Source organism: Eretmochelys imbricata, chromosome 27 (assembly GCF_965152235.1).
Source record: "Eretmochelys imbricata isolate rEreImb1 chromosome 27, rEreImb1.hap1, whole genome shotgun sequence".
Classification (NCBI taxonomy): domain Eukaryota; kingdom Metazoa; phylum Chordata; order Testudines; family Cheloniidae; genus Eretmochelys; species Eretmochelys imbricata.
Window position 1 is genome coordinate 14,581,944 of NC_135598.1, and position 284,946 is coordinate 14,866,889.

A 284,946-nucleotide genomic window follows, 5' to 3' on the forward strand; every position below is an offset into this window, starting at 1 on the left:
GGTAAAAAACTCAGCAATTTTGCCAATGTAGCTTATTCCAGCCCCTCTGAGCAAACTAAGCTATACCAGCAAAAGCGCCTGCTTGCTGGTATAACTGGGTCTTGCTGGTACAGCCGTGGCGATCAGGGAACCCATTTCATTACACCGCGGGCAGAGGGAGCTAAGCCGCCAAAAGTTGGTGGGGTAGAGCTGGCCCAGGACTCTGACAGAGAGTCAGACATTACTGAGGGCCCAATACTGCACCTGCTATGCAAGGGCAAAAGTCCCATCCACTCCCGGGGGCGTGCTGCATGCACTAGCATGGCAGCATTGGGCTCTTGCAAGTATATTTGACCCACCGGGACAGTTGCACTCATGGCAAAGTTGGGTAACATGACTGTAGGACACAGCGTTTTACCTCACGTGCCACTGACTCACTGGCGCGGATCCTCCAGACCGCATCCCGCGCTGACTGATTCCCGCAGGCTGTGAGCAAGTGCTGGGTGGAGCGTGGCCTAAGTCAACTGTGGCTTTGAGTCACGGTGAAACCTTCATGCCGCCAAGGGAATGTTATTTTTAGTATATGTGACTCGTAAATAAATGATGCCAACCGTGATGGCCACAGCTTGCCTCCTTGAGGGCGTGAACTACAGTGACTAACAACTAGTGCCTTCTCTGCAGGGCGGGAGGGAGCTGCCCCGGCTGTGCCTCCTCTGGGGGAGCTGGGAGCATTGCGATTGCAGAGCCAGGCATGGGTCTGCGCCTTTCAGGGCAGTCTGGCGGTGTGCCATCGGACGAGCCTGGCGCTGCAGGCAGACCTCTCCATTGTTCGCCATAGGCTCATGTTTATAAAGTGTTCGCTGTTCAGGGTGCCAAAAAAAATCCACCCCCTGTAACAGATGGCTGCCTGACTTTGCCGGGAGCCTGAAACAGCTCCGGACCCTGCCCCGTTCAGCTGTGCTTAGAAGCGTTGCCCAGCCAGCTCTACTGCTGCTACTTTAAAGGGCACCCCTGTTAACCAGCTCACTGCGCAAGGCAGATCAGGCGCGGCAAGCCCGGCCCGGTGCTCCAGCAGTTCCAAAGTGGGGAGGGGGCTGCGCAGGCCTAGCGGGTGTGCGTGAAGGAGCAGGCGTGTCTGTGCACACGGCAGGTGTGTGAGTGTGAGCACTCACACCACCAGGCCGGGTTGGCGGGGGCAGGCTGCTGGTGTCACCGCTGCTCAGAGCTCAGCTTGCAAGCCTGCGGGGGGGGCCCTGTGGCTGGCTTTGGGGGCGTGCAATGCCCGGCTTGGCCGCTAGGGGCTGCTGGCCGTCAGGCCGGCGCGTGCGCATTGGGCGCCTCCCGCCCACCGCGGCGGGGCTATGAAAATCGCGGCGGGCGGGCCCCTGACAGAGCCGCGTCCCCTCCGCTCGGCAGCCGCAGCCGCTGGAGGCGCCGCCCTCGCCATGGTGAGCGGCTCGGGCGGCGCGGCGGGGCCCGTGGGGGGAGTAAGGGGGCCGTGGGGGGCTGGAAGAGGAGTAAGGGGGGGGCTGTAGGGGGTCGGTGTCTCAGGGGAGTAAGGGGGGGCTGTGGGGGGGCTACAGAGGAGGTAAGGGGGGGGCTGTAGGGGGAGTAAGGGGGGGCTGTGGGGGACTATGGGGGTTGTGGGGCAGTAGGGGGTCGGTGTCTGAAGGGGTCGTGGGGGCTATAGGGGAGTAAGGGGGGGCTGTGGGGGGTCGTGGGGGGCTCTAGGGGGAGTAAGGGGGGGCTGTAGGGGGTCGGTGTCTGAGGGGAGTAAGGGGGGCTGTGGGGGGTCGTGGGGGGCTATAGAGGAGGTAAGGGGGGGCTGTAGGGGACTATGGGGGTTGTGGGGCAGTAGGGGGTCGGTGTCTGAAGGGGTCGTGGGGGCTATAGGGGAGTAAGGGGGGGCTGTGGGGGGTCGGTGTCTGAGGGGAGTAAGGGGGGCTGTGGGGGGTCGTGGGGGGCTATAGAGGAGGTAAGGGGGGGCTGTAGGGGACTATGGGGGTTGTGGGGCAGTAGGGGGGTCGGTGTCTGAAGGGGTCGTGGGGGCTATAGGGGAGTAAGGGGGGGCTGTGGGGGGTCGGTGTCTGAGGGGAGTAAGGGGGGCTGTGGGGGGTCGTGGGGGGCTATAGAGGAGGTAAGGGGGGGCTGTAGGGGACTATGGGGGTTGTGGGGCAGTAGGGGGTCGGTGTCTGAAGGGGTCGTGGGGGCTATAGGGGAGTAAGGGGGGGCTGTGGGGGGTCGTGGGGGGCTCTAGGGGGAGTAAGGGGGGGCTGTAGGGGGTCGGTGTCTGAGGGGAGTAAAGGGGGGCTGTGGGGGGTCGTGGGGGGCTATACAGGAGGTAAGGGGGGGCTGTAGGGGACTATGGGGCAGTAGGGGGTCGGTGTCTGAAGGGGTCGTGGGGGCTATAGGGGAGTAAGGGGGACTGTGGGGGGTCGCGGGGGGGCTCTAGGGGGAGTAAGGGGGGCTGTGGGGGGCTACAGAGGAGGTAAGGGGGGCTGTAGGGGGAGTAAGGGGGTTGTGGGGGACTATGGGGGTTGTGGGGCAGTAGGGGGGTCGGTGTCTGAAGGGGTCGTGGGGGCTATAGCGGAGTAAGGGGGACTGTGGGGGGTCATGGGGGCTATAGGGGGTAAGGGGCGCTGTATAGGGAGATATGGGGACTGGAGGGAGTAGGTGTCTGTGGGGGCTGTGAGGGGCTATAGGGGAGGTAAGGGGCACCATGGGGGGGTAGGTGCCTGGAGAGGTGGGGGGACTGTAGGGGGTAGGTGACTGAGAGGGGCAAGGGGGGTTGGGGGCTTTTGTGGGGGGCTATAGGATCAGGTCAGGGGGCCATATGCTGTGGGGATACAGGGATCACAGTGGGGGTGTGCGTGTGTGAAGTGTTTTGCTGGTGAATGGGACCCCCCTGCTGAGGGGGGCTGAGCAGAGCACCCCCCACAGTGCCTCTCCCAGCCCCGGGGGCTTCTTGCCTGGGCTGGCACGTTATGGACCTTCTGCAAGGCTGGTGTAGCGTTTTGGGGTAGCAATGGGGTGAACCCCCCCCACGACCCTCCTAGCTGGGGGGCAGCCACTTCCTAGGAGCAGACAGGGGGGTTTCAGCCAGTCCCCCATAGGGCGCTAGTTTCTGGACTGTCCCCTCTATTGCATACAGTGGGGTGGGGGTGTGTTTTGACCAGGTAGAAAGCGTGAAGAATCAGGACAGGGTCGTAGGGCAATAGGCACCTGTGTAAGACAAAGCCCCGCTGTCAGAATTGTTCCTATAAAAATCAGGACATCTGGACACCCTGGCTTTGGTGACCCCAGGCAGGGCTCGCAGGCTGTGGAAATTCAGGGGGATCCATGCAAGGTCCAGCCTGAATGCTTGCTATGCCTGCAGGAGAGCTTTTAAAACTTAAGAGTTAGAGCCAGCCCCCAAGGCGAGGACAGCACCACATCGTATGTCTGTAAATACAGGAAGAAAATAAAACCCACCCAGACATCTGAATTTCTCATGCAACCATCCGCCTGTATGAGAGATGCAGAGTCCCTGGGAGGTTTCGTTTCCTTTTGTCTTTATCAACAGCGTCTACAAATTCTGAGCTGTGTAGCGACTGTCTGAGCCAGGTTAATGCAGCCCCCGCTCCGAGCAGCTCGCTATCTTTGTAAAGTGCCAAACTGCATGCTAAACAGTCACGTTAAGATCGTCACAGCCTTCATCTTGGAGGCAGAGAGAGCCTGCTGGCGCTCCCCTGACAACGTAAGGTCTCTTTTATTTGGGGCCCTGTGAACCTTCTATGTGTTGAGTGAGTGAGGGGTTAAATGTTGCTGAAATGCATTGCACAATGGCTGGCTGGTAGTGATGCAGGGAGGAAAAAGTTTTAAAGAGACTGTGAAAGAGGATCTGCTCCATAATTTGCAATCAAAACTGTGCTGTAGCTGTGCGTAACTGGTGGCAGAATTTCCAAACTCATGTCTTCAGGTGCTTGGGGAGGGGACTGGGTAGTGCTGTGAGAGGGATGGGGTGGCTGGGGGGGGGAAATAGGACGGACAATCTGCAACAGATATTGGCCATGATCCTGCAGTTAAACTCCCCCAGGGCTCGGCTAGCATGTAAAGGTCTGCTCAGACAGAGCCACTTGTAGGATGAGTGCGACATTTGACAGTGCCAGTCTAGCTTAGAACCTTCTCCCCCGAAAAAAAAATTTCCTGCTGTTTTATCAAGATGTGCTCTGTACTAAAAGTGCATGTTCCCATTAGTCAGGATGAGAGGACTTGTATTCTCACTTAAATACAAACTCTGTGGGTGTAGGCAAGGAAAGAGGTGGCAGCCTATTACACGTTAAATGAACTTTTTGGAAACGTTCACATTTCCTGTTCAACAAACAAGCAAAATATAGATATTACTACACAGGGTCAGAATGATGTAGCTTTGAAAGGGTGCTGACTGACATTTTAAGTAGCTGATACTTGGTATAGCATACTACAGTGAAAAGAGAAAAACTCGGATCTTCAGAAGTATTTTAAGAAGACTGTGAAAGGACTGGCTCACTAAACGACCAAGAGAGGGGATGTTTCTCCCTTAGAGCCATTGTAAACCACTACAATCCCCCTTGCAGTGAGTGGCAGAAATTAAAGAAACGCATCCTAGGAACTCCATCAAGCATGTTGCTGGTCTGGCTAATTTGAACTGTTGTGTCTCCCTTTGTTTGTGCTATAGGCAACGTCTGTCTGTCGCAAGTGTGGAGTGTTTGAAACGTTAGTTGGGGTTAGGAGTGCTGGGGAAAATAAACCTGAGCAAGTTTCCTGCACAGGCCATCTCTCCAATGAGACTATAAACGGAAGTTCAAATCTCACTTCCTGGAACCACCCCTCTTTGAACAGACAGGCAGCTTTCTGCCACCTGCAGAAATGGGTATTGTGATTAAGAATAAGAAGAGAGCCTAAACTCTCTAACATAGCTCCAAACCCACTTCACAGATTGCATTGGAATTTAGTCTTTGTATAGTTCCCAAGATGTATTGTATGCATTACCGATGGAAAAAAGTCACAGTCTCTATCGCAAACTACTTAAAAACAACAGCAGAGGGTGGAATGCCAAGTGAGGTGATGTGAGTGGCAAGGTTTAACCGACGTCTTAATGCCACTCATTTTTCTAAATCCTTTGTTGGGCCACCAGTGCTTAGAGGTTCTCCTCCTGACCGCAGTGCCTGTGCCCTCTAGAAAAAACCTCACTAGTCATGTCCGATAGAAAACTGCTAACTGCTTTATCCCCTCACCCCCACCCCGCCCTTCTTAGCAGGGAGTAAAACACTGTTGCAAATCTTACCAGTGCCACTTAAAATTCATCCTCTTTCCTGGAAAGGAGACCAAATACTTGTTTCCATACAAATAGGAGCTTTGTAGGGACAACTGGGGGGAAGGGGAGAAATGACAGAGCTGGTGTTGAATTGAATAGATTGTTTAATCAGAAACTGGCCAACTGCTCCTTTAAGACTTATTTGTGTGGTACCATTGTCTGTCCATTTTGTATGTGGCCTGGTTTCATTAAAGAGCTTATTATTTAAAGCTGGCTGATAAACAATGGGTGCTGAGGGGGTTTTCTATTATTGTTCTGTTCGCATTTTAAAAAGAATGCCTCCGTTACTGCTGGTCACCAACAGCTGGTTTCATCAAAATAGTTTGACTGCAAACCAGTCCCCATCCAAATACTAGATGCATGCCGCACTCAGATGCTCCCTTGTGGTTGTAGCTCTTACACAATCTGACTCTCACTTATTACCTGCATACTTGTTGAGGTTAAGTGGACCCTGTCAAGTCAAATCTGATCCAACAGTTAGATGTAGAAACAAGTTTTTACAGCTCCCATTCAGACTACTTCCATGTGGACAAAGAGCCTGAGAGATGAAATGAGACACTAAGTACCTCTGTAATGAGTAAAAAGTACCATGTGCTTACCAAGAGGGAATATTAGCTCTGCCAAGCTCCCAAGAGAATTCCGGGTGGATCGTACCATTCTTCCAAACAAGGCCCAAGGCCACTTTTTAATATAAATGAGCTACTTTCTCTGGTAAGCACTCTGCATAAAATGTGCCAATAGTACACAATGGTCAGTTACAGGACTACATTTTGAGTTCATCATCCTACTTTTTGTAGCTTCAGTTCAGTTTTAAAGGGATTTATATTTTAGTAAAAAGAATGAGGAGGACTTGTGGCATCTCAGAGATTAGCAAATTTATTTGGGCATAAGCTTTCAGGGACTAAAACCCACTTCATCAGATGCATGCAGTGGAAAATACAGTAGGAAGATAGACACACACACACACACACACACACACACACACGTACGTGAAAAAATGGGTGTTGCCATACCAATTCTAATCAATTAAGGTGAGCTATTATCAGCAAGAGGAAAAAAAAACTTTCCTAGTGATAATTAGGGTGGCCCATTTCAAACAGTTGACAAGAAGGTGTGAGTAACAGTAGGGGGAAAATTAGCATGGGGAAATTGTTTTAATACCATCCACAAACATGCTAGGCACTTCTTGGACATAAAAGAAGACACAGCTCTTGTCCCAAATTGCTTAAAAGTGATGAAAACCACATAAGAAGGGTGGAGAGAATGATACAAGCAAAATGTTAGTTTCCACAGAGATACCTCCACTGTCTTTACCCCATGACTACTGGTGAGCAGAATCAAGCACTTTCCCTCTGCCACAGACCAAATAAATACTTGAATAGTACAAGATGATCCAAGCTTTGAGTCAGCAGTGTCACTTCTCTAGCATTTTGTCTCCACCCTTGTTTCTACTAATTAGTTGTAGTGAAACCACCATTGGTAAACCAAGCTGTTGCTCCATACCAGGTTAACCAATCTCAGTGGCCAGAATATGCCCAAGGCGAAAATTAAGAGGCTATTTAATGTTTACAAAAATCTTTGTCCCTGCTAGTACTAATGAAAATATGTGTCTTTAAAATACCCTTTTCCTTCAAATTCCAGCTTCTACTTGGTCCTATAGGGATTCCACAGTATATTGTCAAAGAAACTTGTGTGATGTCATAATGCCAAGTTTGTGATAATACATCACTGCAGGACCAAGTCCCACCCCAAAATGTCCTACCATTTCACAAAGGCCAGTGTTTAATTCTGATGTACTTTGAATTACTCCTACATGGAAAGATCCTAATCTAATTTCTTTCCAGAGTAACCACATCCCATTGTGAATCCTGCTTGCAGTGCAAAAAACTCTGACAGGCAGAAACATGCAAACAGCTGCCTCTTACACTTTTCCAGAAGCGCCTGTTTCTGTAGAATCCAAGCGATTTCACTAGTTTTGGTTTCCCTTCAGCCCCACATAATGCCACTTGTGGGGCTTTAAATGTCTTTGCCACAAGTACAGCAACACAAAATTATTCTACCCTGCAGCAGTTAGTTGTCAATAAAGATCTTACCTCATTTCCAGGGGTGCCCTTCAGCACAGCATCCAAGAGGAAAGGGTCTTTTTGGCATGATGTGCAGCAGTAAGTACACACTCCTGCAGGCAGACTTCTCTCTAAGTGGTCTCTTACAACTGGAAAAATACCTGTAAAACGGGGGTTCTCAAACTGGGGGTCGTGAGGTTATTACATGGGGGGGCGGTCACGAGCTGTCAACCTCCACCCCAAAACCCTCTTTCACCTCCAGCATTTATAATAGTGTTAAATATATAAAAAAGTGTTTTTAATGTATAGGGCGGGGGTTGCACTCAGAGGCTTGCTCTGTGAAAGGGGTCACCAGTATAAAAGTCTGAGAAGGACTGCTGTAAAATATCAGACTTAAAAGCAAATCAAACTTTTTGTAGTCTCTGCATTTTAGTTTTTGTTCTTTAATTGAATCTTCCCAACATCAACAGCTGTCACAGTAGCATGAGCTTTCACTTCTCCTGTTCAGGCTATATTTAAGTTTCTGTGAGCAGTGTCTTTGAATAGAAGTTTAAATATGGTAACCTTACAGCTTTTTATTTTCATATGGACTGAATTGAGTTTGACCCATAAACTGGTGTCTGGTATGTTAGAATTCAAGGGGGGTAAACACTCTGTATAAGCATGGAGTTTGCAATGGTATAACCCTGCACAAGCCAGTTTGGAAACAGGTGTGAGCATCTAGCTAGTAAAAGGCATAATCCACAGAGAAATGAGCAGGCAGGGCTGGCCTACCCCTTTACATTTTAATTTTCTTCTAAATTCAGATTAAAAAGGTCACTTTGACCCATTAGGAGGGGAGCCAGCAGAAACATTTAAGGGCAAATTTGTGGTGTTCAGAGCACTGTAGGATGAGGTTTAATACTGATAATGGTGGCACAGACTTATGACAGAACAGTGTCATTTAAAACTATCAATGGACCATTTAACACATGTGAATAGCAAAAAAATTGCTTCTGTCTAGTAAGAACTCGAACAGTGATACATTGTTTAGTGTCAGAAAGATGGTATCTGTTTGGATTGTTACAGCAAAAAAATCATACAAATTAACTTCTTTAAACTTTCAGAACAGAGGCTTTACCCGGAAGAGCCATACATTCCTGCCTAAAATATTTAGAAAAATGTCTACTCAGTCATCGAAAGAGAGGCCTGAAAATCTGCAGTTTCCATTCTTTGACGACGATACTACCATTTCTACAGTCAAAGAATCTAAAACCCTTTTTATCATAAGAGGCCTGCCTGGCAGTGGGAAATCCACTCTTGCCCAGGCTATTCAAGACCAGTATAAGGATGCCTGCAAGATCGTTTCAGCAGATACGTATAAATTTATACCTGCAATAAGAAGCTCCATTCCTGAAGATTATTCAAAGTTGGATGAGGATTTAGTTGACTATTGCAAGCGAGACATCAGTGTTGTTGTTGTGGATGATACTCACCATGAACGGGAACGGCTAGACCAACTCTTTGATATTGCTGACAGATACCAGTATAAAGTCCTCTTTGTTGAGCCCAAAACACCTTGGAAGATGGATTGCTTGCAGCTTAAGGATAAGAATCAGTGGAAACTGTCTGTTGAAGATTTGAAGAAGATGAAACCAAGCTTGGAGAAGGATTTCCTACCTTTGTATTATGGATGGTTTTTGAGCAAAAAGAGTTCTGAGAACTTGAGGAAGACTGGGCAAGCCTTTTTAGATGAGCTTGGAAGTCTTAAAGTATTCAAAAAGGAGTCTAAGTACTGTACGTATATAAATGTTACCAAGCTTTTTATTCTACTAACCAGAGGGAAGGTTACCGCTTAGTAGACAACACAGGGAACAAACTTGCCCACTCAGCTTCCAAAGTAACACTTCCAGTTCAGTCTAAATTCTCCACAAGTTATATTTAAAGACACTGATTAGAACAACAAGGCGTTTTGTCCAAAAAGCAGAAGCAGCTTTAAATAATTTTTATGTAGGGAAGCACAACCTACTGCTTCTTTTAAATTTAAAAAGTTTTTGAAACATGATGTTTAGGGGATTTGCAATGGGATATAGAACCTTGAGCCTGCAGCCCACAGGGTTGAATCCAGCTTAGACTGGAAATAACCAAGCCATTCCCACCTGCTTTCTGTGATGCTCTATGTGAAGTAAGTTGGAGGAGAGAGGCCAAGGACCGAATAAAAATAGACTGAAACAGCATGTTGCCCCTAAAGTGATCCCTGCAATATCAAGGCCTAGGCAAACTAGCTAGCAGTGCAAGGAAGCTTGCATTGCTGGACTATACTAGGTGTGTGGATAAAGAACACTTCATTTTCTCCTGCTGTCTAGCGCACTCGGCTCCAAATAAAATTAAACCTTAAGTATACCTCTTAAATGAGTATTTGCAGGGGAAGATGAATATTAATTTGTCAGTAGTAATATTGCTTGTCTACACTTGCAGTTCTTCCTGCCGAAGATCCCAAAGTAAAATTGGACCTGACCAGCTACTTTGCGAAAAGGCCACCCGGCGTATTGCACTGTACTACAAAATTTACTGACTTTGGAAAGGCTATGGGAGCTGATGAATATGCACAACAAGAAGTTAGTGTCTTGGGTTTGTTGGTTTGTTTTTTTCCTTCTTTCAAAAACATGTGTTCAAGTTGTGTGTTATGCCAACCTTTTATCCTGGTAGATTTGATGTGGCCATGCAGCTTTCTAAAACCTTAGCACAGCTGCAGATGTCCCCCTCACAACAGCACTTGTGAAGCTGGCTCACTTGACAGCCTGGTTAGTAGAGAAATAGTAAGATTGTTACTCCTCAGGACCGAGAAATAACATTGACAGGGAAATGCACTGAGGAAGTTTTCATCTCCAGACTAACTGCTGTTTCTTGTGGGGTTTTTCCTGTAAGTACTAGAGTTCTTCTCTCCTGGCTTGGTTTTGAGTGATCATGAGTTAAGGTATTGTCACTTCCATCTTTTGTACCAGATCTGATCAGCCTGAGGTTCCAATTAAAATACATAAATTAAGATGACCAAAAGGGGGAGTGACCTGTAACCATGATGTTGTTTTCATACCATATTGAGTGTTGGAGAAGGCCAGTGAAATCCCTAAGATTGTTGAGGAGAGCGGCTGTTCATGGTACACTTCGTAGCATATACATGGAATGTGTGAGAATTCCTCAAAGGAGATCAGTGAAGAATCTAACTGAAAAGGCAAAGTAGAAGATCTGGATGCGTAAACCTTTGAAGGGGCTTGGCAGGGCAAGGTTAATGTCACATTTAGAGTCAGTCAAAGTCCTATTCTGGATTCAAATCGTTTGGTCCTCTCTCCCCTTAGGTTGTGAAGGCTTCCTATGGAAAAGCCTTTACCTTGACTATCTCTGCGCTGTTCCTCACGACAAAAACGGCGGGTGCTCGCGTGGAACTGAGTGAGCAAGAACTGCTGCTGTGGCCGGGAGACGTGGACAAGGTATTGCCTACAGACAACCTGCCCAAAGGCAGCCGGGCTCACGTTACCCTTGGATGTGCCAGTGGCATAGAACCGGTCCAGACTGGAATTGACTTGCTGGAGTTTGTCAAGCTGGAAAAGGCAGGGAACAAAGGTGATGAAATTGAGGAAGTTGGTGGAGGGAAACTGCAGTACTTTGGCAATGGCATGTGGATGCTCCTACTTTCTAAAAAGATCGAAGTGAAGGCTATTTTCTCAGGTTACTACGGCAAGGGAAAGCTCGTGCCTACTCAGGGCAGTAACAAGCGAGGCTCTGCCTTTAATCCCTGCACTATCATCTAAGTGCTCCAGCTGTGCAGTGTTTTTGGGGTTTTTTTTAAGACCATAACTTGGGTAACCTTTATAAAGTTGTAAAAAGAAAGTTCTACGTGTACTAAAGTAGCCCTTTTGCAAACTCTAGTATGAAGTGTCTCTCCTGGCACAATGTATTGGCCCTCAGGAAGGAAATTGGTGACCTGAGTGTAAAGGAAAACGAAGTGGCTAAAAACAACCATTTCTGATAATTATGTAGACCAAATAGGATCTTTTAAATAACTGAAGTGCTGAATGACTTTTTAAAATGATAGATATTTGTAGAGAGGTCTCACTCCTCATTTTGTTCCTCAGAGGATCATTCCTGATAGTTCACGTTTTGTAATTTCCCTATGAACCTCAATTGTTCGAAGATGTGACCATAATAACTGATTTAGACAGTGGTGGACCAAAGTTTTTAAGCTACTTTTCATTCTGTGAAGCCAAGTGAGTTGAAGCTGAAAGTTCAACCCAGCTTTAAGTTGGTACAGTCCCCCACAGGCTGATGGAACATCCTGCCCTTGGTAGCAGATGATTAAAACCACTAGGATTAGGTATGTACTATGGGGAGTACAAGAATCTTCATTCGGAAGGGTCAAACTATTGCATCCCCATGGCTAGCAGTGTGTGGCCTACCCTAACTTCATGTGCTACCAGAATGCTTTGAAGACTTCCTTGGGTGTGAGAGAAAGGAGAAGTGCACTGGTGGGTGGGAGAAGGATCTACTTCCAGTTTAAAATTGAAGCTCTATTAAATGGAACTACTCTGGGTAAGATCATGAAAAGAATTTAAATATCAGGAAAAACTTCCTAGAAGTGAGATCTGCTCGGTCTTCTAGTGAAAATGGCAGGCGCCACCATCACATGAGACATCTAAACGGAGACTGGACAAAGCTCTACTGTATGTATATTGTAGGGAACAATCCTGCCCTGGCAGGGGATGGAATAGATTAACGAATAGGTCTTTTCCATCTCTAACTCCTGATCCTATACACTAAAATCATGTCTGAAGTACTAAATTGTACTTCATGCAAAACAGGTTTTCCTGCTTTGGATTCAAAGTCTAATTCTTTTGAATGTTAAGATTAGCATGGAAGTACATGAAGCTAACATGTTACTTAGGAAGTAAATAATGGTGGCATTGTAATTTATGCCTAACTTAACCTGCTCAAATCTACATTTTTCCAGCTGGTTGTCTAATGTTCAAACATTTTAGTTATTACACTTTTTAATTATAGTTGAAACTTATTTCTGCTCATGTGAACATAGTGAGATGCTGCTTGCCTACTGATCAGATATTTGCTGTCATTGCCTTCCTGTAACATTTGGCTGAACTAATCAGGTCAGACCAAGCAGTTTAAACTCATGTTATGGCTCAATGTCCCATGAACTGTAAAGTGTATTAAAATAAATCCAGTATTAATGTGTGTTTACTGTCTGACATGCACATGCAAGGTTCACAGCAGTAAAGGATCTGTCGCCATGACACCACAACCTTAACTGTGTTCAGCAGCTGGGTGTGGGCAGGGTCACTTACGAAGCAAGCTTGCAAAACCCAAATTCATGTGGGGGGAGTTTCTTTGGGTTCCCTTCTCTGAACATCTAAAACAAAACTGAGGGAAGCTTTAGGGCTCACCTGGTGGAATATAAAATTCTGCAATTTGGTGAGTTTATTGGTGAAAGCAATAAACACTGCCCTCCTGCTCTCAAACTGAGAACACTGACAACAGTTCACTTTACTCCACTTCTGAGCGAGTCACACTGTTTCCCTTCACTTCAGCAGAGAAACTCAACCATAGCCTGACAAGAGCTCCAGTGTGCTCCATAGGGGAAGCCCAGAAAAAAAGGTGACTATTAAGTGTTCAGCTAGAGCAGGCCCAATTTATGTACATCTTTATAGCCATTTTGGGGAACATGCCTTTTCCTTAATGGCATCTACCCCCCAAGTCTTCTTCCCAGTTTGTATGCTGAAAACCCTTGACAGGAAGTTCTCACAACAGGGTGCCCAACTTTAAAACGTGGGGTAGCTGAAGAGCCTGGCTGTTTGCCTGGTCAAGAACAGTCACACGCTCATCATTTAAGTGTTTATTAGTTTGTACATCATATACAGTTTATAATAAACCAATTGCATATGGTTTTGCTTCAGTCTGATTGAGATTCTGCATATAAACACATCATATGAATTATGCCTAATGAAGTAAACAACAAATATTCACATTTTTTACCCTTCACATCCTAGAAAGGTAAAGGGCCCACAGAGGGACAGTGTTTATACCAGTATGAAGCCTGCCTTGAAGAGGGTTGGGCGTTTAGGAAAGCTATCTAGAATACAGATTGCTTCATGCAATAACCTTTCCTCTCAATGGAAAGGTTAAATCTTTACACTGAGGTAAACATACAGAATCTATTCCTTAAATTCAGTTAAATACTACAGCATGGGGGCTAATGTCCTCTCTGAGTGGCTTCACATCAGCGTATCCACTATTGTCTCTAGTTCTCTTTACAATAAAGACCAGTTTGGTTAAACACTGATCACTGGAAAGAAACCACAGCAAAGTGGCTCTCAATCCTCATTCTAGCTGGATGCCAAAGTGCTCTAGGCACTTACATTGGTTCATGAAGGTCTTAATTATGTTGCCCCCAAAGTCTTTGCAAATTCACTAATGCAATTATTTACAAAACAGTTAAAGCCTGTAGCTTCAATAAAAATCCATCCTTGGAGCAAAACTCCAAGTGTACTGATAAAGAGCACTACCCCTTACACAGCATAGTCAGCCCACAGAAAGAGGGGGCTCGAAGCAGCTTCATGTTCTTTAAAACTCATTTTTTGGAGTTCAGGTTGTGGCTATACCTGAACAGGATTTGAACCCAACACTAATATCACCTCTTGCAGGAGATGCTGCCAATAGACCTGTTATTCTTGGAAGTAAAGCCAGTGCTGAGAAAGGGGAAGAAGGAATATACCTGGGTTTGCCCGTCTAAATGTAGCCTGCCTTTAGACTGTAGACATTACACACACAAGCATCTCCAAACACCACATGGAGCGTCTCCTGCTTTCATTTTGAATGGACTTGGGCTTGACCACCTGAGACTAACCCAACTGCAGCTCAGACACTTTGTATTCTGGTCACAAGGAGGGACAGCACAAGAGCACTACGGGGAAAGTAAAACGCTTAACAGTTCTCTTATTTCAACAAATGGTTTTTAGAATAACTGAGGTTAGTTGGACTTTATACCAGTAGGTATGTTTGAGGTTGGGCTTTTAAAAAGCAGATACGTCTCTGTAGTTTGTCTCTTAAGGTCCATGATCTCAAGTGACCATGCCACTCACTTAACTCAGCTCTCAGTGTATTTTGTCATATCTGCTGACTTTAGAGGAATAACTCTTTATTCCTTTTCCTACCACAGTCACTGCCTGCAGCTGTGGGACAGAAAGGTTCTGTTTTGGCTCATGCCCACTCCAGAGGATTGTTAATTGGTTCCAATAGCAGAATGTGGAGTGGTGATTTAAAAGCCACTCAAGTTCCAGATTCCAGGCTAAGGGAAAGGCCGCTGCTTACTTGTAGAAATAAGCCAGGCTGCTCCGGAAGTAAGGGAGCGTTCCTATGCAGGGAACTGCAGGGAGGCATTTTTAGTCACTTTTCAGAATAAAAACAGATTAAGGCTCTTCCTGTTGTGCCACAAATACACTGTTAGTAATTTACCGTTGTCGAGACCGACTTCAAAAAATAAGACACCCGTGTTTCATTAAGAGTAGGACCTTTGAGTGTCAGTCTCCTCCCATGGAAAATAAAGTTTGTATTCCACAGGCGAGTCAGAAAAGGAAGAGTGCAGCTCTAAATAAGGTCTAATTAATCTATTTCCCCACTCTGCATGTTAGGGGAATTACTGCCCACATCAGCTTTGTCCTCCACCACAGACAGAAAGCTTGAACATACTGTCAGGATAAGAGACCTGCTACTTACAATGGCAAATTCCTACATCCTGTAGCTCTTAACAAGCCAGAGGGAAGACACGAGAACAGATGTAGCCATCAGACAAATGGCATCAAGGCTCCCTGTTGGCTACTTATGAAATACCATCGATAAAATCAGTCCTGCTCAGTAACTGTGAAGTGTGAATGCAATGTTTTAAACCACACACATATATATCTAGGCAGATATGGTCTGAAAGAAACAGTTCCACTTGTCCAAACTACTATGCTAACACAAGAGGGAGGCTGCAATTTTAACATACATATGCCACAATACTCATTTGCTACTGTCCTGAGATAGCAGTGTATCCATTAGTGTTATAATGCACTCTGCACAGTGAATGTATGTTCGCATTCACTTTTAGTCACACAACAGTGCTTTTTAGAAAAGCCTTGGCACTCACCATATTAATATTTAACTACATAAATCATGCAATCATGTACAGTTTATATATATATCTGCTGTGTATATGTCCCCTCTTTACCCCGAAAGAATGGTCTTTTTTAAAAGTGGGGAGCAGGGAAGTTGACCAACACTTAACTAACAAAGAATGTCGACAAAATGCAAGAAATGTCTCTCTACTCTGCTAATAGCATCTGAGACGCTTCCAAACTGCAGCTGTGAATAAAATGCCAGATGATACATTTGTGAATCCAGAACGTCCCACCAAAGTGATGTCATGTAAACTTGGATTTGCAAGAGAACCATAAGAACCAAAGCAAGTTTCAAAATTCAGACCAATTTTTATGCCCCAAAACATTTAACCGAAGGGAGCTGATAAGATTCTAGCACCTTATTCTGCTCTCACTTACGCCAGAGTCACAAGGTTAAGTCCATCAAGTTACACTGGTGTGAGGGGGAAGAAGAAAGGCTGTGGGGGTCTCATTCTTCTAAAACGTTTCTCAATGCTGGCTCAGTTTAAACACTGGTTTTTGAACTTCCTTTGCTGATACTGGGCTGCAATAACTGGAATTAAGCCCTTAAATCTTCCCTCCATGAAAGCAGATGGTCACATTTCTGACAGAAGTAGCAGCAGGACTTACTTTTGTTGGTGGCAGTGCCCTGCATTTCTATGCCATCTGTGAGAGACACACGCCTGGCATTGCCATCTGGCCATCCTGTAGCCAACTGAATTGAAGGATTCAGAGTAACAGCCTTGTTAGTCCGTATTCGCAAAAAGAAAAAAGGAGGACTTGTGGCACCTTAGAGACTAACCAATTTATTTGAGAATTGAAGGAGTGGCCTAGCCTTTGACTGGAGGGAAGATATTAAGGAAATGTGAATTGAACGTAAATTATTTTATGCTATAATTTAATTGTAAACCTTGTTTTCTGTAATACCACACACAAAATCTGTCAGCCAGTCCGATCTGCTAGATAAACAGTTGCGTCAGATTTCTCTAAGGAGTACACCCATCCTTAAATTTACTTTTATGCACAACCCATCTGTTCTCTTAGCCAGCTTTTCAACAACTGTCTCTACACTACAGCAATTGCAGTTTAACACAATCACCAGAGACTCTTCCTCTAAAACGGTTCTGCCCCTTTGGGCCAGGGCTGGTCAGCACTTATCTAGCAATTATCCAGTGACTTTCTACAGACACAAACGCCACATCTGTGGTAAAGGCCACTGAAAAGCCCATCAGCTATAAGGCTACTGTGAAAAGCTCCAAAACTACTCCACAGATGGTACTTGACTTGGATGGAGCATCCATTCAGTGGAGAGGATTCTAGTCACACGAGCTCTTTACTATCTGGAAAAAGGAATTGTTCTGCAAAGACGTACCCCCCTCACAGCCAATCTCAGGCTATGACCCCAAATCCACAGCAAAGGGCGGTATTACTGAGAGAAGTCAGGAAACGCTCTAAAAGCACCTCAGTTCTGAGGTCGGGGTAGCGTGACAACATGCAACTCCGGCTTCAGCACGTCAACAGATCACATACGCTGTCACAAAGAGGCAGTGAGGAAAGTTATGCACCATCAGTCCAGAGTTTCTGCCATAACTTAGAATCTCTTTGTTCCTGTAAAATACTTGGAATGCCAGTTAGAACTCACAGTTGTGTTACATTAAAAACAGACATCACTTTCTGTAAACGCCACCAACAGGTCCCTGCGCCCACAGTAACCAGTCTTCAGACATTTTTCACAAGTTGGAAACAGGCAGCCCGCATTATAGATTTGCACTATGGAAAGCGTCAAACATAAAGGGTGTTTTTAGACTGTAGAAACAAACCAATCCAAACCTAGCAAAACCATGTTTTAATCATATATGCTGCAATTAAATGATCAAGTGAATTAATTATAAAAGAGAAAAACTGAAAAGAAATTCACTCCAGACCATATTAAATATCCTCTTAAACAAAGATGGGGCATCTTGGAGTGGAAGCATTTAGAGCACGTATTTCTAGCTGCCCCATAGGGAGTTCTCTCATATCAGCTGCTCCCATAAATCTGAAGGAGTATTTCTCTCCAGTACGAAAACATTAAGATCGCTATTTGTCATTTACATTAATGCCCGGGTGTACATTCTCGTGTAGCCACGGCAAACAAAATTGCAGCTGGCAAACAGGACATAGTTGCTCGGGTGTTATAAAAACCCTGTTACGATTCAATTACTTACAAGAAAAAATGGGGCTCCAGAAACCCTGATGTGGCGCCATCCTGTACTCTGGAACCAACCAAAAGGAGCCATGAACACTTCACCCCACTGACAAGCTGGGTTTCCAGCAACAGGACCCTGGAGGAAGTCCGAACAGTCTGAAAACACGGGCCAGCATGGAGGGACCAAAAGATTCAAAACATTTTATTTTTTTTAATAAAGTTAACAGTAAAACAAAATTCACAAGCCTTCCCCGCCCCCTCTCTTCAGCGCTGGTTTCCTCTTCTCACACAAAGCACACAACAGAGAGGTCTCCAACTGAGAAAATGAAACTGCTCTAAGTACAATGAGACATGATGAAGGCAGGAGTCTAATTATGTCCGTATTCAAGGTTAAAACAAGCATTTCAGGTGTGTGTATGTGGTTTGTAGGTTTTTATTTTAGCCAAACTGGAAAAAGAAATTTCCTGGCCCAGAAGCTGAAAGAGAAAGTGAGAAATATTAGAGCTCGTGAGTCTCTCTCCAGAACGAAAAGGAGTACTTGTGGCACCTTAGAGACTAACCAATTTATTTGAGCATGAGCTTTCGTGAGCTACAGCTCACTTCATCGGATGCATACCGTGGAAACTGCAGCAGACTTTATATACACACAGAGATCATAAAACAATGGTGGGAGGAGGTATTGTTTTATGATCTCTGTGTGTATATAAAGTCTGCTGCAGTTTCCACGGTATGCATCCGATGAAGTGAGCTGTAGCTCACGAAAGCTCATGCTCAAATAAATTGGTTAGTCTCTAAGGTGCCACAAGTACTCCTTTTCTTTTTGCGAATACAGACTAACACGGCTGTTACTCTGAAATCTCTCCAGAACAATGCTCTTGAACATCTGTGGAGTGCTGGACACATAACGCAGCCCTTGGACAGACACACACAAGGGAGGGGCTCCGGGCAGTTTAACTCTGCCACACAAAGAGGGGAATGGAGTAACGCTGGCACATGGTCAGTGCTGATAAGTTAAAGGGGTCTGGAGAAAGGATTGCAAGGGCTAGAGTAATTTGCAAACAAGACTTTTCCCACGTCAGGGGTCCATGAGTTTCCCCCCTGGATTGTATTAATGCTGGTTAAGGTGCCGACCAGATGTTCGGCGCTGTACAAGCCATCCCTGTGCCAAGAGGCTTGCAATCTATGGTGAGCTGACCATGCACCAGGAGAAGGATGGTCAGTGTGGAGCATAACAGCCATTTGCAACATCCCCTGGCCAACTCAAAATGCAGCGACAATAGGCCGGGGCCTCCAGAAGGCTCCCGGGAGTCGTGTGTCTAATAGGAGGCAGTACAGACTAGCTATACAACGTGTCTGATCAGACACCCTCGTTTCCAGATTCAGTGACCCAGCAGGTGCGTGCCTGAGTGACAGCCAAGCAGATTTCTCAGCAACAGAACAGCGTTAGTGCCAAGTTTCCTCACACCCTGAGGGGGAAGCTTTTCTCTGCATAGGCCCCAGAGGCAGCCATCGGCTGGGGCACTGCGCAGACCATGCCTTCTGTGCGGGCCCAGAGGCACGCAAGCAGTTAAATCAAACGAACCCTTTCGACCACCGACCTACGGCGGGGACGTTAATATGACCGTCACGTATATGAACAGCACACATGTTTCTCACGCTGGTGGAAAGACGTGTCACCTACCTTCAAAACTGAAGCCGCCTGGCCCACCAAAGAAAGCCTTGAAGATATTGTTAGCATCAAAATCTACGGAGGGAGAAGAGAGGTGCAAGTTAGAGACACTGCTTGTGTTATTTCACGTCTTTGTACAGTCTTCTTAAACAAAGGCTCCTAAAGTCCTTTACAAATGGATACACACATGGCTCGCTTTACCCCCCACGGAAATGCAGCAGCAGGGAGCAGCGCTGCAGGGCTTTAGGGCAGAGTGCAGACTGCCGGAGTCACCAGAGAGACAGGCAAATGGAGTTCGTGCTAGAGCTAGGTCTGGACACTACGGGCCAACAGGCTGATTGCTGGGATAAACATCATGCAACCAACAGGGACCACGAGTGCTCAGCACCCATGGAAGACAGTCTCTTCAGCAGAACAGTGCCCCCTAGCTACGGGCTGGGGCACTGGTTCAGTACTGACTGAGGGAAGCTGCTGAATCACCAACAGCTAGGGGCAGCCCTCAGGTGTTTCTTGGCCATCTCCCCCTCAAGCGTCGACACAGCAGGAGCATGCTCAGTTCACGGGTGCCATGGGACACAGCAACGTTAGCAGGCGTTTAACACAAGCAAGGTAAGGAACAGCCCCTCCAGCAGTGAAGGCAGACCTGGCATCCTTTTACCCTGACAAGTTCATCCTGGCTCGCATGTTTGTGGGAACACTAACCTGCCATGTTCATGCCATCCTCCTCCAGATCCTGCCCACTGTCGTAGCGAGCCTTCTTCTTGGGATCCGACAGAATGGTGAAGGCTTCTCCGACTTCTTTGAACTTCTTCTCCTCTTCTTTCTGTATTTCTGCGCTTGCCCCACTGTGCCGGTCTAAGGGGCGAAGACAGGTAGGAAAGAAGCTTTCAATTGCTGCCAAGCGTCGCTGATGAAGTAAGCTGTAGCTCACGAAAGCTTATGCTCAAATAAATTGGTTAGTATCTAAGGTGCCACAAGTCCTCCTTTTCTTTTTGCGAATATAGACTAACACGGCTGCTACTCTGAAACCTGGAAAACACTACACGTTCCAGCCAACCATCGACTTTTATGTACCACCATGGTCATCCTGCTGAAATTGTCATTAAAGACCTCAAACGATACAGCCCAGTGGGAGGTTCTGAAGACGGGGAAAATGTTTCCTCTGAAATTCTCTCTTCCGTTTACTTCTGCTCTCTGAAAAACCTAAAGCAGTGAGCTGCATGCTAAGAGCAGAAAACATTTCTCTACCTGGGTGATGCATGAGTGCCCGTTTCCTATACGCCTTCTTGATCTCATCTTCAGAGGCGTTTTTGTCCACCCCGAGGATTTTATAGTAGTCTTTCCTCTTGCTTTTTTTCAGTTCCACCTGTGCATTCTTTAGGAATTGCTTGTGTTCTAGAAAGAAGAGCAAGGCAGAAGGAAAGAGCCTTGTATCACATGCAGCCTTAGTAGCAACAGAAGGAAAGCATCCTTCTAGAATTAAAGAATTCGTTTTGTTTCACTGTCCCCAGCGAGACATCTCCATTAACGAAAAATGCACTCACATCATTATACTTAACCCCCAGGGGTTTGGGAAACAGAGACCTAGGTACTACCCAGCCAGCCATAGCCTCTCGAGACTCTGCATGTTAGATTTTGGCCAAGCCTCACTCACACGACAATCCCTTTGCATTACGCTAGGTGCGATACCCAAACTAAACCATTCATCACGCGTGGCTTCTGCTTGTAAGGCAACGCCCTGGGGTAGGGACAGAGCCAATTTTTTCGTCTTTGAGAACAGAGGAGACTCTTGTGCTCAGGCCTGGCACTTCGGAGATGGCTCCAACAGGAGGGGTCAGTGATGGCCGAATTTCCAGAGAAGTGTGAACTGCTCAGTCAATGGGGTGTGGGCACCTAACTCTGGTTCCTTGGAAAATTCCAGCCCAAGCCGACTCAATGTTAATGTCCTTTCAGCAGCAGCGCCCACTTCCCTGAGCCCCTGGTGGGTGCCTGGTGCACCAGGCAGTATCTTAAAACACCTCTGGCTGCTATGCAAGGGGAAATGTTAACACCCTCAGTGTGTCAATAAAACCTTGGCACCAAACATCTTCCTGCCCTGGATAGTACTGTAGCCCTGGTGCTGCAGAGATCAACGGAACTGGGGAGGCTTTCATGACACCGCTGCTAGTAACAGGCACATAAGTAGCCCATAATACAGGCAGCTCTAGATCCCTGTGGTATCCCAGCATCTCCCAAACATGTTAATTTATCCTCAGTTCCCCTTGGAGATGGAGACGTGTCATCCTCCTCATTTTCACTGATGGGGAAACCAAGGCATAAAGAGATCCAGTGACCTGCCCAACGGCACTTGGCATTTGTGGCAGAGCCAGGATTTGACACCACCCCCTTCTGGATGTCAGTCCAGGGCCAATCACTTGACCAAGCTTTACCCCGCTCTCCAACACTGGGAGAGAACAAACTCTCACAAGATTCCATTAAGCAGCTGTCCTGGAGCTTCTGGGGATTTTCCCAATATCCGTACAAAGCAAGGGGCAGCATTAAAGCAAGAGGGGGCAGATCCGTGTGTACAATGGCAATTCAGGTGTTTAGCAGCATTGCCGCCTTACAAGAAACAGGTCTGTCAAGGGGCAGGTCATGTGTATAGAAAGCGAGGGCTGATGCTTTTACCTTTTGTTTTCTCTGTCTGGTAAACTTTTTCATAATCCCTCACAGCATCTTCGTATTGTTCTGTGTCCATGTAACTATGCAAGGAAACAACGGTTACAATGGAATAGTTTACAGAGACTAACAAAAACCACAGCAGCAGGGGTTAAATTATGAGGCTTCTGGAGGGATAAAACTACCGAGGGAAAGATATGCCTAGGACCTGCAGAAGCAAAAATGAAGGGGCTCCGTAGGGAGAGCCCAAGGTGGGATGCAGCCACCTGCATTTCTCAGGGGTGACCCACAAAGGAAACCCTGGCAGACTAAGCCTGTGCTCCGGCCCCGAGCCCGACCCGCATCTGCCGTCTTGTTGTGCAGGATGAATCCTAGCAGGTCAAGAAGCCATCCCGCATAGAATCGCTTCACCCATTCACCAGGTGCAGGAACTGCCAGCAGCTGCTGGGAATTCCGGGAAACTGACGCAGAGTCAGACACTAGCTATGGTCTCAGGGCGGTTAAGAGTGATGAAACATTTCGGTTAATACCCTCCGTTATCAGAGGGCTCAGTGGTGGCTGGTTACTGCCTGAAGAACAGGCAGCACTGTCCCATCACCAGATATTACCGAGCCCCGGATGGGGGTGGGGCAGGGCAGCCAACTTGAAGAAAAAGATCAGGCATTTCAACTTAAAGAGTGATCCGACAGGGGGCCCCAGGGGCCCTTTCAGCACAGCAAGTGCCCAAGAAACTCTGCCACTGCCCAGGAGGAACACCAGGGGCCCAGGAGAAGGGGAATGCAGAATTTCTGATGAAGACTGTTGAAGAGACATTAAAACTGGTCTCCGTGCAGCAAGCCCTCAGCCCCTGCAGCTGAGCATGCACTGCACAGGGACAGCCAACCCTCCAAGCAGCGGCAACGTCACTAAAGCAAGGGTCCCAAGCGCTGGCGTTCACTGCCCAGGCTGTGCACGTGCCCTGGGTGCCAGTCACTGTGGGTTCAGAGACCCTCACCCAGAACAGGGTGGCATAGCCACTGTCCTTGAAGAGAGATATTGGCCCTTTACAGGGAGGCATGAAAGGCAGGTCTTGCGACAGGTCAGAGCCAGCCCCATTTCACAGCAGGCTCTGTAAGCCAGGTTAATGGAGTGAGATTTCAACCACTCTGGGACAGGACACTGCTTTAAGCTACTTGATTAAATCACCAGCTACAAGGGAGAACAAACAAAGGCTAAATGTGACTGGCAGCCCACGGCATCAGGTCCACGACGGTGCTGTCAGGCTTCCCGTAGCCACCAGGCACACACCTGGCTACAACAGGAGCCTGCGTTCACACACCGCTTCCCTACGACACTGCCTTTCATCCCCGTTCAACTGGTCTCAGCTCCGGCAGCCAAGCGGCACTGCAGACAGCTGGTCCCCAACCTGAACCTCCCTCTGGGTGCTCAAAGCCCCGGCCTGCTTACCATTGTGCTCTCCTCAGGTATGCTTTGATATATGTGTCATCCAGTTTTATTGCATTTGTGCAGTCATCTATTGCTTCTTCTAGTTTCCTAAGCTACAAAGCCAGACACACAGTTATTCATGAATCCCCTTGAGAGGGGATGGATTTCGACACGATTTATGTTGAAGCTGCAGAGATGGAGCTACAATCTCCATGCAAAACGAAAGCCACAAATACATGGCTCAACTGGAGACGCCTCTTTCCACCTGTCTGGCACATCCCCTTTTAGAACCTGCTTCTCTGCCTCACGGAAGGGCCTGGAGGTGAACTCCCTGCCAGGACTCTGCCTTGAAAGGAGACAAAACACACTGCTCCCCACCCCAGCCCAGAACTCGTGCTCCCTAGGAATACTGGAACTCTGACTGCACCTGGAGAAGCAGCAAATTCATTTTTATAAACCACTCACTGCTGCTTCTTAGAAGAAGCGTTTGGAAGGGGGTGGGGGTGCAGGGAGAGGGGACGAGACTTGGCCCCACGCTAATTCCTAGGTGGGATTACAAACTGGCAAAAATTAAGGAAATTAAAAGGGGGGGGAGGATGAGAAACCACGTTACCAGTTTTCAAGTGTGAGCAACACACAACTGGAGCCAGATCTGGCTCCCCACTCCCACAGCCCGATGGCCGGAACGGCCTTCTGGGCAGGCTCCCACGCCCACTGGTTTGAGCAGGCATCGGCGACTGCTCCGGCAGCGGAGGGTGGGATTTCACGCTGTGTGGGTCACATGATCAGCGAGGAATTGCTCGGGGTGGGGTTAGGTTTGGTAACTCCTGTGTTATAGTTTTCTTGGATGTCTGGCAAGGGAGCCAAGGCTTTGGACAGGTGTCCTTTCTTTTTAGATGGAATTAAGTACAGTAAGTGATCTGTGGGCACTGAAGTCTCCTCATTCTCAGGACGGGATTAAATAACTCAGCTGGAGAAGGGGATCTAAGGCCTAACAGTTCCCCTGGCTTGGGTTTCACGTCTTTAGGACAGTTGTGTCCCATGCTGTTTGGAACAGCACCTACCCACGCAAACATGAACCCTAGCTCCTTGCCTGCAGAACTAGCAGGGACTGGACAGCCCAGCAGGGATGGAGAAGCATCGCCAAACCAGCCTAAACAAAAGAGAAATTTGGCACCATGCCTCGTTCTGGAACGAATCATCCCTCGTCTGTATCCCATGGGTTTCTCCTCCACGGCAAGGCAGTTTATAACTGGGGAGTGCCTTGAGCTCCCAGGATGAACGCCCACCTTTAATGCTGCCTGGGTCTTACCTTTGAATTAACCGTCCCCCGGTTACAGTAGAGTTTGGCATTTGTTTTTATGTTATTTGGGTCTATCCCCAGTGCCTCTGTGTACAGTTCATATGCTAGTTTGTAATTGCCTTCTTTAAATGCTTTATTTCCATCTTCTTTCTTTGCTTTAAGTGCTTTGGCATTCTGAAAGAGAAAGTGCCCTGGGATGAGGACAGACACTCTATGACGACATCAAAGCCCAAGGCTCACTGATCCCAAGACACACTTTCTAACTTGCTTTCAAAACACAGCCCCAGACCATACAAGCTGCAGCTTTGTCACCACTCCAGCTCCTCTCTGCTAAGAAACAGCCAGTGTCAATCGCAGCCATTCCCCGTGGGACGAGGGGACCAGTTAAAGCTCAAGGTCAGAATGTAGCAGGGAAGGAAACAGTTGTATTATAAAAAAGGAAGGAACCCAACATTTTACATCTTACCCAGCTCTGTGTTGCCTGAAAAGGTGGGTGAAGAAGAACTAGACTGGAGAAGAGAGGACTGGGCAGGAACTTGAGAGGAAAAACACTTCAAATGCAAGTCAAGCTGCAGATCTTCACATTTTGACAGCTTGCGTTAGACTTCACTGGAAGTCAGAGGCTAGAAACTTAGTATCCAGGACTGCAGAGAGTGATCTCCGATTGCTCCAGAGAACAACAGGCAGGAGGGGCAGCCCACAGCGTGGCCTAACCCTGGAGAGGTCTATCAGTGGCTACCCCACAGGGAAGCAGCAGGTGGACTTCAGGATGGACCTGATGCGCTGGCTACAGCAGATATGTGGAGGGTTAAAGCGTCTGGGAGAGGGGAGGGGAAGAACAGCAGGAAATGGGGGAGGGTTCAGCTGAGCAGAACAGATTCATTATAAGCCATTGGCTCCCCAGTCGCAGTACTTACTCGGCAGGCGAGACATGCTTTCTCGTGATCAGGAGCCATCCTGAGTGCCTGGACGAAGAACTGCACAGCCTTCTCGATGCAGTCTTCATAGTACAGGCAAAGACCTCGGACGTAAAGGGCGTCTGCGTTTGTGGAGTCCATGCGTAAGATGTCGCTGGAATAGCCAGACATGCACATTCAGAATCCAGTCTAAGCACTTTCGAGATGTCATTTCCTTCTAACCATCAAGAACAGCCTCGCTTCACCAAGGCGTTAGCTATTTCACCAAGCCTGCAGCCAGGGTGCTGCACTGGGAAACGCAGGCAGGCCTGCGAGTGACACAGTGGGAAACCCAGCATGGTTTTTAAGCAGGTGGCCTTAGTAAGACTAAATGGCAGGGGTGGAATTTGAGCATCTGTCCTAACCACATCTTGCACTTCAAGAGGAACTTAAGTTATTACACGTGTGTTTCCATCACAAAACTCCCCTCTCAGGGCTAGGTTGAACAAATTCACACTGAGCTAGTGCTCTTGGGACACCCGGGGCTCGTTAGTACGTCAAGCGTTCCTACCTAGCTACAGACTGTGCTTCTGGATAGCGACCCAGCAGTGCCAAACATTCGGCCTTGAGGATTTTGAACCGATGACAGGCAGGAGCGAACTCCAAAGCGCGGTCCATGCAGAACACGACCTGGCGGAAGAAGAAAAGCAAGTGGGAACAAAGCAAACAGCCAAGAGCCAGAGCTGAGAGACGGTGCTATTTCTGCACCAGCTGGGATGGCAGACTGGTCTTCAAACTGAACCATGCAGACCCAGAAAACACACTTCAGTAGAAGCCTCCCCAATGTGTAGGGTCCTAAAGGCCCCTCATTTATGAAGATCTGCAGCTTGTCTTGTATTGCTCGCGAGCCCATCTCTGGGGTATCCAAGCACCACACACACAACGAAGGGTCACAAAGTGCCCCATGGACAGCAACAGACCAAACCCAGCCCTTTTAAACCCTCTGATGCTATGGCGAAAGAGGGTTTTCTAGGTGCCTGAGACAGACCATTATGCTCCCACGTTTCCTGACCTTCTCCTCTCTCCCCATTGGTAGGGAATGTGGGAAGTGGTGGAAACTCAATCGACAGAGACAGTTGGAACCGGACTGAACAAAGCACAAGATGCCAGTGCAGGGACCGAAGCTGCACTGGCCTGTGATGGGCTGGGTGACCTAATAGGTCTTTTCCAGCTCTGGTTTCTCTGGTGGAGACAGCTGCATGAGAACGGGAGCATTGTTCCCAAAGGTTCATCTGCTCCTGGGGCCGGGCTCTCAATCCCCCGTTTGTGACATCACAATTAGCTGCTGTGGGGAGCACCGATATGCTACAGATTGAGGAGCCTCCCGCCTTCTGGGTGGGGAAGGACCAGGAGCAGCTCTCCAGAAACAAAGGTTTTGTTTCATGACAACGTCCCTAGCGAAGTGAGATGGGAGAAGTGAGGGACGGAGACACAGGCAGAGTTATTCCTAGATACAAAATCCAGATTGTGAAGAGCAGCTGGCACAGTGGGACAATCGGATGAGGCAGAGCTGGGATTGACCATTACAGAATCCAGAGCCTGGGCTTCAGGCATCTCCTCCCACAGACACTTACGAATAGTGCTCTTAACCCTGATGTGATGAAGAGACGGTCTCCTGCCCTGAGCCAAACCCTGACCTCGCATACATCCACTGAAGGCAACTGCAGTTGGGTGCGAGTCGCACGTGGGTGTCGGAGGGCAAATGTGTCTTTCAGATTTCACGGCTACTCTCACTAAGGCAGGGCAGTACCAGCTGCACCCAGCCCATGAGAGGCTTAGAAACAGGAGTGGAGGACGCGGTGAATAGCTATGCATTCCCCCTTTATCCCTTTAACACTGGCAGGGAACCTGCTGCTTTGTGAACAGGGATCCTGGGGATGTCTTATAGGACCAGTGTTTGCTTTACAGCTGCTGAGAATGTAATCTGATGAGCAACGCCCCCAGCCAACACCCCAGTCCCACCCATACTCCGCCCAGCCTGCACGGCTAAGGCTATTCCCACCAGGCAAGTTAGCTGGGTCAGTGCTAGATCAGCGCAGCTCTGCCTTCCTCACAGGGCAGCCCACGTGTGCGCCAACAGCCCAGTGGAGTTATAGACTCCAAGGCATGATTTGGCTGTGGGGCGCCTTCTCCCGCACTCCAGGTAAGGGCCAGCAGTCCCTACCTAAGTTCCTTCTAAGCTGCGCAGCCTGCCTATTAACCCCCAGGCAGGGGCTCAGACTGCAGCAGGGAGAGATGCCTCTCCCCCAGCACGGACCTGCCACGCCAGGGGAGAGGCACCCCTCCCTGCTGGCCCCAACACGGACCTGTCCCAGACTTGCCACTGCTGGGGGAGAGGGCCTGGTCCAGGCCCACCGGAGCTGCTGGGGAGAGAAGCCCCGCCGGAGCTGCCGCAAGGGAGCGGCGCCTCTCCCCCGGCCCCAAGCTGCTGTGTTGAGAGGAGTCCTCTCTCCGCACTGCAGCCCCAGGACAGCCGGCAACCCCAAACCCCTCATCCATGAGCCTTCACCCCTAGCCGGAGCCCTCATCCTGCCCCACTCCAACCCTCTGCCCCAGCCCTGTGCCCTCTCCCCCATGAATTTTGTTATGTGCACCAACAGGAAGGCGATGTGTCACACATGTCAGCCATATTGGTGCACATAACAAAATTCCTTCTGCACATGGACATAAAAAATTAGAGGGACACTGTCCCTGACTCCTGCTGAGCCAGCCAGATCAGTGTTTTCTGGTCATATTGTGACAAAAAAGATCCATGTTGATTTTACCTTCCTGAAATCCCGTTTCTCAAAATCGATTTCAGCTATTCTCTCGTATTCCAGCACAGCGCTCGCATTCTTCAACTGCAAGAAAGGAGGGCACGGTCGGTTTCGCCTCGACGGGTCTGCACCTCCGCTGGGTGGCATTTAAACCAGCCAGCGCCCAGGACACCAGAGCAGCTCTGGGAGCAACAGTACTCTAGAGCTACCCTTGCTTTTCTAAAGCCAGTTTAATGCGGGCCCCTGGGACTGAACTGGCTTGATCGCCCTGGAGAACGAAGGCCTCTGCTTAACCACAGAGGACACTGCCCCCCAGCCACCGCCGCTCCTCACCACTCCCCCCGATTGCCCAGTCTAGCTCCCACACCTCCTCGGCCCTCGGCCCCTCAACCAAGGAGGAGAGCGCACACAGCAGCAGTTTTGCAGAGAGGGTATCAGTCTAATGAAAACTGGACTGAGAACCCCCAACTCATTTCACCTCTCCCCCCATCAGATGGCTTCCCCACAGTGACCCCATTTAGTCACTTCTAACCTGAGCTACACTTGTTTCTGCAGCCCAGAGGCGAAAGGCTCCATAGCACAATCCTGCTCCCCTGGGCAGCCCCCACGAGGGGGAAATTTGGATCTCAGAGGGTTTCTTACCTCTTGTTGTGCCTGAGGGTTTGTACGATCCAGTTCTAGAACTCGTTGGAAGCAGCGGCTGGCGGCCATGGCATTCCCGAGAGACAGGTGACATTTCCCTTCCCGTAGGTGTCCCTGAGAAGATAGTTAAAAATGTGGCAATAGTTGGCGCGCGCGGGGGGTGTGTGGGTGTGGGTGTTTTCCAAAAGCTAGTAACAATGATACACTGAATGGCTGGTCACCTACCCTTACAAAGGTATCGTCCAATCTGACAGACTGTTGGGCATCTCCCAGTGCTTCCCGGAACTTCCCCAACATCATTAGGGTGGCTGCTCTGTTACCATAATAACTGGCATTGTTAGGACATGCGTCTGGAGAAAACATTACAGCAATCCCAGTTAGAGCAATGCAAAGGGCTACACAGGTTGTAGACAGAGCACATTACAAGGTCACTACTGGGTTCAAAATCACATTCCCTGTTTGCAAGTTCATACCTTGCCTGAGCAGCTTAAAAATTACCTGGAGTCCACCATTTATACATAGGAGGACCCAGAGGGATCGGAGTTCCCTTGTGCAAGCGCCCTGGAAATAACATAGTGTCCCGTTCAGTGCCCATCAGCATGGTAACACTGCTGAGCCCACATGGGAGGGAACTGTGCAATCCTTAACACTACGGAGATCCCAATCAATCAGCCTGGCTGGAACAGACATCGACAAGGTGCTACAATACAGCTATCCCGAGCACTCACAAGCGTTCACGGTAAATCTGGTGAGACCTTGCACGGTAACTAACACATCTGCGTCACCGGGACGCCTGGAAGAGGTTTCTTCCACGTGTGCCGTTAGCAACGCGAGTTGAGCAATATACCGGGCGATCTCCCCCCATAACCCATTCGGTTTTAGCGAGCTCCAGAACACTGTCACAAACAGTCGCTCTCACCTATGGCTTTTGTGTAGTAGTTATACGCTTCGTTGTAATCTTTCTTGGCATAATAGGCGTTTCCTTGTTCCTTGAAAGACTCTGCTTCTCTGAAAGAGTAAAATATCCCACCGTGAAATGAACAGACACACACTGACTGGCCACAGCCGCCTCAGGACAGCTCTGCACGGTTCTGCTGGCTACACATGGCTCTAAAGCTGGCCTACCTGGCCACTACAGAATTCCCCCTTCGATGGTACTCACGGGGAAAGAGGGTACCCCATGTCCAGGGGACTGCCGGCTGCTGGAATAGCCTTTGGGACCACAGGCAGCTGGCTACTTGACGCTGTACTGGGGGCCAGCCAAGGATCACAGAAGCTCATGATGGATTCAGACCATCTTTGCACACTCCTCCCTTGAGCTGCACTAAGTACTGCTCAGCCACCGCTCCGACTCTGGCCCCGTGAGCACTGACTGAACCAAGGGTATTTGTTCCTGAATTCTCAGAAACCAAGAAAACTGCTGAATCTTTAACAGAATTTATGGGTCCGATCCTGCAAGGTGATGTTTACCCCCAACTGCCACTGAAATCAGCAGAAACCAAAAGTGCTGACCACCTGTCAGGAGCAGCTCCAGACCATGCAGGAATGGCCCAGACCACTGGAGAGGTCTCCTGAAGTCAGCAGGAATGGAGGGTGCCTGGCAGGCTGAGGAGGGGCCCAGGAAAGGCCTGGCTGCAGGGTCAGGTTTTTAAATCTCCTAAAATATTCCACGTTCAGCCTGATGCATCTCCCCCAAAGCCCTCGGAAGGTGAGCCCTCAGAAAAACAGAAGTAATCGCACCCACCGTCCATCTCACCACGTTGGCAGGGCAGCACGGCAGGGAACATACACTGTCACCCTTCCATGCCCCACAGCCAGTCCTTTGCACCCCACACGTTAGGAAACACTGCACTGAGGAACAAACTCTCTGGGGCGGCATAAGTCAGGCAAAACCGGGCCCTGTCACTGCATCTGCTGCTATTCTGCTGCTGAAACAGCAGCATTGACTAACATTTACAAAGGCTCCGTCTCCCACGTCCCAGCTGCTAGTTTAGGGGTGGGCAAACATTTTGGCCCGAGGGCCACATGGGGGTTGTGAAATGGTGTGGAGGGCCTGGTAGGGAAAGCTGCGCCTCCCCAAACAGCCTGGCCCCTGCCCCCATCCACCCCCTCCCACTTCCCGCCCCCCCCCCCAGAACCCCCGACCCATCCAACCCCCCCTGCTCCCTGTCCCCCCCACCGGGACCGCCCGAGACTCCACCCCCTATCCAACTCCCCCATGCTCCCTGTCTCCTGACCGCCCCCCCGAACCTTCGCCCCATCCAACCGTCCCCTGACTACCCCCAGGACCTCCTCCCCCCCACACCAGGCCGCTCACGGCGGCAGGACAGGCTTGTTGGAAAGCCCGGGAGGAGGGCGGGTGCAAGCCGCGCTACTTGTGCGGTGACCTGGCTGCAGGGGAGGGGCCGGGCAGGACAGTCCCGCAGGCCGTAGTTTGCCCACCTCTGTGCTAGTTCTTACCACGGCCTCTGTCTGGTGGGCCACCCGCTCTCCTACCCTGCACGGCTTCTCCAAAGCAGTGTCACCTCTCAACAGGACCCAGACAAACCTTAACAGCAATAGTGTCTACATACTGGTCTTTCGGGAGTTTAGCTACCAGGGCTTCCCAAGTTCAGGTCCAATTAACGTGAATGGTTTTGTTTCCCTTTCTATGCCATTGATGGAGATGGAGGCTTTAGAAGCATAAACTTGCCCTGTTCTAGAATGTATTTCAATCAGCACTGGGATAAAATCATTTGGGTCTTCACCACTGCACCCAGAGCCTCAGAAATGAAAGCACCCGAGGTTTCCAATTACGCTCAGTCCTTCCGAACTATAACTCCCACAATGCACACAACTCGAAACCCTCTTCCTTGGAGGAAGGCAAATTTCGGAAATCAAGCAACAGGGGGCAAGTCTACAGAGTACACAATTAATGATCAAACTCGCATTAAGGATACAGTATCACTTGGATTCCAGCCCAGCACAGTCCTTATGGTACTGAGAGCTATTGCACTGGGCTAGTCCAGCCACAGATATTTGCTGCACATGGTAAGCAACTCCTTCCTTACCGCCAGCGTAGCTGACTGGCATTGGACGCCTTCCTCCCCATAAAGGAAATGTCAGTCAACTGCTCCCTATATAGAATTCACAGCAGCAACGGGGCAAAGGCCCATGGGACTAAAATAGCTAAGGGGCCGTTCCAGCCTCCTAGAGCAGAGTTCCACATTCAGTCTCAAACGCTCAGGTCACACCAGACAGGCTCCGAGCTGAGCTTCTCCACTTTCAGAAAACCCAGGGCCCAGAGTTACAGAACTGACCTGTGAAGTCCAAGGCAGACATACAGCACGGAAACTGGCTTTCATATGCCAAGGCAAGCAGCACGGGTGTACAGAACGGGCAGCCCAAGGAGTTATTAGATCTACCCCCAGCCCCCTCCTTCCCTGTAAGGCCACATGGCAGGCCCAAAGCTGATCAACCAATTTTACTGCTGGTGAACTTAAGCAATTTCTACTATCGCTGTTAGCTTTGTAGTAGTGTCCAGAGGCCCAAATCAGGATCAGGCCCCTTTGCACTACAAGCTCTACACAAACTCATAGGCAGGTCTCAGCTCTATCTATCAAGGAAGGTATAAGCAGGTGTTCCATTTGATTCCATTTTAATTTACAAACATTTGGTGCGGCTCAGGCTCTGAGCAAGCGGCACCCCTCTGCCATCCTCTTTTGATGGCCTGAGTGAGACTGAAGCGGTGCCAAGACACTGTGCGAGCTCTGGAAAGCAGCGATTTCACCCTTCACAACATCCTGGACAGGTAAAGGCGGGGTGCCACCCTGGAGAGCCATGCAATGCACATGGTCCAGGACAGCCGTGGAATGCGCACCACTGACGGTATATGGGCTGGCTTAAATCACAGTAGCCAAATAAGAGTCCATTACAGCCACATGGAGTAACTTTACAACGGACGTATGCCAACACTCCTGAGCATCAGATGAGGCATGGCAGGTTGTAAAGTCAGAGATCTGCTGGTCCAGAGCCTATTATTTAACATTGACATTGTCAGAGCCCTTTGTTGGACAGACACAGTAAATGACAGTCCGTGAGCCAAAGAGACCAAGCTGAAGACACCTTTCAACACCACCCCTGATTAAATCATCATCTGATACAGAATAAATCCTGGTCTGGGTATTCAAAACCCTGTCCGTCCACGTGCCCCTCTCTGTAAGGAGCGAAACACTGCCATGGCCCCTTTCTGCCCAAAGGACGGCATTTCAGCGGGCACTGAGCTGAAGGCTATCTGAAGCGAACAATGTGAGTTATGTTTGGCAAGCCCACTAAAAAAGGAACAAAGGGAACTGTGTGGGGGCAAGTTAACATGTTTTTAACCTCATTCGGGCTTGCCATTGGTCACTCCCACAAAACTGCCTCATGCACTGGGCTGTTTTCACAGAAACAAGGCAAGTTTGTCAGCTGGCAAAACAATAGATACAGAGTGTTACCACTCCAAGGGCCTTCAGGGTCAGGGCTAAAATATGTGCTGCTCACTTTCATTTTTAATCTTGTTCCCAATTAGGTTCAGCTCAGGATGCTGACAATGGGCAAGACCCAGGTCTAGTGGCACTCCATTGGTCAGACACACCAGGGATACCCTTGGCCCAGTATGTTGAAGTACTATTTAAAACAATCAGTCAGAGTCCAGGGGCGACTGGGTGGCAGAGCAGTGAGCTGCCATGTGGTGCTCGGAGAGCGCATGTCCCAAAGTGGGAGTGCTGGGAACGAAACAGATCCAGATCCCTCTCCCTCTGTTTCAGTGGATTCACTTCAGGGCCTTGAAAGGTATCTAATAACTTCCCATCCAACCCCTAGCCTGAGTCTGGTCTGAATGAGCTTTCATCTCTATCTGGTGGGAAGCTGCCAATATGCCCTCCTCACCCATGCCCAGGAAGGGCATCATGCCAAGGTTGCCATCAGAAATGAACCCTCTGCTGCTGTGATTGAAACCTGTAATCTCCAGCCGCACAACCAAGTCAGCCGGGGGAGATGCACCCTGGTGTGCGTCAGAACACGTGGCAAGTGTCAGAGCAGAACTCCCCACCCGCACTGCACTGGCTCTAGACGGAAGCAGAGCTAGACAAATATGCCCCCTACTTGATTTACAGCAAAATGAAAAATCACTTTTTAAAATGGCATTGTCCTGACAGACATACAGTGCTCCTCCGGGCTGGCGAACAGGCAGTTTAGAAGACACATGCAGTGTACATCTCATCGGTGCCAGGCTGTCGGTCTCTCTCTCAACTCTTGGAGTAGTGATTGTTTCAGTAACTCGTGCCAAGGGGGTGGATTTGTACCACTAATCGGGAAGGGATTTTCACTCCATAAGATAAGACACCCATGCACAATGGCCACTTCTGAAGATGAGGAGGGTTGAAGCATTCAGAAGGCAGTGAAGGAAGTGGTGCCTAGAAGTTTGCTTTCTAGCATGTAGGGCAGGGGCGGGCAAACTTTTTGGCCTAAGGGCCACATCGGGTTTCCAAAATTGTATGGAGGGCCGGTTACGGGAGGCTGTGCCTCCCCAAACAGGCAGGCATGGCCCGCCCCCCCCCCATCTGACCCCCCCCTGGACTCCTGCCCCATCCAACCCCTCCTTGTCCCCTGAGGGCCCCCCCATCCAACCCCTCCATTCCTGATTCTCCCCCCGCTCCCCGGGACTCCCCTGACCGCCCCACCCCCACCCCCGACCACCACCCTGAACTCCCCTGCCCTCTATCCAACCCCCCTGCGCGGGTGGCTGACAGCACCACACCACCGCACAGCCCAGAGCACCGGGCCAGGCTGCGGGTCTGCCGCCCCGCCACCCAGAGGCTGGGGGGAGGGGGAGCAGCAGGGGAGGGTACGGTGGCTAGCCTCCCGGGCCAGGAGCCGGGCAGGAGTGGCCCGCGGGCCGTAATTTGCCCACCTCTGGTATAGGGTCCTATTGTTGTGGTTACGTATTCTGAAGAACAGGGCAGCAAAGATCATTGCAAAACCTGATCTCTTGGCCTGCTGAGCCACCTGCTAGAAGTGAGCAGATTAAAGATTTACAAATCAGACCAAGCAACTTTACCAGTCATTACGCACTGCAGTGTTTCTAGTGGTTACAGCTGTAGGGCTGGTTTCAGAATAGCAGCCATGTTAGTCTGTATCCACAAAAAGAACAGGAGGACTCGTGGCACCTTAGAGACTAACAAATTTATTTGAGCATAAGCTTTTGTGAGCTGCATCCGATGAAGTGAGCTGCAGCTCACGAAAGCTTATGCTCACAATAAATCTGTTAGTCTCTAAGGTGCCACAAGTCCTCCTGTTCTTTTAGCTGTAGGGCTGTAAGCCAGGACTCCTGGAGTTATTCCCTGACCGCCAGTGAGTCACTGACCACTGCGCCTCATTACCCCATCTGTGAAACGGGGGGTTAAATACAGACCTACCTCACAGGAGAACTGTAAGGCTCAGTAGTGCTTATAAAGCCCTTTGATATAACCTGATGAGGCGTTACAGCAGGATGAAGAGTAGGAGGATGGTTGTTTCTGTTTAGCGTTGGTTGGGTTTCTTTCTGTAGTGTTTACTAGACAGCACTTCGTTGACATGTCAAACCTCAGTGGCTGGATAACCTTACCAGAGAGGAAGTAAACCCGGCTGCCTTTATTGTTTACATGCCTTTAAAGCTGAATGATGAAGTCTTGCAAGAAAATCAAAGTGACTTCAAAACATGTAGGCAGAGTTGCTCGGTTTGCAAGATCCAAGGCGTGAGAGCCCAGGAACAGAACGGCAGCGTCTCTCCCCAGTTGTGTTCTAACAACATAGCCCAACACACAGAAAACTGTTCTTGTTTACCACTGTCTCTGGCTATCCTAACAAAACAAATGCAGATCTCCTGATATCATTAGTAATTGTTTCAATCCAAACAGATGCTGCAGCCTGAATGAGATCATTCTGCATCTCACACTGATGTAGGCTGCATTCCCCACTTCTGCTTTGCTAAAAATACAATCCAGGCCTGAATGGATTCCTTTGTTCAGAGAGGTCAGTGTCTCTTGAGGGCCTCTCCGTGGTGAACCCAGGGGGTGGGGAGGAACAGAGCCACACCAAGGGACTCACTAAGAAGAGTCTCTTTCATTGCCTGCAAGCACTGAGAGCTCTGCTAGGAGCCAGCTGTCTGAAACAACTCCCTTCTCCTGAAATGTGGTGAACCGCTAGGTTAACAAGCTTGTCATGCGCTCTCAGTTCTCCAGGTGCTGCAGGCAGTCCTACTCCACAGCCCAGCTCAACCTGAAAGGCTCCTCGGACTCCTTTCACAGGAAGAACATTCCTGATACCTTCTCCCCTAGGATCTGCCACATCCTCACTGGAGACGTGCGCCCTCCTCCAGAAGGGCAGTGGCCTCAACAACTCCCCTCTGAACTATTCAACCCCAGTGGCTGGAGGGGCTGGTAGGCCCTCTGCTCACCCTGCCTCTGCAGCAATCCCAACCCTTGCTAGCCCTTGGAACAAACTGCTAAGACAGATAACTCACCCTGCACAATAGTGAGATGGTCCCAGATTAGCCCAAGAGCTTTATTATCTACTTTTTGAGCAGCATCTTTCATCTGCCTCCTACTACCATATAAATCCTAATACAGATTTCCCGCTGCTCTAGCTTGCGACCCTCTTTTAACATACTAGCATCACCCAAATTGCATACATGATTTTCATAGCACAGAAACAGAGGCACAGCCAAGAACAAGTCATTTCCAGAATGACCAGAGCCTTCCGAGCTCCGTCTGAACACCACCTCCCAAACGTAGCTGCTGCACTAGCCTTCCTGCCTGGCTGGCACTCTGCAGCCATCCGCATCTCTGAATGTGTAACTCAGGTCTGTACAATCTACTGAGGTGGCAGACTCAACGCCTCCCACAGCCCTCACTCCCCTTTCACTTCCTGCCTCTACTGCAAAGTACTTTAAGCTTCTCTGGGAACTAAAGAGCTGGGAAAAAGTTCCAGGAAGTCAAGTGCTTAGCTTTGTGTTTAGGAGGCTCTACAAGGTCAGACACTCCAGGCAGTTCACATGTTGACTTGCTTTCCAGGCAGCTCGCCTAGTGCCCTGCCATGCAGCGGTCTGTTTGCATCTCCAAACTCTCTGGGCTGGCAATAGTGAATCCCCAAGAGGTCCAAGCAACCCCTCTAGTCACTTGCAGGGGCAAAAGGCCACAGTCAACTTGCTTCACTGATGCATTCAAGGCATTTTGCTACAGGATATGGAGCCTTTCAGCTGAAATCCAGCCCAGACCTCTACCATCAGATGCTATTCAGTTACCTTTGTGTAAGGATATGATTTAATCACGGAGGTCATAGATTCTGTGACTTTACTGGACCTCTGACTTCTTTGGCTTCAGCTGTCAGTGGCTGCAGCCGGGGCTGTGCCTTCCCCCTGCCTGTGGTGGTGGGGCTCGGGCTGTCAGTCCCCCCTGCTTCAGCTGTCATTCCTCCCCCCAGCTATTTTTAGTGAAAGTCACAGACAGGTCATGGATGCCAGTGATTTTTTGTTTATTGCCTGTGCAACCTGTCGGTTATTTTCAGTAAACGTCATGATGATAAAATCTTCATCTTACCTATGTGAAATGAGCTTGGTGATCTTAGTGCCGTTCACAGTGGGTAGGTGATTACAGCCCAAAACCAGCCATCCTACCTAGCACTAGACAGCCCTCTCCCCTTGGCATGCTGACAGTCTCAGCAGAGAAGCCAAGGAATGAATGGGTCGCACGCAGCACAGAGGGGGGTCTCCTCTCTCACCCCCAAGAGATGCTTCTTTCAGGTCAGGGATGAGAAACAGCGGCTGGGAAATGAGGATGGAGGCAACACGTAAAGCTTATAGTGTACTTCCATACTGCTGTCTTCAGGCCGGTCAAGCCAGCTTCTCACATCGCTCTAAACTCAAAGGAGACTTTTTAAAACTTAAATCATGATCTTATCCTGCAGCTAGACAACTTTCAGAGTAACAGCCGTGTTAGTCTGTATTCGCAAAAAGAAAAGGAGTACTTGTGGCACCTTAGAGACTAACCAATTTATCTGAGCATGAGCTTTCGTGAGCTACAGCTCACGAAAGCTCATGCTCAAATAAATTGGTTAGTCTCTAAGGTGCCACAAGTACTCCTTTTCTTTCAGCTAGACAACGTCATCTGGGAGCCAGCCTCATTACAATACAAAGCAGCTCTGTAGCATGTCAAGCGGCAGATTCCTCTGTGCAGCAGTACCCCCTGCTGATCAAGGAGCAATGCTGCTACCTGGTGCTTAGTGCAGGGTATTGAGCTGATGAAAGAGGACCTACAGCTCACAATAGGCAGGAAGGAAGGTGGGGAAATCCAGCGCTGTGCAGGCAGATGCTTGTGTTTATCTACCGATTCACTTCGAAGGGCATTGGAGGTTTTCAATTCCATTGTTAAGTACAAATATAACGCTGCAACCAAGGGGGTGTGTGTGAAGCAGCATAGCCTATTCCACAGGAATCCCCTAAACCACTGTTTCTCAACAACCAGTCTGTGGACCAGTGCCGGTCCCGGAGATCTCCCTGACATAGTTTAGGAAGGCAGCAACCTGGCCCCTGGTATCAATAAGGTTGAAAATCACGGCCCTAAATCAGTTCTGGTGAGGACAACACCCACTATGCCACTTTTATAACATTCGCAGATGGGCCTAGTGCCAGGAATATTCTGCTTCCGTTTTGTTTTCACGGAAATGGACATAGACCCAGAACTATTGTGGCGCTAGAGGTTTAAAGAGTGCAGCCAGAGAGCCCTTTGATAAGACCAACTGAAATCAAGGGAACTGACTGGGTTTAATAAGTAACCAACACACATTTATGATAAGCTCATGCTCATCCTCTACAATATAGGATTCCTCAACCAAAACAAAGGAGCTTGTACAATGCTTTGAAGACGTAAGGCTCTACATAAAATGTATGTATTAAATATTTAATTTTTGTACACCTACTGTACACTGATTCTATAAACACAATGATTCAAATCCTATAGTGTACTATGTATTCATATTAGTTTAGTATTTGTGTGAAGAATTCTTTTCAGCACCACTGGTTATTTTAAAAAAAGAATTCCATTTTGGCCTTGACCACTGGAAGCCCTATTTATTCACAGCACAGGTACAGTACCAATGTTATCAATGTACCTTATCCATGAGCAGAATGTCTTCAGGCTTCATGGCCAATTAAACCTTTAGTTTGCTGCTGACGCTGTCAACAAAAGAGTCAATTAATGAGATTTGTTCACTTGGAGACCCACCAACTCATTTCACATGAGATGGCAGTGATCCCCTCACTACGGAGCTACACTGGATTTGAACTGGCCACCTAAAGGTGAAGCTTTCCGACCCCAAGATGAGGGAAAATTCAAATGCTTTGGTTTGGCACATTTTTTCCTTCATTGTGTAAATCTCACCCTCTCCATTTTACAAAGGTAACTGTGATGCACCTTCTGGGAACACGGCCACTCTGAAGCTGGTACCAAATAGTAAAGGAAAAGGTTTGATCAAGGAACTGTTAATCCTAATATTAATTTAGCAATGAGACTTTTTAAAGATACCTCTTTTTAAGATACTTCTTCCACATCATTCAGCACCGAAGAATGAGGGGAAACATCCCCCTGCATATATGCACAACGGATAGACTCTGGAGCTGCCAAGCAGACGACCGAGAAACTATTTATCTGACAAAAAATGAAGTGAAATAAAGCTTCAGAAATCAATTGAGCCACAAGAAAACCGTTTCCATGGTCTAGAAATCTTTTTAAAAAAACTCCCCCTCTTGTGGATATGCTGATCTGTGATTGGATCAGAACACAGAACTTTAGCCAATCAGAATGCAGCTGTTCAACAATAACTGTCACTAACTGCACCACCACCAGATAAAATTAGTGCCGTTACATCCATCATTTTCCATAAGTATCCCTGGAATTTATGCAACAGCAGACAACCATTACCCCATGACCATACTCCACTCCTTCCCCCGACACGTCTCTTGAACAACCTGCAAATGACACATTCCGTTTATTTGCAGCTGTTTCAGTGCAATGCCAGGACAATTATGCTGAAATACAAATCGCTGCTTTGCTACCGTCTATCTTTTCCTCCAACCTGGGTAAGCAGAAGCAGCCATCAGAACCATTTTAGTACATTCGGGCAAAGGTTAGTCCAAAAACACATTTGTACCAAAATAATTTACGCAGGTTGTGGGGTGGCTTTTTTAACTAGGAAATTTACCCACGCGCTCTACAAAAGCTGTAGTGAAGCATCAGGTTCCAATGCCTAGTCTGCCTAAGTCCAGTAACACTAAGCACTTACATAGACCAGTCAACCTGTGGAACTCTTTGCCGGAGGATGTCGTGAAGGCCAAGACTATACCTAAGTTCAAAAAAGAACTAGATAAATTAATGGAGAATAGGTCCATCAATGGCTATTAGCAAGGATAGTGTCCTAGCCTGTTTGCCAGAGGCTAGGAATGGGCGACAGGGGATGCATCACATGATGATTACCTGTTCTGTTCATTCCCTGGCATTGGCCATGGTCGAAAGACAGGGCACTGGGCTAGATGGACCTGACTCAGTATGGCCATTCTTATGTTCTTATAGCACTCTGCATGGTTCAAGGGGCTTTACAGACATTAGCTAAGTCTCCAAACACCCTCTCTGACACAGCTGAGCAGTATCCCAATTTTACAAATGGGTAAACTGGGCCAGAGAAGCCAGAGAACTTGCTCAAACCCAGAGAGGAGCTTCATGGCAAAGAGAAGATTAACACTCAGGAAGTTCTTGACTGCAGGCATCTGCTCAAACCAAGAGGCTACCAGCTGGCATACAGAAGACGGATATGTAGGTTCCAAGTTCTGAGCTACCAAGAGGGGATGGGAGCATCTTGGAAGTAGCATATTAATTCCTTCCTTCAACACCACCCCTCTAGGTGACCCTGCCATAGTGTTGCCCTGCCACCCCTCAATCAGATTAAAAGACAGGATCACCCCAACGGGAAAAAAAAAAAAAAGGCCTGGGGATCCCACACTCAAAAGGACAACCACTGGATGAAAGATTGAAACTTAATGACTCGGGACTGAGGTACTGGCCCTATCCCATCAAGACAGCTGGGTGAGCTAGGTTGCTTTTGCTCTCCATTCCCAGGGTTCTATCTGGAGTGGGCCAGGAACCAACCCCCCCACCGAGGATGTCAAAGTTCTTCTGTTTCTGGGACTCTGCAGTCCTTTCTATGGGGATCGTTTTATTCATGACCATTTCATTTCCTTCTGCACACAGGTATGGAGGAGGAGAGAGGTTGGTGCTAGAGAACTCTGTAGTAGGAAGACTGAGCCCAGTTCGTGATTTCTAAATGTTGATACATTTAATATTTCAACTAGTCATTTAAAAGTGAGCAAAGCCCTGGAGAAAATACTGTAAGGAGGAATCGCACATTAGCCCAGGGGAGGGTGTGGATCACATGAAACTTAGCAGGGCTCTCCTTGCACTAGTATTTTCTGTAACGCTATGATACTCGGATATTTTACGCAGCATTCAGGTGCTTTTTTAACAGTGTTATTTATCTATTTAATTAACCACACCAGGGTGCTACAATACTCCCAGCGCCACTCCCTTGGCCCTCACCCTTTGATAGCTAATAAGCAGCACACGTACCTCAGGCCTTCACCCTCATTTTGAAACTGGCACTACCCAGAGGCCCCTTTCAGTTTCATGTTGTCCTCCTGCTTCAGTCAGGTGACCACCTTTCCAGAGTGGCAGGCTCAGCCACCCCTTCCCAGATGTTGTAGTCCTCCTGGAGACACCGGACTGCTGAGACACAGCTGCCAGGTTTGCACACTAGAACTAGCATAGTGCCTCCTAAAGGAGGATCTAGGAACTTCATCCCCTGCTGTGATTGTGGCAGCAGGTGGTAACAAAAGCACTTGCTCTTGGAAAGAAAATGAATTACCAGAGGAAAGGGCTGGGATCCTCACCACGCCCGGCCTCAGACAGCATCTTCACCACTGAGCAAAATTTGCCAACTAGCTTTAGGGATGAAGGAGGTTTGATCTTTCAGCAATTACTAGATGGAGAAGAACACAGCTGCCCTAGTACTTTCAACACCCAATCCTGCCTTCAAATACATAGTGTACTTTAGAGAACCAATGTGCACAGTGACCATTTTTCCATGGAGCACGGGACAGGTATTGGAGAGCAGGACTCCATCAAAAATCTCAAACAATAACTGTTCTGTTGCAGGTAGGTGCAATTAATAAGTATCCGTGAAGTCCTCAGGCAAAGGAGTTAGAGAAGGGAAAAGGATTTGAACCTTCTTCAAGGGTTCTGAACTATGAGGACCCCCCCTCCGCCACCACATGCATAGTTTAACTCTTTAACTCCCTCTTTGGGGCAGACCTCGATCTGGCAGAGAAAGGCTTCTGCAGGCCCTAGTCAACACTGCCCCAGGCAGAAATGGTGGAACACACTGATAAAGACCAAAGCCAAGTTCGAGGAAGCCCAGACTTGCTGCCTATCCATGTTTTCTGTGGCGCCCATCACTGCAATAGCTAAGTGGTAGGCCAACTGGCACCGTACAGCGGGCTGGGGTTTGCTGTACTGCACGAAGTTTGGCCCAAAGGAGATTGAACCTTTTCTATAAAACAGACAGGGACTGGAACCACCCCTGCCTTTCGTACTAGGACATGGCCAGCCAAGGCCACAGAGCTTCGCATCTGACATGCGGCCAAGCCATCCCGAAACGAAGCCTCACATGCTGGGAGCGGCAGGCCCTTCTCCCCATACCGCACGCACACGACGCCTCCCTCCCGAAAGGGCGGCCGAGGTCCAACTCCGCTCCGAGCACCCCTGTTCCTCGGTCCTGCAGCACACGGAGCGTGAAGAAAGGTCACCGCGGCCGCCCTTGCTCGGATTGGGCCAGGTGAAGGCAGCATAGCCTCGGCCACCCCCCGGGCAGCCGCTCGGCCACCCCCCGGGCCGGCAGCTGGTGGAGACGGGGCCCTTCTGCCCAGACGGGGCCGCGACGGCTGGGCGCAGTCGAGGTGCCTGGACAAGTTTCCCTTCCGTGGCCGGCGCGAGGGACCTGGCGTACAGCCCCCAGCCCCCGCAGGGCACAGCGCAAGGGGCACGGGGGGGGCCCTACAAAGACATTTCAAGGGGGTGGCAGAAAAAGGCACCTGGACCCGGACTGTTCACCCAGGCACCCCCCCCCCCCGAGTATCCCCGGGACACCCCCCGTCACCCGGCCGTAGGGGGCGGATTTCCCCGCACTGGGGGTGGGGGTTTAACACCTCGCTGCGCCCACTGTCCCCAGCCAGGCCGCGGGGCAGGCCCGCCCCCCCCCACTCACGGCAGCCGCCCCCCGCTGCAGGCCCCACGGAGGGGGGGGGGGGTCCTGCCTCCCCGAGCCCCCCCCCGACCCTGAGACCAGGCCCCCCCCCGAGACAACGGGGGAGAGGCCCAAGGAACGGGGCACCCCGGGGGGGGCGGTGCCGGGGACTGAGCCCCCCCTCGCCCGGGGCCCGGCCCCCCCAGACCCCCCCAGGCCCCGCGCCCCCCTCGGCCGCCGCTACCTGCGAGTCTCCTCCTCGCCGCCCAGCAGCCCGGCTCCCTCGGGCGCCGCCATGATCACATCGCACTCGGCCGCCGCCGCCATCTTACCGCCGGGCCGGGCACCTGGGGAGGGGGAGAGAGCGGGCGGCGGGGGGTGGGGGGGACCGGAAGGGACATGGACTTCCGGGAGCAAGGAGAGGCCGCCGCGGTCCGTCAAGAGGGGCCCGCCGCCCGCCAGGGGAGGGGCCACCGAGAGGGCGCATGAGGGGCCAGAAGAGCCAATCTCCCGGGGGCGGGGGATGGGAAGGGGGGAGCCCAGACCTGGCCAGCCTGGGGGGATGGGAAGGGGGGAGCCCAGACCTGGCCAGCCTGGGGGGATGGGAAGGGGGGAGCCCTGGCCAGCCTGGGGGGATGGGAAGGGGGGAGCCCAGACCTGGCCAGCCTGGGGGGATGGGAAGGGGGGAGCCCTGGCCAGCCTGGGGGGATGGGAAGGGGGGAGCCCAGACCTGGCCAGCCTGGGGGGGAGCCCAGACCTGGCCAGCCTGGGGGGATGGGAAGGGGGAGCCCTGGCCAGCCTGGGGGGAGCCCTGGCCAGCCTGGGGGGAGCCCAGACCTGGCCAGCCTGGGGGGATGGGAATGGGGGAGCCCTGGCCAGCCTGGGGGGATGGGAATGGGGGAGCCGTGGTCAGCCTGGGGGGATGGGAAGGGGGGAGCCCAGACCTGGCCAGCCTGGGGGGCTGGGAAGGGGGGGAGCCCTGGCCAGCCTGGGAGGAGCCCAGACCCTGGCCACCCTGGGGGGATGGGAATGGGGGAGCCCTGCCTGGGAGGCGGCAAGGGGGCCATGTTGGTGACTTGCAGAGGGCACCTGAGATTGACCCAACGTGGAGCGGCTGCTGGGTGGAGAGCGACACTGGACGTGTGGGGCATCCGGCCGTGCAGCCTGACGAGCTCTTGGTGTCTGTTCAGCGCCTAGCCCTGACCCCCAAAGGGCACACCTAGGTCCTGCTGTAACACTGCTGATAATAAATGGCAGTGATAATGGTGTAAATAGTAAACTGCCATGCTAAGGCATCCTCCTGCTAAACCACCGCCCCATGGCACCAAACTGTTACCGTAACCACATTCACAGATAACAACCACTTACAGATAATTAGGTTCCTAAACATCAAGCTGTGCCCATGCCTTAGGCCAGTGGTTCTCAACCTGCAGCCTGGTTGTGGCCCAGTCAGCACACTACTGCAGCCCACGTGACATCCTCCAGGCCACACAGGCAGTGTATCTATGGAGTGGATGTGGCCCACATAACACACAGAGAGCTGCATGTGCAGCCCACAGTGGTAAATGGGTTGAGAACCACGGCCTTAGGCCCTGAGCTTGCAATGAATGCGGAGGCTCAGCAGGGGCCTTCCCACACAGAGCTCATTTCAGGATCAGGTCTTTATTGCATATCTGTGTGATCTTTCTGTTGTGACCCTTGTCCTTCCTTGCCTGCCCTTGTCCATGGTGTTGCCTGCTTAGGTCATGCTACAAAAGAGAACTGTGCAGGTGGACCCCGGCACGCCCACAGAGCCCCATTGCCTCCAGCGGGGCTCCACGCAGGAGCAGGGATCAGCCCATGCAGTTCTCCTTGCAGGATTGTGTGCTCTCTAGAACAGGAGGCATGTCTTTGCTCGCTTTGGGAGCTGCCTAGCGCTCCTCCAGGTGCTTGACGTATAATTAAAAAAAAAAAAAAAATTAGTCATCGTAATGATGCTTTTTAAAACGCATGTCTTGTTTTCTCTCACAACAATGCCCTGACGTGAGCCTTTGGCAACTGAGATGTCATCCCAAATATTCTTAAACTGAGTGGGGGCTAGACCGTCACGCTAGATTTCAGGATATTTGCAGCCAGAAAGCTTCGCTTTCTTCAAAACCATCTGGAATCTCAAAGACAAGAAGATCAGAGCCGAGTGGGGGTACTTTCCCTCCATATTTTCAGACATGAAAGTTGCTGGTTCTTTAAAAAGCTTTTCCTTAAACGGATGATGTGGCCCTAGTGGCCATTAGTTGCCTGAAGTGGCCCTGGTTTCCGTTTTTCTTGTCATATGTGCACCATGGCTGGTGAAGTTTGATGGGGAGGAAGGGGGAGGGTTTCAGGAAAGACCCGCTCCAGTGGGGCACCAGGGCCGCAGGCCTGCAAGCTGGGGGTCAGGAGGCTGCCAGACAAGCACAGACCTCTCATGCCGTTAACTCTGGCCACTACGCAAGCTCAATAAAGATCTCTTTCCTACAAGTCTGCCTGGCAATTGCATCTTCAATGCTAATGAAAGAGTTTGCAGGTTTCCCCTCCCCCCCCCGCCATGAAGTTACTAAGAACATGGTCACGGATGAACCTTTGGGTGTGCGTCTGGAGTTAGATTATTAGGTAATAAGAAAAGGAGTACGAGTGGCACCTTAGAGACTAACCCATTTATTTGAGCATAAGCTTTCGTGAGCTACAGCTCACTTCATTGGATGCATTCAGTGGAAAGTACAGTGAGGAGATTTATATACACACACAACAGGAAAAAAATGGGTGTTATGCACACTGAATGCATCCGATGAAGTGAGCTGTAGCTCACGAAAGCTTATGCTCAAATAAATTGGTTAGTCTCTAAGGTGCCACAAGTCCTCCTTTTCTTTTTGCGAATACCGACTAACACGGCTGCTACTCTGAAACCTATTATTAGGTAATGCAGCTCTGGTTTGTTTTTCCACCGTACTGAGACCGGCGGGCTCCAATGGAAAAGGAAAAGGAGGACTTGTGGCACCTTAGAGACTCACAAATTTATTTGAGCCTAAGCTTTCGTGAGCGACAGCTCATTGAAACCTGTCATTATGGAAAAGGGAAGCACGACACAACCTGTCCTCTGCAACCCTAGATGGTGCTGTCCTGCTGCTGTCGGGCTGTCTCGCCTCTCGGGTGCCCTGCCTTGCTGTCTCTGATTTCCCCTTCCTTTGTGGCGAGGTGAGTCAGCCAAGCCTGAAGATTTAGGAAGAGGAGAAAGCAGAGACAGACAGCTGTCCTGAGAAGGTAGGCAGAGGACCCTCCCCCCCGCCATCAGAGGTTCGCTGTCCCATCTGGGTGGGGGGAAAGGGGGAGAGACACGATTCACAGATGCATAAAGCAAGAGCCAGCTGCCTCTGTGCGTCCAGTGTAGCCAGAGGCCAGCTGGGCTCGTGATCATGCCAAGGCTGCAGTGGCAGCCGGGTCCCCGAGCAGCCTAGGCCCTGTGATCATAGAATCATAGACTCTCAGGGTGGGAAGGGACCTCAGGAGGGCATCTAGTCCGACCCCCTGCTCAAAGCTGGACCAATCCCTAATTTTTGCCCCAGCTCCCTAAATGGCCCCCTCAAGGATTGAACTCACAACCCCTGGGTTTAGCAGGCCAATGCTCAAACCACTGAGCTCCCCCTCCCCAGCCTTGCGGAACGCCCAGCCCCCTGGGCCTTCTTGCCCACGTTCACTTTAATAGCCGCTCTTCAGCTTCGGCAGGATTTTAGGTGGTGGGTTCGTTCCCGGGCCGAAAACTCCCGAAGGAGCATGTGCGTGCGTAGGCCACGGGGGTTCAGCCGGATACACCGCCGGGGGCGCTCCAGCACGGCTCACAGAACGGGGAGAAGGGGGCTGGTGAGAGGGAAAAGACCGAGTGGATCACGGAGTGCCTTGTTCTAGCTGCTTTCCTGGCCCCTGGCCTGGTAGCATGTGAGCCCCAAAACCATTGATGGAGGAAGGGGAGAAGGGCCCGCCTTTGGTAGATGGGGAACCGGAGTACAGAGAAGTGAAGAGACTCACCCAAGGTCACCCAGGACGTCTGTGGCAGAGCTGGGAACTGAACCCCAATCTCCTGAGCCTTAGCCCAGTGCCAGACCTTTCCTGTCTTCCCTTCTGCCCCCTACCTGCGCAGGGTTTGGGCTCGAATTTCTCCCAACGCCCTCATCTGGTTGTGAAAACCATTTTACCATCCCCCCGGCCACATGTACCTCGCAATTCACTCACCAGTCCCTGAACTGCAGCTTCCTCTGGGGAGGAGGGTGGCAACCCCGCAGCACAACTTTGGGTAGAGGGGGGAGTTTGGGCCAGAGGCTCCAGGAAAGTTCTGCCTCTTACCAGAAGTGTCCCAAGGAATTTTTAAATGCTCCCACAGATGGGAGCTCAGCCTGGGAGCGATGAGGGGACCTTCAAGGACTGACCATGCTGGGATGCAAAGCTGGGGTTCCAGAGAGATTAGGGGATGAAACCTGCGATTCGGACCCCTCATTATTCCTTCCAGCCTAATGTAATGCTAGGTTTGCCCCTTGCATCAGCCCTGGGCAGTGACCCATTGGGCTTGTGTCCCAGCCACCATCTGTGGAAGGGGCCCATTAGTGTCACTTCAGGGTCACGTGCCCCAGCGGCCCCCCAGCCCAAGGAGAAAGAGACCAGGCTCGGTGCAGGGGGTGGCTGAGCTGACCTCTGGCGTCCCCTTCCAGCCCTAGGCTTCCAGGGTTCTCCCTCTCCCGGGGCAGCGCCGAGCGCTGAGCACTGGGGAGACTGGGCAGGGCCCAGGAAACCTTGCGAGCTCCAGCCCACGTGGCCTTGCCCAGTTGACTTGACTTTGAGAAGACGTCTTCCTCCAGCTCCAACGTCCCACTCTTCGGTCCCCAGGAAAGAGACCCCAGATGGGGAAGAGCTGCAAGGTGGTGGTTTGCGGCCAAGCCTCAGTCGGGAAAACATCGATCTTGGAGCAGGTCCTCTATGGGAACCATGTGGTTGGTAAGTGTGGGGGCAGGGTGGGTGACCAGCAAGGGGGCGTCCTGCAGCCCCCCTCATTCTTGGCTTTTTGTAAAGACCAACCCCCTGACAATAACAAATCAGTGCCTAGCCCAGCTGTTGACGAGAGACCCTACAATAACAAATGAGCATCGACCGCCCAGCGGTCCAGAACAAACTCTAGTGGAACTGCCCTGCCCTCTGCAACTAACGTGGACGAGTGTCAGCACATGATGGAGGCAGAGAGGGTGGTGCAGTGAGAGACCGGGGATGGGGACAGGCGGGTTTGGCTGCCAGTGTCCCAGGTGGGGAGAATAAATCGAAAAATACCTGGAGATGCCGTCTCCAGCAGCTCCTTTCTACAGGCTGTTTTCCCCAGCAGGGCTGCTCTACCCACAGATGCGGGAGACCTGAATGAGCAAGGAGCAGAGTATGAGACTGGCCTGGGCAAGGAGCTGCTATGATGTGGTAGTACCTAGGGGCCCCAGGCAAGCTTGGGGCACCATTGTGCCAGGCTCTGCCCCAAACAGCTCCCAGTCTGAACAGAGCAGACAAAGGCCAGGAGGGGAAACTGAGGCACAGGGAAGGGGAGGGACTTGCCCACGGGCACTCAGCCGGTCAGTGGCAGAGGCAGCCGTAGAACACAGTCCTCCCGACGCCCAGTCCAGTGGAACAGTGCGAGGATGCTCCTGCCGCAGTCCTCCGTCACGGCAGACTCCGCAGCCCAGCTCCCCACATTACCCCACGCCCGCCCGCCTCCCTGCAGGTTCCGAGATGATAGAAACCCAGGAGGACATCTACGTGGGCTCGATCGAGACGGACCGAGGGGTGCGGGAGCAGGTGCGGTTCTACGACACCCGGGGCCTGCGGGAGGGCGTGGAGCTCCCCAAGCACTGTTTCTCCTGCACGGACGGCTACGTGCTGGTGTACAGCGTCGACAGCAAGGAGTCCTTCCGGAGGGTGGAGCTGCTCAAGAAGGAAATCGACAAGGGCAAGGATAAGAAGGAGGTGAGGCATTGCCGCGGGGCAGGCACAGAGGAGGCTTCCCCAGGCACTGGAGAGCGGGGCGGGCTGGGTAGGGGGGATGGAGTCTCCTTCCCCGGAGCTCCCCATCCTGCCCAGCTGGGCGAGCGCGTCCTTCTGGTGGCTTGTCAGTGTCCTGGAGGAAGTGAGTCGGGGGGTCCCCTCCCCGCCACCGGCTGCCCTCTTTCTTGGATACTCAGCACAGGGGCTGTGAGCAAACAGGCCATAGAGACCGAGCTGGGGGGGATGCAGCCAGCTGTGTGTGTGGGGGGGGTGGCTTGAGGGGGGGTATTGCATTCTGCTCCTTGGAGTTCCCCTTTTCGTCAGAGGCGATTGGTCTCCAGCGCTGTCAGTCCGGCACCACATTCAAGGTCTCTCTGCTTTTTCTCCTCTCCTTGCCCCGCCCCTCCCCTGCCCCCGGATTTTTAAGTCAGCCAGCAAGTGGCTGAGTTTGCAAGTGCTCAGCCGGCGCTCGTGCTCACACCCTGACCTCTGTCGCTTTGCAAACTGGGGTTGGAAAGCCAATCAGACCTCAGGGCACCAGCTGGCTCAGAGAGGGACTGCTCCTTGCCACCTACAGCCTTGCACAACTGGCCAGGCCTGCTTGAGCAGAAGGGAGGGAACACGGGCTGTCCGGTGTCGGCTGGGGGTGACTGCGGAGGGGAAGACACACGGGAGGGACCAGTGGTCTGATCCGGTTTGGCAAATCCCAAATCCCCTTATTTCCTCCTTGGAAAGACCCATGTAGCCTCTGCCCAAGCTCCAGCCACAGGGAACTGGACAGGACTCTCTGGAGCCCATCAGCTCTGCTGCTCAGCTGGCCACATGGGTGGGGGCGAAGGCTGGGCCAGGAGCCACATGGCCCAGCCCGAGTACAGCAGGGAATCTGGACGGAAGGCGCCAAAGGGAAAGAGACATTCACCAGAAAGACCGCAGTGCTGGGGGTGAAATCCGCAGCAGCCTTGTCCCTGGGCCTGCCCCAGGCTGCGGTGCCAGGCAGCCGGCCCTGAGTGTGCTCTGTTTGTGTGTATTCGTACAGGTCACCATTGTGGTTCTAGGGAACAAGTGCGACCTGCAGGAGCAGCGGTGCGTGGACCATGACGCGGCCCAGCACTGGGCCAAGGGCGAGAAGGTGAAGCTGTGGGAGGTGTCTGTGGCCGACCGCCGGACGCTGATCGAGCCTTTCACCTACCTGGCCAGCAAGATGACGCAGCCGCAGAGCAAGTCCGCCTTCCCGCTGAGCCGCAAGAACAAGGGCAGCGGTTCCATGGACGGCTGAAGGCCTGGCCTCCCCTCCCCCCGCCACCTCGCTCCCACGGCGCATCCACCCTCTCCTGAGCTCTGGGGTGTTGGCACGAAGCCTGGTGAAGGGAGGTGCCGAGTGGGTGGCGGGGGCTTGGCCCCTGGCTGCACCAGGCAGCATGGCGAGGACCCAGTGCCAGGGAGGGTCGCTGGGGGCAGTGAGGACATCTGGCCCATCCCTGCTGCCTGGAAGGGGAGGGCAGCCTTGGGCGGCTGGTCTGAACTCAGGATTCGCCCAGACCGTGCCCCGGGAGCCCTGCGAACAGGCAGCTACTGGCCTGGTCTCTGCTCCCAAACCACAGGCGAGACAGAGCCCTTGGCAAACACACTCCTGCCTTGGCAGGGGGCTGCGTGGGCAGCAGGAGGCCTGCAAAGGCCTCACGGGCTCCAAACTCCATTTGGCCCATTATAACCCTTGCCCTGAACCTGGAGGGGAGCGTTCCCTCCACAAGAAGATCGTGGCACTACCTAGCTCCTTCCTCCCCCCGTGCCGCAGAATGCCCTGGCCTGGCTCCCCGAAGTTCCTTCCTCCAGGCTGGTGCTGGAGCCGGTGCCCAGCCGGAAGGTGGGCTCTGAGTCCCCGGCTGTGGAGCCGTTGGGCTCCTGAACTAGTCCCTTGAGCACACTGGAGCTGGAGCTACAGGCGAGGGGTGAAGGCGCTCATCGTCCAGGCCTCTTCGCCCACCAACAGGCACCTGCTGCGGGGAAGGTGGATGGGGGCTCCAAGATTGCTGGGCTCTTAGCCCCATGCATGCGGCACTCACTCCCTGGGGGCTCCGTAGCTGCCTCCCTGAAGATCGTGGGGAGCAAGGACTGCCCTGGGTCCCTGCAGAACCTTCACTGTCTGCTGGGCTCCTAGGCCCCCCCGTCCCCCTCAGCTCTTTAACTGCACCTGGCCCCTCTGCAGCAGCAGAATTGGGGCGCTCGGGTGAGGCCAGGCCGAGCAGAGCTTGGGTTTAGGTTCATTAAGCTCATTAGAGCCTCGTCAGTGTCCAAGCACGTCAGAGCTTTCCCATGCTGCGATCCCAGGCCGAAGGCCAGGCCAAGCCATGGTGTCGGGGTTGCGCCCCTGCCCCTGATCCCGCTACGGCCTGAGCTGAAGACCCCAGCGGGGGGAGCTCAATGCAGAAGCCTGGGCGTGGGCCAGCCGCTAGAGGGAGGCCACGCACCAGCCATTTGCATTGCTCGTTAGGCGGGTGCAGCTCAGCTCAGCCTCGTTGCTGAGGAGCAGCTGGCCCCTGGGAGACACGTTTCCGCCCTGCGGCTCTGTTGGGCTGATGCTCTTCGGACGGAACTGGGGTCGGGCTGCAGAGGTGGCCTCAGCAGGCCATTAAAATGGTCAGTTGGCCAAGAACCAAGGGGGTTAATTTTAGATGGTCCCCGAGATTCTCCTTGGCCAGAAATCTGGGATGGGAGGGAATGTGCTTTGGCTGCTGTGGGGCATGACTGGGGCTCACTGGGGTGTCCTGGATTAGCTCACCCTGCAGCAGGGCACGTTCTGGCTAGCGTTTCTTTTTTTAATGATTGCATGGATGTAATCTCATGTCAGAGGCACGTGGAGCCCCTTCCTCCTGGTCAGCAAGCGCCGTCAATAAACTCAGCTCAGCTGCTTTCGGAGCGGGTGTGCTTCCTGGGAACATGGCTGGCTGGTGGCATGGCATTACGACCGGGGCCTAGCTAGGGCCACCTGCGGCCGAGTAGCTCCCAGGCCCTGTTACACACTAACAGTTTGTTATTGGTCCAGCCTTGCATTGAAAACTGCAGGAAAAGCTTGAGCCAGGCCATCCTTTGGCTGGGGATGTAGCTGGTTTTCCCCAGCCGCTGGCTACAGGGTGAACGATCCTTTGGCAATCCGTCGTGGCAGACGTGTTCCCATTTCCACCTCTGCAGGCTCCAACCTCACAGTCCCAAATAAAGATGGCGCGCGAAAGTCCAGGCGCATTTATACAGGTTCCTTTTATTTACTGAGTAACACAAGAAAGCAATGAGATTCGATTATCAAAATAGTTTCCTTTCCCCCCCCAACGGTTATAGTACATCAAAAAATATACACTGGACAGTACAGAGGGTGGGGGGGGTACTGGCCAAGTCCCTAGAGGCTGTTTATTTCGTTTGCTTTTTAGTTGTGAAAATCAAACATTGTTCACATCACGCCAAGGGTATTTACAGAGGGGCACACGTCAGCGCCGGGGCCTATGACCTACCACAGCGTATGCGAACTCAGAGGCGGTAACTGCTTTGGCTAGCGCAGGGGGCGGCGTGCGGGGGTCCGGAGGTGAGGGAGACAGTAGAGTGCTCTGAAGCAGCCCGTTGCAGGATGGTTGTGACGGGAAGGAATGGCTTTCAAGGGGTTAAAGTGCGAAGTGTCCTAGTGTATCATGACCCCGCCGCTGGGCTGAGGGCAGGTTTGACTCTGGGGAAAGCGACCGGAGTCTCTCAGGGTGGAGCGGGGGCCATGGCTAAAGCTTTGTGCTTCCTGAATTCCTAAAACGACCACTGCACAAGAGACAGCAGGCGCTGCGGCCCCGGGGAGGAGACCGGAGCTGGAGCAGGATGGTGGCGGGAGGGAGTGAACCCAACTAGAGGCAGATGGAGGAGAGGCTGCTGTGGGGCTGGACGGCCGGCGCCAGGGTAAGTCCCAGGTTACCTGGGGGCTGATGGCATTAGGGGATGACCGGCATCACACAGAGGTGTCCAGATCCCTCCCTCTCCCCATCTAAAGCTTCGTGAGGGGACGGGTTGCCCAGTGGCATCCCACCACCAGCCCCCGCCCCCGCAATGGGATTTATGAAAGGGGCTCCTGTGATCTGGGGGGGGTCTAGCCCCCACCGGGACTCCGTTCCCTTGTGGACGCCTAGCGGGGGATTCGCCCACCCTGAGGCTGTAAGGGATGGAGCTGGTCCCCTACAGCTGGCTGGCGCTGGGGGTTATTGCAAAGCTCCGTAGGACACATTTAAACCCCCCAAAAAGAACCCCCCAAGGTTTCACCTTCAGGTGCCCAGAAAAACTGGCATCAAAATGTGCCCCTCCCCCCAGCCCCAGGGCTGGCTCTCCCAGTTCTCAGCCCCAAGGCCTGACTGGTTTACCCCAGGCAGGCCAGTCTATCCTGCACCAGCTCCACGCACGCCCAAGCGGGGAGGGGGAGAACAGTCTCCCCGGCATATCCCACGTGTTGAGAGCTGCCATGTCCCCCTGTAGTGCGCTCCTGTAATACGCTGTCCGAGCTCTTAGCACAGCCCCCTCTAGTGGGCTGGGCCTATAGGGGATAACAACCCACTACTACTGCCAGTTCAAGCGGTAGGAATCTGCATTGTGGTGTTGTCGGCCCCAGGTCAAACCCCGCTGGTGACCACGCCAAGGGGGAGGGGGTTGTGGGACAGCACCATCAGGCCTTGCACTGGGGACCTCCAGCACTGAAAGCACAATGCTCCGGCTTGAGCTATAACCGACCCACCTCCTCTGTGGATCGGGGACATGAAACACACAGACCCGTATTGCCCAAAGCACCCAGGGACTGCCCCTGAGCTCTGGGGAAGTGACAATCTCACGGCCCCATCGTGTTTGGAAACCGTGTTCAGCCTCCAGTGGTGGAGGGGGGGGTGGGGGGGAGTGGCAGGATCCTCCCTGTGCTGCCCAAACGCCTCCTGCCACACAGCTGGTGTGTTCAAGTTCACTCATCGGACAGGTGTGCTTGTGCGTGGGGACTGCGAGCTGCCCAAATCGGAGGGCAGCTCCGCTGGGGGCCCACAGCCTGTGCAGTGGGGAGCAGGGGGCTCTCTCACAGAGGTGCGTGGTTCAGTTTCTGCTCCGACCAACATTCCTCGCTGTACACACAGAGCGGGCACCGCTGCTGGACGCAGCCCGGCTACCACGACGACGGGCTGCTCCGTTCGGATTTGCATAGATCGGGACGGGGGGTCACTCCGGCACAAGGTCCGTGCGGGTCGCAACCTTCCTGCATATTTCTATTTACAGCGCGCTACGGAGCCCAGAGCGGCTCGGTGACTGTTCAGACCAGGTCCTCGCGCCGTCTTTTAACACAGTGAAAAACAAACCCATTGCTCCCATAACGCCTAGCGCGGGCCCTGGAGCCCCACGGTCTGCAAGTTGCACTCAGAACATAAGAGGGACAACGCCACGGGCTTGTTAAACGAACCTGCTCTTTGATTCTGGGCTGTCGGGCTGAACGAACAGGGAATCCTCCCAGTTTCCTTGGAAGCTCCTAGTTTCAAGGGGGCTGGGTGACTGGATTGTGTCTGCTGGCCTATTAACAGTAGGAATGCTTTGCAGCTCTCCAAGGAAAGGCGCTATGGAAGGACAACATGCTTTATGAACCTTCACTCAGCCTCCCTGCGAGGTAGGGACAGAGCTATCCCCTGCTTAATTGGGGGAAACTGAGGCACTAAGAGGTGAAGCACCGTGGTGCAAGGGAGTGAATGGCAGAGTTGGGAATAGATGCCAAGGAGAAGGGCCGTTCTCTAACCAGTTGACTCCAGGCCTTAGCTGAACTGGTAATGGAACCCAGGTGTCCTGATTCCCCACATCCTGTTCTTACACCCTGTCCCAGGTCTGGGAGGAGAATCCAGGAGTCCTGTTGTTTAACCACTTGACCTGTGGTTTTCAACCTGTGGTCCACGGACCCCTGGGGATCCTCAGACTATATCTCATTTCCAAAGGGGTCCGCAAATTAAAAAAAGGTTAAAAACCACTGCTCTAGACAAACACTCCTATCCAATTTGAGTGGCCCTCCGCTGCACTTCCGGCGTTGGATGATAATGTGTTTTCTGAAGTGAGCAGCAAAGAGGTCTCTGCTGCCAAGGAGCCCCGGGGTTCAACTGTTTGTTCTATGGGAAAACGCTGTCCCTGTTTGCCGGTGTCTGTTTTTGTTAATTTTTCCTCTGGATTTCCTGCTGCTGAAATGGACCAGACCAGAGGAGCTGGAGAGTAACACTCCCTGCATCCTCAGATCCAGGATGGCTCAGGCAGTAGGAAGGGCAATCTTCCACCACGCGGCTCTCTGCCTACATGCCTCATGTCCCACGCAGGGCTTAGGCTGTGTCCTCCCTGCTACAGGTGGAATTTGTGCTGGGGAGGTTTCTCCCACTGGAAACTGGCCTGAGATCCACCACAGACTCCTTCCAGCAGGGCCTATGATCTGGGGGTCGCCAGGAACATGGGCTGGCTCTGAACCAGCAAGTCTGAGAGAAAGGCCCTCCCTTTCCAGAGGGTCAGCCAGGCCCCTTCCCTGGTTTGGTTTAAATGAATCACTGGGAAGGGGATGAATGAAAAACTCACTAGCCAAAGAGGGGCACCCACTGGCCATGGGCATCAATGGGCCTAGGGGATCCTGGCACTGTCCCTTTAACTGAATCCAATCAAACCAGACATGGAGCTGTGTTTTCGGAGAGCTACTGAGTGAGTGGGTGGCAGAACCGACTGGGGCACTGGGCGTGGGTAACGGGGGCACAGCCAGGCCTGGCAGAGCAGTCAGATGGGGAATCTCCTAGCCCAGTGAGAACCCGCTGGGAGTGAAAGAACCCCCCCGACCGCCGATCAACGGTTACAAAGAATCATTTGCCTTCAATTGGAACAGAGCCCTGTCCAGTAGTGCTGCCCCTTGCTGCATAGCTCCCCGGGCTCTTCGCCGCGTCCGGGAGAGACGGAGCCTTGGAGGGTGCGAGGCTCTAGTAGGGCGCGAAGACGATGGGGCCGGGCGTGGTGCGGACGTGGCCTGGCGGGGTTCGGAAGAGCGCTGGTCCAAGGAGCGGGGCCTGGAATAGGGCGGTGGCTGGTCTGAGGGTGAGTGGGCCAGGCATGGCGCACATGGCTGCCGTGGTGAGGGGGCTCGGGAGGAAGCGGGTGGCCAAAGTTTTGGTGAGGTGCTTCTGCAAAGCCAGCTTGGACTGTAGTGGGGGGGAGAGAGAGAGAGAAAGAGACAAAGCACGTGAACCACTTGGCTGCAGGAGGGGAGAGATCCTGGCACCGCCGGCTCTGCGGGGGAGTGGAGCAGCCAGCCCTGGGCTCAGGGTTAGTCTGATAACAGGCATGTGGGCACGGAGACAGGGGTCCAATAGAGTCACCCAGTTTCTATTTCATAGGAACTGCCCCAGGGGATCAGACCAAGGACTCTTCTAGTCCAGAGCCTGCAGCTTCAGAGGAATCCAGCTAGGCTCCTGACCTCAATGATATCATGTGGACATGAGTTCCACAGGCCAGTCATTCATTGTGTGTCGGAGGGAGGCATATTTCTAGGTCTCAGTTTTGAATCTTCTGGCTTTCAGTGGATCCTGGACTTGGTCTTTGGGCCAGACGAATGCAGACCACTAACCCCAACCTAGAATCCATCCACAATGGTGACTCTGGGGACTCAACTTGAGCCTCCATCCTACGTTTCCTACATAGTAGAGAGAGCCACGAAGCTTGCACCTGTGCAGGGAGGTTCACAGCTGATAGCCAGAGGCCTTTCTCACAGATCTACTCTAGCTTCCCCTTTGAAGTTCACGGCAGGGATCCTTGGGTGGGGCTGTTGGCCTGGGCTATCCAGGAGGTCAGAGTATTACACAATCCTAATTGTTCCCTCTGGCCTTAAACCCCTGTCCATCTAGGTAGCTATTTCCTTTAATACTGAGCTGGGAATCCATCGGGTCAAGGAGCCGCCAGTATCAGGTTTGTCCTTGAAAGGACTTGACATGCGGCCGGAGGATACCTCCAAAAGCATTTCATCCTGTCTCCCTGCGCAGACAGGATACTGCTGATCTGGGAGACCAGGAAACTATGGAGCACTTTGCGTCCTAGGAAGATGCTGAGAATTCTTCCCGGATCTCAGTGACCCCTGATGCGCCGGAGTTCAAGTGTCCCAGGTTTTGTTTCCAGCCGGGGGTCGGTGTGCACTTGGAATTACTCCTCTCCCCACTCAGGCCCTGTCTCCCCACCAAAGCAACCCTTCTAAAGCCATTTGTCAAGAACTGATCTGGTGGCAGCTCACAGGGCAGACAGGCCAGGACTGGTCTTAAAGCAGCTAATCAGCTGGGAGTAGGGGGCTCGAGAATGGCTCTGTACAAAACTATTAGTAAGTGTTAGCAGAACCCTTTTCTGTATATGGCATCAGAGCACAGCACCGATGAGGCCAGGGAGTCTGGGCTTGAACCTACCAGAGAAATGACCATCAAAGCATCAATTTCCCCCTCGGGACGCGAAGCAGAAAACAAGGCCCAGCATAGCCGATTGTTAGCGCTATGTCACTGGGACAGGACTAGCCGCGGCTGCGCTGCAGACCAGACTCGTGACTCTGTGAACGAACCCTGGAATGAGCTGGCATGGGCTGAACGAACCCTTGGCATGAGCTGAACAAAAACACTGCCAGCCCCAAGCATTTAAAAATCGTGAGTCAGCCCCCCTAGAAATCATGGGATTCAGGTAAAGATCATCCTCTTTTAAAAATAAAAAACACTGAGTTCTTCTTCTTTGCTTTGTGGTATCAGAGACTGTAAGAATCTCCCTTCCAACCTTCCCTCCACATTCACGAGGGCTAGAAACTCACTGTTTTGTTCAATGAAAGCTGAGATTCTGACATAATCACAGGACTCCTGGAGCTGGGGCTTTGAAAACAGAAACCACCATATATCACAGGCCTCGTGATAAAATCCCATGAGCTGACAAACAGTGTGAGCAACATTTCAGACAAGCACCATGGCCGGAGGGCTTCTGGGAGACAGATACCTTCAGAATACTCACTGCGAGGACAGCGTTCTTCTGGAGCTTGTTGTACGGGCTGTATTTTGGCTTGGGTGGCTTCCCAGCAAGCCTGTCTCTGTGTCTCCTGCTGCTCACATGCTGCAGATGGAAAACAGAGTCACACACGCGGACAGTAAACAAACCCACTGCATGCGAAGTGACCCTGCAAAGCCATGCTCTCTGCCTGGGAATTCAGCTCGCTCGCGGTAATTACGAAATGCAGCCTTTGCTTCAGTCTCTAGGATTCTGGAATTTGCATGTATGTATAATGATGGTCCTTGTTTGATCATCTGCAGGAACGGAACCCAAGACCTCTGGAGCGAAGAGCATCAGTCGTTAGTGGTTGAGCTCCACAATCGAGTCCCTTAGCTTGCAGCCAGTAGCAAATATACATGGAAATAAACCTCTGTGCACGGTCTAGTCACTAGAGGTGAAGAGATGGTTCGCATGGGGCATTCGTGTTCCGCAGAAGACCCTGCTCCCAGAATGGCTTTTCTCAATACCTTGGGCCCTCGGTTACCCACCTGGCAGCTTCTTTCTGAACAAGGCACTACTGAATATACATACAGTGACTTATCTGGAGCTGTGCCAGGCACCTATTTCACTCCATCGTCTGATCCCTGCGTCTCTCCATCTCCTAATCCCCAGCCACCCAGCCCCTCCACCCCGGCTCTGCAAACCTCATGAAAACAGCAAGTGTTGTTCTCTTCCCCTGGAGGGGAGGAGCAACCGGGCCCAGGCAAAGGGATTCGTCGCCCCCCCACTGCACCACAGAACTGCGCTTTGCAAGGTGCCATCTGCAGTGGGGGCTTTTTTCTGGGGGATCTGGGAGTGCACGGATCATCCTGCCAAGCGACCCCCTAAGGATGTTTTGGGGGGCTGTGGGGCAGGACCCTCCCCACTCCCTGGCACTCATGAAAACCTCAGGGGCTTGGGTGCTGAGACTGACCCCGTGCCCCTGCCCAGAGAGGGGAGAGGCCAAGGAGAAAGTCCCCCCGCTCCCCGCACGGTGGGAGAGCTGGAGGTATCACCTGTTTGAGCTGGGTCTCCGAGTTGACGTAGATCTCGCACACTTGGCAACGGAATGCCTTGTTCTGGATGTGGATGCTGCCCTTGTTGCCAATTCTTTTGGACTTGTGCCCCGCCCTGGGGATGACCTTGCCCCGGCCCCGCCGCATCTGGGTGGTCTGACCCTCCAGCATAGACTTGTGCTTGGCCCCTGGATGGCAGAGGGAAAACGACAGACCCTCAGCAAAGAGATCACGCGGCCCGCGTTTGGATTAAGACACCGCTGAAAAACGCAGTATTCCGGAGGAGGCGCAAGACGCATTTGGAAATCTTGCTGCTTGCGGTGTTACTCATGTAAGACTCTCCCCACCCCACCCGCACTCCCTGTATGGACTGAGGAACATAGACCCCTGCTACAGGACTAACTCCCCTCGCTGGTAGCAGTGGTAGGCTGTTCCCCTCCATGGGCTCGATTCTAGAGGGGGACGCCAGACTCTTTGCCAGGGTGTTATACAGTGGGTGAGTGCTGGGGGAACACAACGACCAGAAGTGTCGCACTCCACTGTTCTGGCTCCCCCAAAAGTGCCAGACCGGCCTCTCAGAGCGTGCCGGTAGGACTCGAGCTCTGGTGTTACAGTAGCGCCATCTCATGTGGTTAATTTGATCCATCGTAGGGGTTTGCCACCCGCTCGGAAGCTGTTATTTCTGTCCTGCTCATTGTTCAGATTTAGTTTCCTGCTTCTAGTCACTTTCTGGCAGGCAGCTGGCAGTGTTTGTCACTACTATTTGCATTCGAGTAGCAGGTACTGGCCCCAGCTGACACTGGGGCCCCAATACACATAGTGAGAGATGGCCCTTGGCTTGGAGAGTTTACAGACTAAATAATCACAACAGACACGGGGTGGGAGGGGAAACTGAGGCACAGAGCAGGAAAGGGACTTGCACAAGGTCACACAATGGGTCGGTGACTGAGCCAGGATAGGAGTCGGGTCTCCTGACTCTGAAGCCCAGTGTCTCCCGGCACTTAGCTGGCGGCTGCCAGGGAAAGCACAAACAATCCCTGTTCTCAGAGCTCGTTTTTCCCTTAATGAGAAATCCACCCATTAGACATCACCCAGGAGGAGAACTTCAGAGCAAGCTAGTAAAACAGCTGCCAAAGCCCAGAATCCGAACCTCCCGTGTGATGTTCCACAGCCAAGCTCAGAGCAAAACCTCTAGGGCCAGTTTATAATCCCTGACAGTATAAGAGTCTGAACTGGAATTGCTGGAGGATCTGGCTCTAAGGAAGGTCTAGGAGCCAGAGGAAATTGTCTCTTGGGCTCTCCTCCCTGCACAAGGGCATCTCTCTGCCCCCTGTGCCTTGCAGCCTGACACCTGGTGCCCAGCATGTGGTGTCAGAGTCACTATGAGCAGAGGTCGTTTCTGGGATCTCTCGCTCCCCCAGGTGTCCGCGGTCACAGCGCTGGCTAGCTCAGCATTCCTTCGCGGGCCCAATCTCTGAGCCATTAGGCAAAGCTCTCGCATCCTCCTGGGGCTCAGGTTCTGGACAGAAGCACTGAGCCTGCTTTGATCTTGGGCATGTGTAATAGGAGAAGATGGGGCTGGCTTTGAAGGGGATGATTCCAGGCCCCAAAGAGACTGGGTCTCTGCTGAGTGTCCTCTGCCTGACATCCGCCAGCCTGCGGTTTGAGCTCTCCCTCACGCAGACTAAGGGCTTCACCGGCCTTCAGACACCGCATGCTGCAGGTTTTACATAAAACAGCAGGAGATCTGCCAAGAGCTGGCGGGACTAAAAAATCAGAGCCAAGGGGGGGGGAGAGGGGAGGGGAGCGAGCCAAGCTCAGCAATGCTCCCAGAGGGGAGAGGAATGTAAGATCTACACAGAGTGATTCCTAACTCGGGCTAGCTCCAGGGGGCTCCTACTGGCTCGGCCCAGGGTGCGTGTGTGACTCCCAGCTGCAGCTGGGACCAGCTCAGCACGGCCCCGGGGCAGGCAACCCCTGTCTCTTTTCAGCTCTGCTAGAAAACGGCCCTTTCGGCTGACCCGGTACAGCTGCCACCTACTGAGCTAGTGGGACCTGGCTCCAAGGAGGTAAGGCCTCCGCATGCAGAAAGCACAGGTCTGGCCCCAGAATGGGCTGGGCTGTGTGGACATGCCTGCTCCAGAGGCAGGGCTGCTCAGTAGCTCTTCTGTCAAGGCCTTCCCCCACAGATCTCAAAGCGCTTTACCGAAAAGGGCAGTACCATTACCCCATGTTATGGGTGGGGAAATTGAGGCACAGAGTAGGCCTTGTCCAAGGTCAGAGCTGGGAACAGAACCCTATCCAATACCCTCACCACTGGGCCACGCTGCCTCTTTGCAGGCAGTGATTTCTATTCCAGAACGATTTCTCAGCAGATCCTGCACATTCCATGTCTCCCCCGGCAGCATTTCCCCCCTTCCCCTACGTTTCTAGAGTTCCAGAGAGGCATCGTAGAAACCCTCGACCGGGACTTTTTATTTATTGCTCAAGCAGCGAAAACTGACTCGACCGAAGGGCATGCTGGCTTGCTCTCAAGACCTTCCCTATGTGGTTTCCCAAGTCTCGGAGGCTTGCTGGATGTCTCAGCCAGTCCAGCTAGTTGCCAGAGAATATCCCTCCACAAAGAGCTTTGGCAAAACTGCACTTTCAAGCATTTACTAGGGCGCATCACGGAGTGTGTCGGTATTAACTGTGGCCTAGGGAGGTACATGGAAGTGGCTGTCAGTAGCCTAGCAGAGGAGCAATGCCCAAGGTCACAGAGTAGGTCAGTGGTAGAATCAGGGATAGAGCCCAGGAGTCCTGACTCCCATTCCCCCGCTTTCTCTAGGCACTCTGCACACCCCACTCAGAGCTGGGAAAAGAACCCAGGAATCCTAGCTCCCAGTTTCCCCTGCTCAAACCCCTATAAAGACCATGTTCAGCCATCTGGAGTGGGGTAAACCTTAGGGAGTGCGAATCCTTTCAGAGAGACCCCCCCTATAAACAACTGAAATGAAATAAACAGCAAAGCAACTCCCCACCTTTTTTTACTGTTAAGCTCCCAACTAGGAACCTGACACTCCACTGACTCTGTGCCCGGCTTCTCTGCTATAGCAGTAAAAAAAACCCTGAACATTTTGTTTGTTGGTTGGTTCTTTTTCCTCAAATCAGCTCCTACATTTGTAAGCCGAGCTGACAAAAGCAAAAGGACATGTCTGCAGCTAAGCTGAGCCACTGTCCTTAGCTGACCTTCCTGCTCCTGAGCACTGCCATGGCAGAATCTGGCCGTGTTTCAGAGGGTTCGCTGGGCTGGACGATTTAATTTCCAGCTTTCACTGAATTTGGGGGCCCCTCTCTTTTAAACCCGGGTGTAGTTCTTTGTTTTTTCTATTTCGTTTGCAGGGTAGTTGTTTCTAAGCATCACATGAAGAAAAATTTCAGAGAGGTGCATGGAGCTGCAGGGGATTCAAAAGCCACTAGGTGTCACCATTGCTACGGAGGAGTGCGGCTTTGAAGGAACAAACCAACACTCGCTGGCTACCCCAGTAAATGTGATCTTATTCCGCGTTATTTTTCAACCTCAAGTAATTCTAGAGATTAGACAGGGTCACTGATGGCAGCCCCCAAACTAGCAGCATGGCTAGGTCTGTTGCCACTCTTCTGCATTCGGAAAGAGGCTAATTTGCCGTATGCCAACTGGAAAGCTGCATGCCTAATGCTGTGTGTGTCTATCCGCAGCTCTCAGCCTCCCACATACTAGAGCAGAAAGGAACATTATAACAGGGCTTATTTTTCACATTCAAATTGCTTTACAGGCGTTAACTAATTACTGCTCACAGCCCCCGACCTGTGCCCCAGGTGGGTGATAATTGCTCCTAAATTGAGGCACAAGAAGCTTTTGCTAATGTTGGAATCATGCTTCTTCCGCAGGCAATGTTTTATTATTGTTTGTATTACTGCAGCCCCTCAGAGCCCAGGCACGGATCAGGAATCCATTGCACTAGGGGTGGGACAAACACAGGACCAAAAGCTTGTCCCTGCCCCCCAGAATGTACAATCCTCCCCAGCTTCACGGAGTCGTGGTCTTTTCTGATGTGCATAATTTGCAAACACAAAAATGTGAGCAAGTGTCTGGTTTGGGTCGGGGGGGGGGATTTTCAAAAGCCCCTACTAGACTTAGGAGCCAAAGTTCTATTTTCAAAAGTGGCTTAGACACTTTGGAGCCCAAGTCACTTCGGAAAATTAACTTACAGGAAAACGACTCTGGAGTATCAAATATCCTCCAATTACTTGATTAACCGTATCTGAAAATGTCTTTAATTAAGTGACATGAACAACAGGAGAGCGTTCGACCTTGCTAAAATCCACCCCTGCAGGCATGAGCTAGATATACCAACACCACTATCTGCAAAGCACCTTAATTTACCCCTTCTAATTAAAGCAATATTAATTACCCCTCACGATTCCCCTGCAAGGTTTGTATGGCTCTGTTTGTACAGTTTACAGTTGAGTCACAGAGGTAAATGACTTGCTTGAGGTCACACTGTCAGTCAGTGGCAGAATCAAGTACAGAATCTAGGAGTGCTGGTTCTTGGAACCCCCTGGTCCAACCACTAGACCACATTCCCCTCCCAGAGCCAGGCATAGAACCCAGGAGTCCTAGCTCTCAGTCCCCCTTGTTCTAACCATTAAACCCAGGAGTTCTGACTTCCAGTCTCCCCTGGTCTAACCACTGGGCTGTACTTCCTCACACAGCTCGGAAGAGAACCCAGGAGTCCTGCGCTTAATCCTATCGACTGTGTTGCCCACCAGCTATGGGAAAGTATCGCCACAGGGCCCTCGCTAGCACGGGGCACATGGGAGGCCAGGGCACGGCCTAGTGGCTGAGTCCCTTACCTGTGTTATGAGCCTCCAGCTGGGATGCCGAGTTCACCGTCACTTTGCAGGTGGGGCAGTAGAGGTGCTGCTTGCTTTTCTTCCCTTCCTTTTCTCGGTCAGGGGCTGAGCCGACGCTGCTGCCCGATTCAGTGGCTGGCGTCTCAGCTCCCGGTGCTGGCAAAGAGGCCACGCTGGCGGCATCCGAAGGGCCCTCTGACAGCTCCGAAACAGGCGGGGAGACCAGGGCCGGGACGCTGCCGGACAGCTCGGCTGAGGACTCCTCCGAGGTGGGTGTCAGCATGAGGCTGCTACGCTCAGCGTCCGGCTCCTTCAGCCCCAGGAGGCCGTTGGCTTGAACTAGCGAAAGAGACAGAAGGGAAAGTTTTCCTTTCTTGAAAAGAATTCCTGGCTTCCAAAGAGCGACGAGGCCCCCGCCCCACCATGACATCACAGCCATGCTCTGGTCCTGCCTCACGGATCCTGATTTACCCAGGGCCTTTCCCATTAGCGCTTTTTATCTGCGGCTCATCAGAACCGGCCGTGACATAAAAGCCACGATTAGCTCCAATCCCTCCTTGGCTCCAGGGAGAGACACTCGTTCTATCGGCCTCTTCCCTCCAACACGAAAGGAAGAGCCCTAGTGGGATAACTCAGCTGTTATCTGGCATGCTGAGTTCAAGCAGGAGCAGCAAATGCATCCTTTGCTACAGCAGCTATCTCTGGTTCAAAAAGCCACCCTTTGAATCAGATCAAACGGGGTGTGTTGCTTTGTGCCTCAACAGAAAGGTACAATGGGACCCTCGCCAGCTTCTTTGCAAGCAAGTGAAATCGGTGCTTTCCTGAGATCATAATTAATTTCTCCTGGGTGCAGGTGAAAGCTGCTCTGAAGAAAGGCCGCCTGTCTGTCAAGTGACTATTAGAGAGAGAAGGTGGGGGAGGTCAGAGCTTTTATTGGACCAACTTCTGTTGATGCGAGAGAAGCTTTTGCGTTTACACAGAGCTCTTCTTCAGCTCCATGTGTCTCCCCTCAACCAAAGATGGGAAGGGGATGAATGTTTCTCTCCTGGTGATTAGCTGGGAACCAGCTAATTGCAGAGGCAAACAAGTGCTCCTATAACCTTCCCTCTTGTATTTATTTGCCAGTAGCACCGGGAGGCCGCAGCTGAGACTGGGCCACTTTGTGCGAAGTGCAGCTCAGACCCCCTGTGCAGGGCAGGCCCTGCCATGAAGAGTTTACAGTCCTGGCCCCAGACTCAGAACAGCGTCCAAGTCAACGGGATTTAAGTGCTTCGCTGAGAGGGGATTCTTTGTTGAATCGGGGCCTAAACTAACGTAGTGACAAAGCCAGCAGCGTTTACAGACGGGCCTGCAGCCTAGAGAGACTCACCTGGCATCACACAGGAGCCAGGAACTGAACCCACATCATCAGAGTCCAAACCAGTGCCTTCATCTCGAGTCCAGCCTTTGTCTCCAACAGACGATTAGCTCTAGTTGACCCCTGTCTTGTACTCCCATCACCTTCCCTGTTCCCACCCTCCACCTGCATCTTCTCCCTGTTCGGACTCTGGGGCACGTACTGTCTCTTTCTTCACATCTGTACTGCATCCGGCACCACGGGACCTGATCCTGAGCTGGGTGCTACCACGAACAACACCACGGAGTACACGGAGCCCAGCTGGGCTGTTTCTACTGCTCCAATTCATGGACAGGAAAGCGATCTCGACACTCAGGCACCAGGAGGGAAGAAAGTGCCACTTGCTCTGGCCATCCTTGCAGTGGGTGCATTTATGACCTGGAGTTTATTGCATTACTAATCAGGACCCTCTTTAGCCTGATTAGCCCCTAACAATCAATGGCTGCCCAGAGCGAGGCCACTGTAAGTAACTGGCACCGGTTCAGGGCTTAATCAGCCCTTCATGATGTCTGAGGAAGGCCACGTAATTAACAATAGAGTTGTCAGTTATGACGACAGACCCCCCCTTTTAAAGGCTGATCTGGGCCTTTCCCCCTTTGTCTGCCCATTTGCAACCCTTATTCTCACCCTTCCGGCTAAGATGGGGGAGGGATGAGCGAAACGTGTGACACATCCGCAGTGGGGGACACTGACTGGAGCCGGCCCCTGGCCTACTGCAGTAGAGATTGTGGTATATATCGCCAGGCCACCAGCTGGGTGACAATCAGCGCTGCAAGTGGGGCGGGTTTGGGCTTAGGGGGATTCTAACCACACCTGGAGGTGTCACTTCTGGCGTGGACAGATGTACACACGCTAGATCCAGCTAGTGCCCTGAAGACAGCTGGGCTGGCTGCCCGAACACAGACCCAGAGCCTTGGGCAGGCTGGTACTTGGGGGGGCCTAGCTTGTGCCCCCATGGCTACCTTGCTACATTTAGCCCACTAGAGTCATGGCTAGCGGGCATAGGGCTACCCGGCTCACAGTCACACCCCCAGCAGCAGTGTAGATGGCCCCACAGGTGCCCCCAAGGGGCAGGCCGGGACACAGACACCAGTGGACTGGGAGCCAGACTGCTGTCCCAGCTCCCCACATACAGGGGTCACAGCTAATGACCCAGGCAAACCAGTCTCCAAGCAAGGAGGAGCCCTGCAGCCTGTTCCCAACCCTGTTGGCCTCCTGCTTGCTCATGGTGCTGTCAGTTGCCAGGCAGATGTTGTTTCTGACCCATGCCAGCATGATGTTAATTGATATCTGGAGAGCAGCGCAGCTCCTTATCGAGCTACGTGAAGAGTATCATGCTGCTGTTCATCCCAGGGGAATTATTTCTGCAGGGGATGGCACAGACTCGGCCACCTCCTACTGCCTAAGAGCAACTGTTTGGTACAAACTGACGGCCGAGAGCCGGGGTGCAGGAAATCCCCTTTCTGGTGTCCGGGGCCAGGGAGGGCGGCTATGGCCATACCTGTGCTGTGGGGATCCCCGCTGACGTCCAGGGTGGCAGGGAAGTCTGCTGGGCTGTCCCGGCTGGTGGCCACTGCTGTTTTCTGTTTGTTCTTCACAGCTTCTATGGCTTTGAGTCTCCGGGCGTGTTTGTGGCCTTTGTAATGCGCCTCCGCCTGGTTCTAGGGAAGGGACCAGGGAGAGGTCAAGTCAGAGCACACGCAATGCTGCAACAGTGTACGAAGGCACAGACAGACAGACAGGGCTGGGGAGGAGGGGGACGAAGGAAAGGAAAGGCTGCTCTGAGACCAACAGCAAGGATCCCTTGTTCTTCTGCAGCTCAGGAGCCTTAACGCGCTTTGCAAACGTCTAATTAGAGCCATTTTATCTCTGTAGGTAGGTGAGCCCCCGTCTAATTAGAAGTTTGTTAGGGGAGAGAAAAGAACAGCAAAGAGAAAAAATACAACCTCGGTCTCTGGTGCAGTCTCTCTTCTGGAGAAACCCAGGCCCAGCACCCGCTCTGATCAGCCACTCCAAGACCTGGCAAACTCGTACCAGCATCAGGCTGTCTAAAGCATTGCATTTAGCTGCCTCTCCCTGGTCACAAGTTTACACCAGACTCTCATGAGACAGAAGGAAAAAGGAGAGGGAGATGAAAGAGTAGCATAAAGTAGGGAAGGAAAAGGTCACACTGGGGGTGTGGGTGAGGATTTCTCTCCTGGTGATTAGCTGGGGAACAGCTAATTGCAGAGGCAAATGAGTGTTCCTAGAACCTTCCCTCTTGTATTTATTTGCCAGTAGCACTGGGAGCCCGCAGCTGAGACTGGGCCACTTTGTGTGAAGTGCAGCTCAGACCCCCTGTGCAGGGCAGGCCCTGCCATGAAGAGTTTACAGTCCTGGCCCCAGACTCAGAACAGCATCCAAGTCAACGGGATTTAAGTGCTTCACTGAGTGGGGATTCTTTGTTGAATCGGGGCCTAAACTGACGTAGTGACGAAGCATCTGTGGCTGAGTGCGGGCTGCCCAGCGGAGCTTATGGGAAGGCAGCTGGGCATGTCCGTCTGCCTTTAGGCGGCCCAGGTGCACTGGACCCCGCTCCCTCTTCAAGGGGCCAGTCACCATGTGATAAGGTGATCCTCTTTCTCCAGTCCCATGCCTCATTTGCATAGATACACAGAGTTGAAGACCACAAGGGACCACTGCGATGGGCTGGTTTGGCCTCCTGCACATCACAGGCCACTACATTTCACCCAGTTCCCCCTGCATTGAACCAAGTAACGTGTATTTGACTAAAGCATCTGCCAGAAAGGTGCCAGTCCGGATCTGCAAACCCCTGGAGACAGGCAACTCACCACTGCGGGGATTTAATTGGGGATTGGTCCTGCTTTGAGCAGGGGGTTGGACTAGATGACCTCCTGTGGTCCCTTCCAACCCTGATATTCTATGATTCTATGATTCTATGACATTGTTCCAACTGGTTAAAAGATGGTACCTAATTCCTAACTGGAATTTGTCTGGCTCCAGCTCCCAGCATGTGGTCTGGTCTGCCTTTCTTGGCTAGACTCAAGAGCTCTGTAGAACCTGGCGTTTCCTCCTGGGAAGCTCCTTACACACTGATCCAGTCACCTCTCAATCTGCATATGCTAAACAGATTGACCACCTGGCTTTTATCCATTGAGCTGCTCCTCACGGGGGCTCAGGAGGAAGGGGAGCTGGCTGCTGGTGCAGTGCAGCTTAGACCGAGCATCTCTCCAAACCTCAGGCTCTGGACAGTCCTTCGGGATACCTAACCTGCTCCAGATGAGCCCAGCCCAGTCCCCGCCGGCGCGGGCTCCCTCTGCCCCTGGGGGTGGTGTCTGTGCTCAGGGAGAGTCCATTAACCCATGGCTGGATCCTGTGCTGGCCGTAATATCTCCACCCAGCCCGGCCTCAGCTTCCACTCCAATCCTCCCACTCCGGCCAGGTTCCCAGGACGGGCCAGCCCATTTGGGGGCTGGCGGTTTGAGGCGCAGCCCAGAGGCAAGTGGATTTCAAGGGACCCCCATGGAGCTCTGGGTTTCTGGATGAGCCCATGGTGTAAACCTGAAACCCAAAGCAAGTCCCGGGAGGCATGGCGGTGGGGGGAGGGATTTCCTATGGAGCACTGTGACATAGAACTGCAGAGAGGACAGGGACACACACAGCATGGTCTAGGGGCAGGGCACTGGGCTCTATTCTCAGCTCTGTCCCTGACCCTGACCTGCTGTGTGACTCTTCCCCTAGCTGTGTTGCTGTTTCCCCGCCCAACCACCCTTGTGTCTGGCTTGTTGATTTAGACCCTGAGCTCTTTGGGGCAGGAGTCTTCAGGTGCTACCATGATACAAACTAGTGAATAAATAACACCAGCCGACTCAGCCCTGCCCAGTCCGACCCAAACGGAGCCCAGGGGCAGAGCCAGCCGCCTGGGATGGACATAGATGTGAGTGACTACAGGTGGAGAAGGAGGATCTGTTACATCTGCGGGTGCCGACCAGCATCTGCTGCCAGAAGAACACGGTGCCCTGAAATCATTTGGCCTCCCCAGGGCCAGAGACCTCCACCAAGGTGAGATTTTGTGGGGGAGTGTGTTGCAAAGCTCTGGTTTCAGCCTTTCATTGAATTGCTTTGCATACAAATCGATCCAAGCCGAGGTATCATTTTGCTTCAACATCGCTGCATTGCAAGGCTGAGATAAGGGCTCTTTGCTGATTAAATGAGCCAAGTCACTTTCAAAAGACGCTTTCAGGCAAAATGTCTGACTTCAGAAACACACAATAAATTTCCTGCTGTTAGGAAAAAAACATTCGCGGGTAGGACACATCTCCCATTGTAACCTAACAGGCCTCTAACATGCAATTTCCATTCACCGTCTTCTTTCTCCCAGTGAACATTGAATAATGAAGTGCACAGCAGTGGGCGCATGCCTGCACAGTCCAGATAAAAACATACACAAAAGATAATAGCCCCAAACATTTGTGTCCTTAGCAGTTGGGGACAAGGCAGTGTTGTCACCAAAAGCAACCACAATTTAGCAATTTATGGAAACTAAATCCCAAAAGAATCAAGACACTGTAGCAGAGCAAGGCAGGTTAAGTTGCCTAGCAATTCTGGACGCCAATTTAGGCTGCTAGAACTTACAAGGTAGAACCAGACCCTCCAACCCCCCCTTTAAGGGGAGAGAAATGAGGGTGTCCGAATTCAGAATCGATGGCAGGATACGTGGATGAAAACCCACCAGGCTCACACCAGGAAGCAAATACGAAGATGCTCCATCAGGTAACGGAATCTGGTCAGGGCTGAGTTGGAGTTTAACTAGGGCTCCCAGCGCTTTGCCATCCTGTGCAGAAATCGAACCAGCGTTACAGCGTAAACTGCGAGGTGATTTCACTCCAGATGTGGCCTTGGCGAGAAGGGGTGGGAAGGGCAGGAGAGTACGCGTGTGAGTGACAGACAGCCCAGGTGTGAAAGAAACGAGTGGGAGACAGAACAAGTGCCGGGACAACAGTGCCGGAGAGACAAGGAGCATGTGCGCACGTGAGATGCGCGTGAGCGTTTGGGACAGTGAGACAGAAAGATAGTGGGCATGAGTGTGTACGAGTGAGACAGAGCACAAGCGTTTGTTGTGCGAGTGCATTTGGGGCTAACAGGCTGACCCTGCATTAGCCACTAGAACATGCCCTGTGAGTTACATGGCAGCAGATTCCTGCATGTTCCCGGTTACTCGGTGATGAGGCCGTCTGAGGACACAGACAAGCTGAACTGGGACTCTGTTCTGAGCCAGCCTCCTGCAGGGTTTGTAGCTGGGGGCTGCATTTCTCCTCTGGAAGAGGCGGAGCTGTGCAGGTTCCCAGGCTAGCAGGGACTATCCACATCCTTGTGTCTGTGTGGCCTGTTCCAGCGGCTGATCGCTGAGCTGAGTGCATCAAACTCCTCCTCAGAAATGCGCCAGGAAAGCTACCGACTGGCCTCGTTCTCTGCCTTGAGGTCATCTGCAGCAAAGCACAAGGAGGCGTGGAAGGACTGGTGTTTTCTTAGCGATCTCCCTTTGTCACACTAGCTCTGGGGTGTTGCGTTTCATGCTGCCCAAATCCTTTCGGGGTCTATGCTGCTCCCCTCCCTCACACTGACTATGGGACTAATCGTGGAGCAAGGCACCATGCAGTGAGAGCCAGGGGGTCAGATTCGCGGCCTTTACAGCAGGGAGGGTGGTCTAGTGAACAGGACACCATGGGGGTGATCCGTCAGGCTCTCCCAGCCTATGGGGATGAGGGGCTACCGAAGTCCTGAGACAGAAAGTCTGCCATTCATTTTGGGAGTCGCTGGGCTTCCCTGCATGTAAGACACTAGATGGAGGATCTGGTGATTTCTTGGTGACAAATCACCTCTTTCTGCAATTAACTTTCTTCCCCTGCCCTCCAACAATCACCTTCTCTCCTGGCACCACGAGGCTCTGCCCAAACACTGTGGAACCATCATGGCTTTCAGTAAAGCCAAGAAACAATGGTTTCCCCTGTAGCCTCCTGCCCTATTCCTCCGTTTGGAGAAGGGAAGGAGCAAGCGCGCTAGCATGATTACTGAGCCTCAACTAGCAGGAGCAAAGTATAAAGAGGCTAATTGCTCTCTCTGTAGGCGCAGGAGCCATGTGGCTGCTCATTAACCCACTTCGGGTGCTGGCCAGAGGCTCAATCCTCCAGCCACACCGGCAGGGAGATTACTATGGCGTCCCCCTGCCTTTGCAACCAGCAAATAAATATTTGTTTGGTCGGGTGCTTGTCATGCGTGAGATCTAAATATTGCAGGGGGGGAGGAGACACTGGTATGGGTCGGCAGAGGGGACACTTAGCTTTCGAGCACACAGGCTGCAGTTAGAGTTTGACAGATGCTTTTTAAAATAAATAGAGTTTTGTTTGCAGAGTTTAGGAGATTAACCTGGCTTTGAAGGGCTTGTCTACAGGGGAAGGGTACAGTTACACTGATGTAGCTACCCCGGTTTCACTCCCCACAAGGGATACGCTTATCCCAGAACAACTGTGTCTTTTTCTCAGTTTACCTCAAACCCCTTCCCAAGCCATGTAAACTAAGCCGGACAAAGGCCCTTACACAGAACTAAGAGCGTCCACATGGGGGGGTTAAACCAGTCTGACTCCAGTTCCCACTGTGACGTTGCACTCTGTATGTTTTATGGAAATATGCTGATGACTGTGAATATGATGCAACTGGAATATGCTTTATGCAGAGGGTCTCTTGGAAGGTCTCATTACAAAGCTTGTGATCTACAGAGTGTGGTCACCCCATTTGTTTGCATGTGTTATTACTAGGTCTGGAGTCAGGAGAATAAGAGACAAACGTGTATCACTGAGGTAAACCTATTAAGTAGAAGCCATTAAGGGTGTGTCAGAATCAGTGACCTGTACATGGCTTTGTTTACTTGCAAACCTTCCTGGGTACGTGTGGGCCAGCCCAGGGAGAATGGAGGCTGGGGTCTTGCAGGACATGTGACCATGTCACATGATACTGGAATCCATCTTAAACCTGGTGCTTTTCCCTTTAGAAGGAGGGGTGGGGACCCAAAGACAAAAGATTCCCGTTTTGTGCCAAAGCTATAAAAAGGGGTGGAACAGGACAAAGAGGCTTCCAGTCATGAGAAAGCCCCTGCTTACCACTTGAGATGCCTGCTGGAACTAACAAGGACTGTACCGGGGAAAGGATTGGGCCCAGGCTAGGAAGGAGTCTAGTCTGTGAAAGAAGCTTATTGGAACATCTCTGAGGGTGAGATTTACCTGTATTCAGTTTCTTAATATATTAGGCTTAGACTTGCGTGTTTTGTTTTATTTTGCTTTGTGACTTACTTTGTTCTGTCTGTTATTACTTGGAACCACTTAAATCCTACTTTTTATACTTAATAAAATCACTTTTGTTTATTAGTAAAGCCAGAGTAAGTGATTAATACTTGGGGGAGCAAACAGCTGTGCATATCTCTCTGTCAGTGTTAGAGAGGGCAGACAACTTATGAGTTTACCCTGTACAAGCTTCATACAGAGTAAAACAGATTTATTTGGGGTTTGGATCTGGGCGTCTCGGTGCTGGAGAGAGTAACCTGCTGAGCAGTTTTCACTGAAAGCCTGCAGGTGATCATTTCAGCAAACAGGGAGCAGGGGAAAGGCCCACAGGAGCAGGGGCAGATGGGGAGCTGCTGAAGGAAGGGAAATGCAGAAGGAAGAACAGAGCAGACATATAGAGACATGGAAGAGGGAGAAACCGGAAAAAGGAGGATGGGGAAGGAGGAGAAATGAATGGCAGCACAGCAGTGGCCTGCAGCCGCCCAGGTGCCCTTGGTGATTGTCGCCCAGCATCAAGCGCACAAAAATCATGAGACTGGGTTAAAGATCATGAGATTCGAAAAGACGATAAACACCAGGTGCTGATTCTTTGCCTTCTGGGTTTTCCACAGCCTAGGGTCCTAGTTCCAAGATGAAATTTTCCTATAATCCTCTAATTCCAGGCACTAAAATACCACATATTGCAAGACTCCTGATAAATCCGCCAGGGTTGGCAACACGGTCTGAATGGGACAATGCCATGATTCCTGCCAGGTTAATTACTCCCTCAGGGCCATATTCTATCCCTTGACCTCTGTGCAAGGCTCCTATCAACACCCTGGAGGCTGCGCCGAGGAGCGTGGAGCCCATCCGGGGCCGAGAATGACACACTGGGATTCGGCCCTCTGTACACAACGACTGTTACAACCCTGAGCCAGAGCAAAGAGATTCGACTGGAATGAGAGTTGAGAGCTGGGCCGGTGCCACGGTCAGTCACCTCTTCATGGAAGGTTGCAGAGCAGATCTCAGCTGGCCATAGACAGTAAGGCCGGATCTAGTCTGGCCTCCCAAGTGTCCCAGAGCAGAGAACCTCACCTCTGTCTGCTGGGGATCCACCCAACTTCTGCAGCATCTGATCTGACTGAGAATTTCCTTTTAAACTTCTAATCAGCTCCCCCCACAAGAGATCGGCTGGGTACAATTCATTACTGCAGGGGATGAATGAAAGTGACCTTCCTCCCCTCGACAAGATGTTTGATTGATTTGGAAGAAAAAGCTAAAAAAAACCCCAAGCAACCCATCCAGCACATCAGAGCTCTGCAGAGCCAGGGCGGCAAAGATTACATTCAGCTCCCGAGGAACACATACGAACTGCACGGGCTGATAAAGAAGCTTAAGGGTGCAAGCCAAGAAGCGAGGCAGCCGGAGTGGACCTGAGCGAAATGAAGAGCAGCAGAAAGACAAAGGAACAGACGTGGCATTTCCAGTGTCTAGAGAGGGAGGGCGCAGCTGCCAGTCGGCCTCATGGAGCCGCACGGGGTGAAAGAACCAGAAGGGGGCAGGGTGCGGTGCCGAGCAATTTGGAGGGCAGCAGAGAGGGGTAAATCCACCTGCAGCACCACGTGTGCAGGGTATGTGCAAGCTGTGTCCGTGCCTTGGAACGCGGCTGTGAAAATGAGACCTCTGACGGCACCGCGTATCAGAGAGGGGGCGGCGGAAAGGGAGAGAGGCTGGCTTTACAACTTGCTGCCCTTCCATAATAATAAATAATTAACTTCTTTCATCAGTGGATCTCAAACTCTGTAAAGGAGGGCAGCATCACGGTCTCAATTTTACAGATGGGGAAACCGAGGCACAAAGGGATGCAGTGACTTGCCCAAGGTCACCCAGCGGGCCTGTGCCAGAGCTGGGAATAGAACTCAGGTCTCCCATGTCTCAGTCCTCTGCTCAAACCACTAGGCAACACCTCCTCCCATTAAAGCTAGGGAAGCCATTGAATGTTGCAGGGCTTTCCCGCTGCAGGGGGCTGGCTGTGATGAGACATACCCGAGGCCGAACCTGCCCTTCCCAGGGTGGACAGGGGGCATGACGCAAAGACACAAGGTCATGATGACCAACCCTATTTTGGGAGGAACTCCTGGACCGATCTCCCTTGCGGTGCAGGGGACTTAACCCAGGCCAGTTTCCATGCTACAGGGCAAATTCACCCAAGCTATAAATGGGAGCGACTCCTCTGCAAGCACGTTCACAGTTTGTAATTGTATCTAAAACTATGTGTGTGGGGTTAAGTAACCCAGACATGCCCTTGCTTGGTGCGCTGGGGAGCAGGGGGCTGGCCCAGCGGGGAGTTAAGCACTGGAGTTCTGACAACGTTCCCAGCCTGTTCAGAGAGCTCTGCTGGGCCTTGCCTCGACTAGCAAACTTGAACCGGTTTGATGAAATGGATTTAAAACTCAATTAGTCAAATCAGTGCAAACGCCTAATGCAGATGCACTTCAATTTGTTTAACTCTGTGGTGACCTGGCTTGTGTCAGATGCCGCAAAATCAATATGAGCACAGGGGAAAGTGGTTTATACGTATGTACATTAGGCTGGGCTTTGCCCCAATGTCACTAGACCCGTTTTTAAATTGATTTCATGAAACCGGTGCATGTCAAGAGCTCCTCCATTTGCTGTTCCTCAGTGTGTGAAACCCACCCACAAGGGCCAGCTGCTCACCTAAGCACTACTGGGCTTCTGCTGTATTTGTCTAGTATAGACAAGGCCTTAGCCTTAGGGGGACTGGCCTAGGCATCAGGACATTTCTTTATTCAAACTCCCTTTGAAAGACAAGAGAAATCCCCTAGGGCTTCCCTATGTCCTGAGGAACACCCCCCAACACCCCCCGCCTTCTGCTTTCTTTCTGGATGACCTACTCTCAACGGTGCAAAGGAAGCAGAAACTTTCTGCAAGGTCGGACTGGAAATACCCCCTGCAGGTATAGACAGCAGAGCTGGCTCCTCCCTATCTAGATACTCAGCTGACCCACATCGTCATACCTCAGGCGAGCACTCACCATCACTAATGGGATTTATCACCCCAGCACCCTCTGGGAGATCAGGGCATATTATCCCCATTTCACGGATTGGGAACTGAGGCACAAAGTAGAGGCGGAGACTTGCCCAAGGTCACATGGGGATTCTGTGGCAGAGCCAAGAACTGCAGCAAGGTCCCCAGAGTCCTGGTCCAGTGACCCGCCCACTAAACCACCCTCCCTGAAGCCCCCAGCACAATGGGCACCTCGGGGCAGGCAGGGCGAGCGCAAAGAGGCCCAGCTGATGTTGGGGCAGCCATAGCCAGCTGCTGCTGCAGCAGCCGCCAGAGCTCCTGGGCTGGGACAGCTACGGCTCTGGACAGCCCCCTCCTCGGCTGTACCCCATGTAAGCTGCTGGCAATGGAGGGTCTGGCCCACTGTCCCAATTTGGGAAGGAGCCTGTTCCTTCCTTGTCTCAACCATCCGGCTGCTAAGCCCCCTCTCCCTCGGCACTGCCCGCCCCACCCCTTCCAGACACAGCTTACCGCGGAGTTGAATCGGAGGTGGCAGATGTTGCAAGAGATGAACTGCTTCTTCTTGAGCAGGGAGGGGACACCAAAGGTGTGACTGATCACGGCCTTCTGCACGGGATCCATCTGGAAGGGGAGGGAGGGAGGGCACGTGGTTACTCGGTGCTTAATACTGTGCTTCGAATCCTTTCCTTCCTCGGCTACTGCTGACGGGCCCTGCCAACACCTAGAGCATGCAGCTCCTGGCACGTGCTGTCCTCCAGGTGTTGTCCGGGCAGAATCCAGACTTGTCCCCAGCCCCCGATGTCCAACACACCATGAGGTTCTGCCCGGCAGCCCGAATGTTGCTACCTCTTATCATATTGTTACAGCAGGAGCCCCAAGAGGGCGCTGTTACACAGTCTTGCAAGATCTTTTTCTTCGCCTGCCAGCTGCATGCAGCCTTAGAAGAAATGCTGCCTCGTTGTTCATTTTGCAATGTCAATTCATTCTTTCAGAGGAGCTGTAGCAAGCAGCAGGAGACTTTGGTCTCTGCCTCAGTCTCTCCAACTAGAGCCAATTCTTGCTCTTGGGGAACCGGGCCCTGGTGTTGGCCCAAGATTTCAGAGAGAGCGGCTGTGCCTGCATGCTGTTTGTGACCACCTTTGCTGAAGGACTGATGCACACGGTGTAAATAAAGCAAGTTACACTAAGAAAACGTGCAGACTTTGCATCACTGGTGTCTCTCCATCGGAAACCAACCTGCAGGGCCCCACGATCTGCATTTGCTCAGCAGAGGGGTGACAATATTTCCTCTCCCCCAGCCTCTGGAGCTTTCCTGCCTTCTCCTGGCTCTTGAGTAACTCGACCCCTTCCCCAGTACCAGGGAGAAATAATTCCTCTTTCTCATCATTTCACCCACAGATCTCAATGCCTCTGAGAGCTGGGAATCATAACCCCCCCTTTTACAGAGGGGGCAAACAGAAACACCAAGAGTGAGTTTTCCTCACGGACACAGAACAAGTTAGTAGCAGTGCCAGGAATAGAACCCAGGAGTCCTGGCACCTAGTCCCCCAGGCTAACTGTTCAGGGAGAGATCCAGGAAGCTCTCAGATTCTCCCTCCTCTCTGATCCCTTCTCCGTTCACAACAGATGTCAATGTCGTGGATGGCAAATTATCGGTTTTAATTTGAGGTCCCCAGCTGCCCTCCTCATCAGCCCAATGAAACAGGTGCACTGCCAGGTGACTTAGCTGGAACCTCAGCCACTGAAATAGGGTCTCAGTGTTTAGACTCGGAGGCGATAAAAACGAGTCGCCAGTCATTAACCCTTTGTTTGCTGTTAATCAGTGAATAAAATTCACCCCCATGCAAGGCCAGCAGAAGACCTAAGCACTACAGGGTTTACACAGCACCTGTACCTTGTGCTTTGCCCTCTGCACTGCAGTGAATCTCACCCTCGTGACAACACGTCACTCTCCTCACAATGAGGTGTCGTTGTGACATCCTACGAGATGCAGACCCACCGACTGGGGTGGAGCTCAGAACAAGGAACCCTGAAAATTCCCTCTCTGATGCCTAGTCAGCTGCCCAGCCCACAGCTAACGTATTCGCTGGGCCGCCAATTTTGGGAGCACTTCGACAGGTTGCTGCCATCGGGATCTAGGCTGAATTGCTCACATGCCAGGAACAATGTACAGGGAGGGGAATCCCCCCAGATGTGCTCTGGGCCAGCTCACAATCTCTCTGTGCTTCAGGTCCCTATCTGTAAAGTGGGGGTAGTGACCCTTTCCCCCCCTTGTCTGACTTGTCTATTTAGCTCCTAAGTACTTTGGGGCAGGCACTGGCTCCCTCTACGGGTAAGGAAAGCGCCTAGCACCAGCCAATCTCCATTGGGGCCTGCACTATAAGAAGTCATTTACTTTTCATGCTGTATCAAACTATTATCACAATTATTCGGTAACATTTTTTTATTGGCCGAGGAATCCCCTCGCCCCTGGTATTCCACAGGGCGCTTGCTCTGCACAGAACTAGAACAACTCCGGCTATTTGTAATGGGCTGTGTCTTTCTGAGACGATTCATCAAAGGGCAGAGGTTCTGAGATGAGGCAGGTGCACACAGACCAACGACAGCCCCCAGTGGGTCTGTCTCTCCCTGACGCTCAGCGTCATTTTATTCCTCAGCCGGCGTGGTAAACTTATTCGAAAGCCATAATTGTTTTAAGCAAAATGCAAAAGGGGGAAAAATAAGAATAATCTCTTTGTTGGAGTGACACTGTAATCTATAATGCAAGGATTGTTCCGCTACCTGGAGGCATAGGAAGATTATCTTATCTGTGTCCTGCTGTCAGAGGAACCTTGGGTTTTTAGGCGATCGTATTTCTCTGCAAAGCTATTTAGTCGCAGAGACAGGTGCATCAGTCTTCAGGGCACATGCCTGGACAACAGAGCCATTATCAAGACCCCAAATTCCATTCCAGGAGTGAACAGAATGGTAACATCGAGTGATTAATGAAGTGCCTGTTTGCGATGAAATTTTACTCACTTATCTGGAATATAAATGAAGAGGCATTTGGGTTGTGATGGGGGAACCAGAGGCCTCTAGCGATGACAAAGACGCGGCTCCACCTCTGACAACGAACATTGCCGTGCGCTCACAGCAGCACCCCCACAGTGCAAACAAGGAGGAATCTCTCTCCTCCGTGCAGTGCTGCATCAAGGTGCTGTGTCCACACTGTTCCCTTGCCGGAATGGCCCCCCAGCATTTTAACTGGTAGCTGCCACTCTTCTGCATTTAAGGAGCTCATCCCCCATGTCTAGCAGCTCAGGAGAGAGCCAAGAACTGGAGATGTCAGGAGGAAGGTGGAGTGGAATTTACAGATCTAAGAAGATGCCATGGGTGGGAAGTTCAGGAAGGTAGCAGATATTTCTTGGGTTTGGTGGTTCTAGGCAGCAGTGCCCATAATTAACTCAGGGAGGAAGGATGGGCTTGGGTTGAGGCATTGGACTGGGACTCCTGAGCTCTGAGTTCCCTGCCATTGATTAGGCAATTCACAGAACCTCTCTCTGCCCCAGTTCTTCAGCTGGAAAAATGTAATAATCCTTCCACTGCCTGGTCCAGTAGGACTGCGAGCTCCTGAGGGCAGGGCCCGTCTCTCACGATGGGGCTGTGCGGCACCCAGCCCCAGGGGGCCCTGATCTCAGTTGGAGGCTCTAGCTGCTACCATGAGAACCACAAATCACAGCCGAGGATTTCACAGACATTTAGGCGCGTCCCAGGAATGCGACACACGCCCTGGAAAAATGTCACACCCTCAGAGCCATGTTTAGGTCGGCCCGACCCCTTCTGTAAAGGTGGCTGGGTCAGCAGAAGGATTCTCTAGCTTCCTCGGAAAGGCAGATTCACTCCAGGGGTGGAAAAACCCCTTCTGTAGGAAAAGCCTGCGCTACACCGGCCCAGCTGCAGAGACAGTACCGAAGTGACGGAGTCGAGACATGGCCTCAAGATCTTCCACCAGTAGAAAAGGTTGGCTCCAAAAGCATGCATGTGCGAGCGCACAAGTGTGCCTGCCGGCCCTGTACTGGCTGGCGGAAAATGGGGAATATTTAAGAGACTGTGAATGAAACGGATTCTTCCCTCCCATCACTTTAACATGCCCATATGAGAGTGTAACATCCAAGCCTCTGTTAGACACGGACCGGACCTAGACACAGTTCGGAGGTTCTTACTAGGGTGGCTGAAATATACCTAGTTTTTTGTGAAGTTTTTTGTGTTTTTCTTTAGAGAGAAGCAAAATATTGTTATTCCAGGGGAAGTTTTTTGCTGTTATATTCCATTTTTCCATTGAAACGTAACCCAAAATTTGTTGCTGTCGCTCTTCCCCCCCTTTCCACTCCTTTTTTCACTGGAAAAGCAGAAATACGGGAAAACTGAAAACAGGACACTAAATTTTTAAAATTCAGATCAAAATTTTTTGTTTCATTCTGATGAAAAATAGGAACATTTTGAACAAGCCAAGCATTTGCACAGAAAATTTTTGAATTGTTCAAAATGCCATTGTTTGGAGGGGAAAAACACCACAACCTTTTAATGACAAAAGTTCAGCCAGCTGCAGGCATCACACATATGTCCTGCCATATGTATGCAAGGAGGGATGGTTTTGTGGTTAAGGCTCCAAACTGGGCACCAGGACTCCTGGGTTCTATTCCCAGCTCTTCCACTGATCTGCTGCAAGTCAGTTCCTCTATCTGTGCCTCAGTTTCCCCCACTGTAAAATGGGGATAGTGACACTGCCCTGCCTCAGAGAAGAGCTGAGCTGTGGAAATTCATCAATGCCTGATAGATACATGGAGACTTGGGGCCGGAAGGTGGGCAAATGATTATTATTTTTATTATAAAAGTACCAGATTTTGATGCCTGGTCAAGCTTTGGGCCAGACTCCCAGTGGGTTTAAATGGGCATTTTTCCATCGACTCCAACAGAGCTACACTCATTGAGACCAGCAGAGCAGCTGAGAGACAGGCTCTGCGGGCACTTGTTAAAGATTGTTCAACTATTTAAATCAGATGGATTAATAGCAAAGGGGGAAAAAATCCAACCCATGGGGAGAACAGATCTGATTTGCTCTTTATTACTACACTGAACCTTCTGAGGGGGTGGTGATGAGAATGCGGGCTCCACACCACAGAGACAAAAGGGTACTAGACAATTTGGTATTTTAATGATCAAGGATCCTTGATGCTACGTGCTAGAGGTTTACACGCCTATTAATTAACGCTAAATTACAGCCTCTCAGAAAGCTTCACTTTCCATTTTGGACTCTTCCTATAAAGTATCCTCCATTAATGTCAAAACCACAGGACATTTTAACTGTCCAATCAATTTTTATTCAGTTCATATTCTCTTTAATTGCGCTAGTCCATCATGAATTCATTCAGCATCTGGGGATGTGCCCTAGCTGCCTCTCTAACCCTTTGAAGCCCCAGTCTGCAGCCATGAAGGGGCAATTAAAGAAAAGTTACCCCTTCCCCAGATGGATTTTTAAACTACTTGTTTAAGGAGATGAAACGGACGGCCCGTTTCCCAGCAGATTGGGTCTTCACACTGTTCTACAACCACTTCATCATCATGCTCTTTTCTGGTGTCTTCCCATCACGTGATCTTCTGCCCTCACTGGCTGGGTTCTTTCAGAGTAACAGAGGAGTGGCACATCCCAAAGTCATTACTTCACATTCCCAGACATCTTTGGGGAAGCCACAGGGCTCTTGGCAGCTCTGAGTATCGGCTGGACAACAGATATTCGCCTGAGCTTTCCGTTCCATTCCTTAAGACACACAGTCTCCTACACGTCCCACCAGGTAACTCCCTGCCTCACTGGATCTATGTCATATGAGACATGACTAATAAATGACCCTGCAGTAAAGTTCTGTTACACAGAGGCACTAGGGGGTAGGACTCTTGGGTTCCACTCCCAGTTCTGACAATGATTTCCTATGTGTCCCGGGGCAAGTCACTTGCAAAATCTGCTCTTGTGCAGAAGAGCCCAGTGTGGATTACTTACAGCCAGGTTAAAGGAGCCTGAACACGCCTTGTACTGTGCAGGGAGCTGGATTTCAGAGGAGATAAGCACCCACAACTGCCACTGATACCAGCTGCGGCTACTCAGGACCGCTCCAGATCAGACCTGTTAACCCCTTGGCTTTGGACTGCCCCATCTGTAGAATGGTGGCAACAACATCCAGGCTCCTGTGGGTACTTAAGAGTTTGTTAAGTGGTTTGATTCATAGATCGCTAGATTGCAAGGCCGGATCATTGGGATCATCTAGTCTGGCCCCAGAACATCCCCAGACTAATCCCTAGAGCAGAGCTTTCAGAAAAACAGCTACTCTTGATTTAAAAACGGACAGTGACGGAGGATCCTCCACGACCCCTGGGTCGTTACTCTCACTGTTCAAATTTTCAGCATTACTTTCAGTCTGAATTTGTCTAGTTTCAACTCGCAGCCATTGGATCACGTTAGACCTTCCTCTGCTAGAGTGACAAGCCCATTATTACTTATTTGTTCCCCAGATAGGTGCTTATAGACGGTAATCAACTCACCCCTCTTTGTTCAGGTACATAGACTGAGCTCTTTGAGTCTATCGCTGTAAGGCAGGTTTTCTTATTCTCATGGCGCTTTTCTGACCCCTCTCCAATTTATCAACCTCCTTCTCGAATCGTGGGCACCAGAACTGGACACAGGGTTCCAGCAGCGGTCGCACCAGTGCTGAACACAGAGGTTAAATAACCTCTCTCCACCCAGCCAACATTCACCTGGTTATGCATCCCAGGATCGCATTAGCTCTTTTGAGCACTCCAGCACACGGAGCTCTTAAGTTTGAGGCTCCTAGGGGTGGCTTCCTCTCCTCTCCCTGCTGGCAAGTACCTCTGAGCGCTGTGCGTTCACTGGCTGCTGCTCCCATCACCATTCATCTGTAGGGAGTAACACCTGTAGGGAAGGTGTTCCCACACGACCCGTCATCTCTAATGTGGGGCTCACGGCAAGAACCCATTCTGCCCCTGCACCGGGCCCGGGGAGCAGCGCTGAACTGGCTAACTCCAAAGGGAAAACATGCTTGGGGCAAGGGAGCTTCCACCCCGTTTCAAGAGACCTTGTTTCCAGACATGAAGTTTGGAAAGCGCGGCATGAAACCACTGCCTCGGCCATCCCTGCAGCCGCTGCCACGTCCCATCCAACGCTGAGTGAGATCAGACCCAACTGATGTCTCTTGCCAGCTCATTTAATTGTTCTGGACACAGAGATGCAAAGATTTCCCAGAATGCCGGGACACAGGTCCTGCTCTCGGGTTACATGAAGCTGTTTGCAGCAGTAAGTCCCATATGTACGATGGGATGCCATCTGTCCCTTCCCTCTATCGACTTACACTAGTCACATGGCCTCCAGTACTGAGGCTCTGAGCATTTCACAATCTGTTATACGCATTGATCCTCCCCAACCCTCCTGTGAGGCAGGGCAGTGCTGGTCATCCTCATTTTACAGATGGGGGACTGAGGGACTAGTCCAGGGAACTGGACCTGGCCTCGCACTCTAACCACTGGGCCATCCCCACCGTTCGACTCCTTCACAACAATAAACACTTAACTCACATCTAGCGCTATCACTTCGCTGTGCTCCTTCGCTCACCCGTGCAACGCCCTGGGGAAGCAGGCCGGCCAGAATGATCCCCATGTCACAGATGGAGAAACTGAGGTACAGAGAAGTAAAGTGACTTCCCTCCTCAGAGTCAGAGCTGGGAAGTGAACCCAGGAGTCTTGGCTCATAGACCCCTGGAACAACGCTCCACTCTACAGCCAAGAATTATTGCAGCTGCAGATGCTGAGGATTTCATAGCTGTTTCACCCCTCACCATTTCTTGTATTCAAAAGTCAAATCTAATGTTGAGTTTTGAAAAGGCGTTCGGCAGTGGGCCATGCAGTGCATAGCTGTTCTGTGGAGCCGGTCTGCTCCAGTCACCCGCCTGCACTGCAGATATCGAATGACACTCTGTCTCTACATCTTTGTTCCATCAGGCAGATCGGCAGAGAACTGTGTTTTTAGCACACAGAGAACTTTGCTAGAAGCACAAAACGACTCCTTTCGGTGGGTGATGCTGAATGGTTCCGACACTTTGATGCCACCTGAGAATTCTTGTGCTTCTACTTAAAAAAAACTTTCTTCCAACTTCTGCAGCCACAGACATTGGACTGGAAAAGCCCTGGCATAACCCTGGCTAGTCTCCTCCCACAGATGAGTGCTGGATTGTACCCCCTACAGTCTATTCTCTGTGGCACCAAGAACACCTTTGGAAAAGTAAAATGTGACACGATGTACTTGTCCTGGCCTATGCTAAATACAGCTCTGCTGAAGGATTTCTGCATTGAGAGCGTACGTACCAATTCCCAGGGCTCAGGAGTGTCTGGTCTGACGCGATTTTCATTTACAGATTCCAGCAGAATTAATTGGAATGCATCAGGAGTCTTCTGTCCCCATCTCCAGAGAGAACTCACATGAAAGCAGAGAGGCGATTCTGGGTACAGTGCATCCAGAGAGCAAATGTCTCTGCTTTATAGTCAATTCCTATTGACTCAAATTACTCAATTTATCCCCGGGATGTTCCTCTTGATATAAATAGAGATCTCCTCGTTGAACTTCCTGCCAGCCACCGAGGTCAGAAATGGGAATTCAAAGGGACAGCGTCAGTTTGGACTGTGCCTTCTGGTATTGTGGTTTTGCAAGACACTGTTAGATTTTGGGGAACTCAATGCAGTCACAGCCAGAGAGTGCCTCCTGAACACGATCCGCTGTCTCTTTATTATACTGGGTTTTTGCTCTAAGGAGCAAGAGCGCACAGCTCGGCAGGATTTGCTTTGCTCCACAGTAGAACATCTGCTGGGTTCATGAGAGTCTTGTGACCTGCCCAGCATGCAAAGGATTCAGCTCTGCGGTAACAAGCAACTCTCCCTCGATGCTGTTCCAGTGGGGTGGGGGTGACTATTACAGAACATTTCCTGGGCCGGAGCAGGAGCAGGGCCAGCACATGGGCTTGGGGTCAGAAGGTGCAAGTTCACTGACACGGGTGGAGTTGCTCTCTCCTTGCACCAACTCTGAATATGACCCAGCGTAGCTAGAAATCTGAAATCTAAAGGACGAACAGCTTTTCTTTCTTCCCTTAGTGTATACTTGAGGCTCAGCAGCCAGATGGACTCGCTGAGCTGTCGGCATGGCAGATTAGATGGGAAAGGGAGATAAGGGAACACCAGGCTGACTTCCCCTGGTGCAACGAAGCAATAAATGGAGCTGGAGTCCAGCTGCCCTCCAAGAAAAGGCCTTTGCTGTCATCCTCTGTAAAGCCACCTGCCTAGATGGGGCCTCTGAACTTTCTGCCCCCCCCCGTCGGTGCTTCATCCCCCACTTCCTCCGTGTGGCCAAATTCCTCCTTATTCCTGCTGCGACCAGGACCTGCCTCAACTCCTGCAATGCCAGCCTGAGGGCTTCATCAGATGCTGCTCTGCAGCTGGGACGTCTCAGCCACTCCAGGAAGCCAGGCCGGTTCCAAACGTAGGTCCTGTCGCTCCACTCGCTTCCTCAACCTCCCCCACACATGGAGGGAGCGGGGCTGTTTAAGGGCAGCCCAAGGAGGAGGTAACAAGGATCCCCCCTGCCTGGCCCAAGGACTATCACATTGGACGCTTCCACACGGAAGCAGCTGAAGTCTGTGACACCTTCTGTCAGGCCCGGAGGAGCAGATTACTCAATAGGGGTCTACGCTCCCTGCAGCGGACACGTCTGGTCCGGGTAAGCAGTAACTGCAGGAGGCATGGAAGCCATCCCATGTGCTGCGGCAGCACTAGGCTGACGCGCCACTTAAATCCCACGTAAGGGCTCGAGCCTGCGAGGTGCTGGGCAGAAAACTGCTCCAAGTTCAGGGTATGCTTAAGAGCTTTGCTGGATCGAGGCCAGAATGCACCGCACCTCCCGGGATCCAGCCTGGAGGATCTCGTAGGCCCTGTGCTGAGTCTCTGCACTGGCATGAACCTGACCCAGAAAAGGGCTGAAAATCACTTTAAATCTGACCCCTGCCCAAGCTGAAGGCTCAGCCTTGCTGAGCCGGGAACCCGGCTGCCGTTTCTGCTGCACTCTCCGGTAGGCCTGCTCCAGAGGCTAGCTCCTTCCTCCCTGGAACAATTTCCTCCTGCTGGATGGCGCAGAAGATTTTCCACCATTCTGTTCTGTAGTGAGTACGGTGCTGGGTCCGGGGGTGAGCTGAGGTCCCTGCAGCCTGGACTCCTCGTTGCACAGAGGAGGGACAAAGCAGGCGGAGAGAGGGCGTGCTCCTGCTAGTCCTGATCCCTGCCTCGGAGAGACCCTCTCCAAAGGGCCAGGGGAGCTGAGTCACTACAGCCCCATCAGCCACAGGTCAGGTGGGAACGACTTTCACCAACTCCCAGCCAGGGCTGGATTTGAACGGGTCCCCCAGTGCTGTAAGATTTCCATTGAGCGCAGACAGCTTTATCACAAGTTCCCACTGTGCTTAGAGCTACTTACGCCCTTCTCCCTCAACCTACTCCTGGCAGGACTCGCGTGAAAACATCTTGGGGTCAGAAGCAGAACTGATCATGAGTCCTTGTTTCCCCCGGAGGCTCTGCAGACTTTCAACGAGACCAGGAAAGCCCCTGCACAAATACGCACACACACGGCAAATTGCTCAAGAGCTTAGTGTGATCCTATCTCAGCCAGTCCGGAACAGATCTCTGCTGAGCGAAGGGACCTCGCAGAGGTGAGCCCACCACCAAAGACCTTCCTGCCAGAAGGGCAGTGGAATGTCACCGGCTCATGCTGCAGGCGGAGATGGTGTTTCAAGCAAACACAGGGGAAAGGAATTTTCAAAAGTTTCATTTAAAAACAAAACAACAACATGACAACAGGACACATGCCTGGGGGAGGTGGGAGGGCCAGCCAAGGAGCATAAGGAACAGACCGGGTCAGTTTAGCTGCTGGCTCTGATTGCTCAGAAAAGGAACATGGGCAAAAATGGCTGTTAATAGCATCAGCAAAACCATCTTCTACTGTAACCCGGCATTCTAGCCCCGGAGAGAGAGGGGCTAAAGCTGGGATTTTAAGGAGTCCATGGGAGTTTGGGGCTTGAATCCCAAAGTTAGTGGGAGTTGGGAGCCTACCCCCCCACCCCCCACATCTTTGAAAATCTTCCCCTAAATAAGCAGCAATAATCACCTGCACTTCCATAGCATAGAAGTAAAGTAATTTACAAGAGGACGGTCAGTGTCGCCCCCTCTGCCTAGGAGAGGGGGAATGAGGCACAGTGAGGTTCAGAATCCACTCGTGTTCTCAAAATCAGAGGCCTAAAGGTGCTTAAGTAGCCACACGAGTGCAGCTTCATTTTCAGCTGTGCTGAGCACTCAGAGCTCCCGGGGAAGTGAAGATTTCAGTGAGTAACTTTAATAGGTTACACAGCCCGAAGGAACCACTGTGATGATCTAGTCTGACCTCCTGCATAGCACGGGACAGAGCACAGCCCTGGAGTCATTCCCCTTTTGGCCGACATGTTTGCAAAGTTTGGTCTAACTGACTTGCCCATGTTCACCCAGCAAACCGGGGCAGAGTCCGGAACAGATCTCAGGTCTTCTGTCTCTGTACTCAGCCCATTAGACCACAACGTTTCCTCTTCAAAGAGGTGATTCACCAAGTCTTTGTATTTCTAACGTCTACTATTCCATCAAGTCAGAGATGTGAAAGACCTACTAGGACAGGTCAAGTCCGTCTCCCAGCAAGTCAGGACAGAGTCTCCAATGGAGGATGCAAAATTGGGATTGGCTCTCTTTCATGCTGTCCTCCAAGCACCATCGACTCACTTTCTCAGCTGCCCTATGGGCGTCCATTCACATGCTGCATCCCCATTGAATCCTATGGGCCACCACTGCAAACACCAGTCCAGATTCTTCCTTACAGCTGGCTGGCAAATTATTTCCACCCCCCCGAAAAGTTTTAATGAAAAAATAATAATAGTTTTTGACAAAAAAAATGTGTAATTGAAAATTTTCATATGAAATCCAAAAATTTAAAACCAACCTTGTGCTGGGAGGGTGCGGGGAGAGAAATGTGAAAATCTCCATTTAGTTGAAAAAGCCATTTTCCAATGGAAAAAAGGTTTAAATGGAAATTTTTTGCAACCAGCTACCGGAAGAGGCCCCTGAAATTCCCTGATGGTTAAGGGGCAAAGGAGGAGGAGATTAGAAGCCTGAGACATTATTATATAAGTATCACATAACCAAGGCCAGGGCTCGCCTGCAGATTGACCTTGACATTAGTAAGCTAACAAGAGACATTATGCAATGAGCAAAGCAGGACTGACAACAAAACCTGGATAGATGACAGCTGACGGATTCCTTGTACCCTTAGATGCTCTTTTCTGTGTTTAAACTCATAAAATTACTCTCCAAAGCTACTTTATTGCGATTGATTCTGGGAGCAAAACCCAATTGATTTTGGTCGAAATGAAGCATTTTAAAAACGTCTGTTTATAATAGAGATGAATGGAGCCTTGTGGGATTGATCTCGGCTGCATCCCTGTTTCAAAAGATGTGTGTCTCTTTGGTCAGCGTCAGAGCCCGCCTCCCTCTGCAGCAATGACCCACTGAGCGCTCTCATCCAGAGTTTTGCAAATGTGCGACCCTTCCGGCTAAGAGTGACACGTGCACAAACTGGCGGGGGCAGTGTCTCGCTCAGAAGACCCCTTTGGCAACCCAGGAAATTAGCGGGCTGGTGCGGAGAGCGGTGAACCTGTGATTGGTAGCGAACAGAACAATAAGGGCTCTGCACGAGAAGGGATTTACAGGACGATGGGATTAATGAGAACAAGGCAGCCTGGCTCAGTGGGTAGGGCACTGAGTTGGGACACAGGAGATCTGGGTTCTGTCCCCTGCTCTGCCATTAATGTGCTCTGTGACCGTGAACAAGTCATGCTGCCTGTTGCCCTTTCTGGGACCCATTCAATACCATCTGGCACAGAACTTTGCCAGTCACGGGTAAAGGCAAACGGGCACCTTCGGCCTGGGCACCCAGGTATCTGATTCAGCCAAGTGTGTATTCATGTGGGGGTCAGGCTTTCACAAGGGTCCAGCTCCCATTGCTCTTGGCAGGAGCTGCTGGACTGTCAATGTGGCCCAAACTGTGGGAGTTTAGTGCTTCTGAAAACAGCTGGTGCCCAGAGGCCAAACCCTGCCGGGAAGGGAGCCCAGCTCCCTCCAAAGCCAGATTCCCAGCATCTCCCAGGAGTGATGCCCTGAGTCCATCTGTGCTCACCTAGAGCGACTGGCATCATGGCCCAACGAACAGTTATTCCCTGGCCAACGTGCTCCTTTTCACCACACCCTCATTTTTGGAATATTCCTTCCCCACTCCCTGAACATGGGAAGCACTTGACGGGGTTACGTTGTGAGCAGGGACGGGTTGTCTGTCCTTGCTGGCATCCCGCCCCCCCCCGCACCCGTGGGCTGCTGTGTTTCAGATGCGGAAGCACGGATCTTCCCCATTCCAGCCTGAAAGGTCTTTGAGCCCCGCAATAACTCACCGTGTTGAAGTTGGGGAACAGGTTGAGCGGGGACGTCCCATTGAGTCTAAAGGTCAGGAAGTGCTTGATGTCCAGTGGCGGGTGTAGGGGTCGCCCAGGAATAGACAGCGATGCTAGGAGGGGGCTGCTGTGCCCAGATGGTCCTACACAGCGAGGGAAGGAGACATAACGTTGAGATTTTTCTTAATTAAATCACCTGGAAAAGGGCAAATGCAGATTCTGAAACTTTGAATTAAAATGGTGTTTTGGCGTTTTGTTTTAAATACATGAAATTACATGATACTGACATGAAGAGGGAATTTTTGTGCCTTGAATTGGTTCAAAGTGTCCCACAGGGAAACGGAAACATTTCAAACCATGGTCTTTTTGTTTTAAGTTTCTCATGTTAAAATCCCAGTTTTCCCACCTAGCTCTAGTAACCTTCACAGTGCCCACCGAGAAATCCTGGGGCCTCTCCCCCTCCAAGGGGATTCTGAGTAGGCACAGGGGAGTGCTCTCGCAGACCCTGTGCAGGCTGGGGCCTCTGATTGTAGGCTGCTTGGGGCGGGGACCTGGACTTCTTTTGAGTCTTATCCAACTCCGAGCACACGGACACTTAAAACTCTAGAGCCAACACGGTAAGAAAAGCAATGGAGATGCAGAGGCAGTAGCTAGACTCGCGAGTCACAGGGGAGGAGGGAGGTATATGTCCCCTGGCTAGGAGGTTATGCTAAGATTGTCAAAGGAGTTTGACTTCCAGTGGGTTTTGAATGCCTCATCTGAGCTTTAGGCACTGGGGAACAGCCTCAGTTCTCCTCCGCCACTAGCTAGGGTTAGAAATACAGCTGATGGTGTGCACCTGCTGCCTGTCCCCACCAGCCCTCCCTGATGGGTTATTAGCGTCCATAATAGAAACAGCCACATCCCGAGCCCCACGAACCAGCTCCCCAGGCTGCTGCACGCCCTCCCCAGCAAATTAACGGTGAGCACTGGTGTGTGATCTAAAAATAATCTAAAGTAAATAAAAATTTTTTTGTAGGAACTGGGGAAAACCGAATAGGTTCTAAGCAGCCAGAGGCTCTTCTGGAACCTGAGCAGAAACTGGATTTCAATAACCAGATCTGAGCTGAAAGACGAATGTCACATGGCATCAAAATCAAAGTCACTGCCCCTCACCCATCGAATCTGCTTTTCCTCCCTTTGCTTCGCCTGCTACTTTCGTTCCTTTACAGCAGCTGTAAGGCGGAGGTTCTGAGTGCAGCTTAAGGCACAGTGCACGGGACCTCCCCATGCCACCCTGGTGGGAGGCTTTGCTGTGAATACAGCTGGAGCAGGGCTGGTAATTCCACTTATTCCTTGTGTGGCTGCTCAGCCCAGAGAGCACCTGGGTTTGAGCACGAAAGGGGAAGGGGCGTGAAGACTTTAAGGAGCCCGGATTTCCAAACTCTGTGCAGATGAGCTAAGGGAACCGACCCCAGGAGTTATGGACAACTGATGTAACAGAGCTGCTGGGCCTGAGCCTCAGTGCCGTGGCTGCTGTGCTGGGGGCATGGGCTGAGATGACATCTTCCCGCCCTCTGCCCTAGCTGCTGTAAGTCAGAGCAGCGTCAGGGCTGCTCTAACATCGCTCTGCTTCCCTGGAGGCCCGATAACAGCGATCACACAGTTCTCTCCTGCCACGTCCCTGAGCTGCGCCCTAGGCCAGCGGTGGGGAGCAGGGCAGATGTACAGCCCTGATGCCACCAGGGGAGTCCCCCTGTGCAGAGATGATTCTCAGGCCCCCTCTTTGCAAGGTCCCTTCAAACACCCGAGCTGCTCTGGCAGCAAAGAGGGGTCACATCGTTAGCCAGGATCCGGCTCCCTGATGCCAAGGGGTGAGGCGGGCAGGGCTTGGTCAAAGCAACCTGGGAACTTCACTCTCCTAAACACACAGGGGGCCCCTCCAGGCTCAGTGCTGGGGAGTCCCTTGGGCAAAGCGTTCCCCGCAGGGTGTGGAGCCAGGCCAAGGCACCCCGCCCCACATACACCCCCCACCTATGGGGCTGTGTGGGGAGCCCTTTGCACCTTGGACAGGATCCCTGCTCTGGTCCCACATGGTCCAGTGTGGGAGAAGAGGAGGTTGGCAGAGACACATTCAAGTGAGTTCAGGGGCCCTCGGTGAAGGGGCTGAGGCCTCCGTTCCAGGCTATCAGCTGGAAGAGCCGCTGCAGAGGGGCTGCAGGGGAGCCCCCCGAGACTGCACAGCCAGTCTGGACACGGCAGGAGAGGATGCCACCCTCCAAGCTGAGCAGGGATGCCCATTCAGCCCTATTCTGAACATCTGCACAGGCTCCTGGGAGTGCTGGCTCTTTGGGTGGAGCTTATTTTGTGGGCAGAGCTTGGAAGAACACTGTCGCTCTCCCCATTCGACCCCTGGGTGGGGATTAGGAAGAAATTTCCCCTTTTGGGCAGGTCACTCCATAACCGCCCAGCAGGGGATCTTGCACCTTCCTCTCCCCAGCTGGTGCCGGCCACTGTCAGAGAGCAGGGACTGAAGTGACTGGACCATGGACCTGTTCCGCTATGGAAATTCCCATGTGCCCATCTTGCTTATCAAGGAATAAGTGCCCACTGACCCTCTCGGCAGGAAAGCACAGCATCTACCTTTCCCCTTCAGGGTTAGTTTATTTTAGGCCTCCTGTCTCCAATGCTTCTTGGACGATAACTTTGAAAACTCCTCAGCTGATGAAGGCATGCTGGCTTGTTACCGTGGAGTGCTACGTTTATTGTTGCCATAAACCCCACCGTTCACTGCAGAAGTGAAAACGTTACGAGCGCTGTCCTGCCCCGCGTGCTCGCTGAGATACAGCGAATCAAGCTGGCTGCATCGTCCCCGGGCCGGGCCGCAGATAACTAGAGCGGAGGCAGGAGCTGACAACCAGCTTTAAATCACACAAAGACGCTCAGAGAGTTCAGAGACATTCCAATATAACAAGACACATTTCTGTTCTAAAGAGATTCCAGTGGCTTTAAATGAATCTCCAGAATCACAGCCATGCCATTAACAGAGCCATACAATGAGCTTGGCACGGCTGCTGTATTTGCATAACAGCAGAACTACGACTGACAGCATGGAAGCTCATCAGAAGCTTAACAGTGGGGTCTGGACGAGGTCTTATCTTTGCAGCTCTGCCTGCGAAAAGTCTGGTCCTTCCAGAGAAAGGAGGTGGGTTTTGAACACCGCGTTCAGCTCTGGTCGCCCCATTTCAAAGAAGACGCATTGGGCTACTTCTCCAACCTGTAAGGCCGCGGAGAAGCTCTGGGCCTGCTACAGGAACACAAACCTTTTCCCTCACCCGAAAGAAATGTGACGGAGCAGAACGTGCGGTAACTAGACCACTACCCCCCACCCCATGTTCTCATAGAGCACGGCTCATCCACTGATCTCCAAGCGCTTTCCGGAGGAGGCAGTAACGCTATCCCCATTTTACAGCTGGGAAAAACACAGGCACAAAGACATGAAACGCTTCACCCGAGGTTCCCCAGCAGGCTAGCACGCGAGCTGGGAACAAGACCCACATCTCTACCCACTGCCTCTCCATTATTACTGGGACGGCAGCAGGCGCGGGGGCGCTCCTCAAAGGCACAAGTGGCAGCGAGGCATTTAAATCTCATTGGTGAGATCCTGGCCCCGGTGAAATTAACGGCAAAACACCCATTGACTTCAGCCGGGCCAGGATTTCACTTGTGTCTTTCGTACTCCCCCTCCAGAGTCACTTCAGACCCGAAGACTCCACTCCAGCATCCCATGCCTGTTCAGAGACGCACTTAAGCATGTGCCTAATTGTTCTGCCAAACCAGGGCCTTCACCTGACACCGGCCGTTCTTTCCATGTATTTCAGATTCCTCACTGGCAACAGCCTGGCGTATCGGGGAGCCAAGAGGAAAATCTGAAATTCCAAGTTCGCAAGATTGTTGAATTTCAGAATAAAAAGCGTGACACACTGGCCCTCCAGGCAAAAGTGACCTCTTTCTGGGAGAATGCACATATTCATTTCTTTCTCTTTATAGGCGCTATCCCTGAGTCAGTTCTAACTCCAGGGTAAAAATTACAGTTTGCTTCATCAGGCGTGCATTGATCGAATTAATTCCAAAGTCACCCAGGAGGGAAATCTGGGAAACAGCTTAAAAATAAACAAACAAATAAATAAATAAATGGAAAGGAGAGAAGAAAAAGGCAAAACCCAGCAAAAAATGGGTGAATGGCACATAATGAACGTTCTGGGGCGTGAAACGGTATTTCTGCATCGCATCGTCTGAGCTGGCGTGGCACAGCATCCGGCCGGATCGGTGCCCCCTAGGGAGGCCCCCGCATCCCACCCTTTTACATGCTATTATAATACTAGACCAGAAAGCAGCATCAGTGTGACTGGATTCGGGACTGGGCTGCGAGGGCATCTGCTCACCTTTGTCTGTAAACTTCGAAATGGTTTTTTTTCTGCTTTGTTGTTTGTAAAGAACGTTGACATTCACCTGGTGAGGAATGATGCCGGTGAATTGGCTCTGCCTCTGTCGATGGTTAACGAGCTAATCAGTGACTGCAGCTCTGCAGCGCTGGTGAAACGTGGCGGCTGGTAGCTCGGCGCCCCTGACGTGTGGGGCCGGGAGCGTCGTTATTGCCACAAGAAGAGTGCTCGTAACTAAGCTACAGACAGTCGCATGGTTTGGTGGGGACAATTTTCAGAAAAGAACTCCCTGGGAAAACCCACAGTAACAGGCACGTTCTGTCTGCGAGCAATAACGACGGGCAACACTTACGTTTGTGCTGAACCTTAAGCCTGGGCTTCAGTGCTTGGCTGAATCAGGGACTTGGTTCTCGTTTCCCGGAGGGGGACTGGGACCTAGGTGATTCTTAGTACACTAGACCTACCCTAGATCAAGACCTCATTGTGCTGGGTGTGATACAAATACATACGAGATTGTCCCTCACCCTCGAGCTGTCCAAGGCAGACAAACAGTGGGAGAAAAGCTGAGTATGAATATTCTTATCCCCATTTTGCAGAGCTGGGAACTGAGCCACACAGAGTTAAGGGACTTGTCCAAGGTCACACAGCAAGACTGTGGCAGAGCTAGGAACAGACTCCAGACTTCCTCCCCGATCTCAGTGCAGCATCTTCCACACAAGATTCTCTGTCTCTCCCCTTGAGTCTGTCAGGCTGATCAACAGGCCATATTACTCATGCTGCACAGAGCAGTGTTATCTAGTGGTTAGAGCACAGTGGTTTGAGCCAGGACTCTTGGTTTCTTCTACCTGCTCTGCCACTGACTTGCTCTGTGTCCTTGGGTAAGTCACGTCACCTCTCCGAGCCTCAGTTTCCCTAACTGCCCAGAGGGGATTATTAGAGGCATTCAGATACTGTCCTGTGGTGACAAGTGGGGTATAAATGCAGCTGGAGAAAAGGACAGACAGAGATGGCAACAGACCACCCTGATCCATCTGCAGATAACGTACCCCCCAAATGCCATACGTCATATCTGGTGCAGTATGCATAACTAGAGAGAGAAGGATTCGGGAGTGAACAGGTTACTCAGAACCACTGTCACCATTTGGTGTAACCCACGGATTGTGACTGTGCAATCAAGCCTATTTCTCAGGGTGGAAGCCGCTTGTTTCTGTACCCAGTGCTTAGAAGTCCAAGCAGATTGCAAGACGAATTGTGAGAAAACCTGGATTTGTGCTGGAAATGGCCTAACCTGACGATTACTTTAGATAAGCTATTACCAGCAGGACAGTGGGGTGGGAGGAGGTATTGTTTCATATTCTCTGTGTATATATAAAGTCTGCTGCAGTTTCCACGGTATGTATCTGATGAAGTGAGCTGTAGCTCACGAAAGCTCATGCTCAAATAAATTGGTTAGTCTCTAAGGTGCCACAAGTACTCCTTTTCTTTTTGTCTCTCTCCTGTATCACCATGTGTCTGTAACCTGGAGCCTCACAGAAAGACCTGAGCTGATGATCCAGCTAGACAGCTTGCCTCACAGCTTCCACTCCATGCCGTCACAGTTTGGCCTCGGAAAGGTTACGAAAGACGACAATAAAACCTGTAACAATGCGTCCCCCCCATCTAAAAAAGGGAGGCGAGGGGGACGCTCGTCAGAGCGAAAAAACTGCCGGGATTGGAATAACGGGAGTGAGCACAGCTGTAAACATGGGAATAATTGCCCACGCTTCATGAGCTGCCAGACATCGGCCGGCAGAGCCTCACAACACGCAAGAGAGGCAGGGAAGCGTTATCTACCCCCAGAAAGGGAAACTGAGGCCCAAGCTGCTCTTAATACAGTAGTTCTTGACCTTTTTCATCCTGAGACATCTCCCTCACCCATTTCTATCTAGCTGGGACCTCCTTCCCCTTCACAATAGGGGAAGGGCAGGGCAGTCGTGACCTTCCCAGCTGAAAACCCACATCCTCGGTCACACAGGTGTAGGATGCAGACGTCCTAACTTCCAACCCCTGCATTAGGCTAAGCGTACATTCCCTCTGTGAATAGGGACCACCGTCAACCTTTGGATCTTTCTTTATTAAGCAGGTTGTTACAGGAAGGGACCCAGCCCCAGCAGGAAACACCCTGTGTGTAGGGATTTGACCCGTCATCACAGGAACTGGGTTTCTATAGCATGGTGATGGAGCCATGGCACAGCGTTGGTTGGCTCAGTAATGGGGGAGGGGCTGGAGGGCTCACTTCCACCTGGAATGGGATTTGCATTGCAGGGGAACGTCCCCGGCTTCAGAGGGGTTTGCTCATTCCTAACCCCTCAACGAACCGCTGCCTTCCAGGAACCCAGCAGCTCCCGTCAACCGGAAGGACAATTTGCAGCATTGCATCTACGCGGATGTCGTTACACCAGCACCAACCTCGAACGCTGGTACACTGCTCTGGTGCCAAGCGGCAACGGTGTGAACCGCTCCACGCCCTGCAGCGGGGGGGCATGCTGGGGTAGCTACAAGCAGCTTCCTGACTGCAGACCAGCCCCTAAACACCGGCAAATTGGCACTCCCCAGCTCCTGTCCTCGGGCTGCCTTCAACAAGATCACCCTCCTGCACAACTTCCTCGCTCGCAGTGCCGGCCCTGCCCTACCTTTGCTGGGAGCGAGATGCCGGCAGCAGCGGGGGGCCGTATTTGCGGTTACTAATCAGACACGCCATTAAAATGATTTGCTTTGGCAAAAATGGCAGAGCCCGGAGCTTCATTCAGAGGAGTGGGACGTTTTGCTGATGAAGGGCGTAGATGCAGGATCCTCCGAGATAAAGATCGCCCTGTTTCCCACTGGCTCAGTGCAGGTTGGTGCAGGAGTGACATTCAGGCCTTGGTTTGCTTTCTGGTTTGGCAGAGAACCCGCCGCTTGCTGGGTAAATACCAGGCCCCCTGCCCTTGGGCTCCAGTTCAGGAAAGCACTTATGCACCAACTTCAGCACCACTGAAGTCAGTGGGCTTAAGTATTTCGCTGACTAGGGACGTGCTGAAATTCTAAGCCGAGGCCCCAGCAGCTGAGGCAGAGAAGCCAGAGAATGAGCCCAAATTTTCCTGCTTGAGCCCAAAAGGCAGCATTGCCCAACTTTGCACATAGGTCGCAAACACAGTGCTATACACCTAACTAGCAAAGCACCTTCCAGGGGAGAATCTTGGAGAGCCTCTGAGCCGACCTGAGATCCTACCTGTGGTCTGCCTTAGGCTCCCAACTTTGGAAATCATGCTCCTCCCGCCGAGGGGGGCCTGCACTCACACAGATCCACAGACCTGACGGCTGGAAGGGACCATTGTGATCACCTCGTCTGACTTTGTGCATAGCGCAGGCCAGAGCCCTGCCCCAGGAATTCCTGTCCCCATTGCATCACGGCTCTTAGCCCTCCCGCCCGGGTGTCGGAAAGGACTCCAGATTTGACTTATGGACTCCGAGCAACGGAGGATTGCCCACGTCCCTCGGGAGGTTGTTCCAATGGGTAATTACCCTCCGCCCGCTTGGGAATCAGCCTGGGAGCAATTCAAACGTTTTCTGAAACTTGCTGGTTATTCAAAGCCACCTTCCCGACCATTCTCAAACGGAGTGACTTGGCTCACTTGGGGCCAGCGTGCAGGAAGCACATGCTGCTGCTGGCCACGCAGCACAGTCAGGAAAGGCTCCAGGTCCTGGAGCTCTCTGGCCGGCACTTTTCCCACAGACCACATTCGTTCCTGCACGTTATTTCCCCCCATGCTCCTTTTCCAACAGATCAGTGTAGCAGCCGCCCTGCGGACCATCCTGCCCGTGCACTCGTGACTCGCTAAGACCTGCGCCCTACCGCATGAGCGTCAATCCGGGGGGCTTACTCGTCTCAGAATTTCGAGGACACGTTTTCACGGACCCACTGCTGCCATGAGCAACAGTTGGTACAGCCTCTACCCACGGCATGTGGGGACAGCAGCAGTCTATTTACACGGAAACAATCCGGTTCTCTCGTTCTCTAGGCGCTCCCAACGATGTCTGTTGTCTCTCCAATTCTCTACCCCAGGATTTAAAATCTCTGCCCTCTAGTAGCTTGAACTGAATGTCACTTCAACTACTTTAATCAGACCTTTGGGAATGGTTTTCTGTCCCCACTCCCCACACGCTGGGGGGTCAAAGCATGAGACGGCGCATGGCTGCCATTGTGCTGTGAAAGGACCTGAGCACCTGAAAGGGCGCTGAGCTTCTCAGGGTTTGGCCCAGATGATCAACAGTGCAACCCACTGCATTTTTAGCAACAGTCAGCAGATTGCAATTTCCTGGGGGTTCCTGACAAGTCACAGATTCCTCCTCAGAGCTGGGGTCCGCAGGCTGGGGCTGTGCCCAGCTCAGCGAAGTCACACTCCCCTACACCACAGCTGTTTGGGGCCAATATTCCAACGTTCCGCCACCATCACAGGCAACGGGGTTGGCTCCGGTGGAGGCCCACCAGAAGGCCCATATCCTGCCACTAACTTCACTGCCTAGCTCACTGCAGGATTGGGACCAAAAGATGCGCCGGTTTCTCAAAGCAGAGATCTTCCCTGCAATGATGGGGCACTGGGTATCCATTCCGAAGCCATGAGGAACAACCCCTCTCCCCACATCTGTGGCTGATACTTGGAGTAAATTCTATTCTGCTAATACTCCAGATGACTCCCCCTTCTCCACTCCTTAAAGACCGAGTAACAGCTGCTCTCTTCCCTCACCTACGCATTTTAGAGAGAAAACAAATGGTAGCAAAGTCTGGTCAGTGAGATGAGCTCATGCCAAGATCTGAACATTCAGTGCAAAATCACTTATGATCTTGCAGCTCTATCCACCAAAATACAGCTGCAATCTAGTTGATATTAACAGCTATAACAAAGAACAGGGCTGGGGACATGGCTAACTCAATCACCCCTTTCAACATGCACTGAAGATTGAAATCCTTGGTTTCATTATTCCAGACAAATGGCTTTCCATGCATCTACGCAACCCAAGAACATGCTCTTCTGCTCTGACAATTACCCTGGTGTTTTATTGCGTCTTGCCACTCATATAAAATCCAATGAGTTTAGAAGTAAGAGACTTCCCTTCCCACCCACCCAGCTGCCACATCTGCAAATTCCACATTGAGAGCTGAAGTCATCTTAGGAAATTCCTTTTTCATGCATCGTCATCAATAATGAAGAGCAGGCAGGTCACACGTCACCCTTAGTGACGACTCTGCAACCAGAATGTGGACTCAGTGGGTTGTGTGGGTATAACGGAGGAAGAATATGAGCCAGCAGCGTCTTTCTCGCTGGCCACGACCTGTGACTCCCACAGGACGCAAACAGACTGTCGGATCCTTGGGTGAGTTTGAAGAATAGGCAGTGGTAAGTTAGGGACCCAGTCGTGGTCTTTTTGCCTCTAAGCTGTTCAGTTCTGATCTGGAGCCATCACTTCTGCAGAGTCACTTTTCAGAATAACCTTTTCAGAAGATACAGAGACCAATTGATGCTGCATGTTCCACCAGAGCAGGCGGGTCGCCGGAATCCAGGAAGTGGGGTATACAGTGAACCTCAAAACACTTTCCAGCTCTCAGACGGCATTGTTTTTTGTCACGTTTCGCTCCACCGGCAGAGCGAGCCCCTGATTTTCAATCTGTTAAACGCAAACCTCGCTTCCACATATATGCAATAAAGTTCACCAAGGCCCCCTACTCTCCTTTAGCTCGTGTGTTCACGAGCTATCCTGAAGGTTCCCCGCTCTGAGAAGAAGCGGATAGTGACAGATAGAATACCAGGCCATACACTCTCAGAAGAGCAAACGCTTCCCTAGGAAATGCCTTTACCAGCTTGCTGGAGAAATACCTAGGGAGAGAGGCAGAAGTCAAGGGGCAGAACTGTGCCAGCTTTAGGGATAATAATTGGAACTACACAGGCCCCACAGCTGTACTTGTTATAATAATCACTGATGGCACCTTGAAGTGTTTGCTTCATTTATTCTAAGAGAGAGATGAAGGGAAGGGAAGGGTGGTTTTGTGGTTAAGACACTGAACTGGGACTCAAGAAATCTGGGTTCAGCCACTGGCTTTGCCACAGACTCTGTGACCGTGAGCCAGTCACTACATCTTGCTGGGCCTCAGTTTCCCCATCTGTCAGGTGAGGATAATATTTAAGGCATTCAGATACTGTAGTGTGGTGATCAGTGGGGTATAAATATAGGAGCAGAAAAAGACAATGATGGCAATGAACTGCCCTGCTCCATCGGCATATAGCGCATCCCTGATGAGTCAGACCATATGTAAGGCAGTGAAGGACTCTGGAGTGAAAGCATTACACCGAACCATTGTCACCATCTGGAGTAATCCAAGGATTGTGACTGTAAATTCAAGCCTGGTTAGAACCCAAGAATATTTATCATGGTGGAAACAACTTATTTCTGTAGCCAAAAGTCATAAGTCTAAGGAGACTGCAAGATGAATTGTGTCTCTCAACATCACTACATTTCTTGTCACCCAGCCTGTGTCTTCGTTTTAGTTACAAACTCTTCAGGGCAGGGACTTTCTTTTCCTAAGCATCTGTTCACTGACTAGCACAATGCATCCCTGATTTCAGCAGAGGCCTCTTGGTGCTGCTGGAATACACATAATAACGAAGCAAAACATGAAAAGGAGAGTGCGGTCTGAAGGGTTTTACTTGCTGGATTTACTTTACAAGCATGGAGCATTGTAGCAGCTGCTTTTGGTCCCAGGGAATTTAGTGAGATGGGGTGGGGGGAGGGGATATATTTTATTGCACCAACTTCTGTTGGTGAGAGACATGAGATTTCAAGCTCACACAGAGCTCTTCTTCAGGTAAGTCAGGTGACTTTCAGATTGGCCGTTTTGAAGTCCCCTTGTTTGTGCAGTGCGTGGGATGGACAGCACGGCAACAGAAGCAGATTTAAAGGCTTGCTTTCATTGTAAGGGAGAACGGTGCATAACCCAGTGTAGTGCTGATCCCTGACACAGATCATCAGCATCTCAGCAAGACCGGGTCGCCGGTTTATTACTGCACAGTGGGCACCGAGGAGCAAATGGGGCTATGTACAAAGTGGTGCAAGTCTATTGCAGTCAGCGCAGTTACACTCATTCGCTCTCGGACTGAATTTGGCCTAATGCAGTGGCGAGAGCTGGATTCTTCGGCCTGGTCTACACCTACAACTTACATCACTCAGGGGTGTGAAAAATTTTGCACCCTGTGTGGCAAAGTGTGGCGAAGCCCCACTGTAGACGCAGCTGGGTCGACGGACCCAGCAACCTCTCGAGGGGGTGGCCTGACCACAGCAATGGAAATCCCCCTTCCGTCGCGTTAGCAAGTGTCTACGCTAGAGCGACGAAGCTGCAGCACCGTGGCTGTCCCTCTGCAGCACCCGCAGTGTAGATGTACCTGGAGCTACACCTCCAGCCCCCAAACTCCTGGAGGAGAAACACCCCACTAAACACAAGTACAGGGGGTGGCGATGGAGAGACGCTCCTGGGGACAATGTCAGGTCTGGACCCCCAGGAACGACACTGGGGAAGCATCAGGCGTCACCCACTAACACTGGGAATTCAGGTTGATCCAAAGTCTACTGAAGTCAGTGGATAGACTCCCACTGTCTTCACTGGGCTCTGGATCCTTAGTGGGAAAACGTGCCCTGATGCATGAAATGAGGCTTGGTTCTGCCTGGTGGTAACAGGGACGGTGCTGCTCAGCATGGGAACCTGGAGACTTGGGGGATTTCTGACCTCCTAGTACAGCTAATAATGCCCAAACCCTTTGCTAAACGAGCACAGCCGTCAGGGTGCACAAGCATTAAAATGACGTGATACTTTAGATGAATGTTTTGACTTTATTGCAAATTAAAACCAGTAATAAGGGTCTTCTCCCCCTTCCCTCCCCCAAACTAAGAAAAACACCGCAAATAAGGTAAAAACAAACATAAGCCCATGTAATTAACAAAGAGGACACATGCCATGCAACACAGACTCTATCCGGACATGGATACAAAGGTTAAAAACTTGTGTACCGACCCCATACTAACAGAGGAGCCATCTTACACTTGACTGTCCCAATGTCACTCGCTCCAAGGCGAGGGAACGTTTAAAAAAAAAAAAAAATCAATAGAAACAAAACTCAAGTTTGTCCATAAGGTAGATGTTAAAGGACATTTTCTTTGGTTGTAAGATTGCAGAAGGCTTAGACTGCAACGGAAAGGTTAGGGACAATGCACTGTTCTGAAAAAACCAGGAATTCACTGTTTATTACTTTTTTGGACCCTTGTATATAATTTATTCTGTCGTTGCACCAAAAAAAAAAAAAAAAAATAAAGTCCTTTTAGATATCTTTGTACTTTAACACTAGGAAAGTGAAGATATATTTATTTAATATATATCTATATTTATATAAATTTATATATATATATACACACAAACATATATACACAAGGATTCATTTAAAAGTTTCTATTTCCTTGGTGATTACAAAATCACTCTCCAAATTACTTGAATTTGTAAGGATCATGAGCTGATTCCAACACTAAAAATATTTTGTGCTCAGTGCAAGGAATTTTAACAAGACACTGCTAGGCATGATGAGATGTGTGACGGACCCAGAAAGATATGCTGTCTCTTCAGTGTTCATTCTCTAGGCTCCAAAGAGAAAAAATTGGATATTTTTTGCGGAACAGAACATCAAGAGAAAGCTGCCAGGAACGGTGTGCGTAAGCAACATTATGTTTGAGCTCAAGATATGAGATTTTTTTTTTGAAGGAAAGATAAAGTGAATCTAAACACAATTTGAAATTTAATAGTGTGGCTAAAACCAGCAGGAAAAATGGATATTAAACATTTCAGCCAATTCAATCAAATTTCTTTTGAGATAGCAGGACCGAAATGAATTTAAGAAAAAGCTCCCTTGTCCTGCTTCACAATAGGACTTGCTCAAAAGTTCCCGGTGCTGAACAGAACACTCTTGCAACATTCCACACTTAGCCCTAGATTCTGTAGCGCGTTTGTGCGGCTGGCTGATTGGAAATGATGGAAGAGATGAGAGTGGTAAAGCAAAGGGAAAATCGTAATAATGAGAACAAAACAAAACTCAACCCTTAGATATTCTTGCTTAAATGTAAGGCCTCACACCCTATCAGCAGGGTAACTTCATCTTGGAGTCAAAAATATTTCGTATTTTCACAGTTGATCACCCCAAAAGGTGGCTTGGTTTTCATCTTATTTAACCTGTGCCATGATGAAATCGGATTCTCTCAGACTTTCGTAATACTCGATGGCTAACGCAAAGTCAAACTCGTTAATGGTGGGCCCATCTATAGCGATTTTCATGAAGTTGGACAGGCTGGAGTCCTTCGCATAGCGCCACTGGCTGCGTTTCATGAGTTCCCGGCCCCGGTTGATCTTCTCATAGAGCACCGAGCCAAGAGGCAAGACCAGAGCAATGGCAGCCAGGACAGCAAAGTCCGGGAAGAGCTCGTGCATTTCGGAATGGCTGTAAACCAGCTTGATGCACAGGTCCTTGAAGGATAACTGGCTGAGGCTGAACACTATCCGTTTGAAAAGAGGGAAATCGTTCAGTGCCCTTTCACTCACCACCACCCGGGAATAAGCCTGCAAGAGGAAGTTCAGCTCGGTGATGCCATAGCTGCCGATATCATCCAAAGACTGGGGGTAGCACTTGGGGTTAAAGATGGCAGAGAAGGAGTTGACAGCCTCAAGCACGTGGCTAGGGAATCTATCCAGCAAGTTGCCCCGCACGCTCTCGAGGTAGGTCTCCTTCAAGTGCTCAAAGTTCTTCAGGTGCAACTTGGAGCAGCTGGCAAGCTCCACCCCCTTGTAGTAGAAACGGCTCTCATCTTCCCGGTCCTCTCGAGGATGCTCATTCATCTCGTTGAGGAACTCCTGGAAATTCTGGCCACTTGTGGTCTTCTGGGCTTGCAGGGTGGTGGCGGTGGCAGAGACGATGGGCTTCAGGATGGAGAGATCGAAGTCCTCAATCTGGGGGAACCGACTCAGCTTCTGGAAGACGGGGAGGACATCCAGGAGGATCTTTGTGAAAGCCACGAACTGGAACTTCTTGAGCTCTTCGCAGAGGCCAAACGCCACGGGGGACCTCTGCGATTCACTCTCCAGAAGAAGCACCAACGTAGGCCATGAGGAGTCAATTGCCTCCACAGCTGGGAAGATGGAAGTCCAGTGGATGGTCTTGGGGCCCTCCAGGTCTATCTCGCATAGATCCAGGACACTCTGCAGCTCCTGGAGGCTGTTGCTCTCCCCTTTGAAGTTGGAGTAGAGTCGGTAGACAGCGTCCACCGTGGTCTCGTATTTCCGGACATACTCGATATTTACAACACTCTCAGCTGGCAGCAGGGAGCTCCTGTGGGACATGCAGTGCATCTCAGTGAGAAGAGGACAGATGGACTTCAGCTTGGTCCCCACCCCATTCAGCCTATCGGCCATCAGGAAAGAGCTTTCAGAGCTGAGCCACGTGATCTTCATGGTGGGAACGCCAAAAGAGTGCATCACCTCGACCGCTTTGTCCGCCACAGTGTAGGCCTCCCCAGCTGGCAGCTCAAAGCTGCCCAGGAATGTGATGGAGGTCTGCCCGTCGCACGGGGAGATGGTGGTTGTAAACATGACCAGGTTCCTGTGCTCCAGAATGTCGACCATCTCGTCCACCACCAGCCCAACGAACGGCGAGGCTTTCATCTTGTGCCTGTCCTCATTGTGAAGGACTTTAACGATCGCTGCCTGAGCCAGTTAACGAAGCAGCATCGGGGTGGGCAGGGGGAAAAAAGAAATTAAAATGAATTTCGAACCATGCTTAAAAATACCCCTAAAAGCTGCAAGGTGTCCTGACTCTGATCTCACTTAACCCAGTGTAGAGCCCTGACTCAGGACAGCATTTCAACACGGGCTTAACTTTAAGTCCCATTGACTTTCCATGAGACTTGTGGTCAAATTTTCAAAATGTACCCAAATGACTTAGCCTAAATCCCATTTTCAAAAGCATACAAGTGGCTTAGGAGTCAATGAAAATCAATGGTACTTGGGCACTTTTTAAAAAATGTTGCTCCAAGATCCAGATGTTTAAAGGGAGCTAGGTGCCTAAATTGCTTTAAAATTGTGGCTTAAGTGATTTAGGGGCCTAAACCCCACTGACTTTCAGTGAGACTTAGGCTCCTAAGTGCCTAAATCACTTTTGGAAATGGGACTTAGGTGCTTTCAGAATGTTACCTTTTGGTTCCTAGGTCACTTAGGAGTCGATGGAAGTCAGTGAGACTTAGGCACATTTGAAAATTTTACTCTGAAACACATGCTCAAAGAGAAGCACATGCTTAAACTCCCCCCTTGAATAGATGAGCTTTCCTGAACTGGGGCCTAAATTTGAAGTAACTCCACAGGACTCCCTCCGGATTTTTACACTGGGGTGACAGAGCAGCATCGAGCAGAATCTTTTACATGGAAACTACGAGGACAATTATCCAGGCAACCTTTATTTAAAAAAAATAAAAGCGACTGTATCCTACTCTACTGTCTCTTTAGGCCTTGTTCTCCTTTCATGCCAGCGTCAGAGAGGTAAATCAGACCCAAGATCCGCTGCATTGATACAGCGCTGTTCTTGCCAATTACTATAAAATACGGCAGTATTATTCATTAATATCTATACCGTGAGAGTGCCCACAGGATTCAACTAGGCAGGGCCGCTTTGTGCTCGCTGCTGAACAAACATACAGGAAATTGAAGTCTCTGTTCCAAATTGGTTTGCTTTTTTTAAATAAGGGAACTTGCTGCTCGTTTTGATAAAATGGTATTTGAAAACCCAGGCTAACACTCCTGTTCAGGAAAGCACCTGAGCAAATACTTTACTTTAGGCTTGTGCTTAAGTCCCATTGATTTCAATCAGCCATAAACACATGCTTAACATTAAGCACCTGCTTAGGTGGGATCCCAAATAGGAATGCATTCCTGAATCTCCCCCCTTACCCTACATAGTGACTCCTGAATCTCATCCTCGTTAGAGTATAATTAACATACCTAAGACCTGCTTTTTTATTTTGTTATAATTTCATCAGTTACTCTCATGCTTTAAAAACAAATCACATGCTGAAGAAGCCATGAAACTTCATGGTGTCTTTTTCTCCTTAATTCTATTTGACCCTTTTCATTAAAATACCACTGATTTGAAAAAAAATCCTTTTTTTTCCCCAAATGCTGCAAGTACCATTAGAGGCTGAGAAATCTAATTAGTGGGTTAGTTTAGCTGCAGTAAAATAGGGTTCTTTATTTAGCTAAATGACTGGCAAACAGCCAAAATTCACTACAAATTAATTTGATTTTAACAGGCATGAAACATTTGTAAAATTAAGAAAATCCTCTCTGAACTCTTTGCCTTCAACTTGATCTTCCTGATCACCCAGTTTAGGGTAAAAAAAGGACAAAAACCCCCCACGGTGCTCTGGTATGCTAATTGATCTCTTGAGTTTTTATCATTAAAATATTCATCATTAATTTACTGTGAAATCTGACACATTCAAATAGGAGGGAGGAAAAAAAATGTCTCCGATTTTAAAAATGGATTCTTTGCACTTCCTTCTAAAGGCCACTGGCTGCCCATGTACACTAAACACATGTGAACGAATGCAAAACTCCCTGTTTATTGACAAAGGCCAGTCTTTGATGGACTCTATCACTTTCTACGAACTCCTAGGAATGCCCTCGTTGCCTAATTAGCTGTCGACACCAACAAGATGTTGCATCAATTTTTAATACTGAGAAACTTGTCTTGAGCCTCCACACCAAAGGAACACCAAGGAAGGATCACCAGTTGCAAGTGGTTTTATGTGAAGGTTTAGTGTAGACCAAGAGGCCACATGGCTTAATGGACTGAGCCAACAGGTGACCCCAAGCAACTCATAGGTTCTTGTCCCGACTCTGCCACTATTCCCCAAGGGGGAATTCACCCGTTTGCAAGAGGCCAGCGAACAAGACCTGTGCACCAAATAAGCCGAGGCCTTTTGCAGGCCCTGAACAGCTGAGTGGCCTTGTGCAGTTGCATTAACTTGCCCGTGCCTCAGATTCCCCACTTGTAGAATGGGGCCACACTATTACTTACCCACTTCCCAGTGAGTTTGGTGAGGACTGATTAGGTAACGCCGGCAGAGCACTAAGAGAACATAGAGCACAGTAAGAGTGCCAGGCATCATGATTAACGGTCCATAAAATTATACCAGAACCTACATGGTGGACACCTTCAAGTAGTTTTTTAAGACAGGAGGCTCCCTGTTAAAAGGTGGCTCTTAGACCCTGGTTCAGCAAAGCACTTAGGGACACGTCCAGTGGGACTGGAGCATGTGCTTATGGCTCTGATTCCGGAATGCTTTAAAAACTTTAAGTACATGCTCCTGTCCCACTGATTAGGTAAAGGACACGCAAAGAGCTTTTGTGTACAGGGATGCTTTTCCCAAATTGGGTCCCAGGTGCTTTGCTGGAGATGGGTGTCAGGCCTTTGCTGAACTGGGGGCATTAAGGTGTCTTTACTGGTGGGCATGTCGCCAGCAGCGGGGGCAGCCCAAAGCCATTGTGATCAAGCACAAGGACAGAAAACACAACCGAACAGTGCCCGGCTCAGACACACACCTGCATCTCTTTGACGCTGCTGGGGTGGTAACAGTCATTGTGCTCCGAGGTCAGCAACGCCTGGCAGAGATTGAACTTCTGGAACTCAAGCAGGGAGGAGCACTTCTCATCCGGGATCTCCTCCTTAGCCATCCAGTACACGGTGGTGAGGACAGCGATCTTGGCGGGGTTCACGTCCACCTTGATGACGGAGCGCAGCTCTTGGTGGTTATGGACGCGAGCTTCAAAAGCCAGCTGCTCTCTGTTAACCGCCAGCGCCTGGCGGTGAGCTCCAGAGGTGACGTGCCGCAGCAAGGCATGGCGCTGGAAGTTATCCGTGCCCACGGTAAAGGCATTCTCCGCTTTGCCATGTTTATTCTTCACCAGTGCCTGGCGACACTCTATGCAAAACATGAGTTTCCTTTCATAGTCAAACTCCAGCCACGTAAATTCCTCCTTCCAGTGCTCATTGAAATAGCGCTTGCACTTTTTGTTGGAATTGGAAGTTTCCCCGGCTGGCTTTTTCCCTGGAGGCACCATACTGCTGTGGTTGGGAAATCAAACACTACGGATGAACTGAATTTTCCCTTGGAGGAGCAGCCTCTACATTTAATTTAGTAAGGAAGGTCTAGTACCACTTTCCTGGTTCGACTGGAGATGAAAGAGACAAGGGGAGAGGGATTAGGGCGCTGGCAAACCTTTGTCTTCGCTCATTACTTATTCTTGTCTTTAACGCCGGGTTACGGCGGCACTAAACGACCGCAGAGAGCGCCCAACTGAGTATCAGCCGCCATTGGACAGGCCGACCACTCAGAGAGATTCCTTTACGCTTCTGTCCTCCCTGGCCAACAGACCCTCCCCTTCACCATCCAGAGGTGGCGAGGCGAGGAGTCATACCCTAGCCCAGAGCATGCTTTGCAAGGGCGAGGTGCAGGCTACCAGGGCTTCATCTCTGCTAGCCTCCTCCACCCCATCTGTTCCCTTGGCTGCCATCACCAGCAGCTCAGGGTAATAATGGCAAGAGCGTGAGCACATGGAAAGGTTCCAGCAAATTGTCTACACCCCTCTGAGCCAGGTTAGATAACCCAGGGGTTAAAACTCCATGGGCTGGCCTATGTGGGTGCCCCCAGTGTTGCTATTAGCCATGGAGCCTCACCCAGCAGTAGGAAGTTCATGCAATGCCCCCCTCCCACCAGGTCATGAGATAATGCAGCCCAATGGCTGGTTCTCATTGCCATGAAAACAGGCCCTTGAACAAAGCATGTCTGGAAGCCCAAACAATCCAGCTGCTCCTCCCTTTATCCCCTTTGCATCAGCCCCCCCTCGGCATTCTCCCGTCCCTACTGGGCACACCCTGCCCCAGCGCCTTTGGAGGCTTCCCACCTCACGCACGGCAGTGACGAGCGTTACAGCTGTTCACAGTTCTGGGCAATCGGCCTAGGTTATGACATGCGAGCAAGTCAAAGGCAACTCCGAAGCCCCAGCAAATGCATTTAGTTCCCACCTCTGTGGATGGCCCAGATGCGGCTCACTTCTGCAGTGCTGGGATTTTACAGACAGCTCAAGAAAGGGATAGGAAGTACAAGCGTGAGAAGGAAAGTCTTCTATGCAATGGTCTACAGTCCTCATTTCCCACTGACACCCTTGCAAAGGACGCCTTGTGGCTAGCGGGTGAATCTGCTCCTAGGATTTCCCAAAAGGCAGGGAGAGCAGGTTATCCCACCCATTAACACCCCCACTGGGTGCTGACTTTACTTCCCTACAATGAGAAAGGAAGCAGCATGGGGCACTACAGGGGAAAAGGGCATGGGGGGAACGAAGGAGAGAAGGGAACTGACGTTACTATAATTAACATTTTCATCAAACCGGCAAGCCCTGCCTCCAAACCTGAGCCCACAGGAGAGGAAAGCAGGGGAGAGTCTCCAGCAGCAGAGAGAGGGCGTGCCCCAAAGCTCCACTTCCTACTGGATGGAACGTAGCATCTGTGCCACAATCGTGCACGCTGGCCTCTGCTATGGACTGTGCGGCCCCCCCATCCCCTTCCAAGCCCCACTCGATGCTGTGTGGGTTTCGGTTTCTCCTTGGCTCCAGTGAGAATGCTGCTCCAGGAGACACTAGGCCGGGCACTGCAGCCTCCCCTTGGTTTACGGGTTCTTCGCACTCCTGCTCACCGGACCTCTGAAATCCTAAGCCAACACCGAACTAGCAAGTCTTTTCCCATGTCAGTATATTTCTTCAACCATTTCCTGTCTGAAACACAAAGGGCTGTGACTTGCCCACAGACTCGCCCTCGAATCGCCACGGTTCCCAGGGGCTTCTGGCACAGAAGCATTTCCCGATGGCAGCCAATTGTGCCAAGGCTCCGAGTACTCTAAATTTCCCCCCGTAATCACCCTGTTCATCAAATCTGTTCTTTGTAACACTCCACTGGTCTCTGCTCTCCGAGCACATGTAACCAGTTCAGCCCAGCCGAGGAGGGGGAAGTATACTGGAAGACAGCCACAGCTGAGCATGCCAGAGAGGCGCAGGGCATCCCCCAGCAAAGGTGAGTTGTCACCCAGCCGCACGGACACTCGGAACGGACTTAGCTACGGCAGAACCTGCGCGGACAGGGAAGGGGTGAACAGACGTGTGGGCAAGTGGGATGAGCACCGGACCTGGAGTCAGGAGTTCCTGGGTTCCAATGTTGGCAATGTCACTTCCTCCCCATTGTGACCTCACCTCACTTAGCAAACCTGCCTCAGTTTCCCCTATCTGTAGCATGGTGAGAATGGTACTTCCCTGCCTCCCTTTGGGGTATGGGAGGATGTCTGTGAAGAGCCATGCACCTGCTAAGCACTGTTAGTCCACCTGTGCTATGGGTGAGACCAAGGTCTCAACACGTGGCCATTCCAGCCGGCCAAAAACATTCAACCCAAAGGAAACTTTCACGCTGTTCTACTCCGGCAGGCCAAGAGACCTGATCTGTCATGTTCTGCCCCATCTTTACCCATGCTGGCCTCAAGGCCACCTGGAAGCCTGTGTGGATGTTCTGGGCAGGAGGCAGAGCAGAATTTGGACTCTGCTACTTAACAGCCCCTCATGCTGGGGAGAAAGCTCCTAACCCTTGGTACTCTTCCCTGTTCAAAACCCTCCCACACAAGCACATGCCTCCTGCAATTGCCCACCCACCAACTGTACCAGGAACAATATTTACCTGTCTTGCACCTAGATGCATTTGGCACATGGAACTGTCCCCTCTCAGGGCCTGATCCGAAGCCCACGAAAGCCAGGAGTGCCTTTCCACGGACTTCACTGAGCTTTGGAGCAGGTGCTAAAGCAGGAGCAAAGGATCTGCCAGACTGGAGCATACTAGAGTCCATCTAGTCCAAGAGCCTGTCTCTGACAGCAGTCAGCATCAGATGCTTCCGAGGAAGGAAAGAGAAACCCGATACTGGGCCCACCTGCCCAGAGGGGAGGTTTCCTCCCCACTGCAGGGTATTCATGCCTTGAAGCATGAAGGTTGATATCCTTTTGAATCTAATGTAGCCATTCTGTTTTCTTCCAAGACTGAGGGTTCCTTGGGGCAGCTCCTGTCCCCTCCTCTGCCTGGTGCAGCTGCGAGCACACAGGAAAAAGGTTCCAAAAGCGAGAGGCTCTTTTGCAAAGCTTGCAGCCTTCCTGCCCAGCTTAAGCCCAAGAACCTCACCCTCAGCTCCCCTGGGAAGGAGAGAGAAACGTCCCCTCCTGGGAGGCCATGATGGCCCTGCCTGTCTAAAGGTCAAAGCCAAAAGCTTCTTGCTAAATGTCTCCTCGGCCACTGCCAGTCAGACAGCGCCTGGGGAAGCTCCACCAGGTCTCCTGTCTCCAGCTGCCTGGCGGCCCCACCAAGACTCTCCTTGAGAAGCAGCCGCTCCCAACCATCCCCCAGGTGCTGTGCCAGGTAACTCCTCTTCCCTGAGTGGGACACAGCTTTTGCACGGGATGCAGGGGAGGAAAGACCCAGCAGAGTGGGGGCTGGTAGCCCAGCAAGAGAAGGTCTTGGGTCCTAGGACACAGACACAGCCCCGCTCACAGTCCCCACAACAGCCCACGCTCCCCCTAACTGCCGCTTTCCCAACAGGGAACGTCACTGCTCACCGTACTAACACTCGGGCAGTCATGGTAAGTCTCTCCACCCCAAAGACCCTGATCCTCCTCAGAGCACGTGAGATGGCTCAGGGTCCCTCAAACTCGCTTAGCTCCCAGAGCACTGGGTCCCATCCATTCCCCCGCTAGTCTGCCCCAGCGTCCACCCCCACCTGCGCCTTCCCTGGGATGGTAGCATGGGCCATGGCTAGCTCTCTGAACTCACAGGGGGTGCGAATGCATCGACCCGCTTCCATAGCCTCCCTGGGAGCACTCAGCAGAGCTTCCGTGGGGGAACAAGTGACATAAGAAGAATGGCACCTTAGAGACTAACCAATTTATTTGAGCATGAGCTTTCGTGAGCTACAGCTCACTTCATCAGATGCATACCGTGGAAACTGCAGCAGACTTTATATATACACAGAGAATATAAAGTCTGCTGCAGTTTCCACGGTATGCATCTGATGAAGTGAGCTGTAGCTCACGAAAGCTCATGCTCAAATAAATTGGTTAGTCTCTAAGGTGCCACAAGTACTCCTTTTCTTTTTGCGAATACAGACTAACACGGCTGTTACTCTGAAACCTGTCATAAGAAGAATGGGGGCAGCTGAGCCCCGAACACTAGAACCTCCAGCCCCAGGTATCTCCCTACACAGAGGGACCTGAGCTGCTACAGTCTTTAGGATCTCGAGAATGCTACCGTAATACACACAATAATCACGGATCACAATAAAACCTTCCATTTTCTCTGCTCTCTCCCAAACTCCAAAACAAACAAACTGACTTCACAGCCTCTCACCCTCTACAAAGAGCATCAAGCAGGTTGTTTTGTTTTTTTTTTAAAAAAGGACTAGCCTAAAAAAGAGTCAAAAATATGTTCAGGACTGCCCATCCCAAAGGCAAGGATCAGCCGAAGAATTTGCCTCTCCAATGCACAGAGCTGGGGGCGGGTGGGGGGGACCTGGGCTAAAACATGGGTAAAAATGCATCCAACCATTTCCTTGCTAAAGTGAAAGCACTCGGAGAAAGCGAGGGGTGGGCAAGGTGCAGTGAAAAGCAGCAGCTCGTCCTGCATTTCCTGGATCCGGAGCAGCTGGTGTGGGCGAACTCCAGGTCTGCTCACTCCCCTTACAGCTGTGAACTAGGCAGATAATCAAAAGCCATGTTTCCTTCTCAGATGAGGCTGGTGTGTGTGTCTGGGGGGGAAAGTGACCAAATTCTTTCCCATCCCCTCCGGGGCATCCCCCCCATTTCGCCTGGCTGGAGAGAGGTTTGGGCAGATGTATTTTGAAGACAATAAGCCCCTCTCCTGACATCCACGCCTCAAAGACCCCAGCCAAAGGCCAGATTACAAACACACCGCTGACATTCCCACCTGGCTCCTGATCTCTGACCAGGTTTGGATAATTGCTTAGAGAAGAGCAACATCCTCCCCCACAGCCACCCCCCTGCATAGCCAGCCCCCCAGATACGTACCATTGAAAAGCTGCCATAGGATTTGGGATGGGGGGGGCGGGCTTGCAAACCTCCCGGATTTTTTTTTTTAAATAGAGAAAATAACAATCAAACCAGCCCCCCACCTCTTGTAAACCAAAAATTACGCCCCCCCACCGCCCCAAGCCAGCGACTTCCCAAGGCATCAGGGGCAGAACCCTGCAGGCTGCTGCCAAGCCCAGCCCCCCCTGCCCCAAGGAAGCGGTGCCCCGGGAGAGGCAGGGATGTGTGGAGACAAAGCCCTGCAGCCCTGCACACACTCACTGGGACATGGGAGCAGCCATCTTGCTCTGTGGACTCTCTGCCTGCTCAGATGCTCTCAGCTGCCAGCAGCTGCAGTGGCCACTAGCGGTGGCCAGGGCTGGATGGGGAAAGGGGGGGCTGGTGGGAGGGGGGATTTACTGGAGGGGCCTGTCTCTCCCCAGGTGATTTATTTCCCCCCAAGCTACAGGCCTGACCTCCTTCCAAAAAAAAAACCCCTTTCAGGCTGAGGCATCGCCCACACTGTGAGCTGCTATTTGGATTAATGATGTGCAACGTGAGAGCACCCAGACAGCCCAGCTGAGAGTATGCCAGCTGCTGCACATGGTAAGAGGCAGCGCCAGGCCTGAGGAGTTTACAAGACAGACAAAGGGAGGGTCCCCAGAGACGCCATGGGCCCCTTGGAGAGGCGGTCAGCTCCTGTATCAAGCAGTCATGAACGAAGCGGCTCCCCCGGGGTGTCTAGCTGGGCAATGAGCTCTTTGGAGAAACCCAGCTCCGAGCTTGGCGACCATGGTCCTACAGGGAGCCTGTGGCAGAGGTAGGAATCGAACCCTGGGCTCCTCTGCTTTACAGAACTACCCATCCCTGCATCGTCTATACGCCTTCAAAAACAGACTCCTGCCCCCTTCCCCAGCCGAAAACAAATCTCACCTAAAGGAAACGTCTTTTAACCTCAACGCAGGCAGGTCTCATTTCCCCCTCTCCCTCCCCCTCCCCGATTTTTGTATGAGGCTGGAGCTACAGTGCTGGATGCGGCAGAAAAACCTCAGCAGAAGAAAGCAATCCAAAGGTTTCCATTAACTGTTCATTTGTAAATTCCGAAGGATGGACGTTTATTTTAAAAAACAAACACCCAACAAAACAAAACAAGACCAGACCATACATCCTCCTGCAGGTTTTGCAATCCAAACATGGCATCGCTGTTGGCGACCTGAACCCAAAAGGGAAACATGGGACATGGAAAGTGGAACAAGGAATGGCCAGCCTGGAGCAGACCCAAAATCCCTTAGGTCCAGTATCCTGGCTCTCACTGAGGCCAGCCCCAGCTGATGCCAGATAACAGAAATGGATCAGCCGATGATTGAAACTAGCCTATTTCCCCCCCAGCTATTATAGATACTGACTCACAAGTCAAAATGAAACAGACTAGTCTGGTTTTGTGGTACAAACAATGGTGGGTCAAAAGGAAGTTTTAATGTGGTAAGGGTCTGTCTGTCGGTGAGCAAAAAACCACCATGCACAATTTTGAAAACGACACTGCCCCTTGAGACCTGAAGAAGCGCTCTGTGCAAGCGCGGAAGCTTGTCTCTCTCACCAACAGAAGTTGGTGCAGAGAAGATATTACCTCTCCCAGCTTGACTCCCCCTTTAAACAATTAAGTCAGTCCTGTGGCTCTATAATACCATAAGATCACACTGTATCATGGGCAGGTCTGCCACATCTCTCTTGCTGGAGACGCTCTCGATAGAGCAATAGTTCAAGAGTATCCCCTCTTGGGATGAAAAATTCTGCAACGTAATTTCAGGAGACATCAAAAATCTTCCATCACATTAGAGGCAACACAAAACAGGGGCTTATCATGGAAACCGTTAGGCAACCTTAACTACTGCCAACCTTAACTATTGATGCTGCCAGCACTGCCTATAATTTGTAAACTTCACTCATTCATGTTTCTCCCAGCTTCACGGCTCTGAAGGAGAGAGGTTTAGGCTTGGCCCACAGACAGTTTTTGTCCCACTACAGCTAAGTGGGGTAGGGGAGGTGGTTTGTTACCAAAATCGTTATAACAGGCACGACGCTGGTGCGGATGCAGTTACACCAGCCTAAACGTGCCTTTTACCAGGAGATATTATTCTCCTTCCCATTTAGGTTTAGCTATACTGGTGTAAAGCTCCTACCGAGGCTGTAAGCTCTTTGGGGCAAGGAATAGGGTTTCTTGGGCGGGGCAGAGGGTGTATAGCTCTGCACAGGGGGTCCTGGTCCATTGGGGCTGCTAGGTGCTGCTGTGATACACGTGGTAAGTAAATAATAATCATAATATACCGATACGACTGCGTCTGCACTAAGGAGAGCTAGACCAGCGTGCTGACACCCGGACAGGTAAAGCATGATGACTTCCGTGTTACTTAGATCAGTGGTTCTCAAACTTTTGTACTGGTGACCCCTTTCATATAGCAAATCTCTGAGTGCGACCCCCCGTTATGAATTAAAAACACAATTTTTATATGTTTAACACCATGATAAATGCTGGAGGAAAAGCGGGGTTTGGGGCGGAGGCTGACAGCTCTTGACCCCCCATGTAGTAACCTCGTGGCTCCCTGAGAGGTCCCGAGCCCCAGTTTGAGAACCCCAGACTCAGATGCTGCGAACAGGCATATACGTGACTCTGCCAGACCGGGGTCCCCCGAAGTCACCCAGGCTGACTCACCAGTGTAAAGGCAGGCATATGCCCATCTGTTTGCAAGTTCAGAGCCGGATGCTCAAACTAAAGTGTCACACGGCGCCAGGTTTACAACGGAGCCAAGGGGAAGGGGCCCATTACAGACCCGTCTAACCCATCCACACGGCTGGGTCTGGCCCCTCGCCCGGGGCAGTCCAGCGCCCAGGCCTTGCTGTGTAAGCGTTTGCTCACCTGTAGTGGGCTTGCCACCCAGCAGCCGGGCTCCACCACGTGGGCCGGGCAAGGCAGCTGGCCACGGGGCCAGTGGGCGCAGCTGGGCCAGGCAGGCTCTCGGGGGTCGCGTCCCAGAGGTCTGCCCTGCTCCCCAGTGCGGGTCTGGCTCCCACCGGTCTCTTCTGCCCGCCACCTGTGGGTCCCCACTCGCCTCCCCGGGGCTGAGCCACCTGGGATAGGTGCAGACCCCGGGCCGGTCTTGGCCGGTGGAGGGGGCAGTACGGGGGGCTCGGGCAGGGCCCACCAGACAAGTGGTCCTGAGGGAGCCTGGCCCAGGCAAGCCCTGCTCCTGCTCCGGCCTGGCTGATCACACTGTGCCGGGGAGCCAGCCCTGGTCACCCTGCCGGCTCAGCCCGGCGGACATGGTGAGAGTGTGGCCGAATGCAGGGCATGGGGGAGTGGGTCGTGGGGTGGGGTGCTGAGCAGTAGGGGAGGTTTGTGTGGTTTGGGATGCTGGGAAGTGGGAGGTTGGGGGGGGGGCTTGGCAGTGGGGGTGCTCTGTGTGTGTTGGGGCCCTGGCCAGTGGGGGGTCTGTGTGGGGCCCTGGGCAGTTGTGGTGGGGGTCGCTGGGCAGTGGGGAGTTTGTGGGGGGTGCTGGGTATAGGGGTCTGTGGGTAGTGGTGGTGGTGTGCAGGGCACTGGACAGTTGTGGTGAGCGGTGCGTGGGGGGGGCAGTCTCAGAGCGGGAGGGCACTGGGCATAGGGGAATGGCGGGGTGCGGTGTGGCACAGGCCTGCCCCCAAGGGCAAAGGACCTGGAACGTTTTCCTCTCCTGCCTGATGCCTGGATGGTTGGAGGGGGACCCGCTCCCGTGTGAGGACGCCTGACCGCTCTGGAACGTTAACAGCTGGAGGGATTTACACCCCCCCACACACACCCCCAGGGCTTACCCTTCAGGAGAGGAGCCTGCATGTACCTGTTTTTACCTCCCCGCTGCCCGGCCCCATCTTGTCCAGCCCCTGTGGGGTGCAGAGACGTGGCTCTCGCCTCCTGCTTCACCTGTTCCTGGTGTGGAGCCAGAATTAGATGAAGGGAGGTGGGGCAGGGACTTGGGTGGAATGTGCTGGATTAGGAGCTGTATTGTATCTGGCGGAAGCTGGCCCTTGGAACGGGGAGGGGAAGGCTGCCAGCCTGGAGAGCGAATTCCTCTCTCTGAGGGTTTTTTAAAGATCTGAGACAGGCTGGCAAGAGATGCCTTGTCCCAGAATGTTCTCGCCCGGATACCTTAGCTCCCGCCTCGCACTACCAGGCCCTGAGATGAAACCAAAGACGGGGGCTCGGAAGATGAAAATGCGCTCAGGCAAGTGAGAGAGAGGACTTGGTCTTTTGAATCACTTTCACTGCACCAAGCGCTCTCCTCCTCCAGTCTCACAGGAGCCCACATTAGAACTTGAAAGATCATTTGGCTCCAGGGCTAATGAACAGAAATGTCCAGAGGACCCTACCGGCTGGGAAATAGAGGCGTCCGGAAGCGCAAAAGGCTAACCCAGTTTCCAACAGACAGCAGGAAAGATTCATCTCCGCTCTCCCTGTCCTTGCACTGAACCTCCTTCCACTAGGACCCACTGCCAGGGATGGAGCAGCCTGGTCTAGCCAGGAAGTGGGAACTGCTTACATTATCCCTGGGATCTGGAAAATGATATTAGCCACATTCAGTCCTGCAGGCTACTGTGCATTCCACTGGAGGGTGGGAGGGAAGTGGTGGCTAATAGGGTACCAGATCTTAGGGGAGACCCTACTGAAAACATGCAGAATTGGTGGGTAAACAGCACCTAGCAATTGCTATAGGGTCCATCTAGGCCCAGCGCTACTTCAGAGGAAGGTGCAAGAAACCCTGCCGTTACAGGGTAACTTGCTCTCAGGGGAAATTTCTTCCTGGCCATCAATAGAGAGATACGGGCTCGTGCCCCGACGCAGGAGAACTTCTATCCCCTCCAAAACCCTGGGACAACTCCAGACGTTTTTGTTTACCCAGCAGCCCCCAGTCAACATCCCAACCCCTCAGCAAGACTCACGCACTCCAGAATGACCCCAGCAGCAACACCCCAAACCATTAACATCCGGTCGACTCACCAAGGGGTGTATGCGCTTAAACTGAATTTCGATGCGATCTTCTTGCTGCAACCTCTCCGCGTTCCTTCCCATGCCCCTTCTTGTCACGTTACATCTCCTATCTCACTGTGAGCTGTTTGGGGCAGGGACCTTCGTCTCTCCGTTCTGTAACATGCCTGCCACATTTCTGGGCACTCTACATGTCATAAATCATTCTAACAACAGATGGGCCGCAGCTCTCCTTGGGACAGCAGCAGGATTCTTAGCAGCCTTCTCAGAAGTGCACCTGTAATTTAAACTTGTCTCCATTCGGAGACCACAACTGCTAAAAGGGAAGCCCTGAGATTAGCTAGCGAATTGGCCGAGGGAGATTTGTGTTTCTAGGTAGGCCTCCGGCTGCTCCCCCTTGTTATCACCGATTGGGTTTCAGCACCGTCACATGCTCTACAGAGCAGGAACATGAGTTGCTCAGAGAGGTTCCCAATTAGCCCTCACCAGGAAGGCAAGGGCATTTGGGGCACAGGAGCCAAGTTAAGATTCAGCACAATAAACATGGTTTACTACGGCATTCCCTTCCATGTCTGATCAGGAACCAAGGGCACTGCTCCTCCGGGGCCTGAGTCAGAAGGTCCTGAACACTTCCAAGAGGTGCTGAGCAACCTGATTTCCAAGGGCTCAGCACCCATCTCTGGGGCCAGACTTTCAGCAGGCATGTTGGGTGCTGGGCTCTTTTGAAAATCTGGCCACTTACCTTGGTAGTTAAAGGGGCACTGGATGCTTTGGAAGAGCTAAAGAAATGCCCTGGCTCCTGTTCCCCTGGTATCCAAGAACTACATAACCTGGGATGTATTTATCCATCCAGCACTCCGCTAATGTAGAGAAGTACCATCCCCATTTTACAGCTGAGGAATTGAGGCAGAGAGAGACTAAGTGACTGCCCCAAGGTCACACAGGGAGTCTGTGGCATCCCCAGTCCAGTGCCTTATCCACAGGACATCCCTCCCTGCTGCTGGTTGGAAAGGAGAAAGAGGAAATAAAGAGGCGTGCGGGGACAAGTAGGAGCCATCTTTTCATAGGACGGACCTGCCACGTACGGATCGCTTCAAGCTGACAGGGTTTCTAAACAGCTCTTGGCCAAAGCATCCTTTTACCCTAATTGGAGGGTGTTTGGATGTTGGATAGTTTGCAGAATAAACTGCTCCTCCCCAAGCTCTGGTGATAGACAGTTTTAATAACAAATCCTGTGTTTTTCCATATCGGAAATGTTCCCTGTCCCTAGGAATTCCCAGCCTTTCACAATTCAGAGGAGGGACGCAGACATGCACATGGCACTGCCATCCTCTCAGCCTGCAGAACCCCCTCTTGGCAGCGAATGCTTCCTCCCGTCAGCCTCCTCCTGCTCCCTTCGTCCGATACGGTTTAGAGGAGCTGGTTCTTTGGTAAATCGCTCCCATCACCGAGAAATACCTGCTGGCCTACCTGCTCTGTAGCTCCAGGCAGGACTCAAGCCCAGAAGCCCTCTCAGCTGTCCACACAGGCTCAAGGTTACAGATAGCACAGAGGGATTCTTCCCAGTTCACAGTGAGAATGACCTGAATCTCGCGGAACAGTGTTCTCAGAAACGGCACAGAGACAATGACCGGCGTTTACACTACCCGTCCTGGGACACGGTTATACCCTAGAAGGGATCTTATGGCGGAGATAGGAAGATGCCATCTCTAGCACATAGATTTACTGTGAAACAAATGCAAGGAGTGAAATTCTGGCCCTGCTGAAGTCAATGGGAGTTTGGCCATTGATTCCAAATGGGGCCAGATTGTCGCCCAGGGTTGCTAGATCTCACAAGTTTCACAATATCTGGTGTCTCTCTAAAAGCCCCAGCTCCTGGAGTCATGTTATCTTGTGACAAATTTCCTGCCCTACAAAAAATTTTGAGGTTTCAACATTTTTTCCTATCCTGAATTGGGACAAAAAGTCCAAATCTCAAAATTTTTCACAAAATCTGAATTTTTTTTTCCATCTTACGCCAATCACAATATTTTATTTCAATAAATCTGAACTGTTTTGTTTGGATTTCAACCTTTTTATTTTTAAAAAATTCGAACAGAACATGGCAAATGTCTATACAGAAAGTCTTTGTGGCATGAAACGTTTTGATTTTTACGAAGTGTCAAAATGGGACGTTTTCAAACCCCCCGCCCCGATTTAAAAAACAAACAAACAAAAAACAGGTGTCAGAAAACTCCCAACCAGTTCTACTTTCCAGCCCTTGTCGTTGCAGAGGGAAAAACACCCTCCCGCAAACGTGATCTGAGTGTGACCGAAAGGTTCAAAATCCAGATGGCAAAAGGAAGAACCCCAAACAAAGTATTATTTTTTTACAAAGTCTCCTGGCTTTTGAAGACTCGGAGGCGGCGATGCCAGAAAGGTGCCTCTTTCTGAAGCCGTTAATAGAAGTCATGTTTCCCTTTATTTCCTGAATGAGTTAAACGCTCTCTCTTTTTCTTTGCTGTCACCCTTCTTTCCTTTCTGGGTCGGAGGCGCCCTGCGATCGACATAACCCCGACGTGACACGTGTGGAGTAGAGAGCCCCTCCTCAGCGGGCATTACACGCTCCAGTCCCCAGCTGGAACGTCGGCAGGGACATTTGCTCGCATCCTCTGCACCCCGCCGCAGCCCAATCAGAATTCTTGATTCCCCGACACCCCAGCACGACAGAGCCTCCCTGCACCCCCAAACCACAGCAAGAAGAGGCCCCACGTGGGGATCACAACCCAGGGGAAGGTCTGCTGTGCGGAGCGGTGTTCGTCTCTCCCCAAACCCATGTGCAGTCCCCACTCGTTTCCCTTGCAGGCGTTTTTCCAAAGGGCAGAGCCAGTGACCCAGAATCGCAGGAGCAGCCCAGTATGGCCACGGGGCCGCCTGGCTCTGTTCTGTCAAGCTGATGCAAAGAGCGCTCAGCCTCAAACACAGGCTGCGTTGACACGGATTCTCTGCTTCCTCTGCCCCTGGCCAAGAGGCCTGGGTCAAGCCGCACTGGGGAGCGGGAGAGAAGAGCTGGCAGGCCCCTGGTGGTCTCTCAAGGGCTGGCCCTGTAGGCTCCGGCGGCGCTGAATTTAATGATATGCTCTGCCTGCATATTTTATCTGGCAGCTGGTTGTTTTGGGTCAGGGTCTCTGATGGTCTGTACTTAGCCACCTCCGTTAACAGACGGAACAAACCCGGGGGCATCAGAAAGGCGGCTCTGTAGTGCTGGGAAAGCTGTACTGCCCTCCCACCCCTCTCTTAAGCCCACAGGGTTCCTACAGACTAGGGGTACAGCGCCTGGCACGATGGGGTCCTGATCCAGGACTGGGGCTCCTAGGTGCTATGGGAATAATAATAAATAATCATAAATGCCTTGTTACCAGCTGGGCTTCCACCTCTGTTCCACTGCGGGGAGACAAAAGGTCAGAAAATCCCACGTGCTGATGAGCCAAGTTTATTGGGTAAATAACTGGAGTGGGACCATGGGGTGTATTCAGAGGGGTGGAGATACTAAGGGAGATTGGGACTTTCGGTTCCCCCTGTCCTGTAACATGAGAATGGGACACCCAGCAAAATTAAATGGTGAGAGATGAAAAACCGATAGAAGGAAACACAACTTCACCCAGCATGGGCTGCAGAACTCAGTACCACAGGAAGTTGTTGAGTCCAAGAACTCAAAAAGATTCTGAAAGGTACTGGGCATTTATATGGATAATAAAAACATCCACAGTTCTTAACATTAATTACAACAACATTTTTGAAAGGGATATGAGACCTCGTGCTACAGGGCTTCAGCCAATATGTATTAGAGACCAGGGCAAGACCCCCCCTGGAGGGCAGATTATCCCACAACTGCCTCCTTCGACTGAACTCCCTGGTACTGGCCACTGTCAGAGGCAGGATGCTGGAGCAGATGGCTGGGGCCTGATCCAGACTGGCGGCGTCTATGGTCCTACGCACCCAAACCCTTGTGACACGAGCACGCGGCAAGCCAAGTAATACATAACACCACCTCACGGCATAACATCGCCAATTGTGGCCGACGTGTCTCTCTGTTGGGATCGGGCACAAGATGCCTCTGTCGTCTGGGCACGAATGAGGGATAACGAGTGGCGCAGAGATCCACGTGCTCTTCTGTGGGAGCTAGTTTACATTTTGCACCAGCGGCTCTCTGGGAAGAGGGGAAGGCGTGAGCATGGCTGCCAGTGGCTCCACAGTGCCCAGCTTGGAGGATTTCTACCAAGCCACCCCGCAGCCGGCGACAGGAAGGCTGTGTTCCAAAATCAAATTGGAGCCAGGGAAAGCCCCCCGGGACATGCTCGAGACCGGCAGGAGCCCCAAATGCCACCGCCCACTTTGGAACTTCCTCGGCTGGGTCGCTCGGTCCTGGCAGCCCTTGGAACCCAGTCGTGGCGAGTTAGGAAGGGTGGGAGGAGGCGGGCAGGCAGCTGGCTTGTGAAGGGAGTCCCCACCCGCGTGGGAGACAGCACCCAACGCGGTGTCTTTTGGGGGGGAATTAAAAATACTGGCAGCTATTGCGCACACAGTGCCCAGATGCGCAGCCCGGCGGGAGCCCTTTGCTGGAGTCAAAGCCCTTTTCATTCTGCCGACACAACAAGCCCGTGCCAGCTGTTACAAGGGAGGAGCTGCTGGCGCCTGGCGGAGGAAGGGCAGAGCAGTGGTTAGGGCTGTGGTCTGGGACTGGGGAGACCCAGGGTGAGTTCCCTGCTCCACCAGACTCTGGGTGTGGCCCTGGGCCAGTCACTTGCGCTAGGTCTCAGCCCCATTTTACAGATGAGGAATTACCGCCACGCCCTGTCAGCAGGACAAAGACAGTAGAGAGGCTCAGATCCTATGGTGACGGGAACCAGATAAGCTCCTCGGAGAGAGGTTACTGGGCAAGCGGCCTGGTTAGCTCGCTGCCTCCCTAGCACCAGACCCACAGAGTCCGCCACCTGCGACCGCAGCTCCCAGGCTGTTTCGGAGCATCCCAGTCACTGTGCATGTGATTAACCTGCCTCCTGGCAGTACTGCTCTGCGCCAAAGCCCAGGGTCTGTGCAGGCAGCAGGACGAGAAATGTCCCGTTGAGAGTCAGCTCTCCCAAGCTCCGACCCACTCAGCCATCTCCTCCAAGGGTCGCCAAAGCATGGGCCAGCGGGAAGGAGGAGGAGGGGCTGGGGAGTTTATTTCTTCTATTTACTGAAATGCCCAGACTTTTCAAGCAACTCCTGTCCCGACTCGGCCGTGATCTCATGATGCTTCACAGAATGCCAGAGGGGCCTTCTGAACCCCTCCTCCTCCCACCCAAACCCGGACATTGCTAGAGGACTGAATCATATTCGCCTGTCCTAGCACTTCATCGTTCACTGAGCTGGAGCCAGGATGTACAGTCCTTGCGGCGCAGCCCAGCAACAAGGGAAGTTTTTGTTGAATCAGATCATGTCCTCCCCTGCACTTCCTCCCACTTCTATCTTATTCCCAGCCTCACAACACCTTATGGGCTCTTGCAAGGCAATTCGCTGCCTTTGCTGCCCCTGCAGCTAGGGAGGAGCATTATAGAGCAAATCATATTTAGGAATAATATAGCCAAAAAATGATGACGAAAAAGCAAAAATCAGCTCAAATCTCTCTAGATGTAGGAGTTTCCTCTCTCAAAGTGCAGAATAAAGCACCGAGAATGCCACATTTTGATTGCACATCTTAATTTGTAACCACGGCCATTTCAACCACCAGCTAATTAGTTGGAAATTGGCTTTGAGAAATGCATCCCTAAAATCAATCCCCCCCACCCCCCTGCACCTGGGAAGGGCTTGGAGTTCCTGTGTTTTCAAGGTGGCCTGGTGACCTTTCAAGGTGACCAGGAGTTCTCTGGGATTTCATCCTGGACAGCCTTCATTCCCTGAATTCACACAAACCACTGGAGCAAAGATCTGACTTGTCTCCTCAGAGGAATGCAACTTTGTGGCGGGTAACTAGCTTCTCAACAGAGGAAAGACGCATGATTAATCCTGACCTGGGGCAGAGTCAGGAAGGAGGAGGTAACTGTCAAATCCTAATTCTGTCTCCTTTACACCCTGAGGCAGGCTCTCTCCCCTCCTCATCACCCCTCCCCCCTTCTTTTTTTCCTTTGTGGAGGGGAAGGAATGTTTCATGAAAGAAGAGAAAACAATCCCCCGATCAGTTCAGCCTCTGTTCTAGGCTCTTTTTAATTTATAAATTCTAACCGAGTCCAATTTGTTACAGCCAAAGAATAATTGACGGAAATGAAAAGGGAGGAAAGAAATTTAAATTGTGATTCTTTCACCGTTCCGGTGAAACAACTGATTCAGAGCAAATTAAGCAGGTTCCTTTCCCTCCCACCACTTTGGCCTGCACCTGCGGGAGCGCACAGATCTCTTGCTGCAGTGCCTTCTCAATTACCTACTATTGTTCTTCATTATTTCTATTACTGTAGTACCCAAAGGCGCTGGTGCTAAGCCGTGCACACTCAGTGAGAGACAGTCGTTTCCCCAAAGAGGTTTAGACAAGACTGAGTGGGAGGGGAAACTGAGGCACAGCCAGAGGAAGTGGCTTCCCCACAGTCACACAGCAGGTCAGGGTCAGAGCCAAGAACAGAACCCAAATCTCTTGATGCCTAGGCCAGTGCCCCACCCACTAGACCATAGTGAGTCTCTCTGAAGAGGTTAGGGGCACACACAGAAAGAGACAAGTGGATTTAGAACAAGGTTTAGCTCAGTGTTTCTGACTGTCCAGAGAGGGGCCAATGCAGCCTCTGCAATTCCCTCTTCACTAACTGCAGGGGAAGGGGGACATGCATGCAGACTGCACTGGGGAATGGAATATACTGCATGCAAACCCAAGCAAATTTGCATGGACTAAACCTTGAGTGTGAAAACCTGTCTGTGCACATTTAGAGACAGATGATGAAAATTTGCCCTTAATCTCTATCTGTCTCATTATTTACATGCGGGGTGTACGGACAAAGCACCGGTGAGCGGTTTTGTTTTTACTGGTCTAGCACCTTTGGCAAGTAACGGTATTGAATGACAAGGTGCCCTGCCCATGGCATGTGCTCTAGGTACGTGTACACCATCCGTTCACCTCTCGGGCCAGTGTCCTAGCAGTGTAGCTCCATTGACTTCAAGGCACTCCCAATTTACACTGGTGGAAACTAGCGGAGGATCAGCCCCATTTACACACTACCATTTAGTTATCTGGAGGGCAGGGTGCAATTCGCACCACGACGCGACCCCGTACGGCCTGGCAATGGCCCAGCACTAAGGAGCTGCTTCAGGTGCCAGACTTCCAAAATGGCCCAGATATTTAAAGCAAATAAAGAAAAAACTCCCTCCCCCACAACACACCCCAAGCCGACGGGGAAAGATGACCGGGCAAGAGGACACGCAGAACAAGCCAGGACCATATATAGCTGCACTTAGTGACATGGGACTGTAGCGTGCACTACAATGGCGGAATGTCAATCTCTTCTTCGCTTAATATCGGCCCACCGTGGACCTGCCCTGCTCTCAGCCAGAGGGCAGGCGAGTGCTCTGGTTATGGTGGAACACGGTTCATGCAAGTGGACGTGGACACAGGCAGCCTCAGAGGCGTGTATGTACGGGAACAGACATTTAGAACAGAGCATCATTCTGTGCCTTACCGGCAGAATGGTGACACTCTGACGTCGTCCACCCTAAACCATCAACCGGCCTAGATACTTGTCGCACTCAAGTCCGAGGCAAATTGCAGAAGCAGAGTGGCCTAGTGGTTAACACAGAGAGCTAGGCATCCGGAGGCCTGGGTTCTGTTCCCAGCTCTTCTAATAACTGCCTGAGTTTCTTCTCCTTCTGTGTCGATTTAGGCTGGAAGCTCTTTGGCGAAGGGCTGACACCTACGCTGTGTGTCTAGACAGCGCCCAGCACAAAGGGACCCTGGTCCTGACGGAGGCCTTTAGTAACCCAATCACCAGAACCAGACACAACAGTGACCCTTGAATCCCGCACTGTGCCTAGGAAAAGCATTCCGGGTAAGTTCTTTTTGAACAAACAAACCAACCACAGAGGCTTACAGGGGAGGGGGGACAAACAGAAAAATTAGAATCGCTTCCAATCATCAGCTCAGACTTCAGATACGGCGGCACACAATGACCTGGGGCACCAGCCTGCAGAAATTTCATTTTAAAATATTTATCTGTATTACGGTCACATCTGGAGGTCAGAGCTCCATTGTGCCAGGCGCTGTACAAACATACAATTAAAGAGGCAGTCCCTTCCCACAGCAGGGGTAGCTCAAGAAAATCATGAGATGATACTGGTCAGTATGAAAAGCAATGGGTCACAGCTAACCAGCTGCCTAGCCATTGTCCAGGGCTGTCGAGGCATCACAGCAGAGAAGAGACTGAAGGAGGAATTCGAAGGAGGACCACAAGGTGGCTTTGAGAGTCTGTTTCAGGGTTGAGAGTTCCAGAGGGCGGAAAAGACCTTCAGACCCAGGGAACCCAGCTCGGTTCTCCCTCTGACTTGTAAAACAGTCAACTGCTCTTCGCTTTTGGAATTTTTCATCAAGTTTCTGCCTAGATCAGTGGTTCCCAAACTTGTTCCATCGTTTGTTCAGGGAAAGCCACTGGCAGCCGGGCCAGTTTGTTTACCTGCCGTGTCCGCAGGTTTGGCCGATCGCGGCGCCCAGTGGCCGCGGTTCGCTGCTCCAGGCCAATGGGAGCTGCTGGAAGCGGCTGCCAGTACGTCCCTCAGCCCGCGCCGCTTCCCGCAGCCCCCACTGGCCTGGAGCAGCGAACCGCGGCCACTGGGCGCCGCGATCGGCCAAACCTGCGGACGCGGCAGGTAAACAAACCGGCCTGGCCCGGCAGGGGCTTTCCCTGCACAAGCGGTGGAACAAGTTTGGGAACCACTGGCCTAGAGCCACTTTTCACAGAGCCTTGAAAATGGGGCTTGTAATGGCTGCGCAATTATATACCACTCCTCTAAGTTTGCCCCACAGCTAGACAGGCCATGGTCCATGCTTGGAATCAAATACACATTTGTCATTATTATTTAATTAGATTTCTAGTTCTAGTTCTAATATTTCATTGTAACCCCCCTCACCCCCCAACTGTACTAACATATCCGCCTAAGACAGACAAACACATAACAAGACTCACTTTCCTACCATCTAGCTCTGAAGAGGCAAAAGCATCCAAGAGATCTATTCAATGCACAATTCCAGTTATTAGTTACAGATTTAACAATCATGGATGGATGATCATAGAATCATAGAATATCAGGGTTGGAAGGGACCCCTGAAGGTCATCTAGTCCAACCCCCTGCTCGAAGCAGGACCAATTCCCAGTTAAATCATCCCAGCCAGGGCTTTGTCAAGCCTGACCTTAAAAACTTCCAAGGAAGGAGATTCCACCACCTCCCTAGGCAACGCATTCCAGTGTTTCACCACCCTCCTAGTGAAAAAGTTTTTCCTAATATCCAATCTAAACCTCCCCCACTGCAACTTGAGACCATTACTCCTCGTTCTGTCATCTGCTACCATTGAGAACAGTCTAGAGCCATCCTCTTTGGAACCCCCTTTCAGGTAGTTGAAAGCAGCTATCAAATCCCCCCTCATTCTTCTCTTCTGCAGGCTAAACAATCCCAGCTCCCTCAGCCTCTCCTCATAAGTCATGTGTTCTAGACCCCTAATCATTTTTGTTGCCCTTCGCTGGACTCTCTCCAATTTATCCACATCCTTCTTGTAGTGTGGGGCCCAAAACTGGACACAGTACTCCAGATGAGGCCTCACCAATGTCGAATTGAGGGGGACGATCACGTCCCTCGATCTGCTCGCTATGCCCCTACTTATACATCCCAAAATGCCATTGGCCTTCTTGGCAACAAGGGCACACTGCTGACTCATATCCAGCTTCTCGTCCACTGTCACCCCTAGGTCCTTTTCCGCAGAACTGCTGCCTAGCCATTCGGTCCCTAGTCTGTAGCGGTGCATTGGATTCTTCCGTCCTAAGTGCAGGACCCTGCACTTATCCTTATTGAACCTCATCAGATTTCTTTTGGCCCAATCCTCCAATTTGTCTAGGTCCTTCTGTATCCTATCCCTCCCCTCCAGCGTATCTACCACACCTCCCAGTTTAGTATCGTCCGCAAATTTGCTGAGAGTGCAATCCACACCATCCTCCAGATCATTTATGAAGATATTGAACAAAACCGGCCCCAGGACCGACCCCTGGGGCACTCCACTTGCCAACTAGACATGGAGCCATTGATCACTACCCGTTGAGCCCGACAATCTAGCCAGCTTTCTACCCACCTTATAGTGCATTCATCCAGCCCATACTTCCTTAACTTGCTGACAAGAATACTGTGGGAGACCGTGTCAAAAGCTTTGCTAAAGTCAAGAAACAATACATCCACTGCTTTCCCTTCATCCACAGAACCAGTAATCTCATGATAAAAGGCGATTAGATTAGTCAGGCATGACCTTCCCTTGGTGAATCCATGCTGACTGTTCCTGATCACTTTCCTCTCATGCAAGTACTTCAGGATTGATTCTTTGAGGACCTGCTCCATGATTTTTCCAGGGACTGAGGTGAGGCTGACTGGCCTGTAGTTCCCAGGATCCTCCTTCTTCCCTTTTTTAAAGATTGGCACTACATTAGCCTTTTTCCAGTCATCCGGGACTTCCCCGGTTCGCCACGAGTTTTCAAAGATAATGGCCAATGGCTCTGCAATCACAGCCGCCAATTCCTTCAGTACTCTCGGATGCAACTCGTCCGGCCCCATGGACTTGTGCACGTCCAGCTTTTCTAAATAGTCCCTAACCACCTCTATCTCCACAGAGGGCTGGCCATCTCTTCCCCATTTTGTGATGCCCAGCGCAGCAGTCTGGGAGCTGACCTTGTTAGTGAAAACAGAGGCAAAAAAAGCATTGAGTACATTAGCTTTTTCCACATCCTCTGTCACTAGGTTGCCTCCCTCATTCAGTAAGGGGCCCACACTTTCCTTGGCTTTCTTCTTGTTGCCAACATACCTGAAGAAACCCTTCTTGTTACTCTTGACATCTCTCGCTAGCTGCAGCTCCAGGTGCGATTTGTCCCTCCTGATTTCATTCCTACATGCCCGAGCTATATTTTTATACTCTTCCCTGGTCATATGTCCAACCTTCCACTTCTTGTAAGCTTCTTTTTTATGTTTAAGATCCGCTAGGATTTCACCGTTAAGCCAAGCTGGTCGCCTGCCATATTTACTATTCTTTCGACACATCGGGATGGTTTGTCCCTGTAACCTCAACAGGGATTCCTTGAAATACAGCCAGCTCTCCTGGACTCCTTTCCCCTTCAAGTTAGTCCCCCAGGGGATCCTGGCCATCCGTTCCCTGAGGGAGTCGAAGTCTGCTTTCCTGAAGTCCAGGGTCCGTATCCTGCTGCTTACCTTTCTTCCCTGCGTCAGGATCCTGAACTCAACCAACTCATGGTCACTGCCTCCCAGATTCCCATCCACTTTTGCTTCCCCCACTAATTCTACCCGGTTTGTGAGCAGCAGGTCAAGAAAAGCGCCCCCCCTAGTTGGCTCCTCTAGCACTTGCGCCAGGAAATTGTCCCCTACGCTTTCCAAAAACTTCCTGGATTGTCTATGCATCGCAGTATTGCTCTCCCAGCAGATATCAGGAAAATGATGAAATGAACCCACCTAGGAGCAGGGCCGGATTAACTCTCCTATGGGCCCAGGGCTATTAGATTGCGTGGGGCCCCTGTATACAAGTCTTTTTCCTAATTTACAACAAAATGATCACAATTATGGCATTGTGGCTATTAACACTATACTAAACTTGCCTTTTAATCAACATAAAGCCATTCTGTGGTTACATTTCAGTCTTAAAACATATATAATATAGTTCAATTCATTCAAAATAGCCTACTTCTTACCTTAGAACAACTGTTTTATTAGTTTCTTTCTGGGAGGGAGTTTGGGTGCAGGAGGGGGCTCCAGGCTGGGGCAGAGTGTTGGGGTGAAGGAGAGGGTGAGGGGTGTGGGCTCTTGGTGCAGGAGGGGATTCTGACCTGGGGCAGGGGGTTAGAGTGCAGGAGGGGGTGCGAGGTGCAGGCTCCGGCCAGGAGGCACTTACCACAGGCGGCTTCCAGCCGGCAGTGCAGTAGGGCTCAGGCAGGCTGCCTGCCTGCATGCCATGGTCCCACGCTGCTCCCGGAAGTGGCCGGCTGCTGGCACATCTCTGCGCGCCCCTGGGGGGAAGGGGGACAGCATGTCTCCATGCACTGCCCATGCCCGCATGCTGTAGGGATGGTAGTGGGGGTGGGGTCAGCATGCGGCGCTGCCTCCCCCACACTCTCAGGGGCTGCAGAGATGTGCCAGCAGCCAGCCACTTCTGGGAGCGGCTTGGGGCCACGGCATGCAGGCAGCCTGCCTGAGCCCTGCTGCGCCGCTGGACTTTTAGCGGCCCGGAGATCGCGATCGACTGGCAGAGGCTCCAGGATTGAGGTCCCCCTTAGCCTGAGGCCCTGGGCTGCAGCCCCTAAAGCCCTTGCGTTAATCCGGCCCTGCCTAAGAGCGTTATGAGACAATCACAGAAATGTGGGGCTGAAAGGAACATCAAGAAGCCGTCAAATCCAGCCCCCTGCGCTGAGACAGGACCATGTAAACCTAGACCATCCCCCGTTCTCTCTACACCAGCCCTTTGCATGTCTGCAGACTGTGATCAGGTCCCCCTCAGCCTGCTTTTCTCAAGACTAAACATGCCCAGTTTTTAACCTTTCCTCCCAGATCAGGTTTTCTAAGCTTTGGATCATTTTTGTTGCTCGGCTCTGGACTCCCTCCATTTTGTCCACATCTTTCCTGAAGTGTGGCACCCAGAACTAGACACAGGACTCCAGCTGAGACCTCAGCAGAGCAGAGCAAAGTGAAACAATGACCTCCCGTGTCTAACCTACAACACTCCTGTTAATACACCCCAGAACGAGATCACCCACTGGTGATTCAGATCCAATTTGTGCTGCACTATAACGCCCTAGATCAGGTGTCTCAAACAGACGGCCCACGGAGTTATTTGCTGCGGTCCACCAAGCTCCCCGCCCCGGCATTATTTCCTGCGGCTGCCAAGCTCCCCTCCCCTACTGCCTCCCTTCCCCCCCAGCGCGCCACGTTCCCGCTCCTCTGCCTACTTCCAGGCGCTTCCCGCAGCCAAACAGCTGTTTGGCGGTGCTTAGCACTTTCCAGGAGGGAGGTGGGAGGAATCATAGAATCATAGAATATCAGGGTTGGAAGGGACCCCTGAAGGTCATCTAGTCCAACCCCCTGCTCGAAGCAGGACCAATTCCCAGTTAAATCATCCCAGCCAGGGCTTTGTCAAGCCTGACCTTAAAAACCTCTAAGGAAGGAGATTCTACCACCTCCCTAGGTAACGCATTCCAGTGTTTCACCACCCTCTTAGTGAAAAAGTTTTTCCTAATATCCAATCTAAACCTCCCCCACTGCAACTTGAGACCATTACTCCTCCTTCTGTCATCTGCTACCATTGAGAACAGTCTAGAGCCATCCTCTTTGGAACCCCCTTTCAGGTAGTTGAAAGCAGCTATCAAATCCCCCCTCATTCTTCTCTTCTGCAGGCTAAACAATCCCAGCTCCCTCAGCCTCTCCTCATAAGTCAGGGAGGAACGGGGACCCGCGCGCTGAGGGGAGGAGGCAGAGAAGAGGCGGAGATTTGGGTAAGGGGTTGGAATAGGGGCAGGAAGGGGGCAGAGTTGGGGTGGGGACTTTGGGGAAGGGGTTGGAATAGGGTTAGGGAAGGGGTGGAGTGGGGGCAGGGCCGGGGCCAGCGGGGGGAGGGGTGTCAGTGGTGTGGCCCTCGGGCCAATGTACTCGTCCTCATGTGGCCCTTGTGGTGATTTGAGTTTGAGATCCCTGTCCTAGATCCTTTTCAGCAGTACAACCAATTAGCCAGTTAGTCCCCAGTTTGTAGCTGTGCATTTGATTTTCTCCTTCCAAGAGAAGTACGTGGCACTTGACTTTTTTGAATTTCACCTTGTTGAATTCAGGCCAATTCTTCAATTTGCCAAAATCGTTTTGAATTCTAATCCAGTCCTCCAAAGCGTTTGCCACCACTCCCAACTTGGTGTCATCTGCATATTCCCCACTCTATTATCCAAGTCATTAATGAAAATATTGAATGGTACCAGACCCAAGACTGACCCCTGCTGGACCCCACTAGATACCAGTTTGATTGCAAACCATTGCTAACTACACTTTGAGTCTGGTCTTTCAACCAGCTGTGCACAATTTCATCTAGACCACATTTCCTGAGCTTGCTTATGAGAATGCCATGTGGGACTGCATCAACGGCTTTACTAAAATCAAGCCATATCATGCCCATTACTTCCTCCTACCCACCAGGCCAGTAACTGTGCCAAAGAAGGAAATTAGTTTGGTTTGGCATGATTTGTTCTTGACAAATCCATGTTGGCTATTCCTTATCACCCTATAATCCTCTAGGTGCGCACAAACTGATTGTTGAATAATTTGTTCCAGTATCTTTCCAGGTATCAAAGTAGGGTCTATAATTCCCCAGGTCCTCCTTGTTCCCCTTCTTAAAGATAGGAACTATGTTTGCCCTTCTCCAGTCCTCTCGGGCCTCACCCATTCTCCCTGAATTCTGAAAGATAATTGTTAACAGTTCTGAGATTGCTTCAGCTACTTCTTGAAGTACGGGGAACAGTGGGAGAGGGCTCTTCAATTTGCTATCAGGAGCACAATTTATTAAAAATTTCAACAACTTTCGGGTTTGCTTGAAATACTTATTATTAGAAATCCATTATTATCCGTCACTTGGCATCTTTAAATCAAGATTGCTCTAGCTCAACCAGAAGATATGGGCTTGATGCAGGAATCCCTGGGTGAAATCCTCTGGCTTGGGCTATACAAGAGTCGAAAGTGATCCCGCCCTGCCCCTGATGTTAAAAATCTATGAAAGGGGCTGCCCGCAGAGGAAATGTGGTTCAACAGACTCACTAGCACAGTCTTTTAAGACAGCTGAGTGCTGAAATTAGAAAATAGATGTTCCCCCAAGACCTTTCCAAGAGTTAGCCCCCTCTGATAAAAGTAACTGCTAGGGAAATTCACCCCAAAGAATACCAGAAAAAGCAAGGTTCCAGCATTTGATGAAGAGACCCTGAAAACCAAATCCCGTAACTGAAGTGGGATGGAAAATGATGCATTTGACATTATGCTGAGAATGCATCCAAATTAATTCTTTCCTCCATTAAATCCTGGCAATGACAAAAAAGCAACATCCCCAGGTTTTGAAAGTAGCTAATAATGGAGAAGTAAGAACAGAAGCCGTTTGTGGGGAGATAATAGTGGTGGTTGGTTTTTGCGGCATCCACACATAAAGATGTTCCCGAGAAAGCGTTATAACTGCAGGCCCTTTTGCAGATGGATAGGAAGATTATTGGTTTAATGAGACATTACTCTTCTGGAGAGAACAGAAAGCATTAGTACCCAGTCAATTAAAAGCAGCCAAATAAAATATGAATCAATAAACCCCAAATGTCTTCAGAACCCGAGCATGACACCTCCCAGCAATTTACAACGCGGCTTCCTGCTACCACACGCCAGCAGTCTCCGACTGACCCCGTCACAAAGGGGCAGTGCTGCCCTCAACCATACTCCTAGACACTCCCGTTCTACTGCCGGCTTTTCCAGGCCACTTCTACAGCGGGAGTCCAGCGACCGGGGCAGCTGCGCCATTGCAAACCCGCAGTGCAAACAGGCAACATTTCACTTTGCATCAGTCGAGCCCACCCCTGCTCGAGACCGAGGTGGTTCGCTGAACTGCAAGCTGCGGCCTCCCTTGTCTACACTGGCTCTGCTAATGCCAGCTGCTGGCCAGTGGCTGCTGAATCCAGGCTAATCCCAGGTACACGTCCCTAAAGTGCCACAGTGGTATGGTTGCACGGCTGCAGCGTTTTAAGTGTAGACCTGCCCAAAGCCAAAGTGCCCGAGCCAATGTTGACTTCAAGGGACATTTCAGCCAGGCCCATAAGGAGATGCCTGCCTGTCAGCACGTGGGTAGCCCCACTGGACTCAACGAGATGCACTCAAGTCCCTCGAGGCACAGTGCTGCTGCAAAGGTCTTCATCACAAGCCATCAGCTTTAGCACCTGCACGGCAACACAACTCATTCAGCAGCTAGCGTGGGGCCATCAGCCCACACGTCTGCATGGCCCGAGACAACGGGGCTCAGCATCATTTTGAGCCGTAAGAGAATTTAAAGTTTTTCTGACTTTGGGTGCGTTTTATTTCATATTCATTCTATTAAGAAAACAAACACAAATTAAAAAACCTGTTGAGGGTTCCTGCCTGCAGCAGTCAAGACAAAAATCAAAAAGAGTAAGCGGGGCAGACCCACAGCTAGTGTAAACAGTCGCCAGGCCTTTGACTTCGGTGGAAGTACGACAATTTGACAAAGTGGTAACAACGACAAAGCCTCATAAAGGATTCAAAAGCCTTAATTACAATGCAGCTAATAATTGACGCACTGGTGGAGAACCTTGCAGAACCCATGCATTAATACAAAGTTACTCGTCACTTTGGCTAATTAAGAACTTTCATGGCCAGCTTTTAACTCCACATGCTAGCACTTTAGCCCTAAAATGCCCTAGGAAAATAGAATTTTTTTATTCAAATCCTTTAGATATTCAGAACATTCTGGTTTAGAGGCTTCACTCTCCCTCTGTGTGCTTTAAAACACCGCTTCAGAAGAGGAGGACACTTTACACATGTCAAGAAGTAAACAAAACTTGAATAAATATGGCCAACAGAATATATGCTAACAAAACCTTTGCAGTCCTGAACTTTTCTCCAAAATGTCAGGGTACCCCAGTGGAATGCAATACTATACAAAGGGTTCCATTAAACTACCAGGCATTGATAGGATACATTACTTTATTGCACAGTGCCCTCTGGTAAGAAATTTTCTGGAGTAAAATTATTCTCATTGTTTTGTCATTTGAGGTGGAATACTGAAAAATTAGAGAGGCAAAGGAAATAGAAAGTAGAACAGGCAGGTGGTGGCGAATAAGGGAAAATATCCAGAGGAAGCGTGTTATCATGTGCCAGAACACAGAATAGTTTCTATTTTGAAGTTTAAAAAATAAAAATGTCGAGATTTCAGAACATTAGTTACATATTTTAAGCAACAAAGGTAAAGGTAAGCTATATTTTTTAAAACCCGCTTTGACTAACAAATATCCTAGATAAATATCCTGAGAACTGTTACTTGTTCCAGAAACACAGGGAAAGACAGCTCATGAAAGATGGATTGTTTTTCAAATGATTAAAAAAATGAAAGTGATCTATGCAAGGCAGCTGACAAGCAATGCCGTAGTTAAAAAAACCCAGCCAGATGTGCCAGCTTAATGCCATCCGTGTTTCCTTGGACGCAACCGTCTTATAAAACACTCACAGACATAAACATGCCCATGTACGTGATATAGTAATAATCTATAAATATACAGTATATATATATATATACATACATACATACACATAAAGAGAGAGAGAGCAGGAACCATCCTATAGATCCCAGCTGGTCAGACACCCATAACACTGACGACAAAAACAACAACGTAAGACATGGGCGTGAAATGCAAATGGAAAGCTGTGTCATTTAACGGCATGGTAGAAAGTTGACAATGGTAATACTCAAAGCACAGATCCGCGGCTCCTACGTCTGTAAGCGAAACTAGACTGTACACAAGCGTTCCAGTTACACTTTATTTGCTGCTGCAGCTTGACTCAATGAGCCTTCTGCAGCCAGAAAACACCAGCTAACCAGGATCAGCAGAGCTTCTTGCAAGCTTTTTAACTGTGTTTTCCTCAAAGCCGTTGCCTTGTCTTCTCCCCCACCAAACCTCATTTCATATGAAGAGCACAGCGCACTGGCCTCATCTTCCAGGCAAGCAAAACAGACACAGGAGGATGCGCCAAAGTAAAAGCTGACCCCCAAATGAAAAGAGAGGACGAAATAAAGCTCACGTCAGCATGCAACCTGTTTCTCGTAGCCCTGGGAAAAATCAATAGGCTGCAGTGAATCAAGCTCAGCTTGAAAGCCACCGGTGATTAAGATTCAAAAGCTGGGAGCTGAAGAAACAGGGTGTGCGCGTGTGTTTGGGGGGAGGCTGACCATTCTGAGCGTGTACTGATGCAAGACTGAACTGCTTCTAATTACAGAGATACAACCGCCGTTCAAATGGGTTCTCGAGGGATGGAAATGGGGAAGGATATGAATCCACTTGGCTTGTAAACTGCCCTTTAGGACTGCACGGTGCTGATCGAGGGGTTCAGGGAGGATCCGATAGGTTTAATTAGGCAGAGGATATTCAAGGATCATGCTCCTAGAACCAGGCACCATTTCCAAGCCAGGAAGTTCCGTGAGTCTCCTCGGCTCTCTCCTGACAGCACAATAGTTCATATCAGGATCTTTTGCACTGACCCTCAAGCCTTTGGCCAAGCTCACAAGGGGAAACACACTCCGGGGTCCGTAATCTGAGCTGAACTGGCCTCAGATCGGGAGGAAACGGGACAGTTTTTACAACTTGCACCTTGATTGGATTTCACGTTTCTGGGCTCAGGGGACTCTATAAAAGCCCGTTGCAGGTGGCTGGGTGATTAAAGGCTGCGCCGTCTCTGCACAGAGGAGTGCACCTGGGATGTTAGCAGCCTGGACTTTCCCGAACCATTCGCAGGTATCCCTTCGTGGCGCTCGTCCTAGTTCAATTTCTTTGCCATCACCGCTGCAAAACTGGCCAAACACCCGCCCCCCCAGTGCTTGCTGCAAGCTTCTGTGATCGCTGCGTAACGCGCACCCACGAGAAGCTTCCCTCTAAACCCACCCTCGATTTTCCAGCTGCCGCACAATCCGAGCGAACAGCTTTCCCACTTCCCGCTGATTAAAAAGCCGACTGCGACAGGGACCTGGGGAGGGGACTGCCCAGCGTCCACGTCGCCGTGACACAAAAGGCCACAGCGCAGGCTGCCCGTTGTTGGAAGCACGAGGAAAGGAAAGTTGCATTTCACTTACCTAAAAGCATTTTGCTTTGGCTGCGCTGCCCGCTCGCCGCCGGTCTCCCCCTGTGCGTGTAAACGCAGCTGCATGGATTGCCAGCAGCCGCCTGCTCCAGAGCCGTGCGCCGCACAAGTGCCCCCTTCCCCGGACGGAGACTCTTAAACCTCAATTAAAAGCTTAATGCTCTACCGAGCCCTGCCCTGAGGAGGGAAAAGCCACGCTCCCGTATTTACTGGCCCTTCCTTAGCCCAATCAGAAGCACAGATGGCAAAGTAACAACTGCAGCCTCCCCCAGCTGAGGTCCCAGCACACAGAGATGAGGTATTAACATGAAGATTGGATGGGAGGGGGGGATCAGAGGATCTGGAGTGAGAATGCCCCCCCCCGCCCTCTCCCTCCCCCTCGCTCGCTCGCAGGCTCGCTCGCGCTCTCTTCGCTCCTTTCCCGGGAGGAGAGAACACACGAGCGCTCTTCTCGCTCCAAGGCTGGCTCAAAGTCAACCCCGAGGCTGCCAAAGCAAAGAAACTTTGAGCGGGAAACAGACGCACCCCCAGGAGTCGCTCAGTTCCTCGCCCCCTGCTAGCGACCAGAACGTCCTCCTCTTTGGGGGCTAGTGTCGCTCCGGGAAGGCACGATGGAGCGGCCAGGGGCAGGTGGGCAGATCCCAGAGTCACCTGCTAAGCTTTGCTCCCTGCTCTCTGCAGTGTTGCCAAGAGTCATGAGTCTCCTGATACTGGCTGTTTTCTTTAAAGCCCCAGCTCCTGGAGTCAAGTGGATCTGTGATGATTCCAGCCTGTGTTCTTAAAGAAAAAGTACATTTCCAGCCCTCGTGTGGCTGTGGAAAAAGCTTCAAAATGTGACCCCAGGACCCCGTAAAGGCTCAAAGAGCAGAAGGCAAATAAAAGAACACCACATCTATTGTTTTCACAGAATCTCATGCCTAAGGCTACGATTTAGTCATGAACAGGTCACAGGCAAGAAACAAAAAAGTCACGGCCCGTGACTGATACCATAAATGCCCCTGATTGAGTCTTGGGTGGGGGTGCGCTGCCGGGGGGGGGGGGGCCTCCTGGCACCAGCGGTGGTGGTGGGCTTCGGGGGACCCGCTGCCAGGGGAGAGCCCTGGGGGGCTAGTGGCTGCTCCGGCTGTCACCATGGGGGGAGCCCCGGTGGACCAGCAGCTGCTTTGGCCACCCTGGGACCGCTGCTCCAGCAGTCCCCACGGCCAGCCGCATTGGCCACTGATCAGGCAGTCCCCAGGGCCTGCTGCCCAGGGCCACCAGAGCAGCGGCCAGCACGGCTGGCCCCGGGGCTCGGACCGCTCCAACTGCTTGGGCAGCCCTGGGGTCAGCCACACACGCCGCTGCAGACGTCACGGCGGTCGCAGGAAGTCACAGAATCCGCGACCTCCACGACAAGCACTGAGCCCTACTCATGATTTTAAAACCAATCTGGTGATTTTTGAACAGTTGGGGCTGGCGATGCTGTCTCTGCTCAAGAGCCCAGGAACGATTTGGGTTCAGGTTCTCCCACAGCAGAATGCAAATGAGGCCAAACCAGTCTCCTGACCCCACAACTGCTTCCGTGCTGTGGCGAGCGCGGTGGGATTACTCGCAGGGGGCAACGTGAAGCCCAGGGGAATTTGCAGGATGTCGGGCTTCGCCTGTGCACTCACTGGGGCACTGTGTTTGTGCAGCGCCTGGCACACTGGGGTTGAGACCTGCTCAGGACTAATTTCTAAGCCCCACCACTGCGCCGGGCCAGTGGTTCCAAGCTGCCTGCTGGGAGCCTTTGCCGACATTTGCACCCTGCATCCACCGCACACACAGAGGACGCTGGCTGCCCGCCATCATCCAAGGCCCCGTCGCTTCCTCCCTCCCCTCTGTTTGAAAGGCTGCATCCAAAAGTTGCTGCAAAGATAAGATGAGGAACAACAGCAGGTGTCCCCCTCGCCGCTCCCCATCTGCCAGCCAGATGTGCTCAGGGTCTAAGAGAGGAAAGGCAGGGACAGGAGCCAAGAGGAGGGGTTTGGGCTCAAAGGCTGAGCCGGCGATGATTATTATTAGTGTCTGCAGACAACTCCATGAGACAACTGCTGGCAACGCTACCCAGCGACCCCCAGAGCAGCTGGCTGGCTAGTACCCCCAGGACACCAGCGACAGGGGCAAACAGCTGTGAGGATCTGCGGGCAGCGCAATCCACCCACCGAGCCTGAACGTAAACCTGGTACTGAAGGGACTGGCCACAGCTCAGACTGGGACCGTTTTCCCAGACTCTGGTGCCCTGGCAGGGTCCCCAGCAGCTCTGCCAGACACACACACACTTCCATGCACACTGTCGGTAGGGTGATTGTGCAACGTGGCTCAGATTCACGGCTTCATCCCCTTCGAACCCCTCGAGATGCATTTGTGCCCACCAAGGCAACGCCCAAAGTCCCCAAAGCAAACCTGACCTTAGAGCCTTCATTCAATTCCGCCCTGAGCCCCTCTCCAGCTCGTTAAGGCTTGCCTGATTACCAGTGTCTTTGTGGCACACGATTCCCCGCTAACCAGAAAGGGGATTAAAGCCAGACATGAGTGGGTATCAATTAACCTACCTAGAGATAATTAGAAACGATTGTCCTTCAGAGCAGCAGGGATCTGTTCCCAGGGCACAGTGTTCTGATACATCACTCTCTGCCTAGTGTCTAGCTCATCATGGCCACTTGGGGCCTGGTTCTGTTCTCTGCTGCAGACCCAGACACTTCAGTGGGCCCCTGAGGGCGCATCTAAGGGCAAATTGGAAAAGGGCATGAATCAGAGGCATGAATCACCGCATGGGCTGGTGGGCAAGATGAGGAGACAGGAGAACTGGAGTCTACTCTTGGCTCTGCCACTGAGCTGCCAGGTGCCCTTGAGCAAGTCCTTTCTCCCCACATTGTGCCACCGTTTAAAAACACAGGCCTAGCCAGAATGAAACAGACCTGAGTTTCTTCTGGTCCAGCCCGTCTCCAGCAGTGACCAGCACCAGATGTTTCAGAGGAAGGTGAACCCTGCAGTAGCTGATGGGGGAAATCTGTCCCCCACATTACATCTCATCTTGGTCTTTAACAGAGACTGGCTTCAGCCCTGAAGAACAAGATTTAATATTCCTTCCACATTTTTGTTAGTATTGCTTATGGTAACTCCAGATAGTCTCACTATCCATATGAACGTCTTGACCCTTTTTCAATCTTGCTTCGTTCTTGGACTCAACAACTCCCAGTGGCAATTAATTCCACTGTCTAATTATGCATGGCATCGAAAAAGTATTTCCTTTCACCAGTTTCCATCTGTAAAATGGGATAATGACACTCACCTTTTGCAACAAAGTGCTTTGTGATCTATGAATGAAGAGCACGAGAGAAGATCTAAGACTTAATTTTTTTTTTTTGGAAGATCAGATAATTGGGAGAGTTTGGTAAAAATTTGCCTCTTTCAGTTTAAAAACAAAAACAACCAACCAACAAGAAGGCAAACTCTTTTCAGAGGGCATCCATGGATACACGCAGCTTCATTTAGAACAGGTCACATTTTAATGCAAACGCTGAAATTATTACATTTTGTAAAATGCCTGAAGCCACTAGAAACATTTAGCACAGTGCAGTTCAGTTTGGGTGTCTCTGGGCTTTCTCTTTTCTTTAAATCAAGCAGACATCCAGCTGATATTCGGGAACCGTCAGCAAGTTCAGATGGCAAATCCAAGCTCTGTAACTAGAGTTCATGGCAACTAATTGCTGAGGAATGAATGCAAGAGCATACTGAGCATCAGTGCATCGCACTGACACATGCTGACTAAGGCAGCCTTGATTATCAAGCGCTGCGGACCGATCTTGACATATTAAAACACAGGCCGCTATTGGTCTTAACTTCAGGATCATTCACGCTCCCCCTGCCTGTTTTGCAGGGAACTGGGTTTTGCTGTAAAAAGCGTTAAGAGCTAGACCTGCCCCAGGACTGAATCAGAAAACCGTTTACAGGCTCCTGTGTGCGCGTCTGTACACCTGCATGAGCACACGCCCATGGTATTGGTTTCACAATAGTGACAGTAAATTTAGACTGGATACTTGCTAATCGGCCATTGACAGCTGGCCCCTGACGGCCTGTTACCAGGCCCTTGTTGGGCTATTTAAGTTTAAGATTACCTTGCTTCATGTCATCAGCAGTTTGGCAGTGACTAATGTAAGCAAACGCTAAAGCTGAAAGAGGATACTGGAGAGTCACAGATTTTCAGGCCAGAAGGGCAATTATGGCTTTACAGCCCTGTGGTTTCTCCAGCTTTTCCGTCCTGTGACTCTGCCTTACCCGAGATTACAGTGGAACTTCCTCCCATCCAGCCACAAAGGAAGTGGGGGTGGCGTCCCGCCCTGGACCTGTTCCTAACCGCCAGGGGGCTGTGACGCTCAGGGTGACAATCCATTACCTAGTCTGACTCCTGCCTATCACAGGCCATTGCATTTCACCCCACAACTCTGGCAGATGGTATTTCTCTCCCCTCCTCCTTAAGCGAGCACGCAGACTTGGAGTCGGGTATCCACTGGGACAAAGGTTGCAAACCGGCACTGGGCTACCGCCACGGATTTTCATCGCCATCCTAGATGTGACTTCTAGTAAGTTTTATAGTTTTAGGCTATAGCTTTGGCATTGAGTATGGACTTGCTTTTTGGCTGTGGCCATTCACTGAATGGCTGGTCTCCTGAGATATTTCATACCTAGATAGATAGCTCCTCTCTTGTGCCAGGGCATGCCTGATTGGAATTGAGTGAATGTGCTTCAAATGGATTCAAGGGTATCCCGTGTGCACTTCGGGAGGGGAGATCATAATAGGACAAGGTTGCATTGAAGGGGCTGGACCCTAAGGACCAGCTGCAGAAATAAGCCTCTTGCAGGTAACGGTTTGAGATAGTTATTATTGTTGCCCCTTCCACTGGCGCCAGCCTTGCCCAGCCATGGCAGATGTCCAAGGCCTTGCAGGTTGGCGTCCCGGGGAAGGAGAACTCATTCATGCAGAGTTTGGGCACATTCTTAGTATAACTTGCTCTATTTACCCACGTGCACCAGTCTTGAAACAAGACAGTCCAACAGCAAAAGCAGGGTGAGCCCGTCTCCCAAAAATCTCAGTCCATCCCCAGGTCCCAGGCAGCAGCTGTGCTTCCAGAACTAACCGCGTCCCAGGGCGGAGAACAAACCCTTCACTACCCATGCAGCTTCCTCTCCACCAAAGCCGCCTCCTCACAAAAAAGCTAACACAACAGCTCAGATCCCCAAAATTATTTAGGTGCCTAATTCCCCTGGGATCTGGGCCCATGTCTTCGCAAGAGTCAAAACTTGCTCACACACTAAGAAAAGGAACTTGGAAGGCTATGTCTAACAGCCCCACCTGGAGATGCTACCATAACATTACAGAGGCAGCAAACAAGGGAGCCGGGGCAGTGCAGGGGAGACAGGATAACAAGTAATGGAGGAGGAGGAGTACAGGTTTTAGCTGATCAGCATCAGTGAGATTCGCAGCTCTCCCCTGCCTAGCAAACATGTTGCAGCTTACTGTCTGCATTCCGGAAGAGGGGAATTTTTGGATTGCGATAAGCATTTGCAAAAACACCCCCAAACCTCACTGCTTTTCTAGCTTGCCTTAGTGCGCCTGTTACGGAGGAGCCTGAAATCCAGGCAAGCAAAATTCAGACAAAATGGGGCCGGGGGGAAGGCAGCAATGGAACGGTTCTTTAAAATGTCAGGGAATTTTTGGATGAAATGAAATGGTGCCTCTTTGCTCATCGCTAGCCACGTGTCTCTGCGACTCAGCGGACAGCACTGCTGTCATGAAGGCCGCGTCTGCACTCTGAGCTGGAGGTATGAACTGCAGCTCAAGGAGACATAACTAGTGCTGACTGAGCCACAAAATAGCTACCACGGCGTGAGCAGCGGGAGAGGCTAGCGGCCCCGAGAATGCGCCTAGTGTCTCGGACGGGTCCTTCGACCGTCGTGGCTATCCTGTTTTTAGTGCACCAGCTCAACCAGAGCAAACAAAGGTATGGCTCCTTGGGCTGGGAATTACACCCCAGCTTGAAATGGAGACATATCCACAGCCAGAGAACTGCTGGGTCCGGCATGAGCATTCGCCTCTTCCCCAATTCTCACACTGGGGGCGAGGGGCTAGCCATGCTGGGGGAGCCAGTCCAGCAAAGCAGTGCGTGAGAACAATGCACCCCTTGCACGAGACTGACCGGCGACTGTCACTACAGTGGGAAGACAGGCTGGGAGGCATATGAATTCTTAATAACTTTCAATTCCGCAGGCCCTCAGTGACCCCCACGGACGGCTGTGGAGTTGCACTGGGGTGCACAGCTGCCCACAGCCCTTTGAATGAAAGTCACGTTTTGCACAACTCCATCTGGCCTTCTAATTGTCCCCCCGATGGTCACATACGTGGTGAACGCATCTGGAGACGTACCACCACAGCAGATAACCCATCCCCAGGCTAAGCGCAGGGAATACTAAACCAGCACCCACTGCACGGAGCGTGCTGCAGACTGGGGCTCTCCTTGACTGCACGGCGGTGATGAGCAGCCGGTGTGTGCAGCACGGCCCCTCTCGGAAGCAGATAAACAAGTGGAGCACGTGCCCTTTGCTATGCCCTGTGGGGCTCCCTTGGGCACGCACTGCAACACAAGCATACAACGGGGCAGGTTAAGGACCCGCAGGGGTAGGTGCTGGTACCCTGCTCACAGGGAGTACTCCTCCTTCCATGAGCAGTCCCAGTGACGTCAGCAGAATAAGGACAAGCATGAGAGGCTCAAGACTCTGGGGTGAAATTCTGGCTCTACTGAAGTCAAGGTGAGTTTTGAAATTGACTTCAACAGGGTCAGGCTTCTACCCTGAGTCCTTACTTTTCAAATGCACCTTCAGGCAGGAAATCTGGCCAATGTTAACTGCAGACCCTTAGATTCTGCAAAGAACTTGCAAATGCAGGAGCAAAGAAGAGGGGAGGGGGGAAAATACCCGGCCCACAGCTTACTCAGGTTCACTGGTCCCCCTCCAGGCGAATTTTGTTGTTTGAAGAATTAGGGTATAATTGAGGAGCGAAAGATGTTCGATAGCATCAAAATTAATAAACCTGAAAGACCCGTATAGCTTTTCCTCTGCCTCTGTAATTGGAAGCTCAGTCATAAGCAAAACGACTCAGGCGTGGGACAAAATGCTACAGTCTTTGATCACTGAAAGGCCAGGAAGCCAGACGGTGACCTTTCCTGCTGCAGTGTAGACCAAGTGTTTTTAAGATAACATGTATTAAGGGTTGGGTTTCCCCCCTCTGGGGGTTTCCCACACAGAAAATGAAGGACCAAGCTGCCTTGATTCCCAGCAGCCCTGCCAACTCCCCTTTCTCCCTCAGGCACCTCCTAGGGTTTGTAGATTGATGGGGCTTTGAGTTTTTGAATGTTTTAATAAATGTCCTATGACCAAGTCCTTTCCCCTTCGAGTAGACCCGTGCTCCGCACCACCAGATCACTTATGGCTATTAATGTTCTGGTTATTATTATAATTAGTAATAGAATTATTTATATTACAGCAGTGCCTCAAATAGGGGTTGCAGCCTCATCCCACTGGGCTCCATACATAGAAGACAGATAATCCTTCCCCGTCTCCAGGGTTTGCAGTCTGAAAGCTTCACTAGGTGCTAGGGCTGCTGCCCAAACTTCCAAACTGTGTCACTACATTCTGCCTCCTTAAATTCTCCCCGCAGTTTTAAGAGCAGCATTTCTTCCTCTGGTAAATGGAAGCTTGAGCCAAATCCCACTGAAATCAATGGAAAGACTTGCATGGACATCAACTGGCATTGGATCAGGCCCTCACAGTGTTGCTGTGAACGGTTAAACACTTGTCATGTTTCACCCCAGAGGTGGCCACGGTAACCCCAGTGAAAAGTGAATTGGGGTGAAAGGCACTATATTAATGTTAGATTAATTACATTTATGAACTAAGAATTAAAGTTATAAACTGAGAGGGAAATGGGGGACATTCCCTTTTTGCAAGTAAAAGCAGAATTCCTTACTGATTTACGTTGGTTGAAAAGGGGATTCTCAGCTACGAGAAGCAAATTGCACGAGGAAAGTTAATGGTGGGTTTAGTTGTGAAGTGAAGAGTTGGACTATCGCTGGCAACAGTCTTAGGGTAAAGAAAGGTCTTTTGTTTAATGCTGAGTTTTGACATGACGCCAGGTACCAGATGGGAGAATGTCCTGCTGGGAAGGTGACATTTAGCCTCAATTTTCTTCATGAAGGGATGGTCTGGTCTGGTCATGCCATTGTTGGTTATTTACTCTGGTTTTTCAAGAACGCTCAGGGTTCCTTTTGAGAATTATTGTTCTTAGAATCTGACCTATTTTAGGAGTGGAGAACAATGCCCCCTCCCCCACCCACCCACCCATTAATTGGGATTCTTATGAGAAGTCTCAGCCTTTAGCAATATGAGAGAATCTACTAAAAAGTTAAGAACTTTTTCTGTTCTTTTTTTGGTGAGGAAAGCAGTTAAAACATCCTTTTTCTGTGATTTTGGGGGAAAAGGAAACTTTTTTATCCCTCATTTTAAAAAACTCATTTTCTCAGAGATTTAATAACAAAGTTACCATTATGTCTGCTTGGGTTTAAAATACAGAATAGTAATGTCAAGCAGGAGACTAATGTCCTTGAGTCTTGGGATTTTAAATAGAGGCATTCATCTCCTTGGTATCAGATAGATGCCCCTCAACTCCCTCTAGTAATGCACCTGAGAGGTTACAGGATGTGTGGCAGGTTGCTGAAAGACAGCGGCTGCTCAATGTATTATCCTGCTCAAACATTCCTCTGCTATGAATGAGCTCCTCTGTGTGAGTATAAGATGCAAGACGCTTGCAAGAAGTCTGCCAGGACTAGGGTCCTGGATAAACAATTTCCATTTCAGGGAGGGAGTCTTCTCTCTCAACGGCATGTAGTACCCGGCCTTCAGAAGTGTTGAGCACCTGTGGCTCTCATTGAGATCAACCAGAGCACTGAGTGAAAATCAGACAACTAGTTAGTACACTCCAGGGAGCACTTTAAGACAAGCTATGCGGGGGGCCCAGATCCTCAGCTAGTGTACATTTTAGCAGCACCATGGAATTGGCCCAATGAAATCTGGCCTGTTTCATCTGCTATTGTTTAATTAGATCCTTGCAGAAAGAAAATCCTTCAAAGGAGAAGGTTAAAGAAGGTGGCCAGGGAATCAGAAGAGGCTTGCGAATGGAGTGAAGAAACGGACATATTTAACTAATTATGAGGCGAAGGGATGGGAATTTCACATCAAATTAGAAACCTCAAAAAAGAAAATCACATACCGTAGAACCTCAGAGTTATGAACCCCCTCAGGGATGGAGGTTGTTTGTAACTCAGAAATGTTTGTAACTCTGAACAAAATGTTCTGGTTGTTCTCTCAAATTTACAGCTGAACGTTGACTTAATGCAGCTTTAAAAATTTATTATACAGAAGAAAAACGCTGCTTTCCCTTTATTTTTTTAGTACTTTACATTTAACACAGTATTGTATTTGCTTTTGGGGGGGGGGGGGGTCTCTGCTGCTGGCTGAGTCCATACTTCCGGTTCCAAATGAGATGTGTGGTTGTCTGGTGAGTTCATAACTCTGGTGTTTGTAACTCTGAGGTTCTACTGTATTTAAAAAAAAATCTTTTCTAATTTTCTGAAACACATCTGGTTTAACTGAGGAAGGAAGAAAAACACACGCAGAACACCTTGAAACGCTGCAGGTTTTCCACTTGGGAACAGGATGATTTGAACCTTATTTCTGACCCAAACCAAACATTTTTCAGAAAGTCGAATTTGGGAAGTACGCTGGGCCTGATCCTAGCCATAAAAGCCAACTGGAGTCTCTGCACCAACTTCAGTGGGCTCAGAATCATGTTCTACGCGCACCAGCTGCCACCCACGGAAAGCTCGTGGCTTGGTAGAATTGGAACAGGTGGCATGTCACTCATCTGGTGGCAGGACTGGGACAAATGAGGTAAATCGCCCCCTTGGGCAGCAGATTACTATTAGACGCAAGGAGCCAGGGGACAAGAGAAGAGGAATTCAGAGCAAGGTGGCAAAGACCCCGTTTATACACGGAGAACATCTCTTCATGAGTTTTATCGATTTTAAGGCCAGAAGTGTGCATCAGATCATCCAATCTGGACTCCTGCATAACACAAGCTAGAGCATCGCATCCAGTTCCTCCAGTCCAAGAACCAGCTGAGCCCAATTTGAAAATAGAGATGTGCCTAAGTGCATGATAAAAACCTTCACACAAAACCGAGCACAGGGTATCTGTGTGCTGGGCAGAGAACCTGTTGCTTTCTTTTAAATCCTGAGACTCCAAGATGCTGCGGTGATTTACTGCCTCGAGAATTCATAAAAACAGGAACTGCAGATAAGATCAGACCCAACGTCTCTCTACTCCAGTAGCCCATCTCTGACAGCCGGATGCACAGATTCCAAGGCCAAAACAGGACCACGGTGATCATCTAGTCTGGCCCCGTGTAAGCCCGGCCACAGAAATTTCCCCCAAATAATTCCTAGAGCAGAGCTTGTAGAAAAACACCCCATCTCGGATTAAAAATGATCAGTGATGAAGAATCCACCACGACCCTGGGTAAACTGTTCCCACGGTTAATTACTCCCACCATTACAAATGTATGCCTTATTTCCAGTCTGATGCTTCAGAGGAAGGTGTAAGAACCCTGTAGTTGCTGATGTGGGATAATCTGCCCTCCACAGAGATCTCACCCTGGTCTCTAATATTAGAGATTGGCTTAACCTTGAGGCATGCGGTCTAATATACCTTCCCGGTATTTTATTGTCGTTTACTAGGACACCTCTGAACGATCTTGATGCCTATAAACAATAATTCCCTTTTGGAATCTTGTTAAATTCTTGGCCTCAATGGTTTCTTGTGGCAGTAAGTTCCAGAGTCTAATCCCACGTTGTGTGAAAAAGTATCTTTTATCAGTTTTGAATTCTCTCCCCCCCTTTCAATTTAATGGAATGTTCTTGTGTTACGAGACAGGGAGAACAGAAACTCCAGATCTCCCTGTTCTAGACCAATCATTACTTTATATACTTTTATCATGGCCCCTCTTATAAGTCTCCTTTCAATCCCAAGTTTTTCAGTCTCTCTTCATAGGATAGTTTTTCCAGGCCTTTGCCCTTTCTCATTGCTCTCCTCTGAGCTCCCTCCAGTCCCATTTGAGAGCTGCTGCATTGACGTGACATTTGCAAAACTGATTTACTTTCTCTCCCCCTTCCGCTTCCTAGGAGCATCGAATCCTTCCACAGCAAGACCATAAAATGCAGCAGGCTGCGGCTGCCATTCTCTTTAATGCAAATGACCACAGCTCCCAGGATGCCACGCGCCATCTCCTTGAAGCAGGTGGAAATGGTCCGTGCTGGGGTCTGGAGCGCCTCAGTACTGAAGAGGATGACGGCCTCTGGCTGCAGTGGGTCTATCCCTGAGCCATGCTGATCTACCTCTAGGCACCCCGGTACCCTACAATGTTCTAGGAGTCCGACAGGAGCCCAGGGCCCTCTCCCCTGGCAGCAGCAAGTGGGGCTGCCTGGAGGTTTTCTTCTCTCTTATTTGTTTCATTGGGTCCCTGTCAGGACTTCGCCCTCCGTCTCCCATTCCAGCCCAGCTGTACCTAATCACCTAGGCCTGACTGATCAGATTTACCCAGGGGCCAACTCCAGGGGAGTGAATGGAGTTAAACTGGTGTTGAGGTGGCCTATGTGAGAGGCAAATCAGGCCCTTAAAGAGTGCCATTTACCCATCCACCCACGCAGATACCCCCTGCCACAGCTCCTTATGGACCGAGGCCCCGCTGCCAGGGAGCCAAGGGGCTGGCCGTCAGGTGCACCAAGCACTAGGCCACCCAGCCCTCCAAGCACCCTGTTACAATTGTCATCTCTGCGGTGTCTGAGCATACACGGTGCACATTTAACTCGTGTTTATCCCTCCAGAGAGGTGGGACACACCGCCACTGCCTAAGGCAAACGTATCATCTTGCTTAAGCCTTCTAGTTAAGTGCTAGGCAGCTGTGACACATGAAAGACGTTGAGCAGTTCCTCCCCGGCGCCTTAGCCTGGATCACACCCCCAGGTATTTATGTCTAGGAGAGCAGGGCACGGCTCTGGCTTGTGGCAAAATCCCCCTGCGAAGCCTCCGCTCAGGAAGCTCCCGTCTTGCAAAGCGTTTGACGAGAGGCACTCGCTCGTTTGCTTCATAGCTTCACCCCTCGACCCCACCCAGTCGCTGCTGCTCCGGGGCCACACCGGGCAATCTCAAACTTTGGATTATTTTTTTTAAAAGCTCGAGGGACCCGACTCTCCAGCTGCCTCGGCCCTTGTATGGTCATTTGCATTATGACCAAGTTGTGTTAATGCACAACCTCCGGGCAGCGCCTGCGGCTTCTGGTGCAGTGTGCCTTGCTGATCAAAATAAAAGAGGGTCACATGCAATATAGAATGAAACACAGTCTAGAGGTTTCAAATCTCTCTGCTACTGGAATAGGTCCCTATCGCTTTGTCCAGTTACCCCAGATATACCATATGTCTCAATCCAGTTCCTTATAACAGCTGGACGTTATGGTCAATAATAAAACCCACAAAGGTGTGTCTCCCTCTCTCTCACACGCATCCTCCTTAAAAATAAAACCTCTCCTCCTTTAACAGTCACTTTTGCAGTGGAACGTCACATGCATAACCACGGTGAAGATAAATTACTGCTATCTAAGTGTGTGTAATTAGCAGTCATTATTATCACATCCGCCCTTAACAGATTTCAAGGGTCAGTTATTCAAATCCCACACATTGGCCAGTATATGCTTGAGTGAAGGGGTTCGCATGGTAACTGCCGGGCTGATTACTTTCTGTTTAATTAACCAGGGGTAACACCAGGGCTGGGGGGCTGGTTCTCACAGCAGGATCGGCCTTGGTTCAACACTTGGAGGGTGCCAGGACAGCTTTGCCCACCAGTTTCTGGAGGGCCAGAGTTCTCCAGGGCCTGCCTATGCCTACTGGCTAGTAGGGCCAAGGCAACAGCTGGGTTAGGTTTCTCCTTCTCACAAACCGCAGGATGACCGTCTTGCGAAACTTTCATTGCTTCCAACCCCCATGGCGCGGAGGAAAGAGCTGGGTGGCCAGGAGGGCAGATCTAGTGCAGGGGGCAGGAAGGAGCCATGGCAAACTTGGGGCTCCACATGCATTTGCAGTGGAATGCATGTGGCATTCCACTGCAAAAGTGACTGTTAAAGGAGGAGAGGTTTTATTTTTAAGGAGGATGCATGTGAGAGAGAGGGAGAGACACCTTTGTGGGTTTTATCATTGACGATACTGTCCAGCTGTTGTAAGGAACTGAATTGAGACATCCCCCAAAGGGGATTTCAGCTCCCCCAGAGGAGCGTGAAGGGAAGTTGTGGAGCTGCACAGAGAGAAGACAGGGTCTTTTGTGCGGCTGGTCTGTGACAAAATGACCGACGCTGCCTTTAAAGCGGGGCCACCGAAAGCCATGACACAGTCAGCCTCCCCTTTGCCCTGGCTCGGCTGGCCAGCGCCCCGTGGGGAGAGCGGCTGCCCGCTGTGGCGATTCCCAGGGCAAGTTGTCCCAAGAATCCATAGCTGCAGCGGACACCCGTGTTCCTGCCATGCCGCTCGCATTCCCTCCTCGGTCGCCGGCGGGGGGGTAGCAGCTCTTCTGCCAGCTCCCCCTAAATGAGCAGCATCAGGACAGCATCTGCCAGCCGCGGAGCCGAGGGCGAAGGCTGAATGGGAGGGGAGTGGGAAATATTCCACCAGAAACCTGTAGGCTAGGGCTGGAAAGGATCCTACAAGGGAAGTTAGTCACACTTAGCGTCCTACTGAATCGAGAGCTGGGCTGCTAGCGTCCCTTGCGAAACATTTTGGGGAAGCGTCATGGGTTACAGCTGCGGGGCCGGTTGCAGTCCATTACTGAAGTGACGAGTCCCCTGAGTAAAGCATCGACACAAGCCGGTTCCTCGGCCAGAGGAACAGCGTCTCTGCAGGGGTTTCTTGAAGCTTCCTGTGAAGCTGTTTGGACTAGCCGCTGTTGGGGACGGGAGCCTGGACTACATGGATGGCGGCTGATCAGGACCGGCAATTCCAACGCTCCTGGGAACGGGGAGGCAGCCTGCAGTTAGACGGTGGGAACTTGCTCACAAAAGGAGGAAGAAAGGAAGAGGCCCAGGTAAGCGAGGAAGGCGATTACAATCTGTATTACGGTGGAAGCAGGCAGCTCCAGTCACGGACCAGGACCCCACCATGCTTGGTGCTGTACAAACACAGAACAAAAGGACCCCACCCCCAAACAGCTGACAATCTAAGTGTTGATGGAGGCAGAGAGGCTCCCAAGGAGAAGGCACTTGTATCAACAGCATCGTATGGAGGGGCCAAGAGGGAAGGAATGAGGCGGGGTGAAAAACAACAGTGTCTTGCTTGTCTGGGTGTGGGGGCAGAGAAGACGCTGGCGCTTTGGGTGACTACCGGGAAGACTGGTTTGTATGGGACTTGGATGCTACGGCCAGGGGCATGGTAGGAAAACCTAGAGAGGGGGAGGGAGAAGAGGCTGGAACTGGGAGAAGTGAAGGAGGTGGCTGTAGACACTTTCACTCATTCACACGAGCCAGGAAAGGAGGAAGGCAGCAGATCTAGTGGGCAGAGCACAGGCTTGGGACTCAGGATCAGTGTCTAATCCCAGCTCTTCCACTGGCCTTGGAAGGGACCTGGGGCGAGCCCCGTCCCCTCGCACCCCCTCCCATTCAGACCGTCGGCCCTCTGAGGCAGGGCCAAAGCATCGCTATGGGTACCGACTGCGCCTAGCACAATGGGGCCTGATCTCGGCTAGGACATCTCGGCTGCTAGAGAAGTCGCCTCAAGGAGGAGATGACCAGGGAAGACTAAAAATATTGCTCAGGCATGTAGGAATGAAATCAGGAGGGCCAAATCGGACCTGGAGCTGCAGCTAGCAAGAGATGTCAAGAGTAACAAGAAGGGTTTCTTCACGTATGTTGGCAACAAGAAGAAAGCCAAGGAAAGTGTGGGCCCCTTACTTAATGAGGGAGGCAACCTAGTAACAGAGGATGTGGAAAAAGCTAATGTGCTCAATGCTTTTTTTGCCTCTGTCTTCACGAACAAGGTCAGCTCCCAGACTGCTGCGCTGGGCATCACAACATGGGGAAGAGATGGCCAGCCCTCTGTGGAGAAAGAGGTGGTTAGGGACTATTTAGAAAAGCTGGACGTGCACAAGTCCATGGGCCGGACGAGTTGCATCCGAGAGTGCTAAAGGAATTGGCAGCTGTGATTGCAGAGCCATTGGCCATTATCTTTGAAAACTCATGGCGAACGGGGGAAGTCCCGGATGACTGGAAAAAGGCTAATGTAGTGCCAATCTTTAAAAAAGGGAAGAAGGAGGATCCTGGGAACTACAGGCCAGTCAGCCTCACCTCAGTCCCCGGAAAAATCATGGAGCAGGTCCTCAAAGAATCAATCCTGAAGCACTTACATGAGAGAAAAGTGATCAGGAACAGTCAGCATGGATTCACCAAGGGAAGGTCATGCCTGACTAATCTAATCACCTTCTATGATGAGATTACTGGTTCTGTGGATGAAGGGAAAGCAGTGGATGTATTGTTTCTTGACTTTAGCAAAGCTTTTGACACGGTCTCCCACAGTATTCTTGTCAGCAAGTTAAAGAAGTATGGGCTGGATGAATGCACTATAAGGTGGGTAGAAAGCTGGCTAGATTGTCGGGCTCAACGGGTAGTGATCAATGGCTCCATGTCTAGTTGGCAGCCGGTGTCAAGTGGAGTGCCTCAGGGGTCGGTCCTGGGGCCGGTTTTGTTCAATATCTTCATAAATGATCTGGAGGATGGTGTGGATTGCACTCTCAGCAAATTTGCGGATGATACTAAACTAGGAGGAGCGGTAGATATGCTGCAGGGCAGGGATAGGATACAGAGGGACCTAGTCAAATTGGAGGATTGGGCCAAAAGAAATCTGATGAGGTTCAATAAGGATAAGTGCAGGGTCCTGCACTTAGGACGGAAGAATCCAATGCACCGCTACAGACTAGGGACCGAATGGCTAGGCAGCAGTTCTGCGGAAAAGGACCTAGGGGTGACAGTGGACGAGAAGCTGGATATGAGTCAGCAGTGTGCCCTTGTTGCCAAGAAGGCCAATGGCATTTTGGGATGTATAAGTAGGGGCATAGCGAGCAGATCGAGGGACGTGATCGTCCCCCTCTATTCGACATTGGTGAGGCCTCATCTGGAGTACTGTGTCCAGTTTTGGGCCCCACGCTACAAGAAGGATGTGGATACATTGGAGCGAGTCCAGTGAAGGGCAACAAAAATTATTAGGGGTCTGGAACACATGACTTATGAGGAGAGGCTGAGGGAACTGGGATTGTTTAGTCTGCGGAAGAGAAGAATGAGGGGGGATTTGATAGCGGCTTTCAACTACCTGAGAGGTGGTTCCAGAGAGGATGGTTCTAGACTGTTCTCAGTGGTAGAAGAGGACAGGACAAGGAGTAATGGTCTCAAGTTGCAGTGGGGGAGGTTTAGGTTGGATATTAGGAAAAACTTTTTCACTAGGAGGGTGGTGAAACACTGGAATGCGTTACCTAGGGAGGTGGTGGAATCTCCTTCCTTAGAAGTTTTTAAGGTCAGGCTTGACAAAGCCCTGGCTGGGATGATTTAATTGGGGATTGGTCCTGCTTTGAGCAGGGGGTTGGACTAGATGACCTCCTGAGGTCCCTTCCAACCCTGATATTCTATGATTCTATGACTGCACCAGGCAGGCCACCCAAAATGGCTACCTATGCTGCTCTGGACAGAACAAAGCCCTTGTGTGCCCAGGATGGGACAAGCCAGATGCCCCCTCCCCCTCCACGCACTGCAGACTTATCGCCAATTTAATTAACATTCCCCAACCACGTGAAGAGGTCACTCAGGAGCTCAGCGGCACTGGCGTCCTGGCTTCGTTTCTCACTTGGAAGAGGAGCAGCTGCAGTAAGCTAACTTTTAAATCACGGCTCCCTACATTTTGCCCAGCTCAGGGCTGCCTTGGCAGATTCTGCAGAACACGAGCAGCCAAGCGTAATGTGGTTTAAATGGAGCAGATGGCAGCTGGTCTCGTCATTAATACAGCAACGTGGCCAGTGGAGACTTAATGCTTCGTCCTAGTCCAAGCAGCCTCCACTCAGAATGAGCCTGAGCATCAACAGCCCGGTCCTATGGTTGCTGGGCTGCGGTGCTCGATATCTGTAAATAGGTCGCCCCCAAAGGCCATTATGTCACAGCCCCCTAGCAGGTCCAGGGTGAAGGGCGTATGTGGCTGCCCCCTTCACCTGCAAGAACCTTGTTGCCAGCCTGTGAATTCATGGCCTGAAGCAGGTGCCCCCTCGAGACCAGACAGGACAATGGCACAGGCTGGGACTGGGAGCCGGCAGGCGTCTCTAAGAACCGTGCGGTCACGCTGGTAGCACTCTCCTACTGGCAGATCCAGTACTGGAGGCTCGGCCCTTGTACTCACGGACCCGAGGGCAGCAGGTGCCGATGCATCTGGATGCCTCTTAGGGGGTCTCCCATGGGGGGGGGCATGAAATACAAACAGACAAGCATTAGGCCAAGCTGCTGCTGCAGCAAACCCTCCCTGTGGCTACACGCCATGTGAAGCTCTGAGAGCGTAGGCAGCTGGACACTCTGCATTTTCCACTGCATGCATCCGATGAAGTGAGCTGTCGCCCACGAAAGCTTATGCTGAAATAAATGTGTTAGTCTCTCTGAGGTGCCACAAGGACTCCTTGTTCTCTCTCTTACGCTATTTAAACAGACGGCGTTTCCGGGAGCTGGACTGCCCCACTCAGTCACCTCCCAGGAGGCCTCTGGATGGCTCCTGGGGTCAGTGTTGCAGACAGCAGGACGCTGCTTTCAGCACGGCCGTTGTTGGGACCCTTGTGCTATGAACCTGGAGCGCTTCCCGGGTTGTACATCTGTCCCTCCTGCTTGCACCTCGGAAGCGGCGGCTGGCTAGCCAGGCACAGCTGAGCACCACATTCAGTCGCAGCGGGGCAGGGGGAAGGCTGCTCTCTCTGTGTCAAACGGTGCAGGGACAATGGCTCTGCCCCCTCTGCATCCCCCCCGAAGTGAAACTGGGCTGCCGGCTGACTGAAGAAAATGCAAGTGGATGCACCTATATGGCATCAGCATACAGCTGTGTGCACAGCTGCTAACCCATCTGCGCCCGGCTGCCTGTTGTCATGGGAGCTGAGAGTGGGGACGGGGGGGATCATAGCAGCTTTCAGCAGCTCTCCTCTCCTCGGGGTCTGGTTCTGTGGTGTCAACAGCACGCCGTAGTCCTGAGTTCACTCCCTTTCCCCACCCGGACACCCCCTGCTGATGCACTGCACTAGAAAAGGCTTAACCCTGGGTGTGCAGTGGAGGATTTAGTACATGCAGGGCGAACACTGCGTGATTTCAGTGTCCACACTCAGAACTGGGTCACTGGGCTGTAAAGTCAGTAAGACTCTAGCAGACACCAGGGTCAGTGAGATCAGACCCTGGCCCCCTGCCGGCAAATGGAAGTTTGCGGCTCAGGAGAGGAGATACTGGAGCTGCCAGAGGGGCCTAGAGATAACAGAAAGGATAGTTCAGTTGTTCGGGCACCAGCCCGGAACCCAAGTTCAATTCCCGGCTCCACCACAGACACCATGTGAGACGCTGGGAAGTCATTTACCCTCTGTGCCTCAGTTTCCCATACTGTACAGTGGGGATAATAAAGAGGGGGAGCATGTGGAGGTCACATCCCTCCCACTCTTTGCTGCTTGGCTTGTACTGAGCATGCTCAGTAACACTGCTGAAGTCGGCTGCCCTCACTCTGCCCCACCACTATTGCCAGGCACGGGTCTCCGCCATACCTCACAGGGGGGTGTTGAGGATAAACACAGTAAAGGTCCTGAGGCAAGGGGGGCTGTCCCTCCCCTGTCTGGGCATGTCCAGTGCTACACAAACCCTGTAGCAGAACCACATTGTGGGTAGGACAATACCAAAGAGCGCAGTCATAGAAATCATAGGGAGAAAAAGGACGGAAAACAAAGTTAGGCTACATTTGATAATACAGTGATTAATTACACTCTAATTACATAGCAATTCTGCTTTAATAACCTCCAAATGCTACAGATTCATTACAGAAGAAAGCTAACGGCACGCTTGAGTGTAGACACAATGAACCCGGATAAGGTAGGACACTGAAGAGATACAAGTCAATACGTCATGTGGTTACGCTTCCAGTTACACGAACGAGCAGCAATGTGTTATCAACTGCCCAACTATGGTCACTGTGTATAAATTGCAGCTTAAACATGGATAAGAGCAAGTCTTGAAACCTCTCATGCCAGCAAAAATGCAAAGGTCACGAATGCAGGGTGCAAGCAACCCAGGGTCATGGCTGGACCATGCACATGGTCCTTCACTAAAAGCGATCCCAGCAGGAAGCCTCAAATAACCAATTCGTGCACTTTGCTGGTATGGGACTGAACGGCAGGAGGTGAATGGAAGGGACATCTGCTCGCCCCCTCCTCCTGCCCAAATGCTGATGGGTCCTAGGGACCCAAATTAGGATCCAAAAGACAGTTTTCCTAGTCCTGGCAGAAAGAGAGAATATGGAAGAACTGCAATCCTCTTACATGGATTACTGTATCACAAAATTAAAATAAGCAGCATTTCTGGCTCAGATGGCTCACGCTGGATTTGTTACGAGAGAGTATGTTTACACCCAAGAGGGGATAATTCAGGGGAGCAGCTGAGGCAGAGAAGTCAGCAGACACATTTTAAATAAAAATATGGGGCTGAAGGTCACAATGACAGACCAGCTGGTGGGGAGAAGGGGACAAGGGAGCGTTCTTTCCAAGTGCCAAGGAATCCAGCTCGCTGAAGGACAAGGAAGCCTCTGGTCTCAGCTTCAGCGCGTCCATGAGAAGCAGGAGACAAGTCAAAGACTGAGGGGTCTGATCACAGAATCTCAGGGCTGGAAGGGACCTCAGGAGGTCATCTAGTCCAACCCCCTGCTCAAAGCAGGACCAATCCCCCACTAAATCATCCCAGCCAGGGCTTTGTCAAGCCCTGACCTTAAAAACCAGTCTGTGCAGACCAACAGATACAGACAGTGTTTGGTAAAGTAGAACATGGAGCCTGCTAAAAGGTGCCTATGGAAGGCGACTGTCTCTGCCATGTTATACTGCACATGAAATGCGACTGCCTCCCCTACCCCATGTCCAAATGCACATGAAAAACAAGGGTCTCGGTCCTGGTACTCTGCACATGACACACGACCGTGTCTATTAGATCAGTGGTTCTCAACATTTCCCATACCCCCTGTCACAGCAAAAGACACATTTCTGAACTCCTCTCCATGATGGAGGAGCGGCCACCCAGGGGGAAAAACCAGGGGCTTTGTTATGAATCACTCCGATCGGAGAGCCCCTAAACTTCAGTATTTTCATCCCCAGTAGATCTTATTAGTTATGACTGTGCAGTGCGCCGAGGACTCCTGGATGCTGCTGTCACACAAATGGTGCGGAGAGCACCTGCCGGTTCAGGGGAGGAGAACACAAGGTGGGCAGACCACGAGACACCATAGTTAACCTTCAGCTGGGCTGCTGTTGCCTCTGGGAGCAGTGCTGGCTTAGTTTGATGCATGTAGCGGATTGCTGAGGGGGACTATGGTACCGGGGCCATTCTCTAGCTGCAGAGAAGCCAAACCCACACAAGGAAACGCTCCCACTTTCTCATCTCCGGTTTGTCCAATGAAAGCCTCCTCCTTGCCTTTCAGAGGGTGAGTCAACAGGGCACGCTCTGCCCTGCCACTTCCTACGCAAGCAGAACAAGAAGCCAACAGGGCCACTGGGCAGAAAACCCCCCGTCCCCTCCGGACCCCGGGGAGGATGAATAAGATGTTTGGTCAAGAGTGCGCGGCACCGCTACCCATCACATCCCAGCTGCGTATCTCCCTGGAAACACAGACAGCAGCTGTCACCCGCCTCTAAGGACACAAAGGTACAGCCCTACATTCAGAGTGGGAGCCGGGGCTATTCAAAAGCACCGTGATGACGCAGCGGGGACAAATCCCAGGCAGGGAGCAGCAGCCCCGTCACAAGGTGCCAATGCGGACGTTGTCCAACACCACGATCCCTTGAGTGTGGCAGGAGCTCCTGCCACTCTCGGACCCACGCTGGGTGGTGGGCGCGACAAGGCAGAGAGGAGCTCCCAGCACGGCTGCCCTTCCTAGCACATGGCTGATCTGGAATGTGGCTATATATGGAAAGGGAAAGCGGCTGCAAGGGCAGGGCCTGTCCAGTCCCATTCCCTCCCACCTGCTGTGACCCGTACCTGCTGCGTGGGGAGCTCTGTGCACCTCTAGTCCTGGCTGGGCCACATAGAGAGGTTGATGAGCCTGGATTGCTCAGATTCGTAGCGTTTACGGCCAGGAGGGACCATCAGATCAGCTAGTCTGACCTGTGTATCACAGGCCATTACATTCACCCAGTTCCCCCTGTCCTGAGCCCAGTAACCTGTGTCTGGCTAAAGCATCATCCAGAAAGGAACCAGTCTGGGTCTGCAGACCCCAGGAGATGGGGAACCCACCAGTGCCCTGAGGAGCTTGTTCCAGTGGTCAGTCACCCGCCCGGTTACAAACCGCTGCCTTATTTCTAACTGGAATTCGTCTGGCTTCAGCTTCCAGCTGCTGGGTCCTGTTCTGCCTTTCCCTGTTTGAGTAAAGAGCTCGTTAGTACTCAGTATTTGCTTTCTGTGCAGATACACATCTGATGGAGCAGGGCCTTTTAGCTCAGGAAGTAGCTGTCTGTGCTTTTAGATCAGAGGTCTCAGAGTCAATCCCCATTGGTAACAACCCAGCCAGGCATCACACCAGCTGGATGCTGTGGTTGTTACCAAGTGCTTTTGAGTTGCTTTGCTCTACTTTGGGACCTAGGAGTGTTAATAAAGCCAGCCCCAAGGAAAAGGACTTGAACTAACTTATAAATTGGGAACTTTGTTTTCATCTCCCCTTACTGGTGAATCTGCTCACAAGCTCAGCAGGTAGTTAGTTCCCTTCCCCACTACAACCTCCCCTGGGATCCTGTAACTCAGAGATGGCTCCAGGAGCCTCCCTCCCCCAAGGCAGGCAGAAGCATCATTCTCGGTGGCAGTCAAGTGTCTGGAAGCGTCAGGACTTGTCTACATGCAGAAAACTTGCACCAGTTTAATTAAATCAGTTTAGTTAAACTGATGCAAACCTCACGTGGACGTTTTTATTTCAGTTTATCTTAAACGGCAATAAGCCACGCTCAAACCAAAATAAGAGTGCCCATCCAAACAGGGGCGTGCACTGATTTAACCAAATCAGTTTCAACTCCCCTCTTTCATTACCCCAGTGCAAATCTCTGTGTAGACAAAGCCTCACGAATGTGATTTTAAACTGGTTTCACTGGACCTGTTCAAAAGGCCACGGGGACACACCTAATTCAGTTAAAACCAGGCTTATTTCAATTTAGCTGAAGCTAACTTGCTGTGTGAACCTATGCAAGTCACATCCCCTGTGCACGTTGACTCCCCTTATCTGTAAAATGGGTGGATTACTTCCCAAGGGTACTGCCAGCATTTGAGTTTGCAAGGATCTTTATAAAGGTGGATTGCTGCTGCTGACGTGGCAGGACCGGGGCCCACTGTGCCAGGCATGGCCAAAGACACAGGAGGATATTCCCTGCCCTCATTTGTTTAAAAAAACCCATTAACAATAGTCATTGCAACATGAGGTGTGTCGGGAGGAAAAGGAAGGCCCAGTGGGGACGGCACTAGCTTGAGACTCTGGAGACCCAAGGTCAAGTTCCTACTCTGCCCCAGACAGACCTTGGGCCAGTCACTTGCCCAGCGCCGTGAAGCTGGCATAGCTGCACTGCCTGCCCTCATGGGGGCTGTGGGGACAAAGGTAGTAACGACTGTGAGGCTCAGATACTACAGTCATGGGCCACCTAAGACAGGGCCCCTCCAGCTAAACATTTCCTCTTTGCAAGCCCCAGCTATGGGGTGACAGGACACCAGGCTCCCGCACACTGTGTCAGCGTGAGCTCCCCAGCCAATGGGACCCACTTTTCTCCCCTCTGCAAAAAGATGCTGCGATAGCATCACGTCACGAGAGGAGAGATCACCCCGAGAAAAGGGACAGAAAGCATGGCCAGGACAGAGCATCTCCTCAGACGGAAACTCTATATTGCTTACGACTTGCTGTCTGTGCGCATGAAACAGGTTAACTAGCCAGGCCTAACTCACAGTGACAGCTTTACACTACCCACAAATCTCTGCTCGTGCGTCTCCCAGTCACTCGGCCTTTTCGCCTACCCCCGCCCCAGTTTGTGTTTTGGTTTTTAACTAATGCTTGCCTTCCTCCCCTCTGAAGGGCACAGCCCAAAACACGTGGGAAAGAGGACAGAGGGAGCAGCCAGTTTGGTCCAGCGGATGAAGGCACTGCACTGGAAACTCAGGAGACCCAGGGTCTGAGTGACCTCGGACAAGCTTCTTCCCCACCCCCTCCACCTCTGCATGTCCGCCCGCCCTTTGTCTGGTCTGTTTAGACTATAAGTTCTTTGGGGCAGAGACTAAAACGCAACTGCTCTGATTCGGCAGCGTGTTGCACGGGGTTAAGGACAAGATACAAAGCTGGGGACCAGCAGGCTCAGGTGGGTACAAATGGAGATTTCCACCACAATGACCTGCCCGCAGTGGGGATATTTAGACTAGGAAGAGTGGCCGAGGTTAGTTAACCTGTTGTAGCTAACCCTGACCTTTCTCCTAGTGTGGACACAGGTATCGCTCTCCACCTCCACCAGCAAACTCAAGACATGAGGGGTTTCCTTGCAGCTAGACTACGAAAAATTTGGGTTTAGGTCAAGGTTAGCTCACCTTGATTAAGTCTTGACCCTTTATCTTCCTCTAGACATACCCACTCTGTCCTGAGGGCGCAGTACATTTAGGGAGCAGGTGGGTGCATTAGCCAGTTGGACTCATCCACCCTTCCCTGCAACCTTAGCAACAGTCTAGAATGGATTCCCAGGTATTGGGAAAACTTTCTGTTATGTCATGTACCTTAACAAAGCACAGATCAGCCTCTGCTTCTCCTGGATCAATAGTTCTCTCTCGAGTCTATAAATCTTGATAGGGCCCTGAGAAAATGTCAATACTGATGGAATGTACCTATTTTATTGTTAGGTTATTTGCAATGCACATTTCTGAAGGCTCCCCAGGGAGTTCAGCACAGGCAAATAGAAAACCTCTATTTTCTGAAGATGCACTGATGAATGTACAGGTACCTATGTGGCCCCTTTCAGCACAGTATCGGACACAAAGATTTAAGCAATTTGCCTTGGAGCAGGTGCTGCCTTCTTCACCTAAAACCATCCGTTCTTCCAAACCCGTGACAAGACCTTACTGTGAGGATCAGGCAGAGCCCACTCCCCCCAGAAATCTCCAAGCACTTTGCAATGTGAGGTTGAGACTCCCCGCATCTCTGCAAGGCAGGAAACGATCAGAGCCGTTTGACAGGCAAGCCAGAGGCACCATGAATTCAGCTGGTTCAGGGTCACAGAGTGAGTCAACAGCAGGGCTGGGAATGGAACCCACATGCCCAGTAACTTTCACTTCCTGTAATCCCACGCTGCCCTCCTCCTAACAACTCCCAGAGCAGCGTGTTCTCCACCATGTGCCGGGGGGACCCAAAAACCCAAAGCCCAACCCCGCCTCCTCAGATTCTCCAGGTGGAGATGACATTTCAGAGACTTCATGGCGGGGCTGTGAGCGATCGCCTCCTCTCTGGAATCAGAGGCAGCGATACAAACATTTCCCGTTACAAGGGAGTGTTGCTGTAGTGAGACCAGACTCTTCCGGGAGCTCTCAGACCTGTCACAGCTTGCTGGGCTTTTGATTCTTGCCTCAGTCTGGGAAGATCTGAATGACACAAGTTATCTCTTTCCATCTGCTGTCACTGCTGGGCGGCACACCTGCAGACCTGTTTTTATTCTTTTCCTTTCAAATACACCCCAGTGCTAACGGATTAGCCTTTGCTCCCTCCTCAGTCACGAATGACTGTCAGTGACTTTCCCCTTTATTCCCCATACTTTAGGGAATTCCGCCTAAAGACGGAGGTAGCAAAGGACTCGGCCGAAATGCCGCGATTCCATATTTACATGCACTGAACTGTTTCCGACAACAATCAGTCCTTAAAAGGATCTGCATCCCTCCTGCATTCGCATAGCTGTATTTTTTCCCGTCTCAGTATTTACGGTTGCTTGTCACCTTCCGTGTCACTTTCAATTCTGTAATCAAGTTAGAAAGAGCTTTTCCTGATATTTCTCAGCATCCCTGGTGTGATTTGCTTTTATTCATTCCTAGCCAGCAGCTTCGTATAGAGCAGAGTGGATTTCACTTTACAAGAGGGTACAGTGCAGATTCGTTTCAAAGGGACGTTATTCTGCATCAGGAAATCACACCACTCCTTACCGTTTCATTCACTGAAGGAAATGGACTCTTTTACTTATTAATTATTGTCTATGACAAGAGCATCTCGAGACCCCAACCGAAACCAGGGCCCCCTGCGCTAGCTGCTGCTCACCCACATCATAAGAGACTGTAAGCGCTTTGTGTCTAAATAGACACATCGGACAAACAGAAAGTTAAATCATGAGTCAGTCTCTCAAACAATCATGAGAAAGGCTTGAAAACAGATTAAAAACCCAAACTTTGTTTTAGGGGGTGGAGGGGGAGAGGGACCTTCTAGGCTGAGCCTTTAGGGCACGCTCCAGTTTAAGGTTTACTCTATAACCACAAGGGCTAGAAACTTCTTCTTTTCCAGTTGAAAGCCAAGATCCCTGGCTCAGCACATGCCTCCAGCAGCTGAAGCTGTAAGACAAACACCAAATACCACAGCACTCTTTTTAGCCCCATTTTACAGACGGGGAAGGGAGACGCAGACAGGTGAAAGGACTCATTAGAGGGAAGCCGTGGCTGCACCAGGATCTGAACCCAGCTCTGCCAGCCTCACAGGCCAAGGCCTGCACCCCAAGACCTCCTTCCTCTTACTTCTTTCACTGTTCGTGATGTTTTTGATCATCACCAATGGCCACAGCACTGACAGCTGGTATCACAGAAACCAGGCATCGTGGCCAGATACAGCCACTGTGGGATCATCCTGCCAGGAGCATAAATCATCAGCACCGGGTTAGCTCAGGTCTCTAGGGAGCTGTGGCATGCTGGACTGGCTCCTTTCTCCTTAGATCCCGCTCTGGGATGCTTTGTGGAACACCTCACATGGGTGGAGCTTGGTGAAAGGCAGGATTTGATCACACTTCATGGGAGTTTTCAGGCAGTCACCTGTGCACAGAACCTGCTAGCATCTAGCCCATCATGCCCTGTTCAGCCTGACCAAACTATGCTGGCGGTAAGCGGCAGCTGGTAACTTCACTGCATCTTCCTTGGCCAACACATTTAAATGCCAAAGACAGTTTATGAACTAATCTGTACCGTAAAAGCCTCTGAAATGATTAAGCTGAAATCCATATGCACAGAGAAAGAGGGGCCGATCTCCTGTGCAACCCGGTTTACAGGAAGAACCTCCCAGCACACGTCAATAGCTAATCAATGTATATTTTTGTATATCTGAAAATCACTCTGCAATAATAAAATGGACGACAAATTACGATGCATTTATTAATTCATCAGAAATAAAGGACAGGACTTTTATTAGGGTTTGCAAAATTCATGGAGCATCTGTGGGGGGAGTTAGAGAGCAAAACACACCCTGAGCAGCGGTCCAGGGTAACGCCCATGGGCTAATTGGGTCCTGAGTGGCCTGTTGGGCTTACCCTGGCCTTCTGCAGAGGGGTCTCCCCCAAAGAGCATTTTGATTCCAGTCTGATTTTCCAGTAACAGTTTGTGGAGAGGTTCCCTCTCCAACAACAATTTGCTTTCATGCATCAATAGAAGTTAATGGGTTAAAGCTAGCCTACACAAGCACCATCACACCTCTGATTGCAGAGTATCTATGTCGTGTGTGTGTGTACACAACACCCCACACAATGGGGTCTCATCTCACTGAGAGCCACCAGGTGCTACCATACTGCACATAATAACCAGGAAAGGAAGAAATCCCACATAAGAAAAAGAAAGGAAAACGTACTGTGAGAGAACATCCATTTCTCCTGCAGAGATTCTGGGCTGTTCCAATCCGACCTGGAAGGTTATTTTCAGATGTCTTTGCTTGCAGTTGAATGGAGCAGCCAAATCTATTGGAGCAGCAGAATTCTGTACATTTGTCCTTCATCAAGTTTACAGCAGCTTAAAATACGAGCCATGGGGACTCGTGCTCCAAACTGGTTTACATAACAGTATTGATGACGCATAGCACAAGGTGCTGCATTGGCAAGCCTGGAGTATATTAAAGACCCCTTAAGATTCAGGGGGCACTCTCGCTATTAACCCCAGGAAGCATCTATCTGTAGAATTAGATGCCTAAATACCTTTGAAAACATGGCTACTTGACTACTTTCCTGTGCCTCTTCTCCCCACCCCATCTCTGTCTGTCTTCTGAACGAGAGCTGGGCCTGGCCGTGCATTCACACGTAAGGGGTGCTGCTGGAAACCAGCCCAACCAGTAACTTACGCACAGAAGAGCAGCAGCTTGTGGCGAAATGTTACCTGAAAGGCGCGAGGGATCTGGTTAAAGCGTACGACCTGGAGTCAGGATGCCTGGGTTTCATTCTCAGCTCCACCACAGCTTCTCTGGGCCTCAGCTGGGGATAATGACCATTGCTTTCTCCACCCCCACCCAGAGACGGGGCTCGAGGGAATCGAGTCTAAATGGGAAGACCTCCCTGTTCAGTGTGCGAGGAATAACCTACTCCTCTTAACTGGGTTGCAGTAGCATTCGGAATACCAGCCAAGGACTGTGCAGGGCTCCATGCAGACAAACCGCAACAAACCTACCTGCCGTAGGTACTTAATGGGCCCCAATTACTGTAGAATCGGAGCCTCATTATTGTTAGTGTATTTGTCCTCACAACACCCCCTGCCCCCGCCACCCAGGGCGGTAGGGAAATGCTCTTATCTCCGTCATTCACAGACGACCTGCAGCCCAGAGGAATGGATTTTTGAAGGTATTTAGGCACTTAATGCCCACTGAACCCACCAGGAGTCTGGTGCCTGGACATCTCTGGCCCAGACACTCCACATGACTGGCTCACAGACACACAGCCAGTCCTGCGACAGAGCCGGTCTCCCCTTTCCCAGGCTGCACCATCCTTCCTCTCCAATGACTGTCCCCGGCCTGGCGCACTCACACACTACCAGACAGGCGGGAGGAAGGGGCAGGGTGGGGCGGACGAGGTGACAAAGTGAACAGAGCTGAGCAGAAGTCACAGCGAGCTGCTTGCCAACCAGTGCTGGATGGCGGGGTGAGGGGGGATCCGTAGCCATCAGAGAAGAGGTACGTTTTAAGGAGGAATTTACAAAAGGATCATGCGGCAGCTTCACTTGGTTTAGGAAACCCAGTCCCCTCGGAGACCCCGCTGCCCTATCCCCATTCATCAGCCTTTAGGTTCCCAACTGTTCTTTTTGCCTTGGTATCTCTAACTAAACCTGTCAGCAGACATCATAATCACAAACCCACTCAGCCAGGCCAGGCAAATGAGCGCTGCAAGCATGTCTCAGAGGCCAGCTGTACCCTTTGCGTGTCCTGCCAAATTTCTCAAACAAGTCCCAAAAGCAGGAAAGCAATAACTTATTGTGGGAATCGGGGGAAGCCAGAGAAGCTAATTTTCCCTACTGAAGCCTCACCGGATGCATTTGCGCCTTTGTCTTTGCTCAGTTGGGCTTGGGCTATTGGCATCTCAGAAGATGGGTTTCCAAACATCAGCAAGGATCTGTCACATCAGGTTCCTGCACCTCTCTCCCTGCACAGGAACACGACAAAACCCATTTGGATCTTTCTGTGGTGCGGCTCCAGGCTGTCACATGGCAGAGCCCAGCAAGTCCCAGAACACATGACCGGGCTCCTTTCCCAGGAAGTTCAGTGCAGGGGGCTGATCCCTGAGAGCTCTGTCTGCGCTGCGGGTTTGGCTGTATTGGTACGTTCCCACCTGACTCCCTGGAGAACTAGGCTGAGCCAGAGAGCCAAGGTCGCAGGGCAGAGCCCAGAATGGGAATGTCAGGCCAAGGGAAGGGGTTTATTTGTGGCTTCATTAATGTCTGCAAAGCGCTGTTGAGATTCCTGGCTGCAATGGGCTGTAGAAGGAACAGATGCAACCCCCACTCAAGCCAATGGGCGTCTCTCCTTTGATTCTAATGTGACTTGGAGCAGGCTTGTTAGTACAGACAAACCCAAACCAAACCCAGAGCCCAGCACCCCCTGAGCTCTGTAAAAGTTCCCATTCACACGCCGACTATCCAGCCCAGGGTTTTCTCAGGGCTGGTTGGGATTCTGAGAAACCCAAACCAGGGTTGATTTGGCTCTGGGTCCAACTGTATGTGAACCCTGGACTTCCAGGGGGGGCTGGTAAATGGATCGACTCTGGTCCGTCACTGTAACTTTAGATCAGCAGGGGGAGTGGACTTTCTGCTCGCCCAGCATCGCCGATATTTCCCCAGCCCGACAGCCAGGGCACACGCGGGAAGTATTACAGATTTTAAGGATGCTGTTTGAATGGCAAATCGTGTGCGCCTGGAAGGCCTCATTTACCTCTTAGTTTGCAATCCTGTATCTTTGCCTATTGTTTAAATCAACACACTTGGTTTGATCACAGCCGGTTAGAGCACATGAAGGCCCTGCTGTCTATTAAAGGCAATTCACTGGCTGTACATAGAGGGAATAAAACCAGTATGTTGGCATTGCTCGTTGGTAGGTAATAACTAAAGTGACCTAATCCCAAAGAGGGACATGGTCACTGCTGCCTTTGGGGCCACAGTCACACGAGACGAGGCTCAGATGCAGATCCCACGATTATAACCCAAGGTTTCCAATGCCGTGTGGACACTCAAGCGCCGGATTGGAAACACTTGAGTCCACAAGCCCGGGACTCCCAGACCAGGATTTACCCTGAGAGATTAAGTGACTTTCCTGAGGCCAGGAGCAGAACAAATTGTTGAGCCCAGATCTCCTGAATCCCCATCCAGTGCCTTAAACACACGAAGATCTTTCCTCGCCAAGCTGCATCCCTGATCCAGAGTGACAAGGCTGCCTAAGGCATTACCAGCCCCCCTTCCCCCAGAAATCCAGCCTCCGTCCTTTGCTGAGGCATTTTGGATTCTCGCCTCCAAAACTTGGGCACGTCACCAACTCAGCAGGCACCTGCAGAAGCCCAGCATGCAAGAGCAGAGTGGGATTTGGGGCTGTGCCTGCCCTCAGGTTCATAGGCAGGTAGATTTTCCAAAGAGATTATATTCCCCGGGGCACCTAAATAAATGGCTGAATTTCCAAAAGAGCTCAGCACTCAGCCTGCCGGCAACACACTGAGCTTTGGAATCTGCTGGTCCCCTGGTGAGTGCTGAGAGAACAATACAATAGAACAGAAGATTGTTATTCCACATACAGAATTTGGCCAGGCACGAGCCCCCATCCCACTCCTGGACCTAGTGTGGTAGCTGGAGTGTCATGGGAGCTCGTTTTATACACACAGTATCCAATGGCCCACGACCGTTAGTGCAGAGCAACAATGACCCGAGCCATCACATGGATTTCTTCACTCATCTCAACTCTGCTGCCCTGCAAATGAGCCCTGGCAGACACTTTGACAGCTAACTGGAGAAACCCCACCTCTTTCCCTTTGTCAAGGGCAAGTAAGTTCCAGGCTGTATTTCCGTGGGGCACGTCAGGAAACAGCATTAAAGGAGAGCGGAGATGCCACGAGCTCTGGGAAGCGAGGCTGGGCCCTTCCAGTGCCTTTGCATGGGCGGGGAGGAATTTCCCCCGCAGGAGACCGCAGCAGCCTTGGATCTTGGGGGGGGGGGGGAGGGGGGCAGAGGGGACGTGAATTGAAGGGGCTCACCTGGAAGATCTGTACATGGGACTCAGGTCACCTACCTGGTGAGTCGACCCTGCTGGGGCGTTTGGGGATTGCAGACCCAAGATGGAGTCGTACAAGCCCACTGCAGGAGGGCACGATCCCGGCCGAGACCCGGGGTACATCCTCAGGTGGCGCGTGCTGCTGGGGTGACACTTCTATTGTTCGCGCACCAGTTCAATCCGAGCTAGCGCGGTGGGGCCTGTCTCCGGCTCCATGCCTAGACACAGCCGGGGGCAAATCTGGTCGGGGAAGAATCTGATTCCAAAGCACCTGGGGGCTTTATGATGCCTGTGGCCAGACCCCGACGGGGGCAAGAGGGAGCAGCTGTGTTGAGGAGCATTGACAAGCTGCTATACTGATTTACACCAGTTGGGGATCTGCGTCTACCTGTCCCAACCTAGCATCAGCTTTGAGAAGAGCAAGAAGCATGCCCCAATGCAGGTGCTAACTGCTCAGACGGATTCTCAGGGGGCTGGAAGTGGGCAACGCCAGCAGAGCGTCAGGTAGGAGACAGAGAGAGGGCACTCCTGGAATCGGAAAAGACACTGGACAGGGCCTTATTCCAACGGCTCAGAGTAAAGGTTGTTATTTGTTACCTCCAATATCCAAGCTGAGGGAGACAGGACAAGTTCACGTCATTTTGCATCTGAGTGGAAGGGCCGGGAGACGAGAATGCTCCGTCTCGCTGCATTCCAGCAAGATGGGAGCTGACAGGGCCCAAGGGACAGCTGCTTTGGGAACTCGGCCGCAACGGCTGCTTAGATCCCATGACTTTTCTGGGACACTGGCAAAAGGGACTGTATTTCAGGAGCCAAAAACAGCAAGGGAGTAAATTCTGGCTCTGCTGGAAACTCCAGGCGGCTGGAACGCTAGGTCTGAAACGTGAGGGCAGCATGTGTGGGGGATCTGTTTGCAAGGGGCTGCTCGGCACTGCACCTCCGACCTGTCGATGGCTCATTGTGCAGAGAAGGAGGAAACACGCAGTGGGCCTGACTCTCCACTCCCCTGCATCTTGTACCGTCATTCACACCACTGCAGAGTGGGTGTCAGAGTCATGTTTCACATGCATCCACAGTGCAGGGGTATAAATGATGGCACAGAGCAATGGAAAAAAAAAATAGATCAGACCCAGCATCTTTTATTCTTTGCGTACCGCTTTGCTGGGAAAACACCGTCTTTCCGATTAGCTCTCGGTTCAGGGCAGGATACAGGCTCTGAAATCCCAGCTGGAGCATGCAATTTTCGTACTTTGAACTGTTTACAACAAATCACATTAGCATCGGCATCATTTGTACAATTGCATCCGGGCTGGGATCTCAGCGAGCGCCATCGGGTCACGGCGTGCAGGGCACTGCTGCCACCCCCAGGCCAGCGCAGAAAAGCAGGCGGCTGAAGCAGAAGCTTTCGCTGCCCGAACCAGAGCTGGTGTTTGACTGAACGGCCTTCCTTCCAGGAGATAACGAGGGGCAGAGGATGCTGGAGCTGGACTCGGGGCAGCACCCTGCAATGGAAGTTGGCTACACTGCTTGGGCAGACAGGATGCTGTGATATGGGGAGCCCAATGCTGGAAAAGCTCAGATCACCGGCAGGGTGAACAGACGAGAGTGACAGTTCAATGCACAGTTAGAATATCCACGCCCATGGTTTGCGCCGTGCTCGCTCTCCCAGGCACACTGGGGTTAGCACATTGTCCTGGGCTATGGGAGGCCAGGCTTCAATCCCCTACTCTGCCACAGACTCCCTGTGTGACTCTGGAAAAGTTACCTAGTCTCTCCATGCCTCCGTTCCCTATCTGTGAAATGGGAGCAGTAGCCCTGCCCTGCCTGATGGGGTGAGTTGTGCTATGGTGAAGGGGGCCGTATACGTGCCTTTGTCAGATAGTTAACAGGGCAAGTCCTTGGGAGTCGTGAACGCTTGATGAGAGACCCAAGCCAAAGTGCAGCACAGATAAACGTTACCAACACCTCAACAAGGGGTCTCTGTAGCAAGATCCCCTGAATGTTCGCAGGAGAGAAACAGCAACTAGGAATCGAAATGCACAAAGGATTTTCCTAATATTTTCCTCTTTACGGCATCAACTTCCCGAAACCTGCCTGAATGGGATGGAAAAAACATTCCTCTGGAATGTGCCAAGCTCCAGGCATCCAAGTACGTTACCACCCCGTGGAAATCAGTCCTCGCCATGGACACAGGGCAGGGCCATGAATTACAGCAGCGACTGGATACCAATCTAATCCGATTGCTTCTTCACAGGTTCTCCCCCCTTTTCGGGGTCACATCGACAGCTCTGGGGACTGGAGGTCTCTCTACCCATACAGACGGAGCATTCTGCCCAGAACCAACAGAGCCTTCCCAAACGTACAGCCCCCAGCGCCGACGCAGGTGAAGCACGTCTAGGCTTCGGAAAGGAGCTCCGTTTCTGTGGCCTGTTCAGTCCCCAGCCTCTCTGCTAACCCTGCTGACAAACTGCCAGTTATTCACAGAGTCTAAGGCCAGACAGGACCGTTGGGGTCGCCAGTCTGACCTGCACAGAGTAGACCCGAGAATCTCTCCTTGCATGTGGCACTTTGGGCAACACAGATACAGGCACCGCTCCGAGACCCACCAAGTTGGTTTTCATCAGTCATGCAAGAGCCATCGTCCAGCAGCAACGTGCGGTCGAGCGGTGAGGGCACTGAACGGGTAACGGGAGAGCTGGGTTGTGTTGTGACCAGTCAGTTGTGACCGTTTCAGTTTCCCCTCCCGTCCTTTGTCTGTCTTATCGAGTTAGACTGGAAGCTCCTTGGCAGCAAGACTGTCTCTTGTGCGGTGTTTGTACAGCACCTCGCACAACAGGGCCCTGCTCTTGGCTGGGGCTTCTAGTCACCCAAATAAAAATGGATGGGACTTGCAACAGCACTGAAGAGCACAAGTCACTTTAACCCAGGCTGGATTTGAAACAGCAGCCTAGGAACGAAAACGTCCCTCATTCCAACTTCTCAGCTTCTTCCTGCATTGAAATCCAACGTCAGACAGCAAAAAATCCAGGGTTTACCTGACAAGGAAATCCCCAGTGACTGATCATTTGATTTTGCTGGGATACTTTTGGGTGCAGTTAATAAATAGTAACAGTGCTGATTATTGTATCTGTTTGCCGAGATATTCTTTCCACGGCTCTCTGCTGCACAACGTAAGTGATTGGAGCCTTTGTGGAATTAATCCCAGAAGCCAGAGGGAGATCATGAGAAAAATCTATCAGTAACCATAAAAGCTACCTTTGATTTAGCTGCAGACAAGCTGTCTGCCAGGATACAATTCTGGCCCAGAAGGACTTTCAGTCTCTATCCAACTTCATATTATTTTATATCATTTATTCTCTCTTTTTAAAGCCCTCTGATTTTGATACTTTAACAAACAAGCTGCATTCGAGTTCGCTCATTTCTTATGGAATTGCACTGGGTGAAGTTCACCAGGTGTAAGAACCATTCAAATCCCTCTTGAGCCTTCGTCTGAAGACCTAAGGGGCTCTCACGCCCTGTGCTGGGCCCTCTCCCAAAGGGCCATCGTCTCGTCTCCTTACAGCTCCCCCTCAGCCTGATCTCACCTCTCCAGAAGGAGTCCTTCCACTGTCGACCAGGCCCTGCACCCTTTACCAGTCAGACACCAGCTCTGGGCACTATGAACACACCAGGAAGGACTTGATCTCGAGGGCAATTTAGTGCTGTCCAGCCTAACCCTGCAACTGGCTTGCATCCCATTGAGTCCAGCTCGCGTTCTGGGTGGTACCCAGCACAGCACAGGATCAGAGCCCTTTGCAGCACTGGACTCTTCAGTTTAAGTGCAGACGGCCACTTCCTCAGCTCATGTGAATCTGTGTCACTCCACTGACGTCAGTTTACACCACCTGGGGATCTGGCCTGATGTCTGGCAGAGAAGAAGGAGCATTTTGCACTGCACTGGTTTCCAGATTTTTCCACACTCTGCTTTCAAGCTGCACGGTGGAGGTGAGCCCCGACAGGTACGGCAGCACCAACGGAGGGTTCGTAGAGCATCTGGAGCGAGGTCTGGTGTGGGGGGCCCAGTGGGCGTGGAGAGCACAGCAGAACCGCACCATTCCCACTGCAGGTCTATCGAAACGTATCAAATGCATCTGGCACGGAGCTGACAGCCCTGAATCTTCAACGCATCCCCAGACCAGGCAAAGGGAACCCACTCCGACCCTGCTTGCGTGGAGGGATGAGACGGGCCGGAACCTGGGACCGTGAGCCGCTACCACACAAGCAACAGGACCGGAGCAGGTTCAGAGCCTTTGTGGATCAACATGCTGAGCAGGGGGCTCCCACCGGCTACTCCCTCTCCCAGCCAGCCCCTCCCAGTGAGCCTCCGTGACGATTTGGTAGGACCCCATCTCTAGCCCAGCCCATTCAGGCATGGCCCCGAGCCTGCCCCAGCAGTGTCTAGGCTGGGGAGAAAGGGAGGCGATTGGGGGCTCCTGGTGCAGCACCCCCTGCAGGACGGAACGTACATTACGTGTTCAACCCGGCAGCGCCAGCCTCCGAGCCCAGGGTGACCAGCTCAAGGCACAGTATCGAAAGGAACCGAGCCCCCCGACAACGAGCAGCCTCGAAGCTTCATGCAGAACTAATGGCTCCTACCTCCCACCCGGGAAAAGCCACTGATCTGTATTTATTATCGCCAAGGAACACCACTTGGCCAGGAAGAAGGCGCCCTCCCCACACTGCCATATCACAGCCACCGTGAGAACTCCTGAGAACAGCTGCTGAGACAGGAGAGAGGTGTGGAGAGACAGCACTGCCCAGTAGTTAGGAGTCAGACCTAGGTTCTGTTCCCAGCTCTGTCAGTTACCGGTGGGGTGATGCTGGGCACGTCCCTGCCTCCAGCCAGGAATCAAAGACGAAGACTCTGAATGATCAAGCTGACTGTATTTAAGCAGGGGCTCTGTCCAGGGGCAGGGAAATGTATTCACTTAGTTATGTTGCAAACTGGCAATTGGTTAATATGCAATTCTGCCCTACTGCGAACTGCTGGTAGCAGAAGTATCCAGTGGACACGTGACCTTGCGTGCTGGGAGGATACTCCATGTTTTCTTGTGAAGCAGACAGCGATCAGTGAGCTGTAGCTCACGAAAGCTTATGGTCAAATAAATGTGTTAGTCTCTAAGGTGTCACAAGTCCTCCTGTTCTTTTTGCGGATACAGACTAACACGGCTGCTCCTCTGAAACCTTTTATACTAGTTAGACAACAAACAATTCCAGGAACTTGGACCTCCAAAAAGAGAAGCTGCTTAAAAACAACAAACTTTCTAAAGAGGTTCCATTTCAACAGGCAGCTTGAAAACACTGCCCACGAAACACTCGGCATATTTGAGAGGTAACATGGCTGCATGGATAATGCAGTGGACTGGAACTCATGAGACCTGGGTTCAATTCTTGGCTCTGCTACAGGCCTGCTCAGTGACCTAGGGCAAATCAAAGTCTCCGTGCCTCAGTCTCCCCATCTGTAAAATGAGGGTAATGATCCTGACCCTCCGTTGGAAAGCACTTTGAGACGTAAAGATGAAAAGCTCTAGAATAAAAGAGCTAAGTCAGGACTATGTGTCCATAAGCTCCAAGCACAATGGGGCCCTGATCTGAACTGCGGCTCGTACAAACAAACAACAGGACGCACAGAACTTTCAACCCATACGCCGGAGCGACAAGCTAAACATCCCCCTTCTTCCTCAACAGAAAGCGGTGCATAGACAATCCAGGAAGTTTTTGGAAAGCGTAGGGGACAATTTCCTGGTGCAAGTGCTAGAGGAGCCAACTAGGGGGGGAGCTTTTCTTGACCTGCTGCTCACAAACCGGGAAGAATTAGTGGGGGAAGCAAAAGTGGATGGGAATCTGGGAGGCAGTGACCATGAGTTGGTTGAGTTCAGGATCCTAACACAAGGCAGAAGGGACAGCAGCAGGATACGGACCCTGGACTTCAGGAAAGCAGACTTCGACTCCCTCAGGGAACGGATGGCCAGGATCCCCTGGGGGACTAACTTGAAGGGGAAAGGAGTCCAGAAGAGCTGGCTGTATTTCAAGGAATCCCTGTTGAGGTTACAGGGACAAACCATCCCGATGTGTCGAAAGAATAGTAAATATGGCAGGCGACCGGCTTGGCTTAACGGTGAAATCCTAGCGGATCTTAAACATAAAAAAGAAGCTTACAAGAAGTGGAAGGTTGGACATATGACCAGGGAAGAGTATAAAAATACTGCTCGGGCATGTAGGAATGAAATCAGGAGGGACAAATCACACCTGGAGCTGCAGCTAGCAAGAGATGTCAAGAGTAACAAGAAGGGTTTCTTCACGTATGTTGGCAACAAGAAGAAAGCCAAGGAAAGTGTGGGCCCCTTACTTAATGAGGGAGGCAACCTAGTGACAGAGGATGTGGAAAAAGCTAATGTACTCAATGCTTTTTTTGCCTCTGTCTTCACTAACAAGGTCAGCTCCCACACTGCTGCGCTGGGCATCACAACATGGGGAATAGATGGCCAGCCCTCTGTGGAGAAAGAGGTGGTTAGGGACTATTTAGAAAAGCTGGACGTGCACAAGTCCATGGGGCCGGACGGGTTGCATCCGAGAGTGCTAAAGGAATTGGCGGCTGTGATTGCAGAGCCATTGGCCATTATCTTTGAAAACTCATGGCGAACGGGGGAAGTCCCGGATGACTGGAAAAAGGCTAATGTAGTGCCAATCTTTAAAAAAGGGAAGAAGGAGGATCCTGGGAACTACAGGCCAGTCAGCCTCACCTCAGTCCCCGGAAAAATCATGGAGCAGGTCCTCAAAGAATCAATCCTGAAGCACTTACATGAGAGGAAAGTGATCAGGAACAGTCAGCATGGATTCACCAAGGGAAGGTCATGCCTGACTAATCTAATCGCCTTCTATGATGAGATTACTGGTTCTGTGGATGAAGGGAAAGCAGTGGATGTATTGTTTCTTGACTTTAGCAAAGCTTTTGACACGGTCTCCCACAGTATTCTTGTCAGCAAGTTAAAGAAGTATGGGCTGGATGAATGCACTATAAGGTGGGTAGAAAGTTGGCTAGATTGTCGGGCTCAACGGGTAGTGATCAATGGCTCCATGTCTAGTTGGCAACCGGTGTCAAGTGGAGTGCCCCAGGGGTCGGTCTTGGGGCCGGTTTTGTTCAATATCTTCATAAATGATCTGGAGGATGGTGTGGATTGCACTCTCAGCAAATTTGCGGATGATACTAAACTGGGAGGAGTGGTAGATACGCTGCAGGGCAGGGATAGGATACAGAGGGACCTAGTCAAATTGGAGGATTGGGCCAAAAGAAATCTGATGAGGTTCAGTAAGGATAAGTGCAGGGTCCTGCACTTAGGACGGAAGAACCCAATGCACAGCTACAGACTAGGGACCGAATGGCTAGGCAGCAGTTCTGCGGAAAAGGACCTAGGGGTGACAGTGGTGGAGAAGCTGGATATGAGTCAGCAGTGTGCCCTTGTTGCCAAGAAGGCCAATGGCATTTTGGGATGTATAAGTAGGGGCATAGCGAGCAGATCGAGGGACGTGATCGTCCCCCTCTATTCGACATTAGTGAGTACTGTGTCCAGTTTTGGGCCCCACACTACAAGAAGGATGTGGATAAATTGGAGCGAGTCCAGCGAAGGGCAACAAAAATTATTAGGGGTCTGGAACACATGACTTATGAGGAGAGGCTGAGGGAACTGGGATTGTTTAGTCTGCAGAAGAGAAGAATGAGGGGGGATTTGATAGCTGCTTTCAACTACCTGAGAGGTGGTTCCAGAGAGGATGGTTCTAGACTATTCTCAGTGGTAGAAGAGGACAGGACAAGGAGTAATGGTCTCAAGTTGCAGTGGGGGAGGTTTAGGTTGGATATTAGGAAAAACTTTTTCACTAGGAGGGTGGTGAAACACTGGAATGCGTTACCTAGGGAGGTGGTAGAATCTCCTTCCTTAGAAGTTTTTAAGGTCAGGCTTGACAAAGCCCTGGCTGGGATGATTTAATTGGGGATTGGTCCTGCTTTGTGCAGGGGGTTGGTCTAGATGACCTCCTGAGGTCCCTTCCAACCCTGATATTCTATGATTCTATGAAATGCAACTGGTTGGTTTTGGCTGTAAGCGGTTTCATTGAAATCAGCGGAGGCAGAAACAGGCCTTACAGAGTGGGAAGCCTTACAGAGAAACTGCGGAAAAATGGGCAGGAAGTTGCAAACACACTGGGTAAATGTGAAACAAGGGCTCTGGTGAAGAGCTTCGCGTCAATGGATGCATTTTATGGGCAACCCACGTCTAGCGAAAGCGAGGACCAGCAGGAAAAGGCCTTTGAAGAGAACTGAGGAGAGAGAGAACTCATTCGCAAAACAAAATGAGAAACACGAAGTGACCCAACCGTACAAGAGTTTGATAGAAGAATTCTAGGTGGAAAACCAGGACATCTCCATGCACCGTCTGACTGGGACTGTACGAGGAGCTGCTGCACACGATGGGAATTCTCTGCGAAGGACTTTACATCACAGTACCATATGGCACCAAATCGGATGTACTAAGCACAACCCAGTGGCTATCTGGACATGGAGAAGTGAAAGAGCAATGCCCACCAAGTTCTATTCAGGACAAGCATGATGGCTGCCAGCTAAGATAAGTTATGCAGCTGTGAATTTGGCAATAAATACAGGAAGCAAAAATGGAAAACATGAACTCCCTGATAGCCCTGGGTCTAACACAGGTGCAGAGCTGTTTGAATTAAATGGAAAGATTACCTCTTGGCTTTTAACTGAGCAGTTTATGGTATAAACATATCAAGTGACAATGTCACAGCAGGTCACAAATCACTATTTGCTCACCATGAGACTCCAAATGAGCTAACAACAGACAACGGCACACATTTCACCAGTGACCCGTCAGCAGTCCACTGACCCGTCAGTGCAAACACCATGCTGAGCCCTGACGACGCACAGCCAAATGGAGCAGCAGAAAAGTACAAATGGCAAAGAATTTAACATAAAAGACAGCTGTGGTGGATTTAAGGGATCTACGTTTAGCATTGTGTGAATACTGCACAGTACCTCACGGTGCTTTATTAAGGTCACCACTTCCAAAACCCCTGGGCAGAAGGATTGCGGGTGAAACTTTTCAGAAGCACCTAGGTCCTATTGATTTCCAATGACTTCCACTGACTTTTCGCTTTTGAAAAGGGACATTTAAGCAGGGTCAGGCACCTCTCGAGTGTCCCCTCCTGGCCAGGGATGGCTATGCAGCACCCAGGTTTGTCACAGGACCAGCTCTCGCTTGACAATTCATTTCTCCCCACCTGGGTGCAGCAAATAGGTTGTGTCACGGGGGAGTGGGGCCCATTTCCCCTTCAAGGGCCAACCTGCCTGTGACAGTGATGTCGGTGCTTGTGAAAACTGACCCTTCACCCTTAGCACCAACACGGAATGAGTTTCGCCAGCCGAAGGTAACCAGCATGAGGTAGTTACAAAAGATGGGTGTGCTGGGAAACTAGATCATAAAATGACACCACTAAACAGGTAGCCCTGTCGCCAGGGGAGGAGACTGTCCGAATCCAAACAGGGCAACCTGGCAACGTAACAGCTACACCATCCCCCGGGGCGGCCGGCATGGCCATTCCTGTGCACAAAAGGCCAGAGGTGCTGGGCCAATGTGTTCAGTGCGGGGGCTGAGAGCCAGTGAACCAAACGGTCAACCCTGGATATGATGGAAACCATGTCCAGCCAGGGGGCGCGGCAGCCCCCACAGCACCTCTAGTTCCAGCAGCTGCCGAAAAGGCACCCAAACAAAACCAGAGCGGGCGCTGGCGACCCAGGGCACTGGCGACCCAGGGCGCTGGCGACCCAGGGCGCTGGCGACCGCGTTCGTGTACGCACGGGAACAACACACGGACACCGAAGAGCAGCAAACTCAGGCCGCACGGTCACCGAGACATCTGGGTTCAGAGATCCTAGCGAGTGACCGGCGTCCAATAGGAGGCGGAGACGCTCCTTTATCTGGGGGCTTGGGGTATCCCCCTAACTCCCACCCCCTGACTGGCTGGATTTGTTGGGGCAGGCTGGCGATGGCCGAGACGGTAGGTTTTTATATGCAACAGCAGTCGGAGTCCAGGGCAGCAACCCCAGCCACGCAACCGGGCCGCTCGTCACTCCAACTTACGCCCATAAGGACAGGGGCCGGGCGACAGAGGCAAGCCCTTCCCAGCGCCCCCGGGCTCCAGCTGCCCTGCCGGTAGCCCTGCCGGCCGACCCCTCACCTTGGCCCGTCGGCACCTTCCCTTTGTTGAGCTGCTTGAGGCGTTTCTGGTGGGATTTTCCATTGTAGTGTATCTGTGCCTGGGCAGGCGAATTGAGCTGGATGTTACAGACCTCGCACAGCGTGAACGACTGGTGCTTCTTCTCCCGCTTCGTGCGCTGCTCCGACTGGCTCCCCGCCGTCTCGGCCAGGTGGGTCCTGTTCTCAGCAGAGTGGGGCAGGCTCAGCGGTCGTTTCATATCTACGGGAGGAAGCACAACCCCCCCCCCAGTGAGCGGGTGCTTGGATTTTAAAGGGACTGAGTCCAGGCAAGGTGGGAATTACCTTGCACTGACACAAGGCAGGTTTAGGTCACACACCTGCCTGGCTTCTCTGCCTGCCTAGGGTCTTGCTCTGAGTTGGGTCTAAGGAGAAGGGGTACGGCAGAGGCTCCCAAAGCAACAGGAACAGCCTTCACAGCTCAGGGAGTTGGCATTAGGCATTACCTAATGCATAAGCTGTGGGTAGCTGTGCATTTCCGGGAGGATACAATGGGCTTGGGATGGGGAAAGACGGAACTTCCCTAAAGTTCCCTGACACCAGCAACAATCCTGGTGTGAATGACAGACCTCTAAGCTCCCCAGGGATGGCCGGTGTCCTCTGGCTTTCTGGAGGCGAGTAGCTAATCTCTCCCAGGGAGCAAGCAGAGTACAAGAGGCTCCTGCCTGAAGCCAGCTCAGCGTCCACTGCAAGGACATCGTTTACTTGCCTGTGCTAAATGGGGGGTTCTTCACCCACCCTCACGCCCATCACAGCCTCCTCTTTTGTGGGGCACTGCTTTGCACTCACAGCTAATTGCACCTGCCAGCCCAAACCCTTCCATTTGGCCCTTACGTCCCCAATGCCGCCTCTGACACTGTGGAGGTGCCAAAAGGTAAGATTTGCAGCTCCGACTTGGAGGCCCCTTTAAATAGAAGGATGGCCGCCCCCACCACACGCTTCTGTGTGTGGTCTTTCCCCCTTTCAACTCAAACACTGGGCTGAGCTGGGGGTTGGTTTTTTGGGGTACTTTGGCCATGTTTGGTGGAGCTTGAAATCATCTTCGGTCTGCAGGCATCCCCGTGTCTGGGGGGTCAGCAGGAGCTAGCCCTGCACAGGATACTTGAGGGGGAGCTGGGAAACCGCTCCCAGGGAGGAGCTCGTTCACCCAGTGGTGCTGTGACAATGAAAAACGGTGCCCTCCGAGATGTGCCAGCACTGAGGGAGCGGCTCGGCTGCACCCCAGTTTGGGGGCCCGCGGAACATTTGCCACCCTTGAAAGGCGGGCCCCGAAAAGGTGAGAAAGATAGAGCCCCAGCTGGTGTTTATCACTCACACTATACAGACAGCCTGAGACACCTCGGGGGGAGCACAAAGACCAGCTGGACAGAGGGGTTCTGCTACTGTCTGTGGGACACGAGGCAGGTCCCCGCATCCTACTAGACAAGCTCGTGCCTGAGACCAGGAAGCGTTATACGGGATCGACTGGCTCAGCAGCAGCTACTCAGCCCGGGGGGGGGTCTAGTGGTCAGAGCACAGAACCGGGCACTTAGATTCATCCAACTAAAGGCCAGAAGGGCCCATTCTGATCATCTAGTCTGACCTCCTGGATGTGACAGAGAATCGGGGATTCCTGTCACTTCAGGTTGAACGTAAGTTTGTATTTCTCCTTGCATGTTCTATCCCTTTCCCTGCCCTTTGTCCATCTTGTCTGCTTAGGCTGCACGCTCCTTTGGACAAGGGCTGTCTATTATTCTAGGATTGTACAGCGCCTAACACACTTGGTCCCAGCCTCCACCCCCGCTCTAACCCACTAGACCCCATTCCCCTTCCTGACACAGAGCCAGAACCCAGAACTCCTGCCTCCCAGCCCCCCCCAAACTAACCCACTAGACCCCACTCCCTCCCAGAGCCGGGGAGTGAACCCAGGAGTCCTGGCTCCCAGCCCCTCCTGCTCAAATCCACCAGACCCCACTCCCTCCCAGAGCCGGGGATTGCTTCAGTTTCTAGCCTTTAGTCCTTGAGCTCCAGGCTCTGTTCCTGGCTATGTCCTGAATTTAACCTGGGGCACTCGGACAAGCCCCTTCACCAAACAGGGACACGGTGTTACCCAGTCAGTGGCGGGGTTGTGAGGCTGAAGGCTCTTAAAAGCCCTTTGCTGAAAGATACTTGTAGCAGGGCTTCCCAGGTCTGGCTCCAGGCCCTGCCTCAGTTTCCTTCCATTTTGCCTCAAACAAACCACAGCAGCTGGTGTTTCTGCCACACTTCTCCCCTTGTGGGTGTTGTTTACCCCCATCAAACACTCCACAGAACCATCCAGCCCTCATATCCCCAGCGAGCCACGTCAGCAGCTGCCACTAGGCTCAGAGAGGCTTCCTAGCGCTTTATCAGGGCTTCCTCACCCGCCCGCCCTACAGTCCTTTTCAGCCCTCCCAGCTGGGCTCCAGATCCCTGTCAGACCCTGCTGCCGAGCCTTCCCCAGGCCCCTTGCAGAGACCTCACTGCTTGGGAGCCCCAGAGAACTGGACCCCCCTGGCCTTCAACTCCCAGCAGGCCTGGTTTCGAGTCACCTGCTCCCATCCCTGGAGTCCTGGGAACAGTCCGGTCACCAGGGGGGGCGAGCTCCACCTGGCACAGGTGAGGACGGTGTTTTTGTAAGCACCGAGCAGTAGCGGTGCTGTTAATACAGGCCCAGGACGACACCCCTTCCCGGGCCCATTCAGGAGCCCTCCGCCGGGCAGCGCTGCTAACCCAGGAGCCCTGAGCCCGGCGGCGCTGTGTCCCATTAGCGAGCTCTCGCGGTGACCAGCGCAGGTCAGAGGCTGCCCTGCCCTGCCCGGCCCCCTGGTCTAGAGGCCTCCCCCACCCTATCTGCAGAGCCGGGGTGTCTCCTGTCAGGGTCACAGACTTCCAGGCCATCTCGTCCGACTTCCTGTACGACCCAGGCCTGAGCCTGTCCCCCAGCGACCCCTGCACCGACTCCCTCTGCTCCGAAACGCTTCTCTAGGCCTCTCGGAGCAGGGGAAGGGGGAGAGGAGGTGACTGACAAAGAGACCCATGACCTCCCCTACTCCCTCGCCAACCCCACACTCTCTGAGGGGTTCCCTTTTCCAGAGCCCACCCTGGGACGCCCGCAGAGCCAGGTTTTCAGAGACGTTGAGCCCCTCCGGCGGCTCTGGCTGGCACGGCTCGCGCCCCGCTCAGCTGGAAAGACTCCCAGCAACCGCTGCACTGGTGAAATAGCTTAAAAACCCTGGGAGGAGCAGCAAGAGAAAGGCACTGACCGAACCCACGGTCTGGGCCGTCCCATCCCGAGCGCCCGTCCTGCGAAGCGGTAACAGAACGGTTCAGCAGCTCTTCCCTTGCAAGGGCGCAGCACCTCCCAGCAGCCTCAAGAGGGAGCAAACACTCTCCTTTTCCCCCTGAGATGGCAAAAGTTGTAAGTGTGCCTAGCTTGCTGGAAAGGGAGCAGGGTGGGCAAGGCTGGGACCAGGTCTGGCAAATGGCAATAGGGGGCCTTGGAACCCCTTGGGCCAGAGTCACTCCCCCAAGACCCCACCCCGTTGTCCCACCCTCCACTAGGAGTGGCAGGGGCTTCCCACCCCAAGAGGCCAGGGCAGCAACACGAGAACCCCAGGGAAAGCAGCAGGAATGGCAGCAGGGGGTGTGGGAGGCAGCAGGGGGTGTGGGAGGCAGCATGTACCCACCAGCTGCTTGTCCCTGCTGGAGCGGGGGCTATGCCCACCGGACTCTTCCCCTACTGCCACTCACACAGTCCTCTACTGGGTTGGGGTTGCCAGCACCCCCCGGAGCAGCGATCTTGGAGTTAACACCCTCTTGAAATGCACTACACAGTTCAGAGCAATTGTCTCAGGCTCTCTGCAAATTCAGGCAGATGTTGCCACATCGGTGACACTCGAATCACATTTTCCAGCTTTCCTTTGCAAGTATAAAAGCTAGTGAAATGAAGGCTGAGAGCCGGTGTACTCCCATGACTCCAGGAGCCAGGGTCTGTAGTACATGTGCTATGAGACTTAATGCCCAAATTATTATTATTATTATTTTCTGTACTGTGTTAGCACCTAGGAGTCCAGGCATGTGCTAGGTGCTGTACAAACATAGAGCCTATGGTTCTATCTCACGCACCGTCATGAAGTCACAGCAGGCTGCGAAGGGGAAATCCAAGGAAGAAGCAGCAGCCAACACGTCTCCATGGGGACGTGACTGGACTCACACCTCCAGTGGAGGAGCAGAGGGGCAGCATCCTGAGCTAGTCATGGCTGCAGGGGAAGGAGCAGGGCAGCAGTAAAGCCGAGGCAGTTAACGCGGTCCTAGTGGAATAGGAAGAGCTCGTGTGAAGATACTGGGAGAGAGAACCAAGGAGGCCCATTAATCAAGGTAGAAGACGACCAATTAATCCTGGTCTGTACACGGCTGGGTGACCGTCCTGAACCACCGTTCGAAGCGGCCTCCCAATGCCAGGGAGGGAGTCGTCTGGACAAACAGGAGATAACAAAGGACGTGTCCCTTGGCAATAATGGGGACGGGAGAAGATGGGGCATGGCCACTGGCCTTGCTCAGCGTCACTATGCAGCACACTGTGGTTCATGCTAGGGCAAAGCAAGCGTGAAACACCACCGTCCTGACTCGGCAGCACGTCACACCCGCTGCCTGCTGGCAGACGCAATGGCACAAGGCGGCAACGGTGAAGTAGGCTGCGGGGAAGCACAAGTGGCAGGGGATGGGCCATCTGCAGCCTGGGGCCTGCAGGGAAGTGGCTGCATTCACCCTGAGCCAACGGTGACTCAGAGAGCTCCGGTCAGCTTCCAGCAACGCGCTACACCTGGGCACGAAGCCATCGCCCCCAGGGAGCCCAACCGGTACAGAACATCGCAGCACGTCACACCTGCTCTACGCCCCCTAGGCCAGCCCTCCAGGGACCAGCAAGTCACGGGCGAGGTCTTGGCCTTTATCTCCAAAGCTAAGATCATCTGAAGCTCCAGGACAAGGAACATGGTGGACAACCCCACGCTCCAGGCACAGGAGAGCTGTCCGCAGCACGGACACGGTGCTTTCCCAGGGACCAGTGTGAGACTAGGAGACGAACGTCTGTAGAGACCAAGAACCATCCATCCTTGCAGCACCATCCTCTCCAAGCGACAGGCGCGCTGCTCCGACCAGCTTTCGCTCACACACACAGCATGGTGCGCACGTAACTGCCCCAAAAATAAAACCCCAAACAAACAGCAGGCTGCCCCCCACTTCTCCCCTGGGCAGAGCGGAGAGAAGTGACTGACATCAGTCACTTGAGGTCCGTCCGGTCACTTAATGCACGACGGAAACGTTCTCAGAAACGACGGCGCTAAGGGTGGTATAAAAACCTTCACAGAACAGAACATGGTTAGATGAATTAGATAATTACATGGAACAATAATTAGAACCGTACTGTAATGCCACTCCACAATACAATCAACCTTATGGTGTGGGCGTTGGGGGCAGGGGGAGTTATCCATCGTTAGCCCACTTCAGAGCTTTCCCAATATTCCCAGGCCCAGGCCCTGATATATCTCAATCACAACAAACTCCAGAGGAAGCCTGGGCGGCTCTCGAGCTGTAGAATGAGCTATGGTGCTTGGAGAGGCCTGGAGCTTTGCTGTTCCGCTGAACACAGCGGACACGCTGGCTTCTGGGACCTGCTTTGGGCCCAGGGAGGTCTTGTCTACAGAAGCGTTGTACCGGCTTCACTACAGCTGTACCGTTCAAGTGATACAATCGGGCAGGCTCGTAATCCCTAAATCCTTATTTACCCAGCTACACAGGCGGCTGTGATTTGAAAACCGCTGCACCCTGGAGTGAATGGGAACTGGTGGGTATGTGGCACTGCTAAAAATCGGGCCACTTATTTTGGTGGAGGGACTCAGGAGCCCACCGCTAGGCTAATTTTTTCAGACTCTTGCTCGTGAAGTTGGAAAGAGCATTTGTCATTGTCACGGAGTCCCTGGGCGATGCTCTAGAACTGCTCCCCATGAAGCCAGGCAGGACTCTGGGGAAGTCTCCTCCCTGGGAGCAGCCTGTCTGCAGGACACACAGCTCACCCGGCTCCACCTTCCTGGGTCTGACCTCGGAGCATTCAGCATCCTCTGCCCCTCCGTGCGCTTCCCACAGCAAGTCCACCCAGGCAGGGCTCCTGGGGAAGCCAGAGGGTCCTGCCCCGCAACTCCGCAGTCAGACGGGACTCTCAGCCAGCCAGTAAAACAGAAGGTTTATTAGACGACAGGAACATGGTCTAACACAGAGCTTGTAGGTGCAGAGAACAGGACCCCTCAGCTGGGTCCATTTTGGGGGGCAGTGAGCCAGACAATCCTATCTGCACTTCACTCCATGTCCCAGCCAGCCCCAAACTGACTCACCCTCCAGCCCCTCCTCCTCTGGGCTTTGTCCCTTTCCCAGGCCAGGAGGTCACCTGATTCCTTTGTTCTCCAGCCCTTTAGCTCTCACCTTGCAGAGGGGGAAGGCCCAGGCCATCAGTTGCCAGGAAACAGGGTGTCGGCCATTCTCTGTGTCCAGACCCCTGCACACACCTGTCCTCTAGGGCTCTGCAATGATCACACACCCCACCCCCTACATACTTAAGAACTGCCTAGGGGAAACTGAGGCACCCCCACACTATTCAGAGGAAACATTAAGAACAGTCCTGCTTCGTCACAGTCATCTCTCATGAGTCTATCACGAGTCTCGTGGCATTGTGGGTCTTCCCTTAAGTACCTACCCCTGGTGGAGGAAAACTCTAAACCGTGACCTCCTCCAAAGGCTCAAAATAAAAGAACCCACAATGTAATTTAAAAAAAAAAACTCACGATTTTTAAGCCAGTCTTGTGATTTTTGACTCATGGGTTTTGAACACTTGTGATTGCCATAGGTGCTGTGGAACGGAGTTTTCCTGCTGCAAGAGCAAGGAGTTAAACAAGAAAACCGTTGCTCTGCCAACTCTGGAATCCTGCAATGTACGGTACCTAACCACAATGCATGATAACCCGTGGTGCCAGCTGCACTGGGATGCTCAGAGGTGCTTGAGAGGCAGGTATGCATTATCGACTGACCCAGCAGCCAGCAAACACGTCTGGGATTTGCTGCTTGCCTCTGCTCGTACACCCAGGAGCAGCCAGCAGAGAGAAGGACAGGGCAGAAAGAGGGACTGTGACAAGTGATTGAAAAGGATCCACTCCAGGTGCATTTCTCTGATTTACACAGGACAAGCTCTCACTTTCTGCCTCTGATTCCTTTCAGAGGGACTCTTAGGGTTTGGGTGGGGTTGTTTTTTTAACCTTTTTTTTTTCCCCCCCTTTTTATTTTTCATGTGACCCTTTCTCCAGTTCGTCGCTTTTCCCTCCCATTGCCTCTGGTTTTTGAAGGCAAAGCAAGAGAACACAACCGTGGCAGAACAGGCCGGGGAGGTGGGAATTAACTACACAAGGTCTCGGAGGAGCACTGCCAGGAAGCCTCTGGGGGCGAATTTTCAGAGCCGGGCCGTTAGTAACTCTGCCAGGCTCGTAAGAAAGGTGGAGGCGAGGTTCGTGTGCGGCAAATCCTGAAATCCCTCCCAGGCAGACGGCAAGCACGGGGTCTAGACACGATAACCACCTATGCCCTATTCTGAGAGCCTGGGTGGCACCTGAGTGGTATCTAGGCCTTTGGTGGGCCCTATGCCCAGGTTGAATTTCACACACTGGGGAACGGCACCTGCAGAGGGGGAGTCAGCTCGCACCCCCAGCTGCGAGCACCGCTCGCTGTTTGCATGCTGGCGTTCTCTGGGCACACCCTCTGCACCTTCCTGGGCAGCAGGGGCTTCAGAGTCCTGCCCCCTTGTAGAAACAGCTCCTCCCCCCCCAGCCCTTCGCTGACCACCCGGCTACGGCAGCTGTGCAGACGCCCCACGGTGCCATGGCCACGGGTCAGACAACACACACCGGACCGAGATCTGGGATTTGTCAATCTCCCCAGCTCGTTCCTGGCCCCCGGCACAGTGCTACTGATGATACAGCTGTCAGCACGACGGGGGCCGAGTCCCTGTGAATCACTGCTGGATCTGATCTTCACAGCCCTCTGTGAGCTTGGACACAGACGGCGAACTGAGAGGCACAGGGTAGATGGAGTCACGTGTCCAAGGTCACCCAAGGTGAAAGTCTGTGGCAGAGCTGGAAACTCAACCCAGGTCTCTCGAGTGGCAGTTTCGCGCTTTGTGGACTACAGGGCCTTTTCCTGCTGCTCCCTGCAGCCCACCGCGGCGTGGGACCAGCATCCCAGCCCCCTCCCTCCAGCCTCAGCCGAAACTTAAACCAGCAACAAAGCAAGACAAACTCTGAGGAGACGAGGGTCTGGAATCTGGGCCTGACGGATGCATGACAACACACCAGTGAACCTTGAGGGGACAGAGCAGCCCAGCCTCACATGTCCCGACACAGCAGCCGTGGCAAGACGTACGTGTACGTGTCTGTGTCTCTCTCTCTCCAATGCCCTCCTTTTACCGTTCTGGGTATTTTCACCATGATTGCAGCCAGGGCAGCCAAGCTAAAATTGGAACGTTATCCGGACTAAATATCTCAACAATCTCACTGGTCTTAAAAAAAGGCCCCGCTGTTGCCTTGATTAGAGCGCAGCTCCCCGTCACGGCTCTCGTTACAAGACTGAAAACGCCTGCTCCAGCCGTATGCTCGCCTGTCTCATTCACTTAACTTCTCCAGTGCCTCCCGTGTTCGTTCCGCTCCTCAGGTGTCGGGTCTGTAATTCGGTGATTAGTTGCCCATCTGGGCCCACGGATTAGCTCCGGAGACTCGTGTTTTCACAGCTGCCGACTGCTTGGCTGAAATAGGTGAAATTCACCCCAGCCAGAGTGCACCCCTTCAGTCCTCTACATGCATTCGCTGCGCCCAAAAAGAGAACTGTCCAGGCACTTCCCATCCCCATATCTGAGCCCCTCTCAATCACTACTGGAGTGTATCCTCGCCGACGCCATGTGAGGTAGGCAGATAGCATCCCCAGTACACAGAAGGGAAACTGAGGCACAGAGTAGATTGAGTGATTTGCCCAAGGTCAGACAGGACATCTGTGGCTGAGTCAGGATTTGAATGTGTGTCGCTGGAGCCCCGCCCAGTGTCCTAACCCACTAGGCCACCCTTCTCCTCTGGAGGGGTGTGGGGGGCCTTGGCTCACAGCAGGAGACAACTTTACAAGGGGATCTGCAACTTCAGTTGATTCTTAATAAGATCAGTGGTTGCTTGAGTGCAACAGGTGTGGTTTCCACTACTCACCCCCCTCCCACCACCAATCTTTAAACAGCCGCTTGGCGGTGCCAGCTTCTGCATTTGTCGATGCCTGTAGCTACACGATGCACAGAGGCCGAGACAGGGCACAAACCTCTGGCTAATGGGGGGTAGGAAAAAGCTTACTTTGGGTGCAGGTTATCCAAAGGCTGCCTCCCGCAGGGTGTCTTACACCTGCCTCTGAAGCAGCTGCCACGGGAGACAGGACTGGGCTAGACAGGCCTCCAGCAATTCCTATGGAACAGCTTTTACACACGAGACTTTAGCCACCATTCCAGGTTGACCGACAGATCTGGTCACAGGCGGGCAGCAAAAGCTCCACATCGGCACAGAGCGGACAGATGCGTTTTCCCCCCTGAAGCCGATGGGTTTTGGTCCCCAGGAGACCAGAAATTACCTCCCTAGCTCCACAGATGGCAAGACAGGGGCACGGTCTCCTGACAGCTATGAAAAGCTCCCTGACAGATGTCTAAATCTCTCTGAAATAAAAGAAGGTCAGAGTCACTGGACCGTCATGCCACCAGAGATCTTGGCAGCGAGGAACTAAGTGCTCCCATGAGTCTCTCTCCTCAGAGTGACGCCCGCGGGGCATTTACGGGTGAGGCTGTGAGAAAGCACCAGGGGCAGGTGCTGGGCTGCCCAGCACACATGAGCCAATGCCCGCAGTGTGATGAGGGGCAGAATCCTGGTGAACAGCCAGGTCTGGACAGGGCAGGGAAGGGAAAGCCAGACCTCTGCCGGGAGGGAGGGGGGGCAAAGTGAGGACAGTGAGTCTTGCTGCTAAGGCACTGGCTGGGGACTCAGGAGATCTGGCTCTGCCACAGACTCCCTATGTGACCTTGGCAAAGTCACTTCATCTCTTGGAGCCTCAGTTTCCCCATTTGTAATAAGAGGGATAAATATTCTCCCCTTGGGTGCAATTTTCCAGCCTGGGTCAGACTATGTGATCGGAACAATCCCTCCTTGCCTTAAAATCTAGGAGAGGGTACAGCAGGAGCCTGGAAGACAGAGACACAGTTAGAGCTCCAGGGGGCAGCAAGAAATAAACCGAAGGAATGAGAACTGCTGTGCTTTGCTCAGGGAGCCTGAGCTGGGAAATGGAAGCAGACAAAGGATAAAGTTTTCAAAAAGTGCCTAAGTGACTTAGGAGCCTAAATCTCATTGCGACTCAGGCTACATCCCCACTGCAAACACAGCTGTGTTCTTAACTGCTGTTAGCTAACCCAGTGAGGGTACAGCACGTCAGCTTTAACTCCAGGTCGCAGCCTGGGCTGGCATGCAAGCTGCTATGTCCTCACTGCTGTTTGAAGCTGGATTAGCTAGGCCGAGTCAAGAACGCAGAATTACAACCCCCACCAGCATCTTGGCTGATTTCTATGGTACATCTTCATCTCCAGACCCTGAATACAGTAAGAAACCAGGAGGCAGGGAAGTCTTCATGCCGTAGTAGCAGCTAGTTTATCATTTTACGGCCATTTTTATAGCCTTGTATCACAGTCCATAACCTCGGGTCTCTCTCTCTCTCTTCTTTAAATAACACCATAATCACACATCGCAACAGGGTGTAATGCAGGGACAAATGCGAGAGAGAATTTAGAACCGGAGGCATTAAACATCTAAAATGAAGAAATGGACTATTTTATAGACAGTGCTCAACTGCAGAGCTCATCTTCCCTCCACGGCGCAGCCAGATGGACATTAAGGGGAAAGGTATGGAGTTAAATCTCTCCTAGGTCTGGGATCTGAATTTTCAGATGCTCAAGCGACCTCCGACCTAGCCATTGAACACGAGTGAACACGAGCCTGGATTTGAACTGCCTGAGGCCACCGGAGAGCAGGCTGTGTTTAGCCCCAGAGAGGTTCACATTCTCACCCACCCAACGTCATGACTTATCCTCCATGTGTGTTTTGTACGTGGGACCAAGGCGGCAGGACTCCTGGGCTGTATTCCCGCCTCTGTTGCTTATCTACTGAGAGTGAAATTCTCCCCTGCACACAGGGTCTAGACGGGACTGAAGCTTGGAGCCTTATTTCGGTGGCTTAAGTTGTGCCTCAGCCTAGTTCTAGGCAGAGTTTCAACCTCTGATCATGGGACTAGTCACTGTAGCACCTTGTGCCTCAGTTTACCCCCTTTTTAAATGCACATCACAACAATTCCCTACCCAGCAGGGGAGTCGTGAGGCTCTGTTAAAGTTTCCAAAGCGTGCTGGGATCTCTGGGTGAAGGATGCTGTATCAGCACATGCAACCCTGCAACGAGCGCGGCCCTTCACCACGCTCCTGTCGGAGCAGGCCCGAGCAGGCACAGAACAAGCCCCCAAGCGTCCCGCTCGGCCGCATTAACTCCAAGTTACTAAGCCAGGCCCAGCGGGGGATTATTTTTGGAAATTCAGGTCACATAAGTGGGTGAGGCACCATAGCACGCTCCCAAAGCTTCCTCAGAAGCATCATGAAACTGCACTAGCTTTGCTGGGGAGCTGCACTGCATTTTGCCCAGCCCCGTCCTACGAAGAACACACACAGTGGATTTCACCCAACTCCCCCTCTTGGTTCTGGACATTCTCCTATTATCAAGCCTAATTGACTCACTAGATTCACAACATCTTTGTCCAACCGTATGAGACAGACACAGGGGTTAAATTACCCCGATGGGCCATTACGACGCCACCAGAGAGTTGCCAAATCAACCTGAAGCTGAAAATCCCGGTCATATTGATTTGGGACTTAATGGGGGGTGAAATGTGCAGAACTTGATGACTATGGAGCAGCAGGTTAGAGCATTCATCATCTGCATTTCAGCATACGGGCTGCAGCGGGCGTACAGGCCAACTCCAATTTGTGGTTGATTTTCTAGAGACACAGACTGGGATGGTTTCATCTTTATCCTCTCAGGAGTTTTGGAGTCAGGGCAGCTTCAGGCCTGAGAATGGAAGCCACAGCATATTCAGCAGTGCTGTTAGCGGCCCCAACCAAGTGACAACCCCATTTCACACAGGGGGAGCAAAGGTCCAGAGAGATGAAGTGACATGACCAAGGTCACACAGGGGGCTGTGGCAGAACCAGAACCCAATCTCCCAAGTCCCAGTCCAGTGCTTTAAGCACAGGCCCATCCTTCCTAAACAAAGTCAGCAGAAACGAGCTCTCGTTCCCATCTAGGTCACCAGTTTGAATCCCCCCCGCCAGCTTGGTGGTGAACGGACACCTCCACCCCGTGAGGGCTGGGTGTGGAATGGTGGAGGCCAGGCCAATCTATCAGCAGAGGTTCCATGCGGCCACGCGCAAGGCTAACCTGCCCCTCGCTGTGACTCCCAGCAGGAAGGCCCAGGAAAGTCTCCGTGCCCACCCCCAGCTTGTCCTTGCAGGTATATGGGCAGTGGGGCAGCTGGCACCACCCCCTGCCCTGCTGGCCCTGCTCTGTGGATAAACACAGTCTCTTTTCCTGACTTTTCGCCCCTGGCTGCAACCGGCCTCAGAAGGGAAGCAGATGACAGTTCCTAACCTCAGGAGCAAAACCAAGGGTGGGAGCAGATGAAAGCAGCCGAAAGCCGGAGCAAGGTGAAGTCCAGGCCCTGGACTGCAGCAGCAATAATCGGCTGCGAAATTCAGCACCAGCGACCGATCCCTCTGTTGCTCCCCTCGCTGGAGCCGAACCAGCGCTGAATTAGGCAGCTGGCTTTTGCTAGTGCAGATTCACGGCTCCTGCCCTCGTCCTCTCATGTGTCCTGGCATAGGCGGCAGCTCTGGGGTGGAGACTGGCCTGCTCCATGGGCCAGTTTTCAAGAGAGCGCCGCTCTCATTTAGGCTGTTAAGCAAGTGGCCAGATTTTCCGGAGAGCTCAGCTCATCGGGTGCCCGTTGGAAAGCCTGGCCTTTATTTCAGCGCTTAGGTAGGAGTGGAATTCCTTGGACTAGCTACTCCTGTGAGTGGCTGCCAAGAACCTGAAAATCTGGTTCCAAGCACAATAGAGCGCCTAGGTCAAACCAATAATAAATCATTCAAATAGGAAGTCGCACCCCAGAACGTCCCTCTGAATCGGCATGAGCAAAGCAGAGTCATCCCAGAAACAGTGAGAGTTCCTCAATTTACTTTTGATGCAGAGTCAGCTTCTGGAAATGATCCTAGAGAAAGTTCTCTGGCTTTACTGCCCGAGTGCACACCAGGGAGCTGAGAACTCCTGAATTCCCCACCCAGCTCTGACACTGATTTTGGATCACCTCAGGCAAGTCACTTAACCTCTCTGCTGGCTTTCCCATTTAACGGCAGGGAGAATACTAGAGCACCGGAGTGTGGGTTCCAGCTTGTGCATGGTGTTAAGGATGACAAGGACCCCATATTTCTAGTCAGTGCATCAAGCACTAAGGCAGCAAAGAGACGCTCATACTAACCTGCTTCAAATCTTGACCACACAATCCCATCGCTGGTGCTAGACAGAAGATCCATGGCAACCACCCCGCCATGAACATGAGCCGAGGCACCAAGAAAGTAACACACAGATGATCAAAGGACAAATGTGTTAAAAGAATCGATCTCCCTGGACTGCATCTCACTCAGTGTCCCTGGAAGGGAAGGCCTGTTACCGGACAAAACCCTGGAGCATCCGGTCAGGTTCTCATGAACTGTGGTCATCTTCCTTCTCAAGCAAAGGCTTTATTCCAGCCACTTTCTCGAGGTGCATGCCGACACGTGTAAGGCTCATTGCCCCGTGCACTGAAAGCTGACTGCCCCATCTAGCGTGAAGATGCATTCGTCTTTCTTTAATCTGTGCAGAATCCGATGCATCTATTCATGCCTCACGAGGGCATTTTGCGGTACTCAGTCGGGGCTAATTACAAACAGTGGGCCACATCGTTGGTGCAAATTGGCATAACTCAGCTCGAGTCAATGTAGTGGTGCTGATTTAGGCCAGCTGAGGATCTGGCCCGCAAACGACTAGTAACTTTGAAACCAATTCTACTCCAGCATTCAGCTCTGACAAGAAGCATGGGACAAACACAACAGGCTTTAGCTAAACGCCGAAGTCCTGGCTAAGATGGCTAGGAGTTTAAATCACGTGGTTTAAGTCCAGACATAATTTAGTAACAACTAGGACTGATTTTCATTATTTGGGATTGAATCAAAATGATCCAGATTGAGTCTTCTGACAAAACCTTTGGCATCTGAATTTTAAACATATTTGTATTTACAAAGACTCACAAGGAAGCCAGGAATATACAACAAACCAAGAAAAATCCTAATGAATGCAACCCAAACGGTTTCATATTATTGCTGGCTCACAGTTTGTGCTTTGTGAAGTAAATCACAGTTATAGCTCATCAAGTATTCCCATTAAAAGCGGTTTGCATATAGCAAGTAATTAGCTGATATTTTTATAGCACTTTGAAGATGTAAAGCCTGGTACTAAAGCACTGTGGAAGTACTAGAATATCTTAACTTCTATATACACAGTAGAAACATGTATTCTTATTGATAGAACAGACACATGCTTACAGTTCAGCAGAAGCCACCGTAAACCCCCCAATGCTAAAGTCCATCAGAACAGAAAATCCATATTAAACGCTACTTTGGGAGCTTTTCTTACTGACACTGCAAAGGATCCGGCCATTTCTTTTTACGATCACTTTACTTAAGGAGTAGCTTTTAGTGCAGTTACGACAGATAGATTTCCAGCAAATTCATCCCAGCTTCGTTCAGGACAAATGGCTTTAAAAAGGCGATACTTCGCATCATTAATCTAATGCACTACAAGGCTCTTACCTGAATGGCACCGAACAGACCGGTTTCCCTGCCTGGGTGCTTCCTGGCACCCCGCTCCTCCTATATGAGACAAGAGAGTTAGGAGAGGAGACGCCCCGACAACAGACTCCCAGGGAGAATTTCTGACATTTGTCTCATATTGCAAGGAGCACTTGGACACGGTTCGATCACCACTAAATCAGCTGTTAACAGCAAGCTGCGAACAAAGCCCCGGGCAAACAGTGAAAGTTCGGTGCCTCAAGTTTCCCTAAAGCCCTGAACATCACATGGGAGAGCAGGTGCCAACTGGCACGCGGCTGTAACTGTAGCAATTACCTTGAGCCAAGAATGGGGAGAATGCACCTGCCATCAGCTCCGTAAGAGAGAATAGATGGGAAGCTCCCTGCACCGGCTCTAAGGTCATGCCCGGAAAACGCTGATTGCTGCTACAGGGCCCCGAACGCAGAGCTCCTGTGACAGCTCCCAGCACTCCCGAGACGGAGTGGCAGGCACCGCAGCAGGACCGAGGCGCAGGGTCTGCTTTGAACCACACTCAGTTTGCCCCCCTTCTGCAGGCTCTAGGGCGGGGAGGTCACCGGGCAGCCAGGACTGCACACGCTTTCCCTAGGACAGCCCAGCACAGGGAAGATCTAGGCGCCCCTTTCCCCTCTCCAGAGACGTTCCGGGCGCTGGGCGCAAACCCTCTGCTGAGCTCTTGGCTGGATTGCTCCCGTCCCCGACTCGGCAGCTTGGCCCGAGCCCTTCCCCAAGGGCCCTTCCCCCATCCGGCAGCGGTTCCCGGGGCTAGAGCAGCCCAGGCCCAAAGCCGGCACATGGGAGGTAGCGGCTTGGCAGCCCAGGAGCCATCAGCTCACTCTGCTCCTCGTCCTTTGGCCATTCACACAGGACTTTGTCTGCAATCACCTAAGATGCACCACACTGGCTGTCACCTCACCCCTCTGCCGGGGTCTTCTCCCCATCCCACGACAGCGAACAAGATTTGGGATTCTCTGGTCCTGGGATTCAATGGAGAGTCAACAAGCCCAACAGTGCTTGGGCCATCCTTGTACCCCTTCGAGCTCCTTGGGACAGAGAGCGATGTTGTGTTTTGGGTGTGTCCAGGGCCTAGCCCAAAGGGGTCCTGTCCATGACTCGGGCCCCTAAGCGCTACCATGATACAAATAAGTAATGCTCCTCTCTGGACAGACACCTGGTTAAATGCTCAAAGAGGGTACAACTCACTCACAAGCAGAAGGTTTCTAACCACGAGAACTGGGGTCAGGAGGATTGCCCTGAGGGAAACAGGCCGGGACTCTGTTGCACTGGCCTAAGTCACCAACCTGGTTTATTAAGACGTTAGACCTCTGAGTTCCATGCTGAGGGACTGTTTTTTTCCCCCTTTCTTCAAACAGAACAATCTTGACTACAATCAGACTTGCTGTAGCAGGAAACTTGATTGTGTCCAATGATTCCGCAAGTGACAAACAAACAGACAGTCCTCCACCTAAATAGACTTTCCCCTTCTGTGGGAGGCTAAAATTCACAGCAACAGACTTTATTTACAAATACAGCGTGTGTTGTGACATATTTATCCCCTCCTTCTAAATCTAACCATATCATCTTTCCCCCCTTTCTAAGCTTGTCTGATAAATTGTCAATAATATAAGAGACGTTACTTGACAATCAAGATTAGAGTCCAGTTCCACTAACTGAGCTTTCCAAAATTAAAAACAACAAGGCAGATCTGAGAAAGGCACTGGGGGTTTGCGGTGGCTCCTTTGCAGACCGAGGACTATCACAGGCCAAATCCTATCCTTAAACGACCTTTGTGATTCCAAGCAGACATTCCCCCGCACGTTGAACTCTCCCCACCAAGGAACAGAGCAGAACGCAGTCCTGAGACATGCCTGTGTGGCTATCAGCTGGGGACCATCGCCAACTCTCGGTTGTGAATCTCAGGTTGTTAATGTGCCAGGGCTATCTATGTTCTGCATCAACAGAAAACCAGCATGATGTGGGCTGTCTTCTGCATTAACTCAGGACAAACCACAGCAGGCCAGAAGGATACTCACTGGGGTGGCGGGGGGTTAATTTTTTCACCTCTTCTGATAACTTCCTTGGTGCTTTGGAGGTCTCACTTATTCTGTTAGGAAGCCAGCTCCATGCGCATTCTTCTGCATGCAACAACCAGAGCAGCATCCATACTGGTAATGCTGGGAGCCTCTACCCAGATCTGGGTTATTACATAGGGTGGAGGCTGCCACTGGGCCCCAACCCAGGCCAGTCACCATGCCCTGGTACCCCAGAGCGACGCCAAACCTGACCCATTCCACTCTGGGAGTACTTTGCACTGGTGTAGACAGTGGGGCAGTAGAGAACTGAGTCCTAGCTGCTTAACGAGCTTCACCAAGGACCAGCAGGGACCAGGGGGAGCAGGGTAAAGAGCGAGAGCGTAAAGGATGCGGTAAAAGGCCAGGCAGAGTGTGTAGGACTTTACTTCTGTTTTACAATCATAAATGAGGGAAAAGTGGGTTTGGTAAAGGGGCGCTGTCCTGTGCGTGGAATGGCCTGTTCCGGCATCACTAAATTAGCTCCATTATTTCCTCTGGCAACTTGTTATGAGGCCGGGGAACACGGATCTTGCCTGAACACTGACAGATCCTGGAAACACACAAGTCTCTCTCGCATCCAGCAGGGAGGGGAAGCAAGAGCCAATGTGTGTGCAGAGAGTTTGACAGTTAGTCCAAACGGATTCAGCTGAAAATGGTAGCACCGCAGCAAAAGGCAGAATCAGAGAGATGGAGAAGAGGAAGATTCATCATCCAGCTGTTGTTCCCTTTGGCCTCGGCCATGCAGACTGCAGACAGGGAACGGCGCGGGACAGTACTTTTAGGGCAGGCGTCGCAAGATCCTTGCCAGTTTGTGTATATCAGCACAAAGGACAGAGCAGAGCAACCCACTGCACCCTGATCTGTCTTGGTTACACACGAGCACAGGGCTGCAGTGCCGTGCCCCAGGGTTGAGGGTTTCAAAGCAGAGTAGGCGGCACAGGTGCCAGCCCCCTTCTGCACCAGGGCAGTGAGTTTACACTCGGGGATTGCACCGGCAGCTACACGGGGGCAAAAACCCCTGATGCCAACCATGCCTCAAAGTCACGTCACCTCCGTAAACCCCTCCCGAGCACCTTTACACCCACAGGGGAAGGTGGCAAAAGCCGCTGTTGTTCAGCATCTTTCTCCCAGAACTCCAGGGCATCTACTTCATTCTTGCTCAGCCCTTGTTCATCTCGGCCGTGGCCAGCAAAAGCCGCGCAGAAAACCTGTCCCCCCGATCAGGCTTGCCAGCAGGCAGAGAATGAGCCTGCCACCCGCTAGACCAGACGGAAGAGAGGAGGCGGCTCTCTCGCTGTCTCTGGAGCAGGAAAGTTACTCCCTGACCACACCGGATTTGTCAGCTGGGGGGAAATGAAATAGAACCAGCCTATGTTACTTCTTCCGTGGCTCTTTTCCCTACACTCAGGATCAGTTGCTAAGGACTCCAGCAGACGAGGAGCATAAGAACTGTGCTGAACTGGTCACAGTAACCCCGCAGTGGAGGCTCGTAACTGTCAGTGCAGCTGGCCTAGAGCGGGATCATGCTGCTGTGGTCTCTCTCCATACCTCGGGCTAAGCAGTAGGGAAGGCCACAGGTTGAGGTTAAGGTCCCGGGGAGTTCCGGAGTCAGTCCCAGCTCTGCTTTAACGACCTGGGGCAAGTCCCTGTGTCCACACTGCAAGAAAACACCCGCGGAAAGAGACTCAGGGCCCAGGCCAGTGGGGCTTGTGTTGTGGCACTAAAAACAGCAGCGTGGACGTTCCCGTTCGGGCTCTGAAACCCACGGAGGCGCCCGGGTGGGAATGAATACCTGGCGATTTTTCGCGCCGTTGCATGGACCTGAGGGTGCAGACCCTGTCTCGGAGACTCGCTGCCATGGAATAGGGTTGTTGGCTTTTTTGGCAACACAGATGTACCCAAGCCCCAGTTCACCAACGCACCTGAACACGAGTTTGAATCAGTGGGGCTCAGCACCTGCTTAGCTGTTTTGCTGAACTGGGACCTTAAACTCTCTATCTGAGGGGCTCACAGACCCCTGTCACCACAGCATCTGGGCACCTCACAACCCCCCTGCAGGGCAGGCTATTATCCACATCGTACCAGGGAGAAACCGAGGCACAGAATAACTCAAGGATCTGCCGGAAAGCCCTTGCTCCACTGATCACCCAAGCAAGCTAGCCCATCGCACGCAGATATAATTTAGGGCCCAGCGGGAATCAGCAGCGTTCCCCTCAGACAGGAGCACAGCACGTGGCAAAGACACACTTTTGGGAAGAACGGTCAGGCCACCGCCTATGTGGGCAGGGGGCAACCGATCCCGGGGGTTCTGCTGGAAGAATCCTTTGATTGCTGTCATGTTTTTACAGTTGATGGCATCGGGCAGCTCCCCACTGTCTGTACCACCGGCCTCTCAAAATAGATTAGAGGCCTGCAACCTGATGCAGCCACTGTGCATGCTTTGGCCACGCTGCTCCTTCAAGGCTCTTCTCAGTCGCTACAAACAGGTTTGAAAATCCCCCTGAAATTAAATCCTGACACCGCTTGGGAGATGGCAGGGCCTCCTCCTCTGGATGCCGAGTTGGCTCTGGTCAGTATAATAAAGCATGACCTTCACGGCGACCCACGCATAAATCCAGAAATAATTAGCCTGACACTAAAACACATGACAAGGGATTTTTAATTTTTTTTTTTTAATTTTTTTTTTTAAGTTCTAGGAATCTGCTCTTCTCAGTGTCCCATTCACAGTAATCCCCGCACAATCTCTTTAGCGGCTCTCCTCATGAGCCTGGCCACTGAGGGCCACACGTTCACCAGGGCTCAGCACATCCGGAGACTCTCCATAAGGGGCACAACAGGAGCCGCTGGATGCCGAGCACTGTGACTGTGAGGCCATGTCCTACAAGGGGCTGAGTTCTCCCATGCAACTCCAGCCCCGGGGAGCCTCCATCGCCTAAAGCAGACAACTTGAATAGTACCTCTGGGTCAGGTTTAAAGCCTACAGAATCACCCCCAAAAGGAAGGGAGCTTTGTGAGAACAAACCCGCAGACGAGACCAGGCAAAACCGCCTGCAGCACACATTATAAAACCTCCCTCTTTGAAAAAGCCTTTCCGTCATAAAAGACTCACCAGAAAAACACCCCTTCCGACCCACATCTCAACCCTGACTCCCCTGGACCCCAGCCCCGACACCACTTCTACCTCCAAACCCCAAGCCTGATGCCCCCTTTCACCCTGAATCCCTACCCTGATGCCCCCTTACCTCCCCCCGCCCAGAAAAAAACCTACCCTACCCAGAAGCCTTACCCTGTAAAAGGAGACATCCACTAGGGACTTTGCCACTGTTACTGATTTTACACTGGGCAGCCAGATACTACGGTGATGGGTGGCACTATAAAACCTCAGCATAGATAAAGATACTCAGTGAACACAAACATCCATTAGTCATCGTCCTTTCAGTCTTCTACAACCCAGGGGCACAGTTCCCATTGCACTCAGGGCCTCATCTCAGTCCCTCAACATCGGTGATTTGGACAGTCTAGCCTACCGCTGTTGATTTTGATGGGGTTACTCCAGATTTACACTGGTGTAAAGGAGATCAGAATAAGGCCCAAGGCCAACAACTTTGGAGGCGGTCAATGACTTCTGGATGCTCACCATGAGACAAATGGAGCCTGTTTCCACCCCCACCTCCCCGCCAGAAGTGAGGCGCTCCTGCAGCTCCCATTAGCTTCAGCTGGAGTTGCAGGTGCTCAGCGCCTCTGAATAGCAGGCCCCAGGCACCCAACACCTCTGGGCACTTGGGGAATGGTCTGGCCCATGCCATGAGCAGCCTCATCCCCTGACTGAGCGAGCCCAAGGCAGTGGTGACATTTATTATAAATTACTCGCAGGAGACACTGCGGCCATGGCACGTGTTCCCACAGAGCTGCTCTTGTTTCCAATTAAGTTACAGAATAGTTTCCATTAAAATACAGCAGAGCAGCCCCTGGAATCCATGTCAACACCCTGTATCCTTAGTGAACCTGCCAGAACTATTTTCCTCTCAAGAAAATACAGGCAAACATATGCCTCAAGGACACAAATTTAGACCGATGAAGCATTGGACGCGCCGAGTGCTCTCTCTCTGGGCTCTTTGGAGATGATGTCAGTATATTCCTGGATTCTGTGTTTGCCGGAATCAGAGCAAGAGCCTCACATTGGACTTTAAAAGTCTTACTTCACAAGGAGAGGCAACGAACCCTCCTTACTAAATGAAGCCTGGACTAAGCTATTTTTTTGTGCTGTGCCTGTTTAAAGAGAGGCAAAGCCCAGCCAAGAGCGCTCCCATATGAACAGGACAAACAGCTTCTATTTTCTAGCTAGCAAAAAGCCGCAACATTTACTAGAAATAACGTTGTCTCAGAAGTGCCGTGACACACCTGTTAAGCACAAGACACTGCGCTCTGCCATCTGTGAGTCCATGAAAGTGGGGACAGGGCAGCGTGTACCGTACTGACTTTCCAGCCCACACAAACGCGAGTGCCACATTTGAAACAGTTCTACGATTTCCACCGCATGTGTCGCTTGTAACCGTAGACAAGGGTCAGCATCACTTGGAAACAAGCAGCCGTTACCAACTAAGGACTGCCGGCTCCGAAAAGCAGCAGCATCAACCATTCGCCGCCCATGGAATCACCATGAATACAACGGTGATCCCATCAACAGAGCAGCAGCCGTTCTCCCAGTCGTGCAAATTGCTGACCGAGGCTGGGGCCACTATCGATGCCAGGGCATCATGATCCTTGCTTGTAACAGGAACCGTGAGCAGGGTCACTGGAAGGAATCCAATCTGGGGCCTGAAGGGCCAGGTGTATGCTCGCAGGGGAACATTTTTAGGAATTAATTTGTTGCTGTCGCTCCTTCCCCAAATGCAACTTTATAACTGTCAAGCACATGAGGAGCTCCACAGACTAACCCCAGCTCCACCACAGACCTAGTGAGTGACCCGGGGCAAGTCCCTTCCCCCCCGTGCCCTCCCACCCGTGTCTACTTAGAACGCAAGCTCTTTGGGACAGGGACTGGGTCTGTCGTGCTGCCTGGCACAGGTAGATTGGGGCACCTAGGTGCTACTGTAGTACAAACAGATAAAACCAAAATTAAATATGTAATGCTACAAAGCATGTCGTTTAACATCCCGTTCCAAACTGGATCCGGTACAGATATTTATGCCGGAATTTATTTAAGTCCTCACTGCATTTAGAATCCTTCTCTTAAAAATAAATCCATGCTTTATTAAAAAAGATGTATTCACATAACCAAACCAAAACTGATCTTCCAAATGAACCTCTGGATAACTGGATTGCAGGTTGCAAAGATTACAAACTTTCAGATGGCAAAGGAACCCGTTTAGGCAGAGACTTGTGCACTATCGCCAGCCGCAAGTGTTCAAAAATTGCGAATCAGGCCCCCAAAATGATGATAAAAACAACAGTAAAAGAGATTTTGCATTATTTAGACTTGCCTTCTGATTTCTGAGCCTTTAGGGTTCGTGTTTCCAAGTTTCTCCCTATAACCATGCGGTCTAGAAACTTACAAACAGTAAAGCTGAGAGCGTCCCGTTATCTCATGACTCCCGGAGCTCCGACTTCAAGGAAAACACCAAACACCCTGAAACATCCGATAAAATCGTGAGAGTGGGTGACATCCCTTGTGCACGTGTGGATTCCTTTGCAGGATCCGGGGACTGTAACTGATGTAGCAGCTTGAGACACTTTTGTGCCTCTCAGCATAAATTCCAGCACATATTCACCCTTCCAGCAAATTACCTGCTACACTAATGCTTTCCTCAGTGAGGCAAAGAAGGATTAAATACAACTAATCCCCCGCCCCAACAGTATGGAAAGCAGAATCAAACTGAAAAATTGTAACCCTTTCCCTGCTGAAGTCACAACTTCCATGAGCAAATGTATCAAATATGGGCTCAAAAAGGTTAACAGTCTGTGGGGAGAGAAAATCATTATCCAACAAGTATGTTAAAAACAGATTTTTGATTATTTCTATATTAAAAGGCTAATTTTTTTATACTCATTTTCACAATTATTTTGCACATGCTTCACTTAAACCAGGTGCCTAATCCCACCATTTTCAACAGGAATTAAACATCCACCTAAATGCCTTCCTGGTGTTGCCAACTCTCGCAATGTTAATAACACGCCTGGCGATAGTTGGTATTTTTCCTTGAGGCCCCAGCTCCTGGAGACAAGTGATGCCATGAGAATCTCAGCTTCCGTTTAAAAAAGAGCGAAAAGGCCAGCTCCTCAGCAGGTGCAACTAGAACAATTTACACCTGCAGAGGATCTGGCCCTATGTTTTCATCCCTCATGGCTTTTGCTGCCATCACGCCGTTCACTCTGCTTGTGTGTCAAACCCCTACCCGCATCCTGCATCTATCTGGTCTGGTCAGACAATATTATCTTGCCGTTCCCTGTCCATATCTTTCTGTTTCCTCATCTTATACTGAGATTGTAGGCTCGTTGGGACAGGTGCTGCCTTTTTGTTCTGCTTGTACAGCGCCTAGCGCAGGGGGGTCCTGGTCCATGACTGGCTCCGGGGCACTACAATAATACAAATAAAGAATAACAACAACGGTTGCACAGAAATGCCTGAGAAATCTGACTCTAGCTCAAAAGCCACATGACAAATGAAAAGAATCCCACATTTGCCAGGCTTCATAAAATCTCGTCGTTTTCAGAAAAATATGTTCATATGAATGCAAGAAAATAAACTGGTGAAGCAATCTGCTTCCAGGCTCTACCGGCAATGCTCCCCACTAGCCCTTTACTTCAGCCTTGGTGAGCGACCGGATTCCGTGCTCCGTGCTGGGCAGCATCTAATCTTCGAGTTTACGGATACTTTGCTGGCTGACAAGCCCATCTGCTAATCCCGGGAGCAGTCATTTTTCCCGAAGACGGTACAAAGAGAGAGTGAAAGAAATAATTCATTTTGTTTGAGCTGTGCAGAGGACACACTGTCATGTCACTGCTCTGACAGCCCCATAATACAAACACAGAGGCTTGTTAGGAGCCTCAACCCAACGTGATCAAAGAGCCGCTTCGTTCAGCAGTAAAAAAATGAGCTAAATCAAAGTCTTTGCTTATCTTTCCCTATGAAAGAAACTTGTGAAAAATGCTTCCTGCGAGGCAATTAGTAACCAGCATCTGAACTACTATACTGCATGGGCCCCAATCTCTCTGCTGGGCTTGTTACTATCTTTAGCCCAGTGCTATAAATGCAAGCAGGTGTCACCAGAGCTTAGAGTGCCCTCAAAAGAGGGCCAGCTCTGGCATCACTCAACCAAGGAATTTAATTACTTTGGATCAAGATTTTTTTGTTGGGCAGGCAGGTTGTTTGAATCCATCTAGGAGGCTGGTGCGTCCTCCGAGGGGCTGAGGGAGACCGAAGGAAAACACTGAGTGGACTGGATCGCTGCTTCTCTCTCCGGAATCCGAGGGGCCAGTCTCGCACGGTTCAGAGCAAGGTGCAAGAAGTTCTGCAGTTATGAGCTAATTTACCTCCCAGGGCAAATTTCCTCCAAGTCCCCATCAGCTAGAGTTTGGATCTGTGGCAGAGTAGGCCAGTCTCTAACCTGGGGGCTCTCCTTCGCCAGAGGGGCCACCCCACCGCACAAAGGAGGCTGCAATAGCTCAGGGTGTTCAGAGAAGGGCAGGGCGTCGAGGGAACGAATAAGCTGGATGACACAGGAAGCTGATGTCCGGTGCGTTGTTTAGCTACCAGCCTAGCAAGGGCCTGGGGTTTTCGTCAGTGTGAAAAGACAATGAGTTTACTGGGATTGGAGATGACAGAGAATTTAGTGTCTTCCATCCCAATGGATGCACTTGCTCCTCCACCAGATAGCTCCATAGTCAGATCCTCCCTCCTCTCCCTTCCCATCCCTGCTAAACAGACACAAAAGGCAACAAGCCTCAAAACACCAGGCCCTCCTCCGCAGGCACCGATCGGTGTCACAGTGGCCCAGCTGGGATCCCACGGGCAGAAAACACAAGCGAGAGCCAGCACGGGAGCGCGGGATTAAAGCACCCGGGTTGGGCTGTCTGCAGATCTGTTCCAAGCCGCCAGGAGCAGCGGGCCGCAGAAGTTATGGGTCATATCACGATAACACGGGGAGGCTTCGCTGCAGATCAGGGCCCCATTGTGCTAGATACTGTACGTGGCTAAGAGTCAGTCCTTGCCCTCAAGAGCTTACAAGCTACACAAGGCAAAAGGAGTGGGGGAAGGGAAAGGGGAGCCATAGACAAACACAGATTTTCAAAAGCCCAAGGGGTTTAGGGCTCCTACTTCACTTAGGGGCTTTCGACAACTCTGTTCAGGGGTCAGAACGCAGAAATGCTGGCTAGATCAGACAGCAGGGCGGGGGAGTGGAGGTTGAGCTCAGAACAGAAAGCAGGCCTGCAGTTTGCTTCCCTCAGGGTAGGTCTACACAGCAAAATTCAAACATACGCCACAGAGATCACCTGTGCTAAATCCTTGATCCTTATTGCTGGACTCCTCACCCTCCCTTACAACCAAGCCGTTAACCGAGTGGCCGGGAGCAATGAGGGCTGCAACGACGCCTATTAGTCTTCGTTGAAAGAAACGTGGGAAATTTATCAAATGCCTCCCATTAAACGAGCACTCGTTTGCCCAAGCCAAGGGAGAGGTGGCACTCTCCTACGCAGACACGCTACTTTCACTAACAGAGGGACTTCCCCCCTTTTTCTTTGCGTAGCCTCCGAATAGGCAGAAGTTACATCATCTCCCTTTGAATGGGTTTTATTCACTTTATCTGTTATTTACTGATTCACCAGACAAGTTTTCACACCTTCTTGGTGTCATGCTGAAAATCTGTATTATTTAAATTATGGTAGTGCCTAAAGGACCCTGCTGAGATCGGGGAGCCCGGGTACAAGGCGCTGCACAGAGATTGGGGCCCCCGTCACGCTGGGCCTGTACAAACATAGAGAAAGAGACAGAGAGCTAACCATTTAAACAGATCAAATAGACAAGATGGAGGGGACATGTGAGCGACATGCCCAGAGTCAGCCAGCAGAGAACAGAACTCAGGTCTCCTGATTCCCAGCCCAGGGGGTCTGTACAATGGACCACACTGCCCTCTTATTCTTGTGCGGCCCAGTTTTTGCCATCCCTATAGCAGCCGCGAGGAGACAAAGTGAACTTCTGCATTAGTTATTCATGAGGGAGAGCAGCACATTCTCACAGCATTTCCTCTTTGATTCATCACCTAGAGGTCAGCCCCGCAGGTGACAGCCGCAGGACGAGGTATCAAGCCACTTCTGTGGCCACTCCCTCCAGCCCACTATTGTTATCTCTCTGTGACGTGCCACCAGCAAGCTGCCAAGCTATTTATAAACCAGTTGGATCGACATCAAGATCCAACTGGCTGAACTGGGCGGCAGGATATTCATCAGCTTTAGAAGGCCAAAAAGCGGCAACAAATCTTCATCCCTCCCAGCCGGACGGGTCATTGGCTCATGGAGTTCAAGACCAAAAGGAATCAACATGAGCGTCAGGGCTGGTGCCATACAGAGGTCAGAGAATTTCGCACTCTGCCAGACTCCCTGTATGACCCAGTGCAAGTCTCAGAGGTCTGGAATCAGAGAATCGCTTTAAGCACACGCTTGGGTGCTTTCCTGAACCTGGTTCTTCATCTCTTTATGCAGCAGTTCCCCTCTTTTTACAGATGAGGATAATAAAACTTCCTTTCTCCCATGCTTTTGTCTGCCTCGTCGATTGCAAACTCTCTGGGGCAGGCACTGTCTCTTGCTCTATGGGCCTATCACAGGAGTGGGTGGGTGAGGTTCTGTGGCCTGCCATGTGCAGGAGGTCAGACTAGAATGATCACAATGGTCCCTTCTAGCCTTGAAGTCTATGAACCTGGTGTATGGAAAACTGTGTTGAAATTACAAGCTAGCACCATAATTTGTAGGGGTTTCCTAGTCCTGATTGCGTGTGATCAGACTCAGTCACAGCCAGACAGTCTAGAAGGTGGGGAGAGTTGTGCCTCTCTGCTTTAGGGAGCAGCCTGCTTCATCTCTCTCTGTTTTGGGGTTTTCTGTTACTGTTCTGAAGTCTGACAAAGTCGTTACATTGCCTCCTTCCAGCTAGTGTGGTTTTGGGTTTTCATAATTTCGCTGCACGTATACGGTGAGCATAACATGCAGCACCTAGCACCCTGACCTGCAAGGGGCTTTAAGCCGTGCTACTTGTCTTACAACAACAAAGCATCATTCAAGAGACCACCTCTGAAACATGGCCCTAGAAACTCTGATGCAAACGTCTTTGGAACAACAGACTCTCTGCTTTCCCCTGCAGGTCTGTTTCACGCAAGCCAATCGCAGGAAACATTTTGCAGACTAGAGACAATGTCTGATTTATAAATGTGCCCCCTAGGGAGGTTACTGCTGGCTTCTTACTTGCTTCCTGGGGCAATAAATATTTCAGCAATGGGCTAATTCCACCCCACCCGCTGCTTTTATCATCCACAACCTGGGAGCCTCACGGTCACCTGAACGACTCTCGCTCACCCTGGAGCGCGAGAACTCTGCTGCTTCTGATACTCTGGCACTGGCTGGCTCACGTACCCCATGCAGGCTGCTAATGTTCGCTGGCTGGCGGCCAGGCCCCGAGGTGGGGGATTTGCTTAAGCCAGTGATGGTGTTTGTGCATATCTAGTGGAATTATTAAACCTTCTAGGCCATGACTGAATCCTTCAGGTCTCTGAGGAGTCATGCAGCCACTCTCACTGCAGAGAGCAAATCAAACAGGCACGTGCTCCCCGGCATGGCCCCCTGCACAACCCCTGCATGCTCCTGGACATGCCCCCCCACAACTCGCGCTTGCTCCCCTGCACAGCTTTCCCATAACCCACCCTGCTCCCCAGCACGGTCCCCCCCACAACTCCCACCTGCTCCCCGGCACAGCACCCCCCCCATAACCTCCCCTGCTCCCCGGCACAGCACCCCCCCCATAACCTCCCCTGCTCCCCGGCACAGTGCACCCCAGAACTTGGGAACTTGTGAGTTTCCAGAGGGTTGTAACAAGGATTTTGAGCAGATGTGACTGGAGATTTTGAAATTCTAAAAAGAGTTGGAAATCAACGATCGACTGCCCCTGTTCGCCCCAGGAGGTGACAAAGTACAGACACATGGAGCAGCTGTCGGGGAGGGAGGATGTGGATTTTGGGGTTGGCAGGGAGAACAAGAACGGGAATATTTATTTAATATCTAGAAAACCTGGTGCGGAAGCCAGCGCTGGCCCCCTGCCCTGGGATGCGTGTCACCCTCCATCAGACAGCAGACCCTTCGTCCCAGCACGGTGAAACGCTGCACCGCTTCAGTCATCACGGTGCTATTAAAACCTCCAGGGCCTCAGTTCTCCTCTCACAACCCACTGGCTCCCGGGTCACACCGAGCACCTCTTCTGTGCTTCTGGGACTTTTCGACGCCCCGAGAATCTAATGTCAAATCTACACAATCCATCCGCCCCAACGTCTGGTGAAATCACACAGCAGGAACGCTGCCCCTTTGCCTCAATTCATTTCTAACTCACTTTAAAAGCCAACTGGTCTTTGTACTGTTTGTACCAACAGGCAGGGAAATTAAATGGGGCAGATGATAATTAATTGTCCACGTCTTTCAGTGTCTCCTGGATGTGGGCTAATAAATTTATACATTGCTCTTTGGCTAGAGGATAAAAGGAAGGGGAGGGATTAAAAACCTTAATTTAATCAGTAAAATCGTTCTAGCCTGAATTGATCTTCTGTGCTTACCGTATTGTCTCAGCTTTCCCCATTACTTCCAAATCATAGAATCAAATCATAGAATATCAGGGTTGGAAGGGACCTCAGGAAGTCATCTAGTCCAACCCCCTGCTCAAAGCAGGACCAACACCAACTAAATCATCCCAGCCAGGGCTTTGTCAAGCCTGACCTTAAAAACTTCTAAGGAAGGAGATTCCGCCACCTCCCTAGGTAACGCATTCCAGAGCTTCACCACCCTCCTAGTGAAAAAGTTTTTCCTAATATCCAACCTAAACCTCCCCCACTGCAACTTGAGACCATTACTCCTCGTCCTGTCATCTGCTACCACTAAGAACAGCCTAGATCCATCCTCTTTGGAACCCCCTTTCAGGTGGTTGAAAGCAGCTATCAAATCCCCCCTCATTCTTCTCTTCTGTAGACTAAACAATCCCAGTTCCCTCAGCCTCGCCTCATAAGTCATGTGTTCCAGTCCCCTAATCATTTTTGTTGCCCTCCGCTGGACGCTTTCCAACTTTTCCACATCCTTCTTGTAGTGTGGGGCCCAAAACTAGACACAGTACTCCAGATGAGGCCTCACCAATGTCGAATAGAGGGGAACGATCATGTCCCTCGATCTGCTGGCAATGCCCCTACTTATACATCCCAAAATGCCATTGGCCTTCTTGGCAACAAGGGCACGCCGTTGACTCATATCCAGCTTCTCGTCCACTGTAACCCCTAGTTCCTTTTCTGCAGAACTGCTGCCGAGCCATTCGGTCCCTAGTCTGTAGCGGTGCATGGGATTCTTCCATCCTAAGTGCAGGACTTTGCACTTGTCCTTGTTGAACCTCATCAGATTTCTTTTGGCCCAATCCTCTAATTTATCTCGGTCCCTCTGTATCCTATCCCTACCCTCCAGCGTATCTGTATCCTATCCCTATCCTCCAGCGTATCTACCTCTCCTCCCAGTTTAGTGTCATCTGCAAATTTGCTGAGAGTGCAATCCACACCATCCTCCAGATCATTAATGAAGATATTGAACAAAACCGGCCCGAAGACAGGCCCTCGTAGTTCTAACTCCCTTCGGGGGTTAGCTCTACTCATCCCCTTTTTTTATGGTCGTAACACATCACTTGCTAGAACAAGGAATAGCTACGCTGGCAAAGGCTGCCTGCATAAGAGGAAAAGCATGAGTGTCCAAATTAAACTGGAAAACCTGAGCTAAAGCAAGGCCAAAAGGAAGCCAGTATTAGCTGGCAACCCAGGTCGCGGCTCCGGTATTTGGGTTTGGGCAGCACTCATCACGTTGTTTAACAAGCTCTAGCAGTTCAGCTTTCCTGTCTGAAAGGACCATATTCATGAAAAGCTGCTTGTCTCCCTGCCACAGAAAACGTGCGGGCATTCGCTACAAAAAGGCGGCATTGAGCACACCTACCATCCCGCTTCTCTCAGCCGCTTCCTGCCGCGCCAGACTGGTGAGCCTGCAGCGCCGAGAAACTCTCAGCCGATCTGTAACTTAACCCCAACTCTGCCTCCGCAATCTCAGATTTTGGCAGGGTTCAGGGAGAACACAGGACCTGGGAGCTATTATAGTAGGAGAGTTACCAAGAACCAATTGACATTTTTTGCTCTGCTCAACTTCATCCTGCTTATTAGTATTACCTGCTTCCCATTGTAGCTCCATGGATCCTAGACACACTCCCTCTCCTCTGAAAGCTGGCCTTTTTTGGGCCCCGACTGGATCCCACAGCCCCATACATGCCGTGCCCTGCTCACTAGTCAGTGCACTTGGTTACTCTGAAAGGCAGTGTGACCTAGTGAGCAGAAGATCTGGATTCAGTTCCCAGCTCTGGCCCTGACCGGCTGGGTGACCCTGAGAAGTCACTTCTTCCCCTCTCTGTGCCTCGGTTCCTCTCCGCCCTCTGCCTGGCTTGTCTGTTGAACGGTGAGCTCCATGGAGCAGGGCCTGTCTCAGCCCGTGCCAAATGCTGTACACACACAACGGGGTCTGGAACTTGTAGGACCTACCATAATACTACCCCGAAGAGCCCGGTTTACGCCCTGCATGCCAAGTCTCCATGCACAGCTTTGTTGACCTGGTGGATTTCCAACACTAAACGACTCTCATTTCCTCGCCTCCTGGCTGAAGAGCCTTTAAAGAGCCTGTCCCAGTGAAAGAGTCTACACACGTCTTGCCAACTCGTTTGCAGCGGTTAATTAAACAGGGAATGCCAGGAAGCCTTGCCAGGGAGTGCAGTGCCATAGCCCACACCTGCTTGCTGCCGATTCGTGTTTGGCCAGTGACCCAATGGCTTGGCAACGACAACGGCCGGCCAAGTGCAACTGAGGGGTGCAGTGGGCAAGGGGGGGCTCGAGGCATGTCGCCAGGCTGTTTGCAGGACTAAATCCACACGCAGGAACCAGCTGAGCCCGTCCCACTGAACACTTGCAAAGCGTCTCCAGAGGAGACAGTAAAACCTGCTGAGTAGGGTGGGGCCATCACAGCTCCGTGCTGCTCCATGGCTTAGCTATGGGCACGCTCCCGAGCGGACTGCCCTGCCTGGAGACTTTGCCTGGTGTGGGGATCCACTCGGCTCCCCCCAGGGCGTCTGGCCAGGTTCAGAACCCCCGGAGCCTCCTGGGTGAAGGAAGGGCTGACCTCAGTGCATAAACCAGCACGCTGCTCTGCCAGTGGCTGTGCCAAGAGAAGCAAACGTCCCCGGAGTTCATGCTTTTGTCCTGAAACGCAGCAACGTTTCTGGGTCTGTGCAAACCCAAGGCAGCTTGCCTGGTTCATCTGGGCTTTGTTGGGAGTTTCTGGTTTGCCTGGAGCCCTGCAGAGCCCAGCTAGGCTCAGCTCCCCTTGGTCACCGCGGGACACTAACACGCTGACGGGAAAGCAGGCTGTTACCTCCTCTTTCTTCCCCCAGCCCCAGAGCGTCATTTGTAATGAAAGGGGGGCGGGGCTCTGAACTGCCGGGCCCAGAGGGGCCGGGGCTCAGCCCTGGCACAAATTAAGCACTGCCCAGCCCAGCATGTGTGATGTCCGGGAAGTGACAGACGTTGGATTGTGCACAATTCAGACCGGAGGGTGAGTGGGCGAGAGCGGCTCACGCAGACACACCCGGATGCTCCCAGTTAGTGACGATGGAGAAAGGATATTCGGGGACAGTCCATGCCATCTGGGCACAGCAGAGGAAAGAGCCTTTCCGATATACTGCTGTAAGCTGCCCATCAGCTGTTCGCCCCAGCTAAGTGCAGGATGTAGCAGCCTGAATGCTGGGACAGCAAATAGATTACGGTCCATGCATCACATGTGACAGGCACCTGGAAACACAATGGGATGGAGGTGAAGCGGCCAGAGCAGAACCCCTGGCAGGTTGCTCAGAAGCCCTGTTCCCTGTCCTGGGATGCACTGTCACCAGGCAGCAGGGCCTGCCTGAGCCAAGGGTCTGCACCAGCTCATTAGTGGGCACCATGCCACCTGCACAGACAAGAATGGGCGCAGGCAGCCAAGAAACAATCATGTAAACTGCATCTGATGTGTGTGCTACAGGCAGGAATCCCAGCTGGGAATCCCAGGGGCTGCCCAGCCCCAACGCCAGGTGCCCCGTGGTGAGAGGTCGCCACTCAATCAGCTCCGGGCTGCAAACATTTCACCAAACCCAGAACCGCCGCAGTGGCTTGCAGGGGGATTTCCTGCTGTCTGGGCTGGGGGGAGACTGGTGGGGAAGGGGGGGTGGGTGGGAGTAATGTGTGGAGCCCCCCCATTTCTGTTTTGAGAGGGGAAGCGCCAATGGAGTTGAAAGCTAACGTACTGGCCGATCTGGGGCTCCTCCGCTCTGGCAGGGAGCTGAGCTTCGGAAGGGCGCATGGGAGCATACACACGGGAGGGAGACAGGCAGGCAGTCCCACGGAGACGCCCCCAAAGAGAGCCTCGCGTCTAAGGAGCACTGCACTCTACGGGCCCCTCTTCTCCCTCACAAGGAGAGGCCAGGCTGAACAGGGGCCGCCCATGGACTCCTCTCTGCAGCGTGCCCAGGGCGGGTGAGTGCGTGGCTGGATTGGCTGCAGCACTGCCCTGATTAGCCATGCCCGAGTCATGGGCAGGAGGCCCCCAAAAGGCAGAAGGGGCTAATGGGGAGCCTCAAGCAGAGCCCAAAGGCCAAGGGCTGTCTGCGGTGCCAGGCAGGGGGGGGGCAAGAAGGACGTTGTCATTAGGAAAACACCCGAAGGCCAAGCCTGAAAACGCTGCAATGAGTCAGTCACACAAACCGGCCTTTTCGGACTCTTCCCTGCCCGGAGACAGCCCCTCTGACACGCCGCAGGGACAAGCGGAATAAGGAAGCTCTTACAGCTGGGATCAGAGACCAGGAGACACCGTCAGCAACGGTTCAACGCAGGAGGCAGGAGCAACGGGGCCACAGAGCAGAAATTATGCTGGGCCCGCTGTAGTCCCCCGGCCGCCAGGCTGAACGGGGCTGTCTGTGGATATCGCGAGCCAGCAGATGACCCTGCCCTGCAGGTCCCTCTCCCTGCTGAGGCACCAGAGTGGACAAGAACCTGTTAGAGCCACCAGCTGCAGAGCCGGGGGTCTCTTGGCACGCACGAGCAGCTCCGGCTGGCGCTGGAGGGGTCAGAATGGGGGTCACAGAGACAGCAGGCTCCGTTAGACCCAAAGCAAGGCACCATGGAGGCCGTGCTGTGTGTGCTAAGAACGAAAGACCCTCATGAGCCCCAGGACAGGGAAGATATGGGCAGCAGCCCACACGCCTCAGTCCTGACCTAGAGGGGCCATCTCCACCCATGGAGCCAGGAGCTTTGCACCAGTCCCACCTGCCGGCTACCGACCGCATCAAACCCACGGCTCCATCCCACGTTGAGGGCATCGAACAGCCGTCAAGACAGACCATCGTGGTTCCTGGTGCCTCCCAACCCAGGCTGCATTCAAACTGGCCTCTTAGAGCCATTCCGCACCCGCATCCGAACAGACCCAGCTGTTGCCTCTTCCTTCCCACAAACAACAGCGATGCTGGGAGCACTCACCCTCTGGGCTGCTGGGGCACGTATCTCAGAGCATGGTTTTACAAGCTACACCCTGTGCCTCTTTCTCCTCCCATCGCTCACCAACAGGGTTTCCTGCCTGGAGCGACAGGCGGCTGGCAGAGGCGCCCAGCCCCATCCGTGAGCTGTTCGTTTTGGCTGGGCTGCCGACGGTGCTGAAGAGGTACTTAGAAAAATCCCGTTCCTGGGATGACCTGAACCTACTCTGCTCAGGGTTTTATACAATGCCCCATCCCTGGGGTTCCCAGGGGCCTACTCAGCACTTGCCTCTGCCAGGAATTTTTCAGAAAGCTTTTTACGACAGCTGCCAAAAGAAAAGAAAAAAAAAAAACAATGAAAAACCAAAACTGTTTTTGGTTTCACTGAAATTTTTCTTCAAAAGTTTTTATGTTTCCATCAAAACAAAACAAAACAGTTTTCAACCAGCAAAAGCGGCGGAGGGGGGGGAGGTTTCAGGGAGGGGGAAGCCTTCAAGAAAATCGGAACATGTCATAGAAAATGGATATGGTCTGCAAAATTTCAATTTGGATGAAAAAGTCATTTTTCATCAAAACACATTTCTAATGGAACATTCTGACCTGTCCTACATTTAACCCCAAGCACTTCCACTTACAAACAATAAAACTTACAAAATTATCAATCAAAAGGGACTTCTTAGGAATAACTAGTCTTCATCGGAACTGGGTAAAAAGCGACAAGAACAGCTTCATGCTGCAGCCCGATGTATCAAACGCAGACACTCCCAATTCCAGGGACAACACCGCTCAGCTCCACCGCAAAGTTATCCCGGGAGCTTCTGCTGGTTCAGGTGGGTTACAAAGTTCTGAATGGAGCAGAGCCATGAGGAACTCCCTGGATCTTAAGCATCAGAAGCAAGTGGCCATGAAGCAAAGCTAAGGAACGGCTGGGAGGTTAGTGAAATGTCACTAATAATGACAGCAGACAATAATATTAATATGTCTCCTTTCCAAATTACCAGCAATCCCAGGATCTCAAAGCACTTTAAACATTCATTTACTAAATCTCCCAATACCTTTGTGAAAGGGGTGTTGTCACTTCTATGGGGAAACAGACACAGAGAGGGAAAGCAACTCACCCAGCATCACGCAGAGAATATTTGACCAGAAGACAGGACAGAACCCAGGCATCCGGACTCTCAGCCCCCTGGCTCTAGCCACTTGAGCATGGTCCTTTTACAGAGCTGGCAATAAAATCCAGGAGCTCGGACTCCCTGGCCTCTTATTGTAACCACAAGACCTCACTCCTTGCCGAAGCATTACGAACAGCACCCAGGAGTCCTGGCTCCCAGTTTCCTACTTTAACCACAGAACCAACAGAAAACTAACCATAAGAGCTAGTCAGGAATTTTTCAACAAAAAAATGTTTAAAATCCAAAATGCCAATTCCTCAAAGTTGAAATTCTTTGTGGAAAAGCCTCGGTTTCAACTCAACTTCCCCCGGGAAGGTTTCTCGGGATGGAATTCCGGGGTGGGAGGTGGAAGAGAGACAAACCCAGCCCAGGACTGTCTAGGGCACTCACCGGGGATGCAGGAGAACCAGGGTCAAGCCCATGCTCTGCTGGATTTGTGGCAGGGGCTTGAACCTGGCTCACCCACCTCGCAGGGGAGCGCCCTTGCCGCTGGGCTATCCTGGGAGGGAAAGAAAGAGTTTTTAACCAGAACCATCGAAAGCTCTCAGTGCTGTCCTGCTGCAGGACGAAATCCAACACTGAGACCTCGAAAGCTCCCGCCAAGCGGAATTCTGGTTTCCCAGCAGCCCTCACAGCCAGGACACACGCAGCAAACAGGGTGAAGAGGGGATCCCTCCACCTGATCAGGCGCCGACTGGTCCCTCCCCAGGGGCGGAAGACGGTCCCTGTCAGCAAATGTGGACGGAGCCGATTCCCTCCCACGTGCTCTTGCAGCCGTCATGGTCTCATTCTCCGGTGAGCGCCCAGCACCCCCAAGCGGCGGGGCCGCCCCTGCACTCGGCCTCTGGGCCCTCTCCGAGCCTGTGGTGGGTTTCGTTCTCGCCCCCACTCCTGCCAGGCCCACGTGAGCTATTCCTGGCACGACGCTCTCCCACCTGCGGAGTGCTGGGTACGCGGGTTCACTGAAAGTGGGGTCTGGGGGGGCCACTGACCGTCTCAGCTGCTGCCATTTGTTGACACCTGAGCAATAATCTCTCCTTCCTCCTCAGAGTGGGGAAGCAACTGGAGCAGCCCACAATGTGCTCCCCAAGAGGAGGGGCAACTCGTATAATCGCTGTGCAGCCCCACAACAGGGAGCGGAGGGACCCTCCTGCAGTCATAGCAGGAGGTGCCGGCAGGGTGGGGGAGCGACCCAGGAGTCTTGAGTACCAGCCACTGCTCTGCCAATAGCAGAGCCGGGACTAGAACCCAGGAGTCCTGATCCCCCCCGCCCCGCTCACTCCCCTCCCAGAGCCGGGACTAGAACCCAGGAGTCTTGGCCGCTCACTCCCCTCCCAGAACCGGGACTAGAACCCAGGAGTCCTGATCCCCCTGCCCCGCTCACTCCCCTCCCAGAGCCGGGACTAGAACCCAGGCGTCCTGATCCCCCTGCCCCGCTCACTCCCCTCCCAGAGCCGGGACTAGAACCCAGGAGTCCTGGCCGCTCACTCCCCTCCCAGAACCAGGACTAGAACCCAGGAGTCCTGATCCCCCCGCCCCGCTCACTCCCCTCCCAGAGCTGGGACTAGAACCCAGGCGTCCTGATCCCCCTGCCCCGCTCACTCCCCTCCCAGAGCCGGGACTAGAACCCAGGAGTCCTGGCCGCTCACTCCCCTCCCAGAACCGGGACTAGAACCCAGGAGTCCTGGCCGCTCACTCCCCTCCCAGAACCAGGACTAGAACCCAGGAGTCCTGATCCCCCCGCCCCGCTCACTCCCCTCCCAGAACCGGGACTAGAACCCAGGAGTCCTGATCCCCCCACCCCGCTCACTCCCCTCCCAGAGCTGGGACTAGAACCCAGGCGTCCTGATCCGCCTGCCCCGCTCACTCCCCTCCCAGAGCCGGGACTAGAACCCGAACACCACGATTACCCGTTCCTCGCTCTAGCTGTGGACCACGCAGCCCTCCCCGAGGCAGGAGGAGAACGGAGGAGCCCTGACTGCCAGACAGCCCCCTCCCCAGTTATCCCACTCCCCTCCCCACTTATCCCACTCCTCTCCTTCAAGCAGGAAAAGCATTTGTCTAGAAATCCAGAACCCACCTTCCCCCTTCAGCATTCGGATTCGGAACTCAATGATTGAAGTCACAGCAGCTCCTCGGGTGGGGACGGGCACCTCCCCGCGCTGGGCACCGTGCACACACACACGGAAAGACGGTCCCCACCCCAAAGAGCCCACATCGAACGACAAGAGACAGGCGGACACAGACGGAGGGGGGCGCGCGAGGGAACAGCAGGACAACGCTAAGCCGGGCTGGCAGTACACCCCCTGCCTAACCATCCCTCCCCTATTTAAGGGCCGCACCTCGGCTCCTGGCAATGCCTCCTCCGGTGCTGTTAATCAGCGCTCCTCGTTAAGGATCATCGTTAATTGAGCATCTCCAGCGGCAGCGGGTCGTACATGGAGCCCGATGATCCAGCTGGAGCTGCGGACGGCAGAGCAGCCCTTTATTTCCTTCAGTCACGTCAGTTTAACACGATTAGAATTCAGGTTATGCACCCTCAGCAGCACACTTAATGCCGGGTTAGAATCCGCTGGTGACTAAAGCGGCGGGTGAATTATTTGTGACTCAGTCGATAATTTTGCTCATCTTGTGGCTTTTTTTAGCACCACATGGACAGAACTCACTCTGCAAACCCCTGCTGGGCACAGTCACTCACTACTCCCAGTCGCTCCCTAAGCTTTCAGCTGCTTTTCAGGCCACCCAGTCTGAGATCGGAGTCAGCCCGAACTTAAACCTCGCCCGATCCGCACGCACGGCACTCGGGGGAGAGAACGGAACAGGGGAACGGCCGGCACAGCCAGACGGGCAGGTAACATTCCAGACCAGAAACAACGGCACAGACCTGCCTGTCAGCTGCACGATGGATGCACCTGTTGTTTCCAGAGATGCCGGCACGTTCCGGCCCACGCAGAGCACTGAACGGCCACGCACGGTTGCTTCTGTAACATCTCACTCAGCAGACACTGCCCGGTGGCTCTGGCAAAGCCTGTCCACGAGAAGTGGATCCATAAGCACATCCGACAGCACCAAAGCGTTAGACGCACAACTCCGATTTTAGCTGCTCAGACGCGCCACAGACACAAGGCTTTCCTATTGGGAAATAACATGCATTATTTCACAGGACAAGGATCTTCTTTGGGGGTGGGACCACCTCTCCCTATGTGTCCGTGGGGTACCCAGGACACTGAGGTATTGGTCCTGGTTGGGGCCATTTGGTGCTCCCAAAATTCAAGTAATAAAGGACATGAACCTCACCAGGTATCAGATAAGGACTTGTCTCGAGTGGAACTGCTGCAGCCTTGCACACCCGATAGGGTTGGCAGATGGGACCCTGTGGTTGAAAGCAAACCGAGCCACATGTTGCCAACTCCTGTGATTTTATCCCAAGACTCCTGCTGTTCAAGGTTTCTCTTAAAACCTCTGTTGCTGGAGTTAGGTGATGGCATGAGACTCTCAGCTTTCCTTTACAAAAAGCAGCACATTTCCAGCCCTTGGGGTTACGGAGAAAAGCTTGACTGCCTGATTCCTGACAGGCTCAAAGGCCAGGAGGCAAAGAAACAGCATCAATTGTTTGCAAAGTCTCGTGATTTCATAACGCATGAGGTGAGCTCAGAGGCTCAAATACAACAAACTTCAGCCTCCAAAGGGTGGATAAGAAGAGCTCTAAAGCACTGGGGAGGGAGCCCAGACAGCAGCAAGCAAGTTACAGAATACGCAGCCTTTCAAACTTCTCTCCTCACGTGCACAGGACTCAGCATCAGGCCCAGGCTAAACTTCCCATAGCTCCCAGCTCTGGAACAGACGGATTTTAAGGCAAAGAAGTGAGCAAAAATAGCATTTCGGCTCCAAAGTGCCCTGGAGATTTCAGCATTCACTGTCACCCTATGGCAACTTGAAGCGTGCAAGAAACAAGCGCTATCCGTGCCACGGCACCTGAGATGGTGGATCAGTGCAGGGGCGGGATGGGTGAGCACTCTGGGTGTGAAAACCCACGTGCCATGAAAACGGGGCTGACGACTCACATGCCGGAGTCTTGTTCCCTTCTGCAGCTGGACTGTTCTGGGGCAATCTAGGAGAGCCACACTGGAACCGCCCACAGCGGTGTCTACCTTTAATAGCAAGTCAGTCACCATGAGCCGTTCAACGTTTTGTGACAATAAACGTGTTCCCTGGAAAACAGAGCTCTTCTTGCGAATTCAGACATTAGCACAAATGTTTGACTTTTTTTTCTTTTTAAATTTTCCATTTTTTCAACAAAATGTTAGTGGGTTTTTTCCCAGCTTATCTCTTTTCCTTTCGCTTGCCCCTTTTTTCAGTGGCGAAAAAGGAAACTTAAAAAGGGAGAAGGAAGGGGAGGGCTTCAAAATGAAAATCTTCAAGCCAACATTCTGCTAAAACAAAAACCTCAAATCACAGGAAGGTCGGCCGGTTTCAAACCCTGCAAACGGAAAGCGGCTGGCATTGTTTAAAATTTGGCAGCCCGACCACCAATATTGCAACTAGCTCCATCCACAACTCAAAAGAACAGAAATCAGTGAGCACCGAGTCCTCACTTTTAAGGCCATAAGGGACCACTATGATCATGCAGTTTAACCTCCTGCATAATTCAGGCTGGAGAATTTCACCCTGCATCATTCCTGCAGCTGGTCCTGCATCATCTCTACAAAGCAAATGATACAGAACCATCAAGCCAATTAATTCGCTGGGGTACTTTGGAAGTGGAACACGGGCAGAGGACGCTGGGAGCACAAGATCATTCCCCATCCACTCCCATACAACGGGATCAAAGCTCACAGACAGCAGGAGAAGAAAGTTGAGGACGGTTGTGGTAATTGACATGCTTTAATTATGACAGACAACAATGGTGATAACAGTGTGTTTATTCCTCTGACCCTGTCCTTAAAGGGCCTTGGGTATGGACAGCTTGGGAAAGGAGGAGAAAGAAACTGCCTGTGTACTTAAAAAACAGCATTTCTTTGGGGATTGATTAACAGCTCACAGGTTAACCAAAGACACCGGGCAGCCCTGGAATTCCTGTGGGTGCTTGCAGTTAACGAGCCTTTGCCCATACTTAATGCCAACCTGACAGCCCTTACTGTGAAGGGGTAGCACTACGCCCTTGTCTTAGTGGTAACGGATGTCTGAAAATACCGAGCGCTGGCTGGAATTTACTATCAGTTTGAACTGGAATCCTACTCTGGAACAACCTAGTGCCAGGGCAAGAACCCTTTAACGCACCATTTACAAGCGCACACCGGGAGGGGCACTGGACCCAACTGGTCTCCACCAAAGCAGTCGAGTCTGAAGCAGCTTGCGATCCATGACTTTAGTGACTGGAAACAAATCCTCCAACCTTCCCCCTCCCCACATGCCCTCGATTACTGGAAATAGCCGAGTCACCAGCACAAAAGTGCATCCAGGTCAGCATCACCCCATGAGCCAGCCCTGCACCCGCTCGGTCAGCACCCACCATGCAAAGTACCCGAGACGCTGCAGTACAGATGCGGGATCGGCCACCCCGAGGCCCTGGCAGACCAGAGAAGTATTTAACCAGTTCTCAGATGTAACAACCTGTATGGAACGCCGCACACCTGGCCGGGTCACGGGCAGATGGAGAAAACACGGGACCTTTGGATGCTGCCACTTGAGAGTCCACTGCCAGAGCGAAAAGATCCATCTGTTAGCCGAGGCGGTGACAGGCCCACACCCCTCTCGAAGGGGACAGAGCATCTTGCCGAGTGGGCGTGGGTTACACATATGTCCCCAGTTACATCGCAGGAAGAAGGGAAACCTTGGGACTTTGCTTCGGCACCCCAAATTCCCTTCGGCACCCCAAATTCCCTTCATTCCAGAGAGCACCAAGAGGCCACAACTGAGACTGGGGCCACACCACGCTAGGTGCTGTACAAACACAACCCTGGAGACAACGTGCACGCCACACACAGGTTGGGAGGGAAAAGAGACTTGCCCAGAGTCCCCCAGCAGGTCTGGGAACAGAGCTCAGCTTTTCAGCAGCTTTCCCCATAGGGAGGGGTTATGTGTTCCTCACCAGCAGAGGACGCATCCTGGCAGTAAGTTGTGTGTTAACAGGAGGCCTTCTGCAGAACTGTCTGCTGTAGTTCTGAGCTCCTTCACACCACTGAGAGAGGACGCTCCAGGGCATGACAAAAGGAACAAACAAAAAAGTTTTTCCCCCGCACACACAACGCAGTCAACCTGTGGAACTCCTTGCCAGAGGATGTTGTGAAGGTTAAGACTATAACAGGGTTCAAAAAAGAACTAGATAAATTCATGGAGAATAGGCCCATCAATGGCTGTTAGCCAGGATGGGCAGGGATGGTGTCCCTAGCCTCTGTTTGCCAGGAGCCGGGAATGGGTGACAGGGGATGGATCACGTGATGATTCCCTGTTCTGTCCATTCCTTCTGGGGCACCTGGCATTGGCCACGGTCGGCAGACCAGACACTGGGCTGGATGGACCCTTGGTCTGACCCCGTCTGGCTGTTCTTATGACCAAAGCACACCGATGGGACACCACATGGGGCGGCTGGGAAGAGCCCCAGAGCAGGTCTGCAGGGAACATATCACTGGGACCAGTCCCCCCGGGCTCTTTTCTTTTTCTCAGGAAGCGTCTCCGAGGTGGAACCCCCACAACTGCTCCTCAGGGCAGGGGCTAATGGACAGCCTCAGCCAGCCTTACCAAACACTCTCCCGAGGTTACGCGTCAGGACTGGTAAAGCCCCACCAGAGAATTCCCAGGAGATGCAGCACCAGCAAACTCTCAGAAGGAGACACCTGGAAAGAGGCCAGGGGAAGGGGAGGACTTGTGCTTAGCTGCACAAGGCACCTTCCTTTTAATTTTCTCTTAAATGATTTCCCAGCTGCTTTTTCCCCATTATAACGGATAATGGGACGTCACGAGCTGGCTAGTTCTCAGAGCCGCTTGCTTTGTTCAAGCTGGAGAAAATCAATTCCCCTCTCGCTTCAAGTCTTTCTAAGACAGATGAACTGAAAATCTCGCCTGCCTGAGCAAAATATTTATTCAGTCTAGGAGCCGATTTACTTTTGGCGTGTCCATAAACACAGCTAAAGGCACCAGTTTAATCACTTGCTACAAATCTTAATTTGATTTTTTCTTTTTTAAATCCACCTCCCTAACGTGTTCTCAGTGGGTGCAGGCAGCTAAACCCACCTCCCTAATGTTCCTACCATGGCTCCAGGATCCTGCGACCTGGGAGGGACCCAGAGCTCAGGCTGCAGCAGAAGCCCCAACGTCAACACAGCAATTAAACAGCCCCTAAGCCTGCAAATTAGCTGGCACGGACCAACTGCAGGTGGCTAATTGCAGTGCAGACTTACCCCAAGATGCCCCATGGCTCAGGATTTCAGGAAAGGTTTTGCCAATCCCTGGATGAGTGCACAACGGTCAGGGCCAGAGTAGCTGAGTGAATAATAAATTTGTTAGTCTCTAAGGTGCCACAAGTCCTCCTTTTCTTTGAGTGAATACAGGGGAATCTGAGCATCACAGCCACCGGGGGGAAAAAGGAAGCCTGGAGATGCTACAGGTCCAGAGTGGCTGCAGGCCACATTCAAGCCTGGCCCAAGAGCCGGATCCTGCCAGGTGCTGTGCACCCTCATTGCAGCACCCTGGCAAGATCCAGATCCCATTGTGCAGCACAGAGAACGGGTGTCTAGTGAGCTAGTCATTCCCCTGGTGACCCTGCAGGGTAGGCAGACAAGAGGAGGGACTGTCAATTCACCGTACAGCTGGGGAACGGAGACCAAGAGATTAAGGCCCCAAGTCGGCAAAGCATCTAAGCACGTGCTTCACTTTAAGCAGAACCTTAAAGGGGATTTGTTGGCAGGCTTGAGTGCTTTGCGAAATGGGGACCTAAATGGGACACGGGGAGCCTGGGGCAGAGCCAGGAAACAAACCCACCCCTCCCGCATGGTCAGCCTTCCCTGCACCGGCTGCCTTCAACCAGAGCCGACGGCTCCAGCATCCGACAGGACCAGGCTTCGATTCCGCAGGGATGACGTCAGCTCGGGGCCCCGTTTTAAAGGTCCGGTGCCCAGCAGGCAAGTCGTCATCTCTCAAAAGTAACTTGGCCTCACAAACAGAGACTGGCTGGTGGCCCCAGCTGAGACGCCAAGGAGCGGATGGGGCTCAGAGAGGCACACAGGGGCGAGACATCAGTGGGGCAGTGCCCATGTCTGGGAGAAGCTTGCCCTGCTGGTGCCCATGCCCGGGGCGGCCCAGAAGCGTCAGTCCCCAGAGCTGCCAGTAGGGAAATCACATGGACGCAGAAGGGCCCGATCCTGCCAAGCCCTGGCACAGCCAGAATCTGTTCTGCGGTAGCACCTTGAGGCCGGGAGGCCCCGTGGGGGGTTAGCAAAGGAGACGACATGGCCAAGTGGGCCGTGCGCTGGACTGCAACTCAGGAGAGCTGGGCTCGACTCCTGGCTCTACCACTGACCGGCTGGGTGACCTCGGCACGTCAGCAAGGACAACACCTCTGAAATGCTTCCCCAGAGCCCGGGGTTATGACGACCGACCGCGCTAGGAGCTGCACAGACTGGAAACAGCCCCAGAGAGCTTACAGCCTGTGCATATGATGGGGAGGGGCACAAGGGACCAGCCAGAGGGTGGTGAGCAGCGCTCAAAGCACACCAGCTGTCTCATTAGCAGGAGACTGAAAAACCCGCCTGGTTTCCAAGTTACCTGAATGCAAAGGACCGAGCCTGCAGCCAGGACCCCCATCCCACCCTGCACCCCCACCCTCTCACCGATACAACAGGCTGGAGAGGGGGTGCGCGTGTGGTCACTCCACTTTTCCAGCTCCTGCAGAGGTAACGGGGCCAGGTCCAAGCAGTGCTTTACCCCAGTGGTTTCCCCCTCTCTGACATGTCCCGCCAGGCTGACCGAAGTGGAAACATGTAGCCACAGAGACAAACGCAGCCCTCAGATTCTCCAGCGCCACTCCCTCTCGCCTGGGGGCTAAGCTTCCTACACAGACGAGGGTCTGTGCCATTTCTGGGGCAGGTCAGGAAGGCTTCACTTTGTTTATCTATCTATTGACATGGGATCACAGCAGCTGCTGTGGGACCAGAAACTAGAGAGAGGCCAAATTCTCCACAGAAGCCTCTTGGTCCTGATCCCCGCAAACAAGCCTGCTCACAAGAGTTTTCCTGTACTTAGGAGCAGGCAGCAGGTTGGGACAGAGCCCCACAACGGGGCCTCTGTCTCCACTTCGTCTGTTCCTTGTCCAGCTCCTTCCCAACCTGGCCTCGCAGCCCAGGCTGCACAATCCCCCTCTTCACCTGGCTCATAAAGGGGGCTCAGAGAGGAGAGGTCGGAGGGTCACCTGGCACGCACCAGCCTGCAATGAATTGGAAGTCGCAGGCGTCAGGGTGCGGACAAACCCAGCGCGTTCCTGGCATGGTTTCCTCGCCCAGAAAGCAGAGAGGCCCCGCCACAGGCTGCCAGCTTCGTGGCTTCACTGCTTTCCCCGCACGGCTGGAGCCCCAAGAACAACACAGCAGTGTCTCTGCAGCCTCCACTCACACAACCGTCCTTCCGAGAGCCAGCTCCCAGCCTGCGCACCCAGCAAGGCTCTCGGGGCAAAGCATCGTCCTTCCTGGCACTTAGCCCCGCCATCGGCGCTTGGCGAGGCAGAGTTCTGGCACTGGGCATGCCGGACCTGCTCTCCGAACACCACGCCAGGCACCTCGGTCTCGAATTCGGGAACGCTGCCGCTGTGCGCGAATTCTGAGCACCCCGTGAGTCCTGCAGTCAGGCTGCGTCTCCCTTCAATCAGTTCCTAGCATCCCCCCCCAAAATGAGTTTTATGCTCCATTTTCTAATTAGCACTGGAACAGTTTTGATCGTTTTTAAAGAGTCTAGGTCAGCAATTTCTCTCAAGCCAGGGCCCCACTCAGCTGCCTTTGCCCCAAAGAGTACGTGCTGAATGGAAACTCGACTTCGGCCTGTCGCTTTATCTGTCCTGCCCCACACGCAGATCAGCTGCCTTCTTACTCCCCAGGGCACTTTTATCTCTGTTAGAATCATAGAATCTCAGGGTTGGAAGGGACCTCAGGAGTCATCTAGTCCAACCCCTGCTCAAAGCAGGGCCAATCCCCAGTTTTTGCCCCAGAACCCTAAATGGCCCCCTCAAGGATTGAGCTCACAATCAACGCTCAAACCACTGAGCTACCCCTTCCCCCCACTGTTACTGAAGAGCTAACTGGGTGAACACTAGCTTTGCCTGGGATCACGTGGAAACGGGGCTCCTGGCAAACAAAGCGACTTCAGAACTTAGGTATCAGACGGCGATGAAAACTGCTGCTCCCCGCATACTGTTTCTGAGCTCAGTGGAGGCGTAAAGGAAGGGCTGCACGGGACCAGTATTGCCCCAGGGGCCTTTGCTTACAAGAGGAAAAGTCGAATTTCTCCTAATGGTTCGGATGATTGGGAACCAGAAACTTTTTAAAAAAAAGAAAAGGAGTACTTGTGGCACCTTAGAGACTAACCAATTTATTTGAGCATAAGCTTTCGTGAGCTACAGCTCACTTCATCGGACGCATCCTTTTCTTTTTGCGAATACAGACTAACACGGCTGCTACTCTGAAACCTGTTTTTAAAAAGTGTTTTCGCACTGATAGGAGTTGGCCAATTTCAGGTGTCTTCTCTCCCACGCACATATATGGGGTTTTTACTGCTAGAGGAAAGCCCAGCTTGCTGGCTGAAATGCCCAGATTTCTTCCCCAGCGTGTGTGGGTACTTACAAACCCAACATGCTCTCCGTGATTAAAACAGCCTGCCCCGTGAGCATCCCCAGGAGAAGGTGGCTGCTGGGTTTCTACAGACCTTAGACCATCTGTTGCTCGAACTTGCCCTTCTCTATAGCTCCTCTCATCTGAAGATCATGTCCTGCTTTGCGGGTATTAATGGATCCTCACAAATAACCCTCCCCTGGGAAAGAGGCATGTATTCACCTCCTCATTTTGCACAAAGGGAAACTGAGTCACAGAAAGGTGAAGTGGTGACTCACTCAAGGTCACCCAGGAGTTCTGTCCAGCACAGTCCCCAGCTCTAACCACTGGGCTCCTCCTCCTCGCAGGGGTAGGAATCGGACCCAGGAGTCCTGACTCCCAGCCCCCCCGCTATAACCATGGCCCTGCTCTCCTTGCAGAAGTTCTGACCCAGGGTATTTTAGTTTCTTTTTTCCCCACCCCTTTAAAAAAAAAACCACACACACACACACTCTTTATTCCTAGCGTAAATTTGGCTTTGGTAGCAATATGGAGATTATCATGGCGGGCTCCAGAGATGGGACACAAGGACACAGGCTTACCTCTGAAAGCCCCTGGGATGAAAGGTGCTACGCAGCACCATGTGATATCCCTAGCCGAAGGCATGAAGAGCAACTGGGAATTACTTGCTTCTCCCGCGGTTTGCTCTCCGCTTCCAAGGACGAGAGAAGCAAATCAAAGATTCTCTGCCCTGGGTCACATCCAGATGGAGCACTGCTTTCTGGGACCAGGAACCACTGGGTCCCAGCAGGGGGCACACACCTGTATTAAAAGGGAGCATGGCCAGGGATGGATTAAGACAAAGGCACCGCAGGTCCACACCTACAGCTCCAACTCCAGCACAATTTCAGCATCCATTTAGAAGAGAAAGTCGAGTTCTAGACCTCGTGGTCAGGAAGAAAAGATTAAACACATGACCGGTGAGCGACCGACCCTGCAACACCTGCCGGAGTCTGCCAAGAGCCTCGGACACATACTCGGAAGGAAACTGTTCCGAGAAACTCAAGAGGGCATTAATCCTACCAGTCCTACCCAGCAGGGGACTCTGTGTGGCTACATTTTTCAGAGTAACAGCCGTGTTAGTCTGTATTCGCAAAAAGAAAAGGAGTACTTGTGGCACCTTAGAGACTAACCAATTTATTTGAGCATGAGCTTTCGTGAGCTACAGCTCACTTCATCAGATGCATACCGTGGAAACTGCAGCAGACTTTATATATACACAGAGAATATGAAACAATACCTCCTCCCACCCCACTGTCCTGCTGGTAATAGCTTATCTAAAGTGATCATCAGGTTGGGCCATTTCCAGCACAAATCCAGGTTTTCTCACCCTCCACCCCCCCCACACAAATTCACTCTCCTGCTGGTGATGTGTGTGGCTACACCACAGCTTGGAAGGGAAGATGCCAGCTGCTCCCAAGGGCCCCTTCTGCTGCTCCTGAGTCTCCCTGCTCACATCCCCGGGTGGCCTGAATCCAGCCCCAGCTGCAATCAGTCATTCTACCGAAACCAGACGTCACCCTCCAGGCCAGCAAGCTCAGCTCCGTCCCATCTCACATGTCCCAGGAAAGGGCAGAGGGGGGGGGAGAGGGGAAATGGATAATGCACCCACTTGGTGGCAGGCCACTGCCTCTGCTCCTGGCCCAGCTCCTTCCTGGGCGCCGACCCACCCGCCGGCAAGAACGTGTCGCCACCAGGCTATCTGCTGCATCGCCGGTTTCTAAGTGTGTCCAAACACACGCTAGTGACTGTTCCAGAGGGAAGATCTCCTAGTGTCAGGGCTTCACTGCCACGTAGCCAGGGCTCGCAGCACTTGCCCCTCTTCAGACAGCTTCGGCCCTGCGCCTCTGTCCCCACGTGCCCAGGGCAGGCCAGCTGCCTACGGTACATGCCCGGCACCCATCACCGTAATAGCTGAGCCTCACAAGCCTGACTGTTTATCCGCACAGCTCCCCAGGAGGTAGAACAGTGTTCTGTCCCGCTGTACAGATGAGAAACTGAGGCCCAGAGCAACTAGGAGACTTACCCAAGGTCAGCCATGGCATCAGTGATGGAGCAGGGAATTTGGGAGGCCCAGTGGGCTGTCCTTGGTAGCTGAGCTAGGTCTGTTTTCTCCAAACACCTGGGTTTTATCCCTGGCTCTGCCACTGCCCTGCTGTGCGACCTTGGGCAAGTCCCTTTCCGTCTCTCTGCCTCTGGTTCCCCTCCCACCCCAGTGTCCGGCTTGTCCATTACACTGTGAGCTCTTCGGCGCCCCTTGCTGGGTGCATGGAGTAATTGCGACAACCCTGGATCCATAACACTCAGCTCCCCTCTGGCCCATTCAGCCAGAGGATTCCCAAACGCCTGTCCCCACCCCCCAGAGAGTGGAGCTTCAGCCCCATTTCACAAACGAACGATGAAATGAACAGCACAAAGATGTGAAGCAACTTGCCCAAGGTCACCCAACAAGTCAACGTAGGAGTGCGGGCTCCCAAGCCTCTGCTCCAACCACTAGGTACCACTCCCCCCTTTGCTGTTTGCTAAAATTCAGAAGCAAGCATCAATCAACTGGCTTATGGAGATGCTGTATTTACATTTTCTTTAAAACCATCCCTCTCGTCATTATAGCAAACTGGCTCCGGTGAAGATACTCGATACCGTACTCTGCTGACGGGCTTCCCAGAGGGGAGTGGGACAGTCGCTACATCTGTTTGCTATTTACCTGCTTCGGACCAGGAATGGGCAGGGACATGTCGTTCAAGTGTCACAAACTGCACCAAGCTGCTGGTTGTGACCTGAAGGATCGGCCCCAAAGAGGGATGTTATCAGCCTGGGAACTGCTCCTGACAGGCTCTTCCTTGCCCCACACACCATCTCAGCCCTCTAGCCCTAATCTAGCTTCCCAGCTGAGATGCAGCTGTGGTGACCCATAGAGAAGCCTGCCTCAACCTTCCACGCATGCCACATCTCCGAGGCTTCAGAACTGCCCATTCAGCAAACTCTGCCTCTCCGAGCAAAGATTAATCTGAGTGTCCTTTAATCCCCTAAAGCCCTTTCATAACGATGCTCAGAAATAAACCCAAAGCAGTTCCTAATACTTCTCGAAAATGTGGAGTGAGGCTGCTTATAGGGTTTTGCACGCACCGCTGCAGCGTGCCGGCTTGTGGGCCTTTCCAAGGGGCTGTGCATTTGCAATGCGGCTCACGGAGTGAATTAGGCACTCTGGTGGGATGCGACATTGAGGCCACCAGCACACAGGCTGGGACAGCACACTCACAAGGTTACGAATCCCCCCATCTCTCCGAGCAGCTGGACTGTAGAAGATAGAGAGCAGGAAGCAAAGCCTTCACAAGCCACTGCAAACACGTGGCCAATGCAGCAGCAGCATCCAGGGAAGAAGGGCCCCTAGCAAGCTAACCCCACAGCTGGCACCCGTCCACATGGAAGCCCCCCCCGGAAGAAAGGTCACAGAAGACGCCCCAACCATTGGGAGCTGGCTCCGAGCAAGACAAAGCACCTGGGGATCGGTCCAGGCCAAAGCTCTGTCCACACTGCACCTGGGGACCCAGGGAACCAGGGTCAGGCACCGTGTGCGTCTGCGCAGGGCCTGGCTAACAAGCACTGCAGCTGGCCTGGCCTGGCCGACAGTTACCGTTGTTGTATCTGGGCTAGCACGCCGTGGGCACAAGGCCCTAATCACATGTATGTGGCCGGCGCCGGAGGGAACCCCAGAGTGCTCTGGGCCCTGTGGGTCAGCGGCCCAGACGTTCCCAGAATGCACTGCTGCAAACCCAGCTTGCCCGCGCGGGAGGGGCGGATGCACAGACGCGGTGGCGAAGGCGGGAAGGCTGCTGTGCGGGCAGAGCGAGCCCCGTGACACGGCCGCCCCTCCGGCCCATTAACGGCAGAGCGGAAACCGCAGGGCGGGAAGGCGCGTACGCCACTCCGCGGCAGCCCCGGGACCCGAGGGCAAGGCTGAGTCTGGAGCTCAGGTACAGCACCCACTGGAGATGCGCCGCTTAATAACCGAGCAAACCTGCCTTCTTTAGAACGTTGGTCCAGCGGGTCAAGCTGCCGGGTACAGATTTACCAGTTTGTTGGGAGCAAGGGGCAACAACGAGAGAGACTGGGGCCCTGCTCCCGAGCACGTATGGAGGAACAACCCCCCCCGGCCTCTCCGTCCATCACTGCAGAGCTCTCAGCACGGCTCAAACTTCCATCCTGGCAGGTTCGACATTTCCACCCTCTCCCCGGAGCGAGAGCTCCAACATCAGCACGACCCGCCCTTTAACCGCCTCTCAGCCAACCGCCACGCTGCAGGACAGGAGACCAGAACGTCTAGTGACGTCCTGGAGAACGTCTCCCTTGGTCACTGCGAGGGCCCAGGCGACACCCAACCCCAAGTCGATGGTTTTCTAGCTTCTCCTGCGTTTGTGAGTAACTCTGCAAAGACCCTTCCCTTTCTAGGGCTCCTTGCCCACTCCTCAGCCTGCTGCAAACACAGCAGGCCATGGCAGCGTCACTTGGTAGCTCTGCCTTTCCCCCTCAGAGAAGGCCTGAATTCATCCTCTTTAAGTTTCTTCTCGCTCCGCCTGCTTTCACTCCCAGTCGTCACAGCTTTCAATCTGCCTTGAAGCTCTCCTGAGAGTCCTGGTTTATCCCGGCACAAGAGTCTCACCCCCAGAGCCCGTAACTGAACCTCTGGGATGGGATGAAAAAGGGCGCTCTGCCGGATTGCCGCAGAGGGGCTGCTCTGACTGCCACTGCGTCCTTGAAGGGAGGGAAGACGGAAGAGAATGCACCTTACTCACACGTTCTGCACACACACAGCCTGCGTTTAGGAACAGCTGTGAACTTTGGGGAAGAATGGACTAAAACAGAGCTAATGATTTGAATGCACATACTCCCCCCCAAGAGCCAGTCCCTCTTCACACCAGGCTGAGAGCCGACACTGCCAGAAACCAAGTGCCGGCATTAACTTTATAAGTGTTTAATAAACTTTGCCGGTGAGTGATGATTTCCTGCAGGCAGGAAGGCGCCCACACACTCCTCTCCCCCCGACACATACAGATCAGATGAGCCTGTTCGGAGAGACTGGGCTGGCTTTTTCAGGCGCGCTCTGCAGCGGCCTCACTGCGCTCCCTCTGAAATCAACGGGAGTGCAGCTGAGTTCGCTCAGTACTAAGTGCTTAGAAAATCCAACCCGGAGCAGGTAATAAAACATCCAGGAATGAGTTCCAGCGGCAAGCACAGCCCCATCTGCTTCCCACCGGGCATCCCACTGAGACGTGCCGTGTTTTCAGAGCCTGACACACGCGCCACACGAGACAAAGTGCAATCCCACTGGCTCCCACGCACTCAAATCCTAATACCCTGATCCATTGCTGCCTTCCGGCCAGACTTCCATTGACGTTAGTGGGAGTTCTGCTTGAGTAAGGACCTTGGGATTTGCACCAGTGGGACAAGGTCCCTGGGGTAGGGATAGTATCTTGCTCTAGGTTTGTGCAACGGTGAGCACACTGTCAGAACTCAATAAATAATAACACAATAGCCACTGGTCAATGAGCTACCCCAAGGTCACAGCATAAACACACACGATATATGACCTAAACTTCCCCCCGTCCTGGAATCTGTCTCTATTGTTAACTTAAACACCACACACACACACACAAATCTGAGCTTTTCTGTGCTTGGCTGTTTCTGAAGACGCTACATACAGGACTTCCTCGGTCCCTGTCCCTACATCCCTTCGCCGAGAGAGAGATGTACAACGTTTTAAAACACCTAAATTGGAGCTTACAAGTCCCACCTGGTCTAGTTGTCAGGGTGAGCCAGTAGAACAGCACTTCATCTCCAGGCCAAGATTTTCAAGTGAGGGACTAATGATTTCAGTTGCCTCTGTTTTTCAGTACCAAACGGGAGAATGGTGAAAAGGGGGGCAGAAACAGGATGGGGACAGCTCTCCTCATGTGGTCTCCTTTGAGCATTTCAGCTGCATTTTGTGTTTCTCTGCATAGGCCAAGCATAATCTCAGAACAGTTGATTAATAATTGGAAGTCTCAGGCTCGCTTGTACCCATAGATCTCTATATATTTAGTAAAATAGTGCGTTCGATAAAAAAAACCCTGATGTCCCTCATTGCAGAATCCAGGGCTTGAGAGGGACGCCCAGTGGCACATAGTTCTGGTCCCCCAGACCAGTGGTTCTCAACCGATAGATACACTACCTGTACGGGCTGGAAGACGTCCCGTGGGCCTGGCGGTGTGCTGATTGGGCCGCAAGCGGCCCGCGGGGTGAGAACCCCTGACCCTCGATTGTTTCCCTACTGAGATGGGGAGCTCCCTCTTGTCTCTGTGTGTATTGTTCTGTGCCCCTGACTTTTACTGGTGCCCTCCCAGTCGGTGCCCTCCTGCTCACCCCAACTCCGTGAGCCACTTGTGCGTCCTCGCACTGCAGCCGTTCACGGTCCTTGAGAGCTCATCACGACAGGCGGAAATAGCCAGGCACCCGCTTGGATTGCAGGCGTTGCTAACAAGCCCCCTTTGCAGCGTTCGCTCACTCAGCAGCCTGCTCGCAGCTCTCAGGATGGCTTCTTTGGACGTCTCTGGGGGAAGTGCTACTGTATTTTCTAAAGCTGAGCTCTCTTGCTGCGGCTGGATGAAGTGGGCTAGTCCAGCCCACACCTCTGCTTTATCAGCGTCAGCCAGAGATGGACAGCTAGCAGAAAAACCCTGCTGGCCAGGGAGACAGAGGGAGAGCGAACTACCCTAAAGCTTTCAGGATGCAAATCAGCCAGTCAGCTGAGCTGCCTGGAGCTATGAACTAAGCAGTACACAGATTTAACCTAGACAGGCATTTGGCTGAAAACACACCTGTTCTCTGTGGGAAGGAAAAAGCTCCTCTTCCCCAGGAACATGGGAGATTCTGCTCTTCTCTGCCTCCTGAGCACCCCGATTCTCTCAGCATTGCAGCTATTCAGACAAAAACCCTGGCTACCCAGGCATAATGACAGGTTTTGAGCCTAAGCTTTCGTGAGCTACAGACTAACACGGCTGCTACTCTGAAACCTGTCATTATGTAAGGCACTGCATTTAGCCGTATGGAGTGGAAATCTATCAACTGCATGAAAAAAGACATCTGATGAAGTGAGCTGTAGCTCATGAAAACTTCTGCTCAAATAAATTGGTTAGTCTCTAAGGTGCCACAAGTCCTCCTGTTCTTTTAGCCGCCCAGGGGCTCCCAACAGCACCCGTCACGGTGGCTCCTGACGCTCCTTCTGCATTGCAGCTGTTCTGTCCAGGCCCTCCAACAGCCCTTTGCACTCCATGAGTCAAAGAACATTTCTGTTTAAATAGGCATTTCGCTGGACTGGGAAGTCAGACCTCCCGGGTCCCATTCCTGGCTCTGCCACTTGTCTAGGTGTGTCACCATGGGCAAGTCACTTCTCCTCTATGGTCCCCCCAACCCGCAGCCTTGTAACCAGGAGCTACTTATACTTACTGACTCAGCTGGGATTTTCAAAGGAGCCTAAAAGTTTTAGGTGCTTAAATCCCATGGAAAGACAATGGGAATTGGTGCCTAACTCCTCCAAGCTCCCCTGAAGCTCCCACCCCCATGGGCATAATGCGCATTCATTGAGGGTTGTATGACGGAAATCGCTTTGCAAAGCGTAAAGCAGCGGTTCTCAAACTGTGGGTCGGGACCCCAAAGTGGGTCACCGTCCCGTGTTAATGGGGTCGCCAGGGTTGGCTTAGACTTGCTGAGGCCCGGGGCCAAAGCCCACCCCTCACTGCCCAGAGCCGAAGTCCAAGGGCTTCAGCCCTGGGTAGCAGGACTCGGGTTACAGGCCCCCTGCCTCAAGCTAACGCCTTTAGGCTTCAGCTTTGACCCCACCATCCTTGGCAGTGGGGCTCGGGCTTTGGCCCCTCCACCTGGGGCAGCAGGACTAGGGAGAGCTGAAGCTTCGGTCCCGTCCCCCCCACAACCGGTGTCCTGTAGTACTGTAATTTTTGTTTTCAGAAGGGGGTCGCAGTGGAATTAAGTTTGAGAAAGTATCATTATGAGCCAAGCGAAACCTTGTTATGGGTTGAGCTAAAGCCCCACTGAGATTGGTAGTTTCGATCTCACCCCTCAATAAAACATAACTATAGACATCAGCCCCCACCGCAGACAAAACGGGGTGTGAACGCACACAGGAGCTTTTGGCAGAGCAGTGCTTGGGCGGGTGCGTGTGCATGGCAAGAGAAACCTCGCAGCACGTGCGATCAGACAAGAACAGACTGAGTGAGAGACCCAGTCTGACGGAGCAGCTAACAGCATGTGGCTGACCCTGGAAGAAAGCTGGGGAGAGGTTTTGGGACAGGGGTACAGGCTGAAAAGCGTATTTTGGTGAGGTGAGCCAAAGAAGCCATTTCCTGCTGTTTGATTCCCTCTGAGTTCAGAAACATGGGACTTGGGGCATTCTTTGTAAATAAACAAAACCGCATCCTATCACCAACTTGTATTCTGACTGGGGACACCCACAGGCTCAAACTCCAGCTAGCCTCTCGGGCAATGAACTTGTCATGGCAGAAGATGTTACAGTCTTACATGTTCTTTTCTTAGTGTGTGAGCCGTGGGTAGTCTTTGGAAAAAATGCAGCATCGTTCTCAGTTCTGTGATGAAGACCTTGTTGGGAGGAGCTGTTGAAAACCATAGGAGAGTTGACTCTCCCCCTTAATCTCTCTAATCAGAGTCAATTCTTGCTCCCTAGAAACTGGGTGTTAGTGTTTTGGACTGAGATTCCTGAAAGAAGGGATGCTTGCATGCTGTTTGTGACCATCTCTGTTCCAGGACTAGCATAGCGAGTTACATTAAAGCACACCCACACTCTGCCTCACTAATTTCTTCTCTAATGGGAAGTCGACCAGCAAAGAAATCTGCTACCACTCCTCAAAGGGGCAACAATATTTATTAATATGGGAAATGACGAACAAGTCTTGGAAGCCAGCTCCAGAGCATGAATTCCTGAACCCAGGCTAAACAGGACAACATATTCAAAAGGACCCAAGAGGTCATGACTGGGCTAGCATTTGCACTCATTCCTGGCATGTGCTATGTAAGCAACAGGCTGAGGAAGGAGGGTTTTGCTGGGGTTTTATTTATTTTTAAGCATTTCAGAGTCCATCAAAAGAAACTTCAACCATAGAACAAACAGTAAATCTTCTGTGCTGCAAATGCTTCCAGCAGTTCAAACAAATGCAAAGTAGCTGCTCTCCTGCCCAAAACAAACAGCATGTGTGTCGCTCTCTCTGGGAGCGCGGGGTTTCTTGGAGAGATGAGACGTGGGCGGGCGCAAGCAGCCTGGGGAACAGATGACAAACGTTAATGGGAAGAAGTGTTACTACTTCAAAAGGAGGATTTGAGTCAGACAGCCTGAGCAAATCCAGCACCACACCAATGCAGTTGTTCCCTTTCCAAATAAATAAATAACCTGTTAAAAGGCACTTGGCTTCTGTGGGCAAGGGAGCAGAGAGCTGGAGTACACAGCTACCCGACTGGTTCCCAACTCATGGCGGTTTGGTGGCTATGTGAACTAATGAGGTGCTGGGTCTTTGTTCTATTTCCAAGCACACACAAGACAAGATCACATCACAAGAACCATCAGCATCTTTCCTGGCACGCTCAGCAAAGGGAACAAGAACTAAACAGGCCCTGGGGAATAAATTCCCCTCCATTGGTAATTACTGTTTTGGGGGGTTGATGAGATCACAAATTCAGTTGATGAAGGTCACTGTCGACACAAGTTACTTTGACTCCTGGAAGGCATTTGACTTAGTCCTGCACGATACCAACCATGCAGAACCCTTGTCAAATAAACATTGGCAGTGTTATCTTTGAAAACTCATGGTGATCAGGGGAGGTCCCGGACGACTGGAAAAAGGCTAATGTAGTGCCCATCTTTAAAAAAGGGAAGGAGGAGGATCCTGGGAACTACAGGCCAGTCAGCCTCACCTCAGTCCCTGGAAAAATCATGGAGCAGGTCCTCAAGGAATCCATTCTGAAGCACTTAGAGGAGAGGAAAATGATCAGGAACAGTCAGCATGGATTCACCAAGGGCAAGTCATGCCTGACTAACTTAATTGCCTTCTATGAGGAGAGGTCAATTCCTCTTGTGCGTTATTTACCTTCATTATGACTAATGGCTATGTGGCAAAAAACAAAAGATCTGTTTTGTGTGTGAAGCATTTTCCTTGCCGGAACTTGTGTATGTCTGATCGCAAATGTAACTAAATATTTCATATGCTTTAAAAAAAAACAAACACCAAGATAACTGGCTCTGTGGACGAGGGGAAAGCAGTGGACGTGTTATTCCTTGACTTTAGCAAAGCTTTTGACACGGTCTCCCACAGTATTCTTGACAGCAAGTTAAAGAAGTATGGGCTGGATGAATGCACTATAAGGTGGATAGAAAGCTGGCTAGATTGTCGGGCTCAACGGGTAGTGATCAATGGCGCCATGTCTAGTTGGCAGCGGGTATCAAGGGGAGTGCCCCCAGGGTCAGTCCTCGGGCCGGTTTTGTTCAATATCTTCATATATGATCTGGAGGATGGTGTGGATTGCACCCTCAGCAAGTTTGCAGATGACACTAAACTGGGAGGAGAGGCAGACACACTGGAGGGTAGGGATAGGATACAGAGGGACCTAGACAAATTAGAGGTTTGGGCCAAAAGAAATCTGATGAGGTTCAACAAGGACAAGTGCAGAGTCCTGCACTTAGGACAGAAGAATCCCATGCACCGCTACAGACTAGGGACCAAATGGATCGGCAGCAGTTCTGCAGAAAAGGAACTAGGGGTTACAGTGGACGAGAAGCTGAATATGAGTCAACAGTGTGCCCTTGTTGCCAAGAAGGCCAATGGCATTTTGGGATGTATAAGTAGGGGCATTGCCAGCAGATCGAGGGACATGATCGTCCCCCTCTATTCAACATTGGTGAGGCCTCATCTGGACTACTGTGTCCAGTTTTGGGCCCCACACTACAAGAAGGATGTGGAAAAATTGGAAAGCGTCCAGCGGAGGGCAACAAAAATGATTAGCGGTCTGGAACACATGACTTATGAGGAGAGGCTGAGGGAACTGGGATTGTTTAGTCTGCAGAAGAGAAGAATGAGGGGGGATTTGATAGCTGCTTTCAACTACCTGAGAGGTGGTTCCAGAGAGGATGGTTCTAGACTATTCTCAGTGGTGGCAGATGACAGAAGGAGGAGTAATGGTCTCAAGTTGCAGTGGGGGAGGTTTAGGTTGGATATTAGGAAAAACTTTTTCACTAGGAGGGTGGTGAAACACTGGAATGCGTTACCTAGGGAGGTGGTGGAATCTCCTTCCTTAGAAGTTTTTAAGGTCAGGCTTGACAAAGCCCTGGCTGGGATGATTTAGTTGGGGATTGGTCCTGGTTTGAGCAGGGGGTTGGACTAGATGACCTCCTGCGGTCCCTTCCCACCCTGATATTCTATGATTCTATGAGCGTGGCCTAGTGGATAGCACAACGGATCTGGGATGCCGGAGACCAGGTTCTACTCCCAACTCTGCCTGCTGGGTAACTGCGCCACCTCGCCATTCTGTACCTCAGTTCCCCCCCCACCCCCCCGCTATAAAATGAAGATAACACTGATCTACTGATGAAATGCACTATATAAAAGAGGTAGTGATTATAATAAATGGATTTTAAATGGTTAACTGGTAGATCTCAGAGTCACTGTAAATGGGAAATCTTCCCCCCTCGGGAATCTGTTCTTGGCCTGAAGTTATTCAATATCTTGGAAGAAAATAGGAAATCATGGCTGGCAAAATATGCAGAGGACGTAAAGATCAGCGGAATGGTAATAGCACCGGGGCCAGGTCACTTATACAGAGCGACCTGCATTGCTTCATAAGGCGGCTCATTTGAATACAGCCAATGCAAGGTCACCCGTCTAGGAACAAAGACTGGAGACCACACTTCCAGAATGGGACTGCGCTGGGATCCAGGGACACTGCAGATGAATCCGGGTCACGGTAGATCACCCAATTGAACATGCACTCCCACTGCGATGCTGCAACTAAGAGGGCAAAAGCAGTCGTCGATGTACAAGCAAGTGAATGTCAGACAGGAGCAGGGAAGTGGTGTCACCCCTGGGCACAGCACTAGCCAGACCATTACTGGATACAGCGTCCAGGTCCTTGTGTAATTCACAGAGGAAGTTGACAAACTGGAAAGGGTTCAGAAAAGAGCTATAAGAACGAGTCCAGGTCTGGGAAACCTGCTTTAGAATTAGAGGCTTAAGCAGCTCCGTCTATTGGTTTAAGCTTCTCTTGGACAAGAGGTGACTTGATCGTGGCCTGCCCGTACCTACCTGGGGAAGAGATTTCGGATGGCAGTGGGCTCTTTACTCTAGCAGAAAAAGGCAGAACAAGATCCAGTGGCTTGAAGCTGAAGCCAGACACACTGAGACCAGAGAGAAGGAACATGTTATTAAAAGTGAGGGTTACTACCACTGGGCTAGCTGCCCTAGGGCCATGGCGGATTCTCCATCACGTGAAGTCTTTAAATCACACCAGGATGGCTTTCTACAAGCTACGATGTAAATCTGCATCAAGCCCGTAACTGGTGTTTGAAATCACCAGCCAAGAGTCTCTGCTCCTGCAAGGTGGGAGTTCAGACAAGGTCACTGTAGTGGCCCCTTCTGGCTGTCACAGCTGTGAACAGTGTGTATCACAGTAGCACCTAGAAGCCCCCACTGAGCTCAGGGCCCCATTGGCTGGACATTGCCCAGACACAGTGTGAGAACATCTTGGCCCCATAGAGCTCACAGTCAAGACAGGCAAAGGCTGGGAGGTGCGGGGGGGAAGAGGGAACTGAGTCACAGAGAGATGAAATGACCTGCCCGAGGTCACACAAAGAGTTGAACCCACATTCCCAGTCTCAGCCCAGAGCACCCCTCCTATCAGTTCTGTATACCAGACACACCCTTCTGGTGAGCAACTCCACTCTGCCCTGACAGGGGAATGGGTTTTTTACGCCTCTAATTGCTACAGTTCCACTCATTCCTCCTTCTTACCCACCTTCCAGCTTTTTCCCTTGACGTGACTTGCTGATTAAGCAAGGAGAGAGTGGAGGATGCTCGCAGTGACGTATGCGGGAGTGGTACTTTGCCTTCAATTATTTCTCTTGCTAACACGCAAGGAATTCTCGTTTGAGACACACCCCCATTAATTACAACCTGTGCTTTCAACGAATTACAGAAGCAAAGTCATCCAGGGAACAACATGCCCGAGCTCTCTGCAACGTCAGGTGCCAGTAATTACTCACAGCCTCAAAAACCCAAGGGCAGTTATGTGGTTGGGGCCACTGAGACAGGTTCACATCCAGAACTTTAAATCACTCGTGCAACCCCCCGAGATCACGTGCATGTTTGTCGGGCATGGAGACTGCATGCAATTACAGCAACAAAAACTCTGTCATTTCACGGCCTCCAGCCAGGGCACTTCCGGCCACAATCCTGTCGCATCTCATGAGCTCAGCGAGATCAGGCTAGATCCGTGCTTGGATGGGAGATGGCTCAGCAGTCGGCCCTTTTGCGTTGGAGTCGATGGCCCTAGGGGTTGTTCTGGTGCCCGGGAAGAGCGGTAATGTCTAAATCCCAAATGAGCCAAAGCCCAGCAGTGAAGGAAGGGCTAACTGCAGGTACTGTCTTTCAGAGGAGATGTAAAGACCAAGTCCTGAGCATTCATGGTTATTGACTGACATGGTCACGATGGCGTTTTTCATACAAGTCAAGGAAGTAACCCTGGTGCCCTGAGGAAAAGGCTTTGGACTGCAGCACCGTCAAGCCAGCCCATTCAGAGGGAAATGGTGAGTAGGGACCCGTCCTGTGCAACGCACAGAAAACAAGCCGTGGTGCCCTGCCAAGGATGGCTGAAGATGACCCCCGAGGCCGCCATTCCATGACCTCAGCACCCACCTCTTCATACAGCGCGTGAGGAAGACACTGTCCCGTTCAGTCACCCCTTAGCAATCATGCTGGTTTCCCCACCGGACAGGAGTCAAGGAGAATGAAGCAGCGACGTCCTCTACAAGGTGGTTGATTCCAAGAGAGGATCAGCTGCAACTTGAGGGCCTGAGCCCCTTAGAAGAGGGTCGATGCAGATGCTGACCCCTTGCCGCTGCTTTTCACCAAGGCGAACGATGAAGCTCTTAGCAGGGCCACGCTCTCCCTCCCAGATGCTTCTAGCAAGGCTAAACGGCCCAGGGTTCACAGTGCAGACACACCCTTTGTGGCAGCACTCTGTGACCCCGGACTGAATTTAAGGTGCTGGTTTGCTCTATAAAGCCCTAAGGGAGACTTTGCTCCTGAAGGGACCACCTCTCCCCTTGCACCAGTCTCCCCCCTATTCATTTTATTTATACATGCTGTACGTTCTCATCCACAATAATTAAGATCATGAAAATCAAGACTTTGGAACTCTCTGAAAGTTCCCAGGATTTAGTGATCACATGAAATGCTAATTAGCAGAGCAACTGTGACCAGGGAGCCCCAAACCACTGCAGCCCTTTTCAACCTAACTCACCTTTACCCCTTCAACAGAACTTCTGCTTCACAGAAAGGCCTGAGGCTTAATGAAGCTCAGCTGTGCCTGCGTCTAGTGCTGGATGGTCAGTTACCGCCCCCGACAAGGCTGCTAGGGCTCTGCAGGGCTGATTTTTCTCACCCTTGTTAAATGCTCAGAGTCCTCCTCCACATCTAGCCTGTGAACTGACCTCTTCACCCTACGCTCCTTCCAGGGAGCTTCTCTCCTTCCAAGCAGGGAGCAAGGAGGGACACTCAAGTGGGAAGCGCCACCCAGAGGGGTTGCTGATGCTGGGACAGACACCACTGCCTGAAGGAATTCTGTTAAACCATGATTGATAAATAAATTGGTTAGTCTCTAAGGTGCCACAAGTCCTCCTTTTCTTTTTGTGGATACAGACCAACACGGCTGCTACTCTGAAACCGGACAGACAGACAGACACACACGCAGACACAAGGGATGACAGGGGCAGGCAGGGGAGAAGAAAGGAAGAGGGGCAGGTGTGGACTGAAGATGGGGTGATAGTCAGAGCAGGCAGCCAATTAGCACAGACAAGACAGAGCAAGTCCTGACAAACCCCCAGCCAGGTCTCTGAATGTCCAAAGATCCCTGCTTGGGGCAGGTGCAGTGTGGTGGGAGGGGGGTGCACTCAGAGTTAACACCCTGCTCTTAGGAAAAACACACAGGGAACCTAAGTGTTCCCAGGTGACAGTCAGCAATAGAGCAGCCCCTAAAACTGACCTGAAACTTTCCCTTCAGCACTGATGCAGCGGGAAAGACGTCCCCTACTCAAACCCCAACATCTCTTCCTGCAGTAACAAGAGGTTTTCCTTATAAACCTCCCATCACAACACTGGCCAGTTTCAACCCTGCTCCGCTCGTAAGAGCTGACACCGCAGAAGCTGTCTGGGGACCAGAATACAGCCAGAGACACTGACCTGCTGCCTCCGGGGGCTACACTACTGTCTGACAGAGAGAGGTGCTCACTCGCAGCACTGTATGCTGTGTCCTGCCAGGGAGCTGCCCGTTCTCCATCCCCAACCTCTGATAAAGGAGGAACTGAGGTTGAGGGTTTCCAAAAAGTGATTTTGGGGGGCCACATGGCTTTTCCAGAAGATGCTGAGCACCCACCCCTTGAAATCCAGGCACCCTGAAGACATAAAAACTGAAGTGCCCCAAATTGTTGGGAACAGCTTGGCCAGACTGGCCTTAATAAATTGGCAGCCAGGGCAGGAAAATGCACCAGTCAGCTTGCTCAGCAAATTAAGACTTACAAAACTAAAAAGTATCCATGTCTTTTCGCCGTCCCTAACCGGCTTTCCCTCCTCTCTGCCCTCCACCCCTCCTTGTGAATAAAACAAGCATCACTTCAGATTCCAAATTCCATTTGAAGTACAAAATTAAAGATTGACCATGGAGCCAAATTGAGCAAAATCTAGTTTGGTTTAATTCCTCCAAGCCCCGTCGGTAAAAGGAACCCCGCTGTTTTCTACAGGAAATAGCATATACACTTTTGCCTTCGCATACCACCACTGCATCATCAGGGTTACATGAGCCCTCTTATACGTTCATACCGAAGCAGCAGCTCTCAGCACCGAGATAGACACGGCGGGGCCGGGGCGGGGGAGGCGCGGCGGGAATAGATTAACATTAAAACTTAACCTAGAAAATTTTCCCTTGCAATTTCCCAGTGATCTTTTTATCAACTAATTTTAACAAAGTTCCCATAATTAGGGCAGGGAAATCGAGACTTGGGAACATTCCCCTTTGCAAACAAGAGCAAATCTGTTCCAATGCAGTTTAAAGTTCCAGGCTGATCTCCAGTTTAGCAAACTGCCCCTTCCTTTCTGCCTTTCCCAGAGATGCCCCTGGCTGGTACCAGCCTCACCGCTGCTTTGGCTGCGCAGCTGCCACGGAGTTTTAACTTTGTTTTTAGAAGAGGTTTCGTGACCTGCTCCCCTGTCTCTGTTGTGCAAAGAGCTGGGATGCGAATGGCAGCAACCCACCATGCAGGACCCAAGTTACTATTATTGCAACTGTTCTGAACTTCCTCTCCCTTGCCCACCTCCTGCCTCGATGGGACTTGCCAAACAAGCGAGGAGAGCGGAGGATGCTCGCAGCGATGTATGCGCCTTCAATCATTTCTCTATTGTGTGTGGGTTGCATTGTGGTAGCACCAGGCAACCCCCAGCCCTACTGGGCTACACAACAGCTGCCCCCGGTCCTGTAGCATCTCCAAATCTTTACGGTCTCTCTCCTCACAACCCCGTCAGGCAGGGCAGTGCTATTACGCAGACGGGGAACTGAGGCACACAGAGACTAGCCCAAGGTCACACTGAAAGAGCAGGGAACTGAACCCAAGTCCCCTAAGCCCCAGGATAGAGGTCTAATGACCGCACCTTCCTTCCTCTCTTTTAGCATGAGAGGCCCCATAGAGCAAGTACAGACCCTTCCTCCCACATACTGAGCCTGTGAGGCCCATGGGATTCTGGAAAATGAATTCTTGCTTAATTGCACACAGAGGAGCGTTGAAAGAGTTTGGGTCTCTTCTGCGTCATGCAGCACAAGCATCCTGTCTGGCTGCGACTACTGGCCTGTGTCGATGTGCCAGAAAGCAGGATACAAGCCTGGAAGGACCATTGTCTGTCCTCGTGTGGCCTGAAGTGGGATATTGGACCATCTGGACAGTGCCATTACACCAGGGCCTGCTAATGTCAGAAAGTTCAGATCTGGAAGCTACAGGTACGAGGGAGAAACACAAGGAGATCATTGGGACTTGGAAAAAATTGCAACACATGAATATGGACCAAGCAAATTCAGAGAGGCAAGTACTGCCTCTGTGGCATCCTGCTGTGAGCACTCGAGGCAAGCTTTCTTGCAGGTACACATGAACGAGGAATTACCCAGAGCAAGACAGTCATTTCGGCATGTCTCTACAGCTGGCCTTTGCAACCTCCCAAGGCTCCAGGAGGCTCCTTCAAAATACAGATTTTTTTTTTTAAATGACTCGCAAGTAAATTGTTGTGGTGCCTGTAAAAACAAAAACGAGCACTTGTTACCATGCAGCCATCGACCAAATCTCCTGCAGAGCACGGATACAATTCCTGCGAGGGGCTACTTGACATATAAACCACCACACTATTTTGGACCCAATCTAAAAACATCAGGCAAAGAAACAGCCTTTGTATATCACAATGTTATTTCTAAATTGACAAAGAGAACCTTGTGGGCTTTGTTCCTCCTCTCTAGGCTGCACATTTTGTATTTTTTACTTTGCCATGGAATGATTAAGAGCCTGTGGAACAGTGGGCTCAAGGTGTGGAAACGCCAAAGGGCAGCAGTGCCGGAAAACCAGCTCTATGGGACTCTTCGTTAGTTCAGAAAAACCAAGAAATCATGCGTTGAGACATGAGTGAATTTTCAGAACTAAAAGCAAATCAAAGCAAAAGGCAACGCAAAGCAACGCTGCCACGGGGTTTCAGTCCAGCGTAGAAAAGCTTTGAACACATGGCTTTGTTTACTCAGAGGCAGGCTTACAGTACATCGGACACTTTTAAAATATAGATATATCTGCAGGGCTGCAAGAATAAATTAAAAGCAAAAGAAGGAAAGAATCCAGGAAATTAAGATCTCTCTCATAGGGTAGCTATATTTCAAATTATAGCCACAGCATCCAGTGTTCCTTTGCAGGCAATAAGGTAGCAGCAAGCGTGTTCATTTTGTGTGTTTGCTACTTGCTGTCTTTCATTAGTGCCTTTATGACTACTTTATAATGAGAGCCCCTTAGCAAAACATTAATTCAACCATTTAGGGAGCAATCCAGGCCCTACTGAAGTCAGTGGGAGTTTTGCCGCTGACTTCAAGGGGGCCAGAGTTTCACCTTAAGAATTAAGCCTCACAATGCCTGAGTTGTCAGTTCAAACCCTATCTCAGGTGTGTGGGAACAAACAGGGAGAAGTAAACTATCACCTTCAGTGCGGTTACTCCGGAATTACACCTACATGCTGGAGAGCAGAATCCGGCTGCACCTTAGTGCGGATCTACGCACAGAAGACACACCCGTGCCACGAAATCAAAGCTCCCGTTTCGGTAGAGCGCGTTCACACTGTGCCGCCTGGACCAGCTCCAGTTACGTTGCCCGTGTCCACACAGCAGCAGCTGTATCCCAAAAAGCATGGCGCACTGCGGCTGGGCATCCCAGGGGCCTCTGCACCACCTGCAGGCTCATCCTGGTGTGGGAAACATTTGCAGTGTAGTGTGGGAGAGCGGCTGGCACTGCAAGGAACTGCAGGAGTCGTGGGTCAGGCTCAGAATTCTAGCCGATCGATCCCGTAGCGCACCGTTCCTGAACTGCGCGGGTGAGGAACCCCGCATGCTAACCCCTTGTTGGCGGCCTCAGCAGACAGGGCAAGGCCGGATTGGACAACAGACAGAACCGCGCGCCAGCCCCGGGGCGCTCACGCTGGGGAAGGACTGGCTCGTGCTGGGAAGGAGAAGTCCGCGCTGCAGCTCCCATGCTGTAGCAACACAAAGGCCTTTGGTCTCAAAGGGTTGCCAAGCCAGCCCCCTTCGCCCTCAGGAAACCAACCTGCCGAGATAACACACTCCTTGCACGGGGCAACAGAAACACCTTTTGCCCTGAGGTGTCGTCTGAAAAATTCCGAGAGGAGATTTTGATGGGCTGCTGCAGGACTGGAAGGCAGCAAGAAAACAACGCAAACCACCACCAACTAGAGCGATCAGAGGGCAGGGCAGGAAAGCCCAGCAGAGATTTAAATGGGACGTGTCTATTCAAGCTGTTTATTATTGTTCGGTTAAACTGCAGTATTTACGCTAATTCCTGCCAGCACAAATACACCAAGTCTCTGAATCTGGTGTCTCGTATCTTCCCTCTACAACAATAACGGAGAGAGGCTCCCCACGCGGGGGCGCAGGGCAGGGAAGGGATTAGTAACGAAGGCTCCCATTGAGCAAAGCACTTAAGCCCATGCTTAACTTTAGGCACATGCTTAAACACTCTGCACCTGAGTGGGACATTCAGCCCATTCTGCGGGAACTACTGACATGCGCTCAGGTTCCGCTGACTGAGGGCCTGATCCTAACCCCACAGAAATACATGGCAAAACTTTCTGTGGGAGCAGAACTGGGCCCAGTGGCTAGAGCTTTGCTGGCTACAGTTATGGAAAGCTCTCCCAGGAAGGAAGGAGGTTGGGAAAGAAGACGAAGACATCCCAAACTTACAGGGGGGCACCCACATGCCCACATTATCGCCATCCGAACTGGGCAGCCTCAGGAGAGCACTGCAGGGCAATATAAATAAATCCGTCCTCCCAGCTGCAGCTCTCTCCCGCCGGTTAACCAATGGTCTATCACCATCTTTTGCTGAAAAGGTTTCCCTTTTGGTTCACCAAGATTCAACCGCAGGACACAATAGCTCGAGTCTGCAAATCCGAAGCCAAATCCCCGCCCCCAGCTTTGCTGGATTTGGCACCCAGGCCCCGATCCTACAGTCAGATCCCCCTGCCTGTGCAGATCCCCAAGCGGGCACACCGATCCGAGCGAGGACAGCACCCGTCAGGGAATGTCAGGTTAAAGTGACCTGTGCCCTGCCCCTTTAAGCACTGACGGTCTGTGGAGGGGGTCAAAGGGACTAGCTCTGGTTGTAGCAGCAGACTTCTGTGTGTTCCTAAAGGACAGGGCAGCCATAGGGCTTGTGCCAGCTTATTAGTCTGTCTGTTTGATCCTAAGCTAAATAAACCTCCCGTCTCAAAACGCCCCCTGGGCTTGGGAGCGCAACACCACCACATTCCTGGTCCTGATAACCACGGCAGGTGCAAGAGCCTCCTCCTTTGCAACTGCCTCCTAAACCAGCCTCCTCAGACTGTATTTGGCCATTTTTGTCCTCCTTTCTGCTGCTGGTTATTATTTAGCTCTGCACAAGACCCTTGAGAGTCAGTTTACGGGCGGAAGCCATCCAAAAATAAGGGGGCAGGGAAAATCCCCAGTTGTTCTGCTCCTCATGGACTGAACTGGGCGGTTCAGATGCAGAGGAAAAAGCAGGACCAGCTCTCCAAGTTTAACTGCATTGCGCGCTGATCGCATTTGTTCAAAACAAAACAACCCTAACGCGCTCACGTGTTGTATGATGACAAACAACGGAACCTACACAAGACAGGCTGGACATGGCATAAAACAGCTGCTTCGAAATGAAAGGGCCAAATGCAAGGGGGGAGAGAGGCAAGCCACACAAAGAATTTGCCCCTAAAGGCAATAAATACAGGACCTCCCCACCAATGTGTTTAACCTTTAAAGCACAATGCTGCTCCCACCAATATGAACAGGAATTTTGCTCATAGCTTCTGCTTCTTACGAAGCGGTCATGATTTTATAGGGTCTCAAAATATTTGGTGTCAAAGACCCAAATCCAGGAGTCATGTGGTTATGGGAGAATCTCAGATTTCATTGTAAAAGGACATTTCTGGCCCTTGTGGCCGCAGAGGAAAGCTTGAGAAAAGCATGACCTGCTACAGGCTCAGCAATTAGAAGGAAACAAGAACCCGGCCACCTAGCATTTCTGGAGCTCACGATTTCTGAACATCTGGAGTTAAAAACCTTGCCAGCGCAAAACCATCACTTGAGCTGGTGAAGGAGCTGAGGAGTGCTAAGGCCAGTGCGTCAGGATGCAATTGCAACAGCTTTGCCATTTTTTGCAAGTGCATCCTCACCTACCAATTATAGGCCAGCGTAATTTAACTATCCTATAAAACTTCATCCTGAAGACCTCTATTTTTTCTCCTATTTGAAAGCATAAGAGAATTTATTTTAAATATATGTACAGAAAACAAAATGCCCTGAGCCCATTGCTCAATTCAGTGGTATTCAAGGCAGGACATTCGAATTTTATCATCCAGAGAGTTACATTTCACAGTAAACATACTTACTGTTCTGTTCTCAGTATCCCACAGCACTGTGCTAGACAAACAGAACAGATTGCTCCAAGAGCCAACACTTGGCTGGACGGCTCCATCTGAAAGCACCTGCAGCCACTCAAAAAAAAAATGATTGTGCGATTTACTGATGTTATTTGGTGAAGAAACACTCAATCAAGCTGGAAACCGAGGACACAGACTCGTCTGTTTCACGCCTCTTACATCTTGCACCAGCTTCCAGCCGTGCAGGGCTATTTTAAGAGAGCGCGCCATTTGCAAGCATGGAAGCTTATACAGACTATCCAGACCACACACTTAGATGCTCAGATCAGTACCTAGGGTGAAATTAACCCTGTGCAGACACCAAGCACCAGGCCGATACATTATGTAAATTTCCAGTGATCCAATCCTGCAAAGACTTTCTGACGTGCTAACTTTACGCAATGCGGCCAGCCCCAGCAGCTTCAGAGGGGTGACGCCTGGTGCGTTAGGTTAAGCACAGGCATAAAACTTGGCAGGCTCAGGTTATTAGAGGCATTAAGTGGTGCACCGGCATTTTGCTAACCCTCTGCCTGGGGTGAGTGACTCCCCATAAGCCCTCTAACACAGCCTCCCATGCCGGGAAACCAGGCCTAGAGACCTCACTTCAACCCAGAACCAGAGACTTCACCCCATTTTGCTTGGTAAAAGCAGATGCGTTTAAGTTTGAACTTCTGTCTCTGAAAAAAAAAAAAGGGGGGGGGGGGAGAAATCAGCTGCACAACCCCATCAAGCTCTGTTTTCAGACTCAGGGAATGGACTCATTTTTCCCCGTTTGACTCTAATACGTTTGGCATTAAGTGCTGACAGTTCATCCCGGGTGTTCTGCCAAAGATAAATCAGACACGTAGCTTCTTTTTAAGATACTTACGATTTACTATTCAGGAAAAGATTTCCAGCCCTACCACTCGCACAATCCCCAGGAAAGTTCACAGTAGTAACTATGCAGCTATCAAGTGAGTAATAAAATGACCTGAACAACATATCGGAGGACAAGAGGGTCAGAAATCGTCTGGACAGGAGTGACGGTCTGGGGACTAAGTAATTGCTGATCACTGACATTAACATGCTAGAATTACATTTGTTTCATAATGGGAAATCCACTCCTATGCAGGCTGAAGCAATGCCCCACTCGTTACCCAAAGCACTCACAGAAAATGCTTTCATGAGGACTCACCAAAAGGCTTTTCCTTTAAAAGCTGAGTACCCCTTGTGGAGAGAGCCAGAAAGCTGAGGCTTGATTTTCTACATAAACCATTCCACTACTGAATGAAATCTACCACTGGGAGCTCCCTCCCAGCCAGCCACCGAACTGCAGGGTGCGTAGATTACATGACTTTGCACACTTACTGCAGCAGGCTGACAACTTTGCTAATATGTCCCAGGACATGGGAGTTATCACAGCAATAAAATCCAGACTGCACAGACGTCACCAACGAACCGCCCTTTTCCCAAGATAAATGGTTCTTGAAATGAATTACTCACCCAGGGCAACAAGAAAGGGGGTTTAAAGAACCCCATTTTCTTTTAAGATCTTCAAAGCAGGTTTCTCTGCCAAATTCACACTTTTTAAAAGAAAAAGTAAAGTTTTATCTCCCCGCACTTGCATCACACACACACACAAATAAAAGACCAAGCAACCCAACCGTGATCTTCAAGGAGACTGGATTCATTCAAATATGCTGAGATTGCAAGAGTTTGTGTTGCCTTAGAAGAGTGAAAGTTTGCAGGGTTAGGAGTGGAAGGAGCTGGAGAGCGTGAAGGGGGCAAGACGCCCCCAAACTCCAGTTTCCTGGGAACCTTGGACATTTCCAGCGGCAAGGCGCAAACAAAAGAGGAAGCAACAGCAAAGCAGGAAAACAACCCGATGCCTCCAAAGGGCTGCCTTGCGGACAGCCACTTGCAAACAACGGACCCGATTCCGGTGTCCCGTCCTCACTCGCTCTGACACCTTTGACTCCAGGTGGAGCAGCTCCATCTCCTGGTTTACACCAGCCTACGAGGAAGCAGAATCAGGCCTCTTTCTCCAGCTCCATCCCCGTGTTTTCGGGGGTCCTGCCCGAGCAAATGGCTGGAAAGCAGAGTCGGAAGCGTCCCACGGAACCACCCGGGCTCCGCAGCCCGACCCACCCCCGGCCCTGCCGCCCGGGCTCTGCAGGCGGAAGCCCGCGGCCCGGTGGGGGCATTTCCCACCTGCAGTCGGGGCTTGCGCCCCGGCTCCCCCAGGGACGTCGAGCGAAGCCCCGGGAGCCTGCGGAGGGGCGGGCGCTGGGGGCTCGGGTCTCAGGCTGCCTCAACTTTTGCTGCGGCTGCAACAAACTATTCTGCCCCCCCCCGGCCCCATCCACCGTCCCGTCCGTGCACGCGCCCGCCCCCCCGGAGACCTCTCCCTGGGGCTCATTAGTTTAATTAACGAACCCGCACCGCGCTTTCCAGCGCCTCGCCCTCTGCACAGCTGCGGCTGGGGCTGGGGCTGGGGCCGGGGCGGGGGGGTGCAGCAGCGGAGCCGCAGCAGCCCCCCCATCCCCGGGCATGGCCCGGCCCCCGCTCACCTGGCCGGCCCGGCCCCCGCTCACCTGGCCGGCCGCTCCGCCGGGCAGCCGCCCCCGCTCCGGGCAACATTCTCCCCGCGCGCGCGCCCGCCGCCGCCGCTCGCTCCGGAGAGGGCGCTGGAGCCTGGGGAGCGCGCGCGCGCGCGCCCGGGGAAGGGCGGGCCGGGGGGGGGGAGTGGAGCAGCTGGTTCTCTTGCCCCCCCCCCCCCGGCCCGCCCGCAGGTGGCTCGCGCCCCTGGTGGCCCATCAGCGCCCCCGGCCTGCACCCCGCGGGGTAGGGCAGGGATGCAGGAGAGCAGCCTGGGGGGGGGGGAACTCTGGGTGCCCCCCGGGGCCCCCCACGCTGTGGACACTGGGGGGCTCTTCCCGAGGGAGCAGAGTCGGGGAGCTGCCTGGAGGGCCAGGGCTGCCTCAGGAGGGGGCTGACCCTGGGCTCACAAGGGGGGGGTTCCTGGGCCCCATCCCAGCTTGCTGCCCCCGCCCCCAGCAGCGGGCAGAGCGGATCAGGCACCTCGGTCCTGCCTGTGGGGGTGTCTCCTGGAGGAAGTGGGGGGGCCACCTGAAACCAACACACAGGGGCAGGTCCCGGTGAGCACCACGTCCCCAGCCAGCGAGGGGCCGTCCTGCCCGCCTCTGTTCAGACCGGTGCGGGCGCCTGCCCCAGGAGGGATGCCCTTCTGAATTAAACACGAAAGTAGCCACGGGCCACGTGGTGGAACTACATGGCCGGGGACGGCCTACAGGCCTCCACGCTGCCCCTCCTGCTTCATGCCAGGCAGCTCGAGGTTCCTCCTGAACAGAGAGTTATCGGGAGGGGAACATGTCAGAATCTGTGACCTTCAGGATGCCGCCATGTTCCCTGCTTTTTTAGAGTTACACAACACCTTATTAGCCTTTGGAACTCACCGCCACAAGATGTCATTGAGACCAAGACCTTAGCAAGAGTCCAAAAAGAACTGGAGATTTATATGGATAATGAGAACATCCAGAGCTTTAATACTGAGGATTTAAAAACAAACACACACGAGTTTTGAGTTGATACAAACACTCCTGTTTCTCGTCAACCCCTGATGGACAGAGGTTAGGAAGAAACTTCCCCTGGGGGCAGGTTATTCCGTTAGCGCAGGGTTCTTGCACTTTCTCTGAAGCCGCTGGGAATGGCCCCTCTTGGTGAGAGGAGGCAGGGCTACATGGGCCCTGGTCTGTTCCTCAGTTCCCCAAAGGATGTTACAATTTCTTCTAATTTCTACCAAAACTGGAAGTGAAGCAGGTGTTCCTCTCATGAAGCAGAGGTGGCTGGGAACGCAGCGGGGTCCAGCTGAGCCCAGAGGCAGGAGGGGGAGGAAGGCTTGCATTACATACAGTGCGTGGGATCTTTGCCACTTACTATGTCAGACACTGCTTGGGTCCCTTTTAAGTCCTACCTCCTGCCCTTTTCTCTTCCCCTCAGGCACAGGGACAATGCCCTCAAGTACCCTAGCTCTGGGCAGCAGCAAAAAAACAAAACCTACAACCAGAAACTTTAGCCACGGTGACAGGCCTAAGTGGCACGATTGGCAAGAGCTGCAAGCCAGCCATGCTGGGCTCTGAAAAGCCTCGTTGGCTGGTGGAGCTGTGATCTGGCTGCAGATCATGTTTATTATTCGCCTAGCGTACGTTATGGCATTGGGAGCATGGGCAGGGAGGGCAGAATTGACCAGACAGTCACTGGCTGGCGGGGAGGGAGGTACAAGCAACGGTGTTGTTTTGTTTTGTTCAGTTTTTTAAAAAACCACAACAGCCAGAAGGTGCCTAGCGTTTAAGAAGCAACAGCTTGGCTGCTGGGAACGGCATTTGCAGCAAACAGACTGCAGGGCACCCCCAAGGCAGAGATTTCTTCGCTGCCGTGCCGTGTGTTTTGCTAAGCTCAACGTCTTTTCAAAGTGGAAAAACCTGCGTTTGATATTGCAGCAGCTCCTCGAACCCTTAAGCAGGGCAGGGTTGTGCTGGCCGCTGTATAAAGGCACAGATGACGTGGTTCCTGCCCCAAAGAGAAGACCGTCTATGCTCTGCATAACACGCTCAAAGCTCTTGACAATCACTAATGAAGCCATGGAACTAGACAGTGGGGAGTTATCCCAGGGCACGCCAACTATTCGTAGTACATGGAGCTCACACACGAGCTCTTAGACGGTTGCTACAGATCGATGCCAAGACAAAACAACGCTCGACCCCACATTGAAAAGGGATGGCTCAGGTTGTTCAAAGAGACCAGCTCCCACTGGCTTTCAAAGAGGGTCACTGGGAGAGCTGTAGGGTCAGACACAGTTTAGGGGGGATCAGGACAGAGGACAGTCCTGCGTTAGTCAGGAGATGGAAGTGATGACCCAGCTGGCTTATGTCTAGCTCTAGCATCTATTGAGCAAATCTTGCTCTCGGGAACATTGGTGTAACCGCTAATGAAGTCAATGGGGACTAGAATTTACCCAGGTGACCCTGTGACATGGATCTTCTTCTGCCTAAGGGGCACAAAGAGAAGTCCCAATCCTGCACTAGGATATGATTGCAGGATCAGGGCCAGAGAGTCAAGATTAAAGTGCGGAGATGCTGCACTGCTGGGTATCTGTGATTATAAATTACTTTATTTTTGAAGAACCCTCTCTCCATCACCAGAGCATTTATTTGCTATGCTATCTGATTTTACAATGCAGGATTTTCTCTCCCTATAAATAATTACAGACTCTCTAATGGATCTCAAACCTTGCATTACCTGAGCTGTCAGGAACTTGACAATTATGGCTTAGCCTTCCTCCGCTCTCCAAAAAGCAGGAGATGAGGCCAGGAGGGAGTGTTCCTGCAGTTCTGGCACAGTGCTTCTCCCCTTTAAAGGGCTCTTCAAACATTAATTAACCCTCACACACAATGAGGGGGATAAGCAAGTATTACCCACATCTTGCAGGTGGGGAAACTGAGGCATGGAGCAGCAATGTGATTTAATCAAGCCCATACAGCCAATCAGCTGCAAGAATACAACCCCTAGGAGAGCTACCTAATATCCCCCTGCTGTAATCACTGGATAATACTGTTCCTCATCCCATTTGAAAGCCACAGTCTCCAAGCATTAACGGTCTAATGCAATAATTTCATTGCCACTTTCCCCATCTATGGATGGTTTCACGATATATTTGCCAAGCCTGAGTGCAGGGATTTCTGAATCAAACCAAAACCCTGCTGCTCCTGAGCACTTTAGGAAGCCCATTAAGACCCTGACTAGGTGTCACTTTGTTTGGCGGAGCATTTGCACAGTATCGTGTCCTGAGATTTTTGTTGTGCAGCAAGTTGGATGTGAACACACTGGAGCCGCGATACGGAAACCAGTCACTATCATGGGAATCAGCATTCATGCTGCCAGGGAGCTTCACTTTTCTGGGTCTGCAAGGGAGGTAAACAAATGGAATTGCAAGGAATGGGCAAGCTGCATGTTAAAATCTCACAAAATCCAGTTGGACTTGGCTGCTGTAACTCACCATCATGCATGGTCAAGGACAAGCCAGGGTATCAGAGAGGAAGACGCAAAGCAGAACGGAATGACACAGCTGCTAACAGCGTGTCAGAGGAACAGGCACAAGCCCTGAACTGCGAGGGAAGCAGGGCGGCCCAAGGAGGCACGCTCCAGAGAACCGGACACACCTGCAGGCTACGCTGGAGCATCCCAGCCGAGGGGAGACAGGCCTGTTGAAAAGGACACTCATGCTTTTGTTTAAAAAAAAAAGGGGGGGGGTTCTGCACCCCAAACCGAAAGCTGATGCCAGGAAGCCAACCATGGAAGCCACTTAAAGGATGCACCAGGGTCACAGGCGCACCTGAGGTTCAATTGCCAAGACGGGTGTCTTGCTGACTGAGACGTAGCGCGCTCCAGGGGGCAGGGCTGCCGCTGACCTTGCACAAGACCTTGGCAAGTCACCCCCCAGCCCCGGTGTGTCTGGTCCGCAGGGCAGGGACTGTCTCTTCCAGTGTGTTTGGACAGTGCCATGAAGCCTCCTGCTCAGGAGGGGCCCCGCGGTGCTCCCCAGACAGGACCGGAGGCTGGTGTTGTTGGGAAAGGGACGTCTCGGGGTCCATGGAGAGGTGAGAGGCTCCCTCAGGACTCCTAGGCCTGACCTGTGCAGCAGAAAGGGTCGTCCTGGGGTCTGGCTGCGGAGAACGACAAGGGGAAATGAGGAAGGAGCCCTTTGCTTCCAAGGGCAAATAACCCCTGATCTTCCTGGGGGCCAGAAAGGTCCAGGAGAACTGAATGATTTAGGAATCCGAGCAGCTCATCTCCATGTTCTTCCAAAAGCCAGGCAGGAGCCTTCCCCAGGACCAGGTTCCACCCCCAGCCAGGGCTACACGTGGGTCAGCACTCAGAGAGAACGTTCGCTTTGCTGACATGCCAGGGACTGGACCCAGAGCGTCTGCGGACACAGCTCGGTTGCAGACAGAGGGGCACCTGTCACACGCACTCACCGGGGAGGGGGCACACCTGCCCTTGAGCTGCTGAAGCACCCAGAGCTAGAGGCTATGCTGGAGACCCTGGGCCCTCTGAGGGCATTTCCAGGGGTGACTTGCGATCACCAGGGTGAGCCTGAGCTCTCTGTGCGAGTCACTGACACTCGGCTCCCTGGGGACTCCCAAGGATCAGCCCCTCCCCGCCCCCATCCCGGCTACAGAACTTTTACAGCTGCTACATCCTTCAGATCTGGAATCCTGGCCTCTGGCAGCCCCCGAGGCCAACACACGCTCAGGGCTTAAACTCAAGCTTAACATAGGCCAATTTCACCTGGCTCGCACATAATCATTCGAGCTGTTAATTTTATTGTTCTGGAGAGCTTCCTGGGACGCAGGGCATGAGAAGCACCATAGACATGTGGCTCCACTTAACTGGATTCCCGTCTGACCAGGAGATTGACAGAAACTTACTGGCCACAGCACTCCCAGGTAGGGGCCCGAACCGAGATAGCTCAGTGGTTTGAGCATTGACCTGCTAAACCCAGGGTTGTGAGTTCAATCCTTGAGGGGGCCATTTAGGGATCTGGGGCAAAAATTGGGGATTGGTCCTGCTTCAAGCAGGGGGTTGGACTAAATGACCTCCTGAGGTCCCTTCCAACCCTAACCTTCTATGATTCTATAACCTGGATTGAACAAGATGCTCTAACCTCTCTGCTCAGCGGCGCTGCTCTGAGAAAGTCCCTTCTGTGGCCAGGATTTTCAGAAGGGCTCAAGCACCCGCAGTCCACGCCCGACTTTCAGACCTGCTAAGCTCCCATTTCAGCCCCAGAATCAGAGGCCAGATTTGCAGGTGACATCAGAGCAGAGAGCGCCGAGCTGGCCCCGAAAGTCTCACAGTGGGAGCTTAGGAAAATCTGGCCGTGTATTTCAGTGTCTCAGTGGGAGCTGAGTCGTGGGTGCTGAGTCTCTGAGAAGCCGGTGTCTGAATTTGCTCCTTGCAAAGTCTGAGTTTCTAAAGCTAAAAGCCAGTGCGCTAATTTCCTATAATCTGCCACCTTTTAAAAAACTCCTACTTTTTTATATTCAGACCTGCCTCTAATGAGGTCTGGGCTAGTTGGAGAAGAACCCAAGACTCCCCTTGACTTGAGTTTTGGGTGATTATTATTTGTATTATCACAGGGGCCCCAGTTACAGCCCAGGGCTCACTGTGCTGGACACACGCAGAACAAAGAGACCGCCCCCGCCCCAGGACCTTAGCGTCTAAGTCAGACTTTGCCATCTAAGCATCAGACCATGAAACTAACCCAGCCAGTGGCGTCTGCTGGTTCCCCCATGGCAGTGCGGCACTGGGGTAGGTTTGTGCTCCTACTCCAGCAGAGGAATTTTCAGTCCCTGGAAAAATCATGGAGCAGGTCCTCAAAGAATCAATCCTGAAGCACTTACATGAGAGGAAAGTGATCAGGAACAGTCAGCATGGATTCACCAAGGGAAGGTCATGCCTGACTAATCTAATCGCCTTCTATGATGAGATTACTGGTTCTGTGGATGAAGCGAAAGCAGTGGATGTATTGTTTCTTGACTTTAGCAAAGCTTTTGACACGGTCTCCCACAGTATTCTTGTCAGCAAGTTAAAGAAGTATGAGCTGGATGAATGCACTATAAGGTGGGTAGAAAGTTGGCTAGATTGTCGGGCTCAACGGGTAGTGATCAATGGCTCCATGTCTAGTTGGCAGCCGGTGTCAAGCGGAGTGCCCCAGGGGTCAGTCCTGGGGCCAGTTTTGTTCAATATCTTCATAAATGATCTGGAGGATGGTGTGGATTGCACTCTCAGCAAATTTGCGGATGATACTAAACTAGGAGGAGTGGTAGATACGCTGCAGGGCAGGGATAGGATACAGAGGGACCTAGTCAAATTGGAGGATTGGGCCAAAAGAAATCTGATGAGGTTCAATAAGGATAAGTGCAGGGTCCTGCACTTAGGACGGAAGAATCCAATGCACAGCTACAGACTAGGAACCAAATGGCTAGGCAGCAGTTCTGCGGAAAAGGACCTAGGGGTTACAGTGGACGAGAAGCTGCATATGAGTCAACAGTGTGCCGTTGTTGCCAAGAAGGCCAATGGCATTTTGGGATGTATAAGTAGGGGCATAGCGAGCAGATCGAGGGATGTGATCGTTCCCCTCTATTCGACATTGGTGAGGCCTCATCTGGAGTACTGTGTCCAGTTTTGGGCCTCACACTACAAGAAGGATGTGGATAAATTGGAAAGAGTCCAGCGAAGGGCAACAAAAATGATTAGGGGTCTGGAACACATGACTTATGAGGAGAGGCTGAGGGAACTGGGATTGTTTAGTCTGCAGAAGAGAAGAATGAGGGGGGATTTGATAGCGGCTTTCAACTACCTGAGAGGTGGTTCCAGAGAGGATGGTTCTAGACTATTCTCAGTGGTAGAAGAGGACAGGACAAGGAGTAATGGTCTCAAGTTGCAGTGGGGGAGGTTTAGGTTGGATATTGGGAAAAACTTTTTCACTAGGAGGGTGGTGAAACACTGGAATGCGTTGCCTAGGGAGGTGGTGGAATATCCTTCCTTAGAAGTTTTTAAGGTCAGGCTTGACAAAGCCCTGGCTGGGATGATTTAATTGGGGATTGGTCCTGCTTTTGAGCAGGGGGTTGGACTAGATGACCTCCTGAGGTCCCTTCCAACCCTGATATTCTATGATTCTATGAGGGAGGGCTCAACACAAACCAATTTTATTATTTAAATTTGTCAGGAAAACATTTCTATAATATTGCTGACTTTGCAATCCTTTTGCCTGTCTGCTTAATAACTTTCCCGATTTGGCCTCAGCTAACTCAAATGCCCCTTACAATGCTGTCCAGTAAACTATGCACTGAAAGCATGGGGCGTAGCGACAAAGCAAAGCAATAAGAACAGGACCCATCTCATCATCGTCCTCTCATCTTGCTGGTGTCGCCTCTTCTTTTTGCCTTTCGTTCAGCGTGTTCCTATGACATCATTTGCAGCATAGCAGTTTGCGAACGGACTCCATCAACCCGCCGGGTTCACTGCGGATTGTTCCAAAACTAAACACAATCGTTCAACTAAAACAAACTCATTTCCCCAGCCCCTGCTTATTGGCCTCTCTGCTGCATACAAATGTTGGGAGAAGTTTTACCAAATGGAGGAACCACTTGCACCAAAATCCTTTGTTATATTTTTCTTACAAAGCCCCTCACCCCCAAATTTTTTTGGCATTAAAAGGAAATAAAAGGATTCTATAAAGGCAGGGGAAGGAAAACTCTTTTGCAAGCTTGTATCTGGTGACTCTTAAACAACGCAGAAGGCAGTATCTTTGCTGTGCAGTAGTGCAGAGCCAAAATGGCATACGCTTTTATTCTTTAAAAAAAATCTTTTGATTTTGGTTTGTCTTTGCAGGCTCGGCACAAAACATCATTTAAATTTGGGAACAAGCAGTTGTTTGTTAAAGCTGAAACTTTATCCTCCCTCTCATGCATGGAGTTATAATTGAAAACCATGTCCAATAAATAAAAACAACTTTCAAACTAGAAGCAGAAATCAGCATTTTAATGGCAGCTGAAAAGTGAGATATTTTTAAATTTTACATAGGCCCTGCTGACAAGTTGAGGTTGAAGCTGATGAAAAAAGTTGAAGGAAAACCCTTTTTGAGTTTAGCAGGATTCAGAAAAGCAGAGGACGTTTCTATGGGTAACGAGAACATCCAGAATGATCAGAATAAGGATTTTTTAAGGACAAGAAAGACCTTTCAAAGGGTTATAAATAGGGCTCCTTGAACATTTTCCACTGGAACTTCTTTTGGCTGGAAAATGGCTTTTTGATTAGATGGAAATTGGGGCAGAAATATTTTTCTTTTCATCAACATTTTTCATTAAAAAATCTCTCTCTTTTTTCAGGTTTTGGCAATGGTTTTGAATTTTTGGTTACTGACAACTAACATTTTTGGTTTTCAGCAAAACCCTGAAAAATTTAAAGACCGTTTTTTGAGAAAAAACATTTTTGTTTTCACTAAAATTTTTCACAGGGAAATAAAATCACTTCCCAACCAGCAGCTAAACCCCCGCGCTTCAGGGCACGCGCTGACATCCAGCTGACAGATTCAGGAGGAAACTCCCCCTAGGGGCAGGTTATCTCATAACTGTGGGGTTTTCTGGCCCTTCCTCTAATGCAGCAGGTGCTGATCATTGTCAGAGACAGGGAACTGGCCTAGATGGACCACAGATCTGTTGCAGTACTGCAATTCTTATCATTGCTGTTTTCCATAGCATCTGCCATCCATGGATCTCAAAGTACTTTACTAAGAATGAACTAAGCCAGCTACGAGAGCCAGTCAGAATCATTATCAGCATTTCACACAACATGAAACCAAGGCACAGGAAGGTTCAGTGCAAGGTTACAAAGCCAGACGGTTCCCTAACTGGGAACAGAACCCAGGAGTCCTGATCCCAGTTCTGGACTTTTAACCATCCTGAGACTAGAAATGGGTGAGATTTTGCAGGCAAAACATACGCACCTGCCTTTAAAAATGTCATCCAGACATCTATACAAACCCAATTAGGGAGCACAATCACGGAGCCTCCATAAGGAGCTAGGACAGCTGGCAAAGAGACAGCTTTTCATTTAAGTCATTTTTTTAAAACAGCCTCTGATCCCAAAGACTTTTCTCTGCAGAGTCAACGAGTTCCATGGATGAGCAGCGCAAACCTCATGCTGCCAGGAGGGGGGAAAGCCGGGCAATTTCCTTCCCAGCACACGGCTGCTGGAGCACTGAGGGCACGTCCACCCCGCGCGGAACATGTGTTCAAACACCGAATCGCAGCGTTGGTAGAGTCGCGGCTGGGGCTGCCAGCGCAGTACGGTGTGAATGATCCATGAGATACACGTTCCCTTCCCAAGAAGAGCCCAGCTGCGCTTTGCACAAGGTCTGCAGTTCAGGTGCAGCCCACTGGGACGGTGCCAGGGAGCCCCCGAACTCACTTCACAAAGGGACCTGCGCCAGAGCCAAACCTGACGCTCGGCCCACTTGCACCAGGCAGAGGATACTGGGCTAGAGAAATAACTCGCCACGCAGTTTGGAAACTGCTGTCTCCCCGATGTTAATCCGGTGAATTATGATTGAATGCTAAAAGCTTTTACATTTCCAGCTCTTCAGGGCAGGGGCTGTCTTATGCTCTAAGTTTGTCCAGCACCTAGCACAATCTCTTTATTTTAGCTACTTAGCCCCGTTTCCACAGTTATCTGAGCACCTCCCAGTCGTTCACGTGGTTAGACTGTCAGCCCCCCCGCCGAGGGCCGTTATCCCCACGGGACAGGTGGGCCTGAGGTCCCGAGGCAGTAAGTGACTTTTGCCCCAGGTTCCTGGGGATACCTGTGGCAACGCAGAAGCTGAACGCAGGGCTGGAGTAGCCCAGGGTCAGGGTCTCACCCCAACGCCATCCCTCCTCGCAGGCGCCTGCTTGGCTCCAACTATTAGTAACGTTGTTTGTATTACAGTAACACCCAGTGGTCACACAGAGAGCAGGGCTCCCTCGGGCCGGGCGCGGCTGAGACACAGAGCGAGAGGCAGTCCCTGCCCTGACAAGCCTACCATGGAAATAGACCAGACAGACCCAGGGTGGGAGGGGAAACTGAGACATGGGGCAGGGAAGGGACTTGCCCAAGGTCCCCAGCAGAGCAGCGGCAGAGACAGGACTGGAACCCAGGTGTCCTGTCAGCGAAGCCGGGCTCCCTCCATCAGCTTGTTTCAAATATTTCCATTAGCCAAAATACACCGAAAACTTTGCTCTTCTTTTTCCAGGCCTCTCTCCGAGGGAAGTGCTGCGTTTGCTCAGCCTTGGTATCCAGGCGACGGCCTCCTGACTCTTCGGGGTACCAAGCCGGGGCCTCAGATGCAGAGGACGAGTCGCTCCCAGTGCTGAAGAGCTTCCCAGCTCCACACGGTACAACGGAAAGCGAGGGGCCCAAGGTGGCCCAGCAGGTCAGTAGCAGAGACGGGAAGAGCATGTGATTGTCGGGCCAGATCCCTACCCACTGCACAACCCTGCCTGTCGGCCAGAGTCACTCTTCCACCGGGGCAGCAGCAGGCCAGGCAGTCCCGGCAGCCACAATGGCTCCTGCACCGCCGCATTCGACCCCACCGAGCAGCCCCGAAGAGCTGCCTCACCCCAGCAGTGGCTGCTAAGCCTGTAATTGCTCGTTGAGTCATCCATGTGCTTGTGAAAGCAGCGCTGGCAGGGAATTAAACCCTTGGCAAAGCCCGGCAAGATTTCACCGCTTTTTCAAATCCGGATCCAGGAGGGTTAGTGTCTTTCGAGGAGGGAGAAGGGGGTTGGGCGCAATCCCTTTGGGGGATTTAATTGCTCAGATAAACCACCAATGCCAGGCCATCCCTTTGCCATCGCAAGCCAGCCCTGCTCATCGAGCTGGGCAGCGCTGCTCCGTCCATGCCCGTACCCACTGTGGGGGTCAGAGTGACGGCGAATCAATAGCCCCCGTTTAGAGGCCCATCTTCGTTAGACTCCGTATTGTCTGCCTTAAGTTACTGCAGCATAACTCTCGCTGACAGGGACAGGGCTCAGCTCAGAGGACGGAGAACGAAGCATCCCAGAGCACTGGGGAAAGTTCTTGAAGGGGGTGCCCAGGGAGGGAGGGGGCAGATGCCAGAGGAAACAAAGAGGGGTTGCCATGATGAATGGAAGGACAGATGGCATGATGCAGACAGTTCCCCTGCTAGCAGCCCCAGGTTAGAGGTCAAATACCCTTTTGTGACCGAACCCAGTGGGTAGAGCACGGCCCTTCATGCCTGCCTGGCACTGGTGCAAAGGGCTGGCCAGAGACACCAGGCAGCAGAGAACAGGGCCGCGGCACACGAAGGGCAAGGGCCTGATCCTGAAGGGAGCCACCGTCCTGTGCAGCAGGATCAGGCCCTTGAAGCGAGATGGGAGGAAACACTTGACCCTGTCAAGGTGAGAACTGCCGGCATCCATCAGGGACGGCGCTGGGCGAGCGACATCAATCCTGCTGCCACGCGGGGGAAGTGACAAAGTCAGCAGCTGATCTATCATCCTTCTCTGTCCCTGCTGACAGCTCCGGCACCTCGCCGCAACCCACTCTGCTCCCTTGGGCTTCTCAGCCTCTGAAATCCATCCTCCCTGCTCGCCTCCCCACAGACCCTACAGCCTCCCGGCCGCCCATCTCAGCAGCGCCGGTCAGGCCATGCCATGCCCCGGGCCAAGCGGCCCCCTTTGGGCCCTGCTCCTGGCTTCCCTGTAGCAGGTGCTTAAGCCCCTCAAGTCCCTTTGGAGCTGACATCCCTGCTCCCACGCTTCTGGTCTGGCACATGCCCAAGTACCTTGCTGAATCGGGCCCTATGTCTGGAGCTTCTCCCGCATCCACCAAAGCAGCTCCACCATGCACAGCCCAGATGCCCCCAAGAAAAGCCTGGCTATCAGGAATCGAACTGTGCCCTGGGAGCGGTGGGTATCCCGAGAGATTTAAGTCACTGCTAGGCTCTCGTCTGCTCCGGGATTTTAGCTGCACCGACAGAGCTGAGCTAGAGCAAACCTAAGTGTAGACACGATTTGCAGCAACGCAGCTCACTCTGGTTTAAAGAGTAAACGAAGAGCTCTGATTGATCAGCTTGAACCTTCCAGAACAGCACAAACCAGCACCCTCTTGCCATCTCCCTATCAGTATTTCAGAGTTGCCTAGATGTGGTATCTGAGACCAGGGCCCCGTCGGACCTGGCGCTGCCCAGACCCCGACCGAGACCAGGGCCCCGTCGGACCGGGCGCTGCCCAGACCCCGACCGAGACCAGGGCCCCATTGTGCCAGACTATTTTTCTCTTTTGCTTGTATTTCCTGAGTGGGAAGGGCTGAGGAGGTGGAGGGGGCGGGGGAAAAAACACAGGTCAAGCCTCGAAATGCTTGGTTAGAAGAGCGCAGCTAGAGATGGCCAAGAGCCCCCCTAGAAATATGGACCCATACAGAACTCCAGCACAGCTTTTCCAGGCGATGCATCCTCCGTTACAGCCCAGCCGCCTGGAGCGCAGATGCGGCTCTGCCTCCTGGACGGAAAAGGCAGCTGCAGGGTTGGCGCTGGGAAATGGATGATCCGGTGCGAAATGTGGACCAGGACAGAAAATCCTCTCTCCGTCCTCTGCCAGGCAGGAGAGGGCATCGGGGCAACCTCATTAGCATTCATAAAAGCTTCTGGAACCTGACAAGACAACACTGACCCCAAACATTTGCATAATCTTGGTGCTCGCATGTATGTGTGTCCGTTCGATGAATGAGCGAATGACCTGGCTCCTGGCAGACACAGCGACGAGACTCAGAAATGAGTGCCGAGCAGGTCAGGACGCATTTTCTGCCAAGGGAAGATGCCCGCTCTGAGGAAAACGGACAAATGTCTGGGCGTACGGTGCCATCCGGATTCAGAAGAAACCCAAGCCGTGCTCCGGGCAAAGGTCTGCGTTTTGTAACGGGGGGTAATAAAAACCAGTACTAATAAACTGCTCCATTTAGACAGCCCCTTCCACGCAAGGGCTTTGCAGATTCTTAATTAAATCTCAGAGCCCTTCCATGAGGTCCCGTTGTTCACAGGAGGAATCCTGGGACGCAGGTTTGAAAACAATCATGGGATTAATCAGTAAATTGCCATTGTTCAACTTGTAGGACAATGCAAAACTCCGGAACAACATTAACCAATCAAATTGAGTATGCAAACCACTGTGTCCTGATTGGCTGTTCTGAGCTCCATGATAAGTATTTTACCGTCCAGCCAGTAATTTTTTTCTCTTGATCCCTGACTTCACCGGCCCTGCACTGGGAGAGTCCACGGTGCTCAGTCACTACCATGCCGGGACCACAGAAGGACCCAGCAGGGCCAGTATTGAAGACTAAGGGCTTGCAACTCAGTGCAAAAGTGGCAGACACTAACCCTTAGACCTTCCTGCAAATATTTACGCACAAGCTACCTTTTCTGCCTGGGAGTAGGCTTGTTAAGTCCCTCGGAGATGGAGTTACTCACATGAGCACACATTTGCAGGTTCAGGGCTTTGGAGAGCAGCGCTGGGCAAAGGGTTTTAAATGAAACCTTTTCCATTGAAAGCAGCCCCTTTTTGCAAATGGCATTTTCTGCAAAGCCGTTTGGTTGTAACAAGGCTGCGATCCTGCTGCACAGTGCAACCCCCACTACCCGCCAGCTCCACTTCTGGCTCGACACTAGGACCGACTCATCTGGTCTCACTCTAAGCTCTCTGGGCTGGGCAGGAAAGCAGCTCAACTGGTCCTGTCCAGAGTGAGCCAAAGGCCCAGCTCCCACATGCTGTAAGTTTAGCCGGCGGTACAGAGGGACCACTCCCCCACTCAACTTCAAACGCCAGGACAGACCAGCCAGCAAACCTTCCTGCTACTTCGTCAGCTGCGATGGGGCTCGGGCCACGGTGCCAACTCCAGCGATTTGACTGCGATGCTCACGACGTGAGAGCCCAGCTGCTGGGTGCCGCGGGCTGCATGTAAAGCTCAGCGTTCGTTGTTTGAAAAGTGGGGTTCTGCCCTTGTGGTTGGTGAGAAAATCTTGTGACTCTGACGTGGGTGCAGGAACCACGAAGCCAGGGAAAGAATGGAACAGCTTTTACTTTTCAAAAATCTAATGATTCTAAGCCAGTTTTGTGTGTTTTTTGGGGGGAGGCGATTAATGATTTTTGAATATTCCTGGTTGATGAGGCCATCAGTAGTTGTACCAGCTCCTGCAGGAAATTGTCCCAGAGGGGAGGGTACAAAACGAGAAGAGGGAATTGCAATAAAGCAGCGTCCCTTGTGTCCAATGGTTCGTCTTTCCCTGCCACAGCTCTGCTTTTATCAAGGCACTTCTGCAATGGCTCTTGAGGGCAGGGACCATTGTTCTGTTCTGGTTTGTATAGCACCTAGCACAACAGAGTCCAGCTCCATGACTGGGCTGCTAAGTGCTACTGTCATACACAAACATTGTGTCAGGGGTTCAGCTGACCTCGGACTAGTCTGTTAAGGGGTGTTGATAACTCGGAGGGGTTCAGAGAAGAGCCCCAAGAATGATTACACGATTAGAAACCTGCCTTACAGTGACAGACTCCAGGACCTCAATCCATTCAGCTTAACAAAAGAAAAGTTAAGGGGTAAGTTGATCCGTCTGTAAGTACTTACATGGGGAACAAATATTTAATAATGGGCCCTTCAGTATGGCCGAGGAAGGTCCCACACAATTCAATGGCTGGAAGTGGAAGCTAGACAAATTCAGACTGGAAATAAGGTGCAAACTTTTAACAGCGAGTGTAATTAACCCTTGGAACAACTTACCAAGCATCATGGTGGATTCTCCATCATAGGCCATTTTAAAATCAAGATGGGACGTTCTTCTAATAGCTCTGCTCCAGGAATTATTGTGCGGCAGGTCTCCGGCCTGTGCTCTGCAGGAGATCACCCGGACGATCACAATGGGAATCTCTGAAGCTTTTCCCTGAGGGAAGGTTCTCCCATCACTGCTGGGTTCTTTCACCTTCCTCTAATGCAGCTGGGACTGGCAGGATACGGGACTAGACAGCCCACCGGGCAGGGGGAAGCCATGCCTGCTCCTGTCCCCCAAAAGAGCTCTGTGTGGGCTGGCCCCACGGCTCTCTTCAGTTGCAGAGGTCCACCCGTGCGGATTGGAGCCTGCAACAGTACCCGAGGAGACCTTTGTCCAAACACCACCAAACCCAACTCAGAAGGTGCATCCCAGTCTCCTCCCACAAGGGGGCAGCATGCCCAGAAAATGCAGCCGCGTTAAGGAACCTGGAATTTAAAGACCGGATTTTTTAAAAAACATAAGTGACAGGGATGATCAAGCCCTAACGTGATTACTGTGCGCAACGACTGCTGTGTTTACACAGTTACCCTGGCACTGCTCACCCTGGCGGGTCCCCTCTCCACCCCGTCACATGCGCGGGCTATTTTTAGCCTGGGTGCTGAGCATCCTTTGATCATCCCTTTATTAGCTTTGTTTAAAAATTAAAGAAAGAAAGAAAGAAAGAAAGAAAGGAAAAAGCCTCTCTGGTCTGCTGCTGCATGAGAATGTGCTGCGGGGAAGGCGCTTCCAGTCGTCAGCTCGTTGCCGCTAGGCTCCGACCGTCTGCACACGCGGTTCCACGTGCTGACAGACTACAAGCATTCAGGGTGGTCTGCACACTGACCCCCCACCCCGCTCCACTCCCCCAGGCACAGCACTCTGGCTGGGGGTGCTGTGGGCTTTTCAAGACGTCTTGACCCGTGGCAACAGGATAGCGCTCTAGTCCCAGGACTCCGGCTCCTTCGCGCGAGAAGTTGGATGGCCTAGGATAATTAAAGGGCCAGATTCGGACCCCTTGGCTCATGCTGAAGTACATCCTACTCTGCAAGCAGCCCCGCTCCCGGCAACGGGAATACCTGAGGAGTGAGGGGAAGACAGGCAGGCCCTCGCCAGTCCAGGATCAAATCCATGGGCCAGAGCATAAAAGCCCCGTGTCCAGCTGAGTGTCCGTAATGACGCCCCCCCAATCTTGTTACAGCCCCTTCCTCGAACAACTGGGTGTTTATTGATTTAATGGGGGATAGAAGTAGACCCTCAGGTTACAAATGGGTTTGTGGTTTGTAGCCTGCACGTCCCGCCCACCCCGCTTCTATTATTTGCTGGAGGTCGTTCTTTCCTTCTGTTGTACCTTTTAATTAAAATCTACAAAAGGCGAGATAACCAGCCCCCTCACATAATTGCAGGGAGTAAATTTTATTGTACTGAAAAGTGGTTTTAATTTTTAATCAACTTTTCTTTTTAAAGGAAGAACAACACTTTGAAGAAAGCTGTGACCTATCAAAGGGAGAGAGAGAGAGGAACAAGATGGTTCTGTTGCACACTCCCCCTGAAATTGTTATTTTAGGGGAGTTTGTGCTTCCTTGAACGAGTGCCGAATTGCGCCATCATCATCTCCTGCAGAAGGAAAAATTAAAATGAAACTGAGAAGAGGCCCAGCCGCTGCCTTCCGACTTACCTCCAATTATAAATGAAAGCTCACTGGCACTCTGAAGCTGGAACTTGATGTCTACATTAATTATAAATAAATTATCTACACTTAACATTGAAATGAAATCCCAGATAAAGCTTTATATTTAGAAGAGCACCGCATCGGGATATAAATATTTATGCCGGCAGGCTGGATGGACTGGGGCTGCTTCCACGTGACACAGAACCAGGGGAGACACACCCGGTTTGCTCCTCTAGTGCTTAGCGGAAGGGCCTGGGAGTTAGTCCCCTGTTAACCTTCGAGCAGGGGGTTGATCTTGGAACACTGGGGGACCTCCAGGAAGCTGGGGCGGAGCGAATATTTAGAGAGGGTAAATGGGATGATCTGGATAACTATAGGCCGATTAGTCTGACAACAATCACAGGCAAAATTACAGCAAGGCGGGTCCGGGAGGCTGTGGCCAGGCTCTCCAGGAAAGCCTGGGCGCCAAGCCCTGTGGGTGAATAAGCAGCACACAGGCCCTGCAGTGACGAGGAGTCTCCTTTCCTGCACCCCGGGTTAGCTTTCAGGCTGGCTGCTTCCCTTCCTGGGTTCTCCAGCTGGTGCACTCACTACCTCATTAACTGCTCCGGCCGCCACCAGTGTCCAGGGCCAGGGGTTTTTGGAGGCCAGGTCTGTACTGGAAACACGCCGGTGAAATCCTCACCCCGGAGCGACGCAGGTTCACCGACCGCAGCCCCGGCGCAGACTGGGCTGAGTCGAGGGGAGACTTCTCCCAGCAGCAGGGCTACGGCCTCTCAGGGAAGTGGGGTAGCGACGCTGAGGGGAGACGCCTGACTATTGGCACAGCAGCAAGGTCAGCTTTATACGCAGACCTGCCCTACGGGACCAGGATGCGGGTGGTCACAGAGACCCGCTGGAAGCCGTTACCAGCCCCGTATCACAGAGGCAATCAGTAAAGAATTACGGGATGACACTGATTAACGCCACTCAACGTAGCTCTGGAAAACAGCTCTCATCAAACAAACTTGCTTCGGTTGTTTGCTGAGTTCACAAGCTGGCTTGAGAAAGGGAACGGCTCTGCCACAAAACCCTTCGAGGAGGGGCGGGCGTTGGCTAGCAGGTCTCCATGCGTCCTGCCGCCCCCAGCATCAGGGCAGGATCTCTCAGCCCCATGCTCCAGCCCCGGTGAACCTCCTCTCCGTGCACCGATCGCAGGGAGCAGGACTCACGGCGGCATCGGGGGAGAGCTGCTCCTGCCAGGTGGTGAGAGCCGAGGACAGGTTGGCTTGACAAGCACCATGTCAGTGACCGTCACTGATGCCATCTGCGCTGGGGAGCGACAGACTCACATCTGGGAGGCAAAGCCGCAGGGGCAGGTCACCAGGCGATGCCAGTGGCCTTGGTTATTGGAGGCCTTGCGTTAGGGTCACAGAGGGGTCGGTGCAGTCTCCAGACACGGACACCCCCATTCACCCCTATGCTGGGGAGAGAAGGGAGGCAGCGGGTGCCCTAACGTGAACCCCTGCGGGGTACAACATCATCTGGAAGTTTTCCCCTCTGCCCCCTGCTCTGTCCCCTCCCTCCTCTGTCTCCTGCACCTGGGGCTGGCTCTGGCCCCCGTGCTCTGTCCAGTCACCCTCTGCCCCCTTTGCACCAGGCAGGCCTGACATTCAGCAACTTCTCACCCAGCGCCCTGCACGCGAAGGCACACCAGACCGAGTGCCCAGGCAATGCCCCGCGGAGCCCTACGGCTGCTCCTTGCACTGCGCCAGGGAGAGCAGGGGGGTGGGAACAGCTAACAGGACGCCGGGGTTCTCTCGCAGGCTGCTCAAAAAGGGGCCAAAGACCTTCCTTCTTCTACTTATTTCATTCCAAGCTCAGCCACCCCTGGCATCGAGCCCTGGGGAGGCCAGGGCCACATCTCCCTCATACAATCAGTAACGCCGGCGACTTCGTTAGAGCTGACCTCCAGCCTGCCCTTCCGTCCGCATCAAGAGCCGGCGGATCCCTGCTCCCAGGGCTAATCCTGGCTCATCTGCCTGATCGGGAGTGCTGCATTTGGATTATTTTTGTCACTGCCAGCTGCCCTGGCAGAGCTCAGTGGGAGAGCTGTCTCTTTAAGGGCGCTCCGAGGGGTGACCGTGGCAGGTATAGACAGACCCAAGCTGGCTCCAGTCACAGCAGCAGCCCCACCTGGGACCCCAGGCACACACTGGGGCAGCCAGCCCCTGCTGCCGCGCGTCACTGCTCTTGGTACTCCAGCGGGCATGATCAAAGCTGCAGTCTTCTCTGACTGCAGGACCCCATGGCCGAGGCCTGTAGCAAGACAGCAGTGGGGGCTAGGGACCGGCCTACCCTAGGGTCACACAGGGTCCTGCCCACCCTGCCCTTGCCATATTGCTAACTAGGGAACCCTGGCTGGATGGGACGGGTTCCGGGTATGGGAAAGGCTGGGAAGCACCCACTGCACTCCTAGGCAGCAAAACAGGCCAGGCCAGCTCTCGGATCATCCAGGTCTTCTCATTCCAATAAAGCCCCTTGTTCAGTGTTGGAAGAAAGCGACTAATTCTTTCCCGTGCTCTGTGCACACTCGATCTAGCACCGACCCCCGCCGAGCCAGCTGCTGCCGTTGCTCACGTGGGAGCTGGGAACCCGCCCAGCAAGGGCTTTTGAATGGTATAGCCGAGTCCTTTCTCGGCTCGTGGGCCAGCAGTCAAGGCATCATTTACTCTGCGTTTGCTTCTCGCTGTTTTCCCAGAAAGAGCCTGTTGGTCGTTGTCCAAGCCACTGGCATTTGCATGCGCAAGGTAACTTCCTATTTGCATATGGGCATATTAGTCATAATTAATTACACTTGCAAATTAAAATCAGCCCATCTCCCTGTCCACCTCCCAAACGCTGGCATGTGTGCGCAGCGTTGGGATTAGCTCTCCCTTCGCCTCCAGGGCCCAGAGGTATATGGTCACCCGCTGGCTGACTGCTCCTGTGCCCAGGAAACTCAGCCATGAGCCCAGAGACCTGGCCAGGGTGCCTCCTAGCCAGACTCCCACGGTTCAAAGCGACGGATGTGTCAGGCGCACAGAATGTCGCAGCCATTATCACTCACCCTTCTCTAGCCCGCCCCCAGGAATCCAAGCCTGACAGTGCTGGAGCAGTAAGACGGATGCCCATTTTACAGACAGGGAAACTGAGTTGTAGGAAGGATGATTATTGTAGCACCTAAATGCCCCAGCTGAGATCAGGGCCTCGTTGTACATGTGCAACTGGCCCACGGTCCCAGGGAGAGGCTGGCAGAGCAGGGATCTGAAGCTGAGTCTCCAAGGCTGGCACCCTATCCACTGGGCCATCCCTCCTTTCGAGAGGAAGAGACAGGCCTTGCCCTGTGGAACTTACACCCGAGCTGGGAAACGCAGACAATGCGCAGGAGGGGAAGTGACATGCCCAAGGGTCAGTGGCAGAGCAAGGGGAGAGCTCAGGGCTCCTGACTCCCAGGGCAGTGTTCTTGCCCCTGAGCTGCCCAGGGATGGGTGCCTATGGGACATGGCGCTGTAGAGCTACTTCCCCTTGCAGAGCTGGTTACAATGGTAATCCCTGCACTCCTGCTAGGCCTAGGATGGCTCCCAGCACTAGACCCCTGTCACGGCATCCCCGGGCGATGCTCTGGAACTGCTCCCCATGAAGCCAGGCAGGACTCTGGGGAAGTCTCCTCTCTGTGAGCAGCCTGTCTGCAGGACACACAGCTCACACAGCTTCCACCTTCCTGGGTCTGACCTCGGAGCATTCAGCATCCTCTGCCCCTCCATGCGCTTCCCACAGCAAGTCCGCCCAGGCGGGGTCCTGGGGAAGCCAGAGGGTCCTGCCCCCCAACTCCGCAGTGAGACGTGACTCTCAGCCAGACAGTAAAACAGAAGGTTTATTAGACGACAGGAAGATGGTCTAACTCAGAGCTTGTAGGTGCAGAGAACAGGACCCCTCAGCCGGGTCCATTTTGGGGGGCAGTGAGCCAGACAACCACGTCTGCCCTTCACTCCATGTCTCCAACCAGCCCCAAACTGAAACTCTCTCCAGCCCCACCCTGCTGTGGGCTTTGTCCCTTTCCCGGGCCAGGAGGTCACCTGATTCCTTTGTTCTCCAACCCTTTAGCTCTCACCTTGCAGGGGGGAAGGGCCCAGGCCATCAGTGGCCAGGAAACAGGGTGTCGGCCATTGTCTGTGTCCAGACCCCTGCACACACCTGCCCTCTAGGGCTGTGCAATGATCATACACCCTTACCCCACCACCTAGATACTTAAGAATTGCATAGGAGAAACTGAGGCACCCCCACACTATTCAGAGGAAACATTAAGAACAGTCCCGCTTCGTCACAACCCCCATCTAGGGGGTGGGCCCTTCTGTGCCAGCTGGCAAAGGGAGCCGCCTGCAAGTGCACGGCAGTACCCGCACATCCCCTGCTGGGAGCAGGAATCGAACCCATGACCCCTAGATCGAGGAACACCCCCCGAGCAAGGAGAGTCAGCTCCATCAGGGCAAGGGCATAGCATTCAGACCTCTACAGGGAGACAGAGCACAGAGAGCTGGGGCTGCACCAGGGTCGGGCTGGCAAAGTTCAGTCAAAACCCACCGGTGGGTCCTGTGGGGGCAAGGGGAAGAGTGACTCTAAGGGGGAAAACGAGTGATGCACGGAGGGTGCACGGTACATGCCGAGCTTCCCTGGTTTGTGGCCTGCATGTCCCGCCCACCCCGCTCTTGTGCAACGCCTCTCCATCGCCATGCCGCTCTCGCTTCCCGAGCCTAACCCCTGAGCTGGTGCGGTGAGTGGAGCAGAATGCGCTTGCTATTTCCTGAAGGTTACTCCTGCCTTCAGGGCTAAGAAAATGTCAGGGAGGCCAGCTCCATTCCCGCTACAGAAATAGCCAGTTCCCCGCAGAGTAAACCTAGATTCCTTTTTTAATGATAATTTACAGGCGCAAGGAGTTTGGGTCCCTCCCTCAGAGCTGCTAACATGCCAACTCAGCCACTGGTTTTAAAGGGACAGAGGATGCTGAGCTGCCAAACCAACTCCCCGGGATAAAATGGAATTAAAATACAAGACGTTGCTAATAATACTCAGATCTCACATGGGGCTTCACATGCAGAGATTGCCAGGGAAACTGAGGCATGGCACCACCCAGGGTCAAAGGCAGAGCTGGGACTAAAACCCAGGTCTCCGGACTCCATGCCCCAGACTACACGGCCTTCCAGCAAGGTATCGTAGAAAGGCAAGCAATTAACGCTGGGACAGTCCTGACGGTTCTCCGCCAGCCTGCCCAGCACACCAACGGGGAGCAGAATGTGGCTCTGGCTACGTGGATCCCAGAGGGCAAAAGACAACTAGAAATGGGCCCAGGCAGGTCAAGACTCTCCCCAGCTGTGCAGCCCCGTGCCTGCCCTCAGCACAGCAATCCACCCTGCACTGCACGCAGCACCACAGCGTAATGCGGCCTGAAGGGGACAGGGGGCTCTAAGTGGACTCATGCGGCCGGTGGAGGCGGAAACCCGCTCTCATTCTAAGAGGCGAGGCCTCCCATCCAGGAGTCGGGGCATAGGCCCCAGCTGCAGTCTGCGCCGTACCTGCAGAGCTGTTAATCCAGCACCTTTCACAGGCACTGAACTTCCTGCAGCCCAATGAGATGATGAGATTGCAACAGAGCTGGGTACCAAGATATCTGCAGCCCAGGCTTCGCCAAGCCACCACCAGAGAACTGAGCCAAACCCAGAGCTGCTACATAGAAGCTGGGAGGTTAAAGTCTAATGGCTGCAATTTACACACTGGGCATCAAAATTTCATTTAGCAAATCCCCCTTCATTTAATTGGCCACCCTGCAACTCACGGCAAATAAGGTCAGGCTTGAAATTAGACGAAGGTTTCCAAGCGTCAGAGGAGCGACGTTCTGGAGCAGCCTCCCAAGGGGAGCAGTGGGGGCAAAAGCACTAAGTTATTTTAAGACTGAGCTGGAGAAGTTTCTGGAGGGGAAGCTGTGATGAGGCTGCCTACCGCAGCATGGTATTAGCAATTACCTCCAGCGGCTGGAGATAGGGCATGGCTCTGAGTTACTACAGAGAATTCTTTCCCAGGTGTCCGGCTGGTGGGTTTTGCCCACGTGCTCAGGGTCTAATCGATCACCATACGAGGGGTCAGGAGGGAATTTCCCCCCGGTCAGATTGGCAGAGACTCTGGGGGGGGTTTCACCTTCCTCTGCAGCGTGGGGAACGAGTCACTTGCTGGTTTGAACTAGAGTAAATGGTGGAGTCTCTGTAACCTGAAGCGTTTAAACCAAGATCCAAGGACGTCAGTAATTCAGCAGATGTGAGAGATCCATTGCAGGACGGGTGGGTGAGGTACAGTGGCCTGCAATGTCCAGGAGGTCAGACAAGAAGATCACGATGGTCCCTTCTGGCCTTAAAGTCTCTGAGTCTGAGTTACAGCTTTCCACCGTAAAACAACACAGGGCAACACACGTTGCTATACATCACTAAGATGCAGCTGCCTCTGGGGTGGGGGCAACATGACAGCTTTTCAACAACAATACCACACACTTATCCTATGCAAGAGTTTAGGACAGGAAGTGAAAACTCCCACTCCGTGAGACTCCCAGGACTGCTCATTTACTCGATCTGTATGTCGGTTTTTAGGTTGTTACTTGCAAGCTGCAGGCTGGGGTGCAAACCACGTTTCCTGCTGCTAAAGGAACTCCTCCAGCCCTGTCAAAGCACCAAACATCAAACCCAGCATGCTACGACCCAGGGGAAACCACTTACTCGGCAGTTTACTTCATTAATGGCTTCATGTTCCTATTCATTGACTGTCAAGTGATCAGACAGCTGGGAGACTCTGCAACGGGGCAATTGAGGGCAACTGAAATGGGGCTAGAGGTGACATTGGCTGCTACACAAAGGAGCTTTTAATAGCATTTAAAGATGTCATTGCTGTTATCAGGCTCCTCTACTGCATTGCCATGAAAAGAGTGAAATGGCTGAAAATTCACCAGACTGCAGAAATCCCTCCCTAGAACGCTTTCCTTGAGTGAAAGGAGTTATTTCATGACGTTAGAAACAGCAGGACATTAGGACAGACTGTGGATATTCTGGGCACTCAGAAAGCGCTAGCCATGGAGCTAATATAGAACAGGCCAAGACGTGTTGGGTAAAATTAAGTGTAAATGCTCCTGAATGAAGATAAATGATTTTTTTTATCACAGCAGCCCCTGGAGTACGCCTGCCCCTAGAATGAGGGGCCCCCAGTGTCCAACACCTAGTGACAGATAGGTCCGCTCCCAAAGACTTTACAGTCCACGTAGACAAGACACACAAAGCGTAGGAGAAAGGAAGATTATTTCCACTTTGCTGAAGGGAAACTGAGGCACTGTATGGTTAAGTGACATGCCAAAAGGCTTCCAGGGAGTTCTGTGGCAGAGCCATGAATTGAACCCAGCTGTCTTATGCACATTAGCCACAAGCCATCCTTCAAGACAGACAGGAAGGTGAAAAGAAATGGCTTTTCAATCCTCCCCAAAACCAAATCTGGCCTCTTCTTTCTGCAGATTGAACTCCATGCACTTCCTCGTTACTGTCAATTCCAGCGCAGCAAAGAGCTCTTTATTCTGAGCAATCATGTCCAATTAGCAAGAAGCAATTTCAGACGTTGTCAATCCCTCCAGTAGCAAGAAATGGATAATATTTATGCCAGAGCAGTGTTCACCACTTTGCATGAGCTGCTGCAGAAAGTCTTATGGCTCGCCCAAGCTGTGCAATTTAACTCAGGTCCAAAAGGAGAGGTATTCTGTATCTTAATGTAGGCAAGTAGCAGAGGAGAAATCTGACAGCCACATGGCTCCTAGCCGTGGAGAATGATGATAACGCAGAAGTAATTAAAATGTGACAGAAGTTACTCTGCGCGGAGTCGCTTAGGCTGGAAAAGCAAAAGAGGTGCCTTGACTTGCACTGTAAAAACCCCAACAGAAAAGATTTTGTATAAATCATGTATCCAGGCTGCCGGGTGGGTTTAAATGAAACAGATGTGGAAGTGGTGCGGCATGGAAGGAAGCTGCTATTGCAAAGGTGAGTTCTCTAGGGCAGCGTAGCACAGAAGCACAAATTCCACTCGCTTCTCTTGCCTGTCTCATGGCAAGGAAGGGACACAACGAGGGCTCTTTACCGAGGCTGCTGGATACTGACAGCGCCTCGGTCCCCTCTGGCTCGCCAGCTTCCAGCCTGCACTGCCCAGCGTCACCACATGGGGGTCTCCCTAAATCCTGGCCCGGAATACACCGGAGACTCAAGCTGCAGAATCTGGCCCATGGGGTGGGGGTGGGGGGGCGTTTCAGACCATGGAGGACTCAGAATAACTCTTCAGTAGCCAGGGGCCAGCCCAGGTGCAGCTGTAGATGCCGCAAGGGAGTGGCAATGGGCTAGCAAGCCCTCCGCAGCTGGTGTATGCCTAGCATGGGCCAGCAGGCTGTTCGGGGCAGTGGGTGGGTAGCAGCCCCGGGTGTGTCCACATGCCAGCACAGTGCCAGGTAATTAGCAGAGAGGACGGACGGACGTGAATGGAGCGCTGCCTCTCTTCTCTCTGAGAGGGGGCCCTGCGGGAGATCTTGGGGTGCAGGAGGAATCTCGCTGCCATGGGGCTAGCTCATGGCTTTGGGGCTGTCAGGGCAATCCAGGATCTTCCCTGCTCTCGACTGGCTGTCCCTGCTCTGTACCACGCACACCACCACCCCATGCAAGGGGCACCACAGAGCTCCAGGACCCCCCCCGGCCACGTGCTCAGCTGGAGGCTTCCCCAGTCACCAGCTCAGATGACAGTGTGGTCCAGTGGCTGAGGCATGGTGGGGCTGCCACGGTCACGTCAATCCGAACAGTGTCCCCGGGCTGTCCCTCCCGATGGGGCTTTATCCCCAAAGCCCTGGGCAGCTTGGATCTCCTGTCATTAAATAGAACCTCCCGTTGCTATTTCCCATGATGCCACTTGGAGAAAACCAGCAGGAGCTGACCCTAAACAAACCCCGGCAAGGCTTTGATCACCGTGTGCTATTGCCGGCAAAGATTAAGCTGCCATTAAAGAAACATTACGGAGGAGAATTCCCTCCTGCGTCGGTCTGGAATTCCCCACGCAGACGTCTGGAGCTCATTAAGAGCGCTAGAGAGTTCGGGCTGGATAGATTGCTTCCAATTGCCTCGCCATAGCCGTGCGATTAATACAGCCGTTCCCTGCTAAGTGCCTTGGCGTTCCTGCGCTCCTGACCCTGAGCACCAGAGCCGGGGGCGAGCCACAGAACTCACCCCTTGGGGTCAGCGTGTTTTAGTAAATCACAGTCTTGCCTGCTGATGTCACAGCTTCTCTGGGATCAGGCCATCTCCTGTATCAGCCAGGAAACCAAGGCAAGGGGGACAAATAGACCTGGTCCCCGGTGACGTCTGCCTTGAATAAATAATTGAAACTTTGGCTCTAAACCCTCCGGTGTCAACCTCTAACAGAAGGGGGTGGAAAGAAGCTTCCTCTCTAGGCCGGTTCTCCTGTCCCTGCAGGGTCTATACCCTCATCTGAAGCAGCTGGGACAGGCCCCTGCTGGAGATGGGAGAGCAATCTGGATGCAGCCCAGGGCCGAGTGGACCTGGCCACCATTACGTTCCGATCCAGTTTAGCAACGTCTTCCCTTCGCTCCCGTATTCCCCTGAACACCTTACGGTCCTCACCACAGCCCCCTCCCAGCCACTGCTTTACAATCTGCGGGGCCCTTTGAATGGCCTGACCTGGAGAGAAACCAGCACCTGCTACTTCGGGCCTGTCGCAGGAAGAGAGCCTGAGACATAGGCCCTTGTATCAGAAGCCTGGGATGAGGCAGGACCTGCTCACAGAATCTGGCAAGAACAGGGCTGATACTGCAGAAATACACATTCCTAAGACGTGCTAGTCACCGAGTGCTCACGCAAACACATCCCGCTATCAAGTGGTACCAGAACATCCCCATATCGAGGATGGTACAGACATATTCTCCAAAGATAACAGGAACACACTGACCCCTCCTGAAAGAGAAGGTCAGGATGACAGTACGTAATAGAGATGTTTTGATCGAACTAACATGTACAAGGTGATGGGTAATAACTAGCCACATCAGGGGGCAGTAACTGACTGTCAGTGGCAGTACTAACTTGTTTGTATCAGGGTACAAAGATGTATCTTAGAGGGAGTCTCTCTGTCCAGCCAAGGGGGGAAATGGAAAGTCCTGCCATTCACTGAGCTGCGTCCACTGTCACAGGCATATGTGTCTAGTCTCCTCACAGAGTCTGCCAGGGGCTAGTACCATGCTTCGTTGACAGTAAATCTGGCCCGTTGCCTTCATCCCTTAACAGATCTTGTGGTCATTGGGTGGTTTGCTCGATGCCTGCGCAGAGCTGGAGCAGCACACAGGGAGAACACACACACACAGCTGAACATCTAACCACAGGGCTGATCGGGGGGAAGGGCCCAGCTCTTTAAACAATCAGTCACAGGTCACCCAAAGATAGAGCTTGGCTTCTATGGTGAGTTTTGCCTGAGTGAGGACTGCAGGATGTGGCCAGAACTGTCCCCTTCCACACCTGGGTTCTGAGAGGGGGATGCAGGGGGATTGAAAAGACAGGAGAATATTTCTGTAAAGGTCCAAACACGCAATGGACTAGCTGGGGAGGGGCAAAAGATAAATGAGCTAGACCCTATTTTCCTGGGCAAAATTCAAGCTAGTTCTCCAAACTTCCCGGAAGAGACACCTCCCCGGCCGCCGCTGGTTGGTGGCTCCCACTGCCCAGGCCAGGGCAGCATGCCTTAGCACAGCTCGCAAGGACGACATTTTGCCGGGGAGCAGTAAATGCATGCCGTATACAGTACCTGCTTTTCCTCCGCACGGACCCCCACCGCCACTGAGCTCTGACACTGCTTTAGCACCCTCCCAGCGGGCCTGGGTTGGGCTGTCAGGGCGCATGGACAGGTGGAGGTATCGGCCATACGCCAGGCTCACTGCAAGGGCGGGGCGTGCTGCCCCATGGGCTGATGGGCATGGGACCGCACGGGTGCTGCACCTCAGGGTATTTTGAGAGGTGACTGAGGTGAGGCGGAGGGAGGAAGTGGGGGAATGAGTAGGAATCAGACAGACAGACAGACAAGGGGGAACCTGGAGTTCTAAATTATAGATGACAGCCCCCCCCCCCGACACAGAAGAGACTGCACTTCCCAGTGTGCAGTGCTCCCGCCGGCAGGCGCTCCCAAAGCCTCCTGTGAAATACAAGAGTCACAAGTGGGCACCCACGGAAAAAGCCTGATCAGCGGAAGTGCCGAGCACCTGGCCCTCCCGTTGGCGCCAAAGAGAGCTGTGGGTGCTCGGGCCCGATGAAAATCAGGCCCCTTATTTGGGTGCTGAGCACCCACCTACATCCTCCTGCTACTGCCCGGGTGGCTGCATTTCAGAACGCAGGGTGTCGGAGCGCGGCAGGGCACCGCCCGGAGCCGCTGGGGCGGCCTGAGGCCAGCTGCAATAGATCATGAGCTCCAGTGGTCCCCTCCAGAAGAACACGGTCTTTGGCATCCATCGGTTTTAGTCCTCCTTTTCCAGCCGCAGCTCCCTTCCCTCGTGGGGCCGGACACATCGTCTGCTCCCCGCAGCCGAAACGTCCTGTGCAGGCACTGGACTGGCCAGCGTTGCAGGGGGGGGTTCCCTCTTCTTCTATGCCTGTCCCCTCTGCTCTGGTCGGACGGTCAGCATCTTCCCCATATGACGCAGCCCGCAGTGCATCCTGACGCCGCAGGTCAGCCAGGCAGGGTTTACTGCGCCCCGGTGTGATGACACCCCATGCTGCAGTTAGTCTGCCTAGGAAATTCAGGGTGAATCACTGGTATTTCCACATGTGCCCAGCCAGGGGCTAGCTGTGTCAGCACAAAACTGGTACTAGCATGTGCCTCTGGGAGAGATGGGAGCATGCACCCGCCGACCCCTGTCCTGCACCGAGTACAGGGCAGAGAAGAGGACAGAGCAGGCCCAGCACGGGTGTCTCACTCTGTCTCCAGTGATCAGGGAGTGACAGCGAGAGGTTTGCAATTGACTGGACCTTGGAAATCATTTGCCTGCTTGTTAGCTGGCTGCAGCCGGGGGGGGCATGTCTGTCCATCTGTCTCTCTCTCACACACACATTGGATCCCAGCGTCACTCTTACTCTCACCGTAAAGCTGCACGTCCTTCCTGGAGGTCTGGACAGAGCGTTCTCTGGCCCCAATTACCCTCCTGCTTTCATCATCCTGCTGCCTATTAGAATGCCTCGCCCGTATGAATAATGCAAAAGGCTAATCTACACCCAATAACTTCCTACAGGCTGGGTTCTCCAGGATGCCACCGGGGCCCCGCTCCTCCCTGGCATTCTTCCTTGCCAGCCTCAGCCTCCCAGGGAGTAAACTGAGGCCGATTCTCAGCAAATACAGGCTCAGTGACCGGCAGCGAGAGATGGAAGCTGAGGGACACAAAGCCCAGGCCTTGCCCAGAGCAGAGATAGGCACATTCTGCTGCAGCCTAGGGCGGGCAGGGGTGGGAATGGCTTCAGGGATGGAGAATCCGAAGAGCTGCCTCCGTCCTCCCTTGGCAGCAAGGAGAGGTTGGCTGGGGCTGGTGGGCCGGCTCTGGGGGTTACCCTCCCAGAAGGTGGAATTCAAACCAGAACCGTTCAGGGGCAGGTGTGTTTCCATGGCTGCTGGAACTTCCTTGGCAAGCGCGTGCGTGTGCCAGGTGCAGGGGGGGGAGGCTGCTCACTGCTGTGCCACGAGACTCGCACATGACGAACGCCATCACCAGAGAGGTGGCAGAATTCTCTTGCCTCTCAGGCACCGTCTCTACCAGGCTGGCAGGGGAGAGCTTTGGGCAGAACCTTCCTGCGGTTCCTGGTGAAAGAGCTCTGTTCTGGCCTGCCCTCTGCAGCAGGAAGGAGGCTGCTGGAGGCTTTAAACACAGCAAGGGGGCTCCGTGCCTTCCCCCTTGCTCGCCCCCCACCCCTCAACCTAGCAGACGACATTCCCTGCTGATCGCCACGGTCTGTACTGCATGTTGGCAAGGGCGGCTTTGGAGGGCAGGGACCGAAAAACCGCTGTGCTTGTGGATTTTATTCCATGGGTGGGGTGGAGCATGTGTGTGGCCGGGCGGGGGAATTAAAACCAACTCTTCATCTCCATCCAAACTGTTTCAAGGCCTTTGCATGTAGGAAGGCAGACGCTAGCTTTGCGTATATTTCTTTATGGCCTTCGCTGAGCGAAACGTTCCAGGCCTGAGAATCCTGGCAGGGCAGGTGCGTTCTCTCCATCTCCCCGGCTCGGCTGGTATGAACTGGTGCCGCTCCACCGACACCACGGGAGCTTTGCTGGTTTACACCAGCTGAGGATTTGGGACCCCAGCATTAGAGAGGCAGGAAAGTCCCAGCCTCTCTCCCCACATCCGGGACAGGACTGTGCCCTCGAGCGCAGTCTCCCATCGTTCATCTGGGCTGGTTGAAAACGTCTCCAGAGATGGGGTTCCTCGCCCCTCCTTGTGGGAAGGATTTCACCCTGGGATGAAATCTCACTGGCAGGCAGCGTTTTCCGCAGAGCCAGCTTACATTTCGCCTTGGTCTTCCTGAGTTCTAGCCCAGTTCTGGGACAGGGAAGAGGAAACCTGAATGCAATTCCAGAGCCAGGCAGAACAAGTCTCCCCGCTGCCCTTGGCCCATCAGCGATCGTTTGTGAGCAACTCACCCGGTACTGGCAGCCCCAGGGCTGCAGCAGGGTCACCTTTGGTATCACAATGCGGCACGCTCCTCACTCTGCGATGGGAGCGGTATCTCATTTCTTCCTCAATTAGCTCCTGATTAGCAGTGTCCCGGGGCCCCTTTCCAGGCTCTGTTTAATGCACCATTAATAATTCATTTCTCAGATAGCAAGAATGTGTGAGAGGTTAGGGCTTTGTGACTAATAAGTTCCAGACCAACGCTCATCTCCCAGGGACAAATGAAGGGAAAAAAATAAATAAAGAGAAGGAATCAAAAGGTAACACATGTCACGGCCTTTAATCAAACACAGGCGACAAGGGTTTGATTGCTGGGGTGACAAACAGAACCACAAGTCCACACGCCAGAAACAGAACCCTGAGTCCTGATTCCCAGCCCCCCACTCTCGACCCCAACGCTAGGAATAGAAGCCCAAAGCCCTGGCACAAGTTTAGGGAAATTGGGAACTAGGGAGTTAACATTTTTCAAAATGGCTAGTGATTTGGGGCATCTCAACTGTTGCTGCTCTGTTCAAAGACCCCTTAAGGGGTCAGGTTCTCAGAAGGCAGGTGCTGAGCCCTTTCTGACAATCAGGGCCCAGTGTGGCACCCAAACCCATGAGCCACTTTTGAAAATATAGCTCCCGCTCCCTAGCTCTAACTCACTGGACCCCTTTCCCAATCGGCACTTAGGCATCTCTGTGTTACACGCTTTACTAGCAAGAACCACTAACGTGCCCAGACTTTTGTCCTCTTGTCGAAAGCATGAAAAGGGCTTTTAGAAATGTTAGTAAGATTTGCTAAAAACCACCAGCTGGTGCGCACAATAGGAGCCCTGACACAGCACAGGGAAGCACTGTGGAGAAACTGCATCACTTAGCTAAGACACCACGGGGATAGTGCCGAGGTGATGAGACAGATGCCATTATATTTCAGTACTGACGATGGGCCCCAACGTGCCAGGTGCTGCACATAGGCCTAGTGAGGGAAAGTCCCTGCCCCAAACAGCTTCCTGTCCAAAGAGACGGGGAAGAGAGAACTCTTCCCTCCTCGTTACAGAGGGAGAACTGAGGCCCAGGGAAATGAAGTGACTTGCTCAAAGTGACCTAGGGTCTGTGGCCGAGTCAGGAACTGAACCCAGAGCTCTGGAAGCTCAGGCCTGCCTTCCTCCCTGGACATGGGAGTTTAAGACAGAACCTGTGAAGAGCTATGACATATGCACGTGGAATTTCACATTGAACTTGAGCCTGTGACCCTGGTTTTAACACTATGAGGGTTCCAGGCCCCAAGCAGATTTCTTGTCCCCCAGGCTGGGAATGCTGCAGAGACCCTAGTGGCAGAGACAGAAGTGGTGCTGGTGAACACTCTGGGGAGGGCACACGTGTGTGCATGCATGCTCTATGTACTGGCCTTCCTCTTCCTTCACGCAAAACACGGGGAAAGACATGGAACCAAAACGATCTGCAGGAAGAACGGTTTCTTTAAAATAAAAACTAGCAAGAGAGGAATCTGAGAAGGCCCCTGCTGGGGAACTGTCCTCCCGCCTCAGTGGAAGTATTTGATTAATTAGTAGCACCTGTCAATGAATCTCCCCGAAGGTCAAGCCAGGCTGCTATGAAGGGACAGCCAGGTCCTTTGAACAGAAAAGTCTATGTCAACTTGGACCCACAGGCGGAGAACAGCACCTGCAAAGTAAAACACTACACCCCGCCATCTCCATGGGGTGGTCACGCTGTCCCTCAGCTCTGGGATAATCTCTTGGGCTCCTTTTTTCTGCCAAGAATTGTTACATTGCTGGATTTCTTTATGTATTTGAAGCTACACCAAAGAAGAGCCTTAAGCGTGTCCCTGCCGTAGTCCTGTCACATCAGAGGGCAGCTGCATCATGGCTCCTCACATGGGGCACCCTGGATGATGGCTGCTGACACTTTGCCTGCAGGACTAGCGTGCCTTGCTGTAACGGCTGTGGGGTGAGCTGTGACAGGAAGAGAGCTCAGAATGCTGGGGAGACCCATCCAATCCACAGGCTTTGGGGCATCAGTGCACAGGGGATGAAGAAGGAATTGCACTGGCCCGAGGGTCTTATGCAGAGGGGCTGTGCCCACCTCTCAAGGTGCTGCTGTCGATGCTTTGGAGGACAGGACGGATGAGCAGTCTTCTCCAGGATGGCAGGAAGCCGGGTACCAGACTAGAGGGACCGAGAGCTGGAGGTGGAATATTGGCCCAGAGCACCTTAGTGTAGTAGGAAACGGAACGCTGGTCTAGACGACCCACCGTCCTGTTCCGGTTCCCTGGAGGCGGCAGAATATTATCACCAATTCCATGCCCCAGAGCCTGCTAGCATCCCGACACACACAGCCAGGCAAGGTCCCTCCCTGCCCAGCAAACAAAAAACCATGACTAAGTGTTATGGAGTCCCCCGGCGATGCTCTGGAACTGCTCCCTATGAAGCCAGGCAGGACTCTGGGGAAGTCTCCTTTCTGTGAGCAGACTGTCTTCAGGACACACAGCTCACACAGCTTCCACCTTCCTGGGTCTGACCTCGGAGCATTCAGCATCTTCTGCCCCTCCATGCGCTACCCCCAGCAAGTCCGCCCAGGCGGGGTCCTGGGGAAGCCAAAGGGTCCTGCCCCCCAACTCCGCAGTCAGACGTGACTCTCAGCCAGCCAGTAAAACAGAAGGTTTATTAGACGACAGGAACAGGGTCTAAAACAGAGTTTGTAGGTGCAGAGAACAGGACCCCTCAGCCAGGTCCATTTTGGGGGGCAGTGAGCCAGACAACCCCGTCTGCACTTCAGTCCACGTCCCCAGCCAGCCCCAAACCGAAACTCTCTCCAGCCCCTCCTCCTCTGGGCTTTGTCTCTTTCCCAGGCCAGGAGGTCATCTGATTCCTTTGTTCTCCAACCCTTTAGCTCTCACCTTGCAGGGGGGAAGGGCCCAGGCCATCAGTGGCCAGGAAACAGGGTGTCGGCCATTCTCTGTGTCCAGACCCCTGCACACACCTGCCCTCTAGGGCTGTGCAATGATCATACACCCTTACCCCACCACCTAAAGACTTAAGAACTGCCTAGGGGAAACTAAGGCACCCCCACAATATTCAGAGGAAACATTAAGAACAATCCTGCTTCGTCACACTAAGGTTATAGATTACTGGATTTTTGTGACTCCCTTTCTGTGTCTTCCCTCTCCTCCTGCAGCTACTGCTGCAAGCCATCCAGGGCAGAGATCTGTCTGGTGCAGCACCAAGCGGGCCGAGGAGACCCCGTGGCAGACGTGGCAGGCTAGCCAGCTGGAGAGCATGGCAGCTGCAGGAGAACAAGCTTTCCAGCAGGCTGCCATTGAGAAGGCAAAAAATTACTGTGGGTGCAATTTGGCACGTGTGATTTAGGTCACACCCATGGCTGCGCCCAACTGAAATGACAGACCAGGCAATTAGGTGGGTCAGTGACCTACATTAATTTCAGCCAGCAAAGCCACAGGCCAGTGCCTCAGACACCGGCCCGCCAGGTTTTAATGTAATTCTCCCTCTTCCTATAATCGCCCCTCAGTGCTGTACGAGCGTTCAGCCAACACCCCTGCAGAGTAACCAGGTCTCATTAGCCCCATTACACAACTGGAGAAACTGAGGCACAAGGAGGGATGAAAGACTTGCCCAAGGACACACATGTAGTGACCCAATGTGGGCACACTGAGAGGATAACAACAACTTGCTACTACTGGCAGCTAAAGAGAACTCTCTCTACCTTGCGAGCGGAAGGGCTACGTGCTGAAGGTCCCAGGTCCAAACATCACAGCGACCCTGTTTAAAATGCAACAGTGCTTTCATGGCTCCCAACTTCACCTGGACAAAGCCAGACTTCGGGAGGGGTTCCATTCTCTTAGCATGGCACAAGCATTGTCAATACACATTTGAACCGGTCACGTTTTCTGAGGTCGAGATCGGAGAAATGTCGCAGCCCTTTACGTGCTAGAAAGATGAGATGACAGGGCTGAGCAAGCTGGAACCGTCCTCTCACGCTGTGGCCAGACGAGATGCACGCTTCACGGGGTGTGCCTCTCATATCCCCCTATGCAGGAATCCTGCTGGAGCTGCTGCTTGGGGGAGATAGGATGGTCCTAGGTATATCACAAGGAGATCTGGCACTGAGAAACTAGGATGACCAGATGTCCCGATATTTGGGAATAGTTCCTATTCCCCCCAACCCCCCGTCCAGATTTTTCACACTTGCTGTCTGGTCACCCTAGGAGAAGCCGTCCCCTGCCAGAAAGGCTCCTGCCATGCCTCTCTCTGATCTCATTTCCTCTCCTTCCGAGGGTTATTGGTTTAGCCTCCTTTTTGCTCTGTGTGCCTCGGGGCTGGCAGAACCGGGTTTGGTGATGACATGAGAACGGAAGGGAAAGTGCTGCAAGGCGCAGCAATGTTTGGAAGGTGCAGAGCCCCAGGCAACACTGGGTTTGAAACAACACACTCCCATGGTAGGGAAACACCTGATGGGATCCCAAAATATCCTGGCCTCTTAAGCTCCACCATTAGCTTTGAACCAGCTCCACGAAAGATCTGGAGAGGCAGTCTGGCCAAGTGGGTAGGGCTGGGGGGGGGCGGAATATGGGTTCTGTCCCCAGCTCTGCTACTGATCTGCTGGGAGACCTTGGGCAAATCATTTCCCTGCTCTCTGCCTCAGTTTCCCCACCCATCCTTTGTCTTGTCTGTTTCAACTGTAAGGTGTTCAGGCAGGGACTGTCCCTCACCGGCTGTACGCTCAATGCCCAGCACCACGGCCCTGACTTCAGTTGGGCCGAACCAAGAGATTGAACAGGGCCGTGACAGGGAGCACTTGATATTACGTTCTACGACTCTGCTGAGCTTGCGTTGCTGATTCGGTCCCAGCTGTACGCCTGTCCTGAGCAGCAGATTAATGACTCTGGGGCGCTGCTGCCTGCGTCCTTTAGCCCAGCTGGCAAGGAGCTGCGCGGTGAGAGGCAGAGCATCAGTTTTCAGCTCACTGGTGCTGTGCAATATAATGCCCATCCCAGAGTCCGAAGCCTGTCACGCTGTGCAGTCCACAGGCCGGTCCGTGTGCGTTGCTCAGCTCCCAGCTCCACTGACACAGTGCCCTGGGTGTGCGTGGCCCGCTACACACAACTAAGAGGCAATGTTCCTGCCCCATTGTGCTTAAAACATACGTAAACCACGACAAAGCAGGAGAGACGGCGTCCGACACAGAAGGCCTGGGACGGGGTCGGCGACCTTTCAGAAGTGGTGTGCCGAGTCTTCGTTCATTCACTCTAATTTAAGGGTTTGCGTGCTAGTGATACATTTTAACGTTTTTCTAAGGTCTCTTTCTATAAGTCTATACTATATAACTAAACTATTGTTGTATGTAAAGTCAGTAAGGCTTTTAAAATGTTTAAGAAGCTTC

At 51.9% G+C, this 284,946-nt stretch overlaps 5 protein-coding genes across 11 annotated transcripts; 2 read left to right on the plus strand and 3 right to left on the minus strand.

Annotated features, from left to right (window-relative positions):
- The first annotated feature begins 1,317 nt into the window (after nt 1–1,317).
- Nucleotides 1,318–12,745, plus strand: CNP (2',3'-cyclic nucleotide 3' phosphodiesterase). 5 transcript variants are annotated; one of them, XM_077806461.1, is made up of 5 exons: nt 1,343–1,427; nt 3,542–3,715; nt 8,484–9,153; nt 9,835–9,974; nt 10,713–12,745. In XM_077806461.1, exons 2-5 carry the CDS (start codon nt 3,587–3,589, stop codon nt 11,163–11,165), a joined length of 1,392 nt encoding a protein of 463 aa, XP_077662587.1. In that variant the 5' UTR covers nt 1,343–1,427; nt 3,542–3,586; the 3' UTR covers nt 11,166–12,745. The 5 variants fall into 5 exon arrangements, with proteins under 5 accessions (XP_077662586.1, XP_077662587.1, XP_077662590.1 ...); XM_077806464.1 differs by having other exon boundaries at nt 8,489–9,153; XM_077806460.1 differs by lacking the exon at nt 3,542–3,715 and having other exon boundaries at nt 1,318–1,427.
- A 5,180-nt stretch (nt 12,746–17,925) lies between these two features.
- Nucleotides 17,926–43,898, minus strand: DNAJC7 (DnaJ heat shock protein family (Hsp40) member C7). Of its 2 annotated transcripts, none has more exons than XM_077806159.1 (14): nt 43,748–43,898; nt 30,077–30,165; nt 29,383–29,507; nt 29,158–29,271; nt 28,525–28,599; nt 26,271–26,389; nt 25,721–25,874; nt 24,813–24,977; nt 23,522–23,613; nt 22,085–22,158; nt 20,666–20,812; nt 20,120–20,272; nt 19,430–19,492; nt 17,926–18,224 (listed from the first exon to the last, which is right to left on the minus strand). In XM_077806159.1, the coding sequence occupies exons 1-14, from the start codon at nt 43,828–43,830 to the stop codon at nt 18,187–18,189; spliced, it is 1,491 nt and encodes a 496-aa protein (XP_077662285.1). In that variant the 5' UTR covers nt 43,831–43,898; the 3' UTR covers nt 17,926–18,186. The 2 variants fall into 2 exon arrangements, with proteins under 2 accessions (XP_077662285.1, XP_077662284.1); XM_077806158.1 differs by lacking the exon at nt 43,748–43,898 and adding an exon at nt 39,738–39,851.
- Nucleotides 43,899–46,705: 2,807 nt separating this feature from the next.
- NKIRAS2 (NFKB inhibitor interacting Ras like 2) lies at nt 46,706–52,433 on the plus strand. Of its 2 annotated transcripts, none has more exons than XM_077806450.1 (4): nt 46,706–46,779; nt 48,394–48,501; nt 49,265–49,506; nt 50,561–52,433. In XM_077806450.1, exons 2-4 carry the CDS (start codon nt 48,408–48,410, stop codon nt 50,798–50,800), a joined length of 576 nt encoding a protein of 191 aa, XP_077662576.1. In that variant the 5' UTR covers nt 46,706–46,779; nt 48,394–48,407; the 3' UTR covers nt 50,801–52,433. The 2 variants fall into 2 exon arrangements, with proteins under 2 accessions (XP_077662576.1, XP_077662577.1); XM_077806451.1 differs by having other exon boundaries at nt 46,714–46,779; nt 48,366–48,501.
- Nucleotides 52,434–56,030: 3,597 nt separating this feature from the next.
- On the minus strand, nt 56,031–179,336 carry ZNF385C (zinc finger protein 385C). Its single transcript, XM_077806482.1, has 8 exons — nt 179,099–179,336; nt 89,825–89,967; nt 76,734–76,844; nt 67,361–67,520; nt 64,464–64,802; nt 59,589–59,776; nt 58,543–58,656; nt 56,031–56,726 (listed from the first exon to the last, which is right to left on the minus strand). Exons 1-8 carry the CDS (start codon nt 179,334–179,336, stop codon nt 56,508–56,510), a joined length of 1,512 nt encoding a protein of 503 aa, XP_077662608.1. The 3' UTR covers nt 56,031–56,507.
- On the minus strand, nt 101,999–108,555 carry C27H17orf113 (chromosome 27 C17orf113 homolog). Its single transcript, XM_077806481.1, has 2 exons — nt 107,945–108,555; nt 101,999–105,055 (listed from the first exon to the last, which is right to left on the minus strand). The coding sequence occupies exons 1-2, from the start codon at nt 108,461–108,463 to the stop codon at nt 103,523–103,525; spliced, it is 2,052 nt and encodes a 683-aa protein (XP_077662607.1). The 5' UTR covers nt 108,464–108,555; the 3' UTR covers nt 101,999–103,522.
- Nucleotides 179,337–284,946: the final 105,610 nt, after the last annotated feature.

Bases quoted from the DNA above. Each gene is read 5' to 3' on its own strand.
- CNP (XM_077806461.1), top strand. From the start codon at position 3,587: ATGCAGCCCCCGCTCCGAGCAGCTCGCTATCTTTGTAAAGTGCCAAAC. The intron at 3,716-8,483 runs GTAAGGTCTCTT...TTAAACTTTCAG, and splicing joins GCTGGCGCTCCCCTGACAAC to AACAGAGGCTTTACCCGGAA. The intron at 9,975-10,712 runs GTTAGTGTCTTG...CTCTCCCCTTAG, and splicing joins ATGAATATGCACAACAAGAA to GTTGTGAAGGCTTCCTATGG.
- DNAJC7 (XM_077806159.1), bottom strand. From the start codon at position 43,830: ATGGCGGCGGCGGCCGAGTGCGATGTGATCATGGCGGCGCCCGAGGGA. The intron at 26,390-28,524 runs GTAAAATCAACA...TTCTTCCGCCAG, and splicing joins AGAAACGGGATTTCAGGAAG to GTCGTGTTCTGCATGGACCG. The intron at 18,225-19,429 runs GTAGGTGACACG...TTTCTCTTTCAG, and splicing joins AGGCGGCTTCAGTTTTGAAG to CTTCTGGGCCAGGAAATTTC.
- NKIRAS2 (XM_077806450.1), top strand. From the start codon at position 48,408: ATGGGGAAGAGCTGCAAGGTGGTGGTTTGCGGCCAAGCCTCAGTCGGG. The intron at 48,502-49,264 runs GTAAGTGTGGGG...GCCTCCCTGCAG, and splicing joins CTATGGGAACCATGTGGTTG to GTTCCGAGATGATAGAAACC. The intron at 49,507-50,560 runs GTGAGGCATTGC...GTATTCGTACAG, and splicing joins AGGGCAAGGATAAGAAGGAG to GTCACCATTGTGGTTCTAGG.
- C27H17orf113 (XM_077806481.1), bottom strand. From the start codon at position 108,463: ATGGTGCCTCCAGGGAAAAAGCCAGCCGGGGAAACTTCCAATTCCAAC. The intron at 105,056-107,944 runs GTGTGTGTCTGA...TAACTGGCTCAG, and splicing joins GCAGCGTCAAAGAGATGCAG to GCAGCGATCGTTAAAGTCCT.
- ZNF385C (XM_077806482.1), bottom strand. From the start codon at position 179,336: ATGAAACGACCGCTGAGCCTGCCCCACTCTGCTGAGAACAGGACCCAC. The intron at 89,968-179,098 runs GTGAGGGGTCGG...CTCGCTGTGTAG, and splicing joins GAAGGTGCCGACGGGCCAAG to GACCATCTGGGCACAGCAGC. The intron at 64,803-67,360 runs GTATGGCCATAG...CTCTTTCGCTAG, and splicing joins CGGGGATCCCCACAGCACAG to TTCAAGCCAACGGCCTCCTG.